The sequence below is a fragment of the Mesoplodon bidens genome, assembly GCF_964165515.1.
Source record: "Mesoplodon bidens genome assembly, chromosome: 11".
Lineage (NCBI taxonomy): Eukaryota > Metazoa > Chordata > Mammalia > Artiodactyla > Ziphiidae > Mesoplodon > Mesoplodon bidens.
The window spans coordinates 74366700-74610615 of NC_138167.1; the positions used below are offsets into that span (position 1 = coordinate 74366700).

The following is a 243916-nucleotide window of genomic DNA, read 5'->3' on the forward strand; positions in this document are numbered from 1 at the left end:
GTAAAATGCTGCATCCGCTATGGAATACGGTATGGAGGGTCCTCAGAACATTCAACACAGAACTACCAATGATCCAGCAATTCCACTTCTGGGTAGATACCCCAACTAATTGAAAGTGGGGACTCAAATAGACATTTGTACATCCGTGTTTCTTGCAGCATGATTCACAATAGCTGAAAGGTGGAAGCAACCCAAGGGTACATGGATGGATGAAAGGATAAACAATATGTGGTATAGACATACAACGGAATATCATTTAGTCTTAAAAGGAAGGAAATGATGACACATGCTACAACATGGATGAATCTTGAAGACTTTATGCTAAGTGAAATAAGCCAGTCACAAAAGGACAAATACTGTATGATTCTACTTATATGAGGTCCCTAGAGGAGTCAAATTCACAGAGACAGAAAGTAGATGGTGGTCGCCAGGGGCTGGGGGGGAGAGGGAATAGCGAGTTGCTGTTTACTGGGTACAGAGTTTCAGTTTGGGGAGATGGAAAAAGTTCTGGAACTGGATGTTGCTGATGGTTGCAGAACCATGTGAATGTATTTAGTGCCACCGAACGGTACACTTAAAAGTGGTTAAAATGGTAAATTTTATGTTACGTATGTTTTACTACAATTTTTTTAAAAAGAGTTATGTGTTTTATTGGTTTTTATGTGTATATCAGCAGGATAGTAAAGAGGGCATTTCAAAATATTTGTTTTTAAAAGGAAACATTACAGGGAGAACAAGGTGTCTAGAATTTTATGCCCTTAGCGTTTTACGGCATATTTTATTTTGTCGGGAGACTTTCTGGCACCCCTTGAAACGTGTGGAGACACCTAGGCATCGCTAATGAAGGGCTGGGGATTGTTGGGACACAGAATGTAAGATCCCAGGGGACTCAGAAAATATATACTTGAGCTTAGGAGAATTAGGGCTGAGAGAAAAGCTACTCAGAGTCCATTTAAGTTTGATGTGAGCTAGCACGTCTGGGACTGCAAGCATTTTATATTTATGGAGCTTCTCATGCTTCATGACACAAAAGCTCTCTACCTGTAGAGTCCATTAGCAGAGGTAGCTACGGCAGAGTGCAAGTCATGTCTGCCTTGGCCACCTGAGAACTGTCTGTGTGATTTAGGACAAATGTCTTAACTCTGAGTCCCATTTGCCACAAGCTTTAAGACAGGAGTAATATTTACCCACCTTATTATGAATACCTCCTATTTATTGGATACCTACTATGGGCCAGTTTCTTGGCAGACATTTCATCATTTCATCATTCATCATTTAATCTTCACAGCTGCCCCGTGAGTTAGGCATCATCCCTATCATATAACTTAGGAAACCAAAGCAGATGCTGTCGGTCCCCCAGCCAACTCCTCCTGGCTCATGGGAGGGCATAAATGTCACTTGCTGTGTCTCTCTGGCTGCGTGAGCCTCCTCTGCCTAAAAACAGGTATCCGGGAAGGGCCAGGGAGATGAAACCCCATGAGCAAGCCTCAGGCAACGAAGGATGGGAGTTGGTGGGTAAACAGTCCAGCACCCTCACCCGGCAGTAGAACAATCCAGGGATGTGCCCTGCTAAGTCTCCCAGAGGCCCCTGTGGGACTGAGACCCGCTCTTGGTTTTCCTCCCTTCCCTGCCTCACGCCCCACACTCCCCACTCTATGCTTCCTGAAATCAGCTCCCACATAAACCACTTCCCTCAAACACTTGTCTCAGGATCTGCTTGCTGGGGAACCCAAAGGAAGACCGCAGGGGAGGCTCAGAGAGTGAAGTTACTTGCTCGTGATCCCACAGTTAGAAGGCTTGGCTGAGCCCCAGTGGCCAGCCCACTCCTGAATGCAAAGCCCCTCTGCCTTTCACCTTCCCTGGGTGTTGGGGATTGAGTGAGATAAAGCCGATGAAGAGGAGGCCTCCCTGCACAGTAAATGATCATCATGTTTTCACCTGACCTTCATTATAGCCCTGGGGGCTGGATCAGCAGGTTAGTTCTAGGCCCACTTTATAGGAAATGGAGGCTCCTTGCACAAAGTTACTGGCTATTAGTGACCAATGGTAAGATGATTCTCTGCTCCTCCCAGCCCGTTCTCCATGTTTCCCTGCCCTTCTCTGTGACCAGGAGGCCAATACTACTGGACTTCATCCTCCAGGCCCCTCAACCTCTGGCTTCCAAGTGGGGTCAGCCAATATAAGGCATGGGCAGCAAGAGAGAAAAGGGGGGGTTGTGAGGCCCCCCTCTCTCCGAGGGGCTATAATTTTAGCAGTGACTGCATTCCTCTACCTGAGCCACAGCTCCTATCTGACCACTTTAATTTTTAAAAAACACTTGGATTTTCCCAGGTTTTATTAGAAATCTAGGATCCTGAGAAAGAGGGGAGGAAATGACAGATGTCTGCTAAGACCCCAGGACACTTTCCAAGGGCTAGCTTGCCCTGACCCTGTATCATGGCTACAGCTCTCATGCCCTTGACTTGCCCTTCAGCAAATGTTATGGCTTCTGGCTCTTGCTGATCCCAGGGTGTTTCTCATCCCCTACCCACACCTCCATAAATCTATAGATAATCCTTTCATGACACCCTCTCCAATTAACCCCTTTGAGGTACCATTCTCTTCCTTTCTGGGACTCGGACCTGAAGGGCTTAGCAACCAATAAGAGGGGGAGAAAATATAATCCTTATGGAGCAAATACCATTTTCCAGGCCCAGGACAAAGCTCTTTTCATTCATGACACTCAACGGGAAGGTTGTGAGGTGGGTATAATTATGAGTCCCATTTCACAGATTAACAAACTGAGGCTCCGTCATGATACATGGACCAAAATCCTTGTCAGTTAGAATTGACAGTCCCCATTCTCTCCCCTTCCCCACAAAGACTACACTGTTCTCTAGCCTGACTTGCCTTTATTGTAAATAACTGTTGGGACCACAGCCATCCAGCCTTGACCTGGGCATGTCAGGAAACCCGAAACACCCTGCCTGTGGCTAGGGTGTAGCATCTTTGTGGCCAATGAGCATTCCATGAATGGAAACAGCCTTTCCCTTCTGTGAGGAAAGGCAGGATTTCATATGAATGTGTGATGGCTGGCAGGGGGCCAAGAATAAGAGCAGGAAATGGGAGCCCGAGTGAGATAACTGCCATGAACATTAAGGGGAGGGGGCAGAAAAAACAGAGGACTTTCAATTTTGCAAAGCATTGGAGAGCTCGTTGGATTAAGGAATGGCCCTTGGAGAGAACTGGGGGATATTAGGAAAAGGGGGAGACAGCCTTGGCAGGCAGCAGAGACTAAGTGCTGGTGGAGCAATTAAAGGGTGGGGCGAGTGACTAGGAAACCACAGAATAATGCAAAACCCAAAAGCAGGCATCTGAAATGTGCAAAAGAAAAAAATAAATTATAAGGCAAAACATAACCGACCAGAGTTTGTGCTTAGTAGCTGAAAATACTCAAAACAACATCTTGGAATGAGAAACACATGGATTAAGAAGCAACTGTCATTCGATTTAGCAGCTTGAGAAATGTGACTGGTCCCCGTGGGGGTTTGGAGGCGGAACTAGTCGGAAAGAAAGAGTTCAGAATTCTAAATAAAGTTGCGGGGCTGAATGGGCCCACAGGGGTTGCCCCAGTACTTGACAATTACAAATAAAATCCAAAATACCAGATTTCACAAGGTCCTTTAGAATATACAAATTTTCTTCTCCCTACTCTACATCAATCTACAACTTACCCATTATAAAATACTGTCTAGCTATTTAGCACCTACATTCCAGACACTTCACATATATTATCCCTGATTCTCCCAACAACCCTACAAGTAGTAGTATTGTCCTCTTATACAGATTTGGAAACTGAGGCACAGAGTGTTTGAACAACTGGGCCCAGGTCACACAAGAGGTTGGTGAGAGGTTGAAGAAGGAAGGAAACCCAGATCACTCTTTCTCCCAGCACATTCCATTACCCCATGGAGAGTCTCAAAACCTAGGCTTTCTAGATGGCCCAAACCTCTGTTTTCAGAAGGAAAAATCAAGGAATGGAGAGGGGATAGAGGTGCCTATGGAAGTGGTGGCCCTAGAATCTGAGTGAAGATCTATGGGGTCTGGGGAGAGAAACCTTGAGATCACTGAACCCAACTCCTCTATTTTATGCCGACTTGATCCCTCCAAGATCTCGAAGCTGCGGCAGCAGGGAAGCACATTTGTCAAGCACGGTAGCACATCCTCCCACTATTCATGTATTCATTCGTTCATTCAACAAACATTTTTAAGTGCCAAGAACTAGGTACTATGAGAATATTTTTCCAATAAGCAACTGGAAGGTGTTCGATTTGCATTTTCTTTTGATTTGATCTTTCTTTTTCACTTTAGCACATTTCCACTGAATTCACTGCATCAGGTCCTCAAATGCTACTCCAAAAAACTTTGTGCAATGAATAATCAGCAGACTGCTATCTTTAGAACATTTATGATCAAATAGCAGTCTCTGTTTTTTTCCAGTCGTGATTGTGTTTTCTGTTCAGTAACACTGACAGCTCTGAAAGCATGCATTTTTCTTTAGCAAATATGAATGGTAAAGGCCTCTTATATTCCCTTTTCTGAGCTGAGGAGGGTAATTGAAAGGGTGCTTTGTAAAAACTCTGAAAAACACACGAGTTTACCTAGAGTTTTATTAGAAATCTAGAAACTTGGGAAGGGGAAATAAAACCATGTATGTTTGCCAAATCCCAAAACATTTTCCCCATTTGGTCAGATCAAGTGCCAAGTTCATGCTGGTCTACTCAGTAAAATGTTGCTGTGTAACAAATTACCCCTAAAACTTAGTGACTGAAAGCAATAAACACTTATCATTTTCCCTGATCCTGTGGGTCTGCTAGGTGGTTCACCTGGGCCTCTGGCCTGGCCTTGGATGAGCTAGGTTGCCACACTCACGTGTCTGGGACTTACCTGGGTTGAGTGGGGCCCCTCTCCTCTCAGAGGGCTGGCCTGGACTTCTCCACATACCAGTGAAAGTGCTCTCAACAGCAAGAGAAGGGCAAGGCTCAGTGGACAAGCACTTTTCAAGACTCTCGTATCACGTGTGTTCCTTGTTCCATTGGCCAAAGCCTGTCGTGAGGCCAAGCCAAATTCAAGGGGTGGAAAAACAGACTCCACTTCTTAAGTGGGTGGATCTATAAAAATACTATGGCCATTTTTTTTCATATTCCCTCAGCTGCTGGGAGTTTTGCTGGCTGAGGTCCCTCAACTATCAGTCCTCTCAGAAACAGCTCATGTTTTCCTGAAGAAAGCCACCTCACTCAAGGACGATCATCCTTCCCAGGGGCAGCAGCCTGCAGTGGTAACTGATCACTACAGGGATATAAAGTCTTAGCCCCTTGCCCAAACTTGAGACAGTCTGATGGGTCATCCCAGCTTCACAGCTTCCCCAGTGGTCAGCTGAGGCCTTTATTGAACCTGAATTTCAGTCGAACTCCTCTGTCTGGCCAGTCCTGCTGACTTCCCTTCCACCACAGGTGTCCGTCCTGATCACATCCCCCAGAAGACCTATCAGAATCTAATCTCTGTCCCACTGGCTGCTCCTTGGGGACCCCAACCTGACAGATGATGCCAGGAGTAGTCTGAAAAAGCAGATGCTAAAATGGACTCTGAGGCTGTATCACCTGCCAGCCGACAGGCAATGAAAACCCGTTACTGTTGATACGCAGAACTAATTTAGCCCCTGACACAGATGGCAATGAAACTGGTAAAACTTCCACCAGTGGTGAAATGGAATGGGATACTGGTGGAAGAAACGGTCCTAGAGGGTGTGACATATCAGGCTTTTGCAAAAGATGGAGGAAATAGTCATTATAAGGGCAATAGAATTGAATGGCCATCACTGGAGAACAATGTATGCTTTGGAAAAAAGATAACAGAAGATTGTGAATGACCAACAGTAAATAAAATTTAAAAAATAAGCACAAAAGCACAAAGCCCTCCTTAGCCTCATATAAAGAAAATTCTTATCTCCTGCAACCAAAGACTAAATTCTCAACCAAAAAATGGAAGGAGTTGGGCTCTTGCTGCCTTTGTGAAGCAGAGCCACTGTTGTCAGCTCAGATGTTTACATGAGAGAGAAATCAATTTCTACCTAATTGAATATATCATTATTTGGGGTCTATTTCATATCTAGTCTAGGTTATACCCTGCTAAAGGCTGAATATTTATCCCCCAAAATTCATATGTTGAAGCCCAATCCCCAATGTGATGGTATTAGAAGGTGGGACTTTGGAGAGGTGGTTAGGCCATGAGGATGGAGGCCTCAGGAATGGGATTAGTGCCCTATAATAGAGGCCCCAGAGAGCTCCCTTCTTCCTTCCACCACATGAGGACACAGTGAGAAGTCGGCAGCCTGCAACCCTCATTCTTAATGTTCCATCAGCAAGTACCAACTGGGAAGCTCTCCAGGACAAACATCCCAGTTTCTTTAAGAAATAAAGGGGAAAATAGAGATAGAGACAAAAATCTAGAGATTTTATCAACAAATCATAATATGGGACCTTATTTGGTTGCTGACTCAAAAACTGTTAATAAAAAACCTTTCAAATGTGTGAGACAACTGGAAATATAAACATTGGCTGGATTATTTGGTGATATTAAGAAATCATTGCTAATATATGTAGGTGAGTTAATAGGCTTGTGATTATGTTAAAAACAAACTTCTAATATTTCAGAGATGTACACCGAACTACTTACAGATGCAACGGTATGATCTGAAATTTGCTACAAAATAATACTGTGGGAGATTAGGTGGAAGTATAGATAAAACAAGTTTGGCCATGATTTAATCATCATTGAAGCCAGGTGACGGGTACATGAAGATTTATCATATGAGGCTGTATATTTTTGTGAATGTTTGAAAATTTCTACAATAAAAGTTAAAAGAAAAACATGTAGAGGGAACTGATTGGATGGGTGGGTGATAGCAGAGGGAGTTTATGATTCAGAGCCTTACGTTTAAATTAGGACAGGACCTCACGTAGTGGTTGGGGGCCCAGGAAGTAGGGAGGAAGTGGTAAAATAATCTGGGTTATTGAAGTACCATCCCAAGAACAAGGTGGGAATGTCATCAGAAAGACCTAGCAAGAGGTGGGGGGAAACCAGCATGTTAAACACATAGACACTTGCTGCTTATGACTGCCAGACTAATTTCCAGATCCCACCCACTGGCAGACACAGGGCACTCAATGTACTGCCAACACTGTGTAGATGGATTCCAGAACTGGGCAGGACTGAGCTTGCCAGTGAAGGTCCCCCATGCCTACAGCCAAGCTCGGCAGAAGGAAGGCAGACAGTAATACCTGCAGTGGCTTAAGCCTCTGGAGGGAACACTGAGACAATTTTAGGATTGAAATGGGAGTGCATAATAGAAAGGTTTGATTGCCTACCTTCCCTTTCTGGGAAAAGTTCTCAGCCTCTATGTGGTTTAGGCTACCATGTTGGAACCACATGACCCGACCCCTCTGGTCACAGCTGACCGATCCAAGAATGAACACTTAACCCAAGGGGGAAAATAGCCATAGACTGAGCTTAGTCCATCATATTTCTCCTCAAGAATGCAAACTAGTAATCCAAGAAACCAAGATTGAGAACTGCAGGCCACACCATCCGATAGTAGAGGCATTGGATTTAGAAGGTCATTGCTGTGAACTGAATTTTTGCATTTCCCGCCCCCCCCAAAAAAAATTCATATGTTGAAACCTAATCCCCAATGTGATGGTGTTTGGAGGTGGGGCCTTTGGGAGGTGATTGGGTCATGAGGGTGGAGCCCTCATGAATGGGATTAGTGCCTGATAAAAGTAACCCCAGAGAGCTCCCTCACCTCCTTCCTCCATATGAGGAATCAGTGATGAGTTGGCAGTCTGCAATCTGGAAGAGGACTCTCACGGGAACCCAACCATGCTGGCGCCCTGATCTCAGACTTTCATCCTCCAAAACTGTGAGAAATAAACTCCTGTTGTTTATAAGCCACCCGGTCAGTGGTAATTTGATATAGCAGCCCCAACAGACTAAGTCATGTGTTCCCAAAATATGCATGTGGGTTTGGCTCCTACTTACCTGTGTGACTTGGGGTGAGTTGCCTGTTCTCAAACCTCAGTTCCCTCATGGATAATGGGGGGATAATAAAGGTAACTGTTTCAATGCGATTTTCAGGTTAAAATGAAAATACTTATGAAATACTTATACAGCAAAAGTTTAATAACTATGAGCTATTGTGATTCATACTAGCAGGGTTAATGCTACCCTAGGCTGTGGCTCTGTTTGTCCACGTGAGAGCAAAGGAAGCCAGTCACAAGAGACAACCACACTAACCTATGCTGAGCACTGCCCGACACCAGGTACTGTGCTAAGTACTTGACAAGCGATAACCTACTGAAACCTCTCAGCCGCCAAGAGTCTGACAACGCTCACTTCACCAGCGAGGAAACAGGCACACACCGATTTGCCAAAAGTTTAGGAAGTGGCAATGGCGGGGATGAACATCCAGCTTCTGCTTCCTGAGCCTATGCCCTCAACCACTCTGAGACTCTTATGCAGATGAGGAAATGGGGCTCAAAGGAGATTATGCAGCCCCAAGAAACTGGAGGAGAAGGGAACCCCTGCACTGAGTGAAAGCCAGAGAGTGTGACTTGTGGCCTGAAAGTCTGGACCCGGGTCCTCTGAGGCCCAAGCATCTTAGTTTTCCAATGAAATAATGGTCATAGCCCTTGAGTGAGCCCCCCTCATTTTTTTTAAACTAAAGTCTACACTTTATTCAAATTTCCTTTGTTTTTAGGTAATGCCCTTTTTCTACTCCTGGATCCCATCCAGAATACCACATACTTTTAGTTGTCATGTGTCCTTAAGGCTCCTCTTGGCTGTGACAGTTTCTCAGACTTTTACTGATTTTGATGATTTTACAGTTATGAGTACTAGCCAGGTATTTGTAGAATGCCCGTCCGTTGGGATTTGTGTGGTGTTTTTCTCTTGGTTAAACTGCGCTTATTGGTGTGGGGAGGAAGATCGCAGGATAAAGTGCTATTTCATCACATCATATCAAGGCTACATGCTATCGATGTGATTTATTACCATTGATGTTGACCTTGACATGGTGCTTTTTATTTATTATTTAATGCTGTTCTAAGTAAAGGAAAGTTGAAATTTTTAACTATTAGCATAAATTATAGTCCATCTTTATATTGTACAAAGATGTACAATATAAAGAGCAAATATAAGAGCACTTGACTCATGCAGAATTACTAAAATTGCATAACTCATATTTTGTAGCTCATACATGCACGTGTATTTATTTTTTCCCAGAACAGTGGAAATGCTGCACAAAGCTGACTCAACTGTTTTTATTTTACTTCTTGGTACGTGCACATGTGCACATTCTGCACATGTAGAATGGAACTGGAACTGTGGGTTGTTCTATCTTTCCTTCTTTGTCATCATTTTCAACATAAGTGGTTGGCAACTACAAGGAAGTAACACATATCAGAAAGGATATGATTGGGTTTCTTGGTCATTTGTGTTTCTTGGAATGTGCCTATGGGTTGGAAGTTCCAAGTGGAACAAAAAGGGTGGCCTCTCCTGAGCCCCCGCTCATTTGAGTGAAGTGTTCTGTTCTTCGTTCTGACTAAAACAACAGGAATCTTGATGTGCTTCAGTCACCCACAGGAGAATCCTCTGTACTAATCTGCTGCTTAAGGGGTCCTGGTGCCAGGAAAAACATCGTGTCATGGGTTTAATCACTCAAATGTCTGGCTCTTCTAAGGGAAGTTCATTCCATCCCTACCCCATCTAACGGTTGCTCCTATATGGCATCCCGTTCACCAGAGTGAACCCTCCGCTCCCCGCACAGAGAGGGCCTTGACTGAGAGACAGGGGGAAGTACATGGCCAGAACAAGATGTAGTGTGGGGCATTCTCTTTTGAGGACATGTCCCCTCAGGCACGAGTCACAAAATAAACTGAGACAGGGCAAAACCACTAACAAGAGAAAAATTGGAAAGCCAAAACGTTGAAGAGAGTGCAAAAAGAGCTTTTTAAATGAGACCAGACTCAAAACTAAAGACTTTCTCCTCTACCCTGCCTGTTTTTCCACCCATCACCTCCAACCCTCAAATTCTGTAAAAAGCCATTTAAAAAAACTATAAATTTTTCCATCTGAGGCAAAAGTTGTTAAATGGAAAGAGAAAATGTGGCAGAGAATACCAGCTGTCAAACATCTGAAGCTGACGGGTAGACCTTGGCCATCTCCAATTTCATCAGAAGAGAAACTGCCAGCGCCACAGCCAGACCCGAGAATCAACAACTGGGAAACTATATAATTGCCCATAAAACTTGAAAAGCCAACATGGACTTTAAAAGACAAAAGAAAAGTGGATGATCCTCTTTAAATAAGGCAATAGCTAAGAGTAATGAAGGCATGCTGGTTGCGTGTGGAGAGACAAACACAGCAACTCCAAAATCAGAGTGCTCTGGGGCCATATCTGGACACTGCCACCAAGCAGCTAGTGACCTTGAGCAAATCCTTAGCTTCTCAATGCCTCGGCCTCTTCATCTGCATAAGGAGGGTGACAAAGATAGATCCTGCCTCAGGGGGCTGCTGTGAAGATTCATGCACGGCGCCATAGTGGACACATGCCATAGGTGCCTATTACTCTTTATAATAAATGTAATTATAAAAAGAATGAAATAATGCCATTTGCAGCAACATGGGTGGACCTAGAGATTAGCATACTAAGTGAAGTAAGTCAGAGAGAAAAAGACAAATATCATATGATATCACTTATATGTGGCATCTAAAAAAATGATACAAATGAACTTATTTACAAAACAGAAATAGACTCACAGACATAGAAAACAAACTTGTGGTTACCAAAGGAGGGAGGGATACATTAGGAGCTTGGGATTAACAGATACACACTACTATATATAAAATAGATAAACAACAAGGACCTATTATATAGCACAGGGAACTACAGTCAATATCTTGTAATAATCTATAAGGGAAAAGAATCTGAAAAATAATATATATATATATATATATATAGAGAGAGAGAGAGAGAGAGAGAGTTTTTTATACATATATCTGAATCACTTTGCTATACACCTAAAACTAACACAACACTGTAAATCAGCTATACTTCAATTTTAAAAAACGTAATTATACAATTTTTTGCAATTATTATGACATAAATAAAAGTAAGGAAAACCAAAGTTGTCCCCAAAGCTTATGCAGCATATGTGACCATGGGAAACCTGAAAACAAAATGAGGGTAATTCCCAGGTCCCCAGTTTCCAGAATCATGGGCATCATGAAGGGGAAGGAGTGGGACTTCTGCTACAGCTCCCTTGGGTGCTGTGAGGCGCACCCCACAGCAAGGGTGCTGAATAGATGAAGAAAAGTGAAGGGGAATTAGGGCAGAGGGCAAGCGTTAGACCTGGTGGAGCACTGCCTCGGTGCCAGGCTCTGGACTGAGAGATACACACACACACACAACCTCAATTAATCCTCGTGACTCCACAAGGAGTCAAGCACGACTGTCATTCCCATTTCACAGGAGACAAAGTCGAGAGTTAGAGACACCCCGTGATTTACTCAGGGTCACAGAGTGAGTACGTGAAGGAACCCGGATTTGAACCTGAGTCGGCTTCCTGACCAGCCTGCACTGTCTTCCTGTAACACACAGCCCCCTCCCTTCTCCTGGCCTCGGTTTTCCCCCTCTGTAAAATGGACTTTGAACTGCAGGCCTTTGTAGCACTCACATTCCATGGTTCTCAAGATGGTGAAAATCTCTTTCAGCCAGGATCACCATTTCCAGCCAAGGGAAAGAGGAGGTGGGCCCTTTCACAAGCACAACCTTGTCTCTCAGGTCATTACAAGTGAAACTGCATGGAGGATGATAATGTCGCCGGCACAGCACAGGGGCCTCACGAGGGGTCATGTCGATGTCACACACTCATCTCCGAGGCCTGGAGCTGAATGGGGAGGATGGGGGGGTCTCACCAGGAGGATGATGGCCGGTGTTGAGCACACTGAGTCCTCAGTGCTGAGTCAGACCCTGAAACCCGTGAAGGAAGAGGAGAAAACCAAAATGGGAAGCGCCTGTGAAACAGCATGTAAAACACTGACCAGCTAAAATGAGTTTTGCCTCCTTAAATAGGATGATTGATTAGTCAAACTTTGAGTTATTTTTACCGAGACAGGACTGGCATGTGCAAGACAGGAGGCCGGGTCTCCAGGACGACCTGGGAATCTTCAGTCTACGGAGCTCAAAGAATAGAAATGCTGCCACCAGAGCCTTTTACGAAGCAAGAAGTGCTTCAATAAGGAAAACCTGGCCTCCAGCAGCCCGAGTAGCTAATACAGACGGGTTGGAGACTAGCCAATCAGCCTCCACGTTTGAAATTCCCCTGATCCTGTAAATTTCTCCCTGGACCCTGGATCCGGGAGGTAGATCGGTGAGCCTTGCCTCCTGTCTCTTCATCAGTCGATCTCACAACACAACTCCTTTTCTCAAAAGCTGGCTCTGTCATGTTGGCTTCTCTGAGTGTCAGGCAGTGAGCCCTTGCTGGGTAACACCTGGGTTCACCTGAAGCCGCAGCCTGTCCACAGTCAATGAGAACCGAGAGCCCCGAGGACCCCGAGCTGCTGGAACATGTTCCTACTGACTTCAAGATATGATAGTGATAAAGAAATTATGATGTTTGAATGAAGGAAAACATGAAAAGGCCTCCGTTTCCTAGATGATGCTATCTACTAGCGCTTACGTACATCATCTCAGTTACTCTTCCCTGCTAGCCATGGGATGGGTACCATGATCTCTACTTCACAGATAGGGAAGCTAAAGCTCAGAGGGGTTAACCAACGTGCCTGAGGACACACAGGGAGCAGGGAGTCAAGCCAGGAAAGCAACCATGGCAGCCTGATCCATAGACCCTTGCTGTGCACCACACCAACTGGAAGAGGGGCATTCACGCTCTCAAAAGGCTGGGTAACGGCTAGAGGAGCTCAGCAGAGACATAGATAGGTGGGGTGCCCCTCAAAGCTTTAAAGGAGAATGCCCTGTGCTGCAGAGTGAGTGAAGGTATTGGCCACATCCAGTGGGAGTGGCTGGCATACCCAGGATGCAGAGCGCTACTGCAGGTGGAAATGATGGTATCCGGGATGTGCCAGGGACAGGGCTGGGACAGAGGAGAGCTGGCTGGGATATGTGAGACAAGGCCTCATATATGCACCTTCACACTCAGACACACACACACACACACACACACCCCAAGATGACGCAGCACATCAATGCTCCTCGATATGGACTTTCCCGAAGGAAGACAGAATTTGCTAAAAGACCTTTGCTGTTGTCATTGCAGTCATGCGTGTACTGATCAGTTTTTAAGTTCTTCCAGGTGGGACAACAATGCTTGGTGTTGGGTAAACTGCTAAACCCCCTGGGTGAGGGTTTGGGCCAGCAGGTAGCCTCTGCTGTGTTCCCCTCAGCTTTTCCAGATGCCATCCAGGCAGAAGGCTTCCTGGCATAGCAGGGGTGGCCTCCTGGTGCTGTGTCAAACAAACCAGCTTTAGGATCCCACTGGCCTGGGGTCAGTTCTCTTCCCTTGCACTGACTACATGACCTCAGACAAATCGCTTCACCTGTCAGTGTCAGCTGCCCCGTCTACAGCACAGCAGTGGTGGTCCTCACCACACAGTTTTTTTTCTTTTTTGTGGTACGTGGTCCTCTCACTGTTGTGGCCTCACCCGTTGCGAAGCACAGGCTCTGGATGCACAGGCTCAGCGGCCAAGGCTCACGGGCCCAGCCGCTCTGCGGCATGTGGGATCTTCCTGGACCAGGGCACGAACCCGTGTCCCCTGCATCGGCAGGTGGACTCTCAACCACTGCGCCACCAGGGAAGCCCCAAAGTTGCATAAACCATGCAACATACGTTAAAAAGCAAAATGGTGGTGACCCCCCCTTTGCTACATGGTAGGATATGATACATTTGAGTCTTACTGTTCTTTTTAATCAATTTTATTGAGGGATAGTTAACATGCAATAAAATGAACCCATTTCAAGAGTATATTTCAATGAGTTTCCTAGATAATTAAAATTAACTTTAATAATGGTGTTCTAGATTATAATCTTTAGCATTTACATGAGATCTAAACTTTCCCATCTTAAAAATAAGATCCCTGGGATTAACATGACCAGATATTTTTAAATATCATAAAGCTATAATAATCAAAACAGTCTGAGACATTGAAGCACTGTATTAGCTTGCTAGGGCTGCTATAACAAAGTACCACAAACGGGGAGAAATGTATTGTCTCACAGTCCTGGAAGCTAGAAGTCCAAAATCAAGGTGTTGGCAGGGCCATGCTCCCTCTGAGACATTCTGGGGAAGGATCCTCCCCTCTTACTGACTTCTGGTGGTTCACAGGTACTCTTTGGCATTCCTTGGCTTATAGGTACATCAAGCCAGTTCTTCTTCTTCGTATGACTGCCTTCCCTCTGTGAAGGGAGACATCTATCTCTGTGTCCAAACGTCCCCTTTTTATAAGGACAGAAATTATATTGGATTAAGGTCCACCCTAATGAACTCATGTTAACTTGATTACCTATGTAAAGACCCACTTTCCAAATAAGGCCACATTCTGAGGTCCTGGGGGTTAGGACTTCCACATGTCTCTTTCGTGGGATACAGTTCAACCCATAATAACCAGTAATAGCAGATGAAGTAGAACTTTACCAGAATTGACCCAAACATCAAAAAATTAGAATGTGATAAAGGTGCCATTTCAAACCTGTTGAGAAGATGGATTATTCAATACATGATGCTTGAACAACCAGGCATTCGTCCAGTTGTATCAACAACTAAGTTGTATACTTTGTACTGTGTACCTGATCACTTCCCAGTTCCTGGTTCTAGTCCCTGGGGAAGCCTCACTGGCCTTGGGTTCTAGGAAATACTCCATTATTCCTCCAGATAAATTCACGTTTTTACAAGGACTGGTTTGAGTTGGTTTCTGTAGCTTGCAGACATTTCAGAGGCTGACGGCCTCCTAACTGGGCCTTCCTTCTCACAATGAAAAGTTTATGTCCTTCATTAAAACAAAAAACAAAAAACAAAAAAAAACCTTTCCTCTCTGTCACCCTGCCTCCTTCCCAATTCCATCTGGCTTCTCGCCTCCACCTGGAAGTAGGCTATTTGAAGTCAGTTGGTTCCTTCTGCATCTTCCATCATTCCAGGCCTCCCAGGAGAAGTGATCAGTCTGAGCAGAAGCTGTCCTTTGAGGGCCACTAGGAAGTCTGCAAAGCCAGCTAAGATCGCAACTATTTTAAAACCCAGACATCAAAGTATTTAGATGGGATCCAGAGTTTCCTGCCTCCCCAAGACCTCCTTCCAGAAGAGAATCAAACTGTCGAGGAGGAGGAAAAAACCACCTTAATTGGACCTCTGATTCCCAAAACTGCTATTGGACTTCTTACTACAGAAAGGAGCTCCTTGGTAGCTGGCTTATTAAAATATTTTTCTGAAAATAGGTGAGATGGAGGGCAGCCCTAAAACCAGACAAAGCACACTTCACACCAGAGGCTTTCTCTCTGTGAGGTTTCCTCTTACAATGTCCGGTTTTGCTTTTCAAACAGCAGCAAGAGCCTCCATCTATTGAGCACTTACGATGTGTCTGGCATGTGTAAGACTCACATGATTATATTCTTGAATCCTCTCCATGGCCGCATAAGGTAGGTTCTATTTTTATTCCCACTTTACATATGAGGAAACTGAGGCTCAAGGAGGTGAAGTAAATTGCCCAAGCCCACATATTTAGGAAGTAAGGAGCACAAATTTGAACCCAGGGTTTGTCTGACTTGAGTCTGCTTTCAACCACTAATCTGAGAATCCTAAGCCAAAACGTCTAAAGGCGCCAAGTGGGAGCAGAGAGGATGGTGTGGACCAGGGGTAAGACACGGGGAGTGGCAGGCAGAATGGGGAGCCAGAGGGCCCCCATCTGAGGAAGGCACCAACTGGCGGCAGCAGCCAGTCCTAGCCCTGTGGGAAAGTGGCCCAGTGTAGCCAGATTTTCCATTTTCCAAGAGAAGCTTGAAATCTGGATTTTATATGAAATCTCCCAACTTTTATGGGAACTGATTCAAATACTTTTAGAAAAAACATGGTGCAGCCTGGAAAACTGGCATCCGCAGTCCACTGTTAGGCAGCAACTCTTATTCCCCACTCCTCCATGTTTCCTGTGGGAAGAACTCTACCTGGACAACCCCCAATCCCCATCCTTCCCCTCTGATTGGTCAGCTTCCAGGAAGGAACTGGGCTTGCTCAGCTAATCTCCATCCTCCTCCTGAGCCAGCCTGCCCTGGGGTAAAGCTTCAAAGAAAGGCTGGGTGGGAAAGTCCATCTATTGAGGGATGCGGCACTCACAAACCCATTTCCTTGTGAGCAGAAAGTCATGTTCTCCAAACTGCTTTTGTGGTGTTTTAATTTCCTGTGGATGCCATAATGAAGTACTACAGGCTGGTACTTAACAGAAATGTAGTCTCTCACAGTTCTGGAGGCCAGAAATCCAAAACTAAGGTGTCAGCAGGGCCATACTTCCTCTGAAGATTTTAGGGAAGAATCTTTTCTTGCCCCTGCTAGCTTCTGGTGCCTCCTGGCAATCCTTGGCATTCTGTGGCTTACAACTGCATCACTCCCACCTCTGCCTTAGTCTTCATATGACATGCTCCCTTTGTGTCTTTGTTTTTCCTTCTTGTAAGACACCAGACGTGTTGAATTTAAGGCCCATTTAATCCAGTATGACCTCATCTTAACTAATTACATCTGCAAGGACCCTATTTCCAAATCAGGTCACATTCTGAGGTGCTGAGTGGACATGAATTTTGGAGGGGCATGCTATTCAACTCAACAGAATTTTTTTTTAAGAGTGATATTTTAATCTCCACCTGTCTGATTCCTGTGTCTATCTCTACACTGGTTCCAACTGGGAGAGGAAGAAAAGACTGTTTTTTCTTTATCTCCTAAAAGTCCAGCTGTCGTATCTAACACAAATGTTGCCTATTTGCAATCTCTAAACCAGTGGTCCCCAACCTTTTTGGCACCAGGGACCGGTTTCGTGGAAGACAATTTTTCCACGCATGGCGGGGGGATGGGGGGATGGCTCAGGCGGTAATGTGAGCGATGGGGAGCGGCTGATGAAGCTTCGGCTGCTGCTCACCTCCTGCTGTGTGGCCCGGTTCCTAACAGGCCGCGGATCGGTACCAGTCCGTGGCCTGGGGGTTGGGGACCCCTGCTCTAAACCACACAGTAATGAGGTCATCTCTCCCCTGCATACTTTTTTCTTTTCTTCTCTGTTGTTTCCTTTTATCTCTTTCTTTATGCTTTTTAACCACTCTTTTGTTAGTTAAGTCTGTGACAAATATTACTATGCTGTAGTAGAAAGTCTTTGAGGTTGTACAAACCTAGACTCAAGCCCCACCTTGCCATCTACCAGCCCTTCGGGCCTGACTCCTCGTGGAGTCAGGGAAGGCTTCCTGGAAGAGGCGGCTGAAGACGGGCAGCAGTGGCAGGTCTTCTGGTATCCAGTCTCAACAGCATGAGCATCCAGTTCCATGACCATCAGTGTGTGCACTGAGCGGCAGCTGCAGCAGTGGAATCTTCACTGGGGCAGCCCCCATGGGATGGCCTGGGTGTTGCTTCTGGCTGAAATAGCCTCAGAGCCTGACACTCTCTGCTTTCCTTCTTCTCCCTCATGCCAGATTCTTGCACTTCTAATATCCTTTCACTAATTCATTTTATGCTAAAATTAGTTAAGGCAGACTCTGCTGTTTCAACAAAAGCCCTGCCTGTTATAGTAAATAGTGTCAGGGGTTGTCACCAGCAGCGGACACTCGAGGACAAGGGCATCGAGGATGGATTTCTGGCTCGACTGGCTCTGAAGTTGGGAGATTACAGCTAAAACTGTAAGATGGGACTCTAGTAGTGCATGGCATTTCATGGGTAAATCCAGCAATTAAATTATCACCTGTGATCTCTGGAAACAAAATGTCCTTGAAAAGTGAAGCTTAAGCAGGGGGCCGGGGGTCACATGGCCACTATCCTGAGCAGTGCGATGGGCTTAAGGGATTCAAGGACTGTGGGTGGTAGAATGGATCATGGTCTGCACTTCTGCGTTCCTGTCTAAAAGGATTCCCCTTCCTGGCAACAATAAGAAAGAAAGGATGGAGGGATGGAGGGCGGGAGGGAGGGAGGAAGGAAGAAAGGAAGGAAGGAAGGAGGAAAGAAAGAAAGGAAGGAGGAAAGAAAGGGGGAGAGAGAGAAAGAAAGGAAGGGGGGAGGGAGGAAAGGAGCGGGGAGTGAGGGAGAGGGAGAAGAAGGAAGGAAAGAAGGAAGGGACTTAGATTCTAAAGTCTTCAGGCTAAGTTGAAAGACCACGGATGAGACTTCACTCTATGCTGGGTAGAAAGCTGGACAGATTCAGTATGTACTTGCACAGCAACAGTGTTGGTAAGAACTGGCAGTTTTAGGTAACAGGCATTGCAGGGCAGCTGCCTGTTTCCCATGAAGCAGCCATGCTGTCATTATACCACTCATATTCAAAGTGAAATGGGCACCAAGCCCATCTTTCCCTGGAACGTCCTATGTGCTGGTCATTCCCTAGCACATTCTCTTAATACTCCCTCAGCTTTCTATGTGCTGTCCTCTAGTGCTCTATTTGTTTTAAAAAATATCAAGCTCCAAAATGTACTTCCTCCCACCTTCAATTATCTGCCTTCATTAATATTGGACTTGATTATTTAAATTGTCAGAAGTTCAATTTTTAAGTTTGCATGAGCAGCCCTTTGATCAAGAATCAAATGTGGGACTTCCCTCGTGGTCCATTGGCTAAGACTCCACGCTCCCAATGCCGGGGGCCCAGGTTTGATCCCTGGTCAGGGAACTAGATCCCACATGCCACAACTAAAGATCCCTCATGCTGCAACTAAAAAGATCCCGCAAGTGGCAGCAAAGATCCCACATGCCACAACTAAGACCTGGTGCAGCCAAATAAATAAATAAAATATTTTTTAAAAAAGAATCAAATGTAATGTCAGTTGTTGAATGTTCAAATGTTCACAGTACATATATTGAATTTCTTTACACAATACCTATTTTTTCTTTTTAAGATGCAATGTAAAAAAATTTGTCTGGAACTTCCCTGGTGGTGCAGTGGTTAAGAGTCCGCCTGCCAATGCAGAGGGCACGGGTTTGATCCCTGGTCCTGGAAGATCCCACATGCCACGGAGCAACTAAGCCTATCAGCCCGTGTGCCACAACTGCTGAGCCTGCGCTCTAGAGCCTGTGAGCCACAACTATTGAGCCCACACGCCACAACTACTGAAGCCCGAGCGCCCTAGGGCCCCTGTGCCACAACTACTGAGCCCACATGCTGTGACTACTGAAGGCCACGTACCTAGAGCCCGTGCTCCACAACAAGAGAAGCCACTGCAATGAGAAGCCCGCGCACCGTATATATACAAATAAATAAAACTTTAAAAAAAATTGTCTATGAGAAAATCCATATATTAGCTGTGTTCTCAACTTGATCTGTGTCCCCAGTTCTTTAATTTCTGTTGGTATTAGCAGCATGATGAATTTTGTAAAGGAGAATTGAGGGAGAGGCCAGTGCTTAGAATAATACGAGACATGAGGGGACTCAGTACATGTATTTTGAGTAGATGAATAAAGCGATGGGCAGCATAATGAGCTACATGAACAGCTTTGGGCACCATCCTGGTTCCCTCATTCACACTCCCCATTCTCAGACCTGGGAAAATATGTGGAGATCCCACTTACCTGCAGACAATCACAAACTAATATAAATACTACATCTGCCCTTTTATCCTTTCTTCCCCTCCCCTGAATTTCCCAGGGAAGTCAGCAGTGAAATAGGCTGACCTCACATCAGCCCCTGGAGAAATGAGAAGGAATTATGTCCTGACTTAAGAAAAGTGTCTAGAAGAATACGTATAAATAAACACAGTTTACTCTTTGATATAGTGTATGTTTCATTATGCAAGTAACTGGCATGTGTTACAAATGGGAGTAATCCAAACATAAATAACGACCCATGTGGTCCATGGCAAATGTCTTTGGCACAGATCCAGTCTTGTAATCCTCATAATGTTGATGACGTGACTGAACACTTACTCCAGTCAGGCCATCTTCAAATCACTTTACATATATTAACTCACTTGATTCTCACACCTCTGAGAAGTAGAAACTATTTTTCTCTGGGCCTTTGGTTTCCTTGTTTTGTAAAATGGAAATAACATTCGTTCCTATTATGATAGGATTATTGTGGAAATTCAATGAGTTAATGCATGGCATGTAGGAAACACTTGATACCTATTGCTTTTTGATATTTTATCGTAGTTACTTGTCTCCATTTTACAGATTAGGAAACTGAGACACAGAGAAGTTAAGTAAATTGCCCAAGATACATAGCTAGTAAGTGGCAAAGCCAGGATATAAACTCTTGGCCATTATGAAGAAACTGATGAATCCTCGTATCCATGAATATATTAAGGAAAGTAAGATAAGGATTACTTCCCACCAGCAATAAAGGGGAAAAAATTAAGCTGCTATTAGAAGTTGATTCCACCAGAGGGCAGTAAATGTATGCATTACATAGGCATGACCCTAGCCCATGGAGTTTGTCTTCTTTTTAAGACGTTAAACTCTGAAAGTTATTGCAGATTTTATGCCGATTGTTAAGGAAGAAGTCAATTCAAACTATTTTCCTATCACCTTAAAGTGTAGAAGATTGCTGTGAGGGTTAAATATAATATAGTTTAAAATGTCTTATAAACTGTCAAGATCTGGTAAACTGATGAAAGGACTTCATCCATCAATATTCACTTCATTTTTTACTCACGCCTGTGAGCCTCACTTCATTTTTTATTCATGCCTGTGAGCCTAACACTGCACTAGTGCTAGGGGTCAGGGTGTGCCAGGCATGAAGGTCACTGAACAGTGAGAGTCAAGGACCCTGCCCACCACTGCATTACCCCCCACTCACCCTTATTCGGTGTGTACACACACACACACACACACACACACAAACACACAGGATAATTCTGTATATAATTTTTATCTCTGCTTTCTGAAATATACTATGCATATTTCCCATTGAATTACATATTCTTCAAAAGCATGATTTTTCTGACTATGTAATAGTCCTGTGTAGCTGACTTATAATTTTTTTTTCTTTTTTTTTTTTGCAGTACGCGGGTCTCTCACTGTTGTGGCCTCTCGCATTTCAGAGCACAGGCTCCAGATGCGCAGGCTCAGCGGCCATGGCTCATGGGCCCAGCCACTCCGTGGCATGTGGGATCTTCCCGGACCGGGGCACGAACCCGTGTCCCCTGCATCAGCAGGCTGACTCTCAACCACTGCGCCACCAGGAAAGCCCCAGCTGACTCATAATTTTTAAGTATTCCTTTATTGTTGAACACAGCAAAGGAAACAATCAAGTGAAGAGAAACTTATGAAATGGGTGAAAATATTTGCGAACCATATATCTTTCTGATAAGGGGTTAATATCCAAAAAATATAAACTCAACTCAAGAGCAAGAAAACAAATAACCCAATTAAAAAATGGGCAAAGAACCTGAATAGACATTTCTCAAAAGGAGACATACAAACAGCCAAGTACATGAAAAGTGTTCAACATGACTCATCATCAGGAAAATGTAAATCAAAACCACAATGAAGTATCACCTCACACCTCTTAGAATGGCCATCATCAAAAAGACAAACAGTAAGTCCTGGAGAGGATGTGGGGAAAAGGAAATCCTTGTACTCTGTTGATGGGAATGTAAATTGGTGCAGTCACTATGGAAAACAGTAAAGAGGTTCCTCAAAAAATTAAAAATAGAACTACCATAGGATCTAGCAATTCTCCTTCTGGGTATATAGCTGAAAGAAATGAAATCACTATCTCAAAGAGGTATCTGCACCCCCATAGTTACTGCAGTATTATTCACAATAGTCAAGACATGGAAACAATCTCGGTGTCTGTTGATGGAGGAATGAATAAAGAAATGTGGTGTACATATACAATACTACTCAGCCATAAAAAAGAAGGAAAGCCTGCCATTTGCAACAACATAGATGAACCTGGAGGACATTATGCTAAGTAAAATAAACCAAAGAGAAATACTGTCTGATCTCACTTGTAAGTGGAGTCTTACCAAAAAAAAAATGAACTAATAAAAACAGAGAGTAGGGCTTCCCTGATGGCGCAGTGGTTGAGAATCCGCCTGTCAATGCAGGGGACACGGGTTCGAGCCCTGGTCTGGGAAGATCCCACATGCCGCGGAGCAACTAGGCCCGTGAGCCACAACTACTGAGCCTCCACGTCTGGAGCTTGTGCTCCGCAACAAGAGAGGCCGCAACAGTGAGAGGCCCATGCACCGCGATGAAGAGTGGCCCCCGCTCGCCACAACTCGAGAGAGCCCTCGCACAGAAACGAAGCCCCAACACAGCCAAAAATAAATATAAATAAATAAATAAAAATTAAAAAAAAAAAACAGAGAGTAGAACAGTGGGTACCAGGGTCTGGGAGAGTGGGGGAAATGGGGCGATGTTGGTTAAAGGGTAAAAAGTTGCCATTAGGGAGGATGAATAAGTCTAGACATCTCATGTACAGCATGATGACTATAGTTAATAATACTGTATTGAATACCTGAAATACGTTACAAACGTAGATTTCAAGTGATCTCATCACACACAAAAAAATGTATGGGAGATAATGTGTTAGTTTGACAGTAGTAATCATTTCACTATGTATATCAAATCATGTTGAACACCATAAATATATCCAAATTTTATTTTAAAATACATTTTAAAAAATTAAAAAGCAAATTGTCTGTAATAGTCCTGATCTTCCTCCAAAATCCCCCTGCCCAACAGCCCTCTAACCTCTACTATGACTCTCCCATTTGCCATCTTTTTCCAGCCACACTGAGTTCTTTACTCTTCTTCAAATATTCCAGGCACACTTTTGCATGGGGCATTTTAACTTGCCAATTCTCCTTAAAATGTTCTTCTGCTGGAACCCACACGGGTAGTTACTTCTCCGTCAGTTCTTTGCCTTCAAATGTCATCTTTTTGGTGAGTAATTCCCTGATTGTCTTATTTAAGATTAAAATTGCAATACCCACCTTCCCAACTAGCTCCTTATTCCCCCTTCTCTGGTTTAGCTTTCCCCGTAGAACTTATTACTCTGACAACTACATATATAATATTTATTCACTTAGTGCACCTCCCCTCTGTAAAACCTAAAACACATGATATAAGGGACCTTTGTCTGATTTGTTCACCACTGCATCTCCAATACCTAAAACAATGCCAGGCCTAGAGTAGACACTCAGAAAATAATAGTTTGATGAATGAATCAATGAGTGAATGAATTCTGTTAATAATCCTAGAGGAAAATTAGAATAGATTTTGTCCCAATCATTGAAAATTTCCAAGGCACAGAAAAGCCAAATGATTTAACAAAGGCCTTAAATCTGTTCCAAAGACACTACTGCTCTAGAGAAGACACCACAGTCTGTCCCTGTCTGAGAGTCACAAATTATCTTGCTTTCACACCAACCCAAGGCCATTTCTTCATAATATGTTCCTGGGACCCAATTCTAAGAAGAATGGAAAAGAATATACAAGGCACCTGCATTCTAGGGAGTCTGCAGTACTTTGCTATTAAATATTTAGAGGATAAGCAAAATAGGTAATCGAGTGCTAAATTATCTAAGTGTTACAGACTCTACTGGTGGAGAAAGAAGTTTGTCTTCATTTAAGGGATTGCTTTAGTGGAGAGAGAAGTGGGAGAGCAATGTGAAGGAATAGGATGGCTTCAACATTATCAAAAACCCAATTACTAAGCACCTGGTTATACCTGCTGCTAGGATAGGCATGGCCCTGCCCTATGGAATGTTTCTGACCTTCCTAACGGAATGTTTTGTTTGGAATATACACTTCTGTTTCTTCATTTTCCTTGACTCTCTGTGTTGGTTTCTATGCATTAGATTAAACAGCCAGCCACCTCTCCAGTCTGGAAGGAGTGTCTCGTATAGGAGATGGACCTTATTGTTTGTCTAACAAACGTTTCTACAAATTGCACTGTGTCTGAAAACTCCAAGTCTTTTGTATTATGGATTAAATGGGAAAGGCCCACCTTCACAAAACACAACTGCAAGTATTGATCATGCTTCCTACACAGAGAGACTCACAAACCAGGAGTTGGAAGAGACCATAAGACAAAGCCTTCTGATGGCCCCCAGGTGACAGGTGAATGGGGAGACCCAGCGGGTAAACCTCACAATTGCTTCTCTCCACAGTGGTTTCGCACAGGCTTCAGGAGAAGCTCCAGCGCGGCCCATGATGCTCCCCGCAGCTCACCTTGCCCACCTCTGCGACCCCATTCCCACCTCCTCCCACCCACCCAGGATGAACTCCAAGCAGTTCCCAGACCACGCTGAGGGTCCTCAGGGCTCTGCGCCTTTGCACCTATGGTTCTCTGCCCAAACTTTTCTTCTTTTCCTGCCTATAGTTGGCTACCTGGTGCTCTCCCTTGTGGCTCTGCAGGGGACTGCTCTCTGGGGAGTCTCCTAAGCCATGAGTCTGACATGGGTGCCCCTATGCTGTGCTCCCAAAGTCATCATGGTCCCCTGGGCGTTGCTCTGTGTTTATTACAGGTTAACCAGTGTAACCCCACTATTCTAAAGAGCCCTGAATGCAGGGGGTGGGTCTTCCAGCAGTACCCTTGGTAACTAGTGTGCCCCAAGTGGGGCACAGCAAGAACTCAAGTGGTGACGATTGATAAACAACTAAAAATCAGAATGGGGTATCAGAACCCAATCTATGGAAAAGCACATCATTTTGTACTGCTGTACACATCATGTGCATTAAGTAAAAGTAATGGAAAGAAAATGTAAAATGAAATGTAAGAAAATGTAAACTATCTTCCTGGGAATGAGTTCCTTACATAGCTTTTCCCTCCTGAAATTCTTCACAACTTCAGGCATAGATATAACATGACTACATAAAGCTCTCATTTGCAAAACGGAACCTGTTTTCTCCTCCTCTTCAAGCTCTTCTCAATTCAAAAGCCCAGAGAGATAACTTCCCAGTTGTACTAACGTAGCCCCTTCTATCATCCTGTTCCTCTCCCCAAAGCCTAGTCCAGATCACTTTTGAGAACTCAGTTCATCAAGCAGCCACTTTTCCATAAAATCCCAGAAGTTAGCTGTACTTGCCAAACCAGATTTCTACATTCCAGAGACTGAAACAGTTCTTCCAAAACTAAATTCTAGCAGTCTCCTTTAACCAAGTCTAGGAATAAATATCTCCTGACTTAGAAGGTTTCTTAAGAAAACCTTTTCTAATCAAAACAAACAATTTTATTAATCGGAAATTCTCTGAAACTCATCTCTCCAGTACACATACATTTCAATAACAATCTTACAAAGAACCAGAATATAGTTTGAAAAGCTATTAACTCTTAAATTTCAGGCATTTTAAAGGCTTCTCCAATCTCTCACTTTTCTTTTGAAAGCTCCTAATGTTAGTAATTATTCTTCTCTAAGACTTTCACTCAAGATCTTTGCAATACTTAATAAAAATTATAATCATTAACCTTAAGACCTAGGTAAGTGGGTGGTAGGTATTATTAACTGGTAAGAATCACGAGGTTCTAAATTTAAATAATGTCTAGTTGAAGGAAAATGGTAAGACTTGTCATAATATGGAAAACATTATTCATTTATAATTAAATTTGATGAAGTTTTAGGAATGTGTTTTAACTAACTTTTGAGTTGGATTTTTATTCTGCTTGCTATTAAAAGTCAACCTAAGAAGAAAAAAAGGATGGGGTTTGTCAAGAACCAACATGAAAAAACTACCAATGGGCAAAGCTTGAACAATTTGAGCAATAAAATAATGACTATAGTGTTGGATTATAATCTAAAGAAATTAATATCTATGAGTCCATATGGATATAAATAAATGACTGAATAAAAAGTAAATTTGGGAGATAAGACAAATATTCCTTAGAGAAGAATTCCAAGTAACACATGTGAAGGAACAAGGGAAGTAGAAAATCAGCATTGGAACACCACAGTACACGCTACAGGCAAGGTCCAAAGGTGAATGCTAAAATTAGTGGACAAATCTTTTTTTTTTTTTTTTTTTTTGGCGGTACGCTGGCTTCTCACTGTTGTGGCCTCTCCCGTTGCAGAGCACAGGCTCCGGACGCGCAGACTCGGCAGCCATGGCTCACGGGCCCAGCCGCTCCGCAGCATGTGGGATCTTCCCGGACCGGGGCACGAACCCGTGTCCCCTGCATTGGCAGGCAGACTCCCAACCACTGCACCACCAGGGAAGCCCATGGACAAATCTTTAGGGAGAAACAGGACATGTGCAGAGTCTCAAAGTATCTCCCCCCAAATAATTAATAATTACTGTGGTGCTTGGTTTTTCCCCTTTCCCTCTTGATTTGAAGTATAATTGACCTACAACATTTTGTTAATTCCAGGTGCACAACATAGTGACTTGGTATTTCTATACATTTCGAAATGATCACGAGTCTAGTTACCATCTGTCACCATACAAAGATGCTACATTAACATTGACTATATTCCCCACAATGTACATTTCATCCCTGTGACTCCTTTTTTTGTAACTGGAAGTTTGTACTTCTTAATCTCCTTCAGCGATTTCACTCCTCCCCCCAGCCCCCCACCTCTGGCAAACAGCTGTTTATGTCTATGACTCTGTTCTTGTTTTGTTATGCTTGTTCATTTGTTTTGTTTTTTAGATTCCACATATAAGTGAAATCATACAGTATTTGTCTTTCTTTGTCTGACTTATTTCATTAAGCATAATACCCTCTAAGTCATCCATGTTGTCACAAATGGCAAGATTTTCATTCTTTTTTATGGCTGAATAATATTTCATTATATACATAATATATAATGCTTATATATAAAAGTGCACGCACACATACACACACACACATATATTAAAAATGCTTTTAACAAATTCCAGGGACTTCCCTGGTGGCGCAGTGGTCAAGAATCCACCTGCCAATGCAGGGGACACGGGTTCGAGCCCTGGTCCAGGACGATCCCACATGACACAGAGCAACTAAGTCCGTGCACCACAACTACAGAGCCTGCCCCCTAGAGCCTGCAAGCCACAACTATTGAGCCCGTGTGCCACAACTACTGAAGCCCACTCGCCTAGAGCCCGTGCTCTGCAACAAGAGAAGCCACCGCAATGAGAAGCCCGTGCAACGAAGAGTAGCTCCCACTCGCCACAACTAGAGAAAGCTGGCGCACAGCAACGAAGACCCAACGCAGCCAAAAATAAATAAATATTTTTTTAAATGGCTAAGATAGTAAATTAAAAAAAAAAAATTCCAGAAATTTCTTGATACTCTTTCCTCCAGGAGGTTGAGCTTCATTCCCCTCTCCTTTGAGTGTGGTCTAAACTTATGATTCACTTAGAAGGAACAGAGGATGGAAACAGTAAACAAGAAACCTTACAGTGGAGAAACCTGACAGACGCCCCTATCCAAGTGATCGTGGTTAATATCACCAATAACAAGTTATGTTGAAATCATGAGATATTATGATATGATGTGATGAGAGCGGCACTTCACCTCTGTGGTGAAAAAGAAAGACTGAGAAAAATGCCAGGAAGAGGAGACTCAGGAGACAGGATGACTCAATGCAGCAGAATGCAGTGCGATCTTGGGTTGGATCCCAGAACAGAAAAAGGACATTAATAGAAAAACTAATGGAATCCAATGAGAGGCTGCAGTTTAGTTTATAGCATTGTACCAAAGTTCAATTTCTCAGTTTTGACAAATGTGCTATGTTTTGTAAGATGTTATTTAACATTAGGGGAAGCTGGTCAGACATAGAAAGACAAAGAAGGACAAATATCATATGATATTGCTTATATGTGGAATCTAAAAAAAATGGTACAAATGAACCTATTTACAAAACAGAAATAGAGTCACAGACGTAGAAAACGAACTTATGGATACCACAGGGGAAGAAGAGAGAGGGATAAATTGGGAAATTGGGAAATTGGGGTTGACATATACACACGACTATATATAAAATAGATAACTAATAAGAACCTGCTGTATAGCACAGGGAACTCTACTCAATACTCTGTAATGACCTATATGGGAATAGAAGCTAAAAACGAGTGGATATATATGTATGTGTATAACTGATTCACTTTGCCATACAGCAGAAATACAACACTGTAAATCAACTATACTCCAATAAAAATTAATTTTTTTAAAATGAAGGGCATATAGGAACTCTCTGTACCATCCTTACACTCCTCTGTCAATCTAAAGTTATTTCAAAATTAAAAATTTTCAAAAAGTTAATCTGTTATCTCTAATGGGATAAACTGCTGATGTTTCACCTAAATTCCATATGGACATGTGGATATGGGGCAGGAGTAGGTGTATTGTAATCATTTCTCAGTGACTCTAATCTTCAGCTTTATTTTTCAGATCAATCGGATGTCCCTCTAGAGGGGTGGGATAGGGAGGGTGGGAGGGAGATGCAAGAGGGAGGAGATATGGGGATGTATGTATATGTATAGCTGATTCACTTTGTTATACAGCAGAAACTAACACACCATTGTAAAGCAATTATACTCCAGTAAAGATATAAAAAAAACTTTTGTGTCCCTACGATAGTTGTATGGACCAAATATATAAGATAATGCTTTTCTTCTTGTGAAAAATTTTGGGTTTTCATAGTAGTCTATTTATACATTTTTATTTTTATACTGATGTATTATATCTATACATCACAATGTGTGACTTATTTGAAAGTGCTCTTTTGAAAAATAATGAAGAAATCCAGGTAAAGAGGGATAAAAATGTTTTAATTGTTGAAATACACTGGTAAATTGAGTGATTTACATTTCAGTCCTAAGTGGATACACATGATCACTATCAAATTAAGAACTTTCCAAATATCCGACTAACATCAGTGACAAGTCCTTGAAAACAGTGTAGAATTAACATGATGAGATGCTCTGATCACACACAGGTAGAATGGGAGACTCAATGGCTACGAAGTATTTGTAGTTACATAAGCCTTTGACTAGAGAAAATAGGAAATTAATCAAAATGTACATACGGCATGCAAACCTCAACAGTTTAAGTATTCCCATGTAGTACATTGTTCTCAATAAAGAAATTCCTCTGATATTTAAATAAAGCTGAAAACCAAATAGTAAAAAAGGAAAGAGATAACAGTAAGAATCAATTTAACAATTTTACAGCTAAAAATTAACATGAAGTAGAAATAGTGAAAGATAACAGCAAATATATTACTTTGGGTAATTCATCAATAGTGCCTTATTATTGTAAGTTATAAATAGATGAAGGATTTTGTTATATAAAAACTATCAAAAAAGTATCAGTGAAAAGACATGATCTTCATGAGCTGTGGGGATGGTCAGGGTGAGAACACAGCTGGGGCACAGCAGCCAGCTGGGCAAGAACCCTTTGTAAGCCTGTCTTCCGCAGGTGGACCAAATATAGTTCCATATATGTGTGTTGTTTAACCAATTCCTTTCTAGTACCACAACATGCAATATGTACCATGGTTTTAACTATAAACTAAGAATTTGGGGCGGGGGGGGGCGACTGCTTAGAATTTCCTTGGAAATGTCTGCGCACGTTACAAAATCCCACAAAGCAAAAATTCCATCCAGATCTTGAAGAGCAGGCTATGAAGGCAACAAACAAAAAAGGGAAAAGAGTTAGCAAGCGCGAAAAGGCACCACTTAGATAAAAACACATCAGCGTTAAGCCTGCAAATTATTTACTGATTTTCCTTTCAGTAAAACACACGTTCAACATCCGTCCAGTATTGATTTGAGACTGAATATGTGGCCAGCGCAGTGTGAAGCACTGATGACACTTATATGAAGAGACAAAGTCAGGTGGAGAGAGAGACTTCTAAACTTATAACAAAATACAACAGGAGGATGCCTGAACCAAGCTACACGGCAACATCACAAAGATACCAACTGCTCAGCCACAATCTACCCCTTCCTTGTTTGGTCAGACCCTCTTGGGAAGAGGGGAGAGCCATCCACTTCACCTCGAGCTCCCCCAGGGGATCTGATGCAGCGAGCCTATCCACTGGCATCTGAGAAGCATCACTATGCTGGCAGCATCCCGTATACCTAAATGGGCATAACTTTCACCCTTGGGTCATCTAGGGAAGAAACTACACATTTGTATTGTGATATAAGTAACTTTGATTCTGAAATCATTCCTCAATTTGCTTCAAAAAGTAACCAAATCAACTTTGAAGTTGGGTCACTGAGTGAGTTCGGTGGCTTTATTTCTAGAGAGGTTTTATATGTTAGGTCAAAAAAAAAAGTGTCTCCAAACTTTTCCATAAAATGTCTCTTCTCATCAGGGTTTCTGCCCAATAATTTAAGCTCAGATGCCATGCGTCCAGATGGCTCACAGATAAGTACCACAATGGATGCTTAGCAATTGAGTAAATGGACAGCCTATCAACTTAGAAAACTTTTCAGATAATTCAAAAGAGGCAAATGGGTTGTTTAGCAATAGATGTAAAGAATGGTGGAAATTGAGAGGAGAGAGGGATGGCAGTAAAAGAGTTTTTATTTTTATATTGACAGCCACGAGCAGTAGGGAGATATTCTACCTAGCTGTCTAATGTTATGTGGGCTGATTAACCAGCAATAGTGCTCAACTGTTATCAGGAAATTTTAGATCCATATACAAAGCTGGACAATCATCTTGTCTAACTCTGTCATGTAACTAAAATTGGGTGAAGCTGGGAGAAGGTAAGGGATTCATCTAAGGTCCTGTGTTAACAGCAGAGCCACCGAGTCTCCAGATATCTATCTACACAGCACTTCTTCCCACTCTATTCAGATGCTTTTTGAAATACACCCTGTTTTCAGGAGGGTAAACACTAATATATGTTTACTTTCAACTAGATTATCTTTTCTGTTTGATGCAAATAGTAAAACTACTGCTGCATCAGGAAAACTAGCAGGGAACTTAGAAATCTACATGAGAGTTAGAACCCTGTTAAAAATACTGGAAATAGAAAATCTCCAGCAAGTCCCTAAAGAGAAGCTCAACACCCTAATGTGGCTATGGGCACTAGGGAATAATGCTCCATGATGCTGTAGCCTTGATGAGAGGGTCTTTGAAAAAGCAGCTGCCCAATATTGTTGTATTTCTTGTCCAGAAGAAACCAGTTACGGCTTCCATGTCCCTTTTCTCCAGTAGGAAAGCTTATTTGTCTCCACCTGTGAGCTTATTCTGCAGCCCATCCACTCCCAGACACCAGCATCAGTACTGGCCCTCAGCCAGAAGCTGATTCAATATCAAATCAGTCTTGCTTCTGATCTACCAATGGCTGGATTCTGGTTACAAAAAAGGATGATGGTACAGTGATGATGATACTGATGGTGATGATGACAATGACCATTATAGCAGAAGCTACCATTTACTTCACATTTAATCCTAACACGAGCCCTTCAATAAGCATCAGGGGGAGAAACTTGCCCAGCTAGTTAAGTGAAAGAGGCTGAATTCAAATCCAGGGTTGTTTGACACCCAAAAGAGAATGGGCTATCTCAGGAGACAGAGTATTCCTGATCACTGGATGTTCAAAAGAGGTGGGATGTCATTCAGCAAGACTGAAAGACAGCGGGGATCTAAGCATTGCATGCATTTTGGTCCAGGTAAACAGAAACTCTTTTCCTCAATGGAAATGCTGCTCAGTAGCTTTTAGAGACTAGTACCCAGACAGTAGTTAATAAATGAAAGTTATTTTTCCTCTGTCCTTGTTCTTGTTTGTCTTATAATTCTAACTTCAAGCTCTTCACCAGGTCCACAGTGCTTCATCTTTTAAACTTGGTCTATGATTTTACTATTCCTTCCTGAAAAACTGCATCTTTGCACACTGACGATTGCCTATCTCTACTGGAGTTTTGGTACTGGTACATCTTCTCTCTGTATATCAACTACCCCTGACTATTGCCAAATATTTAATATTGATCCTAATCTAATTCCCAACCTCTCTAGTCTCTCCTTGTCTGTCACTTCCAAGGTCCTAGCCCCTCAAAGATTTTGGCAATGAAGAGTGAAACCCTGGTAGTCTAGGCAAACAGCTTGTTCTTATTAAATGAATTAAGTTACATTTGCAAAAATATTAATGAAAAAAAAGTAACTGCAAAGAAAATTGATCTAATCATTAAAGACCTCTTTACAATAAAATATATTGGGTTCCATAGATTTAACCACAAGATGAGACCCCTCCTCATACTCAAGTTCGAGATTTCTTAGAAATATAGAGCATTAATATCTACAGTTCATTCATCCAGGCTAAATATATAGAATTATTTAGAAAAATATACAGTACCTCTTGATTATTGTCATGATATTACTTTCTTCTAATCTTAAAAAAGAGAAAATTAAGAAAGGTTAAATGCTCAGTTATAAAGAATATATTCTAGTTTCCTACAAAACTACAAATAGTTGTGACATATATGTATTTGCTAGTCTGAATCATCGAGTAGAGAAAAAACAATGAGGAACAAATAACCACAGTACGTTAAGAAATAATAAAGGCTTGTGTACAAATTAAATCAAATATTACATATATATAATTTTATCTGTACATATTAATAGTTCTTGAAAACCATATTATCAGACAACTGTACAGTGATTAGTAAATCAGCATTCTTCACCACGAGCCACACTTAAAAATTTACTTAAGGGACTTCCCTGGTGGCGGAGTGGTTAGGAATCTGCCTGCCAATGTAGGGGACACAGGTTCGAGCCCTGGTTCAGGAAGATCCCACATGCCACGGAGCAACCAAGCCCGTGGGCCACAACTACTGAGCTTGTGCTCTAGAGCCCAAGGGCCACAACTACTGAGCCCATATGCCACAACTACTGAAGCCCATGCACCTAGAGCCCGTGCTCCGCAACAAGAGAAGCCACCACAATGAGAAGCCCGAGCACCGCAATGAAGAGTAGCCCCTGCTCGCCACAACTAGAGAAAGCCCGTGCACAGCAAAGAGGACCCAACACAGCCAAAAATAAATAATATAAATAAAAATAAATTTTTAAAAAATTTTACTTAAGCAAGAAGCTATCTACAAGGCTGCAATCATACCTATTATCAAAAGCACTTCATTAGCCCTGCAATTACTAACTACTAAAATTCAGAAAAAGGAGCATCCACTTCATTTCATTATACAAAAGACAGTTAATTTTCTTCTAATCACCAGACTACTTATCAGTCACATTTATAATATATTATAGGAATGTAACTTTATGTTCTACCAAAACTCCATAAACTTACTGAAATGTTTTCATGCTTTCATTTTCACGCTGATCGTCACTGAAATTAACAAGAAATTTAAAATATCCATGGAGCATAACCACAAACAGAAGCTAAATTTTGCTCCGTAATTACTCTCATCATGTGGGTGGCAATTTCAACAAATGATTACAATGAGCAGATATGGTTTTTTTGGGGTTTTTTTTTAAGGCCGCACTAAGCGGCATGTGGAATCTTAGTTCCCCGACCAGGGGTCAAACCTATGCCCCCTGCAGTGGAAGCACAGAGTCTTAACCACTGGACTGCCAGGGAAGTCCCAGCTATGGCTCTTATACACAGTTCACTGCAAGTCAGTAATATGTAGGGTGAGTCAGGCAAGCTGAAATATACATTTCATACGTTTTTCACAAAACAAAAAAAATAAGCATGTAGAGAGAGTAAACATCACATGGTTTTACTTACTTTTTCGCACAGTCTTTGTTTGATTGGACACCATATTGACAGCTTCAGATGGTAGACCAACATACACCCCTCCATAGTTTCTTGATGAAAAGAAGCAGACATAGAAAAATCAGACCAAACTACATGGTTACTAAACATTTGCAGAAAATGATGAGAGCATGGGGTCCTTCAAACAATTATAGAATTATTAAAATAACTCATGACTTTTCAAAAGTAGAATTCAGAATATTATTGCCCTTGGAGAGATCATTGTTTTTCTATGTTAAAAAAAGAAGCTATATATTAAAAAAAGAAAGCTGTGTAGTAGAGTTTTTAGATATTTTACTTGCAATGAGAAAGAAGAGAAGTTGGGATTTTTAGAATTTAGTAGAGTAATAAATATCAGTAGCGTGACATGTTACAGTTAATCAGTCAACATTCATCAAGAATTCAGAGCGGTCAATGTGGTATGAGGTGCTATGGACACACAAAAACACTTTACCTGTAGGTAGGTATAAAGTGAGGAGGAAGAGAGAGAGATAAGGAGTAATGAGAATGGGGTGCTGCTAATCAGAGGATGGAAGGATGGAGAAGGCGGAAGGAAGGAGGAGATGTCATCCAATTTTAGAGAACAGCACATGCAAAGGCCACAAGATGGAAACTAGCACAAGCCGTGTGCACAGGACAAACCAAGCTTGTTTGGAAGAAGCAAAGATTATGGTCCCTGGGCAAGATATTTATCACACTGCATGCTCCTACCTGTATTCTCTGTGCCAAAAGTTTTCCTGGTGGAATCTGTATTACTGGCAATGTGCTACTGTGGTCGATTAAATGCATGAGTTAAATTAATTCATGTTAAATTAAATCCATGAGGTGGGACCAAAATCATTCAAATTAAAGGTAGCTTCAACACCAAACATACCTCCTCTTGTCATCTTCTGTTATTGATTCTTCTGTTCTAAAAGGTCAAAAACATTTGCTATGAGCTGTTTGGTTACACAGTCAGAGACTTCATTTTTGGCTCTGAGAAAAGAGGGACTGACAAGTTAAAGCCAATTTTGTTTATTTCAAGTTCTTCCATCGAGTATTTCTGTAACACAGGATTCTCTCTTCACCTCAATCACTTATCCACTAAGAAATTGGCAGTTTTCTACTTACCAAAAAGCGCAAATCCATCAAGTGCCAACAAGTCCAATTGCTGAACAAGATCAAAAACTGAGGTAACCATAATGGAAAAGAATATAAAGAAAAGAATGTCCATATGTGTATAACTGAGTCACTTTGCTGTACAGCAGAGATAGGCACAAGACTGTAAATCAACTATACTTCAATTAAAAAATTTTTAACTAAAAAAACAGAAAACACTAATTCAAGGGACAAAAAACAAAAACAAAAAACCTGAGGGCAGCCAAGACTGGAAAGAGCATATAAATTGGGTGTCAGGAAGCCTGGGTTCTTGTCTGGCTGTGCCACCCACTCCCTGCGTGACAGGCTGTGGGCAAGTTGCCGGCCTGTATCTCATCTGTAAAATAACGGGGTCGACCAGATGACGCCCAAGGTCCCTTCTAGTCCTAACACACTATGAGTTTGTGTCTCTTATGCCAGCTCAGCAGCACAACTCTAGGTATGAAAGATTTCCTTAGTGCAAAAAGAGTTAAAGTCAATTTAACTTTCTTTTATCTAAAACAACAACCGTTTTATACATGATCTACTGCAAAGAGAAGAGGGAAATGTTCAAAGGAAATTTCTAGAGGGAATCACTACTTTAAAATGCACAGTATCTTTCCTTGAATAAGAGGAATCCACATTCTATTAGAATTCCTTGGCATATTTTTAGGAGGATCAGGAAGCTTACCTTGAAATACTAGCTAGCATACATTAGTTATTTTTCTGAAGAAAAAAAAAAAAACAAGATTCAAATGTATCTCGCTGAACTCAACATGTAATTATAAGGGGCTTCAGTTAAGAAGAAAGCAGACTGAAAACATCTAAACAGCTTCACTGAGTCTTTTAATTGCAGGGGTTGTCATATCATGGTTTCACACATTTAAAAGCTGTGAATGTATATATGTACGTGAGATTTTGCTTCATTGCAACAGCCCATAAATCCGAAGCCTATAGAGAAAGGAAGTGGAGATTTGGAAATTATCTGTTAAACACTGGCCATGCACACAGAAAATACTCCAATAGAGGGCAAAAACCACCCTGCAATCTAATTTGTCCAAATTGAGCCCATAACCCACTTTTAATTATCAACTTCATTTATCTCTTGCTAAAGTTGGATCATTTTTTAATTCAAAGGTGTCAAAGTCAAACTGTATTAGAACTGGTGCTAGGCTTATTGAAGTGGTATAACACTTTCAGGTGCTGTTTACCAGTTTTAGTTAAAATGGATTTATAACCTGTTAGTACAGATACTAGGGAAAATGATGGTGACAAACTCGTTCAAGATTATCAGAACTGTTTACTCTGGTGCTGAATAGTCAACATTATAATGAAATTGTTTGTGAAGCTGAAACTGGCAGATTTGGACATATACAATGTCTCATTTTTTCTCACAGATATTCTTTTCATATCCAATGACATATCTGTGTATTTTAAATCTTTCCCCTTTTGCCTAATCCATCTTAAGGACTTATTCAGTGTTTTAAAATATATTTAACTTCCCCAAATGTAAAAAAATAGTGAATTATTTTTAATCTATTATCTCTCATAAATTATTCAATGCCCTAAAACCCAACTGTGTTCTCCTTGATAAAATTAATCAACAATCTTACACATCTAATTTGCAGGAAATGATAATGTGGCTGTCATATTTATTGGATAACAAATTAAGCTTCAGAGATATTACTAAATCTTTAAAAATACCATTTATAAAGACTTTTCAGATGTCCGTTCTTTTAAACCTTTAAGTAAGTTATAATGCCTGTCTTTGTCTACATGCTCCCTTCCTTCCACAAACAATTATTCTATGATACAAAGACTGGAGACTAAAGACTACATGGGTAAAAACAGCATCATCACTGAGTCCTTCCTTTGTGTCAGGTACAGGGCCAGACACTTCACATGCATCAGTGCTACTCCTCTCAACAGTTCTGAGAGTTTACACCCGAGGAAATAGGTTCAGAGAGCTAGGTAATTAACAAATATGCAAGACCAACATTGAAACCCCATCTATCTGACATGAAAAACATGCTCCACATTCTAATTCACCACTCTGCCTCTCAAATAGGAAGATGTAAAAGTCAAAAACACTGCCAGTGACAAACCAACATGTTGGTTTCCCCTAGAGTGGGCACTGCCTCTGTATCACTCTTGCAAAAGCTTTGAGCCTCACCCCTGTCTCACAACCTGCTTGTGTAACTGCACCAGGCACTTTGCTCGTAGGGTTCTACTGTTTCCTTTAATCCTCATCACAATCCTGCAAGATGGGTATTAGCCACATTTAAAGATGAAAAACTGAGGCTCTGAAAGGTGGAGCAGCATGACCAATGTTACAAGCCCAGGTAATAGAGCCAGAATTCAAAACCAAGGTTGTGTGATTCTAGCTCCTGCTTCAAAAACTGTGAGCCCATGCTAATTTGTATCAGACAAACACCCCCATCTCCCAAGCTGGATCTCTCTGATTTTTACCATCCCACTTATAAGAGGGAAACAAGATGGCAGAAGAGTCTTAGTCAATGTTTGAATAGCATTAGACCTAAACCTCTATGCTGCCAGGGACAATCAATCTTTGCAGAACTTGTTGAATGGCTACATAAAGCATTTGTACTCCAATAGAAAACCTCTCCAGATCAGCAGTTACATTAGACTCTATTCATCTGGACAACCAGTTTCAAATTGAGGTTAAATCGGAAAACCATGGTTGGTCTAAACCAAATCTCCTTGTGACAGAGAGGTCCAAGCCACTGTGTTTAGCTGCCTGAGAGCCAAGTGCTGCCCTGTCCTGTCCAGGAAGACAGCATCCTCCCAGCAGGGTGATGTGGTCCTGCCCCGACTGAACAGGCTGTAGCATTCAAAGAAGAAATGGTTCATCAAGCAGCAATAGAGATTCCCGGTAAAAGGAAAGCCCAGAGATGTTAAGCCACAGGCCCTGAAAAGCTGGCGAAATTGTCTCATGATTACTAGTAACTCCAGACGGGCATCCAGAAAATATACCTTCTGGTGTGGGGACCAACTTCTCCTGAAAGGGTGGTTCTTGTCAATAAAAAGTGGACATTATCTCGGGACAGTTCAAAACTGGGGTGATAAATTAATCTGACAGCTAAGCAACTTAGCAAGAAACTTCAGTCTTTAGGATTCTAATCCCTGGGGAGATTTTCAAGTTTTGAGTAATGGCCTGGCTGTCCGAACACCTGGGCTGCCCCACCTGTACACCAATTTAAAGAATCACTGTAATTGTTTCCCCTCACAAAACATATTTTGAAAGATTTTGTTATCAACTGGCCTTACTATCTCACTTGCTGATAATTTTCTTAGACACACAAGTGCCAAAGGAAGCCTCTGATGTGCATGGGACGGTTCCTACAGGGTGTTTGTGTAATTCGAAACCAAGGCAAATAAATCTTATATTTTGCTAATGTAGAGCCTGTGCAGCCTCGTTGTAGGCACATGCAGATTTCCGTTCAGTTTCTAAAGTAACGAAAATAGCCTGTGGTCCTTCTTCGAGGCTGCCAATCCAGAGCATCGGGCTAGGAATTGCGCTCGGGCCAGATCACCCCCCACCATGGAGCCCTTGGATGAGCCACTGTTTTTCATGAGGGACTTGATTATTTTTCTTTTCTGGTCACTACAGCTTTAGTGGAAGGGCAGTGGCTATTGTGCAGCCTGCAGCTGTGACTGCTGACGGATCACAAGATTTGTTCCTAAAGCAGGGAAGGAAGTGGGGAGGAAGCACAGGACAGAAAGCCACACGGACTCCGCCTTGGCGAGAACAGCAGCCGCTGACAGAGTCTGGAGGGCCCTCGGTCACGGACATCATGGCCCTATTTTCTGCTGGTACTAAAGATAAAGAATGAGATGACTTCACCCTGGAGTCTTCCCTTAGAAAACAGAGACTGAAGATTGAATTAGTCCATGCTGGAAACGACAAAGTGAAAAGGAGGCCGATTCACAGTAGATGAGCTGGAAGAGGCCAGACTGCACTGCTCGGGAGTTAACTGGTCCAAATATCTCCACAAACTCAGCCTACCCGTACACTTGCTCCTTTAGACAAGAAGCAAGTGGACATACCTCAACCAGGAGAAATCTCCTAGTGTAGCAATCCACTTCTAAATAATAGTTCTGAAGCACAGTGCAGAAGTCAATGCCCAGGTGCCTACAGGCAGAGGCACTGAAAATGGGAAGTGTGAATGAAGGGACTCAGGGACGAGAACACCCTTGAATCTACCATAAATAGGGAAGAAACCTTGAGAATAAGGCTCTACCAAGGGAACCAAAACACGGGGTTATAGGAGGCAAGGGACCAGATACCATCAATCAAATCACCTAAAAACAAAAAGTGAAAGGTACTTTTCACCAGTTTCCCTCCCCCCTTCCCCCGCTCCGGTCCCAATTTCACCACCATGGAGGCTGATGTCAATAAGGGGAAGGAAAACCAGCACAAATTACCAAGGGGTCGACAACTGGAAACAACTACGTGGCCTATCAACACAAAATCTGCTCTGGCCAGGGAAACTGTGCTGGACTCACCCTCCCCACATTCTGCAACGCAGGGGCGAGGACTCTGAGAAACATCCTCCTTTGCCACCCAGCTCCCTCTTAGGTTCTACTAAATGGGATGCTCAAGAGACATAAAATGCAAAAAGAGGGGAAAGGGCTGCTCCTTCCAGCTCTGCGTGCTGCTCCAGCCTACAGCACCCCAGCAGCTGGTTCCAGTTTCCAGGACAGGCCCTGTTAACACTCCTTTTCGGGTCACTACAGCTCAAGTGGGTGGGCAGTGGCTACTATGTGGCCTCCAGCTGTGCTTACTGCTGGATTCCACCATTCAGCTGTGATTACACCAGCCTGGCAGTGCCCTCTCTCCAGAAGTCAGTGTCCCAGCCCCAGAGAACCGCTCCTCTTCCAGGTCCTAGATTCCAATAACCCCAACTTCCTTCCTTTGTCACTCCTGCCCTAGAAACGGTAGCCATTTCCTCTTATAACTCTCCCTACGATCTCAGCCTTCCTTTCTTACATCCTCAGTCCTCCATGACCTGTTTAACCAATTCCTAATAGTAATTTCTCTCTGCTAAAATATTTAATGTGGTTTCCTTTACCCTGACTGGACACGAACTGACACATTACTTGGTAGCAAGAGTGGGGTTTATCTCCCAGCCCTGCACTGAACGTGTCTCACTAAAGGATTTAAAGTACCTGTTATTTCCTGTTTATCAGGCCCAATTACTATGTCATCAGTGTATTGGACCAGTATGACGTGTTGTGGGACATCAGTAACATCAAGATACTGCAGAATAGAGGATGAACGGCAAGACTGTGATGGTATACTGTTGGCCTTGCCAGGTAAAAGCAAACTGCTTCTATTATCCTCGCAAACTGGTTCAGAGGTAAAGTATTCGCCAAAGGTTGCAAAACAGGAGCTAGGGGCTATGTTGAGTGTTTTCAATAAAGATACCACACCTTGAACAGCAGCTGAAATTGGAATCACCATTTCATCAAATTTACAAGAATCCAAAGTCACTCTCTAAAATAAATCTGCCTTCCACATGGGCCAAAGAGGCAAGTTAAAAGGAGACATGAGAAGAGTCTTCATTTTTTCAAGTCTTTGGTGAGGGCACCAATTTCTGCAGCTCCACCAGGAATGCAGTATTCCTTTTTGTATATTATTCTGGTATAGAAGGCAAATTCCATAGGCTTCTACTTGACCCTTCCTACCAAGATAGCCCTTCCTTCACAGGTCAGAGAGCCAATGTGGGGATTCTTCCAGTTGCCAAATACATCTACTCTGATTATGAACTCACAAACTGAGGAAATAACCAGAGTATGGGATCTGCAGACTACTGGACTCACTGCAATTTTTAGGTTAGCCAAAATTCCATTTTTTTACCTGACTATAAGCCCACACATGGACTGATCACCCATAATGGCATTTTGAGTCCTCGGGTGTTAACAGCGACTCAGAGCCAGTGCCTAGAAATCTCTAAAAGGTCCAGGTACTTCCTTTTGTTCTGGACACAGTTGCTCTAGTAAATGAACACAAATCCTTTGGGGAAGATGTGAAAAAATATCTACCGTACATACATGTGGCCGTGTTTGAAATTCCCTCAAGGGAATGTGGCCTTAATTACGCTGAGTCTGACTTGGGTCTGGAAACTGGGTTAAGAGGCTATGCCTTTCCATTGTGATGACTCAGCTTAGCTTTCTGGCTCACAGACCAGAAGCCTTTCTCTTATAAAATATACAGAGGGAGAAAATGAACCCTTAGATGGCCATCCTTCTCATCTATCCCTAGGGAGATTGTGACCAACTAGCTCTTATCAAAATTCCTTCCAGGATGAAACATTCTGCCTCTTCATCCCTGCTGTCTGTTATGGTGAGTGTGCCCACCTTGTCTTAAGTGGTTCAGTTCTTGGCCTCTGCTTCTCTGGGATCCCATCACACCCAAGGAAACAAAGAACCCATCTCAAGGGCAGCATCTCCCAACTGTCACAGCCATGTTATAGAGGACAATCATCTTGGATACTCCCTTCACTATGTGTTTCTCAATTTGCTCAGTCTCCTAGGGAAGGGCGTCTCCTCTGCAGTGGGGAGCAGCTCACACCTGAGAAATTCACACCAGCTTTCCTATCTCTTCAAGCCTTTGGATTCCTTCCTCTCCATCACACCAGAGAAGTTCTGACATACTCCAGCATAAGCTCCTACAGTTTAGTTTCATCAACCAAGTTGACTAAACTGTTAAGAGTCCTAGCCATGCACCTAAATTAAATCTGGACTCTCTGTTAAATACAACAATATCAATAAATTCAGTCTCAGCATACACTGCTTCTCCTTGGTCTCACACCCTTAGAAGCCATTTCCATACATATTCCTGAGGATTCTGGTAGAAGAAAATGCACAAGCCTGCAATTACTTTGCAGTACAAGCTCTTTCCACCCAGGTCAGACATTGTGCTTGTCCCGTGGGAGCATCCTGAGGTCTGATTCTATTTGTGGGTCCCGTAGCAATAAGCGGTGGTTGCAGTAGGTCCTGAGGAGGACAAGCACCCCCTAACAAGGCAATCACCCAGGCAAGGGGACCCAATTCCATGCCTCTTACCCAGCTGGTCTACCCCATTCTCAAAGGCCCTGCCAGGAAAACAGAAAGTTTCTGGCTGGCAAAGATGGGGAGAGAAAGTCAGCTCTTCTTCATTAGCTTCACCTCAATTTTAATTTAGCCCCGTCTAGTGCTCTTGAGAGAGGAAATGGGACATAGACGAGGCTACAACAGCTGTCTCTAATCTAACCAGGGACTAATGGCCACAGACTACTCCCTGCAATGTGTAACTGAATCTAAAACAGCTAACAGAGAAAGCCCGCCCACTTAACACAGTCTTAATGCCTTAATATCACGACAAATGCAACAAGATGAGAAAGTCACAGCCCCCCTTGATTTCTGGTGTCCCCAACTAAGTGAAGAGGAAGCGGGGGTGGAGTGTAAAGAGGCAGGTAGGCTGGCTTTTTTTATTCAGTGGTGTAAGCAACCACCCGTTTGAATAATTTTAAGGGTCTGGAAAGGCTAAGATTTAAATATAGTTTAATTTTACCTGTTGGCTAAAGTTACGAATTCAAGTTCTCTATTATCCATCATGTATGCCTCAGTGTCAATGAAGGGAGAGGCACGTGAAAGAAGGGGCCGGGCCCCAGGGGAGGGGCTGGAACTAAGAGCTGGGGTTCGGGTATAAACAGGGTCCATTTCACAGTTGTGCCCAGGACACATTTTAGAAGGAAGACTTACTTCTCGGGTCCAAAGAGTAAAGGAGCGAAGAGGTACTAAGAGACCTAGATTAAGTTTAGCAAGTAATTCCTCCATTTTTAAATCCTCCTGAGCCACTACTCTACAGAGTAAACTTGTGCAATAAACTTGTTTTTTTCCAGAGGGAGCATGACCGAAAGCCTCTTGGTAAATTGCTTTCTCTGGTCTCAAGACAGTGTCTTACTTCTGAAATTTTCACCATCTGAAAATCTGTGGAAAGTGATGTCACATTTAGAAAGAAAATGTAATAGTGCGATATTGTTTAATCAAAAGGTTACATCACATCTTTTGAAAAAAAACTTTTAAACAGCAAGAACATTTCCTAAGAACCATGGAGCATATGTTAACAATTTGGGACCAGGTTTAAAAAATACACTGGGCATTTAATTACCATTGGGTCTCTCTTTGTTAACAAAGATTTAGCTTCTTTTATCAAAGGACAGGTGTTGGAGGAGAAAGAATGTGTCAAAGTTAAAGCCACCCATTGAGTCTCATGATAATCTCCCAGAGTGAGATCACATGCTCCCAGTCTCCGACTCAGATTTTCGGCCACTGCATTCATAAAAATGTTTGCAGAGCCAAGTGTGATTGAGGGTAGACCACCAGTCCATCATTTCCCTCCACTTTGGGGATTGCTGAAAAGCTAAATCCTCAGTTGACAGTTTAAAAATGACACATCTTGTTATAAAGCAGAAACTAACACACCATTGTAAAGCAATTATACTCCAATAAAGATGTTAAAAAAAAATGACACACCTTTGCAGAGCGATATAGTGTTTAGTGATCCCTATCTTACCAAAGTTGCCCCAATTTGGGGCGATGTCAGAAAAAGAAAAAAAAAAAAAAAGGCAACCGTTGGTTTCAAAACTGCTTTCTTATATCTCAGAGTTTCCACCAAATACTTCTAGCCTACTTCCTGTGAAGCCAGCATGGTACTCTCCTCACACTTCTCAGATTGAGTATCTATACTGATCCAGATTCTTTAGGTCACTGCACACCCATCTGCTTCCTACTAGCTTTGCAGACCTTCTCCTAAATGAACCAGAGACACTGAATTTCCCTCTAACCATAAAGCTCCGACTTCTTTTAAGTCAAGGTTCCAGAAGGTGAGACACTTCCAAACCAGCTCCATGTCTGTGGTTGCTCTTCGGGGCTGGCTGGCTTTCCTCTGCCTGTCCTTTCTTCATTAATGTATTTTGTGCATATACCCATTTAAAACTAATTATCCACACAAAACACATAAACCTTTCAATCAATTTATACCGCTATGGTTACCATTCTATCAATAATGATCACTTCAATGAAGCGAGACCTTATTCAGAGCTACTATAGTAAATATAAACCACTACTTTTTTCTTCCTCAGTAGCAAATGGTAATCAAAATATTTTCGTCACAATATTTGCTTAGTTTCTGGGTTGTATAAAATAGCTGTCCCAAGTGACCTACAAAAAAGGTTTCAAAGGTAAAATAATGGAACCACGGCATGGATACATTATGTGCATTCTCTAGAACAAACACAGATGATAAACATCCGGCAGCCACTAGCCACACCAATCAATATCTCCTCACGCATGGTGGCTACAGGTGCCTTAAAATTCAGAACGTTCTCACTGCCCTAGACTTCCAGAACGACATAGTTCTGTGGCAAAGAAAGGATTTATTTTTTACTTATTCATCAACAAAAATGTTCTAAATATAGAGCTATTCTTATTAGCGATGATCTAAAAAGCAGAAAAACAGGCTGCAGCCTTTTCCTTTTCCATATTTGCAGTGTCACTACAGAGGCCAAACTTATTTTGATTTGTAAACGGTACAATTTCAATATGGAAAGCTCAGGTGATCATGCGTGTAGCTCCAATGATCTATTTTTAGTTACCATTCATGATCATCTTTTGGAATAAGCTTATTAATTGACAATGTTTACTTCCATTGACACCACCATCCTCCAGATAAAGTAGAATCATTTAATTTTCTCTATAATATGTTTTTATGATGACCTCTCCTTTTCACGGAGGTTCCGATCGATTCTACCAAGCATTTAATTACATATGATATTGGACAGAATTAACATTTTATCATTGACTGTTAGGGCCTATATGTAATCTCATTCATGTCTTCACAATTTCAAAACTTCTTAGGACAGTTAGCTTTAAGTCTCTCTCCTTGGATGGGCCCCTTTCTTTCTTCCAGAATGTACTACCAGAGAACGTGAGTGACATTTGCTCTTTGTATGGGTTAATGGATCAAGAATTAAATTGCAATTTCCCTACCCCTCTTCTGTTCTCCTTCTAAGAAGCACACAGTGCTGGATTACTTCAACATTGGCTGTAGAAGTATCCTTTGCTACAAAGCAGGCAGGAGTGTTCTCTCCCCTTTAAGAAACCTTGCTCTTCCCAGATGTATCACTTTTCTCAAAACCTTGGGAATAAGCAGCTTGTTTTCCCTCATCCCAGGGTCTCCAAACAGGAGACAGAGCCAGAATGCTCCCAACCTCGCCAGAGCACGCAGATGGGGCCAATTTCATTTTCACTCAAAAACTCTCCTCTTTGGCATCAGCCCTGCCATAACAGCCCCGGACGCACTAAACATTTTGGCCCTGACTCAAAGGTTTTCTTCCTAACCATCATTACCTTGGACAATGTTAAATCCCATGAAAACCACCTAAACGACCTCTTGCTTCACACTTTGCTGACTTCCTCTATCCCAGCCACGTTTACTGCTGCTCTAAGAACTTAATCCCAGGGATGCTCCATGAAGCTTAGTTCCTGCAATTATTTCACCTCTGATATTTTAGAGTAGACAATCCCACTCCTTAGGGAAAAAAAAAATCCTTCTTTCTCCCCTCCCCACAATTCCCAAGAAGCCTCCAGTCCATCCATGCTCCCAGCTCTCCCCATTCATCAGCCCCTTAGGGCTTCCCCTCCCCCTCTCTCTAGCATGTGCCTTGCAGTCAAGCATTTCAACCACACTTGCTGGTCACCACCAACCCCTCTCTATCCCTGAATGAACCCACTCAATTGCTTCTCTGCCTGCTTTTATTCCACTGGGTCCCACCAAGGAAAATCTGACCATGTATTGATGGGCAACCAATGGGAATGTGAGATTTCTAACCACAGCAAGGCCCTCAATGCACTGGGTCTTCTGTCATCAGGGATTCATAACAGAGGCACTGCCAAATCTTTTCAACAACCCTTAAACCACCTAATAATTCTAGCTACCATTTACGGGCGGGGGGCAGGGGGGCAGGATGGGGGAGCAGGATAGCAACACATAATACCAAGTATTATCCTAGGAACTGAATATACTGTACTAATAACCATCATAACCATTAAGCAGTTACTTAACCTCTCTGTGTCCCATCTCCTCATTTATAAAATGAAAGAGCACTACTGTCTTCATCAGACTGTTGGGGGAACTGAATGAGATAATGTACTTAAAGTGCTGGAAATCACTCTATGGTATGCAGTTCTCAATAAAGATGAGCCATTAAAATTGAGAATGATGAGGATAATGATGAAGACGGTTACCGTGAACAGTTATTATTATCCCAATTTTACGGAGAAGAAGATTAAGACACAATATCACACAGCTAGTAAAGGATGGAGAGCAGTTTAAACACAGGTCTGTCTGCTTCCAAAATGCATGCTTTTTCAATGCTACTTCCACCCCAGAAGACGGGTAGAATTTTTCAATGCTACCTCACTTCAGAAGACAGCCTTGCCTGCCATGTCACAGAGGAGAAACAAGGCTGTCAGATACCCTCAGGCTTGTAATTAGGAGAGGGCTCAGCTGACACGGGTGTATATGACACGAGAAATTTATAAAGAATTCCAAGGAAACTCAAGATTAGAGATACATAATTTCATGTTTTAAAAAAGACAGAGCTTCAGCATGTTTTTGTTGTTGTTGTTGTTTTAAAGATTTTTTTTTTTGATGTGGACCATTTTTAAAGTCTTTATTGAATTTGTTACCATATTGCTTCTGATTTATATTTTGGGTTTTTTGGCCTTGGGGCATGCAGGATCTCAGCTCCCGGACCAGGGATTGAACCCTCACCCCCGCCTTGGAAGGCAAAGTCTCAACCACTGGACTGCCAGGGAAGTCCCTTCAGCGTGTTTTATGATAACTCGTTCCATGATATTTTTCTCTATAGCTGTTACCTTCCATAACAATAAAATTACTTTGTCCAGAAAAAAATCTTAATGAAATATCACTTTACAAGTTTTAAGTGAAAAAAGTATTTGAATAACCTTGTTTAAATTGAGTGCCCATGAGCTTTTATGTTCAACAGCAGACATTAAATCTGAGTCAACTTGTTATTCAACATATATTTGGAAAATTCATATATATAGAATATATGTATTCTTAAAAATCAAGAGATTTTTTTGAAATAACATGGAAGGTGACCTACATGGAGAAGTTGCTTCTCTTCTGCCTGCCCAGTTATAATTCTCTCCCATTCTGGTAACAGCATCACCACTCTCCCACTGTTTAGCCATATGGTTAGGTGAGGTTAATGACACCGATTGGCTGCAGCAGTGGGCACGTGACACAGGCCTGGCCAATGAGAGCCCACGTTCCCCTGGCCCACTGACTGGTTCAGGGAGAGGCACCTGACCCCACGTCCTAGCCAGTGAAAGCCTAGCCCTAGGACTTCTGATCAATCTACGGGGAAAGAGAAGCTCTTTTTCTACAGGAATTATTAAGCTGATGAGATAGAAACTGGCCATCTCCATCACCACTGGGGGAAAGCTGCCTTAGCATGGAGCCAAACACAGGAAAGGAGAGATGAGAGTTTCTTCCTGTCATTCAATCACCTGGATCCAGCTGTGACTAAGGCCTAACCCCTGGAAGTTTTCCGTTACACATGCCAATAAATTCCTTTATGTTTGTTTGTTTAGGCCAGTTTAAACTGGGCTTCTGCCATTTCCAACCAAAAATATCCCAACATGGCCTATTTGTGCCAAATAGCTAAGATAATTCGCTGAAATAAAATAAAAGCATGGCTAGGGGTAAGATGGGAATAAAGACACAGACCTACTAGAGAATGGACTTGAGGATATGGGGAGGGGGAAGGGTAAGCTGTGACAAAGTGAGAGAGTGGCATGGACATATATACACTACCAAATGTAAAATAGATAGCTGGTGGGAAGCAGCCGCATAGCACAGGGAGATCAGCTCGTGCTTTGTGACCACCTAGACAGTTGGGAAGGGGAGGGTGGGAGGGAGGGAGACGCAAGAGGGAGGAGATATGGGGATATATGTATATGTGTAACTGATTCACTTTGTTATAAAGCAGAAACTAACACACCATTGTAAAGCAATTATACTCCAATAAAGATGTTAAAAAAATAAAAAATAAAAGCATGGTTGATTCGCAGGTTTGTGAAAATAGCCAAATGTCATCACATTGAATTCACTTCTGTTTTGTTCTGCATGTTAGTGTACTGTGATTTATTTTTGAAAAGAGAGAGAAAAAAGAAAGTCTCACTCCCTGATATACATGTGGGTCTGTCTTATGATGATTAAATTTCTATATATCTTCACCCATGCTTTCCTCCTTATCTCAAGTTGCTAAGGGGACCCTTCTATGTTTTTAATCCTTCTTGCATGTCCTACGATCTATGTACATTGATTACTCCCTCAGTCACACAGATAACACCTCCCCAAACTACCCTCAGCTCTTCGTACTCAACTTGCTCCTACCCTTTTGCCTATGGGCACACCTACCTCTCCTCCATATAAAAAATAAACAGAAAAAGAAAAACAGACCTCAATATACAAAATCATCCATACACATAACTAGGCAGAAATAATCACAAAGAAACGGAAGAAAACAGTGTAAAATATTAATGATGATTGTCTCTGGTGGGAGGATAATAGCTGATTTTTTCTTTTTTTAAAAAAAAATGTTTTTCCATACTTTCTGAACTTCCTTAGTATTCCTTTTATAACAAATATATTTCTTGGGACTTCCCTGGTGGTCCAGTGGTTAAGACTCTGTGCTTCCACTGCAGGGGGCACGGGTTTCAATCCCTGGTTGGAGAACTAAGATCCCACAAGCCACACGGTGTGGCCAAAAAAAAAAAAAAAAGAAATGTATTTCTTAAAATATGCTTCCTCTTTAAGCTACTAACATCTTTCTATCCCTTACTGCCTTTTTGTTGTAAAACAAAAGACCAGGCATCACCTCCTCACTCCTAAGTTCGCTTTCACCCTGACTCCATCAGAGAACTCACATCACCCAACTGAAACCACAGTCCCCCAAGTGACCAGTGTGGCTATCGCTCTACATGCACGGGCTTCTCTTCTCCCTTTAGCTCATGTGATCTCTTTGGATCATCAGCCATCCCTTCCCTTGGCTCAAGTTTGAAACCACAGGGTCATCTTCGCCTCACATTTTCCTTTCCTTTCCTTCCCCATTCAGTCATTCAACAGGTCTTATCAATTGTATTTCCAGGTGCACCTCGAACACACCACCTCTGCTCCTTTCCGGTGTCCTGTCTGCTGTCTAGCCCTCTCGTGGCCTCAGCGCCATTAATCCCCTGTGCCTCCACCCCTCCCCCATCTCACATATCCCACTGCCTTGGGAGTCATCACCCTAAAGCTCAAACACAGTCATGTAATTCCCCACCTTAAAATTCTGAATGGCTCTTGAATGCATATAAAAATCAAGTACAATGACCCGCCTGGCACCAAAGGCACCCCCGAAGCCGGCTCCAGCCCACCAGCCTCATCTTCCACCTCTGCTGAGCCTACACCACAGGCTCAGGGCAGACTGGTTGACTTCCCAGAAGAGCTGGGGCTCTCTGTACCCATGTGCCTCTTTTCGTGCTCTTTCTCCTGCCCTGGGTTGCCATTCTTCTCCTTCCTACACAAATTCTTGCTCACCCTTCAAGACCCAGACAAGCATTAAATTTTGACTATTTTAATAATTAACACTTAAAATCACACTGTATTTTGGTCCCCAGTAGCCACTGACCTACTTCAGGGCAGAAATATCATTTTATTTGTTATTAACTCCTGGCTTCTTGCCTATAGAAAACAGGCAAATAAACAGGTAAGTGGAGATATAGTAAAAATCCCAAACCTTCCCTAGAGAACTGATTTTTATTATATATTAAGGGAGTAATCATAACGTTTCTGACTTCTAAAAAACAATCATAATTTCCCCCAAAAGACTTTTATGTGGTCTGTACATTATGGTGGTTGCCCTATTTGAAGTTCTGTACTCTTAGCATCCATTACATGAGTTTGGCCACTTCTTTTGCCTTGAAATCAGTGTCTTCAGATTTAAAACAAAAAGAAAAAATTTAAATCTTCATAATATAAGTTTAAATTGTCTTAATTTCTTAGCTCCTTTCATGGCACCCCCTAGTTTCATAGCACCCCCCCTAATGTTACAGTCAAGATTTATAAATCTATAGCTTCTGATTTTTTCTTAAAAAAGGGTTTGAGTATACCTTTTGTGCAAGGAAAAATAATACTATAATATTCTTCCATTTTTTCCAATTAAATTTACCTTTTTTTTTTTTTTTTTTTTGCGGTACACGGGCCTCACTGTTGTGGCCTCTCCCATTGCGGAGCACAGGCTCCAGACGCGCAGGCTCCGCAGCCATGGCTCACGGGCCCAGCCGCTCCACGGCATGTGGGATCTTCCCAGACTGGGGCACAAACCCATGTCCCCTGCATCGGCAGGCGGACTCTCAACCACTGCACCACCAGGGAAGCCCCTACCATATTTATTTTTTAAAGGGTCATTTACTGAGTAAAATTACATCTTTTTATTTATAGAACCTATGAGGTACACAAAGTCACAGAAAGTTTAAATTCTAGAGAATTCAGGATTTTAGAAAGTAGTTAAATGGCATCTCATGTCCTGGAGTAGTTAATGTTGACAAAATGTCCACAAAGGTATCACTAAATCTTCTTAGAAATTTCCATGCTTCTGAAAGAAAGAGGAAGTCATGAAATCAATCTCTCCTTAAAGAGAAATGATGGAATTCATCTGTTAAACACTATGTCCACAGCACGATACTATTAACTAGAGGGAACTTCTCTTAACTCCCAAGGGAGAAAAGACAAGGAGATAAATAACATTATAAGCCCAATATGACATACCGTAAGACAGGTCCAAGCTGCTGTTAAAAGTTCAGAAGAGGAAGACATATTCAGTAGAGAGATCCAGGAAGTTCTTCTCGTAAAGGATAAGATATAAACCCAGGAGAACAGAGATAGAATTTTCACAGACAGAATTGGGGAAAATGCCATTCCAGGCAGAGGAAACAGCAAAAAAAAAAAAAAACAAGGAGCCAAGACAGAAAACAGGAGGTCAGTTTGAGATGCTGAGAGTGGTCTCAGAGCAGGACTTCAGCTCACCTCTGGGTCCTTGGCCTCATTCACTCTCTAACTGCAGGGTTTCCTTCCCCCTAAAGGCTGAAACCTAAAGGGGCTTCCTATTCCCAAAGGATTCTGGGCTCAATCCTGTGGGCAGTGGAGACTAATCAGAAGTTGGGAGTGGAGGGCCTAAAAGGGCAGTGGATTAATCTGGCAACAACATATAGAAAGGGGAGGGAGAGACTGAAGAGAGACCCAGATACTGCAATAACAGGAACAGGTAAGGATGCTGAACACGTTGCTAAACGTTTTGGTAATAAACTCAACCACTGCAACCAGGACACTGAAGCATTCTATACTGCCTCCTTTGTACTGAAAGTCCCATATAAAAAGCTTATTTAATTCCCCCCAAAATTTACAACCCTATTCTACTCTTCTCCAGATTCCTTTTTACAGGTTAAAAAAAAAAAGGCTGACTGCTTTTGACGAAAGCTTTTAAGGCCCACCACTCCATTTGCCCCAGCTGTGAAAGCCTTTAAGAAAGCTGGGAACTCATACATGTGTGCTGGCGGGGAAGATACAGCCAGGCACTCCTGCCCATGCGCAGGAGCCCTCACCCCAGCCCCACTCCCAATAAAAACCAAAGCTGCTCACCCCTTCCTTCACTCAGACTGAATGGACCAGTTCGGGAGCCACCCTGCTCTCCCCAGAGAGCCTCATTATGTGAGCAATACATCTTTTCCTACCATCTTGGTGTGTGTGTGGCACCACTGGTCCTGACATCCAAACCAACTGGGGTGGCTTGGGCCGAGGTTGATTCCACAATCCATGGAGTGACCGCAAACACTCTTTTTGTTGTTGTCATTCTTGGGGTTCTCCATCCCCACCTTCTCCCTCCCCCAATCCCAATGTCCAGCTCCCTAATGGCACTTTATTTTTTTTTCCAGAACTGCTAATTTTTATTTTTATTTATTTTTTTCACTGAAGTATAGTTGATTTACAATGTTGTGTTAGTTTGTAGTATACAGCAAAGTGATTCAGTTATATATTTTTTTCATATTCTTTTCCATTATAGTTTATTACAGAATATTGAATACAGTTTCCTGTGCCACAAACACTCTTAAATAGTGAACTACTGCAATGTCCTTACTATACCTAGATTTGAGGTAGGAAGATGCAAAGAAGGGGCATGATGGAAACACTGAAAGGGTCCTGTGGTCTGAAGTTCAACTCAATATTGACTACCTTGAATGGTCATATACATTCACTCAAACGTCTAATTATCGACTTTAAAACGATTCAGTGTGCATTTGGTAAATGCTTGGCTCCAGGCCCTCCTCACGGGCTAAACTCTAAGATGTTGCATAGTCATAGGAGCTAGGTGCTTAATTCTCCCATAATCACTTGCTTGCAATTAGAAGAAATCTCTACACAAGCTGGTAGAGAAACAGAGTTAAACATTTCCCTTTCTTAAAGTTCTGAGTTAAAATGCTAGGGCAACTGAAATGCTAAAATGAAAAGTCACAAATAAACCCATTCTTCAAACAGCCCTTTAGTTATAAACCAAATGATAATCTTAATTTTTGCTCAGTACAGAAAGTACTTCCATGTCTTTTTATCCAAACCTACATATCTAAAGGTCATAACCATGAAAACAGTGTCTTCCTCAGAAAGAGTTTAGAAAATCATAATATTAAGTACTTACACATCTTTAGCTGCTCCTGCAGGGCCTAGAAAAAAAGAAAAAGATAGCTTTCCATTATCTTGATGGTATTGCTACAAAAATCTTAAGCCCAATACCCAACTAAAATAATATTTTATAAGAGATGAGTTGAGAATATGATTTTTTGAAAGATCATCTTTAAAAAAGAAAAGGAGAGTAGGAAAATCATAAAATCCAAATCTTCGGTTTAGAATTTATTCTGCCCATTTTTAACAATTCCTATAAATTATAAGGTGTTGTTTCTGAAAGGGATTTTACAGACCGCCCAAACTAATCTGCTCCTTTTACAGATGAGCAGATTAGGAAACTGACAGATTTGAGAAATATTTTCTTTTCTAAGCTAGTACCTACAGGGAACTGTTATAAGTCACATTATGTACTAATCATAAAGTAAAGCAAAGTCACAAGACAAAATGGAGGTGATGTCCTAAATGAATTAGCGATACTAAAGGATGCCAGCCCAGCTCCAAAAGGAATAACATATATTTCTAACTCTGCTTCTATTTGCTACTGAACCCTCTCATTTCTGCTTCTCACTCACATGCCAAAAACAACCCATCTCTTTTGGACCCCAGTCCTATCACTTAACACAGATTCTCTGCCCATAGCACAGTTCCATCTGCACTTCCTTCCCCTAATATCCTTACCTGAACAATACAGAACTTGGTTCCAACTTTACAAGCCAAATGGCATTAAGTATACTTTAATCTCTTAAAGCCTCACTTCCCTCTGTGTCAAATGAGGAAAATAAGAATACCTTTCTCAAAGGTTATTGTGAAGTTCTTTAAAAGATGTATATCCCTATCAAAATACTAATGACATTTTTCAAAGAAATAGAACAAATAATCCTAAAATTTTTATGGAACCACAAGAGACCCTGAATCGTCAAAGCAATCTTGAGAAAGAACAAATCTGGAGGCATCATGCTCCCTGATTTCAAACTATATGACAAAGCTATAGTAATCAAAACAGTATGGTACTGGCAAAAAACAGGTACACAGATCAATGGAACAGACTAGAGAAACCAAAAATAAACCCATGCATACATGGTCAATTAATTTACAACAAATGAGGCAAGAATATACAATAGGGAAAGGACAGTCTCTTCAATAAATGGTGTCAGGAAAACTGGACAGTCATATGCAAAAGAATGAAACTAAACTATTATCTTACATCATACGCAAAAATTAACACAAAATGGATTAAAGACTTAAATGTAAGACCTGATACCATAAAAACTCCTGGAGGAAAACACAGGTGGTAAGCTACTTGACACCAGTCTTGGAAATTAATGCTTGGATCTGATTCCAAAAGCAAAGGCAACAGAAGCAAAAGTAAACAAGTGGGACTACATCAAATTTTAAAACTTCTGCACAGCAAAGGAAACCATCAACAAAATGAAAAGACAACCTACTGAATGGGAAAAAATATTTCTAAATCACATATCTGATTGGGGTTAATATTCTAAATATATAAAGAACTCATGAAACTCAATAGCAAAAAAGAGAGAGAGAGAGAGAAACCAACCTGATTTTAAAATGCACAAACATCTGAATAGACATTTTCCAAAGAAGATATACAGATGGTCAACAGGCACATGAAAAGATGCTCAATATCACTAATCATCAGAGAAATGCAAATAAAAACCACAAGATATCACCTCACACCTGTTAGAATGGCTACTATCAAAAAGACAACAAATAACAAGTATTGGTAAGTGATCTGGAAAAAAGGGGACACCAGTGCACACTGTTGGTGGGAATGTAAATTGGTGCAGCCACTACAGAAAACAGTATGGAAGTTGCTCAAAAATTTAAAATAGAACTACCATATGATCCAGCAATTCTACTCCTGGGTATTTATCCAAAGAAAACAAAAACACTAATTCAAAAAGATATATACACCCCTATGTTCATTGCAGCATTATCCACAATAGCCAAGATTGAAAACAAGTGTCCATTGCTGGATAAATGGATAAAGGAGATGTGAGATATATATAGATATACCTATATATATGAGGCTAGAATAATAGAATTTTACTCAGCCATAATAAAAAGAAGGATATCTTGCCATTTGCGAAAACATGGACGGACCTTGAGAGAATTATGCTAAGCAAAATAAGTCAGAGAAAGACACATACCATGTGGTTTCACTTATATGTGGAATCTAAAAAACAAAACAAAACAAAACAAAAGTCAAAGATACAGAGAAAGGAATGGTGGTTGCCAGAGGGGAGGTGGGTTAGGGAATGGGCAAAACAAGTGACAGGGGTCAAGAGATACAAACTTCCAGCTCTAAAATAAATAAGTCATGGGGATGTCATGTACAGCACAGTGACTACAGTCAATAATACTGTAGAGCATACTTGAAAGTTGCCAAGACAGTAAATCCTAAAAGTTAACTATGCATGGTGACAGATAGTAACTAGACTTATTGTGGTGATGATCTCACTGTGTATACCAATATGGAATCATTTCATTGTACACCTGAAACCAGTACAATGTTATATGTCAATGACACCTCAGTAAAAAAAATTTAATAAATTTTAAAAATTATAAAAGGATGTAAACAGCACAAAGTCTGGCACATAAAAATAGCTAAGTTGTTATTATTAGCAGTCACATTTTCCTTAATATCTCAATTTCCATATCTATGAAATGGGAATTAAATTAACTTCTGTGAAAATAAAGGAAAATGTGCTACAAAATAAACAAATAAGTCTGCAAAAAAGTTATTGCCAAAATTGTAAAAACTGTACCCCAGTGATATTAATCTAGGATCTATAATTCTGCAAATTCAAAGCAGAGCATAAAGGTAATCAAGACTATGTCTCAAATAAATTCTTTTAAGGCTTTGACCAAACCTGAACTTTGTAACAAACTTGAGTCTTTACTCAGGGAAGAGTAACATTTCTGTTCCACAATTCTCATTAAAATTATATAAATAAAAACTGCTTTGGAATCTGAGATCATAAAACCAAAAAAAAAAAAAATCCTAAAATTTTAAAAACCTTAACATAAGAACAGTGGAGTGTTTTGATAGGTAAAAATAAAGGATTAGTGCCACCAAAAACCCATAAAAATTAACGTTTTATTTCAGAGTTAAAACAAGCATGAGAATCTGGAAGAAAGTCTAAAAAGAAAATAAATATCCTCATTTTCTTATTTTCATTTTCATGGAAAAGGACAGGGAATGATTGGGGGGTTGCTGCACTCAGGGGAAGGGAGAACCGGAGGTGTTGGGAACTGATTCTGTAATGTCTTACAGAGAGAAGAAAGCGATCATGATGGGTCATGAGTGCTGGGCCTTTAGAGATGAAGGGCCATCGAGCACAATCCACGGGGAGGGCACAGCAGACAGAAGCCGCCCCACTGTGTCTCAGGGAATGGCAGCAGGGTGGTAGGGAAAGAACAGAGTGGAACTGGAAGGCAGAAGACCCAAGTAAAATTCCTGCTCCAGTATTTGTTTGACAGTCACTAGTTCACCCAGCTTCAGTTTCTAATACTGGGCCGACAAAGGCAGCTGAGAAGACAAAGTACAATAAGTGGCTGTGAAATTCGCTTCAAAACAGCCAAAACAGCGTTGCCTCCTCAGTACCTATTTTAATCAGCCACCAGCAACCCTGCATCCACTTCACCTTGACTGCACCTTGAGGCTCCAGGCACCCTTACGGCCTCTTCCCTGCTGGGTTCACCATCTAACATCCCAGCAGGCTCAAGGCAGATGCCAGGTACTACCTTCCAGAAGGAAGTCAGCAGGCCATTTCTTCTGTTCTTAAATGTCCCTCATTTAAAGGGCACCGTCTATTTAATAACTGCAAAGTGAAGGAGGCCAAGAAGTCAAAAACACTAAATCCAGTATATACATATGACTGTAATGTACACTCCATCTTTATAAAAGGGAAGATGTGCATCTTCTTAGGAGCAAGGTAGCAGGGGGTTAATGATAAGCTTATAATCAGGGCAGGGAGAACACGACTCCCAACACACAGCTTCACAGAGAAAAAGGAAAAACAAAGACGACTGTAATTGTTGAAACCGTCAGCAAAACTATCAGAATATCTAAGCATATAAAATGTGAAATATCTCTTTGTTCTGCAAAAGTATAAAATCATAAAATTATTAGAAATAGAAGAAAAATTCTGATTACCCTCAGTGCAACATTTTAATCACACTTCACCTATGTATTGATTATAATTAACCAGACGGAGAGTTCTTCTCTAGATAGTTCATGCAAAAGATCCTTTGACTACAACTATTCAGATAGTGCCAAAATCCCATTTGCTTTAAGTTATGTTTATGGTTCATGTGATTCATCATTTATTGAACAAATATTTATAGTGGTGTAGCTATTTCTTTCAAGCCGTCTGGGATAGAACATTTGTTCCTGTTAGTACCACTTCATTTCCTGCCAAAATGACTCTTTACTATTTGAACATAGCCGTGGTACCTTAATATAAGGGAGGCAAGGTAAAAATGTTTCTTGTGGGATAAAAGCACCACAAAATATATAGACCATTAGAATTTTTGTCAGTCAAAAGATTTAATGGGGCTTCCCTGGTGGCGCAGTGGTTGGGAGTCCACCTGCCGATGCAGGGGACGCGGGTTCGTACCCCGGTCTGGGAAGATCCCACATGCCGCGGAGCGGCTGGGCCCGTGAGCCATGGCCACTGAGCCTGAGCGTCCGGAGCCTGTGCTCCGCAACGGGAGAGGCCACAACAGTGAGAGGCCCGCGTACCGCAAAAAAAAAAAAAAAAAAAAAAAAAAATTTAATGACTATTTTCCTAAATTGTAGTACTGATAATTATAATTTTAAATATCTTCCTAAAAAGTAGAAGGGGGGAAGGTCTGCTCTCAGAAAAGTATCATATACAGTTCCAGTGACAAAAATTGTAAATGGTTAGGGTATGTAAAGAAGAATATTTCCTTCTGAATGTAACTGTTTCTTTAACACTTAAAGATTATTGCTTGTTCACAATATCACTTCATTCACCGTGATTATGTATACCGTTCGTTTTTTTTTTTTTTTTTGGCCGCTCCACATGGCACGTGGGATTCACCGACCAGGGATCGAACCTGTGCTCCCTGCAGTGGGAGCGTGGAGTCTTAACCATTGGACCGCCAGGGAAGTCTATACCTTTTATCAATACTTTCGTCAAAAGATTTTAAAATTGTATTCATGATTCTCCAAGTCAAAAGCCTCAGTCACTTTAAAATGCATAGCAAATGCAATTTATTTTAAACATTTAAAAAACTTAATCTGATATTGAGCAGTCATAGAAAGATATTTGATCTTTCTTCCCCATTCCTGGCACAGAGCTTCTAGAACCCTTGGAATTTCCTGAGAGATAGGGGTGATAGGAGCCTATTTCATTCCAATGAGGAGACTCTTGGCAGCCCCTAGACAGCTTCAGGACGGGAGCTGGTCGCCAGAAAAGGCAAGGCTTGATTAGAAGCTTGGAACTTTCAGCCCCATTCCCTGTCCTCCTGGGAAAAGAGAGGGGCTGGAGATTCAGTTAATCAGCAATGGCCAATGATTTGAACAGTCATGCCTATGTAGTGAAACCTCCATAAAAACCCCTATAAGGACAGGGTTCAGAGAGCTTCTGAGTTGAACACATCCATGTGCCAGGAGGGGGCAGCCCCCAACTCCATGGAGACGGAGACCCCTGCCCCTGAGACCCTTAACATGTCCTCTGTACTTCTTCATCTGGCTGTTCGTTTGTGTCCTTTATAAGAAACTGGTATCTTTAAACCAGTAAGGAAAGTGCCTTCCTGAACTCTGTGAGGCATTCTAGCAAATTGTCAAATCTGAGGAGGGGGGCTGTGAGAACCCCCAAATTTGCTGCCAAGTCAGATGGCAATGCAAGTAAGCTGGGGACCTGATCCTTGCTACTGGCATCTGAGGTGAGACCATCTCGGGGGACTGAGCCCTCAAACCTGTGGTGACAGACACTAACTCCGGGTAGAAGCATCCGAATTGAACTGGATGGTAGGACAGCCCAGTTGGTGTCCGAAAACTGGAGAAGTGGAGAGCATATGGAGGGAATAAACCTCTCAGATATTCTTCATGTTTTATAAAAATCGGGTACCCCCTGCACAACCTTGAAATGCTTTATGAATCACACCAAGATTAAATTGTGCTGTATTTGCTTCAGCAAATAATTATTTACACTCCAGGTATAGTTTGTAAACTATATTTTCTTATTTTATCCCATTCCCAGAACAAGTGCAGAAAAAGCCTTGTGTATTAGTTCCACAGGGCTGCTGTAACAAATCACCACTAGTTGGGTGGCTTAAATAACAGAAATACTTGCTCTCAGAATTCTGGAGGCCAGAAATACAAAATCAAGGTGTCAGGAGTTCCCAGCTCCCTACAGAGGCTCCAGGGGAGAATCCGTTCTAGGCCTCTTAGCATCTGGTGGCAGTGGGCCCTCCTTGGCATTCTTTGGCTTGTGGCCACATAGTGCGTTTTCTGTTCTACACCTGTCCTCACACCACCTTCTCTCTGTATCTCCGTCTTCTCCTCGTCTGTCTCTTATAAGGAAACTTATCACTGGATTTAGGGCCTACCCAGACAATCTAGGATGATGTCCTCATCTCAAAATTCTTCATTTAATTATACCTGCAAAGACCCTTTTTCCAAACAAGATACCATTCACACATTCCAGGGATTAGGACGTGAACATATCTTTTTAGAGGTCACCATTCAACCCACTACACCTCCTCATCCCTGGCCTCCTCCACCTCTCCAAAAACAGAAATTCCCTTTTGAAAAGAAATACATAGCAAAATTAATCTTGGGGGAGAATTAAGTTTAATATGACATATCATACATTCTGCAAACACAGACAAAATTTTTTTCCTTGTGCATGAGAAAGCCAGCTGCAAGATACTACATCAGTTCAGTGATATTAAGTAGATATTTATAACATCTTGGTTTCTATAGACAGACGTTCCTTTGCAATCTAATCAGTCTTATAAGTTAAAAAGATTGAGCTGTACTGCTCAGTATGTTTTCAATATTGTTCAGAGTCATACATTTATTGTTATGAGTTTCCTTACATGTGCAAAATTCTAATACAAAGAAAATATTTATCTCTTTTAAAAGGTCACATACATCTGTACATTAGAGAATATAGTCTATTAATGCCTTTTTCATCACTGTTCTCTATGCACTTTATAGCTTTCATGTAACATACTGGAAATATTCACAAGTAAATGAATTGCTAAATTACATATTAAATCATGTCTCCTTGTTCAGGCTGAGTAGTGATCATTTAAACACACACACCAAAAAATAAAATTATGTATATGAAGAATTTCTAAAAGGTACTAAAGATTTACAAATCACTCTTCTTTCAGCATAAATCATCAGAAATATAAATGATTATGGCTCTCATGGGAAATAATAAAAATATGCAGAAACATTTTACTCTTTATTTGTTTTATAAAAGAAAAATGTCCCTCTGAGAACTGTATAAACATAACTACAGAAAAATAAACAGAGTTCCCTCTAATTCTGACAGCTTGCTACGTCTCCTCTGACCCATAATAGTTCTAAAACTATGTCATAGTCTCAATTTGGCCCAAAGAAGGAGAACAACAGCTCTTTAGTTCATCTAAAGCAGTGTTTATTTTTTAATAAGCCAATAAGAGATACAGATTCATAAGTCATTTCTTCAGTAATGGAGAAAAAAATTCAGGTCAACGTGTCCTAGAAATATAATTTTTTTAAAGTATAGTTGCCTTACAATATTATATTTCAGGTGTAGAAGAACATAGGATTCAATATTTTTATAGATTATGCACCAAACTTATTAAAATATTATTGACTATATTCCTTGTGCTATACCTTACATCCCTGTGACTTACTTATTTTATAATTGGTAGTTTGTACCTCTTAATCCCCTCCATCTATTTCACCCGTAACTCCACCGCCAACCCCTGGCAGCCACTAGTTTGTTTTCTGTATCTGTGAATCTGTTTCTGTTTTGTTATAGTTATTCATTTGTTTCATTTTTTAGATTCAACGTGTAAGTGACAACATAGAGTATTTGTCATTTTCTGTCTGACTTATTTTACTTAGCATAATACCCTCTAGGTCCATCCATGTTACTGCAAATAAAATTATGTTAATGAACGTGGAAGCTCTTACAGAAAATCTCTTTGCTTACAGGTTGTCCTTGCTGAGTAGCTATGCTTTCAGCAGGTAAAAATTAATAAATAAAGGTAGCCGTATAAGTACAGACATAAAGTAACACATTGACAGTTAGCTGCTATAATTTAAGCCATGTCTAGATTGAGCTGTAAATGGCTCACGGCAGAACTTGGGTCATTCACTTGGGTCACCTGCATGAACCATTCACATGGTTGCAACATCGATTCTGGGGAGTTGGAACAAGTGAACCTCCTGATTCTGCTGCATCAGTGGTAACTGTCTGAGCAGAGGCGTTTCCACACCCCTCATCATTCACATCACGTCAAACGCGGTACACCCAAGAGTATATGGATTGCCTGCATCCTCTTACCTTCCTTTAGAGGAAGTACCATCTCCCAGTCGCCCAGGTTTTAACAGTTTGGGTTCATTTTTCCTTCTCCCTTCCCCTTCCTCCCTCACATGCAGCCCATCCTCCGCCTAGCTGGCTTCCAGGGGTCCCTGACATCAATACCTCCATCACTCACCGACGGCCCTCTCACTTCACTCACTCCTGACAACAGCGTTAAATTATGTCACCCTACATGCTCGCTCTTTCCTTCTATACCAGTCATGAATGTCTTTCCCTATATTAATAATAAACAGAATACTGAGTACTTACATGAGGCACTGCTCTAAGCACTTTACATATATTAACTCATTTAATCTTGAGTAGGTTCTATAACTACTCTCCCATTTTACAGCTGAGGAAACTAAGGTACAGACAGTTTAAGCAAGTGGCCCAAGGTCATGCAGCTGATAAATGATGAAAGCAGGATTCAAACTAGGATTTTTTGGCTCAGTGCCTCCTCTCAATGCTGAGGCCTTCCTGCCTCTCTGTCCTCCTCACCCCCATCCTAACTGTTCTTACTTCCAACATCCCGCAACCAACATGAACTACTAACCCAGTCAGGCCAGACTTCTCACTGCCCTGAAATGCACCGAACCCATTTCTGTCCCTATGTTTTCATACTGCTCTAAAAATGCCCTCCCTTCCGTTTTCTGCTTATTCAAATCCTACCTATTCTTCAAAGTCAAATCGAGTCCCACCTCCTCCAAGCAGGCTTCCCTGATTGCTTAAGGTTTTATTTCGTTCCCTCCAGTGTTACATCAGTCACAGGGTACATGATGAAAATTTAAGACTCAATTTTACACCTTCTTTGTTTCCCCAATATAGTTATTCATTCAACAAAAGAAAAAATTTTAAGACCCTAAAAATTCCATTGAAAGTTTGGATATTGGTCTAGAGGCTGAGTCCAGCTGTGAACAGGATGTGCAAGGCTCTCATGAGGCCTACCTTTGGGGAAGGGGAACAAAAAAGACAATAAATAAATTAACAAAATATCAGCTCTCCAGGAAAGAGTGTTTCAAACAGATAGAAAACAAGAACGAGTTCAGCATAAAGAACAGAAAGAAGGATGGTGGGGCTGGGACCTAAGTGACTTGGGGGGAAGTAGCACAAGATATTAATGACTTCTTTGATGATATCAGCAAAATTTTGTATTATTTCCCCCCCCCCATGGCCTGGACTAATGCTGAGCACAGTGGAAGAATTTTTTTTTTTTTTTTTTTTTTTTTTTTGCGGTATGTGAGCCTCTCACTGTTGTGGCCTCTCCTGTTGCGGAGCACAGGCTCTGGACGCACAGGCCCAGCGGCCATGGCTCACGGGCCCAGCCGCTCCGCGACATGTGGGATCTTCCCAGACCGGGGCACGAACCCGTTTCCCCTGCATCGGCAGGCGGACTCTCAACCACTGCGCCACCAGGGAAGCCCCGGAAGAATTTTTATACTACCAAACCATTTACAGATGTAGATTAAGGCCGGACCATACAGCTACAGCAAAAGAAGAGAATGCAATTACCTATCTAATTGAGGATAAGGAGATAACTAACCTAAGTAATTGGACCCAAAAGAATTAGAGTAACTCCCTGGGTACACTGATAAAATAGGATAAAGAATTGTTAAATTCCTCCTCCATGCCTTCTCAGACTATTAGTATATAAATAAAAGAAGAACCATTATAGAAACATTCTAGTAGTAAGCTATGGTCAGATAGCTGCCAGTTACACATCTCTGGTAGAAAACCTACAACTCACCAATTCAGTCAACTACCATGAGCAGAACACTTCTGAAATGACTCTGCCCTGCAAAAAGCTTCTACAGCCTGCAAAATAGCCTGCATCGAAATAGGCTCTTGTAGATATTTGGAACCGTCCAAACTTTGAAGGGATTTTCTGGTTCACATAAAATAGGATTTTCTGGTTTACATTACAGACTTGCTCAACAATCTACATATATGACTGTATACAGGATACGACTGACCTGTTGTGGATCATCAGTTCAAATGCAAGGGTGTTCATGTCTCAGCCTAATTAGAGAATACATTCAAGGAAAAACAAACGGATAGAGAATCTGATTGCTGAGTGAGAGAGTGGTGGGGACGGAGAGCAGAGAAAAACACACAGAAAGCAAAAGCTCCCTGCCCTATAGCAAATGCAACTCCTTAAAAATGGACTCTTTATAAGTCAGAAAGAGAAAGATAAATACCATACGATATCACTTATATGTGGAATCTAAAATATGACACAAATGAACCTACCTATGAAACAGAAACAGACTCACAGACATAGAGAACAGACTTGTGGTTGCCAAGGGGGAGGGAGGGTGAGAGAGGGATGGAGTGGGCGTTTGGGCTTAGCAGATGCAAACTATTATATATAGGATGGATAAATAACAAGGTCTTACTGTATAGCACAAAGAACTATATTCAATATCCTGAGATAAACCATAATGGAAAAGAATATTAAAAAGTATATATATGTATAACTGAATCACTTTGCTGTACAGCAGAAATTAACAAAATGTTATAAATCTGCTATACTTCAATTTTTAAAAATGGACTCTTTAACCCAGATGTTTCTCTACAGTTTAGTGTCTAGACTCTACACTGTGCAGGAAAAATGTACTGAATCTTCAATGAATGGAAAATACAAGAAGTCCTTGTATAATTCTAGGCTGGGAAAAATCAAATTCCTACATTGAGAGGGTGATCTTATTAAAACATTAGAATGGAGAGAGCGCTTGTGTAAGCAGAATGGTTCTCATTATCCCATCTACACTGAAGCACTGATAGCTTGACTCCTCCCCAAAGACTTCTCTGATTAAACTAGCATCTTATTCAACATCTCCTGGGCATTTGGACGTTCGATGTATATTCTACTACACTTTGCTTTGCAACTGTTCTCAAATGGTTAACCTTCCCACCTAGATAATCAGCTTCTTAAGAGGGGGAAAGTTTGATTTCATTCTACAATCATCCCTTGCTGGCTGCCCCTACCTTTGCCCTAAAATTTCCTAAAAGAGTACAAAGCTTTGCACATAGAGGTGGACTCTGTACAAGCTTAGAGTTAGAAATCTACTATAAAGGAAATCTAACCTGAATTATCTAGGGGCTGAATGATCTGATTCCTTCCGGCCATTTGACCATTGTACTGCATTTTAGTTTTTCCACATGTTGGACATACAGAATCAAATTTACTCAAGTACACCACTAAATACCAATTTGTCATAGAAACCAATTTCACCAGACAAAAGCCAAGAAAAGCAGTTGTCCAAATAGCTCAGGGAAAAGAGAAACAATTATCTGGTTTTACCTGAATTACTTAGGTAGTAAAAACAGGGCTTACAATGGAGATTTCAGGTTGGGGGCATTATTATAAAGTGCAAATGCATCCTCTGAAAGTAGATTTGCCATGTTCTTATAGAAAAATATTCAAGGAAAACCATTTCACCTTCAACGTGGTATTTTCTACTACTATATAATAATTACAGTACAAAAAAGTAAAATGAAATGCCCACAGTAACACAGCCAGCACAGTGCCCATGTCAAGCTTGAGCCTCACTCTCCAGACTCAAGTTCAGCACCTGGCCACCATCTTTCTCTGAACTTTTTTCTTAACCTTCCATCTCTCCTCCTTTCTGAAACAGAAGTCTTACCACCAGCTGATAGAAAATTTCAAAATAACAATGAACAAATCCCGAAGCTAGCCAGCTGGACTCACTAGCAGAGAAATGTTTGGGGGATGACTTCTCAGAGACAAGGGCAGAGCCATCAAAGAAGTGATGCAACAACTCCCAACTCAAATGTTTTCTCCTCCCTCATGTTTTACAGTCTGCCCTCAGTATCTTGCTCTGCTCTGAACATACAGTAATTTTTAGCAAAGAACGAGCTTGAGGAGAGAACAGCACGCTCTTACAGGAGCTGTCCTTCATGAACAAAAGTGAGGCTACTCATCAAGAAGACATGCACTTGGAGTGGTTTTTTTCAATATAACTGTATTTCCCTTTACATAATAAGGGATGTGCTCCTGGGGGTGGGGGGAAGGTCAACCAAATATTTGTAAAGAGGATTATATTTTCTCTATTTCTTACCTTACCATTGCAGAGCTCCCTTATCATCATTCTGGTTTAGCAGTGGAACTCCTCCCTCTATCCCCAAACCTGACAAGCAGTTCATTAATAAACAAAAATGTAAATGAAGTAAACTAGCTCCACTTTAAAGGAAATCTGTTACAAATCCTTCCTATGATTTCCTTTTTTGTGTATTGTGGTTAATGGTTCTTAACCTTTTTAAAACTAGGGTGGGGCTTCCCTGGTGGCGCAGTGGTTGGGAGTCCGCCTGCCGATGCAGGGGACACGGGTTTGTGCCCTGGTCCAGGAGGATCCCACATGCCGCGGAGCGGCTGGGCCCATAGGCCATGGCCACTAAGCCTGCGCGTCCGGAGCCTGTGCTCCGCAACGGGAGAGGCCACAACAGTGAGAGGCCCATGTACAGAAAAAAAAAAAAAAAGTAGGGTGAACATGCAGTGGAAGTCATAGGGCCACAGTGCATGTTAGATTGAGAGATATACACTTGACCCTTGAACAGCGCAGGGGTTAGGGGCCTCAACCCTCCACAGAGTTGAAAATCCGAGTACAACTTATGGTCAGCCCTCTATATCCACAGTTCCACGTCCTCGGATTCAAACAACCAAAGAGCGTCTAGTACTATAGTATTTACTATTGAAAAATATCCGTGTATAAGTGGACCTGTACAGGTCAACCTCATGTTGTTCGAGAGTCAACTGTAATTCCAGGTGCAGGATATGGCCTTGACACTGTTCCAGGTTTCCACGCAGAGCTCTCTGGCCACTCTCAAGTTAGAATCCTGTCCTTGCCTTAAGGCACTAACTAAGCTAACTAACCTACATCACTATTACAGGAATTGAAAAATGTGTTCCCCAGTGGCTCTCTGCCTATCACAAGACTGAGAATTTAATTCGCGATGGTAAAGGTTACCTGCAAGAGATAAACTTTTCAATGAATTATTACCTGGGTTCATTCAAAGCTCTAGGACTAGAATCCCACATATTTTAGCACCGTTTCTTAAAATATTCCATTTGTGTGGTCACTGACAGCCAAAGAGGAATAACAAACTTGGCCAATTAAATGAGCAGATTTCCATATCTGATCCCATACGTGAACATCAAAATAAACTTTAAATAAATGAAAAAGGCTTAAATTTTAAACTACATCTTCCAGGAGGCCTGGGTTAAGGGAAGTGACAGACCCAAGGTCACAAAGTCATTGACAGGGCATCCACGCCCGCCTAGGAAATACTGCAGCATCAGAGCGCTGTTCCCATTTGCTGGCTAGGATGGAATGTGGCATCTGATTGATCTCAACTGGATGAGATATGAGTTCTTTATCCAAAAGACACCAAAATAGGTCAGCAGATATTACTCAAAACAGATCCAGACTCGTAAATCAGTAGACACTAGCTGGGTCAAAGAGAACTGTTGAGTTTTGGAATAAGTCACTCGATACAAAGCCTGGCTGACTGCGGAAATCTGTAGAAGACTTCCCCTGCCAATCAACAAAATGAAGAGGTGTAAACAGAACTTTCAATATTTTTTATTTTTTAAATGAAAAATATACGAACAGATCACTGCTAATATTAAAGCTCTGTCACACATATTCTAAAGCATCCTCAATACTGCAGGTTCTCAGAGAAATCGTACAAGCAGCCCAGCGGGTCTTAAGCATCAAGACAGACTCGGATGAATTTTTAGAGCCCTGTCTGCAGTTCTTACCAACGCACTAGCACCCCCCTCCCCGCAAAAAAGTACTGAATTGTTCTGCTGCACTTTTCCAGGTGCAGCCTCTCGCTTCCGAGGGGCTGGGGGCGAGGCCTGCGGGAGCGACTGCGAGACGAGGGGGAGCGGACGCCGGCCACGGGTAGGAACCCTCTCTCCCAGGAGGGCTCCGGGTCTACGCGCTGCAGGGGAGCCCCGCCGCCAGGACTCCCCGCGCTCCCTCCGCAGGATCGCTCTGCAGGCTCGCCTCGTCCCCGCGCGACCGCCCCCCGCACAGGGGGGACATGCCCTGCTTTCGGTCTTTCCAAAACCGGACGGTCGGCTCCTCTCCCGAAAATGGGGACGGGGAGAGGGGGCTGCTCGCCCTCCCTGCCCGAGGTCCCTGCATCCTTCCTTCTCGCCGCCTCTCTCCTGGCCTCTCCCGCAGAGGCGGCCCGCCCTGCAGAGCTCCCCACAGCCCCCGAGTCGCCGTCACCGCGCCCCCAGCCGCCCGCCGCGCTCACCTTGGCCCGCGCCCGCGCTGGTGGCGGTGGAGTTCCCGCAGCCCATCGCGCCGCCGTCCGGGGAAGCCGCGCTCGGAAGCTGGCAGCCGCAGATCCTGGGGGCGGAGACGGAGGCGGAGGGCGTCGCGCCCCTAGCGGGAGGCCGGCAAAAAACGCGCTGGGCGGAGGGGCGCGCGGGGACAGGCCCCTCCAGCTACCGCCGGGCGCAAACCTGAGCGCCGCAGGCTTGGGCGGGCCGGGACGGAAACCACCGGGCAACCCTCGCCCCCGCCCCGCCCCGCTCTGGGACCCAGCAGGACCCACCCGTCACCTGGGCAACCGCGGCGCCGGCCAATCCGCAGCCTCCTGCGGGCTCCCCGGCTGGGCATTGGTCGTCCTTAAGAGGGGGCGGGAGTTTAAAGTAGGTTGGGGCGAGGGCGGGGCCGAGAGGCGCGGCCGGTGCGGGCTGGAGGGTGAGGCTGGACGGCAGAGGTTGCCCACCTGCCTGCCTTCCACATCCTCTTTGCCTTTTCTTCCTTTTTGCCACTTCCCCTCCCTGCTCCAGGATGTGGGGAGGAGAGGAAGTGTCAGGGAACAGCTGTTTTGAGCACAGTGGGCGCCCAAAATATGTTACAGACTGAAGCCAACACCGAAATCCATTTCTGCTCTAACAGAAAACCAATGCAGCTCTATTCCCCCATCCACAGTTACAACATAAGTCTTCCCATGTTGTTCATATTAACCTACTCGACTTTAAAATGAATATCTGCCACAATTGTGATGACCTGGATCCAGAACCTTGAGGCAGGAGATAGATGGGCCCCAGGCTGAGCAGCTGGAATCTGTCCCCTGTGGACAGATACTCCAAGATAAAGATAATGGCAGGAGCAAAGATGAGCTGAGTCCTGTTGCGATAGAAGATAAAGAGACCACTTATTTCTCTCTTTTTTTTTTTGAATTTTATTTTATATATTTTTTTATACAGCAGGTTCTTATTAGTTATCCATTTTATACATATTAGTGTATAAATGTCGATCCCAATCTCCCAATTCATCACACCACCACCACCACCCCCTGCCACTTTCCCCCCTTGGTGTCCATACGTTTGTTCTCTACATCTGTGTCTCAATTTCTGCCCTGCAAACCGGTTCATCTCTACCATTTTTCTAGGTTCCACATATATGCGTTAATATATGATATTTGTTTTTCTCTTTCTCACTTACCTCACTCTGTATGACAGTCTCTAGATCCATCCACGTCTCAACAAATGAACCAATTTCATTCCTTTTTATGGCTGATTCATATTCCATTGTGTATATGTACCACATCTTTGTCCATTCGTCTGTTGATGGACATTTAGGTTGCTTCCATGACCTGGCTATTGTAAATAGTGCTGCAGTGAACATTAGGGTGCATGTGTCTTTTTGAATTATGGTTTTCTCTGGGTATATGCCCAGTAGTGGGATTCCTGGATCATATGGTAATTCTATTTTTAGTTTTTTAAGGAACCTCCATACTGTTCTCCATAGTTGCTGTATCAGTTTACATTCCCACCAACAGTGCAAGAGGGTTCCCTTTTCTCCACACCCTCTCCAGCATTTGTTGCTTGTAGATTTTCTGATGAAGCCCATTCTAACTGGTGTGAGGTGATACCTCATTGTAGTTTTGATTTGCATTTCTCTAATACTTAGTGATGTTGAGCAGCTTTTCATGTGCTTCTTGGCCATCTGTGTGTCTTCTTTGGAGAAATGTCTATTTAGGTCTTCTTCCCATTGTTGGATTGGGTTGTTTTTTCTTTTAATATTGAGCTGCATGAGCTGTTTATATATTTTGGAGATTAATCCTTTGTCCGTTGATTCGTTTGCAAATATTTTCTCCCATTCTGAGGGTTGTCTTTTCGTCTTGTTTATGGTTTCCTTTGCTGTGCAAAAGCTTTTAAGTTTCATTAGGTCCCATTTGTTTATTTTTGTTTTTATTTCCATTACTCTAGGAAGTGGATCAAAAAAGATCTTGCTGTGATTTATGTCAAAGAGTGTTCTTCCTATGTTTTCCTCTAAGAGTTTTATAGTGTCCAGTCTTACATTTAGGTCTCTAATCCATCTTGAATTTATTTTTGTGTATGGTGTTAGGGAGTGTTCTAATTTCATTCTTTTACATGTAGCTGTCCAGTTCTCCCAGCACCACTTATTGAAGAGACTGTCTTTTCTCCATTGTATATCCTTGCCTACTCTGTCATAGATTAGTTGATGATAGGTCCGTGGGTTTATCTCTGGGCTTTCTATCTTGTTCCATTGATCTATATTTCTGTTTTTGGGCCAGTACCATATTGTCTTGATTACTGTAGCTTTGTAGTATCGTCTGAAGTCAGGGAGTCTGATTCCTCCAGCTCTGTTTTTTTTCCCTCAAGACTGCTTTTGCTATCCGAGGTCTTTTGTGTCTCAATACAAATTTTAAGATTTTTTTGTTCTAGTTCTGTAAAAAATGCCATTGGTAGTTTGATAGGGATTGCACTGAATCTGTAGATTGCTTTGGGTAGTATAGTCATTTCCACAATATTGATTCTTCCAATCCAAGAACATGGTATATCTCTCCATCTGTTTGTATCATCTTTAATTTCTTTCATCAGTGTCTTATAGTTTTCAGCATACAGGTCTTTTGTCTCCCTAGGTAGGTTTATTCCTAGGTATTTTATTCTTTTTGTTGCAGTGGTAAATGGGAGTGTTTCCTTAATTTCTCTTTCAGATTTTTCATCATGAGTGTATAGGAATGCAAGAGATTTCTGTGCATTAATTTTTATCCTGCTACTTTCCCAAATTCATTGATTAGCTCTAGTAGTTTTCTGGTAGAGTCTTTAGGATTCTCTATGTATAGTATCATGTCATCTGCAAACAGTGACAGTTTTACTTCTTCTTTTCCAATTTGTATTCATTTTATTTCTTTTTCTTCTCTGATTGCTATGGCTAGGACTTCCAAAACTATGTTGATAATAGTGGTGAGAGTGGACACCCTTGTCTTGTTCCTGATCTTACAGGAAGTGCTTTCAGTTTTTCACCATTGAGAATGATGTTTGCTGTGGGTTTCTTGTATATGGCCTTTATTATGTTGAGTTAGGTTCCCTCTGTGCCCAGTTTCTGGAGAGTTTTTATCATAAATGGGTGTTGAATTTTGTCAAAAGCTTTTTCTGCATCTATTAAGATGATCATATGGTTTTTATTCTTCAATTTGTTAATATGGTGTATCACATTGATTGATTTGCATATATTGAAGAACCCTTACATCCTGGGATAAATCCCACTTGATCATGGTGTATGATCCTTTTAATGTGTATCTGGATTCTGTTTGCTAGTATTGTGTTGAGGATTTTTGCATCTATATTCATCAGTGATACTGGTCTGTAGTTTTCTTTTTTTGTAGTATCTTTGTCTGGTTTTGGTATCAGGGTGATGGTGGCCTGGTAGAATGAGTTTGGGAGTGTTCCTTCCTTTGCAATTTTTTGGGACAGTTTCAGAAGGATGGGTGTTAGCTCTTCTCTAAATGTTTGATGGAATTCACCTGTGAAGCCATCTGGTCCTGGACTTTTGTTTGTTGGAAGATTTTTAAGCACAGTTTCAATTTCAGTGCTTGTGATTGGTCTGTTCATATTTTCTATTTCTTCCTGATTCAGTCTTGGAAAGTTATACCTCCCCTAAGAATTTGTTCATTTCTTCCAGGTTGTCCATTTTATTGGCATAGAGTTGCTTGTAATAGTCTCTTAGGATGCTTTGTATTTCTGCAGTGCCTGTTGTAACTTCTCCTTTTTCATTTCTAATTTTATTGATTTGAGTCCTCTCCCTCTTTTTCTTGATGAGTCTGGCTAATGGTTTATCAATTTTGTTTGTCTTCTCAAAGAATCAGCTTTTAGTTTTATTGATCTTTGCTATTGTTTTCTTTGTTTCTATTTCATTTATTTCTGCTCTGGTCTTTATGATTTCTATCCTTCTGCTAACTTTGGGTTTTGTTTGTTCTTCTTTCTCTAGTTCCTTTAGGTGTTAGGTTAGATTGTTTATTTGAGATTTTTCTTACTTCTTGAGGTAGGCTTGTATTGCTATAAACTTCCCTCTAGAACTGCTTTTGCTGCATCCCATAGGTTTTGGATCATCGTGTTTTTGTTGTCATTTGTCTCTAGGTATTTTTTGATTTCCTCTTTGATTTCTTCAGTGATCTCTTGGTTATTTGGTAATGTATTGTTTAGTCTCCATGTGTTTGTGATTTTTATAGCATTGTGGTCAGAAAAGAGGCATGATATGATTTCAATATTCTTAAATTTACTGAGGATTGATATGTGATCTATCCTGGAGAATGTTCCATGTGCGCTTGAGAAGAAAGTGTAATCTGCTGGTTTTGGATGGAATGTCCTATAAATATCAATTAAATCTATCTGGTCCATTGTGTCATTTAATGCTTGTGTTTCCTTATTAGTTTTCTGTTTGGATGATCTGTCCATTGGTGTAAGTAAGGTGTTAAAGTCCCCCACTATTATTGTGTTACTGATGATTTCCTCTTTTATAGCTGTTAGCAGTTGCCTTATGTATTGAGGTGCTCCTATGTTGGGTGCATATATATTTATAATTGTTATATCTTCTTCTTGGATTGATCCCTTGATCATTATGTAGTGTCCTTCCTTGTCTCTTGTAACATTTTTTATTTTAAAGTCTATTTTATCTGATATGAGTATTGCTACTCCAGCTTTCTTTTGATTTCCATTTGCATGGAATATCTTTTTCCATCCCCTCACTTTCAGTCTGTTTGTGTCCCTAGGTCTGAAGTGGGTCTCTTGCGGACAGTATATATATGGGTCTTGTTTTTGTATCCATTCAGCAAGCCTGTGTCTTTTGGTTGGAGCATTCAATCCATTCACTTTTAAGGTAATTAATGATATGTATGTTCCTATGACCATTTTCTTAATTGTTTTGGGTTTGTTTTTGTAGGTCCTTTTCTTCTCTTGTGTTTCCCACTTAGAGAAGTTCCTTTAGCATTTGTTGTAGAGCTGGTTTGGTGATGCTGAATTCTCTTAGCTTTTGCTTGTCTCTGAAGCTTTTGATTTCTCCATTGAATCTGAATGAGATTCTTGCCGGGTAATCTTGGTTGTAGTTTCTTCCCTTTCATCACTTTAAATATGTCATGCCACTCCCTTCTAGTTTGCAGAGTTTCTTCTGAGAAATCAGTTGTCAGCCTTCTGAGAGTCCCCTTGTATGTTATTTGTCGTTTTTCTGTGCTGCTTTCAATAATATTTCTTTGTCTTTAATTTTTGCCAATTTGATTACTATGTGTCTAGGTGTGTTTCTCCTTACGTTTATCCTGTATGGGACTCTCTGTGCTTCCTGGACTTGGGTGGCTATTTCCTTTCCCATGTTAGGGAAGTTTTCTACTATAATCTCTTCAAATATTTTCTCAGGTCCTTTCTCTCTGTATTCTCCTTCTGGGACCCGTATAATGCGAATGTTGTTGCATTTGATGTTGTCCCAGAGGTCTCTTAGGCTGTCTTCATTTCATTTCTTTTCAGTCCTTTTTCTTTATTCTGTTCTGCAGCAGTGAATTCCACCATTCTCTCCTCCAGGTCACTTATCCGTTCTTCTGCCTCAGTTATTCTGCTATTGATTCCTTCTAGTGTATTTTTCATTTCAGTTATTGTATTGTTCATTTCTGTTTGTTTGTTCTTTAATTCTTCTAAGTCTTTGTTAAACATATCTTGCCTCTTCTCGATCTCTGCCTCCATTCTTTTTCTGAGGTCCTGGATCATCTTCACTATCATTATTCTGAATTCTTTTTCTGGAAGGTTGCCTATCTCCACTTCATTTAGTTGTTTTTCTGGGGTTTTATCTTGTTCCTTCAAATGGTACATAGCCCTCTGCCTTTTCATCTTGTCTATCTTTCTGTGAATGTGGTTTTTGTTCCACAGGCTGCAGGATTGTAATTCTTCTTGCTTCTGCTGTCTGCCCTCTGGTCTATTTCTCATTCTTGAGGTCGAGGAGACCTCTTAAACTACACACAGCAGAAAGTTTCCTCAGAGGTCAGAGAAGGGAGGGGGCACTAGACCATAGTATGCTCTGTCAACTACACTTTCTCTGAGCCCACCCATGCGTGTCTATGCACATGTACTTTTTTCCTCCTAATAAATGCTTTACTTGTTTCACTACTTTCTGTCTCTTGGTTGAAATTCCTTTCTCCAAAGCAGACAATCTAGGGCCTTGTCACTAGCCACTGGCCCTCATGGTCTAGTGGCTAGGGTTTGGGGCTCTCACTGCCATGGCCTGGCTTCAATCTCTGGTCAGGGAACTGAGATCCTGTTTCAAGCCACTGCAGGCCAAGGCCACTGGAGATCAACCTGAACTCTAATTTAATGACAGAACTGTGAATTTATGTGGCATCTTTCAACCTAATAGTTGGGCAAGTATTACTGGAGTCAGACTGTCTGAGTTAGAATCCCTGCTCTGCCGCTTAATAGCTGTGTTCCTTCAGCAAAATTACTTAACTCACAACTTATCAGTTGTTTTACCTGTAAAACGGCAATAATAATTCTGATACATGCAAAGCACCTAACACAGTGCTTGACCCTAAATAAATGCCAGCTCTTCTTTTTTTTAAACCTATTAGAAATGAGCACTATTTCCCTGAAAGTAAGGACTATCTGGTTTATCAAAATGTCCTCCTGGCTCATAGGACAGACTCAATAAATGTTGTGTGAGATGAATTCAAGCCAGGAATTAAATCTCCATTTTAAATCCATTTAATATTTATAGAGAATATAGCCTGGGCCAAGTTCTTTGTTAAAATTAAGTTCCAGGGATTCTACCATGTGGGAGACAGTCTAACCAGGCAGACAGATTATAAACAAATTAATTACAATATAGCAGGGATGCTAACAGAGGAATACAGGGAACCCAGGGGATGCTGGGATACTGGTACAAAGACTTTCCTAAAAGCATACAGCTGTGTTTAGATGAAACCTTGAACTAGAACCAAGGCCCTGGTGGATGGTTGAACATGATCTTTGGGACAATGGTGAGGAGTGGGTAGTCCTATCATTCAGGATACAAAAGAGACACCATGCTCCATTTGAAAATTAGGTATAGCTGGGCTCATGCTGAGATGGTAATTAACTCTTGGGCAAATAGGGCATTTTTGAATTGTCTGCCGTCTTAGAAGAGCTGCTTCTCTACCTTGGCCTCCACCATCTTGGTTCAGTGGCTACCCCCTTAAAAATACAGAATTGGTGAGGGAAAAGGGGGGGGGATTATCAAACAGCCAAAAGAAACACTCTTGCTTATTTCTTCACTGTATGACACTGGAGCCCTAGAACACTCATAAGAAAGAGAAAAACAGACCCTGACATCCAGAAAATGGTCTGACAGTCACAGCTAGGTCTTCATGTTCTCCTATTAAAGACAGTTGCACAGAACACCAGTATCAGAGATGGTGGCTCAATAACTCCGAGGAAGTAGACCAAAAGTAAGGCCACTCATTTATCTTGTCTGAATATGACAAAAACAAAGTCACTGGCAAACCAAAAAAACCACCCAATCCTGACTAATACAAATGATTGCTACTTTTTTTTTTTACCAGTTATAATTTTAGCACTATTCCAGTCTTCCTGCCTTGTAGGTGAGATTCATTAAGGATATCCTGTCATAGAACTGTTCATGCTTCCCGACAACATCCAATCCAGAAATAAAAGTGCTGCTTCCTTAAACCCCAACCAAAATCACCTAACTTGAACCCAGATCTTTTAAGTCCTTGTCTAACACTCTGTTACTGAGATGCTTCATGGTTCCCCATGGTATGCATTCTCTGTCACTATGATGAGCAATAAACCCAACTTGTTCAACTACCAGGATGTTCCTGGAGTTCTTTGACTGGAGGACATTGGCCCTTGTAAATCATACATACTCTGCCTTATAAGGTTATAGAGTGTGCTATCTGCCTATTCTTTGGACAAACACTATTGTGTGTCTCATTTGTGCCAGCCACTCTTCTAAATGCTTGACATACAGCAGTGGACAAGGCATAGAGGAAAAATCTAATTCAAGGAGATAGATCAAAATCAAATAAAAAATAATTTCAGATACTATAAGTGCAACGGGGAAAAAAATAAAGCAGCATACTGGAATAGGTTCCTAAGAGGGAGGTCTGTGTTAGGTTGGATGGTCAAGGAAGACCCCTCTGAGGAAGGGCTATTTTAGCTGAGGTCTGATTGATGAGAAGGAATTAGACATGTGAAGACCAAGGAAAGAGCATTCCAGATAGAAGGAATGTGACGTGCAAGAGTCCTGAGGCAGGAAAAAGCTGGGTATGTTTCATAAATGAAAAAAAGGCCAGGATGGCTAAGCTAGAGCAGAAATGTAAGGGGTTCACTGAAGAGGTAGGCCAAATTGCACTGGGTAGGATGGGCTTTGGAAGAAGTTAAGATTTTATTCGAAGGGTAATGCAAAATCATTTGACGATAAGTTCCTAATAAAATGTCAGGCATACAGTAAGTGCCCCATGTTAGTCAGTCCTCTCCCTAACATGGAGTAAAAGAATAAGTCTAGTGTCTCCTTTTTCCTTTTTAGGAACTTATTTTATTTCGTGGACAATGGCTAACTGCATTTGGATGTTTTCGAAAAACAATGAGTCAAAAGAAAATCATTAATGCATGCCTCATTTCCTGACTGGGCAATTTTAGCTTCTCTCTCTGTGCCAGTTTTAAATCACACCGTTTAGCTGTTATTTTCATTCTTCAGACAAGAACTGATGTGGTGTGAAAGAGACAGAAAAGGCATGTGACTGAAATGGATCCGACAAGAAAGAGCCAACAAGGTACTGGAGAACATGGATCTCAGTCAGTCTCAGTTTTCATGGTTTGCCTTCTGTAAAGGACTCTCCACAAAAAGTTGGACAACCTGAGTTTTATTTTTGTTTTTCTCTTTTTCCCTGTTGACAGGTTGCAAGATGGCTGCCTCGGCTCTGAGTAGCTCAACCACACATGACAATACTCAGCAACAAAAAGGGAGCTTTCCCCCCTTCATATTCCTTTCTAAAGCCAGGAGGCACCCAGAGAACTTCCTCTCTCATTTCATTGGCCAGGATCAGATCATATGCCCCTTTCCTGATCCAGCCACTGGGAAGGTAAATAGGACATTTATAATTGGCTCTGGTAAGTTACAGTTTGCCCTGGTCATGACAGGAAGTGCAGGATAGACACCTGAACAAAATTGGGGCTCTGCTGGCAAAAAAAGGAAGAATAATTAATAGCTGCTTAAATCAGTAGTTGTGATAGATATTACAAATGTGCCCCAATATCTAGTTGTCTTCTGGATTAGGTGTCCCACCCCTTGAAGATGGGCACAGACTTGTTATTAGATTTAGCCAATGAAATATGAGTAAAAGTAAAATATGACTTAGAGGCTCCATGAGTTCTGGTCTCCTGGGAGTTAGGAGTTAGGAGAGCAAGAGATTTATTACAGGAAACACCTGAAAGATACAGGGAAGGGGGGGATCAGAAGTAGGCAGGGAAAGCCTTTCAGGCTGCATTGCACCCACAGGGAGACTAAGCAGAGAGGTCTATAAGGAGGACTGGGTAGGAAGAAGCTACCTACTAGCTTCTTTTTGAGCACTTAATGAATTTTTGAGCACTTACTGTGGGTCAGGCACAATGATAACTATGAATTATCTCATTTAATCCTCAAGGGGATTAAATTAAAATCCTAAGGAGTAGATTCTGTTGGGTGGTTCACAGACTTAATAGGAAGATTGGGAACAGACCTGGGAAGCAGTCAGAAGGCAAGGGAGACTGAGCAATGGGGACACTGCAGCCACGGTGCGCTGTGCCTGTCCGCAAGTGCCACTATACCTGCTACCAGTGGCACTATATTTGCCTCTGTCTCTATCTACCGCTGCTGCTATCACAAACCCCACCCCACCCTCACTTAACTATGTGCCACTCTGCGGCAAGATTCAAAGCCCCAGGAGGAAAAATCCAAAGTGGAATGCTATGTACGGTCAGAGAGGAAGAGAAGCCGTCTCCCTTCCATCGAGAGAGGGAAAGGGGAGTTCTGCCTCCCATCGTGACCTAGTAGGTGATTCCCCCCAAACCTGAGAGAGGGTTCGTTTTCTGAGTAGTTTTAAAAGGCATTTATCTACTGTAACATATACAGCATTTGACTTAAGAACATTGATTCCGATGCTCTCATCTGAGAGTGAGGAAACTCAGCAAAGAGGTCTATTCACCATTGCTCCCTTAGATAGCAGAGCAGGAACTTGACGCCCCCCACCCTCCATCTGCAGACTATACTGTCCTGCCCCTTTTATCCTTAAAGATACACTGGACCACTGACAACCCTCTGACTGTTCTCTTCCCTTGCAGATATTATTCTTCCTTTGGTAGACAAGAGATTGAGGGGTGTGAACCTTTGAACCTCAAATAACCATCAGATTTGGCAGGCGGCTTTGGCTCTGAAAACCTAGTACATCAGTTAGAACTCAGAGTTCCTGGCTATAGAGGCAGTGTTGGCAGGTACTTAGCAGGAGCCCCCATCATGGGTAGAAGAGGACAGTCCTGTCTTTCCCTGGTGACCAGCCACAGGCACATCTCCCTGGAGCTGAAGTTTGGCCTCAGTGGCTGCCACACCATCGGCCTCCCAGCTTCCAGGGCATTCTGACCTCTCTGGTTCCCCGATTCCCTCCCTTTCTCCCTCAGATCAGCCAAGAGCCAACCCGAGCTTCCAAAATGAACTTTGCCAGGAAACCAAGACACAGCAGCACCCACACTGTAATTTTTTCAACATAGAGAAGGGTAAATTTACACATCTCATCCTAACTAGAAAACCAAGTATTGAAAGATACATCTTCCCAGGCCAGGGCCCATTTCCCTCCCACTCCTCCTCTGGTGTCCACGCTCCTTAGCTGGAGTAGTAGAAACAGAAATTCCCATCTCTTCCACAGTCCTAATGCATCACATAGCATGCCCAGGTGAAGACTGCTTCCACATGTCCCTACTGCCCATCAGCCCTCTCACCCTTTGGGTGAAATTTGACAAAAGCAAACCAGGAAAGCATTGCCTCATGGAACTGAAAAGTACATAAGCAAAGACTATGTGTGCTTTGACAAGATACCAAAAGTCATCAGGACTCAGCTTCACACCATCTCTCAGCTCGGTCCCATTCTCAGGACCCACTCAGTGGCCCCTGGTAGGATCAGACTCTCCACATCATGGTGGCCAAGACAGCTGCATGAGATCCTCATGTGTGCTCAAGTTCAAGGCCAAAGAGAAAATTCATGCATCTTTTCTGGTAATTCCTGCTCAATTCCCAATTGTCACTCTGACTGAGCCATCTTTGCATCACATGCTCATCCATGAAAGAGTCATTGAGGACAAGAGGGTGTGGCAATTTGATTGGCCAGGCTCACTTCACCCAATCGCTCCGCCCAGACTGCAGGGACTAGGATTGAGGGCGGGGGAGAGAAGACCTTAGTCAGGCACCAAGGTGGGCTCCCCTTCCCTTTTCATTCCTTGCACTAAAGAGAGGCTTTTCAAGGGACTTCCCTGGTGGTCCAGTGGTTAAGACTCCGCCCTTCCAATGCAGGGGACGTGGGTTCCATCCCTGGTCAGGGAATTAAAATCCCTGCATGCCCCGTGGCGTGGCCTAAAAAAGAAAAACAAAAAACAAAAAAACACAGAGTGCCTTTTCAGAATGTAAATCTGAACAAATCATCCCTTTCCCATCTTAGAATTTTCAATAGCTGCCCATCACTCTTATGATAAAAAACAAAAGTCCTAGACTTGGCCTCCAAGGCCAGTCTTGGTCTGACCTCCATCCCCCTCTCCTCCTTCTATGCTCCTCTCAACACCTTCTTGGGTTTCTCTTTGTGTCCCTCCCACCACTACACATTTGCACTAGCTGTTCCCTTTGCCTGGAATGCTCTTTTTCTCTCCTCTTTGCCTAATTAATTCCTGGTTAGCCTTCAAACTTTACTCAAGTGTTACTTCTTCAGAGAAGCCTGGTCTCACCTCCCTGACAGGGTTAAGTCTCCCTATTATAGAGCCTCTTTGTCCTCAAAGCACTTGTCACAGTTGCAGGCTTAGGTTTCTGTGTGACTCTTAGCTTAACTTTTGTGTCTCCTATGAGACTATCTATTCATTAGCACAGAGATCAGGCTTGGTTTGGCTTCATCATTGTTTCTCCAGCACTACGCTCAGTGCTTAGACCAAAGTAGGGACTCAGGAATATATGTGAGCATCTATCCATGCCACTGTAGGGCTGACCTAGAGAAGCTGACAGACAAAAAAACCAAAATAAAACAAAACAACAACAACAAAAACCCACGAATAGATGCCCCCAAATCATCAGCTGAGGTAAGTGCAATGAAGAGATTCAGCCTCGCAACAGGCTGAGATCAAATGCACAAGTGGAGGAGCTCCTTACATAGTTGGTGACTTCTAAGGTGACCTCTGAGGGTAGGATGGAGCTAGGCTCTTAGAGCTTCTTGGCTATGTGGTTCATCAACTATGACAACCTCAGGACTCCAAGACTTGGGGCTTAGAACCAAGGAACAGGCGGGGCCCCAAGAGTGGAGAGGAAAATGTGCTGAGCAAATTTCCTGGGATTTCAGAGCAAGAAAGGATCCCAGGAATTGTGGTCCAATGCCCTGCCATCAAGCCTCTGGGGGGACCCCATTTTAGAGCTCACACGATGTATCTTCTTTTTTTCTAGGCTAATGTCTAATTACTTGGCCATTTTTAAAGGAAGGGACTGGGGCAGAGACCAAAAATAGGTATGTGATTTCAATCTCCTTGTAAAGCACCCATTTTCCTCACCAAGCATCATTGCCAGCCCTCACAGTTGAAGTTATTACATTTTTTAAATTGACCTACAATACACATAACATAAATAAAGCATTTTCAACTATACAATTCAGTGACATTTAATCTTCATAATGTTTTGCAGCCATCACCACTATCTAGGTCCAACCATTTTCATTATCTCAAAAGGAAACCTTGCACCCGTTAAGTGTTCACTCCCCATCTCTCACCTTTATTCCCAGGCCCTGGCAACCACTCATCTGCTTTCCATCTCTGTGGATTTGTCTATTCTGAGTATTTCATATAGATGGAGATGTTATTACAGTTTACATTTGGGGTTATTCCATAGTATTTATACATTATCAAAGCTTGTATATCATTTGGTGCGCCCATGAATTTACAGACTAAATAGGTCCAAGTGAGACTGAGAATAAAAAGTTGTATTGGGAGTCAGTAGCTATTTATAATAATGAAGAGAAGCTGGGAAAATTTTGCAGCGGGCAAGTGGCAAACCTGCTTCTTGGGGCCTAATCAGCACCATGATGAAAGTTTAATGCACGTGTAAAATAAATAATGTCACATCCTTTTCTCTGAAGCATGTCCTCATTTCCTACAGGAAGCTGTGAGCATTTTCCTTGGGCAGCTAAACATTCAAGATGTGAAAGACAACTATTAGCCTGTGTAGGGTGGATGAGCTTGCCCTGATGAATTAAAGAAAGATCAAGCTAGAATTCAAACCAAGAACAGGAAGTAATTTACCTGAATTATTTTTTGTTTATGAATTTTTTTACATGCTATTTTTGAAGATTTGAAACATGGTTGAATAATCTTCAGTGGCTTAAGAAAACATGCAGTAACATTGACAAACAATGTTAAACTTGTAAATAACCTTTTATTTGAATTACATTTAAGATCACATATTTTAAATGATACAACCAAACCTTAGAGAAAACTGGGAATGACAGTTTAGATGCATATATATGAAGTTTTCCTTACAACAGGCTGTCATTTCTATAAGTTCAATATTTAAAAATGGGATTTTAGCAGTTACATATTTGTTTCTTTAAACAGGAAAATAAAAGGAAGCTTGATATTGAAATTCTCAAATCCACATTTCTCCTGAAAAGCCCCTTTCTTCCAAAGGAAGTCCCTTCCTTCTGGATTATTTTTTCACAGACTACTTTAAATGAAACCAAACAAGCCGCATTGTCACCCCTTATGTTTGCCTTACCAATGTATTTGAAAGCCAAAGCAATACAGTCTAACATGCTAAGGAAACTTTTTTCTTTAGATACAACTTCATCATTTCCAAGTGAATAGGCAATCCATGGAGATCAGTCAAACCTTTATGCTAGAATATCAAAAATTTGGCTAACAGGGCCAGACTGTCAATATCATGTCTAAATTTAGTTGCTAATTGGCCTATCAAAGAGCCTCGTTGCCATGACTAACTAAACAATATACATGAATGGTTAAGATTAAATTGCTTGGAAAAGAGGGAAAGAACTGGAAGGTGAAAAGGGGATATTTAATCATTAGCTAAAGCGCACGAAATTTGGACTCCTGTGTTTGGACACAAAGGGATTTCCAAAGAAAGTGATTTCCACATTCAGGCCCCTTTAGTAAAGAAAATCTTTCAGGATTCAGGGAGATAATAAGGACATCATTTTCTGATTTTAAATGCTTCAACAGATGACCAAAAAGATTTATTAAATTACAGATGTTTGCTAGCTTGAAGATCTTAAAATGTGATCTTGGATACAGAGTCTCAGGCCAGAAACTTCCTCGAGTAAAGCGATTCTAAATCCCAGTCTCTTACAGACACTCAGTCCACTCACCTTGAGTTTCTCCTCCTTCCCCCACAACTGGCTGCTTCTAACCTCTCCATGAATCAGACTTCTCCCTACCATGCTTTGTTTAATTCTGCAGAAATTCAGTTTTCTGAATGCCTTAATGATAACCCTGGTGAACACTCATATTATGTTTAAGATAAAACAGGGCAGGAAATTGAAGGCTTAGAACTTTGAAGTCAGACAGACATGGGGTCAGTTCCCTGTCCTGACATTTATAACTGAATAACCTAAAACCCCCTAACATCTTTACACCTACCGTATGGACATCATATAACAACGGAAAGCACACAGACTCTTAGAGCCAGACTGTCTGGGTCCAAATTCTAATTCACCACTGACTAGCAAGTTATCTAGGCACTCTCTGTCTCAGCTTCCTTATTTGTAAAAAAAGGGAAAATAATAGCAGCTACATCAGTAGGTTGCCATGAGAATTAAATGAGTTAATATACGTAAATCACTTCAGTATCTGGCACAGGGCAAGAGCCACAGAAGAGATTTCAGTATTAGTAGTCATAGTAGTAGTCATAGTAGTAGTAGTAGTAATAGTAGTAGTAGTAGTGGTGGTAGTAGTAGTAGTAGTAGTAGTAGTAATAGTAGTAGTAGTAGTGGTAGTAGTAGTAGTAGCAGTAGAAGAAAAAAAATGTTATCACTATTGCTAACAGTTTTGTGTGAGAATTGAGATCATAAAGTATCTCACAGAGTAAGCATTCAATCAATAGTACAATACGTATTGTGTATTTCCAGCTTCAGAAAATATAAAGGCAGTGGGTGCTTATTCTCATTCATTTAACGATAAACATTTTTAGTGAGCAATTATGAAATGCTGCAGACTGTGACAGGTGATGACCACACAGAGATGCAAGGATAGGAGGCCAATCCTCACAACTCTCAGGCTAGCAGGGAAAGAAATGTGCCATCGGTTGTTTTGGGTGCTATGATACACATTTGCATGGGATTCCATGGCGCCCCAGATGGAGGAGATCAGAGAAGGCTCTAAAGGGGGTGATACTTGAGCTGAACCTTTAAATATGAATGGTCCAGCATGATAGAGAAGACAAGGGATCATTCCAGGAGAGAAAGCAGCCACCTCCCACACTGCTGCCAAGGCATCTTTCTGTCCCAGCACACTTGATCATATCATTCTCCTCCTTTACATCCCATCTTGGTTCCTCACTGCCAAGAAGACAAAGGCTAAACTCTCTAGTTGGTATTCAAAGGCTTTGTACCATCTGACACTTCCTCCTTTGTAGCTCCATTTCCAGCCACTCCTCTTCCTGAGCACTGTGTTCTGAGCACTCCAAGCACCTTTGCTCACAGAGGAGTCCCTGCGTGGCATGTCTCCCTCCCTCTCCCCCAACCTCCATCTATAACACTTTCATATTCAATCCTCAAGACCCATCAAATGTTACCTTCTCAGCAAAGGTAACATCTCCTATCTTCCCAGGAAGAAATCATTCCTCCTCCCTCTATAATGTAGTGCATTCCTTACCACATTGTATCATTAGGTCTTGTTTATCTACCCCCCACCAACACTAAAATACAAATTCCACAAGGTCAAGGTTCTATTCAACTTTCCATTTTCAGAGCTTAGCCAAACACATGGCAACAGCTTAATAATCTTGAGCATCCTCTGGTGGTTGCTGGGAAAATATTCACTAAGTCATGGAGTCAGTCAAGGAGAACTTGTTGAAGAAGGAGTCACTCAACCAGATCAGAGATCGCCCACAGCAATTTTGTGCAGGAAAATCAAGCAGCATTTCCTGACTTTCTCCCTCCTTAGTCTTTGGAGCACTTGCTTTTGAAATGTACATCCAATAAGAGAAAAGTCATTGGAAGAACTACACCTTCGGAGTCTCGCATCCCATGAGACCCAGTCCTGGAATTAGAGTTTCTCTTGCCATCCAGTGAGCTCTCATAGGTTATTAGAGACCGTGACCTAAATTCCCCTTGGCAATAAATTGGAAGTAATTCCCACCTATTGGCACAGAATGAAATCCTTATCCTCCATAGCTGGCCAGGGACATACATGAGACCAATTCAGGCTCTGCCATTAGAAGTGGGGACTTGACCCCCAGATCCCCTCACTGAATGGTGCTGAGAAGTGCTTCACCAACATCACTGGGAATGAACTACATCTAATAGGAGAAAGCCTATGGCAGCAAAAGTAAAATAAGGGCATTTAAAATCAGCAACTTTGTTTTGTTTCTCTCTCATTTGCCTTGTTATCATGGTTGGGCTGCTGGAGTAGTTATATTATGCAGTCATGCATGTCAAAAATTGAGATAGGCATTATCTACCCCATACCACATGTGAAAGCTCCCATATGTACTTTTTCTGCAAGTAGGTCACCCTCCTATGCCTTAGACTCCACCCCTGTGCTACCAAAAAAGACATCTCACTTCTATCACTTTCCTCTTTCCCACAGAGATCATCAGCTTTTACCTCTTCTCTGGCTTTCAGAGTGAGAATATCTCCCCCAGTTGTAGAAATAAATTCTACTGTTGGATTCTATCCCCCTACTGTTCCTTCCAACTGTTCTCAATTCCCCAGTTTATGGCATACCTCCTGTCTTTCTAGATCTCTCTGTCTACTCATCATGAGTATTTGTTGAGTAGCTTCTAGGGCCTCTGGACTTCTTCTAAGGTGGTGAGATTAGTAAAACCTCTACTTTCCAGAATACCGTTAGGTATTGCTTCTTGCCACTGAAATCATCTTAACTGATATACTTGGTGACAGTAGTGGGCTGCTCTAGTTTTTTTTTTTTTTTTTTTTTTTTTTTTTTTGCAGTATAGTTGATTTACAATGTTGTTAGTTTCTAGTGTACATCAAAGCGAATCAGTTATACATATACATGTATCCACTCTTTTTAGACTCTTTTCCCACATAGGTCATTACAGAGTATTGAGTAGAGTTCCCTGTGCTCTACAGCAGGTCCTTATTAGTTATCTATTCTATATATAATAGTGTGTATATGTCGATCCCAATCTCCCAATTTATCCCTCTGGGCTGCTCTAGTTTTGACGTACCTAGAACTTCTTCTCCCTTCTTCTTATCACAGAACCAGACTTTCATTTGGGTAACTCTCCATCTCCCATTCATTGTGGTCCTGATGGGACTGTGAGCCATGACAGCTCACCAAGGAGAAGAATTGGTTCACAGTGGGCTGTGATCCAAGCTGGGCCAATCCAGCTCTTCTCCAGGAATCTGAATCTTGAGCAGAGTAACACTAGCATGGAAAGTAGGTGGGGCTGAGTCATCCTGATGGCAATGCCTCAAAGAGCCTGTTCATGGAATCTCCAGATCTTCCGTGTTTACTTTTTTCCAAAGGCCTGCTGTTAACTAACATAGTTAAGGCAATTCACCAGGACCCAAATTCAAGGTAAATATGATTTTTTTTTTTTTTTGGCGGTACGCGGGCCTCTCACTGCTGTGGCCTCTCCCGTTGCAGAGCACAGGCTCCGGATGCGCAGGCTCAGCAGCCATGGCTCACGGGCCCAGCCGTTCCGCGGCATGTGGGATCTTCCCGGACCGGGGCACGAACCCGTGTCCCCTGCATCGGCAGGCGGACTCTCAACCACTGCGCCACCAGGGAAGCCCGGTAAATATGATTTTGATAGAAGGAAATACTCTTAGCTTTAAAAACATTTATTTAATTTTAACTACTTTGCTATTAGTTATCCATTTATCTGTGACAAATTCCTCCTTTGATTCTCTAAAGCTATGTCATTTCCTTTTAACACATTCCATTTTTTTAAAGTTAACCTGACTTGGTTTCTAACTATAACCAAAGGAATCTAACTTATATAGTGACTAATAAATACATAACTTAATGAGTACTTCTTCAGAAACCAATCTAGAAGTACAAAATAAAATATGCATCTCTTCCATAGTTATCAGAGGTACAATATGCATTCTCATGCAGTTTGAATTCTTTTTTTCGTTTGGTTTTTTTTGGGGGGGCTGCGTCGGGTCTTAGTTGCAGCACACAGGATCTTCGTTGCGGCATGTCATTGCAGCATGCAGGCTCTCTAGTTGTGGCTTGAGTGCTCAGTAGTTGTGGCGCACGGGCTTAGTTGCCCGACCAGAGATCGAACCCACATCCCCTGCATTGGAAGGTGGATTCTTAACCACTGGACCGCCAAGGAAGTCCCAGTTTGAATGCTTAAAGGAGTAATTTCCAAAATGGGATAGTCCCATGGCTGATAAAATCCAAATTGGAATCTCCGTGTGTTTTGAAAGTGCTCAGCTTCTATTCCAATTGTTCCTGTATATGTTTGGCAAAAAAAATTTAAGCTTAAAAGATCTTCTAAGTTTTGTTTGATTTTTTTTTTCATTTTAGAAACTGTGATGTAGTTAAAATAAAGCTTGATCTTCAGGCCTTGGGAACTCATCATGTCCAGCACTTGTCACAAACTGGGAGATGTTCTGGTTGAAGGGGCAGGTTCTTTCCTCTAAACTAAGGAATTTAATGGACCCAATAGCCTCAGGTCCCCCACACACACACCATTCATAATCTTTCCTAAGGGATAAAATGGACTCCAATTTACATTACTTTAATTAGTGTTCTTAGCAAGTCTGAATTTGACCAGCCAAGATTCACCCTACAGAAAAACACATTTCACTGCTAGTAGATGACAAGCTGCTCATGCAGGGAGCCCCAGAGAAGCTTCTTGGCAGGCTTTTTGACTTCTAGTTGTTTCCTAGAAGACTATTCAAAACCTCCACCCAAGGCTTTGGATAGCATTTTTCAAAAATGAAGTCTTTATCTCTGGACAGGAAAAATTACTTAAGGCAATTCACCAGGATCCAAGTTCAAGGTAAAGATGATTTTGATAGAAGAAAAATACTTTTAGCTTTAAGGGGGGGCAGTATTTAATTTTAACTACTTTGCCATGATTCATCTATTTATCATGACTATCAGTTGTTTATTCTGGCTCTGCATGCAGACCTGTTAAGTACCTTGTTTAGAGACCACTTCAGTCTGACACTCTCTCAGTAGAAACATTTCCTTATTCTTATGATAAATTCCACTCATTATCTTCCAGACTTGCCACCAGTTGCCTAGGAAACTTTTCTTCCTTGTGCATATTGGAGAATGTGTTTGTCTTTTTAAAAAAATCTCTTTGGGGGCAGTTGTATATTGCATTTCTCATTCTTATCAGGCAGTGGAAAGGTAAACATAGTTTCTAATCCTGCTGCAACAAAGTTTCAGCCCAACATGGAAATGATATATCTTAAAACATGTTTTGCCACATGAGCTAAGACAGTGGTTTCTAAATGCTAGTTCATGGATTAGTTTACATCAGAAATGATGGGGGAGCTTCTCTGAAAAGCACAAATCCCCGGGCCTCCCCTGATTCAATGAATCAGAATCATTTTAATGGAAAACATATTCTTTTGAAAGACTGAAGTGGAGCTACATATACTACATTTAAAAAGTGTCCAGGAGACAGTGGCCTGGAAAAGCAAACTGCAGAATGGTGGGTATAGAATACTCACATTTGTGGGGAAAAATATATATAAATATGTATCAACTTTTTTGAAAGGCAATACACAATGATATATTAACAGTGGGATTATTGTAGTAAGTACAAAGTGGAGGAGACGGGATTTACTTTTCACTTTCTACCCTTCTGCACTTTTTGTGTTATTTTAACCAAAAGCACATACTACTTTTGTAACTGAAATTAATTAATCAACAGTGGAAAATACGTTAAAAGCCTCCCAGGGCATTCTAATCATCAACCAGTTTTAGGGACTGTTGCACTAGGAAAATGAGATAAAAGTCCATTAGTATAATTTCTCAATTAAAGGAATTGCACTTTCTCTCAAGATGCAAGTTCTTCTAATTATCCTGTTAGTACCAGGTCTCAAAGCAATGTTGACACTGGCTAGCACTATGTACACAGAAAGTAATAAAGGAGAATACATGATGGGGGAATAAACAAACAACTTACATTGAAATTTGGAGGTGGAAACATTATAGCTCAAGGAGAAAAAAGCCTTAAAACTACTTTTACAGGGATGGAGACTGGGAAAGTAAATTCCTACCTGCCATCTTATACACCCCATACATAAAATTACTTTGTCTCTCCTACTTAAATGAAAAGATCCATAAATCAAGCAAAATTTTTACTGCTTTAGTTCCCTCCTGAAAAGTTTGATTGTCAATGTCCAACATATTGAGTGTTATTATTAAGAACTATAATTGTTTATCATTTTGATAGGTTCTAATGAAATAGGCTGAGTCAATGCCAAATGGAATATTCTTTAGTATTCCTCAGTGGTAAAATTCCATTGTCACTAGCCAAAGAACAAGGATCTTCTCTTTAAATTATAGCTTTGAGAAACTAGCTTTAACACATTTTTGCTTTCCTTTTTCCTCCTCCATGCTGGACTCTTGGCTTAACACTCTGCCATTAGCCATTTAGAGATCAAAGCAACTTTACAAGCTTGCAGAAGAAATCTCAGGACAGAGATTCCTGCAGGTAGGAATTTAGAAAGGTACAGATTCTCAACTCAGGCCCTTGTAAAATTTCATAAACAGAAGCCTCAATTAAAAGAGAGTCCGGAGGCCAGAAGGGGGAGCTCTTACACCCCACAGGTGTAGAGCCCAACAGGAAGTAGAAAGACTTTCTCTTCTTGCCTGGAAAGAGCTCAGCCAATGAGAGACTGTCACTACTCAGCCAGTGAAAAGCCACTATACTTCAAATTTTCAATTCCTCCGATAGACTCTTTGTTTACTATTGCCCTCCCAACTTCCTTTTCCCCTCTTTAAAAGAGTTCTCCTCTTCTTGCTATGTGGGGACTTGCATAGAGCTTGCCATAGTTGTGGGTCTGGATTGCAATTCTTTGGTGATCCCCCTCAAAAAACATTTTTGCTGGAGAAATAACTGGCAGTCTATTTGTTTTAGGTCAACACCCTCCATCAGAACAACAGGTGGTACCAGTTCAACATTCAGATTCCCAGTGGCCACATCTAGAGCTTTGATTCAGTAAGTTGTGACCTGGGCCCAGAAATCTGACTTTTAGCCAGTGCCCAAGTGATTTTGATGCTCCTCATATGGGAACCATTGGAGACAAGTTGCAGCCACAGTACCAGCTCTGCACAGCCTCCCCCAGACATGAAACAAATAAACTTATGTGTTTAAGCTACAAAATGGAGGTTTCTGTTATTTGCAGAATCCAATAAAATGTACTTCTTAGCAAGCCAACAAGGCACCCTGTTGTATAGGGAAAAGAAAAAATATATATATTTGGTCATTCACATGACAAATGTATTTCTCATATATATTTGGTCTTCCTCCATGGTTCCTCGCTCACAGCTCCCCAAACACTTGGAGCTTCCTAAGAGTCAAAAGTGATAAAGGTGTCTTTTGTTATGTGAAAGAGGTGACTTTTGGAAAGCACCTAAGAATGGGGGCTGGTTGCCATTGGAGCCAACCATGTGATTAGAGGATTGAAATTTTCAGTCCTACCCGCCAGCCTCCAGGGAGGGAAGAGGGGCTAGAGGTTGAATCAAATACAAATGACCGATGATTTAATCAACGGTGCTTCTGTAATGAAACCTTCATAAAACCCCAGAGAACAGGGTTTGGAGAGCTTCCAGGTTGGAAGTGCTGGGAGAGGGGTGTTCCTAGAGAGGGCATGGAACCTGGATGCATACCTTATCTTATACATCTCTTCCATCTGGCTGTTCCTGAAATCTATCCTTTTATAATAAACCAGTGATCTAGTAATGAACATGTTTTTCTGAGTGCTGTGAGCCACTCTAGCAAGTTAATCAAATCTGAGGTGGGAGTCATGGGAACCTCTGATTTATAGCTAATCAGTCAGAAGTCCAGGTAACAACCTTGAAGGGGGAGGGGATTTGGGCGTCTTGTAGGACTGAACCCTTAACCTGATCTGATGCTGTCTCCAGGTAGATAGCGTCAGAATTGAGTTGCATTGTAGGATACCAGCTGGTGTCTGGAGAATTCCTTGGTGCTATGAGGGAAACCTCCACCCACACGTTGGAAATTGAATCTCAGAACCCGATTTGCTCCCTAACCCTCATTTAAGCATCATGCCTGCTGATCATCAGTTTCTCTAAAAAGCTTCCTTTTCTTTTTTTCCCACCCTTGTTTCCAAAGACTCTTCACATTTCACAGTTTTAACTTTGGGAAGCATCTCTCTCTATTCCAAGAAGTTTGTCCTACCTTTTTGCCATTAGTATTCTTTAAATGTGAATATGAAATGCCTACTTACAGATTGCTTTCTTATAAAACAAATTATAACATAATCCACTGTAAATTGAAAAGAGAGTTTACAGACAGCTTCAAAATTGTTCAGCTTTAGCAGTCATTAATTCATCAATTTATTCATTCATTAAACAAATGCTCTTTGCATATGTATTATATGCAGAGTCATGTGCTAAGCACTGAAGGATATTCAAAGAAATTAAAATCCACCTTCTTCCCTGGAGTTAGAGGATGAAAGATATACAAGCCTGAAACAGTTATATAATAATGCAAAGATAGCAGGTGATCAAGTGGTAAAAAAAAGAGGTTTTGCTAAAAATTTATTGTCATTTAGAAAGAATAGATTAAAGACCTAAATGTAAGACCATATACTATTAAGACTCCTAGAGGAAAACATAGGCAGAACACTCTGACATAAATTGCAGCAATATTTTTTGAAATCCATCTCCTAGAGTAATGGAAATAAAAAATATAAAACAAAAATAAATGAATGAGACCTAATTAAACTTAAGAGCTTTCGCACAGCAAAGAGAACCATAAAAAAACAAAAAGACAACCTACAGACTGGGAGAAAATATTTGCAAACTATGCTACTGAAAAGGGATTAATTTCCAAAATACACAAACAGTTCATACAGCTTAATATCAAAAAATAAACAACCCAATCAAAAAATAGGCAGAAGATCTAAATAGACATTTCTCCAAAGAAGACATACAGATGGCCGACAGGTACATGAAAAGATGCTCAATGTTGCTAATTATTAGAGAAATGCAAATCAGAACTACAATGAGGTATCACCTCATACCAGTCAGATTGGCCAACATTAAAAAGTCTACAAATAATAAATGCTGGAGAGGGTGTAGAGGAAGGAGAACCCTCCTACACTGTTGGTGGGAATGTAAATTGGTCCAACCACTATGGAGAATAGTATGGAGGTTCCTGAAAAAAGTAAAAATAGAACTACCATATGATCCTGCAATCCCACTCTTGGGCATATATCCAGAGAAAACTCTAATTCGAAAAGATACATGCACCCCAATGTTCACTGCAGCACTATTTACAATAGCCAAGACAAGGAAGCAACCTAAATGTCCATCAACAGAGGAATGGATAAAGAAGATGTGGTACATATATACAATGGGATATTGCTCAGACATAAAAAAAATGAAATAATGCCATGTGCAGCAACATGGATGGACCTAGATGTTATCATACTAAGTGACATTAAGTCAGAAAGAGAAAGACAAATACTATACGATATCACTTGTGTCTAAAATATGACACAAATGAGCTTATCTACAAAACAGAAACAGACTCTCAGACATAGAGAACAGACTTGTGATTGCCAAGGGGAAGGTGGAATGGGAGAGGGATGGATTGGGAGTTTGGGATTAACATATACACACTACTATATATAAAATAGGTAAACAACAAGGACCTACTGTATAGCACAGGGAACTTTACTCAATATCTTGTAATAACCTATAATGGAAAAGAATCTGAAAGATATATATATCTTATAGATATATATATCTTATATATCTATATACATTTCTAAATCACTTTGCTGTACACCTGAAACTAATACAACATTGTAAATTAATTATACTTCAATTAAAAAATCATTTTAAAAAAAGGAAGAAAAAATTTAAAAATAGAATGAAATTTACACTGGCAGGAACAATTTTCTAGGCAATTGTTTTTCTAAATAAAATGTTCGCTTTAGCAAATGAAGTTTTTCAGACAAATATTTTTCAAGGGGAAATAGTCTGTTTTGGAACAAGGAGGGTTATTTATAAAAAAGAGAAAGAGTCAGAAAGTATTTGCAGAAGAAAGCAAATGTTTCCATGTCTATCCCTCAGTTCCAAATGTCTCTTTATTACTTTTCTCAAGGGACCCATTAAGCCCTCAAATAAATATGAAGCTGAATTTCAAAACATTCCTGCAAGCTAGAATTCCAAAATGGTGAGGGGAATGATCTCTTATTATACCCTCTTTGTGTATGGACTGTGTACCCTCACCAGCGAGACTGTGATTGCATTGGATGCAAAGACTGGTGCTTCCTCCAAGTCCCCACAGTGTAAGTTCAGTGCCTCCTCCAATCTGGAGCAGGAGAAAACCTTTTGAATTAAATTACCAAGAGTCAATGTATGTGAAAGCACATTAAAGGCAGAGAAATTAATATAGAAATAAAGCTGTGCAGCTGTTATCAGATAAAAATGGAAATAGAACCCAAGAAAAACATTTTCATGCTTTTTGCTTCACTATACACTCACGTATTCCCTTCAACGTGTCATGCAAACCACATCTAGAAGCTACAGGTTTAGAGTAATAGAAATGTGACATAACCAAGGATCCAAGAATTCTACTTTGCAAAATGTCACTTTCCTTGAGCAGTAGAAAGCATATGGTCTTTTGTTAAACAAATGTTTTTTAAAAAGGCTATAACAAATGCATCACTTATCAGCCATACTTCTCCCATCATAAAATAATTTGTCTTGTCCCTGAAAAAAAAAACAAATTAAAATGTCAACTTTAGAATTGAAATTGACAGCTTCACAAATTTCTTCACTTCCTCCACAAATGCCAATAATGGACACCCTTGAGTGCAGAAAAGAAATGGTGTTGTGTAGATTTGCTGAAGATACCCCCTGGACTTCCCAGAACATTCTAATGTCAAATATTTTGTACCATGTCTCATCCACATCCCTGGACTGGTCAAACCAAACACCTTTGTAATAAACGTCTATTGTTTTTTCTACTTAGGTCTCTTGCTTTGCAAGAACTGCTCCTATCCCCACTTCAAGCAGGTGGCTTTGTTGGTGGCTTCCAACTAGAATAACAGGGATAGGCACATGACCCTTAAAAACATCAAAGATTATTGTGTTCTCTTGATTAATTGACCTCTATATTATTATGAAATTACCTTTAACCTTCTTTACCCCTGGTAATATAATCTTTGCTCAGAAATCTAGTTGGTAGGGTATCCATAACAATAAACTGATATGAAGTTTTGCACATCAGAGCTTATCTGACTTCACGATTTCAGGATTTTGAGGGAGAATAATGTTCAGAACAAACTCTAGATTTTTTCCTCCCGTATCTTAAACCTGTGGTCAATATCCAAAGGTATTTTCATGAAAAATGGCCATGAGTATTTTCACTGGCTCTCATTTTCCCTCACAGAGAAGTGTAAGGCTTAAATTTTTCATATGATCATAATTTCTCAGGGCCTGACCATACATGGTCATTAAATATTTGGAAGGCTTTTTATCTGGATCTTGGCTACATTCCAATGACGAATTAAATTCTGCTTCTTGAAATCTTAAAAAATCCCTTTACCTTCTTTAAAATTGTGGTAAAATACACATAAAACATACCATCTTAACCATTTTTAAATGTACAGTTGAGTAGTGTTGAGTATATTCCCATTGTTGTCCAATCAATCTCCAGAACTTTTTCATCTTGCAAAACTCTATACCCATCAAACAGCAACTCTCTATTTCCCCTCTCAGCCCCTGGCAACATCACTCTACTTTCTGTCTCTAGGAGTTTACCTTCCCTTTACTTTTCAAACCACATTTTACCTCATCAATATCAAAATATTAATTTTTTGTAAAAATTAAGACAATTTGGAAATGTACAAAAGTAGAATATTAAATTCTTCCCATTCCCAATCTCATAGCCCAGAGATAATGACTACTAACAGTTCTGTGTAGACGTAGCTGTGCTTTTATTCTATGCATCTATTTAGGAAGGGATAGGGGGCTTGAATTACATCCCCTCCTGAGAGATCACCTGAATACTGTGCCTCTAAATTTCATGGTCCTCCCACTGATCTTCACTCACTGTGGTTCCATGATTATTTTGTGCTGTTCACAGATAATAATTCATGGACTCCAAGCCCCTCTCTCCCAAACGTGGGTGATTGCTATGTCTAAAACCCACTCCCCTTGCAGGGACCAGGAACTGCATATAAATATGGAGCTTCCATTTAAGACCTTATCAATTACTTCCCTTCTCAATACTACCTCAGAAAAAAGTAGCAGGATTTACTAGAGGGGAGCATAAAAGATTTAAAATAGCTGATAATAAATAAAATGCTTTATTTAAAATAAACTGTCTACTGGGACTTCCCTGGTGGTCCAGTGGTTAAGTACCTTCCAATGCAGGGGACGCAGGTTCAATCCCTGGTCAGGGAACTAAGATCCCACATGCTGTGGGGCAACTAAGCCCACGCGCCACAACTAGAGAACCCACGTGCCACAGCTGCTGAGCCCACACGCTCTGGAGCTCACATGGCACAAGTAGAGAGAAGCCTGTGTGCCTCATCAAAAGATCCCACCTGCTGCAACTAAGACCCAGCACAGCCAAATAAATTAATTTTTAAAAAATAATAATAAAATAAAATAAACTGTCTGCTAAATACTACTTTTCCCACTGACAAAAGGACAAGTATCCCATGTAAACTCTTCACAGAGGCTCCTACATGGATTCACCCTGTTCCTGTCTTATTCCTTGGCCATGAGTCTGCCATTATTTCTGAGATGCCTCCTTCTTCTAGCCTCCATCAAGAGACTATATCTCCCCACCTTTCTGGAAATCACATCCCCTACTGGACAGGTTGTTCTCGCCCATGTTTCCTCACCCGCTCCAGCAGTACGTGCCCTGGTCTAAGCTGTTCAGTCTGAAATAACTCTCCAGGGACTCCAGTAGGATGGTCCCCAGGCTTCCAGTTCCAGGTTTCCCCAACCTTGTGAGTTACAAATATGTTTCAATATTCTTCCAAACCTCCAGTTGGATCGGACACCCACAGAGAAGCACACAGTAACACAACACCTACCCCATATCTTGCTGTTACCAACATCTGTATTCTTTTAGGACTGGTTAACATAACATTAGCTGCTGGAACAAATACTCTCAAATCTCAGTAGTGTGACATATGAAGCCTACTGAGAATGTTCTTGGTTGGTAGGTTACCTTCCACATGGTCATTCAGGAGCCAGACCCCTTTCACCTGCGGCCCTGCATCCCTCAGGCCTTCAAAATCCTCCACCGAGAATCCGCTGGAGTTCTCTACATTTAGTTAGCAGACACGGGAAAAGACACAATACACTGGCAATAAAGACAGTACAAATGGCCCTTAGAAATATAAAAATTTGCTAAACTTAAAACATAAAAATCACATCCACATTGGGATATACTTTTTCCTCTGTCAGATTAGTAAACTATCTCGGTGAGGGTTTCAGGAAAGAGGAATTTTCTACCACAAAACGGGGGAGAATGTAAATTGATAAATCTTCCTGGAGACTAATCTGGCAATACCAAAATTACATATCCACATAGCCTTTTATCCCCTCATCTTATTTCTGAATATTCTTCCAACAGATATAATCACACATGTGCAAATAACATATGTATTGAATTATTCATTATAGAAATGTTGGTAATTGTAAAAAGATTGAGAACAACCTGAAAGCATATCAGAGAAATCTGGTTAAACTGATTTTCCATGTAGTAATACCCTACAGTCTTTTAAAAAGAATGAAGATGTGCTTTATGTATTGATATGAGACAATTTCCAAGTTATATTGTTAAATGTAGAAAAGCAAGATGCTAAATAGAATGTATAAATGCTGTTATGCTAAGATAATGTTACATTATTATAATATAATAATGCAATTAGAATATGCAGTTATATGAAAATAGGATGGATAAAAACAAATGGATGGAATAAGGTCTGTATCTAAGTTGGTAGTATTAGATCAATGATATTAATGTCATTTTTCTTGGTTTTGAGCATATGCTATGCTTATGCTAGATGCTTTGGGGGGAAGGTGGGTAAAGTGTACATAGGAACTCTATACCATTTTTGCAACTTCTTGTGATTCATAAACTAGTTCAAAATATAAAGTTATTTTTAAGAAGAAATTGATACATGTACACATACAAATATGTATTTATGTGTGAACGCATAAAACATCTGGAGGCAGGGATACACAACCAACTGAAAACATGGATTGACTCTGAGAAGGGGAATTAAGTGACTGGGGAACAGGAGAAGATATTTCTCTGTATTGCATACCTTTTTGTTCTTTATGACTTTAAAATCTCATTTAGGGACTTCCCTGGTGGCACAGTGGTTAAGAATCCGCCTGTCAATGCAGGCGACAGGGGTTCTATCCCTGGTCCGGGAAGATCCCACATGCTGTGGAGCGACTAAGCCAGTGCACCACAACTACTGAGCCTGTGCTCTAGAGTCCGAGAGCCACAACTACTGAGCCTGCGTGCCACAACTACTGCAGCCCACGCACCTAGAGCCCGGGCTCCGCAACAAGAGAAGCCACCGCAATGAGAAGCCCGCGCACCGCAATGAAGGGTAGCCCCGGCTCGCCTAGAGAAATCCTGCTCAGCAACGAAGACCCAATGCAGCCAAAAATAAATAAATAAAGTAAAATAAATTTTTTTAAAATTTCGTTTAAAAAAATACAGCTTTTCAAATAAGGTTTTGAGCAGTGAAGGTACATGATGAAAATCAAGGAAGAAAAGTAAAAATATCAAAAGCAAAGAGCAGGTTTTGACCCTGGGTTTCTCAGAATGTGATCACCAGTAGTGAAAATGGTGCTTCTTCCTTTTAGAGTTCAGAAAAGAAACACCCGCCTTCTCTAGTGTTTGCTTTGCTCTTTCTTTAAAATTCATTTGCTGAAACGAGCATTTTTATAACAACTGAGTAAAAAGAAGGAATACCTAGAACCAGATAAATGTTAGAGAAATGTGCAGTCAGTCATCAGCCAAAATCTAAAAGTAAATTTTTCTCTTTTTCAGGATACTGGGAATCATTTAATTTTTTTCTCTAGAGTTTGTTACATTAGTTCAGGGAAAGCATTGATGACTGTTCTGAAATTGTTTTCTAGCTTTTTAAGCATCGTAGATTCAAATTCATATCCTTTATTATATAGATTAGTGTGCTTCAAAAGCAAGGCATCTGTAGTATTTAGAAGTAGGGGATACTTTTGAAATCGACAGAGTAATTTCAAGAATTATTGGAGGGGGAGTATTGAAAGTATTTCTCAAATTAAAAATTATCACAGAGACTAATTTTTCCTTTTTCTGGCTGAACTTTTAAAAATCAACTTTCATTTCATTTCTTACCTACCTTTAATAGATTATTTAGAGTGAGTGACCCTGGAACGGTTCCCATGACTGAGTCTGTAAATCGACACTAATTCATTCCAACAACTGAAAGCAGCATATGTTGGTTGCTATTTTCGAAAGAAAATTAAAGAATGCGGCTGGCGGTAGAGAGTATTACTTAATAAATAAGTAATGACCTCTCAAGGAGCCAGAAGTGGTACAGCATAGTAGATCTGAGAGTTAATGTTTGCCTTTTTACATTTTAAAGACACACCCAATTTAAAACGCACAAGTAAATTATTGGATACTTATATGGGCTTCTTGTGAAATTAATCTTTGTTAGTTAATGACTAAGTGCCTTCACCCACCTGAAAGGAAGGGCTTCTTTGGTTTACAGAGATTCCAAAGAGCCCTGGGCAGATGCGGGGCTGAGGAACATTCATCCCTCCCAAGTCCCAATCTCCCAACCTTTATTACCATCCACCCAGCTTATATCAGTCCTGACTCTGCCTGCCGTTTACTCACTGCTAACGTTAATTTCTCCAAATCTCTAATGTCTCATTTGTAATATGAGACTCATAATATCTGCCTAATAGAATTGTAGGGTTTAAGTGAAATAATGTGTGTGAAGCACTCAATGCATAGTTAATGATGACAAAGCAGCCTTTGATATCCAGGCACTGATGTGCTCTCCTGCTGGACATAAACCATCTCACAGGATATTAACATCAGACAAGGCCACTCTGAGACCATGATAAAGCAAGACAAATGAAGGTTGCATGTAGCCCACAAAATACCAAACATCCCCCGTCTCCGCTAAAATCAGTGACTTCTACTTCCTTACCAATTACCATACAGCTTCATCCCCCACTCTGGTCTGCCTTGCCTAGAGATAAGATTTATTGAAATGCCCAATCGTGGCATTGTCCCTGCTTCCTGATAGCACCCAATCTAGAGTGGGCTCTTGCTTTATCAGACCCTCCCCAAGATTACCCAACCAACACACAAATCCTGTCATAGTTTCTTTCTAATACCCCTTACTGAGATGCCCCATGGTTTCCACGGTGTGCATTGTCCCTGGCTGCCATGAGCAATAAACCCAGACTGTTCAACCACAGGTGTGCTCCTGATGGACTGAAGAAGCTCCTTTGGCTAAAGGATGTGGATGGTGCTCAATTAACGATAGTTATTATTTTGGAGAGTCAGTTTCTCTTCCTCTTGTGATGTTGGAACATGATTACAAAAGGTAAACACTGTGTTTCTCATTGGTGTTAAATTGGAAAATCCAAGATAGTCTTAGCTCTATGGTTCTGAAAGTCTGTGATTCTGAACTTGACACTCCCAGAGATGAATGGAGCTCATTAATTTATTCTATATTATTTCATTTACAAATATATAAAGACCAAACCTTATTGGTATGCCCATGTACAGCACTGTTCTTAAATTTTGCTGTTGTAAAAATCAATTTCAGAAGAATGGCCAAGGCTGTGTGTTCTACATTAAATTGATACATTGTGGGTTACTTTCATGAAAAAAAAAATCTTGGTGGTATTTTTAATCTCCTCTGGGATCACTGAGTGCTGGCTAAAAAGGAATCTCAAGGTATTACAGAATTCTTTTCTCTTTATCTAGAATTCCCTCATGGCAAGTGCCAGGTTATTATTTGGCTTATAATCACTCTGTCCTTGTTAGTTCAGTATGTCCCAGATTTGAAATGATACAAAGTTTTGGCCTTGTTTGTGTAAAGGCCTATCCTTGATCCAAATGCAGTAAAAGCCCCATAGGTCTGTAGGGGCATGTTGGTCCCTTAGAGCAGGGAGGGAGCCAAGTGACCTTAGCATTATGAAGGTACACCTGAAGCGACTGTCCATAGACAGCTACTACTCCCACTTTAGTTTTCCTCTCCTCATATCCACTACAAGATGGTTAAGTTTCCTTTTAATTCTAAAATTCTATCAGCCTAATATTATACTTTAAGGTCCTTGCTCTAACTGACTGCCATTTTCTTTTTCTCCATCTATAATATGATATAAATTCAGCAAACATTTTCTGAACACCTACTATATGCAAGGCACAATTTTAGACACTGTGGAGACTACAAAGATGAAAAAGACACGTCCTCACTCCAAAAGATCTAGAGAGTGGGTGGATGGAGGAGGATGACACAAGGATACGGACGATCAGGTTCATGCAGAATGTGAAAAATGAGTTTGTAAACTCCCATAGGGAGGAGCCCGGTTAGAAGGAAACAGAGAGAGAAGTTGCCATGTAAGAGCTGTCAGCTGCTTCTCCAAATGGAAACAGCCAATCATCTTGGTGCAGAGTTTCTCAGCTCTGGGAAGAATTATGTAGGTGGCTTCTCCTACCAGTGTAAATGGAAGGAAAGTTGTTACCTGTTGTCCTGGGGGAGGGGGTAACAGGACTCTGGTCTGACAAGGGCTACCCTTTGGAGGATCAAGGGTACTAAAAGCTGTTAAAGAATGAATAATTTTTTAAAGACGGTATAATCATGACTCTTATACAAACGTAAAATGAACATTTGTCAAAGATTTTAGTTAACTTATTAATTAATGAAGTAGCCATAAGATGTTGCAGTCAGTTCAAAAGAGAATTCAAAGTATCCCACTTACATAGGTCAATCATGAGTGCAAAGATAAACTTAGAAATAGGTGCAAAACTGGCTTCTTTGGGTGAGGAAGGGGAAACAATTGTCCTTATAGCAGAGAGAATTTGCCTTTATCCATGGAAAAGTATAGTTTACATTGCTATTAGCTGTCTTCAAATTACCGCTATAAAATCCCTTAAAGACAGCAGAAGGCACAGAGCTCCCATACAATCAGATAATCCAGAAAGATGTGCCAGAAAGCACCTTATTTTTCACTGAAGACAAATAGTACTCTTTTGGTTCATCTTAATGACTTTGACAATTTTCCCTACAAAACTCTAGGACACTGGGATTGTCCTGACTGAATTCAGGACTGAGAGGGAAAGGCAACAAAGGCCCAAGGAAGAGCTCTCCAGAGGGGACAGGAGACATAGGCTCAAGAGCCAGGTCTAGGGTGTTGGTCCCGGCATGTGGCAGAAGTGATCCCTCTGCTCTGGAGACCCCTGGCATGGTGGACATGCTGCAGGAATGGAGACAGAGTATGTGAGTGTGAGTCTGGGACCTGGAATGTTGGAGACCATGAAAGAAGCCTGTGCAGGTACTTGGGACAACAGAGGTGTCCTACAGCAGCAGACAAGGACCCCATGACCCAGGTGGGCCATCAGTGGTGGTATTGATAATACAGAAAATTGGATCCCAAATAGACTGATGAGATTTTCTAGTTCTTCAGCTTCATGAGGCATTTGGAAATAGCCCCCTGGAGTCTGAATATTTCAGAGGAGGCAGAATTCTGAGAAACTGTAATGTTTAAAGAATAAGTAAAGAATTGCATTTACAAATTTCTTAGACAAGAGTTCCAGGAGAGTGATAGGTATAGGTGCCAGATTGTAAATGGTTGAGGAGTGAATGGGAGGTTAAAAAGTGATGACAATGAGTGAAGTAGTAGTCCTAGGGATAATAATAATAGTAATAATAATAATAATACAGCAGATGCCGTTTTCTATCTATATAAAGCAATTAGAAATGATTATCGTTTACCCATTAAAAAAATAACTAAAGCATGGAATCATAAAAAATAGTTCATAGAGGGCTTCCCTTGTGGCGCAGTGGTTGAGAGTCCGCCTGCCGATGCAGGGGACACAGGTTCGTGCCCCGGTCCAGGAAGATCCCACGTGCAGCGGAGCGGCTGGGCCCGTGAGGCATGGCCGCTGAGCCTGCGCGTCCGGAGCCTGTGCTCCGCAACGGGAGAGGCCACAACAATGAAAGGCCTGCGTACCACAAAAAAAAAAAAAAAAAGTTAATAGATACCTTAGGCATTATCTGAATTTAAAACACATAACTGTATATACAGTCAACAGTCAATTGATCCACTATAGCCAAAATTTTTACTTGAGTAAAGGAAATGTCTGTGATTAGAGTTCTGTATCACGTTTCTTGAATAAACCACACTCGTAAACCATTTTGTGGGCAGAATCCTTTTAGAACTTTACCATTTTTCCCAATCTTTTACACTAGTTTTGCCCATCTCTAATTTTGTAGCAATTCTTTTTAGTAATTCCCTTTTATCAAATCTTTCCAGAGCATTCATAAAGCATTCAAAAGACATTTCACAGAAACAACTCTCTTTTTGCACTTCTATGACATTGGTTTAGTAATAAATATGTAATTATTATAACAAGCACAAGTGGGACATACAGGTTTGGTTTGGGAACAATTGCAACTCAAAAGGTGGGAACAGAAGTGTCCAGAAAGCCATAGGTGTGTCCTGGGTGTCCATCTGTATGTTTTAAGAGAGAATGGAGAGTGAAGTTTAATCAGATGGATGAATTAGGTAGATGGCGGTTAACAGAACTTCTGTGAAATATAACATTGGTTGTGTTCTTACTAGGTCCTAGCATCCCAGTGTTGCTTTAACCTTATCTCATTTAATCTCAGCAACCAATGAAGCTCAAAGAAGTTAAGTCATTTGTCCAGGGACACACCAAGTTAGTAAGTGGCAGTAACAGAATTTAAATGCAGGATGTTTTACTTCAAAACTGGTATCTTAACTCCTTCTTTACAATATTTCCTTTTGAGAATTCTGGGAGTGAACCAGAGGAGAGAGGTGAGGTAGCCTCAGGGGTGTAATATTTATCAACTGCTTTGCCTCTTGGGAAGAGCACCCTAATTTTCCTTTGGGATCACACCCCTTCCTTACTCTCAGGTCCACATACATCGAATAGAATTTACCTCCTGGCCCTAGCTCTAACAATGGACATGGCCTGGAAATGGCCAATGAGAGTACTTCATTCCCCTAACCACAGTGATTGGCTAAGATATGGGCACATGACTCAAGTCAGGCTAATGAAGGTCAAGTTCTAGTAGAGTACTTTTCCACACCTTAATTCCCCACCCCCAGGATCACTAGCTAGGGACCATGGCAGCAGTCATCACTGATGCTGGCAAAATCCTGTCTGAACACGAAGTCAACATAGGAAAGCAGAGTGATGAAAAGAAAGAGACCAGTAAGTAATCAGTTTTTGAGCTCCTGGATCTGGCCATACCTGAACTCTGCAATTCCTAATGATGTACAAAACCCAATTTAAAACCCAGCTCGTATCCTCAAGGAGCTGGTGGTTGAACTCAGATCTCATGGATATGTTAACCTTATATCAAACAAAAAATGTTTTTAAAATTCACTTTCCTAATCAAATGTGCCTTGTCTATCTGTCTTTATTTACCTCCCTTTTCCCCTTATACTTCTCATCACTCCTCCATTACCTTTCTGACCCACTAAGATGACTAATAATAATTTTTTTCTTGTCTGAAAATATATTTCCTGTCTAAGTCTACAGGAAGACATGCATGTAAAAAAGCACGAACATTTTAGCTGTGCAACCTCTTTTCAAATGAAATCTTATCTGGAATTCCAGGATATAAAATTGTGGCTGTTTAGGTTGAAGGTGGTACAGGGGGCCTGAGGAGCACAGACTGACAACCCCTGCTATGACAACACTTTTATCCGACCAGTCTCAGATTTATAATAAATGATGATGGGTCTTGACGAAGTACAGACTAGAATTTTGGCAAACTTAACAACTTTTGAAAACTCTATGTCAAATCTCGTCAAATACTACAAAGATCCATCAAAATGACAATCTGTACACTGTGCTAACGTCATTACTTCTTTAAAACAAGCAGAAAATTCATTAAACTCAATGAAAAAAAGAAAATGTAGAAAGATATGTCTAGCATCATCTCTCTCTCTCTCTCTCTCTCTGTTTTAACAATTATGTGGCTTATAGGACAAAAAGTAGATATGGAACCAACAAGGTAATTTGACCAGGGCAAAAATTTCAAAAAGACTATGTTAGAAAATCGAGAAGGGAGTACCTTTGGAGAGTGCAGGTCTGTATTCTAAGCACCTGTGGCTGAAACAGCACCTCTGAAAAGAAAAATGAACAGCTGTGATATGTCAGTGTAGATCACTTTAAGCAGTAAATCAACAAAATCATCATCGTCACCATCACAATCACCATCCTCATTACCACCATCACCAGCATCATCATCAGTAGCATCACCACCATCATCCTCACCATCATTTTTGTCATCATAATCACGACCATCATCATCACCATCTTCATCATCTCTAATGTTCTGACCACCGAGCCTGTGTCAGACACTGTGTTAAGTGGGCTATGTGTAACATCTCATTTCATCTTCAGCGTGGCCCTCTGAGGTAAATACAGATATTACCCCTAAGCAATTAAGTGACTCGCTCAAAGTCACATAGCAGGCAAGGGTCAGAGCTACGACCAGACCTCAAGTCAATCTGTTTCCCAAGTTCTTCAATGAAACCGAAGCTTGTGAATTAGTCTGGTCTCTCACCTTTTTACTCACCAAAGAAAAAGGACTGTATGTGTAAAGTTGCACAAGTCTGAGATTCATGGCACCTTATTCATGGCATTGTTTAGTTCAAAGACCTTGAGAGCAAAGATCATCTCCTTCATTTTCTCAGTAGTTTCTGTGAGTTAAGGGGAGGTGGGTTTTTGAACTCATAGAAGTAGGCAATAGAATAAACAGGTGGTTGCCAGGGGCTGAGAGTGGGGGAAAGGGGGAGGTGTTGGTGAAATGGTCCAAAATTCCAGTTACGAGATGAATAGGTTCTGTGGATCTAACGTGCAGCCTGGTGATGATAGTTAACAAAAGTGTATTATATATCTGCAAGTTGCTAAGAGAGTAGATCTTAAATGTAATCATCACACACACACAAAAGGTAACTATGTGAGGTGATGGGGGGTTAACTAACCTTATTATGTTAACTGTTTTACAATATATCCATGTATCAAATGATCATGTTGTACACCTTAAACTTATACAGTGTGACCTGTCAATTATATCCCAATAAAACTAGAGGGAAGAAAAAGGAGAGGCAGGTTTTTTTTATTACTTACCTCTATCCTAAAGAAGAAAACACAGATACAGAATATTGTGAAAATTTCCAGGGTTATATTGATACAAGGAATCCACACCAGTAATAGTAATCGCTCTGTAATAAACCACTGGATTTCATGCTAGAAGGGACTTTGGGCCTGAGCCCTGATCTTTCTAGTTCCCAACTTGTGTAGTCTGGGGTCTAAAGGGCACCTTAAGAACATGATCCTAATAGCTAATATTTGAGTTTTTACAATGTGCTTTACATACATTATATCATTCATATCTTTCAGCAACCCTTTGCAGTAGGTACTATTATTTCCCCCATGTTAGAAAAGAGGACACAGAGGTTCAGAGTGGTTTAGAATCTTGCTCAAGATGACAAACCCAGGTGGAAGCAGAGCCAGCATTTAGAATTCAATTAAACCTACTTCCAATCCACGCTTTTAACCTGGTGCAAATCAGCCATGTCCAATGTACAAAAGGATTGTGTTCCAATTTGTTTGTTTAGAATTGGAACATGTTTTCTCACAGAAACAATTTCTAAAGGGTAGGGCTCCCAGATCAACCCCCAGAGACTTATTTATGCCTTGGTGTTGTCCAAATTCTATTTGCAGGAAAAATTGCAGGAGCAAGATGTTTCAGTGATGGTAATGAAAGTAAATATAAAAGCAAATACAATGAATAAAGAATGTTTTTTATATCTTAAACATTTATCTTAGGGAACTCAAAAATGACTAGAAAGGGTAAAGGAGGTAAGTGAAAAGTTTTGTTAGATTATGCAAATTTCTCCCAACCAATTTCAAGCACTTTAGAATTGATTACTGCTGGCCATTTGTTATGAATTTCCTATTCCTTGGTCCTGATACACCAGCAACGTTCATCATATGAGTATAAGAAAAGATGAAGTTTTTTTTTCCAGTTTTGCATCCAACTAGATAGGTATTTGATATAAAAGAAAAAGCATGAACTTTGGAACCAAACAGATGGGGATTAAAAATCAAAGCTCTGTCAAAGCAGAGAAGCAATTCAGAAATCTCAGCCCCATTTTAGTAGGGCTTAGGTAAGTTTGTAAGTGGAAAGCATTCAACTTCAGATTTTCTGGTCATTTCTCTGAAGAAAATAGGGTGTCAGACCTTGGGTACCATATGTAAATAATATGTAGTTTGATGTTTTTGTAAATTGAATTATTTTCTTTAATTCTTTTTTGGATTATTTATCATTAGTGCAAAGAAACACAACTGATTTTTGTGCATTGACTTTGTATCCTGCAACTTTGCTTAATTCATTTATTAGTTCTAACAGTTTTGTGTGTGTGTGTAATCTTTAGTTTTCTGCATGTAATATTATGTAATCTGGAAGAGAGATAATTTTACTTCTTCCTTTCCAATTTGCCTTTTATTTTTGTTTCTTGACTAATTTCTGTGGCTAAGACTGCCAATACTATGTTAAATAATTGTAGTGAGAGCAGGTATCCTTGTCTTGTTCCTGCTCTTAGAGAAAACGTTTTCATTCTTTCACCACTGACTATGATGTTAGCTGTGGGCTTTTCATATATGGACTTTATTATGTTGAAGTAGTTTGTTGAGTTATTGTATCATGAAAATATGTTGAATTTTTCAAGTTTTTTTAATCCTTTCAGTCTGTTTCTGTGATGTAATACACTGACTGACTTTCATTTGTTGAACCATCCTTGCACTGCAGGAATAAATTCCATTTACTCATAGTATATAATCCTTTTAATATTCTATTAAATTATGTTCGCTAGTATTTTTGAATATATTTGCATAAATATTCACATGGGATATCCATTTGTAGTTTTCTTGTAACATTTTTGTTTGGCTTTGGTATCAGAGCAATGGCCTTGTTAAATGAGTTTGGAAGTGCTCCCTCCTCTTCAATTTTTTGCAAGACATTGAGGAGGACTGGTATTTATTCTTCTTTTATTGTTTGGTAGAATACACCAGTGAAGTCATTTGGCCCTAGGCTTTTCTTTTTTGTGAGGGTTTTGATTACTGATTCAATCTCCTTATCAGTTATAGGTCTGTTCAGATTTTATATTTCTTCACGAGTTGGTCTTTGTAGTTTGTGTGTTTCTAGGAGCTTTTCTATTTCATTTCAGTTATCCAACTTGTTGATGTACAGTTGTTCATAGTACTCCCTTATAATCCTTTTTATTACTGTAAGATCAGTAGTAATGTCCACTTTTTCTTTTCTGATTTTAGTTATTTCATTCTTCTCTTTTTCTTTATCAATCTAGCTAAAGGTTTGCCAATTTTGGTGATCTTTTCAAAGACCCAGCTCTTGGTTTTGTTGATTTTCTCTATCATTTTTCTATTCTCAACTTGGTTTCTCTCTGCACTAATATTTATTAGTTCCTTTTTTCTGATAGCTTTCAGTTTATGGTCTACTTATTCTTGATCTTTGCTAATGGACATTTTCAAGCATTATCTTAGATACAGTTTTCAGTCAATTGCTCAGGAAGTTTGGCACTTTCCCTGTGGAGAGGAAGAGATCCAATTCCACTACTTTTGGTAGACAGCGTAACTTCCTGGATGGAAGTCAGGAAAGATTACTTTCTGGGACCTGATTCCAGGTAATATCATCAACTATAGCCTGGCACCACAGAAGTTACTGCTCAAGGTTTTCTTCTTCATTTCATTTCCAATCCCTTTCTTGCTCAGTATGCCATGAAAGCCAGTGGTTCTCAATCTCATTTATCTTGTGTCATTTGAGAGATGACCAAGTTTTCTAATGATTTACACTTATGTTTTTAAATTTTGAAAGATTCAAGATTATCCTTCTAATAACTGCATTTTCACTTGTTTTCCAAAGTGCTTTCTTTAGTAAGAGAGAAAGGAATGGAATTGAAGCTAAACTCAAGGGACCTAAAAATTTCCTTAGTACATGGGAGTGTCATGGGGAGGGGTAAGAAATCCTGGGAAGGCAGGCTTCAGTCTTATAAGGTAATGTTCAGCATTTGGGAAAGCTGATATGAGGTGGGGGAAGGAGGTGGTGTGGGAGAACCCTTGATGAATGACTCCACTTGAAAAAGTAATACCTGGGATAATATTAGGCAGGCACAAAATATAAAATGCTCAAAACAATCACACGGATTTTGGAGATGCATATAAAGTGCTAAATGAATGACTTTGTTAAATGAATGACTGAGAAATTATCCTGTTCTCCATCCCCCTTTACATTTTATGGTTGAGAAAACTGAGGAACAGAAACAAAACAAAAATCTGATTTGCCCAAAGTCATACATTTAGAATGGACAATGCTGAGCTTCAAACCAAGATCTTTTGACTTCAATAACTGGACTCTCCACTTCAGGACATATTATATTAAAGAAAACATTAAAGAAGCATTTGCATCAAACATAAATATCTTGATGGAATATTAGAACACAATAATGATAATAGCTAACATTTCTTTGAGCACTCACTATGCACTAGGCACTCATTTAATCCTCTCAGCAACCTTCAGAGGTCGGCAACTGAGACACAGAGAGGTTAAATAATCTGTCCAAAGTCACACAGCTAGAAAGTGGCAGGGCCAGTATTCAAACCCAGGATCTCCATGCTTAATAACACACAGCCCCTCAGGCTAACTGAGTCTGCCACCTCTCAACCTCTTGTGCTGGAAACCCAGGTGTGGTTCAGCTAGAGCCTGGCCAGGAGGTTGGTGGGTTCTTAAGAGTCAAAAACAAAAGTTCCCAAGGAAAGTCCAAAAGAGTGAGAGTAAAATTGTATCTGATTTATGAGATGGCAATCGTTCTCGCAAAAATGCAAAAGCAGGGCTTCCCTGGTGGTGCAGTGGTTGAGAGTCCGTCTGCCGATGCAGGGGACACGGGTTCGTGCCCCAGTCTGGGAGGATCCCACATGCCGTGGAGCGGCTGGGCCCGTGAGCCACGGCCGCTGGGCCTGTGCACCCGGAGCCTGTGCTCTGCAACGGGAGAGGCCACAACAGTGAGAGACCCGCATACTGCAAAAAAAAAAAAAAAAAGCAAAAGCAGAAGGGAATTAAAAGTAAGTTAAAAGATAGACAATGAGAGTTAAACCATCTAGAATACAAAACCACTGGGCAACAAGAAGTTTTATAAGTTAAAGGTGACATTTATTTTGGGGGAACTTTTATTGCATTTCCTTGACAATTACACAGTGAAATTATTTCACAATAGGCCATTTAAGTTTATTAGCACTAAGAAAAAAAAAAACTTCCTTCACATGGAACAAAACAGCCTAACACCATCGCTACTTTAATTTTACTTTGCCCTTATTTTTCCTGCTGAGAGCAGCATATTTTGCACACGGCACCTTGTATCTTTCTCTTGGATGGACTCAGGGTTTCTCAAAGGCTCCCATCCCAACCGCAGGGAGGGTTATGTCACACTTAGCAGTGCCTTGGATGGCTGAATACTTTTTCTTTTCTTCCCTAGATTCTGATGACATGGAGTCATTCTGTGCTCTTTTAGAAAGAAGTGTCTTCAAATTATTTTGAATCCAGTTTTGACATGTGATGGCTTCTACGTTTATAGTGATGGTTTTGTAGCATCACAATCTATGCTAATTTGTTACCCAGATGCATGATGAAAGCTTTATCAAGACATTTTCCACAGTTAACTATAGGTCTTTTTTCAGCTTGTACATGTGAGCTTATGTTAGAATGTATTCATGCTGGAACAAAATAGAAAACCAATTGGTATTTGAAACGATATATGATTTAACCAGAATTTTAGGAACAGAGACCTGATTGAAATAAAAAGATGTTTATGTGGGGTTTGTTGGGACTGCAGCCCAGGACACAGATTCAAGAAGCACTTGAATTGTGTTCTGCCAGACTACAAAATGGGGGAGGCTTATAAAGGCAAAAATCACAAGGTTACAGTTATTTCCATGAGTTATTCATCAAGAATTATAATTGGAGCTGGCAAGAAGTAAGGGTGTTTGTTAAGTAAAGATTTCTTGGGGTCTGAAATGGTTGCATTGATACAAGGGGAGACCTTGAGACCATAAGGTTGTAGCTGTCAGGTGGTGTTCTGAATATGGCCAGTGGTGTCCTTGGGTCTGGTATAGTACAAAGAAAGTTCAAATTTTTGGTGGTGCAGAGACGTATCTGAGACCAGATCCTCAATGGTCGCCCAATTCCATTTCTGTCTGCCCAAACTGTGATTACTCCATAATGGAGTATTATTATTATTATATATTATTTATTATATATTATTATATATTAATATTATATACTAATATATATTTTATATATTATTATTATTTCAATTTGTCATCCCATGTACGCAGTATAGAAAACTCCATGACCATATTCAAAAGAGGCTTAGCAACTGAGGGAACCCGACATTGCCAGGAATGAGAAAATCTGAGTCCCTTCCATGATAAAGCCCCATGATTTGGGAAAGCTAGCTAAATTTATCAATCCATTTCCCCATTGGTAATTATAAACTGAGATTGATTTCATTGCCATCATTGAAGCTTTTCCCCCAGAGCTTTGATTACTCTCTCAATGAGATTATTTTCTATTATTTCAGCAGAAATTTCATATTGTGCATACATCAGCTAAGTCTGCAATTTAATACTTTTAATCTGTCTCTAAAAAGGATCTCTCCTCCCCATTCGCATTATGATAAATTAGCTCTTTGTGAAAAGTATCCAATATTTCAGAGGGAAAAACTTGGGCTAGGGCCATAAGTGGTCTAGCCAAGTTTCATCATTGAAAGTAAGGAATGATCATTGTATTCCATTCTTTCCTTCTGGTTCCTTGGGGTGCACAAAACAGGGAGGGGGAGAGTTCTCCTGGTCCATTCCCTTTCTCTCTAACTCTTTGCTTGAATGCACTTTCTTGAGCCAAGCATCCCTTGTCTACAGTGGCGAATGCTTCCAGCAGTTGGCTTTGGGCTTGTATCTGCTCATTTCTAAGAAGGTTCTCTTTATCTATGAAGTTCCCAAACAAAAGTTGTTTTCTATGAGGCCTCCTCAGGACATCCCCTGTGACCCTCTTCCCCAGAAGGTTTAATCATTCCTTCCTCCAAACCCAGTAACACTTTGTAACCACTACTGGTACAGCACATAAAACATTGTATTATTTTTATTTGGGGAGGAACTTCTCCCTATTTATCTTTGTATCCCCAGTGCCTAGATTTAAGGCATGTATATCAGTGCCAAGCATAATGTTGGGACTTATTATTGAATTTATTAAAAATAATACAGTGAAGTTTTAGGGACTTCACTTCATGTCCCTGATTATAATAAATATCATGAGGAGAAAGATAGGTTTTCATGGCAGAGACTGTTTTCAATCTTCATTTTCCCTTTCCTCCATTATAATAGAACACCTGATTTGTGTCAGGGCATATGGCAATGCAGAAGAAAGGTTGGGTTCCTCAGCCTCTTTTGCTACTGGGTAAGGCCATGTGACTCAGTTCTGGCCAATGAGATCTAAGTGGAAGTGTCATGTGACAGCTTCTAGGAATCCTCCTTAAAAGAAGGCATACTTGCACCATTTACTCTTTCGTCTTTGCCCCTTTTTTACTTCCTCCTGCCTGGAATTTAGATTTGATGGATGGAGCTGAGCAGCCCTCTTGGATCATGAAGTGACCTTTGGAGTCTCTGTATGGTGAAGCATCAAGATAGAGGAAAAACCTAAGTGTCTGTCTGTGGATGGATGAATGGATAAAGTAAATGTGAAATAGTTAAAGATATATTATTCACTTAAAAAAGAATGAAATCTTGCCATCTGTGACAACATGGATGAACCTGGAGGGCATTATGCTAAGTGAAATAAGCCAGACAAGGACAAATACTGTATATTCCACTCATATATGGAATCTTAAAAAAAAAAAGTCAAACTCATAGAAACAGAGGAGAATGGTGGTTGTCAAGGGCTGGGGATGGGGTAAATGGGGAGATGTTGGTTCAAGGGTACAAACTTAGTTATAAGATGAATAGGTTCTGAGGATCTAATATACTTCATAGTGACTATAGTTAATAATAATGTACTGTATACTTGAAATATGCTAAGAAAATATATCTCGAACTTCCCTGGTGGTGCAGTCGTTAAGAATCCGCCTGCCAATGCAGGGGACACGGGTTCAAACCCTGGACGGGAAGATCCCACATGCCGCAGAGCAACTAAGCCCGTGCGCCACAACTACTGAGCCTGAGTTCTAGAGCCCACGAGCCACAACTACTGAAGCCTGCGTGCCTAGAGCCCGTGCTCTGCAACAAGAGAAGCCACCGCATTGAGAAGCCCTCACGCCTCAACGAAAAGTAGCCCCCGCTCGCCGCAACTAGAGAAAGCCCACGCGCAGCAACGAAGACCCAACACAGCCAAAAATAAATAAATAAAAGAAAAAAAAAGTAAAAAAAAATGTATATATATCTCAAGTGTTCTTACCAAAAAAAAAAAAAAAACCAAGTAACTGTGTAACATGATGAATGTATTAATTAACTTGATTGTGGTACTCATTTCACAACGTATACATATATTAAATAATCAAGTTGTACAATTTAAATATATATAATTTTGTCATTTATACCACAAGAAAGCTGGGGGTGGGAATTAGAGAGAACTTAGATCCCTGAGGACCTCACAGAGTAAAGTGCTATCCCGGCCCTAGACTGCCAATTCTGGGCTTTCACGTAAAGGAGAAATTTCTGTGTTGTTTAAGACACGGTGATTTGAGGTCTTTGTTACTCACCGCTGAACCTAATCCTGGTATTGTATTGCATTTTGCTGCTTCCAGGTTGGCGTGTTTTGTAATAATATCTAGAAACCTTCCCCCAGAGGTTTAGATGAATCATATCTAGAATCTCTAGACTAGAAAATTAAATTTATTATATCATCAATTATACACCCACATGCATTTGGGACATCAATTAGTAGCTTTTGTTATTGAGCTTACTGTATGCCAGATTCAATGCTACACTTTAGATGTAGATGTATAATTTTATTTAATTATTTTTAAAAGCTTATGATGTAGGAACTTTTATTATCGTCTCCCTATCAGTGAGGAAGCTGTAGATTAGAGAAGCTAAGTAAACAGCTGGCCGGTAACCAAGGCAAGGCAGTCATCCGTCTAAGCCCATGTATTCAGTGGATACTTGCTGCACAAGGGGCTGAGGAGAGACCCTTCCTCCACCCACCCACCAGAGAGCTTTACTTGCAAATCCATTGAGCGCCAATGCTGCAAATACCAAGAATTCCAGGAGTGAAATGCTGCTATCAGTAAGGTGACCGGGATACACTTCCGGTAGAGATCCAGAGAAAACTGAAGAGCGAGGAATCCATCTGCTGACCTCTCTAGAGAGAGCCAGAGGCCAGAGACACTCACCTCTTCATGAGTAAATTGGTGGGGGGAGTGGGAGGTGAATGTGGGATTGAGGGGGTCTCACAGCACAGGCAGAGCTGTGGAAATGAAGTCTGAAGTCAGAATGACACAGGCACACAGAAAAAACCATCAAATCAGCTCCATATTTAAAGATTAGAGGGTCAAACGCCTGAAACTCATATTCAACAAGAAAGGCATTCAGGAAAAAATGATTTATACCTTTTGCTACTCTGACCACAAGGGTAACACCCCAAACATACTGAAAGAGTAATGCCAACTAAAAATTGTCACTTGCCATCTACCTCTACAAGGATTAGGTCACTAGCCACTGTAGTCACTGACCTTTAACATACCCTGAAAGGAGTTCAAGGTGGAGATTAGGAGTGAGGCCCTCTGTGCTCTGGGAAAAACTGGCCAAACAGGCTTTCCGATAGTTAGATATTTTCAGGAGAGGATTTTATGAGCCCAATTCTTTTATCTTGGCATATCTAGGAAAACACTAAAATCATTAACAGTGACATCTGCTCCTCATGACCAGCCACAGGCCTCTGCCAAAATGTGTGTTTGACTGCACGTCCCCCCCGCCCCTTCACTAAAATCATCTATAATACTGACCTTGTCCCACCACCTCTTTGGAGAGGTTCCTCAGAGCTATCTGAGATGCTGTCTCCCGGGGTATAGTCCTCATTTTGCCCCCAAAGAACTGAACTCACACCTCTCACGTTGTGCATTTTTTTTTCAGTTGACAGTGATTACTTTCCTTTCATCATCCAAGGCACAAATGCTCATTCATTCAAGAAATAGGTACTGAGGGAGTACCATGTGCAGTGGCTTTGCTGAGCAGGGACTGGGACACACAGAGGAAGGAACCCTCCAGGATGGTGCTATTAGATGGGATACCCATCTGTAAACAGTTCTTTACAGTGCAGGGTGCCACACACTATCATGGAGGTGTGCACAGTGAGAAGCATCCCACCTTAGGGTCAGTGAAGGTCTCCAAGACGGAGCAGGAGCGATGGCTACAAACAAGTGACAAAGATGGGAGTGTATGCACCTAAGGAGGGAAGCGCAAGTGCCAAGGCTCAAGAGAACCTGTTGCCTTCCAGGAATTGTGCTTTCTTAGAAAGGCTGGAGCCCAGGTGTAAGGAAAGAGAATAGCTCTTAAAGGGATCAGCTTCGTGAAAAGCTATAACAAATTTACATTTTTTTTGGTTGACAGGCATTGGAGTTCCTTCCTTTGCTTTTCACGGTATTTGAAAAAGGTGGTGGTTTCAAACTCCCCTCTTCCAAAAACAACACAGTGAATCACATTGTCTGCTACTAGCATCCATCTCCCTTCCTTCCTAACAGACCACAGTTCCTCGCTCTTCACACATGTCCACTCCTGTCCCGCATGACTCTGGAGATGCTGATCCATCACTAGGTTTAGGGGTGGATGCTGGTTAGTCTACAGAGGTTGGTGAACTACCGATGGTCCTGCTACCTGTTTTTGTAAATAACATTTATATGAAAACAGCCACACCCATCATTTCCTATGGCTGCTTTCGTGATACAACAACAGAGTTGAGTTACAGAGACTGTATGGCTGGCAAAATCTAAAATATTTACTGCCTGGTCCTTTTCGGAAGAAGTTTGCTGACCCCTGGTCTAAGCCAATCAGAGCATTGAATTCTCCTGGCAGATGGTATTGTTCCAGAGGTGGGCTTGTTGCTTACATTAGACCATCAGATTAAAGAGAAGAATTCATATTTCAAGCTTATAACAATGATTCCCTCACTGCTATCAGATGATGCCTCAGCTGCTGCTAATAGCCATCTTATAACAATGAGCTGTTCTAGACACAGCAAAACCAAGAGATGGAAACTCTGGGTCGCTGATAATGCTGCTGAGCTATTAAAATCAAGCAACCCTGAAGTCTGCCCTATCTCTGGACTTAGTGTCATGTGAGATGATACATTTCCTTATTATTTAAGCCAGTTTGAGTAAGGCTGTCTCTTCCTTGGAAGTAATAGCATCCATCATTGCTATATGAGTAATGCCATCTTGTTCAAAGACCAGACTCACAAGAAGCTATGATACCTAAAGCATTGTCACAGACCCAGAATAAAACAAAAGAGACAGTGATAAGAATCAGCACCATCATGAATCCACACATATTGCCTGCAGGGAGAGTCAAGAGGTGGCCACACACCCTTACCCACAGTTGACTGAAATTTTTTGAAAAATAAAGTTCCCAATTCAATTAACTCAAGATGGTTTTCAAAGAATAACAGATTTGATAAAGGAAATTGGAAACTGGGGGAGTGGGGAGGTACTACCAGAAGAAGTCCCTTTGACTTCAGAAAAAGTGACAGGTTATTGCCTAAGAGGAAGGAGAAACAAGAAACAGAAATAAAACAAAACCAAAAAAAGTAACTCATGCCAGTTAATATAGAAGCAAGAGCTCCCTACAATGCAGCTTGCAATAGCCCCAGGGATGACACTATTTATGTTAGATGCTCACAGTTCATGCTTATATAAAAAATGGTCTTGACACAGCAAGAATAGAATTAGTTATGTCCAATCTACTCTGCTTAATAAGGCAAAGAAAATCAACGGCTTTATTTTATTTTATTTTTTTGGTATGCGGGCCTCTCACTGTTGTGGCCTCTCCCATTGCGGAGCACAGGCTCCGGACGCGTAGGCTCAGCGGCCATGGCTCACGGGCCCAGCTGCTCTGTGGCATGTGAGATCTTCCCGGACCGGGGCACGAACCCGTGTCCCCTGCATCGGCAGGTGGAGTCTCAACCACAGCGCCACCAGGGAAGCCCCAAAGGCTCTTTTTTTCCCAAGATTTTTGACCCTCCTCAAAAAAGTTTTCTCTTAATAACAAACTGACAATTCAATGACATGGGAAGCACACCCTGTTCCTAAAATGCTAGATCAAAGGAATCTTTGCAAGAAGAGTCCCACTTCAAGACACATCTTCACTGGTTCCTGGACCAGAGGATTGGACTTTTCTAACTATCAAACGCTGAGTCAATTATAGATTTTTCCCAGAAAGTAAGGCTGAGGTATAGAATCACATTTTTGATTTGCAGGGTGCAAGTGGGAGTGCAGTGTGGTGAGCAAAGCAAATGCATTGCAGGCAGGTGGACCTGAGTCCAAATCCTAGTTCTACCTCCAAACTAGCTATGTGGGCCTCTCTTTCCAAATACATAAGACAGGAATAATGGTACATAGCTTGCATGGTTGCTGTGAGACCTCAATTACATGTAATATATTATAAAGTATTAGCACACCATCTGACATATATTAGGCCACCGTTTATGGGAGCTATCATTATCTATTATTGTTGCTGTAGTTGTTGTTATTCTATTCCAAGTATTCCAAGGTATTCTATTTGATAAGCCAAGTTGCTATAGTGTTACCGAGTCCAAGCTCACTCTGCTTGCCCCACCACAGGCCAATGAATCTGGAGACGAGGTGCTGAGGCAAGGAATACTTGATTCGGAAAGCCGGCAGACGGAGAAGATGGCGGACCAGTGGCTCAAAAGAGCCATCTTACTGGGGTTTGGATGCCAGTTTCTTTTATAGAACAGAGAGGGAGAGGAGATGAGCAAGTAAAGTAAAAAAGCCATAAGTTTTGCAAATACCCCCTGGAATGGCCGGCCTCGGGGAGGGGATGTGTTACTTTCTTCTTTCTTGTAACCATCCACAGGTGGACAGGGTCCGGATGTTTCCCTGAACAAAGGCACTTTGGTTTAACCTTCAGGCAGAGGGGAAGGGTTCCCCGAGGCAGGCCATTATGTACAGACAGTATCCTTTCAGTGAGCAAAAGCAATGGGAAGCAAAGGTTAAAGTAAAAGAAACAGATCCAACATGTAGTCAGAGTTGGCTCTTCCCCGTTACAGTAGGGCAGTCTCAAGCTGGAGATGGACCATCCCATCTGCCTCATTTAAATCTTCAGTGACCTGCTGGAGAGCAGAGTGCGCCAAAGTGCTGTGACTGAGAGTTGAGTCCTCCATGTCGAGATTCTCCAGTGAGGATTCTGAGTCCTCCAGTGTCAAAAATGATGATTTAACAGCAGTTTATTCAGGAACAAGAATTCCATGACATCCTAATCATGGATTGGGAATGATTGCAAGTGGTCACTGGATCCAGCAACCCACTGCCACTTCCAAGGTGTCAGAGTTCAGCTGGGGTCATCAGTTGAATTTAACAAGTGCAGTGAGAGGCTGAGGCAGTTGATGTGGTCAGTCTAGCCTCTAACATGCCCTGGAGGGACCCAAACTATTCAACAGTGACTAGCACTTAACAGAGATGTGTGGAAATTAATTATGACTTCTGGAAACTAGGAAGTCCAAGATCAAAGTACTGGCTAATTCCTGGTGTGAGCCCTCTTCCTGACTTGCAGAAGGCCGTCTTCTCACTGTGTCCTCACATGGTGGGAAGGGAGCGACCTCTCTCTCTTCTTCTTATAAAGCCACTCACCCCATCATTAGGGTCCCACCCCCACCTTATCTAAGTCTAATGACCCCCCAAAGGCCCCATCTCCAAATACCATCACACTGGGGCTCAGGGCTTCAACATATGAATGGGGGAGGGTGCCTTACTGTGTCCCTAGTATGACCCTTATGAGACTTCATCACTTAAACAGTTCCCCAATTCTCTAAGTCATAAATAGCTGCTGAAAGTGAGACTGGTCAGACTTCCCCAAATATTTGTTTTTTAGCCATGATTAAGTGTGAAACATTTCATCTCAGCTAGGAGAACATGGGGAAAATCAGCTCTGTATGAGTAAGAGTTCTCTAATACAGAGACTTCGTGACATTCCTCTCTCCTGAAGAACACTTAGAAATTACACAAGGGCAGAAGGTCACAGAGAAGTGAAGGGAGGATGGGAAATTGGCCTATGTCACCCAGAACTCAAGCATCCAAACAGTTCTGTTCTCTCGTTCCTTAGCCTGAGCTGAGCTCTGGAGCCAACTGCATTCCAAACAAGAGACACACACAGTTTTGATTACCAGACATGATATATGTTACGGGGAAATAAACCTCTAATTTGTAAGAGAAACAATTAGGGGAGGGGAAGAGATTGAAAACATTGGTCTGCACTGAGTGATCTCCTTGAGCCTAAGGGGAATTACCTCTGGAGTAATTTAGTGAGAATGCCTGAGCTGGTGTGGGGGCCAAAGAGCCGATCTCTGCAGTGGTTGAAAAAAACAAAACAGAACAAAACAAAACAGCTCTGGCAAGATCCAGCATCCATCTCTTGGTACCTGAGAGCAAAGCAGAGAAAGAGAATCCCCAGCAGAAGGTGGAAGCAGAGAAAGTCTTAAAATATGTAGGACTGATTTGGTTACCTCTTGGGAGGTGCAGAGGAAGAGAGAGGAAGTGAAATCACATTTCTCGAGAGCTAACTGGAATATAAGGTCTTAGAAAGAAGGGGGCCTGCCTATCTTGTTCACCTGTGTTCCCAGCTTCTCTCATAGGCCCTGGCATGCAATAGACACTCACTCACTGTTTGTTGAAGGAGGGACAGACATGGCACAGAGTCCATTATATAGTGGCATCCAGTAACTACTTTTGAAAGAATCAGTTAATTAATGAATACCTACTGTATGCCAGTCATTGTCTCATTCTTTCATTCAATTTACAGATATTTTACTGAGTGAGCTCCTATCATTTGCCAGACACTCTGCTGGATGCTGTGAATTCAAAAAAGAAAAGAGACAGTTCCTGCCGTCAAAGAGCTTACAGTCTTGTGGACGTGGACCCACAGGCAATGGCGAGGCAATATATAATGACCACAGGCTATATCAGAGTGCAGGCAAAAGTAGATGAGGTCTTAATCTTCCTGGGAGAGTCAAGGCAGTCTTCACAGAGGAGGCAGCCTTTGAACTGAGACTTAAGATGCATGGAGAATCTCAGACATTTCAGGCAATGAGGTTGGTGTGAGAGAAAATTATAAGTTCATCCTTGGAGGAGAAAAAATTCTGTGGAGCAAATAAGTGGGAGAGTGAATGGAGAAAGGAAAGAAAGGAGGCTTCAGCCTAATTTATTATAAAGGGTCTGGTATTTCATTTAAAGCAGCTTGAACTCACCCATTGGTTTAATGCTCTGCTGTTGGCTGTCTTGAAATTCTCAATTTTTATTTTTATTACTTTATTTTATTTTTAAAATTGAAGTACAGTTGATGTACAATATTATGTAAGTCACAGGTGTACAATATAGTGATTCACAAGTTTAAAAGGTTATACCCCATTTATAGTTATTATAAAATATTGGTTATATTCCCTGTGTTGTACAATGTATCCTTGTAGCTTTCCTTATACATAGTAGTTTGTACTCCAATCTTGCTCTTAATTCTCTACCCCTATGTTACTCTTCCCCCCTTCCCTCTCCCCACTGGTAACCACTAAGTTGTTCTCTGTATCTGTGAGTCTGTTTCCTTTTTTTGTTATATTCACTAGTTTGTTGTATTTTTTAGATTCCACATATAAGTGATATATATGGTATTTGTCTTTCGCTGTCTGACTTGTTTCACTTAGCATAATACCCTCTAAATCTGTCCATGTTGTTACAAATGGCAAAATTTCATCCTTTTTTATGGCTGAGTAGTATTCCATTGTATATGTATATGCCACGTCTTTATCCATTCACCTGTTGATGGAAATGATTTTATCTTTGAACGTGTGTTTTGTAAGTGAAGGCCAATAAGACAGGAGCATACACACAAGCAGAGGAGGTATATGCAAGGTGCACATCTGCATTACCTTGCTGCTTCATTCATATGTAGTGTTTGTGATGCTCCATGAGCACAGAAGTCCAGTGGGCCTACTACATGTGGGAATTTAGTGACTCAAAGCTAGTACAAGGTAAGCCTATTATGGAAGGCATCAGCACCCACTGAGTGTTGATAGACTATGTGCATTTTAAGAAGTGAGAGAAAACAGTTCGGCTAGTTTTGTACAATGGGCTATAAAAAACAAATTGTATCATTTCAGTGATTCCTCATGTGAGTTAAACACTCATGTTTGCTTTTAAAATGGGCATCGAACAATATAAAGATGAACAGTAAAGTTCACGCTAATCATTTATCATTCGAAATTTTCTTTCCTTAGGACACTAAGTGATAAATAAAAATATCATGACATGTTGAGAGACAGACTGCCAAAAAAGGGAAGAAGCTTTATATTTTAGTAAATTTAATGGCATTTTCCCCTTGCTTTCTGAACATTTTGCACCAGGCTCCACAAAGTAGGTAGCTGGCCTTGGTGGAGAGACATTAAAAAAATCCTGAGCAGGGAAGAAACATGACAAGACTATTACTTTAGAAAAATAACTCTCAGCAGAGTGTGGAAGTTAATATAGAGGGAGGCACTACAAGGAGAAAGAAGATCCGTTATCATGGTCACACTGGCAAAGGATGGTACGGTCTGTGCTAGGGCAGGGCGGGGGGATGGGGAGAAAGGGGTAGAAGTGTGAGGAATTCATGGGCAGAGTTCTAGGGCTGCATCAGTCACTCCTTAGGGGAGAGGAAGATAGCTTGACTCCAGACTTCTGCCTTCAGCCCCTGGGTGAAGTCATTCACTGAGATGTGGAATAGAAGAAAGAGAGAGTATGGGATGGTGAGGGAGGAGGGGTGGGTTGAAGGGGAAGGGTGGTCTGGGGGGGAGACGGGGTAGCCTCTTCATGGCTGGATCTATGCAGTACTTCTCCCTCTGTCTTCTTCTGGTAACTGACCCCACCTCCTCTGGCCCTGAGGGTGCAATCCTGACCTGGGCTGAGCCCGTCATGGCATGAGGAAGCGTATGCACATGCACACACACAGTCCAAGGAGTGGGTAGGTAGTGGTCCTCAGGCAGGATCATCAGAGTCCTGAACTAGGATACTTCAAACTAAAGCTGGGAGACATCCCTTTCCTCTTTGGCGCCAGAGGTGAACACGCAACTGCCAGCAGATATGGTCTAGAGACCCTGAGACTCAGGGCTGAGAGATGGAAGCCAACATGGAGAGGATGACCAGTCAGGAGCGAGCCCTGAGGGCTTTGAGTTCCCCCTTCGGACAGTTCCCAGCTTCACACCTGCCCTTCCTGGTTACACAATCTCAGAAATCCAGCCTTCCCTCACTCCCCTGCACTCTCTCCCAGACATTTATATTTTCCTTAAGCTTATTGGAGTTAGGGTTCTGCCATTTGTGACTGAGAGAGTCCTAATTAAAACAGGACAGGTGGCCAAGCACCCATGGAAACAGGCTGTGTTGATATTATCATTCCCATATCATAGAGAAGTGAACTGAGGCTCAGAAAGTTTGGATAACTTGCCCGAAGACTCACAGCTAGCATACTGAGATGCCAGGGCTCGGATGCAGGTCTAACTCCAAAGTCAGTGGTCTTCATATGATGCCACACTTTCTTCTTAATCTGTTCATTATTCTTAGCATTCTTTTCTATAAACACGGGGCTTCAAGTTTAGGTATATTCATGCTACTGAACTTCTAATTTTCTTGCTTAATGACCGAAGCTATGAGGACCAGACAGTGATTTCTCTGGAGCATTTCCCAGGCTCTGACTATTCCCACTTTATAATTTACTGGTAACAGAGGGCCTAGATGCTAACTTTGCAGAAGTCTAAAGCCAGTGACCTTATGAGCAAGACTGTTTTTCCTAAACTGTCTTGTTTTATGAGTTCAAATGCAAAGTCAAGTCTTAATTCTCATCAAGAAGGTGATGATAAACTGAGCCCATGGCTTCAGAACTTGAGAACATCTCTCTGGGAGCTTTTCTCAAGCTTGCTTCTCAGTTCATTGTCACATACTTGTCTTCTTTTTTTAAAAATTGAAGTATAGTTGATTTACAATACTGTGTTAGTTTCCGGTGTACAGCAAATTGATTCAGGATACGTATATACATTCAGATTCTTCTCCATTATACGTTATCACAAGATATTGAATACAGTTCCCTGTGCTATACAGTAGGTCTTTTTTAAAAATTTTATATACAGTGGTGTGTATCTGTTAATCCCAAACTTCTAATTTATCCTTCCCCTCCCCTTTCCCCTGTAGTAACCATAAGTTTGTTTCCTATGTCTGTCAGTCTGTTTCTGTTTTGTAAATAAGTTGATTTGTATCATTTTTTTTAGATTCCACATATAAGTTATATCATAATAATTGTCTTTGTCTGACTTACTTCACTTAGTATGATAATCTCTAGGTCCATCCATGTTGCTGCAAATGACATTATTTCATTCTTTTTTACAGCTGAGTAATATTCCATTATATATAATTCCAATCCCAGGTGTGGGATTACTGGATCATGTGGTAAATATTTTTAGCTTTTTGAAGAACCTCCATAGTTTTTTCCATATTGGCTGCACCAATTTACATTCCCACCAACAGTGTAGGAGGGTTCCCTTTTCTCCACACCCTCTCCAGCGTTCATTATTTGTAGACTTTTTAAAAAATAAAGTTATTTTATTTTTGGCTGCATTGGGTCTTTGTTGCTGTGTGCGGGCTTTCTCTAGTTGCGGTGCACAGCTCGAGAACGCAGGCTCAGTAATTGTGGCGCACGGGCTTAGTTGCTCTGCGGCATGTGGGCTCTTCCCAGACCAGGGATTGAACCTGTGTCCCCTGCACTGGCAGGCGGATTCTTAACCACTGCACCACCAGGAACGCCCTATTTGTAGACTTTTTGATCATGGCCATTCTGACTGGTGTGAGGTGGCACATACTCTTCTTTATAGAACTTTCTTTTCCTTCTATTCCATTAACCTAAATGTAGCCTAAAGAGAATCTTTTCTGACTAACTCATTCTAGGGAATTGTGGCAGAAACCATTGTCCCCAAATTATTACTCCCTTCTCTTTTCTTTCAATAATAGAACCCCTGAATTTTTAAATTTATTTTTATTGAGATAGAATGCACATATCATAAAACTCAGTGTTTTAAAGTATACAACTCAATATTTTTAGTAGATTCACAAAGTTGTGCAACCCTCATCACTATCTAATTCCAAATCGTTTCATTACCCCCCAAATAAACCCCATGCCCATTAGCAGTTGCTCCCCATTCTCTCCTCTCTCCATCCTCTCCGGTAGCCATTAATCTATTTTCTCTCTGTACGGATTTTCCTATTCTGGACATTTCCTATAGTTGGAATCTTATATTAGGTGATCTTTAGTGTCTGGCTTCTTTTATTTAGTATGTTTTTGAGGCTCATTCACACTGTAGCATGCGTAAGTATTTCATTCCTTTTTATTGGCAAATAATATTCCATAGTATGGGTATACCATAATACCATATTTTGTTTATCCATCTATAGTTGATGGACATTTGGGTTGTTTCCCACTTTTTGGCTATTATGAATAATGCAACCCTGAACATTCATGTACACATTTTTGTGTAGACAGATGATTTCAATTCTCTTAGGTTTACACTAGGAGGGAGTTGCTGGGTCATATGAAAACTTTAACATTTTGAAGAGCTGCCAAACTATTTTCCACAGTGGCTGTGCCATTTTACATTCCCACCAGCAGTATAGGAGGAGAATCCTTGGTTTTTAGCTGGGTATACTAAGCCTGGGAAAAGGTCAATTTTCCAGCTTCCCTTGTAGCTATATATGGCCGCACAACTAAGTTCTGGCTTATGGGATGGGATGTAAGCAGAAGTGGTATGTGCAGTTTCTGGTGGAAACATGTCCTCTGTCGCTTTCTCCAACCTTCTGGTTTGGAAGGTCGACTTAATGACTGGAAGGCCAGCAGCCATCTTGGGCCATGGAGTAACTTTGGGAAGGGAAGCCAGAGGACAGGATAGAAGGAATCTGTGACTGACACCATGGAAGGCCATGCTACCCCCTTGGGCTTTTTAAATATGGAAGAGACATAAACTTCTATGGTGCTTGACACTATTATCTTTCTCTTATTAGTTACAGCCAAATCTAACCCTAACTGATACTGTTACTGAATTCCTTCACTCACTGAGCAAGTTTTCATTGAAAGCCAATTAAAAGCCAGGTCCTGAGCTTGGTGTTAAAGAAATAAAGATGTATGAAATAAGGACTGAGAAAATAGAAGCAATCAGAAAAGAACTCCTTCATCCTCCTCCATTTCATCCACCAACCTACTGTCTCATGTATCAGCCTGAATGCACTGTCCCTGCTTCCATCAGGTGTGACTTGGATCCCACTCCTTTTTGTCTGCTCAAGGACTTTCATCCTGCAATTGTCCCTTCACCCTCCTGTATCTTCAATTTTCCTCCCTACTCTATTGGATTATCCTCATCAGTGTACAAATAATCTAAGAAATACAGTCTTCTCACCCCTCAGTTTCTCCCAGACTTTTATGTTTTCTTTAAGCAAACTGGAGTTAGGTTTCTGTCAGTCGCAACTGAAAAAATCCTGATTAATACAGGACACATGGATAGGTACCTATGGAAACAGCCAGTGTACTTTTCCCCATTCGTCTTCAATGGGTAAAAAGAGTATAGCTCCATAGAGTTCATCCTTTCTCTCCGCAGAGGACATGGCAACTCTAAATTGTTCATTTGTGTACTTTCTTGTCACCAAGCTCACAGCTGTCCAGGGATCTCAGATATAGTTGGGTGGATGTTTGAAATCCACCCTCACAATAGTTTAATAGGGACCAATTTTTTTTTTTTTTTTTTTTTTTGTGGTACGTGGGCCTCTCACTGCTGTGGCCTCTCCCGTTGCGGAGCACAGGCTCCAGACGCGCATGCCAGTGGCCATGGCTCACGGGCCCAGCCGCTCCGCGGCATGTGGGATCTTCCCAGACCGGGGCACGAACCCATGTCCCCTGCATCAGCAGGCGGACTCTCAACCACTGCGCCACCAGGGAAGCCCCGGGACCAATATTTTTAATGAAACATTTAAAAAATTTCTCATGTTTACATGAAAATTCCTCTTACATAGTTTTGCACAGACTATCTGTTGAAGAGGAGAATATTTGGCTTCAGAATTTAAATGAGGGTCATAATAAAGACAGTAAAATGATTGAGAGATACAGTGCTTAACATCGAGCAGTCTATATTTATGAAACGAATAAATAATTGGATGAATTAATAAATGAAATTAATTAAATTAAGTTTGCAAATGTGTTGTATTCCCAGAATTGGTTTTGTAACTTATTGGTTTGAATTGGGGATGCATTTTCCCACGGAAACAATTTTATAAATGGTACTTAAGTGCCAAGAAATCCCACTAAGGTTGTTTAGCCAATAATGTAGCAATAAAATGTAGAAAAGTAATGGCACTGTGTCAGAATGTGGTTTAAACAATTTGGAATACTGGTGATTGAGGAAAAGTAACTTTAATTAGGAGATGAGGTGGTGCATGAAAAATGTGGTAATTCCGAAGGGGACTTCTGAGAACCTTCAAATGTCCTGGAGGGTACTATCTCCCTTTTTTTTTTTTTTTTTTTAAGAAGATGTTGGGGGTAGGAGTTTATTAATTAATTTATTTATTTTTGCTGTGTTGAGTCTTCATTTCTGTGCGAGGGCTTTCTCTAGTTGTGGCAAGCGGGGGCCACTCTTCATCGCAGTGCGCGGGCCTCTCACTATCGCGGCCTCTCTTGTTGCGGAGCACAGGCTCCAGACGCGCAGGCTCAGTAGTTGTGGCTCACGGGCCTAGTTGCTCCATGGCATGTGGGATCCTCCCAGACCAGGGCTCGAACCCGTGTCCCCTGCACTAGCAGGCAGATTCTCAACCACTGCGCCACCAGGGAGGCCCTACTGTCTCCTTTTTACATCAGTTTTCAAATAAAAATGCATGCATTTCTCTCCCTTGGCACAGTCTTATACTATTCTTATCATCAGCATGATCATTATTGTTTGCTTGGTAGGCAATTAACAACTGTTGTGTTTCCAGTTGGATGGAAGGGTAGGAACAAAGCAAGATGGAAGGTCGAGGGAAATTTCTCTTAAGTAAGTGGAAAAGAGTTGGAAGAAATGAACATGTCATAAACAGCAAACTTGTATTTGTTATTATGTGTCTCAGTATTCAGAATAGAAGGAAGGTGACACAGAGAGGCTTACTATTTATACAGGAAGTAAGACCCACACGTAGAAGGAAAAAGCACTACTGGGTAAGTCATGTTGGGTGACAATCAAGGTGACGCCTGTTCAGTGATCTTTGGGGCCAGGAAGGGAGCAGGAAGTGCTTGAGTCTGACCCTGTGCAAGAGGATTTCAGTGAGAAAAGAGATGGGAGAGTATACGAGGTGAAATTAACTGAATGGTACTTGATAGAAAATACAGAAAAAGGATGAAACACGGTGTGAGCATGATTCTACCCAAGAAGAAGAAAGAATATGGAAAGGATGCTGGATGATTTCCCCATGGAGCCTACACGATGGCTCAGGAAAGGTTAGTGCTGATCTAGAGCCAGACAGGGAATAATGAATGGCCTTGGAGTTTTCAAGTGATCAGGCAGCAGGTGATCAGAATTTCAGAGGTGTTGGCAATTCAGATTGTGCCTTAATATACCTAGGTGTTTCTATAAAACACAGAATTTGTATTATTTTACCATATTCTGACCGTTCTGTTTGTTTTTGGTGGCGTGTCCTATTACACAAATCCTACAGATTCCTAAAGAAGGAGATTCTGAAACCCTTGCCTTTGGTATTAAAAGATGTCAAGTACTCCCCCTTCCCTCCTTCTCTTCTTTCTTTAGCTTTCTTTCGTTAACTGACTCTGACCAAATCACTTCATTCTTTGGGTCCCTGATTATTATTATTATTATTTAATCTCTAAATGACAACACTGAACTAGATCATCTGTCCCTTCCACTTCTAAAAACTTGATTATGAAACTTTCCAAGATGACAAAACACAGCAATAGACGAGGACGAGCCCTAACAATATTGGCCAAATTAAATAGCTGTGGTTTCCCAAAAAGTTACTTCTAAATATCATAGATGATTCAGTTACCCCCTTTTTTCCCCTAGAGCTAGCTGATCTCTCTGCTCTCAGAGCTGTTACGAGGGCACTGAGATTTACGTAGAAAAAGTGGTGCGGGAAGCGCGGGATTTTCACACAGCATTTCACAGATTTTCACATCAGCAAAACTGTTATCTCCTATCTCCTTGACTCAAAAAATCTGGATTAGCCACACGTAGATAAAACCTTATCTTTCCGCTCTTGAGTTCCCCCTCCTGGGCTTTAGATGCATTGACCGGCATAAGATTCGGCCTGAGCCTAACACCCTAGGCGTTCGCTGGGCGCCCGGCTGACCCGTGGGGGTCTGCGGTTTCCCGCGAGAGGTGGGCGCGGGCGGAAAGCAGGGCCGCCACACTTCCGGTGCCGGGTCGGGCACTCGCCACACTTCCTGTTGATCCGGCTCCGCTGAGGGCCGGGCCGAGAGGAGGGCCGGCGGGCGGGCGGCGGCGGTCACTCACTGGCCAGGCGTGGGCGCACGCGGGGCCGCCCTGGGCACAGAGCGTTGTCCGCCTCGTCGCCTGAGCCTCGAGCACTCTCGGCCGCCGCGTCACCTGCCCTCCGTGCTTCCGTCCGGCCCTCGGCCCCGCCGCGCAGCACCATGCCCGCCGTGGACAAGCTCCTGCTAGAGGAGGCGTTGCAGGACAGCCCCCAGGTACCTCCCGCCGCCCGGGTCCCCCTCGCCCGAGGGCTTGAGGCCGAGGAGGCCCTTCCAGCCCCGGGGTGGAGGCTGGGAGTACGCCGGGCCCCCTCGGGGGCGAAGAAGGGGCGGGCCCGGCCCTGTGTCTTGAGTCCGGGATGCTCCGGGAGCCGGCATCCCTCAGGCAGGGCTGGAGACGTCGGGAAAGCCCCCCGCGGCCGGAGTCTTTGTGTCTCGACCCCTTTCCAAACTCAGCTGAAACCGAGGCTGCTTGGCCTACGCTTGGGCTCCACCAAGTGCCCTGGGCAAATAATATTTTTTTTTGCCTCAGCTGTGTCGTAAGATAGGAATAATTGTACCTGCCTCCTAGAGTTGTTAGAATTAAATAAGGAAATGCCTGTCAGGTTGTTCGCGGGCAATGTCTGGTACAGAATAAGAAGTCAATCTTACTTATTATTATTACTACCACTGATATGATGGGACCTGGTGGATTTAGGACCAGAGTGGGATGCAGAGAGCCTAGACCTCTTCCCCAGCTGTGCCAGACCTCCCCTTGGCCCTGTTTTCCCATTCGTGAAGAGGAAATTACAATACCTGCCCTATTTGCCGCACAGGGGAACTTCATTAGCGCATCCGAGATAAGAATCAAGTGCTTTGAGCTCTGCAGATGAAAGCTGGTGTGTAAATGTAGTAAATGAGTGCAGAATGACATTAGTTCATAAGTCAGTGCACCTTTCCCCAGGGAACCTTTGTTCTCCTTCATTAACATTTCCCCAGCTTCATGTCGGCCCCAGAGGCTCTGTATCCTTGGGTTATTTAAATACCTCTCTTTATTCCCTAGTATCTCAACTCTTGAAAAATTAGAGTACGAGTAACCTCTTTTCCTTTCACCGTTTCTCTTCCCTTTGTGCTTCCTTTCCATTTTCTTCTTCGTGAATTGTGCCTCCCCGGGGTGATCCTTTGATGGACTTAACAACACCCACTCTGCATCTCTCCAGTTCAGAATTAGTAGTCAAAAGGACTGTGTGCTTAGTTGCCTTGGGCCCATTTCTTTGTGATCTTCTTTACATAGGCAAGTAAGAAAGTGTAAGCAAGCTGTGATTTTTTTTTTTTTTGATGGTTATCCGCTGGTCTGATTGACTTCTCAAAGGCCTCTCTGAAGTCTCTAAACTTCTGGCATTTTAATGGGATCAAAGCCCTGGGTAGAAGTCATTTGGTCCATCGTCACACCTGTTGCGTGGGATCTGAAGATAATATTGTGGAGTTTCTAATGATATCATTTTGAACAGGGATTTCCACTTGCTTTGTAGTTGGAGAAACTGAGGTGCAAAGATAAATTGCTTTCCTAACTGAACATGGTGATGGCTGAGCCAGCTTAGAGAAGTGGCACTAACTGATTCTCCATGTTGCCCTCACCGAGGGGTTACATTCGGAATTTTTGGCTCTCACATCAGTGAATAGGCACTGGTTCTGAGTTGTTTACAGGATGTGCTCAGCTGTGAGGTAGGAGACAGCGGACTGGCAAACGAGTCAGGCCACTTGGGTCCTAATTGTGGCTCTAACACTAACTTATCATTTGATTTGGGCAAGTCACTCATCCCCATCCTGTAACTGGCTGGGTTTTCTCATCTGCAGAATGAGGGTCACGGAGCAGATAATATTTAAGGGGCTTACAATTCTAACATACCTGCATGATTTATAACTGAGCTTGTCTGAGGAAGAAGAGGTTAAGAGGCATCGTCATTTCTATTTAATGTTCCTCTTTACGTAGGGAATTTGTCATTGCTTTTGAGACGTGGGTGTCACCCTGTGAGGGTTCTTGGTGAGGTTTGAATGGAAGCAAACTTCCAGGAAGGTCTTTGATAACCATCAAAACATATTTAGCACTCTTGTATGGGGTATGTGCCTAATGCAGCTTTACTGCCAAGGAGATGCATAGACTTGTAACTGGAAGGAATCTAATCCAACTCCTTAGTTTTATCTGTAAAGAATAAAAGCAATAGCAAACACCTGTGTCATACATGCATTTTTATGTGCCAGGCACTGTTCTCAGTGCTTTACATGTGTTAACTTATCTAATCCTTTCAACAGTCTTTTGAAGTAGGTCTTCTGTTAAAATTACCAAGGAGCTGAGAAGTTAAATAACTTGCTCCCAAGATTATACATTATCAAGTGGCAGAGCCGGGATTGGAACCCAGGCCGTCTGCCCGTGTTGTTCAAGTTAGCCCAGCTACCTAGCACCTGGCTTTTCTGTCATCAGTGACCTAAAATGTTTCACTAGAAGGAAGGGATCTTAAGAAACCATCTATTGTTTGTTTCCTCTTGTTTTATGTAGAGTATTTATGAGGGTTGCTCCGGTAACCTGGTTGCACAGGATTCATTAAATGAACACAAAAGCTTTTATATTGGAGCTCAGTGACCCAAGAAGAGCTGAATAGCAGTTGACTGACCTTATACACATCTATTCATGCCCTTTTTAGTTCACAGTGCTGCACAGTGTGTTTTAAGACTAGTCTCTGTGCATACATGTATTATTTCTGGTTACCTCTGGTGTATGAAAGACGAACTGTTTTAGGGATTAAGGTACTTGTCTCCATTGCTGTTTGCGAGCCTCTGCTGCTCGCTAGGTGCTGCTAGATGCTGGGAATGTCATGACAAATAAGATAAGAGTGCCTTCCCTCCGCTGTTTCACAGTCTGTTCTGGGAGACAGATAAGGAAAGCAGCAGTTGCAGTACTGGGTGAATGCTGCTGTGATAGGAAAACAAATGCTGCTTTGAGCCGCTGCAGCTCGCACCTTTCCAGGGGCTTATTCTCTTTCCTGTAAGTAGTGTGCTTTTGAGATAAAGTGTAGCACTGTTGCTTGCTGTTTTGTTACGATATTTGTTTGTTTCCTTTGCAGTTGGCACAGCTGAAGCACAGAGAATTTAAAGATTAAGTTCTGAGATTATTCAGTGAGAGGTCCAGCTGGGAAACCAGGCCTTTTTTAACTCAAGCAGGATGCCTCAAAACATTACCTAGTGGTTTTGTCTTCATCGTGGAGGGCTTTTGTCCTGCTGTACTCTTTGTTTATGATACATTTCCCTTTCAGTAGGCTTGGTTCTACTGAGACATTTCTCTCCCTCTCCCACACTATGGGAATAAGAGCTTTAATTGTTTTTACCTTAAAAAATATATATATATGTATAATATTTATACTTATATATGATAAATATTAAAACATTTAAGATATATTTAAATATATATAAAATATACACGTGTGTGTGCGTGTGTATATTTTACAATCAGCTGTTAAAATTGTGCCATTATATAACTAGATGCTATTCTTAGGAGTGAAAAATGTCTAGGACTAGTTTATTAGATGACACCCAGTTTCTTTATTCTAAGATAGAGGGTGATGTGGAGCTAAGGCTAAGGTGTTTGGTTTCATTTTTCTGTCCATGCATACTCTTGAGAGTGTAGGGTAGTAGAAGAAGGACGGAGTTTAAATCTTGATTCTGCAGGTTAGTCAAACTCAACCGCTTGTGTTTCAACATGTGTAAAATTAGAATAAAAATAGTTGCTTAATTCTTATGAAGAATAAATAACATATGTAAAGTATTTTCATGCCTGCATATTATAGTAACTCCATAAATGATTGCTGTTATTGTCTTTATAAGTGATACGCACCAGTCTTTCGGATTTTTTTGTGGAACTTTCGAGCAACTGGTATACCTTTGCCTGGTCCTTGGTCTTATTCCTTCTTCAGGTCTCAGAACATTCCTGTTCTTCCAAATATAAGTTTAAGCAGTTGCAGAGCTGATAAATGTGGATATTAAAACAGTGTCTGAGATAGCTGGGTATATATTTTTTCAAGGATGATCATGGCCTAGTTAAGTTAGAAAGGAAAGACGGGAGTGTTTTTGTCAGTTCTAATGGATGTCATGGTAAACATGTTCAGAATATAAAGAAAAAAAAACTTGTGATGTAGTTTTGGCAGTCACAGGTGAGAGCATGACAGTAGGATGACCCAAGAGAAGTCAGCTCCAAGCAGTCTGCATCCTGCCTCCAGACAGGATGGTGGGCTGTGGGCCAAAGAGCATGCCCAGTGATGAGACCCACCTTTGCTAGGTGGTGGATGCATCCTCCTGCGGTGGAGAAAGCATGGCCATTGGTACCAGCCAGACCTGGGTTTACATCGCAACCCTGCTGCTTCCCAGCTGTGGGAGGTTGAGCAAGTTTCTTTACCCTGATGAGCCTCAGTTTCATCATCTCTAAAATGGGATTAATGTAACTGTGGTGTCTACCTCATAAAGTTGTCGGAAGGATTAAATGAAGTAATATTTAGTGCTCAGCACAGTGTCGGACACATAGGAAGTACAGAGTAAATGGTAGTTTTAGTTTTCTTTCTACTCTCTTTATGGAGGACATTATACAAGCCCTCTCTTTTCATCCTGTGGCTCATTTTCCATTCTATATATTTTATTTCTAAGAGTATTAAAAACAATAAATAGGACTCAACTAAATGGACATCAGTAGTATTTAAAAAATTAAATATCCTCAATCCAGTTGTATCACTCTTTTTCATTCTCTTAGATATACTGTTATAGCAAAGAAAGGAACCAGAATCATCATAAACATTGAAGGACTCCTCCAGCATTGGTACCACAAATACCAAAAGATTCTCTCCTATTAGATGACATTTATAGATAACTGTGTAGATAATAGTGTTGCTTTAGTGTTGAAATGAAATCATAACATGTGAAACCCTTAGTGTCCAACATGTTATAAGCAGAGTTCATTATCTTCTTCATAGTCAGTATCATCTGCTCTCACTGTGTATTAGGCACTGGTAGGCACTTTATGTAATTCATTACCTCTAGTGTTCCCTGCAAATTAGTGTTAGAGCCTGAATGTGGACCCAGGATTGACACGGTCCCAAGGGGATCCCAGATCCTTTGGGAGGCCCCAGTAGACTGTAAGCTTCTGGAGAACAGAGTTGGTTCTGATCACCTTTGAATCTCAGATCCCAACACAGTGTTTCATCAAATATTGGATGAAGGCAAAAGTATATATATGAATGAATGTAGAGTGATAGACCAATCACTGTAGGTTCCCAAAACGTCTTTTAACAATCTTTTTTTTTTCCAAATAGTGTATTTTAAAGAGATATAATAAAGAATTCTAAACCGATGTTTTTCACCTACTCATTGACATCCATTAATGGATTTTGAGATCCAGTGGGTCACATCCATGACTTTTGTTTTGTTTGTTCTGATCCTTCTGTTGATAAGAATTGGTACTGAAGAGCGTACATTGGTCTGAGAGCACGTATTTTTAGCCTTAAAGACCTCAGGCAAAACCAGGATAAGCATGTACTACTGTGAAGTCCACCAGAGTTTGTCAACAAAATCAAAGGTAGAATGATTCAAACATCGGGGTTCCTCTTCCAGTTTATTGGGGGTGCTTTTGGGTCAGTTATTATTCTCTTACCTGAGATAGGTTAGAAAAAGAAAGAAGAAGTTGAAATTCATTTGCAGGAAAATAACGAACCTTAATGGATCGTTCTTTGTAAGGTGCCTTTGGTATCATCTCATTAAAGACATTTCTATAGCTTACTCTCCATTCTATGCCTAATGGGTTATTTTCTGAAATATAGATCCCATTATCACTAATATAGTATTTTAAATTCCCACTGTGCTGGACACATTAACAAAAGTCCCTTGAATAGATATGGTCTCTTATGTGGTCCCTTGATACTTCTTTAGACACCGTCCAATATATAAATATTTCTTTAGTGCTCAGCGTATCAGGCACTACGCATGAACATGCTAGGAAATACCTTTCATCTAAGACATTGCTCAGCTGCTCTCGAAGCGCTGAGTAGTCTTCCCAAAGGAACTGAGCTAGCATTCTTAAGTTGCTATTTGAGTTTTGTGCCCAGAGCTTCCACTGGTGGGCCCATGGTGCATGAACTTTCCTGGTCATGAGTTTGAAAATTGGTTGAATAGAATATGGCGAAAGACATGGAGCCTGACTGTAGTATCTTAAGTGGAAAGAATGACACACCCCTGCAAGACGTCCAAGATTGCAGAAAACCGGACAGATGGTTAACTGCTGTGATGATGCAGTGCTGGGTGACCACACCCCAGGTATACAGACAGGCCAGACGTTTGAGTTCAGTTTATGGGCTTGAAGGGAGAGACTGCCCTTTTTAACACTTATTTTATTGGGTGGACTTTACTGGTACTTAGGTAAAGGCTAAAGTCGAGACAGATAATAGCCCTTGAGTCTTCTTAACCCTTTAAAAGTTGGCTTTCTTTCCCTGGCCCCAGTACTCAAACTGTATTCAGTTTGCCCTCGCAATGTAGTCTAAAGGATTAGAAAAGAAGTTCTGAATTACAGCTCTAGGAATCAGCTTATATTAGTATTAGCAATAAAAAAGTAAAGCCAGATGACAGACATCTTCCCTCCCCATATCTCTGTGTGCATGTGTTTGTTTTACCTCCATTGTAACTTCTCCACTTAGAAATAAAATTGACGTCTTTTCTTGCAGACTCGCTCTTTACTGAGTGTATTTGAAGAAGATGCTGGCACTCTCACGGATTATACCAACCAGCTGCTCCAGGCGATGCAACGCGTCTATGGAGCCCAGGTATCCTCCTGCCCCCTCACCTGGGGAGGAACGGAGTGGGAGCCCTCTCCCCACCTTGAACTTCTCTCAGGAGGTTGAGAGATTTGAGTCAGAACACCACCATTTAAACTTCTGAAATAAAATCACAATTGTTTTTCTCTTCACCTCAAAAAACTGAGGACAGTTTGTTTTCACAGCTTAAGAAATAGGGTAATTTTTCTGTAACTAGTAGACCCAGTAGAAAGGTACCACATAACTGCTTTTTAATTTAAAAAAAAATTCTACTCCAAAGGGAAACATTTGAGTCTCCTCTTCCTACTCGTGAATGAGTGGGTTCAGTATTCTAAGGCATGGCTTTGTCTTTCTCATAAATGGTCAGTCTTAGATGTCGGTGCAGGCGAGTAGAGATGTTTTTTCAAGGGTTTCCTCTGAAAAGACTTGAGTCACAGTTCTGGAACTGTTGGGTGGCTTCTTTGTTTTGAGGAACAAATATCTCTGCCTTGCAAAACCGTGGAGAATAAATTGCTGAGTAGCAAAAGTGGATCTTTTTAAGATCAAGAAATGCCCATGTATGTTACTTTCTAAGAGAAAACTTGTGAGTTACTTAAAAATAAAATTTGTTATGTTACACATCAAAATATTATGGCAACCGATACTTTCCATTATTGATTCCTTGCTTACTTAAGCCTGTATCTGTTAATATGTTCCTTTTTCTCATTGACGATCTCTAAGTAAATACCACATTCAGTGTATAATAATAATATAATATATCAATAATCATGTATACTCATTTATTTTACATAGCTCTTAATATTCATATATAATCATTTATTATTATCATGGTTTTATTAATCATTCATTCATATCATATATGGGGAAAAAACTCAGCTCTTGCCATTAGGGAGCTTACAACTGGGTTGGGAGACAGACAAAAATAATTACCAAAGAGTGTTAGAGGTGCTAGGAGAGAAGGGTCACCTAACCTGGAGGAATTGTGCTGGGCACCCAAAAGGAGGATGATTATGATAGTTGAGACTTATTGACTACTTCATAGGTTCCAGGTGCAGTTTCAGGGGCTTTTACATGTAATCATTTCACTTCAATTCCCTAACAACTCTGAGGTGGGTGTTGTTATTATATCTTCATTTTATAGGTCAGGAGATTTAAGGATTCTGATGATGAATGACTTTCCAATTCCACCCCATTAATACATGGTCGAGCAAGTCAGCCTGAAGCCAAAGCCCAAACAATTAACTACTAAGCATAAGGGTGGTAGCCTGAGCTAGGGAAGCGGCAGTGGAATTGGGAAGAAGTGGATTGGTGACTGATTCTATGTGAAGGGGTTGGGTGGGTGAAGGATGAATCAAGAGTGATGCCCACGTCTTTGACTTCAATAACAGGGTGCATAGTTGGGAGAATACAGGAAGAGGAGCAGGGTGTGTGTGGGGGGGGCAGTGGCAGGAATGGCAGGGATGTCAATCTTAATTCTTTCCTTTTTTTTTTTTTGGTCGCACCATGGCTTGCAGGCTCTTAGTTCCCTGACCAGGGATTGAACCTGGGCCCTTGGCAGTGAAAGTGCAGAGTCCTAACCACTGAACCGCCAGGGAATTCCCCTTAATTCTTTCTTGAGAGGCTGATTTTGAGGTGTCCATGGGACATAAGAGTGGGGAAAGAGATCTTGTTGAAAGTTCAGATCCAGAGTTCAGGCTGGAGATAGATATTTGCAAACTACTGTATTATAGAAGTGTAACTTGATTAATTGGAACTAATTTTAACGACCAAAAGAATCATGCGCTCATTTGTGATTTTGCTCGTTTGTTTAGGTAAAACATTTAAAAACTGGGACATACTTTGTCGATTTTTTAAAAGCCCTATTTATTTCTATTACATGTTTTTGTATTTTTCCCTAACTATTCACAATTTAAGAGAACAGAAAATTTTTTACTGAGCTTATACCTGCTCTTTAGTAGTTTGAATATTGTTATTAAATGATTTGTCTCATGTTTAAGAGTCCCAAGACTTACGGACTGTGACTCCGCCACTCCCAAGAGTCTCTGTTCTGCCTTTCCATGTCTGTCAGAATCATTTACTTGGAGATGTCCAGATGCTCTCTTATGCGTTTTTTTCTTTTGAGCCAGAACACTACATTTTGCCAAAATTAAGCGGGTCTTGCATTCCAAGAGGCTGTAACCAGCTTTTACTTCACGTCACACGATCATCACATGGGTTACTGGCAGAAGCCCTTCCTTCTGCCTCGGCATTTCCTGCAGCAGAAGCTAGCAAGAACGTCTGGCTAGCGCTGCCAACTCAGTGACAGATGCAAGCAGTGGTCAGTGGCATTCAGATCGGCTGGGTCAGGGTCGGTTGTGTTTCAGGTTTATTTGAACATGTTTTGATTCTTTTCAATCAAATTCAAAAGAAAACTTTCTAACTCCTCTTTGCTCAGTTTGTTTATATGTATGTATGAGGGTGGGAAGAAAGAGAAAAAAAGAAAGAAGGAAAAGAGTTACCAATGTTTTCATTCAACTTTTTCCCCCAAGTTATGTTTTCCTGGTTTTATTTAACATTCTTCCTTAAATATTTTACACCTAGACGTGTTAAATTACATTAATAGAGTTTTATAATTTCATTTTTAAAAACAGAGGCACTTAGTAAGATGTTTTTCATTATTATATTTTTTAAACAAGATTTATGCTGCTGATAAATGTTCATAAAAGATACTTAAAATCAGGCCACATGGTAAGTTTCTGGATTCTGATATGGTGAATACTGTTTGGACCTTAGTTTTAGAAAGAGGAAGAGTAAAAAAAAACTAGAGGAAAGTTCTGTGAACAGTTTTGCTGATTTTGGCTAGTTTGGAGGAGATTTGAAATTTTATTTGGCTTAAGCAATAGAATGAAGCTATAGGCTATAAGCTGTTTTCAGCATTTTACAGCAGTCCCTGGTCACATCTGGTCTCCTAATTGTCAGATGTGCCTTTGCACATGGGGGAACTGAGTACTCCATCATGGGTCATCTGAATGAAGGAAGCCGTACACACTTCTCATGCAGCAAGAGACGGGTTACTTAGAAAGCTCTGCTATCTTTCAAACTGTTGACTAAATTTAAAACTTCTGTAGTGTCTGAATAGATGCATGGGTATACTTATTCAGTAAAATCTGCTCAAATTTTGCATTTAATACATTTGATATACTTGTTTTGATTCTGTATATCTACCGTGATTTTGTTTCTTTCCTAGAGAGGTTAAAATTTTTAAAAATCTTTTCGAAATGGATTTTTTAGGGTCTTACAATGAAATTTACTTACGTAAATTTCTTACTTCTCCTCTCAGACATTGTATTGAGAAAACGGGAAGGTCAAATGATGTTCCTAGCAGTACTAGTGAAACCTGGCATCTCCTGGAACCTGTCCTTCTCCTCCAAAAGATGACAAGCCTCTGTAGTTGGTGCCTTCAGTCTGGATGGAATTTTTTGTTTGTTTTGTTGATTTTTTTAAGTACATTTTGGATGGAATTTTTCGAAGTGAGAACCATGGTTCAGGCTCTCTCACTTCCTTTCAGCAAAGCAGGCTTACACAAACACAGTCTCATCTCTGCAGCTGCTCTGAACCAGACCTTTGGGAGTGCAGAACTTCTGATCCTAAAATGTAAAAGCCCACATTGGAGTTGGGAGTAGTATCTTTTCAAACTGGTGTGAGACCGTGGGAGGGGATAGGAGTAAAATACTTTGAAGGGAAGATATGCATACATTTGGTATTATAAAGAAGAAAATATTTTTCTTTAGAAATGATAATATATATAGATATCAAGCTAAATAAGTTAATGTTCCTCTTGGGAAACAGAGTAGTGGGCATCCAGGAGTGTGAGCTTGTGATAGGGGAGAGAGAAGGATTTAGGAGGCAGACAGGATGACAACTGTATATTTTAATAATAAAGATATTATTAGGCACATAAACATACCACACACTAGGCAAGGCACCGCCTGTGTGTAATCTCATTTAGCTTTCACAATAAAGGAGAGGTATTATTATATAAGAGAGGTTATGTAACTCGCCTGTGGTCACACAGCTGATGAGTGGCAGGAACAGAATTTGAACTCAGGTCTTTGACTCCAAAACCTCCACTCTCACTCTGAACCCCTGTGCTGTACTCTTTTGACATACTGGTCTCTAGAAATGGCAGCAGAGGCTAAGGAAGTGGGAGTCTTCAAAGGTTGTTCTTGTCACCATAGAACACCCACACTTACCAGCCTAACAGCTTTGTAGTGTGTTATGGATGGGAGCCAGCTCCTTTTTGTATCCCAGAGTAACTTCCCTTGTTTAATTAGTTTTTATCCATAATGGTTTCAATCAGTGCATTTTAACAGCTCTCAAAAACAGTCAAATTGAGGTTTCTATGACAGGGACAGAGAAATATGTGTGTAGCTTAAGGCATTCGGGAGTAGAGAGCCCCTGAGTGGTTTCTGGAAGCAACTTCAAAGACCTGAGTTTTTGCATTTGATTTGCATGTGGGATCTACAGCCTTCCCCCATTCTGGCATCGAAGGCTTTCAGATCAGTATGGAAGGTTATTCTGGGCCAGGCTTATTCACTAGGTATGAGGTTAAGTGTGTGACCTTAGATGCATCAGATCTGAGTTCCAGTCTTGGCCACTTGCTCTGTGACCTTGGGCAAGTCACGTGATTGCCTGAGTTTCCTTGTTGGTTAAACAGAGGCCATGATACTACCCACCTCATAGGTTGTTATTAGAACTAATACCTGTGAAGTATAAGATCAGTCCCTGGCACGAAGTGCTCACTGTTAACATAACCACCTTCTAAGCCTTCGAATAATAGTAGTTATAGTAGCAGTGTACCCTGGGTCTGCTACTTGGGTTAAATAGAAGCTTGGTCCACTGATCTTGACCTTCCTGAAGGAGCAGTCTGTACATACCTCACTTCCTCACTGCGTAGTTGATATTTGCTCCTCAGGCACCTCAGTCTGGGCTCCGTCCCCCGCTGGCAGCACAGGCTGCTTAATGCCTGGTTCATAGCCTCTCTCCACCCTCCATCCTAGGCAGCACCCGATGCTATTAACAATGCCCCCCTCAAAACTGTCCTTCTTTGGTTCCTGTGACAGTGTCTGTCCCGAGTCTCTACCCACTATTCTTGATTGTTCTCCTTTCCTGGCGCCCTTATGCTGCCCCTTAAGTCTTGGTGTTCTCCAGAATTCCACAGGAGTCCTTCTCTGGTTAGTCTCTACTCGTTTCCTGGGCAAGGTCACTTCTTCAGCAAAGCCTGGCCATTTCAGAATCTATTTCTAGCCCTCGTCTCTAGGTTCTTATTCCAAACGACTTTTGCCTGTTGTCACTGAGGAGAGGGAGTTTCCAGCTCAACCTGGGCTATTGCAGCACCGTCCTAAGCAGTCTTCCTGTTGTCAGGGGCTTGTTTTCCCCTTCAGTCCATCCTTTACTCTCGAGCTACCACATGCAAACCTCCCCTTCCCTCCCTGTCTTCACCTGCTTCTGTGGCTCCCTGTAACCACAAGGCAGAGGTAAAAACTCCTCATCAAGGCCTGCAAAGCTCTTCATGAGCTGAGTTTCACCCTACTCCTCTAGCTTCGTCTTTGGCTGTTCCAGAATGTGCCAGGCCCTCTGCACATCTCGAGACGTTGCTGTGCCCTTCCTGCTTCCAGGACTCCACGTGGACCCCGTGCCCTAGCAAATGGCCTTCCCGGCAAATGGCTTTTAAGACTGACCTCAGGTCCGAGGTGTCTGACACCTTTTCTTTCTTCCTCTTCTCCCTTCGGACCAAAGCACCCTTCACCCTTGTGCCCAGGTGCCCTGCACTCTTGTTGGTCAGAGCACCGAGGGACAGTGGGGGATTTTCTTTCCTCCCTGTGCACTGTGAGCTCTGAGAGCAGATTGTCTTTGTCTCCAATGGCCAGCACCTTCCACGGCCCTGCTCAGTGTTTGATAAATAGGTGTTAAATGAAAGACTGCATCCGGGCCACCTCCACCAGACTGTCGGCACACCCCCTCTGTGCGCTTTATTGTCCCTCCCAGATCTGTGTCCCCTTGTCAGCGCCTTAGCTTGGCGCACTGCCATCATGGGTCATCCAGTCTAGGGTCCGTTCGTCTTGGACTCCCCCTCCCTCCTCAGTCACTCTAGCCTGTTGTTTTTGCCTCAGCGATACCAGGCAGATCTCTGCTACTTTCTGGCTCGGGCTCAGCCTGTTTTCTCTCTCCCTCGACTTCAGGTGGTCTCCTGACCCTCATGTCATCCTCTTCTTCCACCACAGCCATTCACGATTTTTCTTCTGCTCACATCTGACCTTGTCCTTCTCCTGCCAGAGTTCCTCGGGGCTTCCCTGCTGCCGGCAGAATAATGTCAAGAGTCCTCAGCAAGCGGCCCCACATGGCCTGCCCCAAACACAGCTCTCCAGCCTGTGTCCTTGCCACGTTCCTCGCCGCTCCCTCTGTGCGCCGCCCCCCCACCCCCCGCCGCCGGGGCTCCTGATCCAGTGCGACCCCCTGACCCCAGCTTTGGGGTAGCGCTGTGATGAATGAGACTCTCAGCCACTTGGCTTTCGGTAACATTTCTGGCCAATTGTTTGGCCTAGATCAAAGCAGTGCCTGCACTGTGACTTGGACTCTAGTGGATTTCCTCTGCCCCTGCTCCTGGCCTCTCCATTCCTGCCCAGAGGCCTTTGGGTTTCAGGTGACAGCTGCAGTTAGCGAGCCCTCTGTGCCACCATAAGGTAAACATTCCTTTGCCCAGAGCTCAGTTTTCCTTCCGGGTTTGTTAACCACTGGTCTTTCTGCCTCGGCGCCAGCCTTGGGAAGTTCTGATGAACATAGGATATTCTGTCGGTAAACCCTTCGTCAGGTTATCTCTTAAGGCTTCCTATGAGGTACCCAATAGCGTAGATAGTAACCAGAGAGCTTTTCCAGAGTGTTGGACTCTTACTCGCAGAACTCCATTTAGAATCTACATTTTAGGCCACCACTTCTGCTGGACTACAGCTAGAAAAGTATGGGATTTATGCTGATATCTGTAGCGCCTGTGAGGCCTGCTCACTGAGTACAGTACTATTAAATACAGTTTTGGACTTTGGATCAGAATAGTATGGTGTTAAGCACTTGGGCTTTGGATTTTGAGTCTGACAGATCTGAGCTGAATCGTTGCCTTGCCAGTTACTACTTGTGTAATTATAGAAAGATATTATCCTTTCTGAACCTTTTTCTCCTCATTTTTAAAATGAGGGTGAGAATATACCCTACCTCATAAGTGCCTTGTAAGAATTAAATGTAATAATATATAAAAAATGCTTAACAGCAATGTCGGGTCCCTAAAAAAGACTCAATATATGTTAGCAGCTATCTTCATTATTGTTACTGCTAATATTTACTCTTCACGCAAGTTCCAGTTTTGCAAGTCTTATTGAAGAGATAATTAGGCAGGCTTACCTCACAGGGTGTGTATTAATTAGGTAAAGCATTTCATAAAACCTTTGTGTACAGTAGATTAAGTGTGAGTAAGATTAAAGTTGGTCTAGTTTAAAAGACTTTTCATGTCACGTGCTCTGTATAGGAGAGGTTCATCTCTTTTCAGGGCAGTTGACAGGCCATTTTGTACGTGTATTGTTTGTACCCAGTGGAATCATGCTGGTAGAACAGAATCTTGCTGCCTGAAATCACACACATCTGAAGTACATAGCACTTTCAGAAAGTATTTGTAGGGGAGACCCGGCAGAGTCCACTGTACACAGGAATTTTGGAAGCAGTTGTCCTTGTTGTGTGCTGTGCCCCTTCTTCCTCAGCCTCAGTGGAGCTGTGCGCATGGCACATGAGTGCCCCCCATTGGCCTGGGCACAGTCGGATGCCAGCAGCTCCCTGGCAGGTGTGTCCACTACACGTGGGGTGCTTGCCAGCACCTCCTAAAGGAGAGAAGTATTCAAGTAGCCTGTGGCGCTTGCTTGTTATGAAAGCACGGAGGGTGGTTATCATATCTGTTGGACTGGCCTCTTATTTTTGTAAATAAAGTTTTATTGGAATGAAGCCATACTCATTTGTTCATGAATTATTTATGGCTGCTCTTGTGTTGTGACAGAGACTGTATGTCCCATAAGCCAAAAATAATTGCTATCTAGCCTTTTACAGGAGAATTTTGTCAACTCTAGCCTAAGGCAATGGCCTTCTCAGGTCTTTTCTCTTAGCAGGACTTGGGATCTTAGAGAGTAGTGTTGAAGAGTGTGGATTTTAGACAGACATGAATTCACATCCCAGCCCTGCTACTAACTAGCTGTGTGACCTTGGGCAGGTGGCCTAACATCTCTGGGCCTCCATTTCTTCTGTAAAATTGAGTTACTAATTAGAACATGCCTGACAGGGTTGTCAGAATTAAATGACATAATGCCTGGATTGCAGTTAGTTGGTATCTGGCATGAATTAAGTGCTGTGTAAATGTTAGCTGCTGTTGTTAGGATGATTCTGTGGGTCTGCAAATCATAATCTACATGGGGCTGCCTGGGGAGGCAGATGCCAAGGTAACTTGAACAAATCCATCTTAAACGCACTGCTGCTAACTCAGAGAAGAGGAGATGGGGATTTTCTGATACAGCAGGGTAGCAGCTCAGTGAATGGGCTAAGACCCTTGTTCCCATGCGCCCTGATCTTCAAAACAGCACTGCTAAAGGTGGTCAAGTGGCTGTTTCCTGGCTGACTGCTTTATGCCTGTCCACCCTGTATTTTATTTCCCACCATCTGTGATGTTGCCTTACAGGGTTAGGAAGTATTTCTCCCCTCACATTGTGATTCCAGGTATTGTTTAAAAACTTGAAATTTATATGAATCTTCTAACCTTGTTTGTTCCTTCATTCATCAAACATTTGTGGAGTGCCTGCTCTGTGCTAGGTAATGGTTGCATGCTCCTGTCTAGATCCAGGACATAGTACTTCTGGATTTGTTTGTTTGCCCTCCTCTTGGCTTTGTGACTGCCAGCTCTGGTTAGTTTTCAAAGTGGTGGCACCCCAGTAGGATGCCAAAGCCAGGAATTATCATTATGTTTGCCTGACTTTATTCTGGGGAAGAAGAGAGTGCGCCACATTCCAGGGTCTACTGATGGCTGTTTCTTGGGGCAGATGAAGGAAGTCAGGGAACAGGTTGACCAGTTATCTGCAAAGAAGGCCCAAAAAACATAGGATTAGGCTCTGATGGGTCTTGCAAAGGAGGCCCATGAAAAATAAAACAAGCTCCTGCAGAGTTCAGGCCTTACCCCTAAGGAACAGCAAACCCAGGGGAATTAGGAAGTGGAGGCCAAGGCTGGCCAGTGCCCGCCCCTTATCTGCTCCAGGTGAGACCCAGTAGCTCCCTCCCTCTCTTAGGAATACACCCTGAACCTAAAAAGAATCCTTAACTGAGCTTTAGAAACGTAAGACACGTTTTCTAGGCTGGATGTGTTGATGATGGGAGGATAGTGGTAGACAGCTGCTGTGTAGCCGGAGATCAGAGGGATAAATATGAGAAGAAGAAGAAAGTGGACAGTATTGGCCAGTGAAAAACAGCACAGAAAGGGCCTTCCCAGGCATTGTAGCTGTGCTTCTGTGTTACCATCCATCATTACTGACCTAGTGCTATAAGTTTGGTAGAATCTGACTGTGTCATAATGTTGCTTAAATTCCCACTGCACTTAAAGTCTGCAACTGGGCCATGGAGCCCCGCATGCCCTTGCTCTGCCTGTGTTGCCAGGCTTGTCTCATTTCCACGCCTTGCACCCCATGCTCCAGCTATGCCCTGCTTTATAGCTCTTCAGACAGGCAGGGTGCTTTTACTACATGCTTGTCCCTCCTTCTGGAAAGCTCATCCCCATGGCTAGCTCCTGGTCTTTCTCCAGGGGTCTGCTTAAAACATCTCTTCCATGGTCTTCTTGAGGACCATATGCAGATGGTCCAGTCAGAGCCTCCTACTGCACGCAGTATTTCCTTTGTGGTTCTCGTCATGCTTGTAACTATTTTTTAGTGTCTGCTTCCCCAGTAAACCCCATGAGGGCAGGGACCACGTCTTTGCTGGAGGTTTAGCACATGTTAGTTGTTCACTACATTTGTTTACTGACTGAATGACCAGAAGGAGCATCAGTTTATAAATGATGGGGAGGAAAAAGCAAGCTTTAACCTTTTCATTTGTTTTGGTCTTGTTTTCCAAATAATTTCTGAACAAAATATTTTATTATTTTACAGATACATACATATTATGTTTAAGTGATTCTCTGAGGTGGCATTTTTCAGTGACTGCGTATGCACTGGACAAATCTTACTTGCTTTTCTCTTCTCCCTACAGAATGAAATGTGCCTGGCTACTCAACAGCTTTCTAAGCAACTGCTGGCATATGAAAAACAGGTAACTTGATATATATGTGGCATATAATGCTGTGCTTAGGACTCAAGCGGAGTTCTTATAAAGGAATTCTCTAGAGGCAACCTTCAGAGACCTTCCTTCCTTTCTTTTTTTCCATAGGCAATTTCCATTTTTTCTTTCATCTTGCCTTTTCCTATCCACTGATAAATTCTGATGATTATCCCAAAGTCTTTATGATGTATTCTTATTAGCCTACAGAAGTAATCAGCTGCTCTGAGGGTTCATATTTTCCGAGGGACTACAAGTGAATCAACACTAAGAATTCCAGGAAATAAACTGAAAGATACCATTATATCTAAACAGAAGGGTGATGACCGACAAAGGAATAGCCTGGGGAGGGCGGTTGACTGTGTGGCTGGAGCAGAACAAGGGGAGAGCTCTAGTTCTCTGCAGTCAGATGCTCTGACATGATGTGCTCTTGGGGGAAAAGAGGAAGTCGAGGTGGAGGGCAGGGTATTGTGGGGTAATGCTATAGTGCTGAATTCCCTAGCATTCCGTTAACACCTGCCACTCTTCTTCTTTGGTCATAGAATTTTGCTCTTGGCAAAGGCGATGAAGAAGTAATTTCTACACTCCACTATTTTTCCAAAGTGGTGGATGAGGTAAGATAGCCACATGGCAAAATTTTATTTGATTCTTTTTTGAACTTTCTTTCATCTTTACTCTGGCCCACTTTTTATTTTTAGATATCTACTTAAATATCTGAGAAGGTATCTCAACCTTATCTTCCAAGGTTCATTTCATAAAAGAGGTTGTATGCTGTTCCATTTGTTTCTGGTTTGAGGGGAAAGGCTTTGGTATATATGAACAATAGACTGAAAGAAAGACTTCTAAGAATTCAGTTTCCTAAGGAGGGAGAATTAGTTTCTCAGGGCTGCTGTAATAAAATTACAAGTAGGTGGCCTAAAACAATAGAAGTTTATTCTCTCACAGCTCTGGAGGCCTGAAGTATGAAATCAAGTTGTTGGTAGTACCACGTTCCCTCCAAAGTATCTAGGGGAGTATCCTTCTTTGCTTCTTCCAACATCTGGTGACTCTGGGTGTTCCTTGGCTTGTGGCAGCATAACTCTAATCTCTGCCCCTGACTTCACATGGCCTTCTCTCCCCACGCCACCCTCGTGTTTTTTCTCTTCTGTCTGTGTCTTTTCTTCTTATAAGAACTCTTGTCAGTGGATTTAGGGCCCACCAGGATAACCCAGGATGGTCTTATTTTGAGACCCTTTATTGAATCTGCAAAGACCCTTTTCCCAAATATTCACATGGTGTTTTGTATAAACATATCTTTGGGGGGAGTGTGATTCAACCCACTACAGAGAAATTTCTTACAACTGTTTTTGTAGCTATATTGTCTAATACATTCGGAATATTTGTGAAAAGCAGGTATTGTTATACAAAAAGTACATAAATCCTAATTGTAAAAAACATGAGCTCAGGGCTTCCCTGGTGGCGCAGTGGTTGAGAGTCCGCCTGCCGATGCAGGGGACACGGGTTCGTGCCCCGGTCTGGGAAGATCCCACATGCCGCGGAGCGGTTGGGCCCGTGAGCCATGGCCGTTGGGCCTGCGCGTCTGGAGCCTGTGCTCCGCAACGGGAGAGGCCACAACAGTGAGAGGCCCGCATACAGAAAAAAAAAAAAAAAAAAAAAAAAAAAAAAAAAAAAAAAAAACATGAGCTCAGATGCTACTGGTGTTGGGCAGAACCCTCTGCCAGATTAGGTAGGTAGGACCTGTTTCATCTTCCAAGGAGTGTGTAGTACCTACAGTAGAATATCATCATAGAGAATAAGCAAAAAAGGCAATGTACAGATGCCATTTCACTGTGCAGTCATTGATATGAACGTAACGCTATCTTCAGTTCATAAAATGAGAAACTAACGTTCATATGAAATTGTACCAATTGCCTGTTCATTCATTCAACAGATCAGTTCATTGAGGCATTATTCATTCAACAAACATTTACTGACCACCTGCTATTTAGCAGATGCAATTCTAGGCACTGGGGATATAGATGCAAACTGTCCACTTCCTTGTGAACTTTGTCCTCTATCCCACTGCTGTGGCTCTTTGAAGTGTGTGATAATATGGATGCATATCTATTCCAGAAGAGGAGGAGGATGAATGGAAAATGGAATTAGAGAGGAGTAGAAAGTAAATTTTTTTGTAGGTGGGGAGAAGAATTTTTCTTAATTAACAGTGAATGAATAACCCAGGGGGAGAAACAGTAGTCTACACCCACTGAATTTATGTGTTTTCTTGACTAGAGGAGATTTGCTCAGGAAATGTGATTATTGTCAAAACCCTAAACCAGGATTTCTACTTTAAGATATTTACTCAGAGCTGTATTTTCATGGGTGGGAATGATGATTCTTTTTTTTGAATTAATTTTTTATTGAAATATAGTTGATTTACAATGTTAGTTTCTGGTGTACAGCAAAGTGATTCAGATATATGTATCTTTTTTTCATATTCTTTTCTGTTATAGTTTAGTACACGATATTGAATATAGTTCCCTGTGCTATACAGTAGGACCATGTTGTTTATCTACTTTATATATAGTAGGCTGTATCTGCTAATCCAAAACTCCTAATTTATTCTTCCCCTCTTCCCCTTTGGAAACTATAAGTTTGCTTTCTATGTCTGTGAGTCTGTTTCTGTTTTGTTAATAAGTTCATTTGTATCATGTTTTAGATTCCATGTATAAGTAATATCATATGATATTTGTTTTTCTCTCTCTGACTTAACTTCACTTATGGTAATCTCCAGGTCCATCCATGTTGCTGCAGATGGCATTATTTCATTCTTTTTTATGGCTGAGTAGTAGTCCATTGTGTGTGTGTGTGTGTATACATACATACCACATCTTTATCCATTCATCTGTCAGTGGACACTTAGGTTGCTTCCGTGTCTTGGCCACGTAAATAGTGCTGCTGTGAACACTGGGGTGCATGTATCTTTTTGAATTAGAGTTTTCTGTGGATATATGCTCAGGATTGGGATTGCTAGGTCATATGGTAACTCTATTTTTAAGTTTTTTAAGGAACCTCCATATTGATTTCCATAGTGGCTGCACCAATTTACGTTCCCACCAATAGTGTAAGAGGGTTCCCTTTTCTCCACACCCTCTCCAGCATTTAGTATTTGTAGACTTTTTAATGATGGCCATTCTGACCGGTGTGAGGTGATACCTCATTGTAGTTTTGATTTGCATTTCTCTAACAATTAGCCATGTCGAGCATCTTTTCACTTGCCTATTAGCTAATGACAGTTCCTTTAGTGGGGAGTGAATCATTCCAAAAGGATGGAAGCCTAGAATTGTGATTTAAAGGCAGTGTCATGGCCTCCTGGAAGCTTAACACTGTGAGTTTTTAAACAAGCCTCTTGATGTCAAGACCTAAGCCAGTGAAAGCAGTTAACTCGGGTGGGAAGAGCAGAGTAGCTTTTGAGGTGGTTTTCTCAAAAGGTGGGCCTGCATCAGGTTGAAAATTTTTCAAGAGAAGTAATTTGACTCAGAAATTGAAAAATCCAACTAAAAGTAGAGATTTGTATTGCTTATATTTAATAGAATGCATTGGATTCAGGTATTCGATGTCCTAGGCATACAGAGATTTTTTGTCCTTGGTGATTGTACCAAAAGCAAGGTTTCTAGATTACTTCCTTTTAGTGCATCTGAGACAGGAAATCTTTGACGTTATGGATTTTATTGCCCAGTATGTGTCAGGCCCTCTGCCCTGAGTGTTTCCTATTCATGTTTTGTTTTATCGTCAAAAGAGCCATGCAAGGAAGATGCTGTTATACCCATTTTCCGTGTGACGATACTGAAGTGCCAAGAGGTGGTCTGTGCTCTTCGCACTCTCCTCAGCAAAGGTGCTGTGTTTGGAAGTGATTATCCCTTACCTCTCAAAGCCCCAAGGCAAAAAGTTGGTGACACAGACCACTTGATCCTTAAGAAGCAGTAGTAGAGTAGCTAGGAAATTTGCCATTCTTGAAGTGCATAACCACTGGAAAGAAAACCATTTAACCTCTCTGAGTTTTGTTTTTTTTCATCTGTAAATGGCAGTAGCAGGACAGCCCACATAATTAGGCTGTTATAAAGGTTAAATGAAATAATTATATCAGAGCATTCGGCGCAGAGCCAATTTATCTAATTAACTGTTAGTAAAAAAAAAAAAGTACATTTCTTATTGAAGTTATTCAGGAAAAGTAGTTAACACATTATATCCTAATGCATTTTTTGGCATGGCTGTCTTCATGTGTTCCCCACAGAAAAAGCTGCCATTCTTTGGCTTGATTGAAAGATAGGGAGAACATTGACTTCTTGGCCTGTCACTCCCTGGCCTGACAGATGGTTGACCTGAAACCAGTCTTTAAGCTTGTCAGAGCAGCCTCTGCAAGCACAACCCTGAAGGACCAGATCTGTTGGGGGGAGATCCGTGTGCAGAAGGGGATTCGGACATGTGACTGCTATCACTGCTGAAAGAAAACTTTGCCAAATGTTTACTCCACAAGATGACTGCTGGGTGATTTCCCCTTATACACCCAGCAGGAATCCCAGAGCATCCTCATAATATCTGGAAGTCTGGGCCTTCCACTGTGTTCATTACTGACTACCACATGTTTAAAGTTTTGGCAGCTTTGCGAGCGTGAAAGACAAACTCTATATCCCAGACAGTGTGTTGGAAAGAGCATGGATTTTGGATCCCAGTAGCCCAGGATTAAAATCCCAGCTGTGTCACTTAGTTGCTGCCTGGATTTGGAGATTTATTTGCCCTCCTGTAAAAATGAGGATAATAACACCCATCTAACAGAGTAGGTGGGAACTAAGTGGTATAAAGCAGGTAAAGGTGGCACACAGAAAGAGCTCAAAACTGGTAGTGCTGATGGTGATAATTTTTATTTCTCCTAGACGATTTACAAAGACAGGATTTAGTTAAGGCCTTGAGGTAGAAGGGGAGAACGAATCAAGGACTGTTAAAATGATCCAGTGAGGAGGAGCACGTTTGAATACAGCTTTCTTGTGCTTAGGAAGGTCTGAAATCTGGCTGAGTTATTTCTGCGGGGAACATTCTTTCTCCAGAGCAATTCCCAGGGCCCCAGTGTCTGTAGTTGCAGGGTTAGTAGGTTCCCAGCAGGCCTGTCTTTCAGGGGTGACTTCAGCCCCCTCTGAGAGTGAGAGAGCACACAGAGGCCCGGCAAAGTGCCGACCCCTGCTGCCAGCACACCAAAGCTTTCTCCCTCTCCGGGCGGGTGTGGCTCGCATCAAGAACGCGGAGCCACAGTTCGCACAGTTAACAAACAATAACTGTGGGCTCGGAGGCTCTTTAGCAAACTCAACCGATGCCGCGGTCAGTTAGAAACTTGCGTTTCGTTTTTAATACCTCTCAGCTTATGTCATTTACTGCTTTATGAAGGGTATTTATTTGCTAAGGAAGTTTAACTGAGCTCCTTAACCACATGGATGTGTTCAGTGTGATCCCTCAGTGAAATAAGACAGTGTCAGTAATAGTGGGTATAATTTTCTTCAGTAGATTTTTCTTTCTTTCAGCTTAATGTTCTCCATACAGAGCTGGCTAAACAGTTGGCAGACACAATGGTTCTACCTATTATACAGTTTCGAGAAAAGGATCTTACAGGTAAAGTAACTGAGTTCAGTGCCATATACTTTAAGAATATTCATTTAATAGTAATTTTTACTGCAGTTATTTCTTTAAGTGTGTGGATCATTGAGAAATGCCCTCTTTTTCAGCTTTTATTAAATCTTCGCTATGTTCTTGGCTCACCTAAAGGAAGTCACAGGCCAATAAGAAAACAGACTTGGAAGCAGACAACTGTAATATTATGTGATGAGGGCAGCAGGACAGAGATGTACAAGGAACAGAAATGGCACACAGAAGGGCGTGATTACCCTTTGAGGGTGAGGTGCCAGGGAAGGCTTCCCAGAGAAGAAGAAGATCTCTGAGCTGGGTTTTGATAAATAAATGTTTACCAAGTAGACAAAGACGGCAAGGCTTATATTACAGGTTCGGGGACATGTGTAAAGGCATGCTGTTCTTGGGGAGCCATGAACACTTTGGAATGTAAAGTGGGAGGCTTGGAGAGGAAAGGACAGAGTGGGGACCATGCTTTATCTGTGCTAGACTCTGGGGGTACAGCTGTGAACCAGGTAGATAGGGTCCCTGTTCTGATGGAGCTCCATTTTAGTGAGTGGGAGTATCTGTGACTAGTTCAGAGAGCCTAGTTGATCTTCTGGATTAATTTTGGCTCTTCAACTAAAATAAAGCTTTAGAATAATTTTATATCACTTGAAATCAAGGTAGTCAAAAACTAAATATAAAAAATAAATAATCTTGAAAAAACTTAGTTGATATTACAAAAGGGAATGCAGATTTTCTAGTCCTTTTGTCCTTTCTTATTTCATTGAAAATATTCATTGCCTAGAGAATAAAGAATTGTATTTTCTAGAACACCGATTATAAAACATTGCAGACCAAAAAAGTCTAAACCTGAGTGCTGAAAGATCTGTTGTTCAGTATAGTACTTCCTGTTTAAAAACAGGAAGTTTAAAACTTTCTTTTTAGGCAGAAAAGATGCAGTAAATGGAAGGCCAAATCTTAAATATGAAGCTTTTTTTCCCCTCACTTTGAGATCCCCTGTGATCATGTCACCTGAAGCCTATGGGGGAAACAGTAGAACTGGCATAAACTGTACCCAAGGGCAGAGGGACAGCACTAACACTTGATAAATAAAACTTACTAAATAATATGTCAGCTTGTATAAAGAGAAACCTTGACTGAGCAGGGTTTTTAGTGTTCTTTAGTGTTGCTCATCTGTAATCGCATGTAAAACCCAAACTTAAATGCGGTCATGTGCTGATTATCCAGTAGTAACTGAAAGCCTCATTGAGTGCATTTTTAAAAAAGATTTTCTCTAAATGAAAACATTAGAAATGTGCGGGGATATCATTTAAAAACCAAACTCCAAGTCTTTTAGAAACAAAATAATTACCCCCTAAGACTTGTGTTGTCAGATGGATGTCTTTCAGGTTTGTTTATAGGAACCTAGGATTGAGAATGCCCAGTAGTGTTGGTGATGTGGCCTTTGTTAGTCCAAAAGGGCTCAACTTGTGGATTAGTAGTATTTACCCAAGATAATGATTTTTTTTTTAAGAAAATAAAACTGTCTAGTAGTACTAAAAGGAGAAGCTCTTAGTATCTATGAAAAAAGTTAATCAAGGTATACTTTTCTGCTGACACCAAGACAGAAATTTGAAGTGTTTGGCTTGGGTCATACCTGAGTCAAAATCAGAACCAAATTAGAATCTGGCATCCCCTCTGCTTAGTGGTGTTTTTTGTTTGTTTGTTTTGCTTTTGTTTTTTAACATCTTTATTGGAGTATAATTACTTTACAATGGTATGTTAGTTTCTGCTTTATAACAAAGTGAATCAGCTGTACATATACATATATCCCCATATCTCCTCCCTCTTGCATCTCCCTCCCTCCCGCCCTCCCTATCCCACCCCTCTAGGTGGTCACAAAGCACCGAGCTGATCTCCCTGTGTTATGCAGCTGCTTCCCACTAGCTATTTTACATTTGGTAGTGTATATATGTCCATGCCACTCTCTCACTTCGTCCCAGCTTACCCTTCCCCCTCCGTGTGTCCTCAAGTCCATTCTCTATGTCTGCATCTTTATTCTTGTCCTGACCCTAGGTTCACCAGAACCTTTTTTTTTTTTTTAGATTCCATATATATGTGTTAGCATACGGTATTTGTTTTTCTCTTTGTGACTTAACTTCACTCTGTATGACAGACTCTAGGTCCATCCACCTCACTACAAATAACTCAATTTTATTTCTTTTTATGGCTGAGTAATATTCCATTGTATTTATGTGCCACATCTTCTTTATCCATTCATCTGTCGATGGACACTTAGGTTGCTTCCATGTGCTGGCTATTGTAAATAGAGCTGCAGTGAACATTGTGGTACATGACTCTTTTTGAATTATGGTTTTCTCAGGGTATATGCCCAGTAGTGGGAGTGGTGTTTTATTTTACATTTTGTTGCCTTTTTCATTTACCCACCAATATAAGTACATAATCTGAATGAAGACAATACAAGAGTTATTTAGGAAGCTATTTAAAATTGATGAGGAACAAACTCTAAAACTGCTCCAACAGGAAGTAGAAGATGAGAAAGAAATGAAAAATTAAAGAATAGAAAGGCAGAAAGCAGCCCCATATCAGAAAGAGTAAGAAAAATGTGAAGAGAAATTTAAAAGCTGGAGGCAGTTTTGAGACAAATCGAAAAACAGTGTAGAAGATGTGAAAATGCTTTGCTCTGTTTGACAAAGTAAAAATGGGTTGTTTTAGAATCGTAGAAAGTGTCACTTCCTTTTAAATATCTCTGTGTTTTTAAATTTTTAACCTTGGACAGTCATTGCTCTCACTAACTTTTTGTTTTTTTGGTCTTAGACTTTGTTAAGCCATCTTTGTGCATGATGGGTGTGGCACCCACATGGGGTAATATTTATTGGTGTTGGCTTGTTGCAAGTACAGTATACTAGATTGCTTCAGATTTCTTTCATTAAAACAAGCATCCCCAGGCACCAGGACCCAAGGGTGCTGGTGGAGCTACCCCCTTCCACGCACATAGCTTTATTTTCTTGGGAAAGCACAGAGCTCTGGGTTAGCATATTTTATTTTTCTTTGCTTTAAGATGTTTCTTTTCTCTTGTTCAGAAGTAAGCACTTTAAAGGATCTTTTTGGACTCGCCAGCAATGGTAAGCATCTTCTCTGTTCTTGGTATGTGAGTTTAGTATGTCTGTGGGAAGAGATGCTGAATGAATGTTCTTGCCTTTCAGCCCATCTAGGTGCTAAAATATCTCTTTATTTTTAGAGCATGACCTCTCAATGGCAAAATATAGCAGGCTTCCTAAAAAAAAGGAGAATGAAAAGGTATGAATACCTGCTTTCCATTTTTCACTTCATTTACTTAAGCTCCTTTTATGTTTCCCTATTGTGAATTTGTGGCATTGAGGGTGTCCTGATGAATTCTTTTTTTCTCCTGTACATGGATTAAAAAAATATATATATATATATATATATATATATATATATATATATATATATTTATTTATTTATTTTTGGCTGCGTTGGGTCTTCATTGCTGCACACGGGCTTTCTCTAGTTGCAGCGAGCAGGGGCTACTCTTGGTTGTGGTGCATGGGCTTCTCATTGTGGTGGCTTCTCTTTTTGTGGAGTACGGGCTCTAGGCGTGCAGGCTTCCGTAATTGCAGCACGCAGGCTCAGTAGTTGTGGCTTGCGGTCTCTGGGGCACAGGCTCAGTAGTTGTGGCACACGGGCTTAGTTGCTCCGCAGCATGTGGGATCTTCCCGGACCAGGGATCGAATCTGTGTCCTCTGCATTGGCAGGCAGTTCTTAACCGCTGTGCCACCAGGGAAGTCCCTGGATTTTTAAAAGATTTATTCCAAATCTCATAAGTAGACTTCTTCTCTGTTCTAGCTTTTTTCAAACTGGTTTATTAAATGTCAACTTGGAACCATTGTAAAATGATAATCACATAACGATTCTAACTTAAGCTTGATAGCTCATATGGTTATCTGACACACATATTCTTGGGCACTTGAACTCCTTGCCCTGATTTTTTAACTCATGCTCTCTAGCTTTTTAGCTGCTATAGATAATATCGAATATTTTCAGGCATATAGCTTTTACTTCTGTTCCATGATTTCCTGGGAGTACAGTCTTATGAGTGAACCAAAATATTTATGGCTTTGAATGCATGCTGCCATATTGTTTTCCTAAAGGATTGTAGCTCTTTGTAGTGCTACCAGCAGAAAGTATTGTCTTCACCCCAGTGCAGCCTCACAAACGCTGAGATGCCATTAATTTGGTATTTTTAATTTGGATTTTTAAAAAACTTGAGGTGGAATCTCATCTGTTTTTTATTTGTCACAAAAATTGTTCTAATGAATAAACAAACATGTTTTGAAGTTGCATGCTCTTACAGAATTGCCACTTGCTTTGGACAGCTTGATGTTTGTTTTCCTTTCCCCTTTTAACCAGGTGAAGACTGAAATTGTAAAGGAGGTGGCAGCTGCCCGGCGGAAACAGCACCTTTCATCCCTTCAGTACTACTGTGCTCTCAACGCGCTGCAGTACAGAAAGCGAGTGGCCATGATGGAGCCCATGCTAGGCTTTGCCCACGGACAGGTAGGGTGATCCCTTTCCCTGAGGCGTCAGACCTAAGGCAGCTGTGGAGAACAGCATGGCATTCTGCTGACATAGCCCTTAGGAGATACTGAAGCATCATCAGAGAAAGAAACACAGGTGCACAGCCTCCCTGGAAATTTCTGAGATCCAGCACTTGGAGAGCTTCCAGAGGGGCTGGGTCATCACTAGTTGGACTTACTAGGCTATATGTGCAGGAAATGATGGCTTTGATCCCAAGACTCCTATGGGGAGGAGCTGGCATGACCCTTTGTGTCAGATTCAAATGAAAGCCAGGCCTGGTCCAGTTTTCTGAGAAGCAGCTGGCTCCCAGGTTGGTGGAGCTAGGCCTACACCCCAGGACTCCGCACGATCCTTTGCTGCTCGGTGTGGTAAGGGTCACCCTCAGCTGCGCTCTTCTTTAAAGACACGTTGCTGAGGTTATTGCTGGCACCTTGGCATCTGGGGCGTGGGGAAATGTTGTCACTGCCTGATGAAGTCTCTGTAGAATACTTATCCGGCTTCTTCCTCCCATTTCGTGGGCTACTGAACGTTTGTTTGCAGGGAGGCTCCAGTTTTGGGGATGGGCCCTTGACCGTGCAGCACTAGCCCTCACCCTCCATCCCTGCCCTGCTTTAGCCCCACTTAGGTTGACTCCAAAACCTCACTTGGGCATGTGAGAAACACAGCTGGGAACCTTCTCTCAGTTGACAGTCTAGGAACAGAAAGGAATGTGAGGAAGCAAAATGTTGAGAAGAAAAAAAGCAACTTAAAAAAACCCACATGTGAGCATCTATTTTTTTAAAATACATTTAAAAAATACATATATTTCAAAAGAATACAATATCAGTTTCATTCAGGGAAAAGGAGAACAAGAGAGGATCTTTAAACATCTAAGCTCAGCTGTCTGTCTTCTTCATCTGGTTATTTTATTGTTGCGGGATAGGGACACTAAGGTCAGCTGGCTGTCTTTAGAGGTCGTATTGAACTAGAGCAGTAAAACCTTTCTGTGTCAGCTGAGTAAAGCTGGATGAAACCAAAAACTAGCCCTGTGCAGCTGTGGGCTGCAGTCCTCAGCAAAGCCTTGGGAGCTTCCCCCGCTTCCTCATCATGGGCACTGTGTCCACACGTGTATACTCGCTCCCTCTCTGTCACCCTCCCCTCTCCCCCTGCCCATGTCCTGGCTTTGGTAGAGAAGGCCAGTACTCCTGTGCTCTCTCTGATTAATACCTCCTCTCGCATCTGTCCTCCCTGATTGACATTTCTTGCCTTTGAAGCCGTAATTCCTGCTCAGTTAGAGACCCTGAGTCAGGGAGGGACCTGGACTCAGCATCTCAGAAAGATGAACTGCTCCAGGCCTGATGGATCAGTGCTTGGGGAGCTTGGTTGTTTAGAGGAGGGTCTTCACAAGTCCTAAAAGATGGGTTTGATACTGGCTGGTTTCACTCACTTCCATGGCCAAGGACTCCACCACTTCTCCCAGCCTGGACACAGTGGGGAGGACAAGACATTGGGTGCAGTAGCACCAGTGTAGCCCCCGTGCCTAGGAAGTCAGAACAGAGCACACCGTCATTGTTGGGTGGTGGCAGCGTCATTTTTGAGGACCGAGGATGGCACGTTTCATTTTTCATATGAACAGTGTGCAGATGTCAAGACCAGAAGAGCAGAGAAAAGTCTCACCCTGCAGACTTTTTAATCCTGATGACAACTATCGTTCCTTCCGAAAGACCAGGTTGTTGTCTGGCACCGTGAAGCTCTGGGATGACGCTAAAGCATGTGCCGTCCCACTGCCTCATCAGCCCTCTGGAACCAATGCCCACTGAGCATCTGCTTTGTCAGTTGATGGTCCTATGACCATAGTACTTCCTACTGTTCACAAAGGGCCACGAGCTTAGGTCTTTGGATGATGTTGCACTAAATGAGACTTCTCAGCACCACCCACCTTAGTGGAGGTGGTTTGACTCCATTCCTTCCTTCCGTGGCCCTCATGAAGGAGGTTTCCAATTAGACCATGATTCAGTCCTCAGGCCTGCATACAAACTGAGGTTTTGTTATCTGTGTACAGGTTCATGAGAACACAAAAATGAACTCTAGTGTCATATTTACAGGGTAAGTACTACATAATGTGGCTGTAGAAGCCAGTGTCGTATCCCTTCCTTCCATCCGTTCATTCATCAGGGTTTTTTTAGGGATTGCATGAGCCCCTGCCCTAGGCATTTACAGAGTAGTAGAGGAGCTAAGACAAGGACTTAGAGTATAAATTCCAAGGAGTTCAGGGAGGGGAAGGAGAGAAGACGCCACCTTGATGTTGTGCACTTAGAAATGTAGAATGCTTGTTTAACAGACCTTGATAGTCAACATTTCAGGGACTCAGGTTGGCATTTACAGTGTTGATCTCTGCATGGTTCAAAGATCATGGGGCCAGAACATCTCCCTGCAGGTATACCTTGCATTAGGATAATCATGATCATCGTGTTTCTGTACTGTGAAAACTAAGTACGTTGGTGTACATACTTCCCCAGGGTGTCTGGGGAGCCACGTGTAAGGAGTCAGATGGTGCTGATGACAGCTACTAGCCTTCTAGAGGTGAGAGGTCGATCTCCATGCCCACCACCCAGGGCCAGGGCTGCTTCCAGATCAGAACGCTGGCGAGCAGCAGGGGCCTTGTCCCCTGTGTCCAGCACCTGTGCAGCCCTGCTGTGTCCTTCTCATACACAGTCATTTTAAGTTGATGTCGGGGTTGGAAGAGCCTTTTAAGGATCTTCTGCCCCGTCTTCCCTCTGTTTACTGTCTAGAATTCACACAGGAAAAAGGCTGCTGATGAGAATATCAAAATAATTATTAGTAGTAATTACAGATGAGGTGGTACGTACCAAGCACTTATATTATCCCTGGTCTTTACTGCCTTGCAGCAAGTTAGGAGGCTTCACCCTCCTCCCTCTACAGACACACCAGGGGCTTTGGGAGTCAATCTCAGCCAGTGAGGTGGGGCTCAGCAGAGAGGCAGCAAGTGCTGCCAGCGAGGAGGGGCCAGCCAGTGTCTGCTGCCCCTGTGCTGTTAGTCTCACATGTCATGAGTTCATCGATCACCTTTCTTAGACAATTTTCAGAATATCATAATTATATCTTTCAGATTAACTTTTTTAAGAAGGGAGCAGAGATGTTTTCCCAAAGTATGGACAGCTTCTTATCCTCCGTTGCAGACATGGTTCAAAGGTAATGCTGCGCTCCGGTTTGCATCTCATGTGCCTTTTGCCTCTCCTGCTGAATCAGTCTCTCTGGGAGGTGGGGGGAGGGCCCCAGAGAGCCCCCTGCCCCCTCCACTCCACGAACGCTCAGAACAGCGCCCTCTTCTTAGCTGCTGCTCTTTGTGTGGTTGAAAAGTCATGCTTTCTGCAGTTCTTGACCCGTGTGGAGCCAGAGTCCTATCTCCTACATTAAAAGACTAAATAAAAGATTATAACGTCCACAGGAGTCCTTTCCCATTAAGTCCAAGTTCCTATTCTTAGGATCTCCTTTTGTTAAGATTCACGTTTCACATGCTATAAGCCTATGAGTCCAGTTTAGAAGAGATGCTTGCTTTTTTCTTTGAGAGCTAATGGGGTTAGCGGCCAGAAGTGCTGCAGCTTTTCAGGACACTTAACATCACATTCATTTATAATAGATAAATAAGGCCTTAAGCCTTTTTTTTTTAATTAATTTAACAAACTGCAGTTCAGCCTTGCAAATGTTTATTTTTAACAAACACAGTGTCATCTCTGCAGACTGTCCTGCCCGCGTTTAATTAAGGCTGGGGCTGCCCTGAGTCTCCTTGCTTCCCGTCATCAGCGTCTGCGGTAGTGAGCTCGCTAGAGGCGCCCAGGCACCGCCAGCACCAGGCTTACTTAGTTCACAGCGCAGACGTGTGGTTCCTTGAACACTCCTCATGATTCCTGGAGTATAGAAATAATGTCTCTCTGTATACACGTGTGTTGTTGATAGGTAAATATACAAAACAAGTATAAGTATAGGATTTTGTGTGGAAAAATGAAGAGAAAGTTGTTCATTTTCTTGAGGATGTTGCATTTCAAAATACCTTAAGGCCAAGCAGTAAATTTATTTAGACAGAAGTCTCCGTAAAATGCTGAAGATAAAGAATGAATCCCAAGGAAAACCAGTGCTGAGCGTCATACAGGCACGAGGGGAGAGTTGTGCTTTAGGAAAGCATATATTCCTTCCTGAAAGTCCCTGAGCTGTTTTCTTCCTGATCGTTGGATGCAGGTTAGATTTATAATTATGCTAGAAAGCAATTTGTGAAATCCGAGCTCAGTTTCCTGCCTTTTAATTTGATTGTCAGCCCCTGGAGGGTTAGGAGAAAATGAGAGAAGGGAGCCTATTAAATTGTCATTTAAAAACCCTCTCCCTTTTCTCTCACTGTCTTTCTCTTACCTTCCTTAACTCTCAGAATCCCATGGTTTTCTGTTTCTGAGAGAGCTACTTGTGCTTCACATTTTTTTCATGTACTAGATTTTTTTATTAACTGGTGGCAGGACATTCGTGCCCATTTCCGAGATGCTGCAGTGTGTATCTTTCCACACATCCTGCAGCCTGTGTCCTCTCTCCTTGTCAGTGTCTCTCTGAGCCGTTACTAGGCCACCAAAGTGCAGCACCAGCTGTTCCCACAGTTTTGTGACTGGGCGTTGAAAGCCCCGGCCACACAGCCTGCTCCCGAGGGCCGGGTCTAGTTCTGTGAGTCGTGCTTCTGCTACCTGACCAGGCACAGCTTGTTACAGGGGCAGCAGGCAGGGCTCCCAGTGGAACCTGGGAGCACAGGAACCTCCTGGTTCAAACGGCTGAAGCATTCAGCTAAGAATTCTAGTTTTCCTATCCCTTACGTTGTATCCTGGTGAGTAGATAAATACTGCTGCACCTCTGCCAGTAGGAGGGGTCTTGCTGCCACATTGCTGGGCATCAGCAGCCAGCCAGCCCGAGTGGCCAAGGAACCACGTCTAGTGGTGGCTCTGGGCTCCACAGTCCTTCCCTGGGAGGTGGATGCCTGGTCTCGCTGCATCAGGGTGTGAGAGGATTCAGAACCCAGCCTAAACCCAGATGGCTGGCATTTCACACCACCCCACAGTGCCAGGGGCTTTTCTTCCAGTCCCTACTTCACAGTGATACACTTCAGGCTTTTTTCTTGGCTCCTTCTCTCTCTCTCTCACTCACACACACACACACACACACACACACACACACACACACACTTTTTTTAAATTAAATGAAACGTGATTTAAAATAAAAATCTTTGAAGGGAACAATTGAAGGGAGTCACTTTTCTACCCTGCTCTTTGAGTTCTGGGGGCCTCAGATTAGCTCAGAGTTTTTAAGCCTCCCTGTATGGGTCGGGGAGCAGAGTGGGGACATGGTGTCACGTTGGTTCACATGAGGGCTTTTCTGGGGGAGACAATCCTTACCTTTCATCAGATCTTCAAAGAGGCTTCTCACAAAAGCTGAAGGACCTAAGCGATTATACTTTTGGCTCCCTCCATCCACTTCTGTACAGCTTAACTTCTTTTTTTCTCATTCCATTCTCTCAGCCTTGGCAATGACAACCCCGTTAAACTAATGAAGTTTGTTGGTGGAGCCCCAGATTGTTCCATTCAAATATCAAAATAGCCAAAATTAACTTGGACTGACCGCTTGCCTCAGGGTTGCATTAAACAAGACACAGGTGGTCTACACTGTGAACCTCTAAGAAGAGCATCTGGAGCACACAAGCCCAACCTCACTCACCTACAGAACGCTTTTGAAAGGAAATGCTGAGTAAGGAAATGCTCTGTAAAACACTAGACTCGCCAGCCCCTAGGCTTCCTCCTGATTTCAGCATTGGAATTCGGTCCTGTCTCCTCTACACAGTGGAGAAGTGGAACAACGCCTCTAGAGTTTGTTTTCTTGGATGGAGGGCCTGTTTTGGCAGACTGTGTTTGTTTAGGACTATCACCCAGGCTGTCACCCCTGGGTGGGGTAGCTGTTGAGGCCTCACGTTATGGGGAGAAAGGGCAGCTGCTTATTTCAAGCTAAAGCTTCCAGCTTTTCCACGCCTCAGACCATGGGCAGACGGGCCGGCCAGCCTGCACCATCTCAGGGCAGTTGTGTGGCTCTCATATAAGGAAAAGCATTGCTCTTGGCTTTGCTGTTGCACCTTGGTACCACCTCCTGGTCACTTTCCGGTCTCCAGTGGCCATCCCCACCATTCCTGCCTAAACCGGGGGGTGGGGGCCATGAATGACTGCCGTTTCCTTCTTGCTTTTCCGGCTCTTTCACAGGCTGCCAGCACATACGGCTCCTGAGGATGGGTTCATCTTCTAAAACTTGCATCAACAAGTCTGAGCCTGGATACCACTGTGTCAACAGAGAAATTATTTAGCTGGGTTCAGGCATCGTCCAGTGGTATTCGTTAACGCTCTGTTTGAAAATAACAGTCATATGAACACTTTTGGTAGCACAGACCGGAGTCCCTGTGATCTCCAGCTTTCAGAGCCTCGGAGGTGGAGCGTCGTGCCCCCCTGTGTGAGGCAGGAAGCCGTGAGGAGGCTCCACCATCTGCTGTGACAAGTGACTGACCTGACACCTTCTGTCTCAAGCATCCAGGTGGAACTGGAAGCGGAAGCGGAGAAGATGCAGGCATCCCAGCAAGAATTACTTTCTCTTGAGGAAGCTGTTTACACTCCAGACTTCGATGTGGCTGCACCCCAGATCAACAGGAACCTCATCCAGAAGGCTGGTTACCTTAATCTTAGAAAGTGAGAGTTCATTGCCTGCCCCTTTTTCTAAAATCTGTGTTCCCTGGGAGTGGCTAAAAAGCACCTGTTAAGTGCCCCATGAGAGGGTGGGGGTGTGTGAGGTTGGGTTAGAGCTCCCGCCACAGCGCCCCTCCTGCCTGGGACATAGGAAGTGTCTGGGCCCAGGTCCCAAACTGCACTGAGAGATGGGGCTTGAAACAGTCATGTGAGTAAGAACCCAGTCAGTGCGTAGACTCCCAAGACACCACAGGCCGCCCCTCCCTGGTCACCATGGCCACTTGACATAGACTGCTCTTAACTCTTATCATCCTAGACCTTTGAGACCCTTCCCCAGACCCCTGATGGGTGAGAGCACTGTGCTGGTGATGCAGCACTGAGGCCAGAGTCTGAGGGCCAGGAAGCTTCCAGAATCATCTAGGTTCATATAGACTGAACCCCATGTTTAACCCTCAGGTTTCAGATGTTCACTATGAATTAAAGAGGTGCCCAGGTTTGACTGTGCCTGAGAGCAGGTGGGGTTGTTGTCAGGTGCGGTGGTGAGCTCTGACTTTGGTCAGACGTCCTGGCCCGGCTGGGCCCCGCTGCCCCGGCATTTCATCTGTAAAATAGAGCTGAAGATTGCACCTACTTCATAAAGTTGTCACAAAGATTGAGTGAGGTAATTCCTAACAGGTATAAGTACTCAAATGTTAGCTGTTACCACTTTTGGAAATTGTAATAATTGAGGCAGGAAACCTAGTGCCCCATACGTAGTTGCTACTCAGTAAATACCGAATCAAATAAATATATTTGATATCCCCCAAATGGAGGATGTGTGAAGAGGAATTGTCGGCTGTTTTCTTACCAGGTTAGAGCCTTTCAAAGGTCTGTAAAGCTCGTTGAGATCACAAGCCAGAGGTCTCCTTTAGTTCTGTACAGATAGAAAACTCCACAAGGTTCTGGTTTTATTTGCCAGGAACTAGATTTCTCTCCTGTAAACAGCCCACAGAAGAAGCATAACATCTAGCTGGAGCAAAACCCAATCTGGTATAAAGTGCCCAGGATTCTGGGGTGTGCGCTGTGGCCGGGGTAACCCTGGTGACTCTTAACTCGACTTAGAGCAGTTCAGCTCTGTCTTAGAGAAATGATCTTCAAGGTTTTCAGTTCCTGATGGTGTTGGACTAATTCTGTTTCCAGATCCCAGCTTTAGAAGCCAGAGACTGGCTGCAGTGGGGGTGGGCACCCCCTGCCCCCACCCTGGAGTTGGCTGTGGACCAGCCTTTCCCATCTTAGCAGAGCCCATCACCTCCCAGCTCGTTCAAGCTAACCTGTGCCTCTCCTGCTACTCTTTGCACTTGAATTGTTTTCAGAGAAGTTTTGCTTTAATGTAAAGCAACACTATTTCTAAGATGCTACCAATACCCATAAAGAGGCAGCAAGACTGAGGTGCCTCTCATGCTTCCTAGTACTAATGAGCTTTTCACAACACAATTCTTGCAGTAAAACAGGGCTGGTCACCACCACCTGGGAGAGACTCTACTTCTTCACCCAAGGCGGGAATCTCATGTGTCAGCCCAGGGGCGCCGTGGCCGGGGGCTTGATCCAGGACCTGGACAACTGCTCAGTGATGGCGGTGGACTGTGAAGACCGACGATACTGCTTCCAGATCACCACTCCCAATGGAAAAGCGTAGGCCACACGGGTTTTATGTGGGAGGAAACAGGTGCAGTGACCCCACTTCTGCCAAGGGCCTCCTAGGTCACTCCTCTGTGCCAGCCCTCCACGGGGGAGGCCCCGTTCTGGGTGCTGTTGACCTTTCGGGAGGGTGGTTTTATGTCCTCTTTAAGCAAGCACACAGGACCATATGGAATCCAGCCTGCCTTATCTAAGAAGTCCCAGAGAGGATTTGTCTGTGGCTGTGGAGAAGAGGTGACCTCCATGTGTAAGACGGTGACAGGAGCTGTCTGTCAGCGGAGACTCAGAGAGAGGGGTGGGGCCGTAGCCGCTCCTTGTCTGTTCTAGACAAGCCTTTGTGTCCACATCACGGGGTCGGGGGGCTGAGGGGGAGAGTGGGTGCTTGCCCGAGGAGTCCGCGTCCCCAGCTGACACAGGAGATGTGAACAGGACATGCCACTGCAGCAGAGTTATTCGTCAGCACTCTGTCCCCACATCTGCCGTGCACCTCGGGCCCAGGAGAGGCCATGTTTGCAGAATGGCAGCCGTGTATCATCCCAGTAGATCCCATCCCAGTGGGACCCCCTCTCACTTAGAGCAGTGGTTTCAAACTGCTCCAAGGAGTTTGGAGCCCCATGAATTGCTCCAGGCTTCACCTGCTTGGGGGAGAGGAGTGGCCCCGTTCTCAGTCAGAGCTGCTCTGCTTGCATTTGCTTTCTCTGTTGGGCTTCTGAGTTGAGATTTTATTTAAACAATAGCACGTTCATGGGGAGGGGGCAGCGTTGGTATGATGTAGACCATCTCTTCTCCCAGAATGGCAGAGCATTTTTAGACATCATCCTTCCTCTCTGGGTGATGGTAAATGACCTGGGAATGAAGCTTCTGGATTCTAGTCACAGTCCCAGGCAGTTACTTAACTCCTCTGGGCCTTGGTTCCCTCAGATAAGAAATAGGGATAAAATCCATGTTCCCCACCTCCCACAGATGAGATGAGGAACAAAGGGACTGGCAGGTGTGGAGTCCCTTTAAGGGTGACGCCTTCGCAGAAGTACAGCAGAATTATTTGTATCTTATTCCTGGCCCGCTGCATGCAGATGTGCAGTCACTGAGGTCCAGGAGGCACTTACTTAGATGTACTTTATTTCAGGGGAATAATCCTCCAGGCAGAAAGCAGAAAGGAAAACGAAGAGGTAAAGGTTTTGTTTGTTTCACTTCTGTTCTAGTATAGTGGGTGACTTTGGGATTCAGCAGGTTTTTTTAATGTCATCTACAGTGGATATGTGCAATAAACAACATCTCCAGACAGATCTACCTGACTGACAACCCAGAGGTAATTCACAGCTGCCCTACATGCGTCTCAGCTCTTTTCTCAATGTGAAAGGTAAGCGTCCACCTCTTGGAACTGAGCCTGTCTTCCTCTGGATTTGTAGGCAGTCGCCATCAAGTTGAATCAGACGGCTCTCCAAGCAGTGACTCCAATTACAAGTTTTGCAAAAAAACAAGAAAGCGCTTGCCCCAGGTAACTAAAGGACAGAAAAAAACTAGCTTTTGTGGAGCCAAACTGTGTATTAGGGATTTCACCTGTACTAGGAATTTCATCTTTACAGCAGCGTGGTGTTCAGCCCTGTTGTACAGAAGCAGTAACTGACCAGGAAAGGGTAAATACTTTGCCCATGTTCACAGCACAAATGAGGGGCTGAGTCAGAATTCAAAGCTGTCTGCTTTCAATGTCCACCTCCTTCCCCTGGACCATGCAGCTGCAGCCTGAGCACACAGGACACACACTGAGTATCCTGCGAGTCAGGAGTTCTCCCCACATTTCGTATCAGCATCAACAAAATTATGGAACCAAAACAAAAATTTTTTTAAATAAGGAAGAAAATCACCTTTTATGTGTCTATGTTATGGTGCAGCCCTTATCATATGTGCATTTATTTCACATATATATTTTTCATATTTTCACATTTTTCATAATTGTTCCTTTACACACTATTGCATCATTTGTTATTATTGACTATTTGAATATTTAGTTTGCTTCTCCTTCCTTTGTTTGCTGTTGTCGTTTACAGTGAGGATTTTCACACATACAGCTTTCCTCTTGTTTTGAATACTGCTTTAGGATTTATTCCAGGAATGCCATCTTAATGGGAGTTTCCATTTGATTAAATAATAGAAGGCTGTATTATCTGTTATGCTAATGAGAGCATGGCATCACAGGGCAAGTTGAAATCCTGCCTGTATTAGGCCTCCATCTTTAGTGGCATGGTAGAGTCCCGTTACATGTTTTACAGATGCTGTCTAATGACTCCAGAAGAAAGTTGTGAGAAAGCTCAGAGTGGTTGGGTAACTTCCCAGGGTCTCAGTGCAGTGCAGTGTGGAGCCAGCGCTCGCACACCCAGCCCTGGGATGCCAGGAGGAACGGCCCGAGAGAAAGCAGAGAACAGGCTGAGTCCGATGGTGAAAGAATTAGGTGCCCTGCTGAGGAGCCACAGGCAGGGGAACAGAACTGCAGGCTTTGACAAGAGGGGAGGCATAGTCAGAACCGGCTGGAAAGACTGCTGGGCGGCACCTTCTGGGAGAGAGCGGATGGGGCGGGAGAAGGAAGGGCAGCGAGGCCCCATGGGATGTCCCTGTGATAGTAGCTGTGAAACAGAACACGGGAACCTGAGCAAAGGGAATAAAAATGGGGACGAGGCAACAAGTCTGAGAACACTCCAGTGCCATAATTTAAGGGTAACAGTTTACACAAAAGTAGCATGCTTACTAAGTGCAGCTTTAAGGAAAGCACTTTATAAATGGAAATGGAAATACAGATCCGGCCAGTGGGGCTAACCTGTGAGCACTGTACTGGGTAAATGTGTCTGTCTTCTCTCTGTAAAGCCACACGAGTGTTAGAGGGACATAGTGAAGAACACTGCACTAGACTTGGAGTTAGGAGACATGTTCTTAATAACAGCTCTGAACACAGCTAGATGTCCTTGAGTGGGTCGTCAGCATTCTGGGCCTCTGTCTCCTCAACTCTGTGATATAAGACGAGAGAAATCAGACCGCCTCCAAGGCCTCTTCCAGCTCTAAAATGCTGTCTTTCTGGGGTGTAATCAGAAGGTGTGATTGGTTTTCTAAAAAAACAGTCTGGGGCTTCCCTGGTGGCGCAGTGGTTGAGAGTCTGCCTGCCGATGCAGGGGACACGGGTTCATGCCCTGGTCCGGGAAGATCCCACATGCTGCGGAGTGGCTGGGCCCGTGAGCCATGGCCGCTGAGCCCGCACGTCTGGAGCCTGTGCTCTGCAACGGGAGAGGCCACAACAGTGAGAGGCCCGCGTACCGCAAAAAAAAAAGTCTGCAGCTCAGATTTATTTATTCAGTAACTGATTTTTCTCCTCTGTTCTACAATAGAATAAGTAAATCACATTCTTAGAAAGGAACCCATAGAAGGGATACAGAAGAATCCCTAGGAAAAAAAATGACTGTAGCCAGACAGCTGGGTCAATGCAAAGATCGGAAGGGTGACAGATGTGGCTGCCAGATGATGGCCCCAGAGCAGTGGAGGGCCGGGGTAGTATCTCTCTTAGGGTCAGCTCATTAGGAATAAAGAGATGTTTTGATGACAGTGGGAGAATGAAGCAGAGAAACTCTGTTCTTGGGAACAAACTGCCGTTCATTTCCAAGCAAATTTCATGTGTGGCCTTCCCTCATTCTGCAGTTACTTATATCTAATATTCATTCATTTATCCAGCTATTCAACAAATGTTTGTTGAGTGTCCAGTATGTGTCCAGGCGCTGAGCTAGATCATGAAACTTAGACTTATAGGAGAAGACAGGCAGAAGGTAAACAAATACTTAGTTAAAATACTGGAAAGCACTGTTATGTTAAAGGTGAGGGCGCTGTCATGGAGAATAAGGAGGAGACCTATTTGGGGCCTGTCTGTAGAGATAATTAAATTGAGAAGTAAGAGGTGAGAAGTAGCCTCTCTTGCAAAGAGCCAGAGGTAGAGCATTCCTGATCCCAGCTGTGGAGGCTGAATGGCAGAGAAGAGCTTGGTGTCTTTCAGGAGCTGAAAGGAGATCACTGTAACTAGACAGTGGTCGGCAAAGGGAGGTCATAGAGCAAGACGAGGTTGGGAGGTAGGGGGGCAGGGACACGTCATGAAGGAAGTCAGGGCAGGGGTTTGGGGAGCTCTGGAAGGGTTTTAGAGGTAGGGGTGTGTGTGTGAGAGAGCGAGAGAGATGATCCACTTTACATTTTCCAAGGTCAGCTCCGGCTGCTGTGGAGGACACACAAGGCAGAGCTGGGCAAGCAGGTATCCAGTGAGGAGTCCGTAGCAATAGTCCAGGAGAACACGATGGTGTCTTATTAAACGGATCGTGGCAGAGGAGATGAAAAGTAGGTGGACTGGGACTTACTTTGAAGGCAGAATCTGTAGGACGTTTGTTACGTGAGATGTGGAATGGAAAGAAGGGAACAAACAAAGGATGACCACAGTCTGGGTTGAACACCTTGGCAGTTGGTGGCGATAGGACACCACCATGAAGACATGAAGAGTTGGTATCAGTCAGTATCAGGAGTTCGGTTTACGACATAAGTTTGAGATGCTTGTGAGACATTCCAGTGAGTTGTCAAGTAGTCAACTGATATATGTCTGGAGGGCAAAGAAAATGTCTGGGCTGAGTCTCTGAATTGGGAGCCCGTCAGCACGGAAGTGGTGGTAGAAGAGGTCAGCTAGGGAGAGTGTAGAGGGAGGGAAGTGGAGCCTGGGACAGAAGTCTAAAGAGCTCCAACATGTGGATTAGAGGAGGAGCCTGCGAAAAACACTTCAGGAACAGCAGACGAGTAGGAGGAAAACGTGTAACGTGTGGCATCAGCACAAACCAAGAAAGGAGAATTTCAAGGAGGAGAGGTCGATTATGTTAGATGCTTTGGGAGACCAAACAGGATGACGATCCCAAAGTGTCCATTCGAGTTGGTGACATGCAGATCACAGGTGATGCTTTAATTTGCATCACTTCACTCCTCTGTTCAAAGAGTCTTCAGTGGCTGCCTACGTGCAGAGTCAAGTTAGACCTCACCCAATGGTGTTAACAGCCCTCTACAGCCTGGCCCCGTCCTGTCTTCCTTGTGTGATCTCCCCTCATACCCACTGGGGAGCCAAAATCTTGGGACTCGCTTCCTCCCCTTGAAGCTTCTACCCACACCTTCCTCCAGTGCTTCACTTACTATATCATACTCCTCCTCTCTTAAAGACTGGATCATATAGCAGATGTGATTGATTTTGGTTACTGAGGCAGTGTGACACTGAGGGAGAGCGCTGTACTGGCAGTGAGACCTCAGTTCTTAATCTAGCTACTAACCCACCAGATAACTGAGTGCCTTCAGGATTACTACTCAACCTCTCTAGAGGCCTCGGTTTCCTTTTCTGTTAATAACGGAGGTTAAAACTAAGCGTCTCGCCTTGCAGTGACCGTCTACCATTCTGTCTATTGTGCTTGTATCCATTTTCCATTCATTATGCTCATTCATCAGATGATATTATAATAGCTCCATGCAACCTATTTAGTTATTGACATACTTGAGAAATTTGCAATACTGATATACAAAATATCAAATGAATGGAAAGATGTTGAGAGTCTTCTTATGGTTCAAGCAATGTAAGAAATCAAAATACTTTTACATGATTTGCCCCTCAAAGGTTTTTACACTCTAGCTGGGGAGAAAAGATTATAAGCATGAAAGGTTAAATTACAGCATTCTGACACTGGAAGAGAAGAAACATGGAGGCACATGATTAACTACTACAGACCGTGCTCTACTTTTACGTGCCACAGTCTCACAACAGTCCATGTGGGCACAGTGCTAAGCTCAGGAGGCACACAGAGATCCAAGACTGTCCTCAGGGCTTACTGGGAAGAACCACAGGACTGCAGAGGAAGCAGAGGACCAGGCTGGCCTGAAAGGCGATGCGTGGATGAGTGGCGATTCGAGCTGGTGTCTGAAGTGCAGGGGAGAGTGAGTGAACAGCAGACCTGCGATGGAGTTGGAAATGAGAAGCACGTGGGTGTTTGGTGTCGCTCTAGTGGAGGACGCATTAAGGGAGGGGAGAGGGAGACCTTCAGGAGAAAGGACAGCCAGGTGGTTGAATGCTAGGCCAAGGTGTATTATTCATTCAGCTAGCGTTTTTGAGTGCCTACTACGTACCAAGTAATAAATATGATTTAGCTATGTAGCTCCTGCCCTCAAAAACCTGTCTCAAAGGGAGAAAGACACAAACAGGAAATTAACAGGTAATATAATAAGCAGTCTTAACAATGCAGAATGCTGTGCACCAGAACAAGCTATAGGTAATGTGGAGATCTGAGGGATTTTAACCATGGACGTGAATGACATTTTACAAAGATTTATTGGTAGAGTGGGTTAAATCTTCTCCCTTATCTACTTGTAAAAGTTACATCGGCATTCAACAACTATTCATTTGATTGTAAAAGCTTAAGGTTAAAAGGGATTAAAAAAATTTTTTTTCCTATTTTGTACTCCAGCCAGAACATGAAAAGTTCAGAGGTGGAAAATGACAAGATTGTTCCCAAAGCAGCAGTCATTATACCTGAAGCTGAACAACTAATTGCACCTGGAACACCTATTCAGTTTGACATTGTACTTCCTGCTACAGAATTCCTTGATCAGAACAGAGGGAGCAGGTATGGGCTAAGGGGGGTTACCTCTGGGAGAACTGAAAATAAATTTAATGTCTCATGTCCCTACCCACCCACCAGACACGATCACCTTCTGACTTAGAGTTCAAGTGTCACGTGTCCCTTTAGCTGAAACCGTCAGGATGTTTGACTCTGGCTATTCCCCTAGGCGTATCAACCCTTTTGGTGAAACTGAGGATGAGACATTTCCAGAAACAGAAGGTAAGTGGCTAGTTCTGTGTACTTATTCTTTCCCCGGCACAAAATGACCAGGGCCATTGAAATAAGATGGGAAGTCATGTTCTAAAGAGCTTTGACTTGAAATATCAATTGAAATTATGATCCACAGATGTGTGTTCTCTGTGCAAACTCACTAGGACACATGCAGTTAGGACCATCCTGGGATAAACACTAAGGGGAGGCTGACGGATTTCCTGCAGCTGTCGTACCATCAGCCACATCCATACCCTTTTTGTAGCTCCTGCAGAGAAATGCTGCCAAATCTAAATCTGCTATAACATTACTGCAAAACAAAGTCCAAGAGGATAAAAATCTGGGTGAGTCATAGACATGCTATGTCATTTTAGAAAACCAAAAACACAAATAACTCATTCTTAAATTTGAAGATGACATGAAAAAAAAAGTTATTTAATTTGTTCAGATTCTGATTTTTGTTGTTTGATTTACATTCTTACAAGATACATAAGAACACACTCAGTAGAGCTGACCATAACCTGCTACTCCAAAGAGCTACACTTCCCAGCCGAGGCAATTTAGAAGTGTTGGCAAGACCTCATTTTAACACAGCCTCTCCTTGACTGAAGCCTGAGAATGTCATTAGAATGAAATGCTACTTATTTAAATTTAAAAGTAGGACTTGAGAACTGGCATTCCTTTCAGCTTTAGGTAAAAAAAAGAAAAAATGACGTTAATAGGCTCTGCATCAAATCTGACTCTCTGCTTATATCTAGCTGACTTCTCACACAGTCCACAGTTTTTTAACTGTCTACACAAAAATCTTTCTAACTTTTAAAAACTAGCTTCATATGGGAGTAACCATTTATAACATATCAGTTATATTTTCCTAATAAGTTTTTTTAACCCTTATTTTTTAGGGGCAAGGATACTCATAGGGAGGACAAGTGAAGAAAAAGTAGGCTTCTTAGTTTTAAATGGTGGATAAGTGAATTACTGTTCTTACAGAAAAAAAAAAAAAGATCTTTTAAACCTTCTTCATGATCTGCCAGTTGTGGCTGCTGCTATTCAGTTTGTCAGGTTACGTGCCATTATCAAGGAGCCAATACTGTCAGCTTATTAGCATCAGATAAGCTAATAGTTCTGCAATCTCCGTTAGTTTATGGAATGTCATCCCTGCCCTTCAGTAATAAATGATGTGCATGAATTGAATGAAACCCAGCATCAGGTCTTATCTTCCTCAAATACATTTTTTCCTATAAGAGGACTTTATCAGCGGGCCAAAGTAATGAATGAATTTTCTATTGTCTAGTGGAAAAGCTCTTATTTTCAGAGAAAAGGTAAGATGCGTATACTGCCACTTACATGTAGTCAACCTAGAGTTCATGCTAGAAGGATGTTCATGTGGTTTCATTTTATAGATGAAGAAAAAGAGGTGCTTTTCTAGTCTAATGAATAGTTCCAAACAGACAAAATACGGACAATAGGAGATTCAGAGCTTTGGCAATTTGTGGCTTATATAAAAGCAGAGTATTCAGAAGTTTTGGTAGAAAGCCCTCCAGAAAGCAAGGCAAACCCGAGGTCTTCAGCCTGTTCTCACACCAGCACATGTGCCTCTGGTATGTGCGTCGACAGGCAGGACGTGAAATGATCCTGAGCAGAAAATGCTCTCAATGCTCTCTTGCAGATTCTCTTTTGCAACAGATGTTTATAGTTCGGTTTTTGGGATCAATGGCAGTTAAAACAGACAACACTACTGAAGTGATTTACGAAGCAATGAGACAAGTATTGGCTGCTCGGGCTATTCATAACATCTTCCGTATGACAGAATCCCATCTGATGGTCACCAGTCAAGCTCTGAGGTACATTCAGTTTCATTTTCAGATTTTCTTACAGCTTCGACTGATTCCCCTTTGAAACATCTAGAATGTTCATAGTAGAATTGTTTGATTAGATTAAGTAAAGATGCTACTCATGTTTCTGCTCTGTTTTTTACATTTTGGTTTTATAAGATACATTGGCTATGGCTTCCCTGGTGGCGCAGTGGTTGAGAGTCCGCCTGCCGATGCAGGGGACATGGGTTCGTGCCCCGGTCCGGGAAGATCCCACATGCCGCGGAGCGGCTGGGCCCGTGAGCCATGGCCGCTGAGCCTGCACGTCCAGAGCCTGTGCTCCGCAACGGGAGAGGCCACAGCAGTGAGAGGCCCGGGTACCACAAAAAAAAAAAAAAAATACATTGGCTAGAAGAAGTTCCCTTAAAGACAAGAGCTGATATTTTTAGCAACTGGTATCTTTAGTGGTGAATGAATTCTACCCTGTTGGGCGTAAAGATGCCATCACTCGAGAGTTACTCTCTGTATCTCAGAGCTTGCAAGTGGAAGGGTTTTTGTTTTTTCTCTTCATCTCTGAGAGTACTATTTATAAAAATTAAAAACTATGAAAACAGCACATGAGCCTGCCTGAGATAACTAGACCACCACAAGGAAAATCTGATTAATATTTGTTGGGCTGAAAATAAAGAAGCCAAGTCATGTTAACTACATGATTTGTGGCCTCAAGTAATCAGATCCGTATGAATGATGGCAAACGACAGTCAAGCTGTGGCTGCCATGGGCATTAAGGCCTGCACTGTACAATACTGTAGCTACATGTAACACTTGAAACTAACTCATCTGAATTGAGAAGTGTTTTAAGTGTAAAACACATACCAAACATTTTAGATCTCAGACTATCCCCCCCAAAAAAGAATGCAAAATAATTTTTAAATTAATAATACGCCTAGCTGGTAATATTTTCAACGTATTAAAGTGTATTAATTTCAGCTGTTTTCACTTTTTTTGATGTGGCTGCTAGAAATTTTTAAATTACATACGAGGCTTACACTAAATTTCTGTGCGACAGCAGCACTGCTTTAGAGCCTTATTCCTGACCTTGGCATTTATTAGCTGTATGAACTTGAGCAAGTTACTTAACCTTTGTGCCTCGGTTTCTTCAGCTATAAAATGAAAACAACCATATCCACACCCCATAGTATTGTCATGAGGAATAAATGAGTTAATTCATGTAAAACATTTACAGCTGTGATGGGCACATAGAAAGTACTCAGTAAATGGTAGTTTCAAAAGTTAATTAGCACTTCGGCAAAAATCAGAATATAGTTTCTTCCATTTATTAAAATCAGTCCTTTTCATTTGTTATAAACCTTCTACTGAGAATGAGGTTCTTATGAATAAAACCTTATATTTATTTAAAGATTTTCTCCAAGTGTGTCCTGGACCTTTCATAGGCATTGAAAGCTTTCATAAGCTACAAAGCTTATGATAATCTTTCTTATAATCACCACCAAAAAGATCAGAGTAAATGTATGTAAAAGCAATGTGAAAAACCGTAGTACATCAAGTAACACTATCCCCAAAAGTGCAAAGACAACCCACAGAATGGGAGAAAACATCTGCAAATCATTTATCTAATAAAGGTATAGTATCCAGAATATATAAAGAACTCTCACAAATCAACAAAGAAAAAACCCAGTTAAGAAATGGATGAAACCCAGTTAAGAAATGGAAGAATGTCTACTTGAGTTGACATTCCTCCAAAGATATATAATTGGCCAACAAGCACATGAAAAGATGCTCAGTGTCATGAGTCACTAGGGCAATGCAAATCAAATTCAGAACCACTTCACACCCACTACGATGGCTATGGATTTTTTTTTTTTTAAAGAAAGTAACAGGTGTTAGCAAGGATGTGGAGAAATTGGAACACATTGCTTGTGAGCATATAACATTGTTCAGCCACTGTGGGAAATAATCTGGCAGTTCCTCTATAACTTAAACATAGAATTCCATTCGTGGGTAGATACCCAAAAGAATTGAAAACAAGTGTTCATATAATAGTACTATTCGCAATAGCTAAAAGGTAGAAATAATCCAAATGTCCATCAAAAGATGAATAGATAAACAAAATGTGGTATATACATACAGTGGGATATTATTCAGCCTTAAAAAGGAATGAAGTACTGGTACATATTACAACACGGATGAGCCTTTAAAACATTATGCTAATTGAAAGACAGACACAAAAAGCCACATATTGTATGATCATTTATATGAAATATCTAGAATAGGCAAATCTATAGAGACAAAGCAGATTAGTGAGAAGCTGCCAAAAGCTGAGAAGAAAGAATGGGAAGTGACTGCTTTAACAGGTATGGAGTTTCCTTTTGAGGTGCTGAAGATGTTCTGGAACTAGATAGTGGTGATGGTTGTACAATGTTGTGATGTGTTAAATATCAGTAATGGTAAATTTTACCATACACATCCTTATATGGGAATTCATGTTTCGAGACAATTTAGAAGTCACACAGAAAATCCGATCTTAAGCAAATCCAAAATCCAGGTTACCTGATGTAGACAGCAAACTTAAAAGTTACTCACAAAATATGATATGAATGGTTTAAATCTTTATTTATAGAAAAATTTTACAAAATATTTAAAGTTATCCCAACTTGAGGGAAATTGTTGATGATATAAATTTTAAAAATCATTAAATTCATATTCATTAATAGGGACATAAATAAAAATTTATTTATTTAGCTTTGTAGCTTAAAATTCCATACTAATTTTCTCATTTTCTTAACCACCTCTTTGAAATATGGAGGTTTTTATCCCTATTTTACAAAGCAGTTGAGAGAAATCAGGGTGACTTACACAAGATCATAAAGTAGCCAGGTTGGAATTCAGTTTTAAGCCCTCTGATTATAAACACCATGCTTTAACAAGTATAACTGCATACCTTTCAAATTGTAACCATTTGGGGGGGCAGCTTTATTGAGATATAACTTACATACTGTACAGTTCGCCCCTTTAGAGTGTTTTTTAGTATATTCAGATTTGTGCAGCCATCACCACGAACAGTTTTAGAACATTTTCATCATCCCCCCAAAGAAAACCCATACCTGTTAGTAGTCATTCCCTTCTCCCCTGCAACCTGCTCAGCCCTAGCCACTAATCTTGCTGTTTCTGTAGATTTGCCTATTCTGGACATTTCATATAAACAGAATTATAACCATCTTTTTTTTTTTTTTTCTTTTTTTGCGGTCCGCGGGCCTCTCACTGTTGTGGCCTCTCCCGTTGTGGAGCACAGGCTCCGGACGCGCAGGCTCAGCGGCCATGGCTCACGGGCCCAGCCGCTCCGCAGCATGTGGGATCTTCTCAGACCGGGGCACGAACCCGTGTCCCCTGCATTGGCAGGTGGACTCTCAACCACTGCGCCACCAGGGAAGCCCATAACCATCTTTTTAACAGATTTTTTGCTTTCACTTACGAAACTTACAGCAAATCAATAATAATTTATATACATAATACCATGTGTTAGAAAGTAGAAATATATATATATCTATATATAAAATATCTATCTATATATTTATCTATATATAAAATAACAGTAAATTCTCTAATGCAGTTAATTTTCTCAGAGACACTGATGATGCTTAAAATGTTGTTAAAGAATTTATCTAGAATACCTTCTTAAAGTTACTCCTCCTACACCCAAACTGATAGGGAATAGTTTTGTTAAAATCCCTTCACTGTTGTCTCACCTCTACCCCATGTTTTTAAAAAAAATTGTTAAACTTAGAAGTATCCATTTATCCAGTACTTTAAGGGAAACAGACTGATAGTAAGTGCTGAGGTGCAGGCTGTACGGAATAAGATCCATCCACACTAATTTTCTAGAGAATTATAATGCAGCCTTTTTGGATAAGCACTAAAATACTGTGAAATTCTCTATTTGCTATAATCTTCCATTAAAGATACCCTGAGGTTTAACTACACAGGTTCAACAAAGGCAGAAATCATGGCACATGCTCCCTTTGGATCGTCACATGGAGCAATCTCACCTCGCCCTCAACTAGGTCTTATATTTTCATATTTCGAGGGGTTTTGTGTGATTTTATTCTGAACTTGTACAAACTCATCTAAGGATATAATTTTATCCAACATTTGTGATACAGTGAATCTCTTAAAATTTCAGGTTGATAGATCCTCAGACTCAAGTAACAAGGGCCAATGTAAGTACCCTCATGCATGCTAATTTTAGTGATTACTCCTTAATTCACCTTTGTAGCCACCTGAAACACAAAGTAGGCACTTAGTAAATTTTATTTGCCAAATTAAATGTCACTAATAAGTGCACTTTTTTCATGACTTTTGCCATGGAGAATGATCTTGTCTGTTTTTTAATTCCAGTTTGTTGTGTGATATTAGGTCTATTCCTATTTTTTTCTAGTTTGAACTCACTAGTGTCACCCAGTTTGCTGCTCATCAAGAAAACAAGAGACTGGTTGGCTTTGTGGTCCGCATGCCCGAATCCACAGGCGGAGAGTCCCTGAGCACATATGTTTTTGAAAGCAACTCCGAAGGCGAAAAGGTCTTGTTATTTTCTTCATCTTAGGATTCCATAATATTTCAGCCCAAAGAAAGATACTTTTTAAAGGGTTATTTTACACAGCCCCCCTGGATATTTAGTTGACTGTTCTTCAGGTCCCCATTGAGTAGTTTAGATAATAATACCTCCTAGTAAGGCCCCACTGAAGGAAAACTGGAGTATAATTTCCTTATGGAAAATACATATCAACCAAAATAGAGTGAATGAAGTTTAATGGTGAAATATAAGTGTTTAGTAGAGCTATCAGGAAATGTTTAAAGCAGTTCCCCTCAAATTTATTCTTTTTTAAAAAATTAAAGCAAAAGTTACAATGGAGAAAATCTATTCTCAGCAAACCAAGGAAGCAGATGTCAGGAAAGTACATATAGACTGTTCTTTTCTTTAGTATGAAAAACTGCATTCACTACTTAGAATTGATCAAAATGAATCGACCCTTCTTTCAGGAAGTATTTGTTTACCACTGTGTATGAACGTGCAGTGGTTAAATATGGTTAAGAGAGAAAGGAAAAAGGTATCCCGGTAAGAACTTTAATCGATTTAATACCTTCAGTTTTCCCTTAACCTGGATATTCTTTGTACGCACAAACCGGCAACAGGAGACCAGGACAGGTGGATGCTAGTGTTCAGAGCCCTGTGTGATGAGTCTCCTACAGCCAGGCCCTCTGTCCCCACGCTGACGTGAGCAGACAGTGACGTCGTTGTACTCTCATAATCCCATTTCTTTTTGAAATTCTTTATCCTTTTCTGCCTTTGCCAAACACTACTTTTCTTGTCTTTTGCAGATATGTTATGCTATTAATTTGGGAAAAGAAATCATTGAGGTTCAGAAGGTAAGGTGCATTTTAGTGCTGGTTTAACAACAACTCAAAGGGTATCTTTACACTTAGATTTCTCTCAAAAAGAGAAATGATGCTCACTAGGCAGGGTGGCCAGGTTTGGGATCTCCTTTTAGGCTTCTAACGACCGGGCATTTTTGATCAGCTAGTTCCATGGTCACTGGTAACACGTAGAGTTCTTAGCAAGTATCACTGCTGCACCTCCTACTGTTTTATCAATTTTTTTGTTGCTGTTGTTGTTGGCTAGATTTCCTTTCTTTCAAATGAAGCTGGTACAAACCTCAGCATCTACCATGCGCTCTAAGGCCTTCTTCCTCAGAGCGGTCACAGGCCCTGCAACACTGAGACGTTACCTGGACGTTTATTGGAAATGAAGACTCTCAGACCTGTCTATCAGCAGTTTGCAATCTTTCATTTACCCAACTAATTTTTGAGATTAAATTTTGTATAAGAAAAACCCTGGAATTACAGCAGTGAACAGGGGGCTTCTGGTTCAGCACTGTCCAGAAGAACTTTCTGCAGTAATGGAAAAGATCTATTTAATATGCAGATTGAAATGTGGCTAGTGTGACTAAGGAACTGGATTTTAAATGTTTAATTAATGTAAATAGTAACGTGTATTGAATAGCTAGTAGGTATCATGCTTGTGCAATTCTAATCTATCAGGGAGGGGCAGACAGATCAAGGACTAAGACCAACATAATGAAAAAATGGCAAGCCGTGCAAGTTTGTTATTTTATGGTGTAGATCAGAGTTGGCAAACTTTCTGTAAAGGGCCAGATAATAAACCTTTCTCAGCTTACTATCTCTGTTGCCAACTACTCAACTCTGCTGTTGTTAACACAAAAGCTGCCATAGTATGTAAATGAATTGGCATGGCTATGTTCCAGTAAAACTTCATTTATAAAAACAGGTGGTGAGCCAAATGGCCACAGTTTGCCAACTCTTGGTATAGAGTAAAAGGAAAAAAAGGAGTTTAAAGACAAAGAAAGGTCAAAGTTGTGAGGGAAGTTCCTCTCTGGACTCTTTCCAGAAAGATGATTCTGAGTTGGCTATGTAAATGATATTTTGACTGAGAGGTAGAAACTTGGCCTAGTTTCTGGAGGAAGTAATTCAACTGAGGGTGTCTTTAGAGATTCAAGGAGGACCCAACTGAAGGCGCACACAGACGAGTCAGAAGGAATGAGGCTAGATTACAGAACATAATGACAGCCAAGCCAAAGGGGTTTTAAGTGCATTTTAAGCATTTTCTTTTCTCCTCCTTAAACTCCCATAACTTCAGGATCCAGAAGCACTGGCTCAATTAATGCTGTCCATACCACTAACCAATGATGGAAAATATGTACTGTTAAACGATCAACCAGATGACAATGATGGAAGTCCAAGTGAAAATAGAGGCGCAGAATCTGAAGCATAACCTTCTTGCGCCTTTGGGTGAAGAGCACCCAGGAAGGAGAGCTACCTCCTTAAGGGTTTTCAACTTCTCTAATACATACAGGCACACCACTTGGGTTTCAGAATGCTGACAGCCGCTTGTGGAACGTACTATTGATGCCTTGATACTGAGACTTGGGAGGGAAACAGTAAGAAATGGTTGACAACATACCCATCTACAAATGTTATTTTAGGTGCTTTGGGTAAGTCCTTTTCTTAGATCGCATTGTTCAGTGCTCAGAATGAAAGCTATGGAAAAAACGCATTGTTCACTTTATTTCAGTGTCATCTCTTTTCAGTTTCCAGTATCTTTTCAAAAAATGGTAAAAGCCTAGATTTATAATTTGATAAACACTAAATATTTCCTATTAATATAATCTATTTTTGTATTTTACTTAATGAGCTTTAAGTGCCTGTCATTCTGAAAACTGTATATTTATAATCTCGTTTGTCTCATAATTGGACCTAACAGCATTAATTTGTGCAGTTAGGTGATGAGCCCTGTGCATTAAGGCTCGAGCACTAGCAGATGCAGGTCTAGTTTTGGTAATTGTTCAAACATCATGCAATAAAAAGACAAGCAGATGAGTACCACAAAAGATGTTTAGTTTTACAGTGGAACCTTAATGAACCAGCATTCAGAAGTTCATGGTCCTTTAGATACTGTTTTTAGGGGTGGATCACCATGGACAGGGTGCAGCTCTACCAATTCCTGTTTCTTCTGAGCCAGACCCTCCTTAAAGAAGGGACCAATTAACTTTAAAACTCACCTGAAGCACAACTGGCCATGGGGCTTGGTATAAAAGTTCCTATTTCCACCCTGAACATGTCTGGTTCCAGGCATCCCAGCCCACTAGGAAACAAGTATAATGACCTTTAATTGGTACAGTATGTTTAATTATAACGAAGTTCAACAGAAATATCACTTTCTTTGTAATAAATTAACCTAGCAATAAAAGCTAGCAAATAAAAACTGTTTCTTTTGCTTTTTGTGGTTATTTTCTAGAACATCCCTGAAAAAAAACTAAAGTTGGTTCTGTAGCTTTAACAGTTAATTCCCAAAAGAAAACTAGGACATCATAATGAAATCACAGCAGAGGGGATGTACTATGCAACATGAGTGGAATAACGTGATCTCAATGCCAAGCTTTTAAAAGGTGCTGCTCTTAAAATGGTGGATTAATAAAATAACTTTTGCAACTCAAAATTAGGTTAAAGGGTTTAACTGAGGAATCCACTTCTATAATGTGTGTACCGTCAGAGACACAGTGAGCTAGTCAAAACAGTATGAAATTATACACCATAAAATCTACAGTTCAGTGTTTGTTAACTAATGTCTTATAAATTTCTATATCGTAATCATAGTAGATCAGTAAGTTCTGACAGGCTTCAAGAGCCACAGTCCCCTTAATTCTTGCTTAGAATTGTTCGGGATGGGAGAACAACATTGTTAGAAACTACAATCAGTTTAATTAAAATTTTAATAATGTGTGGCCTATGGAAAACAAAAAGACTAAACAAACAGAGCTACCATATGATCCAGCAATCCCACTCCTGGGTATCTATCTGGAAAAGATGGAAACTAATTTTAAAAGATACATGCAGCCAGCACTATTTACAACAGCCAAGACACGGAAACAACCCAGGTGCCATCAACAGACAACTGGCTTAAAAAGATATGATATGCATATGTATAAATACACACACACAAACGGAGCTGGAGGAATCAGGCTCCCTGACTTCAGACTATACTACAAAGCTACAGTAATCAAGACAGTGTGGTACTGGCGCAAAAACAGAAAGATCAATGGAACAGGATAGAAAGCCCAGAGATAAACCCATGCACATATGGTCAACTTATCTTTGATAAAGGAGGCAGGAATGTACAGTGGAGAAAGGACAGCCTCTTCAATAAGTGGTGCTGGGAAAACTGGACAGGGACATGTAAAAGTATGAGATTAGATCATTCCCTAACACCATACACAAAAATAAGCTCAAAATGGATTAAAGACCTAAATGTAAGGCCAGACACTATCAAACTCTTAGAGGAAAACATAGGCAGAACACTCTATGACATAAATCACAGCAAGATCCTTTTGGACCCACCTCCTAGAGAAATGGAAATAAAAACAAAAATAAACAAATGGGACCTAATGAAACTTCAAAGCTTTTGCACAGCAAAGGAAACCATAAACAAGACCAAAAGACAACCCTCAGAATGGGAGAAAATATTTGCAAATGAAGCAACTGACAAAGGATTAATCTCCAAAATTTATAAGCAGCTCATGCAGCTCAATAGCAAAAAAACAACCCAATCCAAAAATGGGCAGAAGACTTAAATAGGCATTTCTCCAAAGAAGATATACAGACTGCCAACAAACACATGAAAGAATGCTCAACATCATTAATCATTAGAGAAATGCAAATCAAAACTACAATGAGATATCATCTCACACCAGTCAGAATGGCCATCATCAAGAAATCTAGAAACAGTAAATGCTGGAGAGGGTGTGGAGAAAAGGGAACACTCTTGCACTGCTGGTGGGAATGTGAATTGGTACAGCCACTATGGAGAACAGTAGGGAGGTTCCTTAAAAAACTAAAAATAGAACTACCATATGACCCAGCAATCCCACTACTAGGCATATACCCTGAGAAAACCATAATTCAAAAAGAGACATGTACCAAAATGTTCATTGCAGCTCTATTCACAATAGCCAGGATATGGAAGCAACCTAAGTGTCCATCATCGGATGAATGGATAAAGAAGATGTGGCACATATATACAATGGAATATTACTCAGCCATAAAAAGAAACGAAACTGAGCTATTTGTAATGAGGTGGATAGACCTAGAGTCTGCCATACAGAGTGAAGTAAGTCAGAAAGAGAAAGACAAATACCGTATGCTAACACACATATATGGAATTTAAGAAAAAAAGTCATGAAGAACCTAGGGGTAAAACGGGAATAAAGACACAGACCTACTTGAGAATGGACTTGAGGATATGGGGAGTGGGAAGGGTAAGCTGTGACAAAGCGAGAGAGAGGCATGGACATATATACACTACCAAACGTAAGGTAGATAGATAGTAGGAAGCAGCCGCAGAGCACAGGGAGATCAGCTCGGTGCTTTGTGACCGCCTGGAGGGGTGGGATGGGGAGGGTGGGAGGGGGGGAGATGCATGAGGGAAGGGATGTGGGAACAGATGTATATGTATGACTGATTCACTTTGTTATAAAGCAGAAACTAATAAAATTTTAAAAAAGTACACACACAATGGAATATTATTTGGCCATAAAGAATGAAATATTGGCATTTGCAGCAACATGGATGGACCCTGATGATATTAGTGAAGTCAGAGAAAGACAAATATCATATGGTATCACTTATATGTAGAATCTAAAAAATAATATAAATAAATCTATAAACAGAAAAAGACTAAGATAAGAAAACAAACTTTACCAAAGGGGAAGGCGGGGTGGGGTAGATAAATTAGGAATATGAGAATAACAAATACTAATATATATATAACTACTAAATGTAAAATAGATAAGCAGCAGGGATTTAGTGTATAGCACAGGGAACTATATTCAATATCTTGTAATAACCTATAATGGAAAATAATTTGAAAAAAATATTGATATATATAAATGAATCACTTTGCTGTACACCTGAAACTAGCACAATATTGTAAATCGACTGTATTACCAAAAAAAAAAAAAAAACCAAAACAAAACAGTGTGGCTTAACTAAGCCACAAAGCCTGCAAATCATGAAAAACCAGAAGACTGAAATCCAATACATTAAAACTAACTTCACAATAAAACACAGAATGAAAACACAAAATTAAATGAGCATATTCAGCAAGCACATATGACCAACAAAAATTAGTATCCAGAATATACAAAATATTCCTACAATTAGTAAGAAAAAGATAAATTGAAAAAAAACAGAAGTCATGAAGGCATTTCATAGAATAAAAAATAAAAAGGGCTCTTAGAAATATGTTCAATCATATAAAAATCAAGGAAATGCAAATTAAAACCACACAGATGCCGACTACAGACTGCAGAAATTAAGCTGCTGGTCAGGATGGAACAATGAGGAGTACTCTCACCTGCTGCTGGGATGGGAGAACAGTTCAACATTCTCTCCAAGGAACCTGCAGGTACACCTGGCCCTACCACCTAGGAGATTCACTTGTGACACACTGCAGAAACTCAACACACGTACCCAGAGATGTGTACAATGACGATTACACCAGCACTATTCATAGTATCCCAAATTTGGAAATAACCCAAATCTTACCTACAGACTAAATATCTGTGTATTCATGTAACACAATATGAGAGAAATAAAGCTAAATAAACTATATGGCTACATGCATCAACACTGATGAGTTTTAAAAATGACAATGAATTAAAGTCAGAATACATTTATATTAACTTTACAAAAACATGCAAAACACCATCATATTGTTTTTAAAAATATAGATGGTTGTAACCCCAAAGAAAAGCCCAGTGCACTGTGGTTTCCTCTGCAGTGGAAAGCGGAGCCAAGACCTGAGGAGGAATCATGGGAGCACCTAAGGTGGTAGCAATAAGCTCTTAACCTACCTGGTGGCTACACAAGCATTCTATTTTCATTCACTAAACATACATATTATATACTCTTGTACATACATCATTATCTTTTAATACAATTTTTAAGTTTAGAAAGAGTGGGTGACTTTCAACTTAACTGAAATGTGTTAATGCACATTAAGGCCCTCTGAAAATAAGTGCCATGTAAATGAAAGGTGGGAGGGTGGAAAATGAGATTTTTTTTTTGAAGATTTAAGCATGCGTTTTATTTTTAATGGATCTTTCTTTATTGGAGTATAATTGCTTCACTATACTGTTAGTTTCTGTTGCACAACAAAGCGAATCAGCCATATGCACACACATCCCCTATCTCCTCCCTCAAGCCTCCCTCCCACCCTCCCTATCCCACCCCTCTAGGTCATCACAAAGCACCGAGCTGATGTCCCTGTGCTATGAACCAGCTTCCCGCTAGCCATTCATTTTCCGTTTGGTAGTGTATGTATGTCAGTGCTACCCTCTCACTTCGTCCCAGCTTCCCCTTTCCACTCCCCATGTCCTCAAGTCCATTCTCTAGGTCTACCTCTTTATTCCTGTCCTGCCCCTAGGTTCATCAGAACCATTTTTTTCGATTCCATATATATGTGTTAGCATACGGTATTTGTTTTTCTTTCTGACTGACTTCACTCTGTATAGACTCTAGGTCCATCCACCTCACTACAAATAGCTCAGTTTCGTTTCTTTTTATGGCTGAGTAATATTCCATTGTATATATGTGCCACATCTTCTTTATCCATTCATCTGTTCGTGGACATTTAGGTTGTTTCCATGTCCTGGCTATTGTAAATAGTGCTGCATGAACATTGTGGTACATGTCTCTTTTTCAATTATGGTTTTCTCAGGGTGTATGCCCAGTAGTGGGATTGCTGGGTCATATGGTAGTTCTATTTCTAGTTTTTTTAAGGAATCTCCATACTGTTTTCCATAGTGGCTGTATCAATTTACATTCCCACCAACAGTGCAGGAGGGTTCCCTTTTCACCCACCCTTTCCTGCGTTTATTGTTTCTAGATTTTTTTATAATGGCCATTCTGACTGGCATGAGGTAATACCTCACTGTAGTTTTGATTTGCATTTCACTAGTAATAAGTGATGTTGAGCATCTATTCATGTGCCTCTTGGCCATCTGTGTGTCTTCCTTGGTGAAATGTCTATTTAGGTCTTCCGCCCATTTTTTAACTGGATTGTTTGGTTTTTTGATATTGAGCTCCATGAGCTGTTTGTATATTTTGGAGATAAATCCTTTGTCTATTGTTTCATTTGCAAACATTTTCTCCTGTTCTGAGGATTGTGTTTTTGTCTTGTTTATGGTTTCTTTTGCTGTGCAAAAGCTTTTAAGTTTAAGTGCCATTTGTTTTTGTTTTTATCTCCATTACTCTAGGAGGTGGATCAAAAAAGATCTTGCTGCGATTTATGTCAAAGAGTGTTCTTCCTGTGCTTTCCTCTAAGAGCTTTATAGTGTTCTGGTCTTATATTTAAGTCTTTAATCCATTTGGAATTTACTTTTGTGTATGGTGTTAGGGAGTGTTCTAATTTCATTCTTTTACATGTAGCTGTCCAGTTTTCCCAGCACCACTTATTGAAGAGGCAGTCTTTTCTCCATTGTATATTCTTGCCTCCTTTGTTGTAAATTAGGTGCCCATATGTGTGTGGGTTTATCTCTGGGCTTTCTATCCTGTACCATTGATCTATGTTTCTGGTTTTGTGCCAGTACCATACTGTCTTGATTACTGTAGCTTTGCGGTATAGTTTGAAGTCAGGGAGCCTGATTCGTCCAACTTCGTCTTTCTTTCACAAGATTGCTCTGGCTATTTGGGGTGTCTTTTGTGTTTCCATACTAATTGGAAATTTTTTTGTTCTAATTCTGTGAAGAATGCCATTGGTAGTCTGATAGGGATTGCATTGAATCTGTAGATTGCTTTGGGTAGTATAGTCATTTTCACAATATTGATTCTTCCAATCCAAGAACATGGTATATTTCTCCATCTGTTTATGTCATCTTTGATTTCTTTCATCAGCGTTTTATAGCTTTCTGAGTACAAGTCTTTTGCCTCCTTAGGAAGGTTTATTCCTAGGTATTTTATTCTTTTTGTTGCAATGGTAAATGGGAGTGTTTCCTTAATTTCTCTTTGATTTTTCGTTGTTGGTGTATAGGAATGCCAGATTTCTGTGCGTTAATTTTGTATCCTGCAACCTTACCAAATTCATTTATTAGTTCTAGTAGTTTTCTGGTGGCATCTTTAGGATTGTCTTTGTATGGTATCATGTCATGTGCAAACAGTGACAATTCTTCTTTTCCAATTTGTATTCCTTTTTTTCTTCTCTGATTGCTGTGGCTAGGGACTTCCAAACCTATGTTGAATAAGAGGGCGAGAGTGGACATCCTTGTCTTGTTCCTGATCTTAGTGGACATGCTTCCAGTTTTTCACCACTGAATATGATGCTTGCTGTGGGTTTGTCATATATGGCCTTTATTATGTTTAGGTTCCCTCTTTGCCCATTTTCTGGAGAGTTTTTATCATAAATGGGTGTTGAATTTTGTCAAAAGCTTTTTCTGCATCTATTGAGATGATCATATGGGTTTTATTCCTTCAATTTGTTAATATGGTGTATCACATTGACTGATTTGCATATATTGAAGAATCCTTGCATCCCTGGGATAAATAAGCTAGCCTCACCAATTTTCATTTCCCAGCATTGCCTTTGGTTGTTTAGCCACCTGTAAGAACTACCATTACGGAAGAGCAGGACCTGCCTTACATTGTCAACACTTAGCTGAGCCATTTAAAAAGAAATAGTTTTTATGAGACCAACTCAAATACAGACAGTTTATCTTCAAACTTCAACAGCTAATAATGATATGCCAAGTGTATTTGTGCTTGTAAGAGCAATCATAATAATAGCTAATATTTATAGTAGTTAAGTTTCCTAATAAAGTGCTTTATACAAATTAAATCCTCAAACAATCTATGAGCTATATTATTACACCATTTTATGCCTGAGGAAATGAAGCACAGAAAGGTTAAGTAACCTGGTAAGCAGCAAATCAGGATTCAAATCACAGTCTGGCTCCAGAATCTACGCTTCTAACCACTATGTGCTATATTACTAGCACACAGAGAAAACCAGAGACAAAGCAATCTCCAAATGCTTCTCTCAATACATTAATCTTTGACGATTATTCTGATATTCAGTAATTACATCAACTTAAAAGTGCATCTTTAATGCCTTATTACCTTTTGTACACATTCTGAAATGATTACTGTAATACTAATTTTATATAGTTGGTGCTTCTGGGTACAGAAGTGCTAACTTTTTTTCCCTCACGTTAATAACAATGAGGGCATTACCAGAGAATGTATCAATACACACAGATCTTACCTACATTACAGAATGTACAGTCCTTAAAGGTGATCCCAGAATTAAGACATCAGATCTGCACTGATTGGGAGATAAATCTCATCTACTTTCCTGAGTATGTCTCCACTGATAGGAACAACCAGTGCTATCCGATAAACTAGGTGGTAAAGAAGAACCAAACTATTACAATAGAGAGAAATATCCATATACTTGTCCAAATCGACCTTTCATACAGTATATAAGAACTTTTTGTATAAACCAAACTCTCCTTTTGCTATCACCATCTCTGAGTTCACTGCATAGTCCTATGACTTCACGTAATCTCTATAGACCCACTTATTCTGGATTCCTTTTTTAAAACTGAAGTCTTTGACAACCTGTTAAATTGTTCTAACATCAAAAAACTGTAGCATTAAATCTCTCTTAAGAAAAGGTATACCAACAGTCTGAAACTTCTGCACCTTAAGCTGGAAGAAGAACTAAAATTATTAAAATTGGTTAAAGTCTACCTTTTACGTTTGGCCAATCCAGCATAAAAGAGGAACGTGACAATGTATGTGATGGTATTGTCTCATCTTTCCCACAGCCTTACAAACTTTCCTCCTCAGAAGAGAAGGAGCAGCAATCAGACTTTCTGAGCAAGAACATTTTCTCCAGCATAGTATTTAAAAGGCTGTCCTTTATTACGATTGTTTCAGTCCAAGTCATGACTGCAAATGGCACTACAGCATTGCAAACTAATGATCCCTTCCCAGGATTAAGATTTAAAATTAAACATTCATGTGGGTTCTTTTATTTGAAAATAGCAAGCAACAGAAAGATTAAGAATATAAAAAGGAAAGAAAACAAAAAGTCCACCTGGGATACACAAAGAAGAGCCAGTACCAGTTTTATACTTGAAATTTTGCCTGTGTGCACGGAAGTATTTTTTTAAAGAGATTCCACACACTATTAGATCAAAGGGAACTCCAAAAAGATCAATATTAAGAACTACTGGTTTAAGACATTCAATTTTGAACATAAACATCCAGAGGAAGTAAATTTTTGAAATTATATTTATTAATGTTCTATTATATCAATGCATATTGTATTCTCTTAGAAGTGGGGAAGAGGAAAGCCCCACTTAACGGAGATAAACTTGCCATCTTTGATAAAATTTAATTAGAACGGACAATGTTATGGTTAGTCCTTAATTCCTGAGAATTTGAACATTAAGTTTTCTGTGAGTTTACAACAAAGGCTCACACTGATTTTTAAACTGCAGTATGTCTGAAAAAAATGAGAAGATTAACATCAATACATTAGCAAGGAAAACCGTCATCTAAATGTCTACATCAACTTAGGTGTAGAACACTGAAGCCCTGTTGCTCTGCACTGTTAACAGCACTTAAATATGCTTCATCGTTTCAGAGATTTGACTTCAAATAAGTAAACTTATTATACCTCATCCAGACTGCAGTGACATTATTTTGAACTAAAGGCAAAATAATAATCTGTCACATTTTTCTCAGTTGTAGGTATCCATGGAGTCAGCATGTGAACTCTATCTAATATTGATAAAATAATTGACATGTGTGGGGATAATGACAGAGACATCTGATTCTCTTCTATTTAGAATTTCTATCTCTATTAAAGGAGATGATTTTAGGGAAGTTAGAGAAGAAAAACAGAAAAAGCAATACTGTTGCTATGAAATGGTGACCAATTTGATATAATCAAATGCAAGATCATTAATATAAACATTTACAATAATGAAAATATAAATTATTAATTATGCAGCATGCTTTAGGGCCATTTCTACAGTTAGTACATATTACAAATATTAAATGCCTTTAATCCATCCATTGTACGTAACTCTGTAAGTCATGTTTACATAATAAACAAAAAACACTTCCTACCTATTCTGTTTCTTCTGAATTTTAACAGTGAAAGTGTTATCTTGAGCTGGGAAAGTTACCCTGACCGTGATCAATGAATACAGACAGGGCATTGTACACCTGTTCCAAAAGCCGGAAATCAAACAACAATGTTAGAATTACTTGCAGGATTTACCCAAAGAAATGCTTAATAGGCAAGTGCAATGGAAAAATCAAGTATTTCCTAAAAAGATGTTAGTATCACACATAAAGTTTTAAACTTTTTTGTTTTCACTGTAAAGGTATCATTGTATTATATTAAAACATTATAGGCCATGATTAACCATTTAAATGATATAATCTTTACAAAAATAAAGCTAATAGCTTGCCAGGAACTAAATTTACTCAAAATCTTTCTGTACCTTTTAAATCAGTAAGTGGTTTAGTTTATTAGAACTTTATTCTCACAGTGGTAATTTTTTAAAAGCCTGCACAGTGCTTTATCTGATTTCTTAGATTACACTTGGTTTAAAGAAAAAGTCTGCCCAAACCATCATCAAGACTTCAGTTCAACCTAATGTAGAAGAAACCTGAGTTTGGATGTAGAAATAAGAATTCATTCCATTTTCTCTGCTATCATAATGCCTTCAGCCAAAAGTAAAGCTTCAAGCAGGACTCTATGGCTTTATCTGTATTTTCTTCCCCCTTGAGTATTAAGTAAATCTTAAATTTAAAGCAGTTTTTGGAGGTTAAATGTTCTCAAAGCAATGTAAACTAGTTATAAAATGTCTCACCACAGACAGCAGCAGCTCTTGTGAGCCACATGAAATTAACAATGAATCAGTTCACACTGTACAAAAAGGTTACATAACACTTGTGCCTCACCTCTAGTATCAAAACCATCTTCATATATCCCTTTTATAAGAATATTGATATGTATGCTTCATGAATCTCAGGCTCAATTCCTTTTGTTTAAACATTACTGGCTGTATATAGTATGTGCACTGAATTCCCAATGACTGAGACAAATATGGATCAAAGATCTATACAAATACAAATTATAAACATTCATGTAGATTACAAGAGGTCTGAGGTGGCAGTTTAGGAATTTAAGTTAACCCTTCTAAAACTTCATTTCAAATAACTGTTCCCAGGCACATCTAGCCAAAGTCCAGACAAAAATGTGATTTTAAAATCTCATTCTCAACCTTTGAAAAGTAGAGCCTTCGGAAGAAGAATGGACTTAACTTTAGAGCACTGCCTTAGAGAGTTGCAGCATCTAACTATCTCCCCGAGATGTGACCCAGGAAACACTTGGTTATTAGCTTATTAACATCCATTTCATATACAATTCTGATCATTTCATAGGGGCAACGCATACCATCAGTATCATTTGACAACAGGATCTGCAGACACAGTGCTGTCGGACAGGTCTCCATTGCTTGGTTTAGTCTCTTCTGGAAGCATGAGTGAAAATAATGGACACATTTATGTTCATTTTAAAAAGTGAATTAAGGAAAAAAAATTAAGAAGGACTAAAAAAACAAAATTAAGGACTATATTGCTAAATTTCAAATTAAGAAAATGCTACATCCACCAAATGTTTCTCTAATATCACAAATTATATGTAGTTTATTTACCTTAATTTTTTAGAAACCTAGGCTAAATATTGCAAATATAATTGTTTTGACTGGTTTGTAATAGTGGTGTAGAATTGTGAGACAGCCAAACTGCATCTGAGGTGGGTTTCACACTGCACATTCCCCCAGCTGGGCCAAGAAACTGTAGTGCTATTACTGATAGAAACATGGTTACAAATTCACATATAAAACTGTCCAGGATGAATAACTTTCCAACTGTATTTACACTTTATTTTTAAATGCAGGTTTTTATTATGACTGTGATAAAATGAATTTCTGCCTTTTGTGCAGAATGTCATATATATATATATATATATATATATATATATATATATATATATATATACACACACACACACACACATATATATACACTTCATTAACAGAGAAAAACTATTTAATGTTTTCAGCAACTTTGACAACATCTCTGAGCAAACTTCAGCTAAAATAGAGTCCTAAAACAGAACCACCACCCAGCATCAGGCACGTGGGTGACATATATTACCCAAAACCCTAGACAGCTCCTTAAGAACAGCAGTCCAAAGCAAGGAGCTCCACTGAGACTGAAATGTCTGTTTTGTCTTAATGCTTTAGGCCTTAAAGTAAATGGCCAATCCACCTGCAGAATATTCCTAGTTACCTAGGCTGGAGACAAGGTTCTGGCATCACGAAAGGCCTGAGCAGAACGTAAGCAATAACTCAATTTCTTCACAATTTAGATTATACTGACTCTAATTCTTCCAGATGGCTTCACTAAATATTATTTTTAAATGAACCCAAACATAACATATTTTTTTATTTAATAAATATTTAGTATCTTCCAGGTAACAGCCGGCAATCATTCTTCAAGAACACGATTATTATTCAGTCTAGATTCCAAAAATGCCTGCATTTAAGTAATACTGATGGAACATTATCAACAGGGAACAGGGTAACTGATATAAGTGGTCTACCCAAATGAATCACCTCTATTCGGTGTGAAAAACATATTTATTTTAAAATTTAACTGGCAAAATAAGATTAGTAAAAACATCACATTTTATGAAGTATCTTTTATTCTTGATTTGTGAAATACAAGTAAGAAAAAGGAAAAAGAGCAAACATGAAACCTGTCATGTTGCTGTACCTAGTTTTAAGCTTCCAAAGAGGAAACCTAAGTTACATAATTTCCATAACAGAAAAAAGGAAATATCCATTCTTCAGGGAAGACAATTGTTGCTAAATTTCAAATTTGAGAGAAATGTACCACGAGGGTCCCTTAAGTATGAAATGCTGAACAATTTACACCCACAAAGAATATAACGGACAGAATCCTCTCCTTAATGACTATCAGCTATTATGGCTCTACTGCTCTCTAATTCTCCAAGGCCTGGCTATGGAGGAGCACAGGAGGCTATTACTGTGACACTAAAATGGCCCTGACTATTTTATGTCTTCTTAATCACCTGTCCCATACATTCAGTCAGTGTCTAGTCATCAGCAGCTCTGACTTAAGCCAACATTTAGTCTCCTCCTCTAATTTGTTCGTTCTTATCTGATACAGTTGAAGGGTGAAAGAAAAAACCCTAAACTTGGTAAATTTTTTTTTAATTAAGAGATGAACTGAATAAAGAGTTATCTCAGAATGAAATGCATAAACTATGTTAAATTTCTTTTCAGTTTCACAAATGATCCCCTTAGGCTTTACTTCTTTAAAAAGACATTTCTAGGTCTATATTATTTTTCAAAAAGAAAAGTCTGACTAGATAAAATGGGGTATTCGTGTCTACTACTAAAGACAGATTTATTGGTCTTTCCAAATTTAAGCCACTCACTGACCTTCTTTCTCTTTCTTTTCTTGGTTTTCTTCAGCTGCAGTCTTGTCAGCTCTGAAGAAAATTCTTGCACTGCTCAGTGAGAAACAGAGCAATTCAAATTCCTAAGTAAATTAAAAAAATTAGAAATAAAAGCTGAGAATACTTTAGTAAAACATCAAAATGATATTTAATATCTCATTATTTCTAAAAAGCTCTAGTGAGTGCAAATCACAAACACAGAAACTGAACTGTGTAATCCACCCATTTTTTAAGATATGAGTCAAATGGCTTCCAAATACCATTCATTTAAAAATATACGGGCCGCCCTGGTGGCGCAGTGGTTGGGAGTCCGCCTGCCGATGCCGGGGACGTGGGTTCGTGCCCCGGTCTGGGAGGATCCCACGTGCCGTGGAGCGGCTGGGCCCGTGAGCCATGGCCGCTGAGCCTGCGTGTCCGGAGCCTGTGCTCCGCAACAGGAGAGGCCACAACAGTGAGAGGCCCGCATATTCCAAAAAAAATAATAAATAAATAAATAAATAAATAAATAAATAATAAATAAATAAATAATAAATACTCTTATGACCACTATTCATCTCACTTGTTAAAATGGGAGTTTCAATATGATTTATGTTTCTTCAGTGATCAAGAAGTAATGGATATTAAAAAGTCAAAGCAGATCTGACTGTTAACTCTCCTCTACCTGTAGATAAACATCCAGTCGCTTCTGAGTGAGATTCATGGTTTGTAGCAGTTTTTCATCCTGACTGGTTGACTGCACATTCTGTTGCTTAGCAACTGCTCTTATCTCCTTCAGGTACTTCTCTCTAACAGACTGGAACCAGTGAAGTGAGTCAAATTCCTGGTACTGATCCAAAAGCTTCAGAATATAAGCCACACCTAGAAGTCACCGGCAAAACCAAAACAAAATTACAATGTGTAGACAAGTTACATTCTACTCCACCAATAATTCCTAAAATTAAGCTAACCATTTTGAATTAATCCTCTTTCAAATTACACTTTACAGCGCAAATGAATAAGTTTAGCAATATGGCTTAATTCCTCCTTAAAAACATATAAAGAACTAAAAAAAAAGGCCAATCAAGAAGAAATAACATGGCTATGAAAATCACCTGGAGATAACATATGGCTGTAAAGGTGGGGAAAAACTTCCACTGCTAAATTGACAACAACTAGGAAGCTACAGGAAACTAAATACAAGATGCTCAAACTGTAAATAAAACCACAACAAAAACAAAGCCTAAATAATTAGGTCCAACCACTGTAAGTGATTAGCAATACCAAAGGAGCATGAACAACAGTATAAATAATGGTCAATCAGATGACCCAGCCAAAAAATAAACAGTAAACACTGCTCGTGAAAAACAAATCTACAAAGAGCACAAAGCTCTATTCTCAAGCAAACATTTTGAAAAATCCATTGTAAGGTAAACATAAAATTCATGAGAAAACAATTCCACTAAGCTTACCCATGGCAAAGCCATCATCGGTAAAGGCAGCTCCAATTTTATTTTTTTTATTCAATTTCTCCTTGCAACTAATGGAATGCTCTACAAAGTTGAGGGTCTAAAAAGATATAACAACATTAGAGAAACAATTGTGCTAAAAAATCTTCAGTTCCTAAAACAGACGTTTCAAAAATTATAAACAGGATCTCTTCTAAGCTCCTGTCCTTTTGATTTGAAACGTTTCCCTCATATAAATAGCCTCTTGGTGAGGTCATAATCTGTGTAAGTATCTCTTAATGGCTCTTCTTTCCAAGTCCTTTAAATATGAGCACTCCCTCAATCACCACTTAACCCAAGCACAGTGCTTTTGTGTACGGTTCATTCTAAAATATTATGCACATTTAACAAATGAAGGCACTGAGACTTGAATGGTTTAGTAACTTGCCTAAAGTCATACTCTAAATCAAAGTTGTAGTCAGAAAAGTAGGCCTGCTTTACTTAAAAGCTTAAGCACTCTTAAGCATGGCAGTCCTTACTTCTGCCCACCCAATTCATTCTACAGCAGTAGTTCTTACCATATTCTCAATTTAAAAGGCTTAGTAGTCATTTGGATAAACAAATTCCCCCCCAAAAAAAGCACTTCCCTAAAAGTTTAGCTCCTCTGAAATACCTTACCTAATCATAGCATTTATTCAACAAATATTTACTGAAACTTAATAATACCAGGCATTATTAAATAATTACAATAAAAAAAATGAATACCATCAAAGAGTTCACACTCTATAGAGCAGCACTCCTGGCAATGACAGAAATGCTGTGTATCTACACTGTCCGATACAGTAAGCCACCAGTCACATATGGCCACTGTGCACTTGGAATGTGTATGGTAAAACTTAGGAACTGAACTGAATTTCTTCATAAAATTTCAACTAATTTACATTTAAGTAGCCATTAGGGGCTACAAAAGGATAGCACAGCACTGGGATATAGACAGACCTGTTTAAAAATAATTATGGTACAGTGTGATAAGTACTATAATAGCCTACACTGGAAACAAGATTATCAAGCAAGTTCCACTTTTTTTGCCTGTAAAACTTACTTGGCAATTAATCACATTTCATAAAATCTTTTTCAACTGTTACTTAAATCTTCTTTAGATAGCTCATTTATGTTTGTCTTCTTTCTGGAATTAGATTATAAACTCAAGGACACAAGAAGAGCATCCTATACTTCTCTTCTTTGTAGTGTTCGTAATCCCTCTTGTTTTCTCCATCACTAACTGAATTCTGACAGCAGAATTCAAACCCATAAATGGTTTGCCATTGCTGTTTACCATGACTTCAAATTAAAGAAAGATGGTGAGAACTCACCATGAGTTAGTAACTACACTATTATCAAAGTATAACTAAGATAGACTCGCCTCCAATCTGACACTTCTATTCATATCTGAAAAGATAATGCCTATCAGGTAACTGTGGACATTTTTGCTACATAACAATTATTATAATAGAGCATTAACAATTAACATATTAAAAAAAACAGTAGAAAGGAAAATGTGTGAAGAAAAAAGCTGTCCATAGACCATCAGCTGCTTTCAATGGATAATAATGGTTCTAATATGTTAGAACATATGTGTTAATTCAGGCAGCAACGTAAAAAGTTGTAACTCGATCAGTTAGATGTAATCAAAAGCTACATCTGCTCAGTGATATTTAGATTTTAGAGCTATCCATTTATAAATTTTTAAGAAAGAGCTTTGTTATAGAAACCTTTATAGAAAAATAACTCTTATTGCTAATATATACCTCTCTAATCTCTTAACTCCATTTTCCCCACTGCGACAATTGTTTTTATATTGCGATTTTGGTTAACTTGAGCTCTTTTTAAGATGCCAACTACAGAATTAGAGCAAAACATACCATATGCTACAACGAGAAAGCACTAAAATTTTAGCTTAGGTGTTCATATTTAACTACCAAAAAGACAGAAGTTGTCCTCAAATAGTATGCTTTTAAGAAATACTTCATATTGTAACTGTCTACATTAATCACTTAAAATGACTGTATGGTATACTTCAGCCCAAAGATTATATGGGGGTGTGTGTGTGTGTGTGTGTGTGTGTGTGTGTGTGTGTGTGTGTGTGTGTGTGTGTGTGTGTGTGTGTGTGTGTGTGTGTGTGTGTGTGTGTGTGTGTGTGTGTGTGTGTGTGTGTGTGTGTGTGTGTGTGTGTGTGTGTGTGTGTGTGTGTGTGTGTGTGTGTGTGTGTGTGTGTGTGTGTGTGTGTGTGTGTGTGTGGGTGTGTGTGGGTGTGGGTGTGTGTGTCAAATAGTGTATGCTCAAGTAATTTAAATTACACTAGGATTTCTCTGGCTGTTATGAACAAATAAGAATCTCTCTGAACTATGAATAAGTCTCATTCCACATAGCTAAGAAGTAAAAATTCTAGGCCGCATTCACTGAGACCATATTTAGTTTTATCTACAACCAGAAAGTCAACAATACAGTCTGTTTGCATTTCCTGCTGTAAAAAAAACTGGATCTATTTATTAATACTTTTTCAAAAAATTCATTTTGGGTAGTAAAAATACTCACCAGAGGTGGAACAATGATATAGAAATTTCGGAGATGTATATTCTTCGGCCTTCGAAATTCTGGAGCAAAAACATCCACAAGCATTTTGAAATACTCTGTGCCTTCGGCAGAATTTCGTGTGTGATCACTGAGGACTGAATCCAAATGCCTAAAATGCAAAAAAATTATTTACTTGGTTCCTTTCTCAAAAGAAGATGTGGCTTTTAAAATCCACTTCTCATTAGTTTAGATGAGAGCACTCAAAAATGTGAAATATAAAACATCTCTAAGTAAACTTCCTTGGGGTTCAGAATGAACTCATTTTTTTATGGACAGAGGCTAATCAATATGATTTAATTAACTTAGTTCCTAGAACAGAATATGTAGGGCCTCTTGGAACTTTATAGAATTTTGTATTTCTTCTTCTCACAATGAGCCCTGTAGAATTCCATTTCACTGTGAATAAATTCCTTTTCATCTTAAATCTCTTCACTATCACTTCTTCTATACCTCCTTACCTCAACTGAAACCCATCTCCTTTTGAAGAACTTAGCTTCCCACTCAACCTTTAGAAACAGTAGCTGCTTTTTCTCCTACATCCCTTATGTACAGCTATTATCACTTTCAAATTATTATTCCCCCACCACTAGACAGTCTTAGAAATCTCTCCTTTGAGACTCACATGATCCAACTATATCCAACTACCCCCTCCCGAAAGCAGGCATCTATAACGGTTTTAACCACTGCTCTACATTTATTTATCTTGGACTATGATACCTACTCCAGTTCTCCACCATCATTCTGGAAGACTTAATGTCCATTTAGATAATCAATTCGTTATCATAACCTCATAACTCCATGACTTCACCTGCCATGAACTTTCCTTCACTTGATGAGTAAACATTTTGGGTGAGAATACAAAATAGGTACTTGCCATTACATTACATCAGGGGGCCCTATAATGTCAGCATGTCCTGTTACTGGTGATGCTAAGTTTGATCACTTGGTTAAGGTGGAATACATCAGTCTCTCCATTGTGAAGATGTTTTTTCCCCTTTGTGATTAATAATCAATTTCTCAGATAATTTTTTCATAGTGAATGAATACTCTGTTCTCCAAAAATGTTTGAGAACCCACTGACGATTTGTCTCATTTCAAGTATTACAGTCATGGCTGCAAAGCTGTTTTTTTCCCTAAATTTTCTCATCCCTTCTGTATTTACTAGCTGGCTAGCACTGTAAAAAAGAACTTTCCCTCTGCTTCTCCAACTTTTCTTATTATCACTATACTCACGGTTTCTTTCTTAATTCAATGTATTATAAGCAATCTCTACCATTATTCTTTTTGATATTCAAATTGTCTCCACTTTGCCCAGGGGTGCCCCTTCATGCCTGAGTCAATAAGTGTTACAATTATTAATAATATAACTTAGTTTTCTAAAGACTTTCTTAACAATTCTGCATGCCTCTCTCAAGTTTTAAATTGTTTTCCAAAATCACCATTTACTCAAGTCTGTAGCTCTGCACTGTCCAATAAGATAGTCATTAGCTATTTAAATTTAAATGAAATAAAAATTTTAATTCAGTTCCCTAGTCCCATGAGCCCTATTTCCAGTATTCAACAGCTACATGTGGTAGTGACTGCTGTACTGGACACTGCTGCTCTAGATTACATGAAAGGAAGGACTAGTATTCTAGAAATACTAGTTGGCAAATAGAAATATTTAAAAAGAGTAAAAAGAAATAAATGAAATGAATTTTATTAATGAGATCTGGCATTCTTTTTTAAACACTAAATCCTCAAGATCAGTTATGAACTTTACACTTCAGCACATTTCTATTCGGACTAGCCACAGGACAGGTGTTCAACAGTCACATGTATTAGAGACCATGGTCTAGAAGATTCCTTTTAGAGAAGTTGGAAAGACATCAGAATACTGTAGTCTTGAAAAAATTACATTTCATCAACTGAGACCATTACTTGCATAGTAAAAACACTGACATATAAGTTTATATATTACCCTCTAGTCCTGTCTTTAACATTCAAATGAACATATACTTTTTAAATCTCCAAATTTAAATTATTCCAAAATTAGATTACCTAGCTGCTTTTAATGTTTCTTCTGCAAGACCTTCTTCTTTTACTAGCTCTTCAAAATTTACAATATCTTCAAGATCCGGTACAAATCTACATAAGAATTTGGGACGGAATTTATTACGTTAAATGTGTGAAATTGACACAGATATGAGAGCAGTACTGTAAGACTCAATTTTTCAACTGCATCTTTGGAAGGAATTTTGCGTTTCATTTATATTGTTAATATCACCACTTTACCATAATTGAACTTTAGACATATGAATAATCAAATTATCCTTAAAAATCATGTAATCTATAGAACCATTCACGAACTGTACCAATAAATTAACTATATCTTTAAGAGAAATAAAGCTTTTCAATAGTCTGCTGTAGTCTTAAAATTTAGGAAAAAATTTAACTAGTACAACTAATAATTTTCTTCCATACTTGATCTCGAAATATATCAACAGAGCCTTTATAAATGTTTGATAAATGAATGAATGAATCTCAGGAGGCACAATTTTACCAAATTATAGTCAATAAAAATTTACTAACTGCTTGGTGTCTGCAACTGTGAAGAATACAAAACACCTCTCTACAATATTACTTATAAAAAAGACAGATTTAAATGACATAAAATTTCTAAATGGCATAAACAAGGCCAAAAATATGTTTGCATCCATACCTAATGGCATTGCTGCTACAATGAAGGCCACCAGATCTTATCATCCGTACATAGCCCATAGCATTACCTTAAAAACCACACAGAAAAAAAATCAGATGCTTATACAAATAACTCTAAGTTCTAATAATCAGGAATACAGTTATTTATAGCAATTACAAGGTTTCCACTCCTAAGTAGCAAGAGATTTTGCTGCATTTTACACTTCAGTTTTTGCTCCATAAAAATAAAACTTACATATTTGTGCACTTAAAATATAAATGTACATATATACATCTACATTAAATATTTTAAAAATAAATGTAACTTTTACTTGTAAAGTCATTAAATGCTGACTACATTTCAAAAAATCAAACACTTTAATGTATTACTATATCAATAATTTCCTCACTCACATTAAGTATGTGTCTGTGTCTCTCGCTCTCATACACACACACAGCTACAAGAGATATTCAGAAATCCTTATTTGATGCCTCCCAAACTGGGTTACTCCTCTAGGCTTTTTTATCCAATGCCTACACCTACATGTCTAAGAGAAATTTTAATTTAGTAAGTTCAACTCAAACTCAAGATCTTCACCCCCAATTATATTTTCTACCTTAGAAACTGACAATTCTATCCTTCCAGTAGCTCAGGCCAAATGCACTGAAGTCATCCCTGACTCTTTCCTTTCTCTCACACTTTATATCTAATCAATGGGCAAATTATGTTGGCTCTACCTTCAAAATGTAGCCAGAATCCAACCAGTTTTCACCACCTTCACAGCTATCACCCTATTCCAAACCAGCACCATCTCCTGCCTAGAAATGCACCATGCAGTGGCCTCCTGATCTCTCTACTTCCACCTTTAGCGTCCCACCCCTCACAGTGTTTCCTTCACGTAGCGGCTGGTGGTTCTTTTAAAACTAAGTTGGAGCATTTCATTCCTTTTCTGAAAACTCTACAATAGCTTTCCATCTCAGAATAAAATCCAAATTCCTAACATGGTCATCACAGCCTTGTATGATCTTGCCCCTTGCTGCTGTTCTGGTACCATGCCCTACCATTCAGGTCTTCACTAACCCCATTCCAGCCCCTGACTATTTCCCCAAAATGCCAAGCAGACTCAGGCCGTTTACATTTACTGTCGCCTCTTTCTGGTATACTCTTCTCCTAGCTATGCATGCACATGGCTTATTCCTTCATGTTATTTGGGTTCCTGCCCATATGTCACCTCCTTAGAGCTTTCCCTGCATATCACTAAATAGCACTGCCCAGCCCCACTGTATCTCCTTACTCAGCACCTATCATTGATACATTATATATCTCTCTGTGTCTCATCCCACTAGAATGCAAGATACATGATACAGCTTTTGTTTTCTTCACTGCTCTATCCCTAGAGCCAACATTTCCTACTCAAATGAGATGAAATTACTTGGGAGAAAGAACAGACTAAAAGGTAAGAAGCTGTTAACATTTCACAACCATATATTACAGTACTTTACATACGTAATCTCATCTGATACCTTTTAAAACCCTCAAGTAGTATTACTGAATCTATTTTAAGGCTTATCTCAATATGAGAGATGATGTTGAAATGTTTCTTTATGCATCATAGAAAAATCAACCATCTAGTGATTGTTTTCCTCCAAATTGTCAAACTGGTATCTGACTGATCAAATGTGCTAGTGAGAAGCAAACAGAGAGTAGCAGTTAAGAGCAAACCTCTGAAGCCAGACTAGTTGGGTTCAAATATGGACTCTGTACTTTTTAGCTATAAAACCAAGGTCAAGTTATAAACTTTGTGTCTTAGTCTCCACATCTGTTAAATTAAGCTCTAAAGGGGCAAAGACTTTGTTTATTGTCATAGGTATCACCACCACCTAGGAACACTGTGTTGTCCTCAATAAACCTGTGGAATGAATGAATGGAAATAACATTTACTTCATAACATTGTGAGTTTTACATGCATTAGAACATATAAAGCACTCAGAACAGCCTTGGCACATAGTAAATAAATGCTCAATAAATGTTAATGGTTGTTAATTATTTCAGCAGGCAAAGAAGGACTTAGGCAAAAGGACTTCTCACTTTGCTCCCAGCTCTGAGATCCCTTACTCCTTTTCTCAAGAGAGTGAGAGACTCAAAAGCACATTACAATTTTTTATAGGCAGAGGTAAAGAATTTATATTTCCTAAGAAGAGAATAAAGAATAAAATGCTGGAACAAAGTAAAAAGGATAATATGCGCCAACTGCGGAATACATGCTAGTGGCAACAGAGGTGTCGTTATTTTTTGTGTATTGGGGGAAAATGTGTATTTTGATGTGTATTGGGGAAAAATGACTAGCATACTAAGCTCATGATTTAATGATAATTTTAGTACAAAATTATACTTTTAAAAAATATAAAAACATGAAATAAATACTACTACAGGCAGTATTCACATGGGGGAAAAAGCTCATATTGGTGTATGAATTAAGTGAAGTTTTAAGCAACACTGCTCCAGAAAAACAGCTCTTAATTTGAGGCCCATGGACTCTGACTTTGAGCATCTGAACTCCAGTATATTATATGCAAAAATATATGTGAACGTGCATTTGGGCACTGTTCTGGGAAAAACAAAAATCAATCCAGAGTTTTCATCAGATTCTCAGAAAGGGTTAAAAAATGTTGCTCCAAAAGTTTACAATCTAATATGTCATCAAATATCACTATGAATAAAAAAGTACTTATTTGAAAATACCTCATTATTAAATTGTTTAAAATTAAAAATTTACTAAGGTAAAATTCTCTAAGTTCTTGTACTAATACAAAATAGAAAGGCCTAATATGTAAACCAATTAATTTATAAAACTTAAGCTAGTGCTCACTGACTTTACTACCTAACTAAATGCTTATAACACCCTTCCCACTAGTAAACTTAAGACCCTTAGAACAAAGGCTATTTGTATTCTCAGCATCTAGAAAAATATCTGGTATAACAGAGCCTTTATAAATGTTTGATAAATGAATGAATGAATCTCAGGAGGCACAATTTTACCAAATTATAGTCAATAAAAATTTACTAACTGCTTGGTGTCTGCAACTGTGAAGAATACAAAACACCTTTGGACTTGGAGCCAAAAAAGCCCCAGCAATGCCACTTCTCTCTCTTGAGTTTCTCTTTTTTCATCTTTAAAAACATGACTACATGCCTATCTCAAGGGTTACCGTGCAGATATTACTAAAGATAATATATGTGAAAAGCTCTAGTAAGCATAAAGTTTTTTAATCTAGGATTATTTTTAAACGCAGTTCTTGTTTTTAAATATAGTATTACACATTTCAGAAGACAAGTTCTACTTGTAAGCAGAAGGACAACTCAAGAAATTATATATAAATATGAAATGATGTAGCATAGAAAAATTGTTAACTTTTCACATACACATTTTAAACCTTTGCGTTTAGGCTTAACTTTTAAAAGTCTAAAACAGTGCCTTGAACAGAGTAGGTACCCAATAAATAGTTACCAGTTGACTACCATGAGTATGGCCTTTGAGATTCGTTATTATATTTTTAATTTAACTGAAGAGCTTATCCACAAAAATATTTATATTACTTTATTTATAAATATTTCATTTATTTAAATTAATCCACAATCTCTCAATTATTAAGCACCAACAGTCTAATCATCCTTGAAAAACTTTTGGTAAGAAAAGGAAATTATTAGTGGAATAAAGCTGAACTCAGGCACTCACCTATTAAGTTTATTCGTATGAGATACTTAATATATGAGATAGAGTCTTGGGATTTGTACGTTATTTCCCAACACTTTTACAATAACTTACCAATTTGGCTGATGAGTTGCCTGAACTGATCAAGGTAGCTTTGTCCCTCTGGGGTTATTCCAAGTTTTCTGATGCCTCGATTGAATTTTTCTGCTCTTTCAAAAGGATACTAGAGAGATAATTTGAAGACCACCATTATTAACAAAGACCCCTAAAACATAAAATGCCTACCATGACAATACGACTGTCCTTTCTAATTTTGTATTTCCATGTGCTTAAAAAAAGTCACTGAAGTCTAATGACAAAAAATTTATAGCACAAAAACTACCAATATTCAAGGTCAATACAAATTAAATAAGGAGAATAATTATTAATGCCGCCAAATTTAGGTTTTCCACCAACATTATTTGTCTCCCTAGACCCAACTACTCTGTCAGATAGATAAAAGAAATCAATTCCTCCTAGAAACATTTGTTCAGAAATGTGTGACCAAGTTTCCATGGCCTGAGAAGTATCAAGGACTTACAATTTTTCAAGTCTTAGCCAATTAAAAGATTTAGAAAATCACTCATTTTATATTAATAAAAAATGGAAACAATACTTATCCAACAACAGTATTATTATTTATTTCTCTAAACACTAGTAACTTCTGTTCCAATAAAGATGAGAGTGAATATAATTTTGTACAGATAACTGTAATCTGTAATTTTAATAATTATTTCACCAGAAAGTAATATTTTGCTGCTCTGACACTGAAAAGAACTAACAACTAGTGTATAAAAGGGCTGGAACTAGGTGATGCTTAAGACAGTTCTGGATGCGGCAAATCAAACGTAAGATCCATCTAAGCCTGTTGGTTCTCCATCCACATGGCTATATGCCTCTGTACTGTTACCACTTGCAATTCTTCATTTCACTATGGGAAAACTTAGCCCTGAGGGTGAAGGGAAAATGACATTCTTATAAATTATAGATGGGACTGTCAGTTGGTACAGTATTTTTAGAGTACTTGGCAATATGTATCAGAATTTTAAATACTCATTTTCTTTGCCCTTTTCCTCTTCAAGGAATCTGTCTTTCAAAAATATTTGAACACACAGATAAATGTTCAAAGATGTTATGTGTAGCACCATTTGTAACACAGAAAAATCAGAAAAAAACTAAATATCCACTCAGTAGGAGAAGGTTAAAGGAGTTACAGTATACATCTTCACTATCAACTCTTTAAAAGAATGAGGTAGACCTATAAGTACTGACATGTGATAAGCACACTGCAAAACAGTATGTTTAGTTTTAGTCCATTTTTGTTAAGGAAAAAAAAAAGCAATATTTGTAATGCACAAATACATGTTTATCACACAGACATCTGGAGGGCATCACATGACACTGTTAACAGTAACTGCCTCCAGAAAATGAAACTGGAAGGAAAGAGAAATGAGGGAGGATATTTAGTTTGTGCACTCCATATTGCCTAAATGTTACAAAATGAGTATGTTCTGCTTGTGTATTATTTTAAAATAAAGAAAGGTAACACCTGACTACATTGATCATTTAATTTTTCCTTACACTTTTGTTTACAGTGAATGCAAAGAGTAAGAAACTGCAAGGGAAAATATAGAAAATAGGAAGCCAAATCAAGGAGACGTTATGTGAAAAATAATAAAGAAAAAAAAACCCAAGAGAGTAACTCATAATGAATTTTAGCATAAACATCTGTCATACAGGCAAACCTTGGAGATACTGCAGGTTTGGTTCAAGACCACCACAATTAAGCAAATATCGCAATAAAGTAACATGTATTTTTTGGTTTCCCAGTGCATACAAGAGTTATGTTTACATTGCACTGCAGTCTATTAAGTGTGCAATACCGTTATGTGTAAAAAAAAAATGTACATACCTTAATTTAAAAATACTTTATTACTAAAAAATGCTAACCATCATCTGAAAACACAGGTTTGCCACAAACCAATTTGTAAGAAAGGCAGTATCTGAGAAGTACAATAAAGCAAAGCACAGTAATATAAGGTATGCTTATATACTCAACAGTTGAATCAAACTACCTTAAAAAGAATATGTAAAAATACCTTATGATCATTTTGGTCCTTGATTTCCCTGAAAAACCGAATATCTTTAATCAATCTGGATTTGATATGTTCATCATACATAAATTGGCTAAATATATAGAACTTCTTTTTCAAAAACTGGTAGGTGAAATTAACCTATAAAATTAAAATTTCAAAAATTGGAGAACGTTATGAAAATTAATTTCAAATCAATATCACTGAATAAAATAATCTATGTATAGTCTAATTCATGTTGGACCTGAAATATTTAAATAAATGAAGGTTTTTTTGCCCAAGTTTACAGAGCTTTCTAAAAGCTCCCCTTAAATATTTTTATGACACAAAAGGAAAAAAGAAATTTAAAAAATGGAAAATACTTTCATAATAAGACTAAGAGCTATAGTTAGAATCATAAACCAGATTTGACACTCTAGTTTTCAAGTCATAAACCACACTCAGAAGCTTCTATGTTCCACCATTCATAAGATTACTTATTACTAATCTACGTGTCTAAAATGATACTAAAGTAAGAAACATGGTGCTCTTTGACCTTTCCTGAAGGAAGAGAGTAAACATTCAATTACTTATCCATAAATATTTTGAGCACCTCTTATGTGCAAAGCAACGTGCCTGCTCTCATGCTAGACATGGTCACCATCATGAAGTGTATATTCTAGCAGGACAGGCATTTTAAGACAAGTATGTGTTAAATAAACTATTATATCTCAACTGCAATAATTTCTAAAATGAGAAGTATAGGTGTTCTGAGAATGGGTTAAAAGGCCCTGACCTAGACTCAGAAAACACTGAAAAAGTAGGATTGGAGCTGAGATTAAAGTCAAAATAACAAGATTAATTCGGACCTATAGATGAAAGCCTTGTACTAATTTCCATCCCCACCACCCTCAAATATTACTACTTATTTTTGCATATGTATGCCCTTTTTAACAGTCTTCATCACCCAGTTATAGAAATGCATCCTTTCTCAGAACTTTTCTTGTGGCTTAAACATTGCTTTTTCTTGATCTCCTCAGCAGCAGTAGTCTTAGAAGTAGTCTCTTCTTTACCCTTTCCATTCCTTTTTTTTCCACACACTTATTTATTCATTCATTCATGGCTGCGCTGGGTCTTTGTTGCTATGCGGGCTCTCTCTAGTTGCGGCGAACGGGGGCTACACTTCATTGTGGTGCGCAGGCTTCTCATTGTGGTGGCTTCGCTTGTTGCAGAGCACAGGCTCTATGGTGCGTGGGCTTCACTAGTTGTGGCGCACAGGCTTAGTTGCTCCACGGCATGTGGGATCTTCCCGGGCCAGGGCTCGAACCCGTGTTTCCTGCACTAGCAGGCCGATTCTTAAGCACTGCACCACCAGGGAAGCCCATATCCTTTCCATTCTTAAGAGTAGGTAACTCTGCCAGCCCCTGATCTTACTTCTTCTATGCTCACCTCATCATCACCAGACATCAGGAATTTACATTCATTAGTGTGGTTAACTGATTAACAACTGTTTTTCCTGCTAGAGTACAATTACTACGAGAGCAGGAAATGTCTGTTTTTCTTATCCCAGTGCCCAGCACAGTGCCTGAGACACATGAAATATGAGCATAATTATATCTGTTACATGAATGAGTGTTTGACAGATGAGGCTAAAGAAGAGTTTGATCCTTAAAGGTTCAGAGTTTATTCATCCTGAAAGGCTCAGACATCTCTACATGGATGACTCCTTGTTTTAAATTTGAAACTCTGACTACCTGTGGCCCCTTCCTCTATTGATAACCACTAACCAGAGCTCCAATCACATTACTTATCAGCTCAAATACTTCAATGGCTTCCCCACTACACTAAAATGGTCCCTATGTAACTTTCCAGTCATGTAACTTCTCCCTATTCCCTTACTCCCAAATACGCTTAATAACACTTTATTATTTAAACACTTGCATTCTTCTTTCCTCAAGGAGAAACTGTGGTCTGAAAACCAGGTAAATTTAAAGACTTCTCTTTTTCCATTGAAGGAAACATAGCATATAAGCTCAAATGATTCTCGCAAGTGACTGAATGCCCATTTCTAAGAAGATTCAAGATATTTTTTCAGCAAATTGCTATTTTTATGGATATCAAATAACTAGTAAACGCCCTCCCCAAAAAAGAGCATGACTGATGTTAAATAAACTATCAATGATTTGCTTTCAGAAGCAACTTATAGAGAATATCAAACAACCCACCCAGATATATACTTATGCTGATGTCCTCAAATCTCCAATGTTATTTATAATGATGATCTTAAGATGGTAAAACATTCAAAAGTGCCTTTTTTTTAAGATTTTTTTTGATGTGGACCATTTTTAAAGTCTTTATTGAATTTGTTACAATACTGCTTCTGTTTTATGTTTTGTTTTTTTTTTGGCTGCGAGGCATGTGGCATCTTAGCTCCCCGACCAGGGACCAAACTTGCACCCCCTGCATTGCAAGGCGAAGTCTTAGCCACCGGACCGCCAGGGAACTCCCTAAAGTGCCTTTGAATTACAAAGCTTCCATCACATCTAACACAATTTCAGTGACAGACATTTTAATTATACCAAACAGAAAAATGGAGATTAAGGTATAATATAAACAAGCAATAATGTATATTTACCAGAATATTTGATGAAAAAAACTACTTTTCAAATTACCAAATTCAACAGGGGTCTATTACCCACACAACCTCCCTCCCAGAAGGTTCTTACTGTTGTATTCATAATTCCCGTGCCATGCGTTCGAATTGAATTAGCAATATGCCGAATGTTGATAGTGTTCAAATGTTTGTTATTGCTTGTTCGTTCAATAAAAATCTGTAATGAAACAAACATAATCAATAGCAAACACTGGCCAGTTAACCCAAGAATTTTACAATTTTATTTTATTAAAGATAATTGAAAAGTCATTCAAAAAGATAATACAGTCAAAGCAAAGGAATAAACAAGATGATCTCTAAACAATTATTTTTTGTCTTCTTTATTTTACTAACTTGCTCTATTGAGAATCAATTCTTCAAAGGCCCCTCAGCCTTTCTACATTAAAAAAAAATTTTCTTCGGGCTTCCCTGGTGGCGCAGTGGTTGAGAGTCCGCCTGCCGATGCAGGGGACACGGGTTCGTGCCCCGGTCTGGGAAGATTCCATATGCCGCAGAGCGGCTGGGCCCGTGAGCCATGGCTGCTGAGCCTGTGCGTCTGGAGCCTGTGCTCCGCAATGGGAGAAGGCCACAACAGTGAGAGGACCAACTACTGAAAAAAAAAAAAAAAAATTTCTTCCACGCACATTATGGTCACCTTATCCTTGACAAAGGAGGCAAGAATACACAATGGAGAAAAGACAGCCTCTTCAATATGTGGTGCTGGGAAAACTGGACAGCTACATGTGAAAGAATGAAATTAGAACACTTCCTAACACCATACACAAAAATAAACTTAAAATGGATTAAAGACCTAAACATAAGGCCAGACACTATAAAACTCATAGAGGAAAACACAGGCAGAACACTCTATGACATAAATCACAGCAAGATCCTTTTTGACCCACCTCCTAGAGAAATGGAAATAAAAACAAAAATAAACAAATGGGACCTAATGAAACTTCAAAGCTTTTGCATAGCAAAGGAAACCATAAACAAGACCAAAAGACAACCCTCAGAATGGGAGAAAATATTTGCAAATGAAGCAACTGACAAAGGATTAATCTCCAAAATTTACAAGCAGCTCATGCAGCTCAATATCAAAAAAATAAACAACCCAATCCAAAAATGGGCAGAAGACCTAAATAGACATTTCTCCAAAGAAGATATACAGATTGCCAACAAACACATGAAAGAATGCTCAACATCACTAATCATTAAAGAAATGCAAATCAAAACTACAATGAAGTATCATCTCACACCAGTCAGAATGGCCATCATCAAAACATCTGCAAACAATAAATGCTGGAGAGGGTGTGAGAAAAGGGAGGGAACTCTCCTGCACTGTTGGTGGGAATGTAAATTGATACAGCCACTATGGAGAACAGTATGGAGGTTCCTTAAAAAATTAAAAATAGGGCTTCCCTGGTGGCGCAGTAGTTGAGAGTCCGCCTGCCGATGCAGGGGACACAGGTTCGTGCCCCGGTTTGGGAAGATCCCACGTGCCGCGGAGCGGCTGGGTCCGTGAGCCATGGCCACTGAGCCTGCGCATCCGGAGCCTATGCTCCGCAACGGGAGAGGCCACAACAGGGAGAGACCCACATACCGCAAAAAAAAAAAAAAAAAGAAAAAATTAAAAATAGAACTATCATATGACCCAGCAATCCCAGTACTGGGCATATACCCTGAGAAAACCATAATTCAAAAAGAGTCATGTACCACAGTATTCACTGCAGCACTATTTACAAGAGCCAGGACATGGAAGCAACCTAAATCTCCATCGACAGATGAATAGATAAAGAAGATGTGCCACATTTATACAATGGAATATTACTCAGCCGTAAAAAGGAACAAAACTGGGTTATTTGTAATGAGGTGGATGGACCTAGAGTCTGTCATACAGTGACGTAAGTCAGAAAGAGAAAAACAAATACCATACGCTAACGCACATATATGGAATCTAAAAAAATGGTACTGATGAACCTAGTGGCAGGGCAGGAATAAAGATACAGACGTAGAGAACGGACTTGAGGACATGGGGGTGGGGGGAAGGGGAAGCTGGGACAAAGTGAGAGAGTAGCACTGACATATATACACTAGCAAATGTAAAATAGATAGCTAGTGGGAAGCTGCTGCGTAGCACAGGGAGATCACCTCATTGCTTTGTGACAACCTAGAGGGGTGGGATAGGGAGGGTGGGAGGGAGGCTAAAGAGGGAGGGGATATGGGGATATATGTATACATATAGCTAAATGACTTTGTTGTACAGCAGAAACTAACACAACATTGTAAAGCAATTATACTTCAATAGAGATATAAAAAAAAATTTTTTAATAAAAAAAATTTCTGAAACTCACTCACTTGATTGTTGAGATTATAGAGGTATCGAGACACAAATATATGAATGTTTCTCATAATTTCCAAGACATCCAGGCCCTACAAAACAATCCACAAAGAAGTTCTATTATTATTAGTTTAAAATAATCAGACATATCAACATAGTGACTTACTGCTTATACCAAGTCTCCCAATATTTTTAAATTATTTTAAAGAACAACTATACAAAAAGTACAACCAAAGGTTAAAAAGAGCCTTCTGACACGTACAGTTAGGACTATCTGCTTGGGGAAATCTGACTGCTTGTTATCTTATTCCTTTAGTGTAGACAGGAACTGTTAAATTTAAAATTTCAAAGATCCATGACTCAATCATTTCACCGCCACTCTTGAGAATATGTGTCTTCCCAAGGATCTTTTCTATATTTTTTGCAAAGTAAACTAACGGCCAGATTATAAAAATAGATTTTAGAATCTATTTTAGATTCTAAAAGATTCTGAAATAATAGCCAGATTCTGGCTATTATTCTATATATAATAGCCAGAATATGTGTATTATATATAAACAGTATACATTTATAAAATATATACTATTTTTCAGGCATTGTGCAAGGTTCTTTATATGGAATTCTCCAATATGAGGTATTATTCTTAACTCCACAGCTGAAGAAAATGAAGCTAAGGGAGTTCCGCAAGGAAGCTAGGAAGAGGCAGAACCCAGGGATTTAAAAAAATCTAATTCCAAATCCTTTGCTTCTTTTAATCATACTAGACCACTTTTAATATACAAGTTACCTAATAAGAATCCTTCATTCTTCAGTTATTACTGTAATACCTAATGGTATCATACAAACTGTTCCATAGCTTTTCTAATTGGGGCTCAAAGTAATATCACAATACCCCTTTGATTAAGCTTTTATTATAAATTTTCTCATGTTTTAATCTAAAAATTTATTTATTCATTTTTTTCTCCCACATGAGCTGAGACTGTTTTTATTTATTTTTATATCCCTAAATGTAGTTCAGTGTCTAGCATGTTTTCAGTAAATATTAAATTTATAAATAAATGAATGAAAGGATATACAAACTGATCCTGCAACTGGTCCCTATATACGCAGTAAGATGAATGAAAAATTATGATCCTCAACTTTTGGAATTGAATTAAGATTTTTTGGTAAATATTATCTGGATTATCTTAGAAAGAAGTATATGCAAATTAACTGAAAACAAACCTTTGCACTCATGAGATACTGCCATACTGCAAATTAGCTTATTGAATTAGTAAACCTAAATACTTGTTTGCATTCCTCATTTTAAGACAAATACAATTACATAAATTTAACCAATTTTCTAAGATATTAAAGCTTATATATTGTATCTAGGTTTAAAATCCTTAACTGTCACCTTGATTAAACTTTTTAAAATTCGGCAGAAGTCACCTCACTATCCCAACATGTTTCTGAAAAGCTGTATATAAATCTATGTATATTTCAAATTTTCAACAAAAGGAAAAGTATAAACATTTGGAAGGCTGTGGTAAATTCTTTCATAAAGCAAATTAGCACCATCTAATTTTTTATTCTTCTCAAGTATGAGGTTTTTTCTTGGAATATAAACATGTACTAAATAAAGTAAAAAGAAAAAATTTTTCTTAGAGAAATACTGTTATCATGCTACAATCAGACTATACCAAGAACAGTTTATACTATACCTGTTCCAAAGTCTGACTAGGAAGATGTGCGTCGGTCATAACCAATCCATAACGCTGAGTAGCTAAATTTCTCATTTCACTGTAAGTGGCCCAGTCGTGAAGAGCTACTGTGGTTAGATTGTAGAAAGTCTTGTCTAGGTAGTGAGTTACATAAGCTTAAAAAAAAAAAAAATCAAAACTTTTCTGATTCATGAACAGTAGGAAAGGAAGAGAAATGAAACTGAAAACAAAACAACTTGTCTTTGAACATTAAATTTCTTCCTTTAAAATGAGGTGCTAGGAAAATAAAAATGAAGAAACAAAAAGGAATTCAAGAATAAATGCACTAATACAAAGAAAGATTTTCTCAAGGTTTCGTTTTTGTCATCTGCTCTTTAACAGGGCAAACAGATATGGAATATGACCCTAAGAAGGAAACCAGAACACTCACCTCGAATGTCAATGAAACGATTGAAAAACCGAATTGGATTCAGAGAGAAAAAGAGGGCCAGGTCTTTCATGCCAACTTTGAAAGGGTTTCTGTCATCCAGCTTTAAATGAGTATGCACAGAAAGTCGCAGGTCCTTCTCTATTTCTTTGCACAACTTGTCCAGCAAATGCTATTCACAAAAAAATTGCTATCTTAATTTTTCAAAATAATATTCTAATTGTATTATTCTTCTAAGTGTCTATGTTCTCACTGTTAGAGCTTTAATATCTGTGCAATGACGAAAAAATTTGTCAAACTGGTTTAAGAGTCTAAATACTCTATGGTAAAATATTATTTTATTGGGAGAGTGAAATTATTTTGCTATCTATTGAAAATCAAAGATTTTTTTTGACCAGGGAGCAGTTAGATGAGTTCTAATGAATTCATTAGTATTTTAATTATAACACCCTTGAAAAAAAAATTAAAAGCTAACGTCTGATGGTTTCATTACAAGGAACATGAATATATAATATAAAGCATAAAATTTACAGAAACTGGCAACAAAGGAGGAAAGGTCCTGAGAATATGCAACAGAGAAAATTTTTTAAAAGCTTCCTTGTAATAATTATTTTAAAAAAATCACAAAACTCATTGAGCTAAAGGCAATGAAATTAATCATTTTTTTCTGGTGTACCATGTGGGGTTCTAAGTACTGGCCAGACATGTATCGTATTTTCTAAATACAAGTATTTAATATGAGAAATTATATTTTAAAATTTCACAATTTAATCAAATCTATATAAGGTTTATATTGTGAAGTTTACTCATTTTTAATTCCTCCCTCCATATAAAAATACTGCTAGTTGGAAATTTAATTTTAAAGATATCAGTGTTTATAATACACACTTCATTAAAACAGGGACGGATGTACTATATTGCACTCAAATTATCTGTTACACAATAGGCTTTATACTTTTAAATATATTTCAGTCATTAGCTTTCCAAATGAAATTCAATAAAACATTAATAGTTAAGTTACCTTAACTGTATGACCATTAGCTGCAGACAACAGTCAAACCAACTTTTGCATTTGCATTCTTCTAACAAACAGAACTTTAAATTCAAATATACTATTTTCTAAAGTAAAAAAAGGCTTCCCAAATTCCTAATCTGGATTTCTATATTAAAAATTAGGAATTAAAGACCAATTTAGCACAATAGTGGTAGTTCTTTGTGATTTACAATAATAATCTTAAATTTGTGAAAGCATGCTTCAATCCAAAAAGTTTTTCTAAACATTGCATTCTAGACACGTTTTAAGCTTTTCAATCTCAAAATATGTTTACCTCATTTAAAATTTCCATGATTTCCTTGTCATAGCAATCCAGAAGTACTTCGTAGGACTCTAAATGCCTTGCATGCATCATAGCAGGTACACAGTCACGTAAAGCACTGAACATGTACTAAGACGAAAAGTAGAATGTACATGAATTAGAAAAATTAATTTCTAAATTATGTTACAAAGGTTAATTACCTACCTTAAAAGACAAAACCTCAATCTGAAGGCTTTTTTACACATGACTATCTTACTTTCCTAAGTAAGAGTCGAATTTTATTCTCTGAAGCATATACTTTAAGTATACAAAAAATTCACATTAACTTATCCTTTTCCTACCTTGATCATTCAAATACACTCATTTCCATAAAGAAATGGAAAGATCTGGACAACATATAACTTACTGACAAATAAGTCATATTATTTTGACACAAACTAAAACCCAGTGCAATAAGAATGATTAGGAATATGAGGGGAAGAGTGAAATATATATTAATTCATTAGTAGCAATATAAAATTTATCTAAGACTATATAAATTTTATGGAATATGCATAGCACTGTTAAAAAACAGCATCAGCAGTTTTAAAACAGTTTATTAAATGATCTATTTTAAAATTAATTAAAGTGGTTTACACAGTGACTAAAAAAATGATGGGTTTATTCTTTACATTATTCTTTACTTACATGTAATCTGGCTGCATCAACAGCATTTTCATATACATCATCTAAATAAATTGGGAAGACAGCTCGATGCCAGTATAAAAAACAACAGTCACATTGTGTTTGGACTCTACAATGTAAAGTAATAATTAGTGGTACCAAAATTGAAGTAACCCAAAGAAATAATAAAAGGAATGACATTATATATCATAAGGGTAAAAGCTCTGTCTTACTCCTTTTTTTGTATTCCTTACATCATTTAACCCAAAATTAGTATAGAAAAGCCACAAAATAAATATTTTTCCAATTGAACAACAGTAACAAAACACTCCAATACCCGACACTGTCAGAATTCTGCAAATACACTTCAGTTTTAAAGCATACTTAAGAAACAATATAGGGTGGGATAGGGAGGGTTGGAGGGAGGCTAAAGAGGGAGGGGATATGGGGATATATGTATACTTACAGCTGTTTCACTTTGTTGTGCAGCAGAAACTAACACAACATTGTAAAGCAACTATACTCCAATAAAGGTATTAAAAAATACATACAGATAACTTTTAGAGTTTAAAATAAATTTATTTTCAATATTATTTGATATGACTAGACTTAGAAGACCTGCATCACATGCACCTGTCTCAAAGCTGAAATGGAGACTTTTCAAAAAACTGTGACCAAAACAATGACAACAACAAAAACCAGTCTCACTCAACCTGTTTATAATCTCTGCTAAGTGACTATTTCACACATTATCGGGCAACAAAATGATCATTAAGTATCTTAGAGTAAAGAAGGCTCAGTATTTCTACCAAGGGTCGAAAGTTAAATGCCACTAACTACAAAAATCTGAGCTTCTCAGAACAACAAAAACATCATGTTACAAATATGAGCATTAAATACAAATTGTGCTGAAACCTTAATTCGGCTGGGAATCAAAATTCAGAAGACCCACTTTCCCATTAAGAAACTTATTGCTTACTTAATAAAAAGAAAACAATGAAGCCACAGGAGCTATATAAATAAGCCTTCCAAAACCTAATTCATCTTAGTGACTGGCTAACCAACAATGTAATTCAAATTCATGCCCCAAATAAAATTACAGAAGACTATGTGAGATGGCTCTAAGTCTCTCAAAAACAGATGAAGTCTTGTTATAAAGCAGCAATTTTAAGTCCATCAGAGATACGCATCACAACAATCACAATATGTTCCAGGGTCTGCCAGATGCTGTAAGGGCTATATCACATTTTCTCATGTGAGTTCTTCCAAAAGCTACATCCTTAACTGTAGAAGCAAAGTTAAAGAAATATGGTCGCTTGTCACAGTCTACTTTTAGTCATGCTAAAGAAGTTATGAACAGGAACTAATGGTCTACCTAAGTTATATTCCTTGTCTTGCTATCCTTAAAAAAAAAGAAAAGCCCTGATGTTTCCATTACCCCTATCTTTTGAGTATCACTATATATACCTACTTACCTTTCTCTAAGTTCACTGATAAGATCCAGCTTTTTCATGACTACTTGAAGTGGAAAGAGTTCTTCATCTTTAAATGTTTTCTATCAGGGAGGGGAAAAAGGCAGAGAAGTTGCACTTGAAAGACAGGTTTCTGAGGTCAGTAATAAGGGAAGTGTGAAACCTCAGATCTCATTTTTATTCCATAAATAATAGCAACACACTTACCATTTGTGTGCCAACACTTAGTGCCAAAGAAACAATAAGTCGTCGTTGCTTTGTGCTTGGTCCATTTAGAGTGTTTTCAGCCAAAACTAGAGCAGAGAGCACATCAAGACGCTGTTCACTATATTTTTTGTCAGAAATTACTCTTTTCTTAAAGATAAAAGAAAACAGGAAATATCAGCTTTAAATCTGAGGCAATAACAAAAGACGCAGAAGAAAAATTTCTCAGTTATCTTTTCCATGATTCAATTTAAGAGCACTTAGACAAATACTTTCCCCGTTCAGTTTCTTGTGATAATGTTAGATGCTTTACTGCCGTAACATTATCACTGAGCACTGTCAGGGACAGGAAATTACTAGGCATACTTCAAAATTACCGTATTAATGTAATAAGAAAATCATTTCTTAAAAGAAGATGCATCATATTTTTAAAATGCATAATATGTCATTTTTTAATAGAACTGTGTTAATGCTGCAAATTCAGAGTAAAGATAACCCTGATCACTCTAAGTAAAATCATAAAATACCATGGAGATTATAACCAAGAATACTGTGTTAGAAGAAATGGAGTACACAGGTTTAACTAGAAAACACAAATAAAACAACAGGAAGGGCAAAATGGAAAGATAATATAATTATGCTGAATACATACGAACTTTCATACCTTGGCCACAGAAATAGAATTAAGAGCCTGATGCTGAAGGTGCTGCGTTATATGAGAGACTGAATCAGCCACAACCAGGCTTCTCCTGTAGAACATATGTTCTATTGCCTAAAAAGAATCACAAGTGATTTTATGAAAATCAACTCAAAACATTTAGGTAAAATTACAGCATATCTTTATGACCTTGAGCTAGGTAAGACATTTGTAAATGAGATGCAAAAAGCACTACCATAAAGGATAACACTGGTAAATTCAACTATATTAAATTAACAATTTCTATTTATCAAAAGTCACTATAAAGAAAATTAAAAGACAAGCCAATGTATGAGAAAATATCTGCCACACACAAGGGATTAGTACACAGAATATGTAAAGACACCAAACAAATTAAACACTTTTTTTAAAAAAAGGCAAAAATTTCAATAGATAACTGAACAAAAGACATGAATATATTTTTCACAAAAGAAACACAGTTAACAGTATTAGACAATCTACCATCACTAACAATCAGGGAAATGAATGTTAAGTATAAAATCATTTATAAACACCAACGTGCATGTGCGCACACACATAAACACACACAAAAGGCCGATGATACCAATGTTGGCCAGTTAGGGAACAATGGGAAGTCTAATATATTGTGGGAGGTGTGTAAACTGATAAAACTACTTTGGAAAACAATCTGGCATCATCTTGAAAAGCTGATTATGTACATATCACAGAACCCAGCAATCCACTCACAGGTATACAATACTTCAGAAAAACTTCTGCACAATTACACCGAGACATATACAAAAATGGCAACATTATTTATAATAGCAAAAACTAGAAAAAAAACCCAAAAGTCCATCCCCAGGAAAGCTACACAGTAATGAAAATTAATGAACTACAGCTACTCATCCCAACATGGGTAAGTTCAAATAAAAAATTTTGAGTAAAATGAACCAAGCCAAAGAATATATGAAGAATACATTAATACAAATTTCAAAAACATAACTAAACAATGAATGGTTGATAGATTCATTCATATGTGGCAAACTAAAAAGAAACAAGGGAATGATAAAATTCAGGGCTGTGGTTCCTCTGAGGAGGTAGGATAGGAAGCAATCAGGGAGGGACAACACAGGGGCTTTGAAAATATTGGTAACATTCTATTTCCTAAGTGGGATGATATGTTTTTAAGTGTTTATTATTTTTTTAATTATGCTTATATATTAGATATAAGATATATATGCATCTATACATATATACACTTCTGTATTTGTATTTCATAAAAAATAAATATAACTGGTAATACCTTAAAGAAAAAAATGCTAAAAATCCAAAGACACAATCTCCAAACTATCTTTATTTCCTAAGCAAATCTAAAGCCACGATTAGCAGAAATTTACTAGCAAATCTTTATTTCAGTTTTTACAAAAAGTTAAAAGTGGGCTCTCCTGCCTGTAAGGAGTTTCTTTTTTTTATTTATACAGAGTATGCTAAGAAGCATTTTACCACGTTTTCAAAAGTATTCAAATCCCAAAATTATAACACTTTCTCTAAATTACAAAATAAAGAGCCTCATGCTGACTAGCCTCATATGCATTTGAATACTGTAAAATAGTATTAACATCTCATGTATTTTTTTTTTTCTTTGCGGTACGCGGGCCTCTCACTGCTGTGGCCTCTCCCGTTGCGGAGCACAGGCTCCAGACGTGCAAGCTCAGCGGCCATGGCTCACGGGCCCAGCCGCTCCACGGCACGTGGGATCCTCCCGGACCGGGGCACGAACCCGTGTCCCCTGCATCGGCAGGCGGACTCTCAACCACTGCGCCACGAGGGAAGCCCGTCTCATGTATTTTTAAAACTCATGCAACATGCTTAAAACTTCCGTGAGTAAAACTTTACCAATACTTAGGCTAACCTTTTCATTGTCCTTCTTTTCTCTTTCACTACATGTTAACTTTTAATGAAGTTTATTGGCCATTCATAGAAAACTACTCAGAAATTTCTTTCAGTGGATAATTCCATTATCCAACTGAGCGATAAGTACACTTTTCCATAATTTTTTTATTCTCATAATCAAGAAGTCAAATCTTAACCAAAAAAAATATCCTGCTTTAAGCTCGGGTCATTTCTCAATTATAATGGCAAGGTAAAATAATCTAAAACCTACCTTGAGAAGTTCAACAAGCCTGCATAATGCCTTAACTGATGTTTTGGTCATTGGCTTTTGCATGGACATGTAGAGATTCATTGTGGTTTTAATAATGGTACTAATACTATATGCATATAAAAAGCCCTATAAAAAATAATATAAAACATTGATTATAATCACAAGAAAAGGTTTCATTTCTTCAAGATTCCATTCTCTATGTAATAATAATTCAACTTGCCAATAACTAGTGTTTTTAAAGTTCATTTTAAAGTCAGCTCTTAAGATTTTGAAATATTCTTTCTTACACAATGTTATATACATGGTGGTTAAGTTTCAAAGCCGCCCTTAAAAGTTATGTAACCTATCACTTACCAGAAATTTAGTACGGTTGACATTACAGCATATAACCACAGTTAAAGAATCTTTCCATTAAAACAAGACTTTCAGAGGAACGATTTGGATGTCAGGAAGATATCTATTCATCCTTATCTTACCTGCCAGGCAAGAGGATAAAGACTCCTAACTGCTGCAGCTTAAGACAAGAGCTGAGGACTCTAAGGAAGTAGGAATTGAAAAATGAGAAGGAGAAAGAGAGCTGCTCTCTGGCCAGTACAGATATCCAACAGTATTTCTCAGTTCCAAGCGAATCCCCATTTCTTTTCCACCCAGGCCAATCTCTACTATCCATCTGCTACCATGTCCCCTGCTTATGCTGGTGCTATTCAGTCCTTCTCTCCTTCCAGCCCAATAAGAACAGATTCTCTCCTATCCTTCTATTTATGAAGGAAGCCACAGCTCTTGTAAGGTTTAAAAAAAAAATTTAGTGCTAGTAAACCCAGGGAAACATTATAGAATACAAAACAGGAAAAAGGATATTACCTCTCAAATATATTTTCATTTAGATCCAAAAAGGACACAGAGAAACATAATGACGGAGATTCTTTAGGTTTATAAAGAAGGACCAAAAAAAGATACATGTACAGTTTAGAGATGAACTACGTTATTGTGAATATATCCAATGAGCCAGGGCAGAAGCTATATGCCAGTGATTCTCAATCTTTTTCTCCTGCTCTACCATCAGTAACAATGGCTCACTAAAGGAGTGATACCCAATGGGGGGAGAGGGGATTTTTGTGAACCAATAATAGCTCTGTGGTGAAGAGATGTGATAAAATTAAGAGAACTAAGAAATGAGAGAGAAGGTAGCATCCTAAGAGGTGACAATAAGACCAAAGCTTGGGGCATACATGCAGGAAAGAGCCACAAGTCTTACCTTGTCAGCTACAGGACTATTACACCAGACTCTGCCCTAGTGCAGCACTGGGAAAAGTTAAAAAGCAGAGACAAGGAACAGCAAAAGTATAACTCTAAGGCAGGTAAAAAAAAAAAAAAAAAAAGGGAGTTTCCTTTTGTGGGGGAAAGGGGGCAGAGAACTCATGGGCCAATACCACACCATTCCTTGATGGTCATTAGTTTGTGAAGGACATACACAAAAGATGTATTTTAAACATCTAAATGGGGAGGGTGGAGGTCTGGGGCCTGTTTCCGTTAACTGCAGAATAATTTGGACCAACCTTTCCACAGAAAACAACTCGGAAATCTGGGCAAAACATTTTTAAAATCTCTTGAAAAGCATCGAAGAGCTATCAAGAAAATAAGAAAATACAAGGCCAAGACCTGGGAGAAGACAGAAACCCAGAGACATGAGCCTGGCGTTTGTGGCTGCTTTCCCACAGAGGTATCTGCCCATTCCCGAAGAGGGTAGTAAAGACAGAAGCCAAACCCACAAGGGAAGGAGGGTAAAAATACGAGTTCATGGCCCATCAAAGAGGGGAGGGGGTCCTGGCAAATCACCTAGGCTCTGAGTTGGGTTCTTAAAAACCACCCCCTAGAAAGTAAGCATGAACTAGAAAAGACAGCCATCATAGAATTTAGGTCCCACTTTAAGTCATCTCAATCCATGACTGGGCTGAGGTGATCTGGGTGCTGCTTGTCCTAGACTAGCTGTGTATCAGAAGCAAAAATTAAATCCTCTCTGGAGGAAGAAAAACAATACCCAGATCCTCAATTATATCTACAGTTTTTCCATATACAACATGCGTTATTAAAAATAACAAGGCATACAAAGAGATAAGACATATCCAAAAACAAACAACAAGAAAAAATAGATAATAGAAAGACCTAGATAATGAAATTATTAGACATGGGCTTCAAAATAGTTACATTGAATATGCTGAAGAAATAAAACACAAAATTATTTCAGAAAAGAACTGGAAACTATAAAAAAGAAACAAACTGAAAAGTAAAATAATTAAAATTAAGAACTCAGAAAAAAATAAAAGAAGTCAGCAGATGGGTTTAATAGCAGGTTAGATGTAACTGAAAAAATAATTAGAACAGAAAGAGAACAGAAATAGTACTTAAAGAGTTAAAGACAGAATTTTCCAGAAATTCCAGAAGCTCTACAAATCCCAAGCAGCACAAACACAAAGAAAACCACATATAGGTTCATCAAAGTAATAATATCGCTAAAAACCAAAAAGTAAATCTTATAAGCAATTAAACAAAGACATATATTGAAAAAGCAACAAAACTGACAGCTGACTTCTCAACAAAAACAAAATTTTAAAAATTAAATGAAATACTAACACGTATTCCACAAGTACAAAGATGAGGAGATGCAGGAAGGATAAAAAGTAACAGAATGGGTAAATATATGGGTAAATCTAAATGAATACTATTAAAAACAACAGCAACAATGCCTTATAAGATTTAAAATATATACAGAATCAAAATACACAGCAGCAGCAAAGGTGAGAGAGGGATAAATAGAATTAAAGTGGCTTAAGATCCTTATACTGTCTGGAAAGTGGTGAAACTACTAATTTATATTGGAGTTGTATGTTCAATAATGCATCTTTTTTTTTTTTTTTTTTTTTGCGGTACGCGGGCCTCTCACTGTTGTGGCCTCTCCCTTTGCGGAGCACAGGCTCCCGACGCGCAGGCTCAGCGGCCATGGCTCACGGGCCCAGTCGCTCCGTGGCATGTGGGATCTTCCCGGACCGGGACACGAACCCGTGTCCCCTGCATCGGCAGGCAGACTCCCAACCACTGCGCCACCAGGGAAGCCCAATAATGCATCTTAATATCTCTACAGTAACCACTAAAAAAAAAACAGTAAAATACTGAATTAACAAACCAACAGAAGGAAGAATGAAATAATAAAAATAATTCAAAAAAGAGCAAGAAAGGAAAAGAATAGGGACACAGAACAAGTGAGACAAATAGAAAGCAACTAATCAGGTGCTAATTTTAAATCTAAATATCAATATTGACATAAACAGAAAACGGTTTTGTTGGGGAGAAATACAGGCTGCTTATAGGAGACACACATTAAATAAAGAAGTCAAACAGGTTGCAAGTAAAAGGATGACAACAGATGGACCATATAGACCTTAATTAAAAGAAAACTGGTACAGCTATGTTACTATCACACACAAAAGTCCTATGACAAAAAGCATTACTAGAGATCAAAAGGGACATGTCACAATGATAAAAGGTTTGACTCACCAGTAAACTATAACAATTCTAAATGTTATCCACTTACTTCGTCTCAAAATATATAAAGCAAAAGCTGACAAAGCTACGAAGGATAAATAGAAAAATCCACAATAATAGTGGGAGATTCTAACCCAGCTGTCTCAGTAACTGATAGAATATTCAGACAAAATCATTAACAAACATGACCCTACTTGATATATATAGAACACCACAACCAATAAAAAGCAAATTACATTCTTTTTAAGTATACATGAAATGTTTGCCAAAGCTGTCCATAGGCTGGGCCACAATGCAAATCTCAACAAACTTCAAAATACTGGAAGTATTTTAGTATTGCTAGAAATCAATAATAAAAAGATAACTAGGAAACCCTCATGCATTTAGAAACTAAGAATTCTATTTCAAAATAACCAAGAGAGCAAAGTAGAAATCACAATAAATGTTTTTTAATATTCTGAACTAAAGAATAGTAAAAATACAACACATCAAAATTTATGGGATACAGCAAAAAAAGTCGTGCCTTGGAGGGAGTGTAGAGATTTAAATGCATATATTAGAAAATCTAAATTAATTAATTAAGTCAAACAGATCCAAGCATACATAACCAAATCAATTTTCAGTTTTAAAAACAAAAACACATCCTACCCTTTACAGTTTTTTCAAAGTGCACCTTCTGTACATTGGATTAACAAAGAAATGACCCCCCAAAATATTATAAGTAAGAAGATGCAACTACCTGTATAAAAACATTGCATCTATTGGTGAGGTCTTCAGCAAATTTATCCATTCTTTGCTCTTTAGATAAAATAGATTCCATTTTCATCATCCATGAGCTCACAAAGACGTAGTAAGACTGAACATCTCTAACAAAGAAAAATATTGAGGTTATTCAGCATAGGAAAGAAAATTTACTTCCATTTCTTCATACTGGATGGAGTATTTCTCTGCAGCAGCCACTTCACTTTCTGGTTTTCAATAATATACATATATCATATATACAAATATAATTTACTTAAGCAGCAAATATTTACTGAATGCCTATACATGCCAGGCAGTGTTTCTCAGTACTAAAAACAAAAAGGGCAGTAAACACAATAAACAAAAATCTCTGCCCCCACAAAGCTTACATTCTAGAAAGGAGACTTGTATAATAAAGGAATCAGAAACTGAAATCTGTAAGATGTCAGATATGTGCTATGGAAAAAATATAGCAGGGAAAAGAGCCACTGGGGTGGTAAGTACAATTTTAAACACAGTGATCAAAGTAGGCCTATTGTAAAGCTGATTTTGAGCCAAGATTTGAAGAAGTTGAATAAGTAATCCATGCAAATATATAGAGGAGAATTTTAGGAAAGTAAATAACAAATGCAATCATCCCAAAACAGCAGTTTGTCTGGCATGTTCAAGTAGTAACAAAGAAGTCAGTATGACAGGAGCACAGAGGGCAGAGATGAGAACAGAAAAGATCAGAGAGGTACAGGGGTCAGGGGGTTGGAGGAATAGGAAAGTGGAGAGTGGAAAGGGGATTTGTGTAATGCCTGGTAGGGCAGTAAGGACTTCAGTGGAAAGCCTCTAGAGGATTTGAGCAGAGTGACCTACTCTAACTCTGAAGAGGATCAATATCACTTTGACTGGTATGTTGAAAATAAACTATAAAGGGGACAATGGTAAAAGCAGGAAAACCACTTAGGAAGCTCCTGTGATAATGCAGGAAAAAGGGGATGACAGCTTGAACCAGAGATGAATGGAAGCTGTCAGAATCTGAATATAAAAGCTAACATTTACTGAATGCTTACTATATGCCCAGACACTGTTATAAGCACTTTACACAAATTAACTCATTAAATCCTCACATTAACCTTATGAGGTTAAGTATTACGATCTCCATTTTACAGAAGAGGAAACTGACACACAGAGAAGTAATGTGCCCAACGTCATACAACTAGTACGCAACCGAGCCAGGACTTCAGCCCAAATCTAGGAAGCTTTCCCATCGTGGAAAAACTAAATCAATAATTCTACTATGCAGGCTGCTTACTAACACTAAATCACTGTATCAACGCATCTCAAATTACTCAAGATGAGAACTTTTAGCCCACAAGCTATTTAAGCTATACTTCTTTTATTTTAAAAACAATTAATTTTAATTTTAATTAATTCAATCAAATCTGAGAAAAATTATTTCTTCTGAGCCAGGATTCCATTAGACAAAAGACACCAATAGCTGCACTTCTGGCTTTGCCTCAAATGGCACTAAAATGTATTATGTGACTTGTGGATGATTTGATTTAGAAGTCTGGAACACAGAGTAAGAGCAGAGTCCTAGGGCAATGCCTCCACTTTAAGGAAGAGGCTGTGATCAGGACTCAAGCAGGGATACAATGTACAGAAGGGAACAGTAAAGTCACGAGCAGGGCCAGAAGGAAGAGGCCTACAACAGCAATCAAGTTGATGGCAATCCAGGCAGTAACATTAAGAAGGCGGCTAATACACAGTCAAGGGCAGTGAAGAATCACTCAGTTTTAGATCACACTACACGGGATAAAGCAGAGGTCTGTCACTCCACCCATCATTCCTACATCCAGACACCAGATAATCTTTATCTCCTGTAAATATATAAAAATGAAACTGCTTCAAGTTTTAAAAAGCCAAGTTAATTGACAAAGTGAGTCCAAAAAGGGTCCTGTCAGATTGTCAGCTTCATTTCAAAGTACAAACAGGAGAAACACTAGGGAGAAAGAACAAATCTCCTGTCCTAATATAAAGCACTCAACAGTGTCAACACTTGTACGTCAACTGGGGCTTTGAAACAAAGGTTCATACCTCTACCCTCCAAGGGCAGTATCCCCAGCATCAAAATGGTTGTGAACAAAAAGCAAAATGCAGCAACCTACAAACCGTGGACCCTAGTCAAAGAGGTGGCTGGGGGCACTTGGCCACGTGGGGTCTAATGTATGGCGCGGAGGTAGGAAAACTGTCCCCCACTGCTTCCTCTTCCTCCATAATGAACTCTGGAGCCTGACTGGGACAGCCCTTAGTCACTTCCTCAACATTTTTTTTTTTTTTGCGGTACGCAGGCCTCTCACTGTTGTGGCCTCTCCCGTTGCGGAGCACAGGCTCCGGACGCGCAGGCTCAGCGGCCATGGCTCACGGGCCCAGCCGCTCCGCGGCATGTGGAATCTTCCCAGAGCAGGGCAGGAACTCGCGTTCCCTGCATCGGCAGGCAGACGCTCAACCACTGCACTACCAGGGAAGCCCCCTCAACTTTTTCTAAAATGTCAAATAAAGCTCATGCTGATCACACCAGCTCCTCTCTCCTGGGTTTCACTTTAGTGTTGTGAATTTTAGGTTTCTTTGGCAGTTATGAGGAGAATGAAAAAGACATTGCCCCCTTCAGCTCAAAGGAGCTCTATAGTGACTGCAGAGAGGTGTTTTTGAAATTAAAGAATTTAGAAATATTGAAATGTTATCACACGGGGGGGGCGTCTTTTAAAGTCAACTTATTCAATCTTTTACATAATAAGACTCAGTTCCTCCAGCACCTTGGACTGATGGTCATCTATATTCTGCCTATGTAGCTCTAGTGAAAGGGTACATTACCTCTCAGGGCAGCCTACACAACTCTGTCGCAAAGGCTCTAGAGTAGGACGGGCGTGGGTTTGTGTGCCTTCTCTGATACGTACCCAGTTGTGTGACCTGGCAAAGTTCATTTCTCTAAGTCTCATTTTCCTTATCTGCAAATGGGATAAAAATATAGAGAAACACTACAGGGTAGTGTTAAGAGCTTGTGCTCTAGAGTTAGACTTCCCAGCTCTGCCACATATTAGTTGTTTCAATTTGGGTAAGTTCCATCTCTGTGTCTCAATTTTCTCACCTATAAGATGGACATGACAACAGTACCTACCTCATAGGATTTTCTGATGATTAAAAAAGATACACATGAAGTTCCTGGAAGAGTCACTGGCTTATAGAAAGCATAGGGTAAATATTAGTTGTGACTTTGTTATTTCCCATATGAGAAGACTGTTACAGGGTTTACAAAAGACAGTGTGTTTAAAGCCTTTAGCATAATGCCTCCTACATAGTTACAAGCTTGATAATGTTGGCAATTATTATTCATATCTGTCATCTTCATCTTTTGGTTCTAATTCAACTTCCTGGGGCCACAGAGATCAAATCTGTTCCCTCTTCAACCTGAACGCCCTTCAAATATTTAAAGAAATCTAATACATCATTCCTCAGATTTCTCTTTTAAAGGCCAAACTATATAGAGACTTTTCAATGAGTCTTCAAAGGTTATGGTTCTCAGATCTAACATCCTGATCATTTTCATCTAAAGATGCTACAGTTTGTGGCCCTCTTAAAATGTGGCACCACCAAACGCTCATTATAATCTGACCAGCAAGAATTTAATGGAACTACCAATTCCCCTAGCCTAGATATTATAACTACTAGTTTCCATAACTTAGGTATAGTTATTAATGTAATCTAAGTACGAACGGACAGTTTTAGCAACTGCATCATACTGTTAAAGAATATTAAGTCTCTGGTATCTAAAACATGCACATCTTTTTTTAAATTTCTGCTACCAAGCCTGGTCCTGTCTCTCCGTCCTACTGAGTTCATCTTTTTAATCTAAATCCAAACTTATGCCTTTATCCCTCCTCAACTCTGTTTCAGAATGTATTGGAGAGCCCTGAAATCTCTGCCATGAGTAGTCCTGCCTGAATGGACTTGTCACTCTTCACTGACTTTAATTATAGGACTTGGGAGTACTAAGAGATGCTTTAGGGGATCTCGTATATTCCAGATATACTCCTCTTTGCCCCACTGTACAGGAGTGACCCAATTTCCCCTCAACAGTCAAGATTAACAGAAAGTAGGTAAATATCCCTATGACCCAATTTCCCCTCAACAGTCAAGATTAACAGAAAGTAGGTAAATATCCCTATTACCCTTTAACCATGTTACAGTTAAAAACTGTCCAGTACAGGGCCACTGGCAGAGTCCTGTGTCGCTTCACTTAAAATCTTCATCCCAGTCAACGTGAAATTTTAGCAGTATACTCAAGTGACAATGTACAGTAAATTTAATTGTTAAGGCTATGTGATGAGAACATAGGGGCTCATTATATTATTTTCTCTATTTTGTGTATATTTGAAATTTTACGTAGTAAGATAAGCTAAAAGATGTAAGTATCAGAAGAAACTAAGAGTTAAAAGTGTTCTTTTAGGAAGCAGGATGAAGGCACGGGGGGAATAGGGCAGAGGACAATCATTTTTTTCCTCTGAACCTTTAGTACTTTTTAACTTCTTAAATATGTGCATACATTACTTTCATAAAAATAAAGGAAAAAAAGGAGTGCATTAAATTAAAGTCAACTCCTGCAAAAATCAACACTGAGTCATGTACACACAACGTTCTAAATGTCATCAACTGGCATCTACTGCAGAGACTTCACTTTACACACAAAAATATTTAATGCACCTGACAAAAAGTATATGAATGTATGTACACATATCTATATTTCCATAAAGTATAATTTGCCTACATATTAAATTGAGTTTAAGCCTAGAACATTTAAAACAAAAAAACACTCCTAGAAAATAAATCTCCTAGAGATTGCCCAACGTTTTCTCTGGTAATGAGTAACTATGTCTGATCTTATAATTCAAATGCTTTCTGCATATTTAGAATCAGTATAAGATTTGAAAATATAAAATATCTGAATATTTACATTATGGGTACTTATAAAACCTACTTGGTAAGTGACTGAGCTTTCTGCTGTAGGAAAGTATCTCTGTATATTTTAATGGCTTGAAGACTTTTTCTATCCAGAAGTTTGGCAGCTGCTGGTATTTTCTGGATCAAAAAATTGTCAGGAAACCAAATAATATTAGCAGTCAGAGTGATGGCTGGTACCTGAAACAGGAAATGAAAGAGGAGGGAAATCATTAAATGCAGGTTAAACAACAAACTGTTTAATAATCCTACAACATGCAATGGAAGACAACCTATTTCAAGAAAAATAATGATAAAAAGATACTCATTGGGCCTCCCTGGTGGCGCAGTGGTTGAGAGTCCGCCTGCCGATGCAGGGGATACGGGTTCGTGCCCCGGTCTGGGAGGATCCCACATGCCGCGGAGCGGCTGGGCCCGTGAGCCATGGCCGCTGGGCCTGCGCGTCCGGAGCCTGTGCTCCGCAACGGGAGAGGCCACAGCAGTGAGAGGCCCACATACCGCAAAAAGAAAAAAAAAAAAAAAAAAAAAGATACTCATTAATATGAGACAAATTATGTTAATGTGGCACAGAGTAAAGGCATTCCTATATCTGGTGTGGAGCATGACACTAATTTTATTCTGCCTAAATATTAAACAACACACACACACTCACAGATTTTCAGATGAATAAAAATATGCAAAAATTACACAGAAACTTGAGTCTTCATGACCTTTACTTTCACTCTATTTTAGTGAAAAAATACAAAATAAATATCCAAGATGGCTGGGTTCTCATGGTCACATATCACTTGATTCTATAAACCACCTAAATTTTCAATTTTGAAAACAGGTGCCACATCATGGAAACAGCAAAGACAAAGAAAAAAATTGTTTTAAATTTCTTCCTACTTCAATAATGAGAATGGGTGGCAAGAAGAGAAAGCAAAGGAAAAGAAAGAGAAAAAAGTAGTAATAGCAAGTTAATGCATAGGAAAAAATGTGGAAAAGCATCCACTAATATGTATTTATACAATGTGGAATTATGGGGCATTTTCATTTACTATGTTACTTATTTCTGGAATGCTTAGATTTTTTAAAATGAATATTATGATATTATTTTTGTAATTATTATTACAAAATATTACAAAAATTATTATTTTTGTAAGCAAGAATAAATACATTTTAAAATACCCAATTTTATCCAAAATCTTTTCCATCTATTCAAATTGAAAAAAATAGAAGTTCCAAGTTCTTACCTTCTTACAAATGTCCAATAAAGACTTATAAAACTTTTTATCAACAGTTCGAAAAATTTGAAAGTGCAATACAAAGAGTCCACAAATTCCTACATACTTGTCTCTCTGGTCAATTTCAGAAGGTTCTCCTTATAAAACAATAACATGAGAGAAAAACAGAATATACTTAAAATTTTGTTTTAAAGGAAATGAAAACTTTTAAATGAAAACCAAAAAATGCATGTTACATTACCAAGTTTGGCTTCTACATTTGCAAAAATTGAGCGAATACTGTGTGCAAATTCTTCAGCAAAAGTGCTATTTTTTGACACAGATACTCCTCCATTGAGAGAATCAAACTGCTGTTCTATACAGGCCTAGACAGGAAACATTTAGAGAAATTTACACTTTCATAAGCTATTATGACTTAATATGCTATTAAACAGATTTAAATATAGAATGATAAACTCCTACATTCATCATTTTGATTTTACTAACACTGAAGCTCAGGTTTTTAACCTTAACCTAATATCTAAATCCTTCTGAATGGGAAATGTATATGAACTTATATATTTGAGTACCCCTTATGTGAAAGTAATAAAACTGAACCAAAATCTATAATTCTATATGAAGAGATACACACAAGTGATGCTTGCTGATGTACAGAAGGTGTATCTGATGAAGCATGGGAAAGCATGCTTTATTATTTTAATTTGCACTTTTAAGAGGAGACTATTTTTTCTGTTTACAATTACTTTCCTATCACTTTATTACATTATGTGTAGAAATGGCTCCTGGAAAAAGAATCAACAAAAAAATTCTTCTGAAATTAACAGATTAACAGTTAAACTGGTATAAACAAGAGTTGTGATCGTTCTGTAAAAATTGTGATCATCTAAAATATAAATTAAAGGTAACCTTGAAGCAGATTTTAAATGGAACATAACGTTGACCTTTGAACAAGTGGGGGTTAATCCCCGTATAATTTAGAGCTGGCCCTCTGCATCCACGCTTCCTCCGCACACTTGCATTCAGCCAACCGTGGACTGTGTAATACTACAGCGTTTACCACTGAAAAATATACATATATAAGTGGACCTGTGCAGTTCAAACCCGTATTGTTCAAGGGTACTGTAATGCAATTTCTGGTGGATACTACCCAAAGCTGTGCCATCCAACAGAACTTTCTGTGATGATGAAAATGTTTTATATCTGTGCTGTCTGATATGATTGTTAGCCACAGCTGGCTTTTCTCCCAGCTTTACTGAGATATCACTGGCATATAAGTTTAAGGTGCACAGTGTGATAATGAGATTACATGCAGCTATTAAGAATTTGACATGTTGCTAGTGTAGCAGAGGAAATGAATTTTTATTTTTTTTAATTAATTTACATTTAAACAGCCACATGTGGTTAGAAGCTACCTGGATTGTACAGATGCAAATTATATTCCCTGAGTAGGAAATTAAAACAGACTTATAAAAGGCTGTCTTGGGCTTCCCTGGTGGCGCAGTGGTTGAGAGTCCGCCTGCCGATGCAGGGGACACGGGTTTGTGCCCCGGTCGGGGAAGATCCCACATGCTGTGGAGCAGCTGGGCCCGTGAGCCATGGCCGCTGAGCCTGCGCATCTGGAGCCTGTGCTCCGCAGCAGGAGAGGCCACAGCAGTGAGAGGCCCGCGTACCGCAAAAAAAAAAAAAAAAAAAAGGCTGTCTTACAAACCTAAATCTAGAGGTTAACAACAAACAAAATGCTTGACACAACTACTCAGATACTAACCCTTGAACAGTTTTATCCTTTTACATAATTTAAAAAACCCTTATAACAAATACAACCAGTATACTATTAATTTCATTTGCTACTAGATACTGATATAACTATATTTTAGTACATTAACCATGTTTTAAGCCTAAGCACTTTTAAAGAAAAATACAGTCACAACAATACGCTATAAAAGTGACCCACTACAATTCTGAGATGGGTCTACTAATATAAGCCCATTTATTATAGCCTGATACAGTGCTCATACCTGAAATATCATTCCATCAAGTAACTGCCCTTCTAGCTTCAGCAAGAACTTTTCAAATGGCTTTAGTTTTTCCTCCTGAATTCCAAATTTTGAAGGGTTGTGATGGACAGATTTCAGTAACCTTGTAGAAAAGTAGGAGAAAGACCTTTGATTTGCCTAACAAATTCTTGTACTGAAAATATTCCCAGAAATCAAAGTTTTATATTTGTATCACTTGTTTGGCTCTGCACGTTTGAAAATTTGAACAAAAACAATCCTAACATATTTAATTTTCTAATCATACCTTTTTATATCATCTTAAATTCAGATATCTGGTGCTCTCTAGATAAGACATTTAGTGAATGCTTATAAACTGAATAAAACAAAATGCCTTGACTTTAAAAAGTTCTGGAGTAGAAAACAAAATAAAACCAAGCTGAGAATAAACAACTATCATTCTTACAGAACAAGGAAAAAAGGAATCTGAGTCCTAAGATAGTCAAATTAACCACTACACTTTAAGAATTAGGATGCTTTATACAAGTATATCATACTCTCCAAAAGCCTACCTGACAAGAATGGTTACTGTCTTCAAAGAAAATCTGACATGAGATCCTTCTAAGTACAGATCTTCAGGTCTCCTAACGGATCTGTACTATTTATGTTTATTTATTTTTTACTAATACACTACCTATACAAAGAGAGTATTTTAAACATTGTAATTGGCTCACCTTTTGTACATAGTCCAGTGGTCTTTCAATGTGATATGATTATCAATAATTTCATCCAGGGTAAGCAGAACCGTTAGCAGCTCTCCCAAGTGCTCATACATAGTCTGTCAAAAAACCTTAAATGATTATCATTTAATCACTAGTTAGAAGTTAAGCTTCATGTGGATTTTTTAAGTTAAACACACTTGGGCTAATTACTAAATTAAAGCAGTGGGTAAATTAAACTACAGATGAAACTGTTAATCCCCAGATGGAACCATCAGCCTTAAATTGGGAAACCCTTCACCCAACATTTCATCCTTAATCGTGATACTGTAGATTCTCTGAAGAGACCACTTGGAGAGTCTGCATTGGGCCAATACTAGGAAGAGTTACACTGATAGTGGGTCAGTAATGCCTCATCAACTTCACAGATGAAAGAGAACAAATGCAAAAAAAAAAAAAAAAAAAAAAGAACTCTTTTAAGAGCCTTGCAATAATTGTTGTACTCCCCAATCATACAAACTCCAAAGTAAAATATACTAAAAATTACAATTTTACAGGTCAAGTTAAATTACTTTTACCTGAAAATGAACTCCAGTTGTCTCTATAATTTTGGGTGCAATCCTGTAATAAAATAACACCCAAGTTAAAAAAAAAAAAAATCTCCTTTTTTGTCACAGTTCATGTTTAAGGAAAACACATAACAGCAGAAGCTCTTGGAATTTTAATACGTATTTATTTTTATTTAGGCTTTAGTCACTAAAATTTACACGACCCAAAGAATTATTATCGTGTTCCACTTTCCCAAGCAGGTAACTTGTACATACAGAGTCGGGGCTCTCCTTGCCTACACCCAACTCCTCAGTGGGTAGGTATATGTCAATATGCAGCCCATGAATAACCTTAGCCATTCAAACCTAAAGGATCTAACTTGGGATGGAGCTAAAGAAATAACAAAACTGGTATTTATTTCTTTCTAAACTATCAGAACTTCTCGATTTTCAACTAGAATCTTTGTTAGCCCACCCAAACTGGCATTTGGGAACTAGACCTCTGTTCAGTTGGATTTATTGCTAGCATTCTCATTCCTACTGAAAAAACAATGCATACAAATGGGATTATACCAAAGTCAAAAGCCCCAGGATAATTCAATTTTACTTCCTAGAGAGTCAATCTACTCAACAGTAAATAAATTAATACTTGTATATCAAAGCATATATAAATATCCCACAAGATAGAATATTTAAAAAATTAAACACAAAATTCAGACAAATTTCCTCTTTCAAGGGCAGCAGTGTGGTAGTGGGGAGTCTCTTTGAATTACACACCAAGTACAGCAGGGGTTGGGGGGAGCTGTGCTCTCATTCATTTCTGCCATGAGGAGAACTTCAGTGAGAGCACAGAACATAAAATAAATAACTGACTGACTGGAAAAACATGAGAATGAGAAACAGTTAACACAGTCTTTCACTTTATAAAGAGAGTTGAGATGCAGCATGGTATAGTAAGAACAACAATGAATGGACTGGTGACCAAAAGAGCAGTACCTAACTTGCTATGGAATCTTGGCAAATAATTCCTTTGGGCTTCAGTTATCTCTCTTCTCATAATTGAGAATCCCTAGTCATATATCTAAACAAAGTTTTGTAACATTATAATTAAGTAGTAAATGGGAAAAATTTTAAGTATACAGTTTTAATCAAATGCAAGATATTACTTTGTGATGGTTAAGAATACTAAGGGCTCTATGAAAATTTGGTCTTTTTCTTGATTTAGGGCAGTGGTCCCCAAACTTGGAAGAGCATTAGAATTACTCACAAAAATTTTTCAGGGTAATTACCTAGCCCCACTCCCCAAGATTCTACAGTTTAAGAAAAGTGTCACATGATTCTAATCCAAGGACCTTGGATTTCCTTTAATTCAGTGTAAAGGAAAGAGGAAATAAGTAGAGAGAACTTGGTACATATACTAATTCTGTATTAGCCTTTTCTATACAATCAGATTTCTTTAAGATTATTCTGTCAACGTTCTCGTTCAGACAGATAATGGGCTCATTCACCATGGCAGAAACTGTCTTACTAACCTATGGATTACACACATCAAGTAGCGTTTAAAACATCATGAGTGTTCAAAGAACGCAGAATAAGTGAATGAAGGAATGAGTGAATAAGTGAGTGAACAAACGAAAAACTTTCAGATATTTAGCTAGTTTAAGAAAAACATTTCCTGCATCTCTATTAAAAATGTAAAAACATTTCTAAAATCCATTACTTGTTACTGATATAGAGGGCAGCCAACTGATGGACTACATTCATCACCACTTCATAGCACCTCGTAACAAAACAAGACAGTTCCTGAAATGACAAGTTGAGTATATGTTACAAGTTGAGTAAATGTCACTACTTCTGACTGAATTTTACGGTAACAATGCTAAACAAAAGCAAAATAGTTTTCTACTAAAAATCTCCAGTTAACCTGCAGAAAGACAACTTCAGCAATCAGTTCTTAATTCACCCCCCAACGTTATTTCTACCTCTTTGCCCCTACAGCATTTCACTCATCCTTCTATTTTAAGTCTTGTTTTCATTACTCATACAATTCCTAACTGACAGAGACTGTCTTATTCCTTCCTTGAACGGCCACTGCCCAGTATGGTGGCTAACCCTCAATTGCTTCTCAATAAATGTCTGCCTATTAAATGAATAAATGAGTGAACATCTGAATGAATGAAGAAGCTCAGAAGCTGCCAGTTTAGAAAGTATGACAAGGAGGGGAAGGGGTCTTCAGAAATCACTCTGAAATAACTTCAAATGTTTATTACCTTGAACCTTATCTATAAACAGGCTTGGCACGCATCAAGTGAAATATTAATTATCCCAGGAATATGTTTGTCATTAAATAGTTAACTCACATCTATCCTAAAATATTTAGAACCTAATTAAACCTATGGCTGCTCTAAACTGTAAGCTCTATGAGGGCAGAAATTTCTGTTGGTTTTGTGCACTGCTGTATCCCAAGCACCAAGAACAGTTTCTAACATATGCTAGGCTCATAAAACATTTGTTGAATGTTTAAAAATGGAATCATATGCAGCTGTTAGATCCACAATTTAAATTTTTTGAAAGTGAAAATAATACATTTCAATTTTATTTAAACAGCTCTAGTTTTACATTTCTTATTAAACTTCTAAAAGTCTAATAAAAGCAGAGGAAAGAACAGAAAATGCAGGACAAATAGAAAGCACAAAACAAAAAGGCAGAAATAAGTCCAGATACATAATACATTATTTATATAAGACAAATAGAAACAGAATTAACCAATTAAAACACAGAAATTTTCAGATTGTATAAAAAAGCAAAATCCAGATAGATGCAGTTTTAAAGAAACACAACTAAAACATAATGACACTGTAAGGCTGAAAGAATAAAAAGAATTTAAAAAAAGAAAATGCTAACTAAAACAGAGCTGGGGCCATGATATTAATATCAAATAGATTTTATTAGCATCACTATAGCTAATGACCATATATGTAATTATATATTATATACATAATTATTATCACAGCTTAAGAAGGTCACCACACAATAAAAGATTCCATTTACTGGTAATTATGAACAATTATAAACTTGTATGCACCAAATAAAACATCCTCAAAGTAAGAAATGCAAAATTTGACAAAACTAGAGAAACTGACACATTCACTTCAACCTTGTAAATTAACATTTCTTAGACTCCTGCCCAGCAGGCTTCCTGTTAGGTTCTGCCAACAGGTGGCATTAAAAGCAGACTAGAAGGCAGGAAATGGACATCCTTCCTATCTCTTGCTGTTTTTATCAACATAATCCAGGCAGGAGCAGTTCACCCCAGCAATGGCAGCTTGCCCCAGGCTCCTGCTTCTTTCAGCACTACAGAACCAATCTTCAATTTTAAACTCTACCAGCAGCAACCAGGCAGCACTGCTTCCTCAGAGGTATGATACTAATTCCCTAGGGCTCCTCCTCTTACAGCTCCCAGACTCTGGCAACCTGAACCTTTTCCCTTTTTTACCCTAGATGTAGAGGTGATATCTGCTTCCTCTGGCTTACCTCACTGTTTTTTCTTTCAGCCCTCCAATTCTTATGGAACCAATTCTCTATATTAAATCTCCTCTATTTTTTTCTCTTTCTTTCTTTAATTGAAGTATCGTTGATTTATAATACTGTTAGTTTCAGATGTACAGCAAAGTGATTCAATTATATATATTTTTTCAGATTCTCTTCCATTATAGGTTATTACAAAAGACTGAGTATAGTTCCCTGTGCTATACAGTAAATCCTTGTTGTTTACCTATTTTATGTGTAGTATTGTGTATCTGTTAATCCCAAGCTCCTAATTTATCGCTCCCCACCACCTTCCCCCTTTGGTAACCACAAGTTTGTTTTCTATGTTTGTGAGATTGTTTCAGTTTTGTAAACAAATTCATTTGTATTATTTTTTAGGTTCCACATATAAGTGATATCACATAACATTTGCCTCTCTCTGTCTGACTTACTTCACTTAGTATGAAAATCTCTAGGTCCAGCTCTGTTGCTGCAAATGGCATTATTTCACTCTTTTCTATGGATGAGTAATATTCCATTTTTGTATATATGTACCACATCTTCTTTATCCATTCACCTGTTGATGGACACTTAGGTTGCTTTCATATCTTGGCAATTATAAATAACGCTGTATCACTGGGGTGCATGTATCTTTCTGAATTAGAGTTTTTGTCTTTCAGAATATATGCCCAGGAGTGGCATTGCTCGATAATATGGTAGCTCTATTAAATCTCCCCTTTTGAAATACCTCATGTGATCTGTTTTCTGGACTGAACCCTGACTGACACATACCATCATAGAGGATAATTTCAACAAAATGCTCTCAGTTAGGTAAGAAGACCAAAAAAAGTAGTAAAGATATAAAAGATTTGAATATTGTAGCATGCTTGATTCAATAAAATATATTAAATCTTATATCCAACAGTCAGAAGGTAAGTGAGATTATGAGTACTGTTTCCTTATCTCCAATTTTTGCCTTTGTCATATTATATAAGCATTGCTTTTATAACAGAGAAACAAAAGTTATTCCATTCTTTTGATAAACCAAACGACCTAGAATAACTAAAACTTTGCAGTGATGAAAAGCATATCTAAACTGAAACATCTGGTTAGAAGCATCATGTGCTGCTGCTTTTAAACCTCATCATTGCTCACATAACAGCTTAATGATCTCCATTAACAACTTTTTCGAACATAAAGTATCTTTTCCTACCAGGTACAAAATTTAAATTATTTTAAAAGGCATGGTGATAAACTGTCCATAAATGAAATTATACCAAGAAACTTATTTTGATAGCTTATCTTACTAAAAATGCTATGAAAATCTTCCAGGAATTACAATCTCCTTAACTATCAATTTAATCCATTGCCAACTAAGTACCTTACCCTCACAGTACACGTTCTTAGCATTTGAAGGTTTCATAACTCTTTTCTGATTATGTGTGATTTACTCAAACTTTTCAAAGAAAAGGCTCAATAAAAAGTAAAAACCATTTACCTGTAAGAATGAAATAAATCTCCCCATTTGAATTTGGCAATCACCTTCCACCATGCTGGAATCTGTAGCTTTAAAAGGCAACATGAAGAATATTTCAATTTTTTATTTTAATCAACACCAAAAGAAAAATTGTGATTTTTATTCATTAGGACATCTTCTAATCTGCATAGTATTGAAAACAGAATTTTTACACTGAAGAGAAAAATGAAACAATCATTAATCACACAATTAAAAGTAACTATCTGTTTCACTATTTAATGAATTCAAGGAAAATCCTCATCTAGCTACAGTGCTTTGTAATTTATAAAAATATCAAAATAAATTCATACAGAATTTGCTGCTGCTTCATCACTGAGGTTTTTTTACCTGTTTACCAAACAAAAATATAAACCGACAAAAAATCTGAATGTTTATTTTCTCACACTAATACTTCACATGATCATGACAGTCCTAGAATTGCCAGTGAACTTTTTGTTCATTTCAATCGCAAAAAAAGCATCACAACATTACAATGTGAAATTTTAAAACTTACCTCCTTCTCCATAAAACAAGAGACCATTATAAAATTTAGTTTCAGCCTGTTTAAAAAAAATTAAAATAATTTTATAAGGTTGCTATTTTGTTTTTAAATTCCTAAGCTTAGTTATCCCTATTTAATAGTAAGCAGATGACTACATCACACACATAAATTCACTTAAATTCAAAAACTGCTTGCAATATAGGTACATGTAATTTATCTTTAGAGTACCAAAGATATTACTGATACTCAACCTTATTTCTTGATTTCTTTAGGCTTTACTTTGTCTTATCTGACCACTCTGTAATTTCCCACATCCTCCCACTAGTTCAGGAGAGAAAAAGCAACCACATAGTATCAAAAAGGTAGAGAAAAAAAGATAAAGTTTACCATCTTCTACCAGAGTTTTAATGGCTCATGGGTGAGGAAACACAGAACATATTAAAAATTCAAAGCTTTAAAAAAAAATCGGGCCTCCCTGGTGGCGCAGTGGTTGAGAGTCCGCCTGCCGATGCAGGGGATACGGGTTCGTGCCCCGGTCTGGGAGGATCCCATATGCCGTGGAGCGGCTGGGCCCGTGAGTCATGGCCGCTGGGCCTGCGCATCCGGAGCCTGTGCTCCGCAACGGGAGAGGCCACAACAGTGAGAGGCCCGCATACCGCAAAAAAAAAGAAAAAAAAAAAAAAAAAAAAAAGAAAAGAAAAAAAAATCAGTTATATCCAGAAAGCCATTACATATGACAAGTAACACAGAAGGAATGCAGACCCAGACTCAAACCATTATTACCAGTAAAATGTTAGGTGAGTGACGCTCTTTTAGCTTCGGTTTCCTCATCTATTCCTCACGTACCTCCTGGGTGGTTATTAGCATTAACGGGGTTAGCATGGTGTTTGGTACACAGTAAACACCCAGTGAATGGTACTCATTATTACTACTATTATACATATACAGTTCATTCAGCATTCACTAAATATTTATGCACACTGTACACATATAAGCACATATTTGCTTTTAAATCATGTTTTTAATGTCTTAAGAGTACAAATAATTACCTCGTATTTTAATTTCTTGACTTCACAACAAAGTGCAGCATAAACAGTGATGACTTTGTTTAAGACCTAGTTTCATGAGTAAAAACACAAAAGGAAAAAAGCAAATTATAGCAGATAACTAAAGCATTTTAAAAATAGATTTTTAGGTTTAGGAATCGGTACCTTGTTTTCAGTCTTTATGAGTTCCAAAAGGGAAGACTGTTCATAAGGCAAAAGCTGTAGAAACAAAGGAAAATAAAATTTTTATAATTTGAAAAAAATCATGAAAATTCTAAGTACACAAACTGAGACTATCTCTCTTCTATGAAAACTTGTGTTCAACCCTGTACTCAGCACTAGCACCACACCAGATGGGCAGTGACTGCTAATGGCTATGGGATTTCTTTTCGGGCTGGTGAAAATGTTCTAAAATTGACTCTGGTGATGGTGGCACAATTCTATGAATACAGTAAAAACCAAAGAATTGTACGATATACGGATTACATCTCAGGAAAGCTGTTATTAAAGTAAGTCAACATGTGACTTAGGACAGCGTCTAGCACATAATAAGTACTCAATAAATGTCAGCTATTACTTACGCGCCAACAGTTTCAAAGATAAAACAAAACAGAACTACCTCAAAATGGAACAGAACAGGAGTGACTTATTTTATATCTTTAAAAAATCACTCCCATATTAAGGTCCCCTAAATAGCATAAGGGAGCTTTTGGGAAATCATAGAAATATTCAGCATCTTGATTGGGATATGAGATACATGGGAATAGGTGTTTGGTAAAATTCACTGAACAGTATTTTAAATCTATGCATCTCACTGTATGTAAAATAACCTCAATAAAAAAAACAACTAAAGTTTCAATATGCTATTCCAATCCTCTTCATTTTCTTGATAATGAAAAACAAGTTAGCTCAAAGAGTTGGAGTTCGTGTCATTCTCTGACACTAAAGACTTCTGAGTTTGTGTCATTCTTTAAAAAGGAAAACAAAAACAAAAACACATGCATGGCTTAGAGGAAAGGAAATTAACCATTTTTCTCCAAGTTTATTTTAGTTATTTTAGATTCCAAACAATAAAAATACATATCCCAATTTTGAAAACTGTTTTCAAGATACAGTATGTCCTTAAAAAGTATACATAAATTAAAAAATAAAACAAAATCAAACCTTTAGTGCTATAGGATCAAGATTGAAATCCCAAACATCTCCAATTGAATCATCCAGTGCGTCCTCAATTCTTCTCAATTGAGAGGTATACTCCTCAAGAAATTTCCCATAATTCTTAAGCTGGACTTCAGCATGAATTTCTAAATTTAAATTTTAAAAGTTTGTAATAAGTATAAGTAATGAATTACAAGACATTTACTTCAAATAATCTCAAGTCACAGCAAAGTAGATAGTAAGCATTGTTAATGTATCACTTCGGAATGTCTGAACTTCTTGAAAATAAAGTTTTAAAGTTAAACAATAATTGAACTTTCAATCTTTTCCAAATAGATACGATAATTGTAAAAAACAGTAGATGTTACCATTTAGATATATCATCTTAAAACTGCAACTTTAAAATACTATGAAAAAGTTACTATACCGTTTACTCCAAAATCTAAAAAATGTGAATAATGTCTTAGACAACTCAATGTCCTGATTCTATGTTTTAGTCATAAACAACTTTTTTGTGCAAAAAAAAAAAAAAAAAAAAAAATCATGACCTGATTTAGGTGCAAAAATCTGTTGTCATAGAAGCCAAATTTTAAAATGTAATGCTTAATTACACAGTAAACTATGTCTAAAAATACACCTAAATATTGTTTTTTAAATGGTTTTAGACCTGCTTCATCATATTATTCCTGTAATGCCTCAAATTTACCAAGATATTTTGTTTTAATTATTTAACTATGATAATAGAATTGGAAAAGCCACTAAAGGACAATGAGTACAGAATACTGTGCTGATATTTACAGAATTTACACATTAATAGATGACTCCAGGAACTCACTGGAATAAACTGGACAATAAAAGTTTGCCTACTCAGCAAAGTTAATGACAGTAAATATTCCACCTTATTAAACACAAGAATCCATTATTCATTCCAAAGGCAGCAAATTCAACTCCAACTCAGTTTCTTTTATTGATGTGAATTACTTTATTCAATCGCTGTCTTCTAAAAAAAAGTAAAAATTTTCTCTCCTCAAATTATCAATGCCAAGCAACTCTAAGATAAGGTGTTCTAATTCATTAAGGATAAAGACCTAGCTTCACATTCTCCCCTATTTTGCAACTAATGCTCCAAATCAGGTGAATCAATTCGTTCATCAAGGTTCCCATCTCATTATAGTATTAATCTAGGCAATTCAATTCTGGAAAACAATTTGTCTAGATATGATTCATATTCCAAAAATTAATGAAAACCAGGCACAGAGAAGAGAGGTTCTCTCTTCCCTACAGCTTAAATTTTAAAAACTGCATTAAGATTCTCGAAATCCCAGGTACATGTCTAATTTTCAGTTACATGGGAAATGACCAAAGCTGCGTTTAAACAGCAAATGAGTTCTTAATGGCAATGCTAGAAAAACATGCCAATGAATTATTCATTTAGTCTGTTTGGAAATTCATAAAATAGCAGGCAAGAGAAAACCTGTAATAACATTAACGTTCCTTGCTGATAAATTTTTAAATTGGTAAAAGTTAAAATAAAAAGATTTGAAATAAGAACTCCATAATGATTCTTCAAGAGTAAAAAATGCAAAAACTATTTACATGCTTATCTCTTCCAACAGACTTAATTCCTTGTTTTATCTTTGTATCCCTAATACCTACCACAGTTCCTGGCATGTGGAAAAAGTCTTTTGAGTGAATCAGATCATTCTGATTGAACCATTTTTCAAACCCAAAACATATTTTCATTCCAATATTTTGCAGATACTAAAGTAGGGAACCTCTGTCCATAAAACTTCATACATGACAAGGTGCGGTTCACTTTAACAGTAAATACAGTTATCGTCTCTGTAAACAAGTTGAAAGATTCAATACCACTAGGACCATTTTTTCATGCTGCATAGGAGCTTATAACTTATGGAATGTTTTGTGAAAAACTGCTAACCATCCTGAATTAAGCTCATGCTTCTCTGAGAGGTTAATAAAACCTAATTACATCTAATGTGCCTGACTTTTGTAAAATTATGCAAAATTTACACGTAATTTTTTAAAATAAATTTATTTTATTTATTTATTATTTTTGGCTGCATTGGGTCTTTGTTGCTGCGCGCAGGCTTTCTCTAGTTGCAGCAAGCCGGGGGCTACTCTTCTTCGTTGCGGTGTGTGGGCTTCTCATTGCAGTGGCTTCTCTTGCTACAGAGCATGGGCTCTAGGCACGCGGGCTTCAACAGTTGTGGCATTCAGGCTTCAGTAGTTGTGGCTCGCGGGCTCTAGAGCGTAGGCTCAGTAGTTGTGGCGCACGGGCTTAGTTGCTCTGCGGCATGTGGGATCTTCCCAGACCAGGGATGGAACCCGTGTCCCCTGCATTGGCAGGCAGATTCTTAACCACTGCACCTCCAGGGAAGCCCTATGCCTAATTTTTAAAAATTACATTCACCTTTTGAGAAAACTACATTAAAAAAACAAATTCACAAGCAGTATGTTCCAATCTCTCATATCACCTACACAGATTCATATCACCAAAGATAAAAAACAGATCACCAATTTGCATTCATCTTAGGTAAAGTTTCACTGAAATAGTTTGGCCTCTAAATTTTGCTGCGTGGAACTGAATTTGCTAGGTTAAAATGAGACAATCCAATTTTATTAAGTAAAATCGGAAGCAGATTTGCTGTAATTTCTGAAACCTTTTTAGGTGCGCAGGAAACTACAGGACATCACTTTTGAAAAATACCACTTAACGTAAATAAAAGGCATGGGAGGAGATAAACTTGACATTCACGTGTTTTTTTTTACCGCGAAATGAGTTCTTTTTCGCTATCTTCTAGCGAAGATAAGCATATGAATATGAAGGTAAAAACACTCAAACTTCCAAAAGTTGGTTTGGGAGGAAAACGAAGAAAGACAGGAAACCGAAACAGGAACCCGAACCTCAGCCTCACCTACAACTGCACGCTCTGAGGATCTGGCGAAAGCCCCGGGCGGCCAGAGACAAGGCAGCCTCCGCTCCCCGGGTTGCGGGCCATCCCGGGCGCGCCCCGCCCGAGCCCCCGGCTGCACGAAGTGGACGCCGCGCCCCCCGGGCCACAGAGGGCTCCCCAGGACAGTCACCGCCCCGAAGGCCGAGCCCTGGCCGGGCCTGACCCAGCATCGCCGGGGATCCCAACCCAGAAAGTTAGGTTCGCGAGCGCGTCCCTCTCACACCCCTAGGCGCAGAAAATGTCCCGAAGCGGACGGCTGCGCGCCGACAGCGACGCAGAGCCCTCCCGCAGGAGCGCTGCCGGGGCTGAGGCGGGCCGTGGAGCGTCCACCCGCAACCCTTGCCTGCCGCTCCCTTACTCTGTGAGCCGTCGTCAACGCGGTCGAACTCCCAGTCCGGGGACAGAGTCTCCACCGCCATCACTCCGGTGCCTCCCACAGTCACAGCCCCAACCAGCCTTGGCGACGACGGCGGCCTCACCCGGGCGGCTGTAACCGCACGTGACTTCCGGCTTCAGTCCCGCCCCCGCTCGCGAGGGCCTGCCGGGCTCGTTGCCCCTGCGGGTCGCGGGGGCCGCTGGGAAAGCGAGTCCTCAGTGGTGGCTCGAGGAGGCTGCCGCGGCGCCGGCGGTGGTCCTCGCGGTGTCCTCCCGTTCCTGTTTGGGCCTTGCCACCGTTCAGTTCACTTTTCACGCCACATCAATACCTTCAATTTCGCTGTGCTGTCTTCGGGCCATTTTTAATACTAGGAGAAGTGCTCCCTCAGTCTAGCCTAAAAAGGGCAAAATTGATGGGATCGGGGCTCAGCAGACGCGGTCCTCTAGGACGTCGCCGTCCAGGCGCTTCTTCCCAGAAGCCCGTTTATCCCACGTATTCCCGGTCGTCACCGTCCGACCTCTTGTTCTGCACTCCCTATGCAGATTGTTCTTGAGAAAAAAAAAGCCGTGTGCAAGAGGAGGAGTTACTTTACGAACACCTTAAGCGAGGAATTTTACTTCTCT

General features: G+C 40.1%; 3 protein-coding genes across 5 annotated transcripts; 1 reads left to right on the plus strand and 2 right to left on the minus strand.

Moving 5' to 3' along the window:
* Nucleotides 1-28962: 28962 nt before the first annotated feature.
* LOC308624670 (overexpressed in colon carcinoma 1 protein) lies at nucleotides 28963-68005 on the minus strand. Its single transcript, XM_081248151.1, has 6 exons — nucleotides 67727-68005; nucleotides 52876-52900; nucleotides 34806-34841; nucleotides 33905-33984; nucleotides 32516-32551; nucleotides 28963-29825 (listed from the first exon to the last, which is right to left on the minus strand). The coding sequence occupies exons 1-5, from the start codon at nucleotides 67770-67772 to the stop codon at nucleotides 32547-32549; spliced, it is 192 nt and encodes a 63-aa protein (XP_081104277.1). The 5' UTR covers nucleotides 67773-68005; the 3' UTR covers nucleotides 28963-29825; nucleotides 32516-32546.
* Nucleotides 68006-127457: 59452 nt separating this feature from the next.
* APPL2 (adaptor protein, phosphotyrosine interacting with PH domain and leucine zipper 2) lies at nucleotides 127458-179911 on the plus strand. Of its 2 annotated transcripts, XM_081249073.1 has the most exons (21): nucleotides 127458-127692; nucleotides 134211-134309; nucleotides 144600-144659; nucleotides 145208-145279; nucleotides 150218-150305; nucleotides 153410-153451; nucleotides 153568-153626; nucleotides 154758-154904; nucleotides 158035-158117; nucleotides 161522-161680; nucleotides 163160-163348; nucleotides 164481-164523; nucleotides 164607-164663; nucleotides 164764-164852; nucleotides 169864-170022; nucleotides 170186-170238; nucleotides 171899-172073; nucleotides 176245-176281; nucleotides 176500-176640; nucleotides 177441-177488; nucleotides 178777-179911. In XM_081249073.1, exons 1-21 carry the CDS (start codon nucleotides 127639-127641, stop codon nucleotides 178909-178911), a joined length of 1989 nt encoding a protein of 662 aa, XP_081105199.1. In that variant the 5' UTR covers nucleotides 127458-127638; the 3' UTR covers nucleotides 178912-179911. The 2 variants fall into 2 exon arrangements, with proteins under 2 accessions (XP_081105199.1, XP_081105200.1); XM_081249074.1 differs by lacking the exons at nucleotides 127458-127692; nucleotides 134211-134309 and adding an exon at nucleotides 136567-136647.
* A 7678-nt stretch (nucleotides 179912-187589) lies between these two features.
* Nucleotides 187590-243402, minus strand: WASHC4 (WASH complex subunit 4). 2 transcript variants are annotated; one of them, XM_081249072.1, is made up of 34 exons: nucleotides 243276-243402; nucleotides 239949-240088; nucleotides 238950-239003; nucleotides 238788-238853; nucleotides 237751-237796; nucleotides 237219-237286; nucleotides 233913-233995; nucleotides 232223-232265; nucleotides 231660-231763; nucleotides 230950-231070; nucleotides 229176-229299; nucleotides 228944-229071; nucleotides 227728-227888; nucleotides 222703-222829; nucleotides 218424-218549; nucleotides 216266-216373; nucleotides 215605-215751; nucleotides 215401-215480; nucleotides 213950-214055; nucleotides 213275-213391; nucleotides 211950-212118; nucleotides 211520-211674; nucleotides 209834-209908; nucleotides 207549-207653; nucleotides 204850-204984; nucleotides 202826-202934; nucleotides 199021-199087; nucleotides 198360-198446; nucleotides 196281-196428; nucleotides 193710-193806; nucleotides 192923-193119; nucleotides 192245-192344; nucleotides 190168-190243; nucleotides 187590-189829 (listed from the first exon to the last, which is right to left on the minus strand). In XM_081249072.1, exons 1-33 carry the CDS (start codon nucleotides 243334-243336, stop codon nucleotides 190176-190178), a joined length of 3522 nt encoding a protein of 1173 aa, XP_081105198.1. In that variant the 5' UTR covers nucleotides 243337-243402; the 3' UTR covers nucleotides 187590-189829; nucleotides 190168-190175. The 2 variants fall into 2 exon arrangements, with proteins under 2 accessions (XP_081105198.1, XP_081105197.1); XM_081249071.1 differs by having other exon boundaries at nucleotides 187590-190243.
* Nucleotides 243403-243916: the final 514 nt, after the last annotated feature.

What these genes read in the sequence shown, in the direction of transcription:
- WASHC4 (XM_081249072.1), bottom strand. Translation starts at nt 243,336, where the DNA reads ATGGCGGTGGAGACTCTGTCCCCGGACTGGGAGTTCGACCGCGTTGAC. An exon ending in TAAGTGTTGGCACACAAATG is followed by an intron (nt 215,481 to 215,604) that starts GTAAGTGTGTTG and finishes CCTCCCTGATAG; the next exon opens with AAAACATTTAAAGATGAAGA. An exon ending in TCGTTTCATTGACATTCGAG is followed by an intron (nt 211,675 to 211,949) that starts GTGAGTGTTCTG and finishes TTTTTTTTTAAG; the next exon opens with CTTATGTAACTCACTACCTA.
- APPL2 (XM_081249073.1), top strand. Translation starts at nt 127,639, where the DNA reads ATGCCCGCCGTGGACAAGCTCCTGCTAGAGGAGGCGTTGCAGGACAGC. An exon ending in TGCTGGCATATGAAAAACAG is followed by an intron (nt 144,660 to 145,207) that starts GTAACTTGATAT and finishes CTTTGGTCATAG; the next exon opens with AATTTTGCTCTTGGCAAAGG. An exon ending in AAATCATTGAGGTTCAGAAG is followed by an intron (nt 177,489 to 178,776) that starts GTAAGGTGCATT and finishes CCATAACTTCAG; the next exon opens with GATCCAGAAGCACTGGCTCA.
- LOC308624670 (XM_081248151.1), bottom strand. Translation starts at nt 67,772, where the DNA reads ATGGGCTGCGGGAACTCCACCGCCACCAGCGCGGGCGCGGGCCAAG. An exon ending in CAGCGCGGGCGCGGGCCAAG is followed by an intron (nt 52,901 to 67,726) that starts GTGAGCGCGGCG and finishes CTTTTTTTCTAG; the next exon opens with GCCCTGCAGGAGCAGCTAAA. An exon ending in GCAGGAGCAGCTAAAGATGT is followed by an intron (nt 34,842 to 52,875) that starts GTAAGTACTTAA and finishes TTGACCTTTTAG; the next exon opens with AACAGAAGAATCAATAACAG.